The sequence below is a fragment of the Phocoena sinus genome, chromosome 15, assembly GCF_008692025.1.
Source record: "Phocoena sinus isolate mPhoSin1 chromosome 15, mPhoSin1.pri, whole genome shotgun sequence".
In the NCBI taxonomy this organism is placed as follows: Eukaryota; Metazoa; Chordata; class Mammalia; order Artiodactyla; family Phocoenidae; genus Phocoena; species Phocoena sinus.
Window position 1 is genome coordinate 49,007,207 of NC_045777.1, and position 288,358 is coordinate 49,295,564.

The 288,358-nt window shown below is 43.7% G+C and overlaps 1 protein-coding gene across 1 annotated transcript; it reads right to left on the reverse strand.

The window, feature by feature from the left end:
• Positions 1-421: 421 nt before the first annotated feature.
• PCSK2 (proprotein convertase subtilisin/kexin type 2) lies at positions 422-211,559 on the reverse strand. The gene is given in 14 exon segments (XM_032605784.1): positions 422-908; positions 7,157-7,384; positions 15,567-15,667; positions 17,610-17,713; positions 17,716-17,779; positions 17,781-17,840; positions 28,747-28,922; positions 39,116-39,204; positions 49,103-49,179; positions 86,915-86,952; positions 93,636-93,744; positions 95,349-95,462; positions 191,184-191,288; positions 211,383-211,559. Coding segments are annotated over 14 exon segments (1,929 nt in total).
• Positions 211,560-288,358: the final 76,799 nt, after the last annotated feature.

The following is a 288,358-nucleotide window of genomic DNA, read 5'->3' on the forward strand; positions in this document are numbered from 1 at the left end:
TTTGTGCTTTAAATGACTCAGAGCTCACCTCTGTCATAACCTTGGATTCTCCTTTTAAGTAACAGGTCCTCAGCTGAGACATGAATGAACGTCCTTGGCGTCACCGCGCCTGGCTTTTTAAACGCATTCTCTTCTATGAAAGAAACCGAAGGGACAGCGGTCCCAGGTTTGTTGGCAAGATATCACCTATCTGAAGGACAGAAATAAAGAACTTCGAGTCACAAATAGGACAGAGGTGTTGGTGGGAACACTGTATTTGGGGCACAGAATAAAAAAGGTTGCTTCCATGGTAATGAAAATAACCACTGACAGCGAGCAAAGCTTCGGAGCAAGAAGTTGGAGTCGCTTGTGTGGGGGGAGGTTAATCGCTAGATGCCCGGCTGGGGCGGCGGGCCGGCAGCGGGGAGCGGGCGCCGAGGGGCTAGTTCTCGCCCAGGATACTCTTCAGGCTTCTCTCCACCGCTTCGTCCAGCTCTTCCTCCAGCTCCTCCTTCTTGGACATGGCCAGCTTGGACTGGTAATCCCTCACCACCTGGTCGATGTACGGGGCGCTCTGCGTGCCGTGGAGCATCAGTGTCCACTCCTTCAGCACCCCCTTTTGGGGCGCGCTCCCCACGAAGCCCAGCTCCAGGGTCCATGTCCCCCGGGCATCTTCCCCCCAGGTGTGGGTGGTCATGAAAGGCCACTTGTCGAAGCCCACCTTGGTGTCGTCGTCCCGTGGCCGCCGGCTCAGCAGGATGGACTTGGTGCCCATGGGGGACGTCATGTTGATGTTCAGGTCCCCTCGCCTGGTCGCGTTGACCGTGACGACAGCTTGCACGTGCTCCAGGTAGCGCACGAAGTTCTCCTTCCCCTCGCAGGCGGCGGTGGTGAGCTTCAGCACCAGCTTGCCGGTCGGCGGTATTTTCCTGAGGGCAGAGGGGAGGAGACCGTGAGGGCTGGGTACACTCTCCCAGGGGCAGCTCCGGGGAGCGGGGAGAGCAGGGGCTCTGGAGTGAATTCGTATTTTTTTTTTTTTTAGGTAGCTGAAAATTTTATTAGAAAATTAAAATGTAGAACTCTACAGTAGGGACTTCCTTGGTGGTGCAGTGGTTAAGAATCCACCTGCCAGTGCAGGGGACACGGGTTCGAGCCCTGGTCCGGGAAGATCCCACATGCCACGGGGCAACTAAGCCGATGCGCCACAACTACTGAGCCTGTGCTCTAGAGCCCACGAGCCACAACTACTGAGCCTGTGTGCCACAACTATGGAAGCCCTCGCGCCTAGAGCCTGTGCTCCACAACAAGAGAAGCCACCACAATGAGAAGCCCACGCACCCCAAGGAAGAGCAGCCCCCGCTCGCCGCAACTAGAGAAAGCCTGCACGCAGCAACGAAGACTCAATGCAGCCAAAAATAAATAACTTTATATATATATATAAAAGAACTCTACAGTAGGTTCGCATTAGTTACCTGTCTTATACATAGTATCAATAGTGTATATGTGTCAAACCCAATCTGCCAATTCCTCCCACCCCCTTCCTTCCCTATGGGTGTCCATACATTTGTTCTCTCTGTCTGCGTCTCTATTTCTGCTTTGCAAATAAGATCACAGGAGAAACAGATAAAGATGTGGCACATATATACAATGGAATATTACTCAGCCATAAAAAGGAACGAAATCCAGGGTTAATTCTTACACTTGCTGTGTGAGCCTGAGCAAGTTACCCACATTCTCAGAACCGACTGTGAGTGGACGGGGCAGGCAGCAGATGCTGTGGACACCGTTCCCGCTTCTCCTAAGTCACTGCTGGGTTTGCCTGCAGCCGAGGCTACTGTGGACCCTGCCTGCATCCACCACGGGTATCAGCATCTCCCAGCTTCTCTCCTGGAGCCTTTCCCTGCCTCCTGGGAGCGTCCTCAGCCTGCGTGCAGGCCGGCCCTGAAGTGTCAGAGATTGAACCCCACAGGGAAAGCCCCCTACCGCGATTGCCGGAAGGTGGTGAGTACATACACCTGGCTTCCTCACTCCTGGTGGGGACAACTCAGTGTTGCCCAGGGGGGCAAGGTGTTGGTCAATGGAGCATCAATGCATCTTTATTGGATTGCTTCCTCTTCCCTGCCTACAGCTGCACCTCCTCACTTGTTTCCCGAGATCATCTCTCAAAACATCGTCAGTACCCAAGTCCCATCAGGGTCTACTTTTGGGACAACCCAGACTGAGACAGGAGCTCATATACTTTTCTTTTCAAGTACTCACTACCTTGATAAGGAGAAATTATTGCTAGTGTGATTGTTAACACTATCATAAAAAAACTGAAATTGGGTTAATTAATCCTAGTAAAGCACAGTCCTGTGACAGATCAGGGGAATTTGGGAGTCTCTTCGGTCATGGAGTTGGAGCCCCATGGACGGTCAGTCTAAGATTTCTCAGCTGTCTTTCCATATAACCGATCTCCTTTCTGGAAGTGGCCTCCTTTGGAGATGAGATGCTCAAATGTTCTTGCGCTAGAAACATAATACAGGAAACTACATTTGAGGAGTGCATGGTACAATGGAAGGACTCCAGACTTCGGGAATAAACCTATTTGAGTTAGAATTCTGCTTCTATGCTTACTGGTCAAGAGAGCTTGGGAAAATTTTTCAAATACTTGAAGTCTCATTGTCATTGTGGGTGGGTTTAAATAAGACCATGTAGGAAAACACTGAGCACAGTGCCTGGACCATGATACTAGCTCCCTTTCTCCAGCCCTTTGTCTATGTTAATGTCCTTCCTGGACATGGCTTTTACTTTGGAGCATAAAATGGTGTGTATTTTTTTTTTTTTGGCTGTGTTGGGTGTCCATTGCTGCGTGTGGGCTTTTCCCTAGCTGTGGTGAGCGGGGGCTACTGCTCGTTGAGGTGTGTGGGCTTCTCATTGTGGTGGCTTCTCTTGTTGCGGAACACAGGCTCTAGGCGCATGGGCTTTGGTAGTTGTGGCTCACGGGCTATAGAGTGCAGGCTCAGTAGCTGTGGCGCACGGACTTCGTTGCTCCGCGGCACGTGGGATCTTCCTGGGCCAGGGCTTGAACCCATGTCCCCTGCATTGGCAGTGGATTCTTAAACACTGCGCCACCAGGGAAGCCCATGGTGTGTATTTTTAAACACACATCTTGTAGAATACATCTACAAAAGGATGCTGGTCATACACCCAGCTCAGAGCCAAGCCTTGGTTCTACGTTGCCCTTGGAACCAAGGCAAAGAACCGGGGAGGGCTTGCTGGAGCTCCCCTGCAGCTCATTGATAAAGGCAATACTCTTCCAAGGAACTTAAAAATATACACATAAACAGTCTCATGGACCGTGTGTGCTCTGCGTGGACTCTGATGCTGAATCATGCATCCACTGGCCATGGAGATCCAGTGATGGTGCAGGGGCAGAGGGTCCCCAGCACCAGGTTCTGGGGAAATCCTCCAATCTGGTAGAAAGCAGGCATTAGGCCAGCTTTGGAGATGTGAGTATGGCAAGCCACTACCTGGACCTCTCAAAGAAGATGCTACTTACTCGGAACAGGATCAGAAACATAACAGGTGAGCTGATAAATGATTAATGATCACATGGGCTCCAGCCCCTGGGCAGAAAGCTACATGGGTAGACTAAAGGTCCAGTTGTGGGTAAGGAATTTGAACTTTCTGAGCTCACTTTCCTTACCTATACAATGGGGATATGACTTCCTACCTTGAAGAGTTGCTGTAAAGATAAATACAGACACACACTCATATACGTTGTACATTTACAAATGTCTAGACCAGTGCTGGCCAACAGCACTACCCATTCCTGCAAGGATGGAAATGTTCTATATCTGTGCTAATACTGTAGCCACTGGCCACATGTGGCTTTTGGGCACTCGAAATGTGACAAGTATGAGTGAGGAACTGAATTTTTAATTAATTAAATTTAATTTTAGTGATCAATTTAAATTTATTTAATTTCACTAAATAGCCACACGTGGCTAGTTGCTTCTGTTTTTGTAGAGCACAGGTCTAATTGTTGAGAAAATAATTGGAATTTTGCCATCCACCTGGGCAGGTTGGCGTGGGAACAAGCACACACACCTGTTAGGATTTACAAATTGTCCTAGAAGCCTTGGGCTTGGGGTGTGTGCCAGGGTCGGAGGCCCCTCCGGGAACCCCTCGGCCCCTGGGAGCCTGGCTTGTTTAGCGCCTGGGGGACTTGCCTGCTCGCCAAACTCCCATCCCCACCTGCTGGCTGAGGGCCTGGGGCCCTGGGGAGAGGACATTTAACTGCACTCTTCTTGGAATGTTGTCACTTTGAAATTGACTTGAATTGTGAATTCCAGAGGCAGCAAGCTTGATAGAGAAAAGAGAACACCACCCCCTCTCACCGGCGACCTGGCGTTCGTTAGTCATGAGAGGCAGGGAGCAGCTCTCGTGGATTTTTCTTACCCTCTTCTTGCTGCTTTGTATGTTCTGACTTTCCTCCAGTGCCATATATTGCTTTTAGAAGAAAAGGAGTACAACTCATTCTTATTTTAAAAGAACAGGGACAGGTGCTCAGGAAAAGTCAGTTTATCAGAAGGTTGCAGTAGGAGATGGCTGTTTGTGGAACCAAAGAGGCTCTTCAGAGACCCTGATCTAGCCACACAGCCACGTTCGGGAACACACTCGCTGCTGAAAATGAGGCACCCATCAGAAGGTGTGAGCTACTCTCTGAACTTTCAGAAACAAGTACAGAAGCCTGGTGCTCAAGTCCTATAAAGACAAACATGGCTTATATCTTTGTCTTACTGCATGTTGGTGCAAAATGAGGGCTCAGTGACTTTGTGCCTAGAAATAGGCATTGCTTCCCAGGGGGCCCTTGGAATGCTCTTTGGGTTCTCAATCCTCAGCTGTATGATAAAAACTGTTATGAAGCTGTAGTCGTTTTGCTAGAATAATAATAGTAACAATGGCAGCTGCCCTTTCCCGAGTATCTAAAACACCTGCCATGTGGTTGTCACTGAAGAACACTCAACAGGGGTCACTTGATGTTTGCTCTTCCCCACGTCACAGTGTCAGGTGGGCATTAACCCCCACAGAAGACACTGCGGCTCAGAAGTGACCAGTCCACAGCCACCCGGCCAGCATGCTGTGGCCGAGCACACCCTCCGCTCTACTATGCTGCTTCAGGCATTCGGATCAGGTTTTAACGTTGATCTCCAAATTCACTTAAAATCCGGAGTTCGCCACAGTCTTCAAGGAGCTGAGTGAACAGGGGAGGGTGGAAGTGGCCTGTATCTGACAGCGTGCTCTGGGGACACGCTGGCCGATGGGGCGGCCTCGGCTTCCTCTGCTCACGGCCCTCGGCTGGTCCAGCACAGATGCTCACAGCCAGTTCTATTTTTCCCTTTTATTTTAGTCAAGCATCCTTTACAGACTCTCCTGATGAAGTCTCCTTAGAAAATTGCTTTTCGAATTGACTGCTTCTCTGGGAAGATGAGTGCTGAGGAAACTCATAACCCTGACGGTTGCCACTCACCCGCTCAGAGGCCGTTTCTGTACAGCCCTGCATAGGAAGTGGCAGCTATCAAGCCTGCGGATCCCTCCGTCCCAGCCCCTGAGAAGTTGGATTCCTGGTGATAGGGCTGCCTCTACCAGAGGCACAAGCTGGCCTGGGCGTTGCCCTCAGGACCCCCTGCCCAGCCTCTGAGTTCTTCCATGAGCACATCTGCCCCAGACCTCACTCACCTGCATCTGAGAACAATTCAGGCGTGGGTGGACGAGGGGACACAGAGCGCTTCCAACAAGGCTGCCTGTCCCCTGCCCCTGAATCTCCCTGGCTGGACTGGTGGTCCCATCGCCACCGTGTAGACATCTTCCTTGTGCCCAGGTGATGCTGGCTAAATGTTCATTCATTCGTTCATCCCACAAATATCGATCCCATGACTACTAAGTTCCAGGCGCTGTTCTAGGCCCTGAGGACACACCAGCAAACGAGACAGATGAGGTCCCTGTCCTCCTGGAGCCCAGCTGAATTAGTGCTGAAATAGCTCTCGAGTTTCCTCTCATTAAAACAATGCTGCTGAGACCACCCACAAATCTCCGTCTTCTGGGCCTTACCCCAAACCTTAGAAATAAGAACCTCTGTGGGGTGGGGCGTTGACATACGTATTTTCACACACCAACCAAGAAATCCCTCTATACTTATTTTAAAAATTGCTGTCACAGTATATGTGTACATGTGTATTTTGTTTGGAATAAAATTGTCTCAACTAACAGAAGGTCATTTGTGGAAGGTAAATTCTCAATAGATTTGCATAAAAACCTGTAAGAAATATGTTTTCTATATAGACAAGAACATCTATAGATACCGTGAAATAAATTTAACCTAGTGAATCAACTGAAATATAATAAAAGATTTCTCCAGATTAAAAAAAAATAATGCTGCTGCTATTGGATAAGTTCCCAGTTAGTTGTGAGCCATTGGGACGGTCACATCTCAGGGCCTCAGATTCCTTAACTAGAATGAGGCGTCAGACAGCCTATTTCCAGTGTTGCCTCTGGCTCCAAATTCCAAGCTGTACCCGGATTATGACAGAATGTTCAGTGCACTCGGAATTGGGAGAGAAACGGTCATTCATCTCGGCATATACGTTCCGCATCTCCCTCTCCCCTCCGCCCCCCAGAAGCACAGAGCGCGAGGATCAACAGAGACCCATCCTTCTTGTCCAGGGCAATTGCGGAGAACAAGGTCTGACATCAAGGTGAACCTCGACTAAGCAGGCCCCAATGCCCGTTCCCCTAAATACTGCAACCGTGCCACCTTTCTGTTAATCTCGAATGTAGCCAGGATGCAACTAACTGTACATCCTGCTCTGGTCACACTGCCCATGGTCCCCACCTGCTGTGGCCCAGCGTCTGCAAAGGCACAGACGCCGTAAGTCTTCCCCTTGGCAATCCCTCTTTGTAAATCTCTCCCTTTTTGCAATAAGGGAAAGAAGTTCCAGGCCCCAGGGCTTTGTAGACTGGATACTTTGGAGTTGTGCAACACTGCAGCTCTGCCTGGAAGCTGGTTGTCCCTGAATCAAATCCAGTGCATCTCGGGATGGCGCAGAGAGGGAATCTGTTATGGTCACCAGTGCAGTGGCGCCATCTCTGGGTATTTTCCACAAACAGCAGTAGAACTGCTGCCCGCACTTACTCAGGGTCCTGCACGGAGCCTCCCACACAGTGGAACCTCTCAGGCACAGTTTTCCAGTCTTTGGCCATTTTCACCATGGCGCCTGCGTCAAGCACCCCGTAGCCAAAGAGGTGATTAAACTCCAAGCCGACCCCGTTCCTCCGCCACTGATGGACCTCGTCATGAAGCTGGTTCCGTTTGGAGGTGAGCACGGTCAGATGCTGCATGTCTCTCCAGGTCAGACCCAGGCTGGGTACCGGAGGCAGAGTGTTTGAGAGCAAGGGCGGGGGAAGAGAAGAGAGACAGAGGGAGAGAGACACAATGACTAAGGTAGGACATAGACCCCTGGTAAGATGTTGGAACATCTATGAACCCACAAGTCAAGGGAGGATTTCCATGCACTACTGAGAATATAAGTATAGATATATGTCAATTTAAAATATCTTGCCTTTCTTACTTAAATACATTTCAATTGCGATATCTAACACACACTGGAATGGCTAAAATGAAAAAGACTGACAATACCAAGTGTTGGCAAAGATGTGGAGCAACTGGGTACTTTGGTGATGGAAGTGTAAGTTATTGCAGACACTTTGGAAAATGGTTTGGCTCTATCTTCAAATGTTGCCCATGTGCTTAAGCTATGGCCCAGAAGTTCCATTTTTAGGTACGTATCCAACAAAAATGTGTGTATATATTCACCAGACATATACGTATTGGAATGTTCATAGGCCTAAACTATGAAGTCCTCAAATGCCCATCCACAGTAAAGTGAATAAACCAATTGAGATGTGTTTATAGGAGGTGGAACACTGCACTGCAATGAGAATGAACTCCAGCTACTCAGAATAACAGGGAGCTCACAATTGTGTGAATCTCACAATAAGAATTCTGACCCGAAGAAGCCAGACACAGAGGAGAACACAGAGTATGGTTCCATTTGTTTAAAGTATAAAAACAGGCACAATGAATCTGTGCTGTCAGAAGCCAGGTTAGTGGTTGGTCTTGGGGTGGCAGTGCCTGTAAGGGACACAGGGGGCTGCTGGGTGCTGACAGAGTTCTGTTTCTTGATCTGGGTGTTGGCTATGCAGGAGTGTTCCATCTGGGGACATGAAGCTGTCAGTTCTTCAAGGGCAGAGACAACAGCTTCAGCGTATTTGTCTCCCAGTGCCCAGGACAGCCCTCAGCATACTCTTTGTTCAGCAAATAGACAAGTTTGCTTGCGGACTTGTCTTTGGAAATTAATGTCTAGTAGTCTGTGCTATTGACATTAGTGTCAATGTCTGTGCTTTTCAAAGTGTAGGTCATGACCCGTTTGTGGGCTAGGAGGTCAACTGATTGCACAGGCTATGTATCTGGGCTGCACAGTAAAACTGTCTGGTGGGAACATTTAAAACTCCACTGCTCAGGCCACATCTCAGACTATTTAAATCAGAAGCTCTAGGAGTGGGACCCAGGCTTTGGAAATTGTTAACACTTCCCAGGTCATTCCAGTAGACAGTTGAGAACCAGAGATTTAATGGATGGGGCTATCACAAGTGGAATAGAACAGAAAAGAATAACAGTGTGCACGTAATATGGGAAACTCTGTGTGTGTGTGTGTGTGTGTGTGTTTGCACACACTCGTGTGTGGTATTGTAGTATGTGTTTGGGTTGCAATGCAAAATTGATTTCTCACTGAGAGTCACGGTCACAAAAGTTGGAAAACCCTGCACTACGGTTCTCCCTAGACTCAAATGATTCAAAGAACACCGTCACTCATTTGATAAAATCTCAACACAAGCAGCGTTCATTGGTTCAGAGCTTCAAAACAGAGTCAAAAGATGATAACGATTCATATGCTCTTGAAATGCAGACCTTTAAGTTCTTTTCCCATTTAGGTTTGTACATAATATTGAGGAGAAGGAAGTCCAGGAAGACCTTCAGCTTTTAAAGAGAAAGTTTCAAGGAAGGTCAGTGCTTATTTGAGAAATTTAAGAACATATCTTGGACATATGGTTCCCCTGGACATATGGACTAGGTGAACAGTGTGAAATTTCCTGAAGTTGATTATGGCCGAAAGCTCATTGTTTTGCTGGAAGAGGATTCTGAGTTCATTTAACTCAAAAGTGTCGATAAACGAGGATTTAGTGACCTCAAGGTGATCCAAGGGCTGGCTGGTAGGTGGAGCATCCCTCATCTTTGCTAGGGGTTCTGCTGCAAAAATGAGCCATGCTTCTAACCCCACTAGACGTTTCTCCACGGATTTATTCTCATCGGGTCCATAAGAGAGAAAGAATGTGCTAGAACAAGGATGTTCTACTTTTAAAATAAATCAGAGCGTGCTCCATACTCCAATGTCACTGAATTTGTGACACCATTTGAACAACCATTTGCTTATGTCTGAAAAGTAAAACAGAGTCCCTCTTATTTCCTCATTCTGAGCAACTTCTGAATTGACCGAAGATACTATTGTGTAAAATAATTATTTCATCAACGTGCTTTAGGCTTTAATCCTACCATAGCAGCTCAAGGATTGTATTAAATTAAATAATAAATATTTTATTATTTAATATTAATATTAAATAATAAAAATAAATTTACAGAACATCTACAATATAAAAGTCACTGTGTTCAGTGCTACAGGACAAGGAACATGACATTTTCTCAAATATTTTATATAATAGCTGGGAAAGTAAGACAGATATATGGAAAGGTATCACGTCCAGGCTCTGCACTAGTTCCGGGCAGGTCGTAGGAAGGTCCCTGCCCTCTCAGAGCCTACAGCCCGGGGGACAGACAGACAACTGAATATTTTAAAATGCCAGGGGAGCCAACAGTGGAACCCTGAGTTATCCCAGCCAGGGAGTCTCACAGACTGTGGTCCTGCATCAGAAGCTCATGGGGACTCGTGACAGATATGGATTCCTGGCCTCAACCTCAGGTCTCTGGAATCGGCCTCCTGGAGGCTGTGGGCCTGAGGATGTGCACTCAAGACAAAGCGCGGGTGATGCTTCTGCACACGGGATTTGAGAACACGGGTCTGAGATGGCGGTTCACAACCTTGTCTGCACATGTGAACCAACGTGAACACAATGACGAAGTCAGACAGGACCCAGAGATGCTGATCCCACGGGCCTGTCCAAGCATCTGCCGAAGGCTCCAGCAAACCTGCTTGGGGCGGGGGTGGGGGGTGGTTCTTAACTTCCTGGCGGCACTGGGGGTGCTTGTTACAACTGCAGCTTCTGGAGATTCTGAGTCTGTGGACCTGGCGTGGGCTTGGACATCTGTTCTTAGCAAGCACTCCAGGGATTCTGATCAGCAGCAGCAAATCTGAGAAACTCTGGTCTGGGGGGTCAGCAAGGGTCTCTCAGGAAGTGATATTTTTAGCGAAGGTCAAAGGGACGAGTGGGAGTGACTGAGTAAACACAGGGAAGGGGAGTTCCTAGGGAGAGAAGGTTCTGGAAGGAAGGATCTAGAGGCGGGAGAAGGCACATATCAGCACAGGAGGTTGGGAGCCCTGTATGAGTCAGGGAGGTAGAGCCAGGAACAGAGGCGGAGAGGATGACACAGTAGAATGTAGGGACTTTATCTTAGTGACAGACAGGAAGGGCAGAGAGACCCGTGATCCGATCTCCAGAAACATCACCAGGGAGGAGGAATCAAGACGTGGGACTGGAAAGAGGATGCTGCAGGAACCTGGCCCACGAACAAGTGACCATGAGGAACGAGCCGCGAGCTGTAACAAGGCCATGTACGAGGAACCCCCGGTGAACTGTCAGTGAAAATGGTGACACCTGTGCAGCTGCAGGGCACCTATTGGCTGGGTCCAATCGCTCATAGGACGCTGTGATGTTCCAGGGTAAACGTTCAGCTGTCAGCAGACTGGTCCTAGGCTACTTGGGATGGGCCATCTGCCTCTCGGTTCAGAGAGAACATCTCCGGAGGTCAAAGCCAAACCCAGGGCTTCTAGATAAGATGTGAGGACAGGCCAGGGCTCCAAGGAGAGAGGTCACTCAGAGCCTGGCCAAGGTGGCAGCCGTCTTGAGCAAGAGAGTGTGGGATCTTGGAAAAACCAGTGTGAAGCCCAGGGAGAGACTGACCCGCATGGCTGGAAGAGGAATCTTGCACCAGGGAGACCTCGGGATGGGCTGTTTCCTAAGCCTCTAAAGCTGGTCCTGGCAAGTGAGTTTTTGCCTGTGAATGATCCCTAGAACCATATCTCCTACTGAGCCCTGCACTTACGGTTGATGTACTAACTTCCCACTGGTGCAAAATAGTGCCCTTTTTTTTCTTTTTTTTTTTTGAGTTCCTTATTTGTGAGGATTACCCCTGAAAGACCATTGTTTTTCAGAGTTCTTCTATTTATGGTATCAAATTCTCTGGATTCCAATTCACATTCTCCTCCTGATAATCAAGACAGCAAAGGGAATTTAAGGAGAGAACAGCTACAAAACTACATTTCCCATCCTCCCTTGCAGTCTGGGGTGGCCATGTGACAGTTCTGGCCAATAAGAAATAAGTCCCTGAGTGATTTTTCGAAAAATTTTTAAACAGGGATCACTCAGCTGGTGGATTTCTTTTTTCCCTTTGCTTTTCCCCTCTTCCTGCCTGACATGTAAACATGATGGCTGGAGCTCCTGTGGCATCTAGATAACATGAAGGTGTAGAAGAACAGAAATCTAGAGACAGAGTCCGTGATTCTTGGTGGCCACCCTGCACTTGCCGGGGCTCCTCATCTCTGTATTATCTTCTGCATGACAGAAAAATAAACTCCTTCATAAGAAACTTATTAAATAAAATTAATATTCTATTTAAAATATATTGTTACTATGCTATTAAAAAAAAAGGAAAAGAAAAGAAAAATAAATTCCTGTCTCAGTTTAGCTGTTGTTTTTGGATTTCCTGTTTTCTGTCTAATACGGGCACCTAGTCAGAGGCAGAGTGCGATGTTCATATTCCGCAAACGGCACCTGAGTGCTAGGTTCATAGAGCCCTTGCCGTACTCCTGGATGCCACACACTCCAGGCCACAGACCAGCATGGGGCTGGCTGCTCTTGCAGTCCCTGAAAAAGGCGTTGAAAAGACAGATTCCTGGGCCATTCATCCCTAAGGATGTGATTCAGTGACTTTCGGCTGAGTCTTGGGAATCTATCATTTTCAAAACTCCCCAGTGCTCAACTTCACTAGTTATCAGGGAAATAAAAATTAAAACTACAGTGCAATTCCACAGAATGCCCACAAGAATGGCTAAAGTGTAGAAGACAGATAATAGCAAATGTTGGCAAGGATGTGGAACAGCTGTAACTCTCATACACTGCTGGAGGGAGTGTCAGCAAGTGCACCAACTCTGGAAAACTGCTAGACCTGCACCTGTGTATACCCCATGACCCAGCTTTTTGACTCCCTAATATACATCAAACAGAAATGCGTCCACATCTTCACCAAAAGACATGTACAAGAATGCTCACAGCAATGCTACTCACAATAGCCCCAGTGTGGAAACAACCCAAGTATCCACTTATACAATGGAGTAATATTCAACAACAAGGATGGACAACCTATAAGCGCACGCAGCAGCATGGAGGAATCTCTCAGACATAATCCTGAGCCGAAAAGCACATACTGAGACTTAGGTAATGGTCTGTTTCCTGACTTGGGTGCTGGTTACATGGATCTGTTAACTTTACAAGAAGTCTTTGAGCTGTACCTAATATTTGTGCACTTTTCTCTGCATCTAGTAGACTTTGATAGAGCTCACATGAAAAAATCCATCCCTTGGAAGGTCAGTTTTGGAAACACTGTTCTAGTCCAGTATATGGGCCGCTTTACTACGGATGGTTCTCCTGGGTCACAGGTTTGCCTCTTTTAACATCTACCCCTCAAACCCAGCTCAGCCCTCTTGAACCACCCAGAAAGCCTGGGGTCATGGAGAGAACCCCAAATATTTGAAGGCAGCAGTAACTCCCCACTAAAGAAATTCTTCGGATTTTCTCTAATATTGGTCTCACTGGGAAATGTGAGCAATGTTCCCAACAACTCAGAAAGGCATTTTCAAGCATTTGGCAGAAAAGCATTTTATGAGATTAAACAACAAGGTGATGACTGGTCAGAACAGAGGCGTGGTTTCCCTTTGTCCCCTGGAGCCATGGGGGTGGTCATTCTCCCTCTTCCGTAGTCCGGATGGGAATTCATTTAGACAGGATAATTTATTTACTGTATTCAAGTTGCTTTGGAAAAGCTTTCTTATTGGACCTCTGGGTGGGAAACAGCCCTCGACTGCTGCCACATATGTCACCAGGGACTCCCAGCTGCCTCATGTGAAGATAAAGAGAGTTGAGCTGTAGGAGATGAGCTGTGGGAAGTGTTCGTGGAGAGTCTTTCCCTCCTCCGCCCTCCGGGCTCTCTCCTGGGGCTATTTCATGCTGAGCAGTGGTTTCAGCTGCTGGCTGTTGGAGCCTTTTGGCCCACAGAGAAGCCTTGGAGTTTACTTTCCCAGGTGGGGCTCTTAGCCAACGGCCAAACAGTACAAGAATATGGCAGCCCAGCTCCCTTGCTTTGATGTGGAACAAACTCTGAGGCATAATTTACCCTCCAGAGCTCTCCCTGGGATCAGGCTGAGGCCAGAACTTCTGAAATCGCATCCTTGCTCAGCTTCTTCCCCAGCCCGAACCTGCTTCCTCTCCTCCCCAGTGGTTTCTGCCGGGATCCCTCTCTTAATAAATCACTTGCATCAAATCTAATCTCAGGGTGTGTTTCCAACTCAGGTGATTGGTGTTCTGAGGAATTTTTGAGGACTGGCTCCCAAGACGGGCTTGAACCCGCTACTGCCAGGTATCATTTTTTCCCTCTTTATGGCAATAGACAGCACTCAATTCATGACCATTGCTCCAAAACAAAGTGTGCCTAAGTGGTGATTGCATTCTTTTCTGTAAGGAAATCTGCAAGCGTGCTAAAGAATGGAGAATAATTGGTGCAGAGCCCATGCATCTGTTTAAAGTTCCAGCAGCCTGCTCCATTACTTTGATGTATGTAAGGGGTCACTTTGTAGGCATATAGGCCTGGGAAAGTGACTTTTTGCTTGCCAGAATCTAAGGAGACTTTGAGTCAAGTTCTGCCCTCTTAGATTTAAGAGGAGACCAGGAAGCCCTTCTTGTTCCCTGTCCTCTGCAAGGCTCTGTGGCAGGCAGCAGCCTCCCTCTGCTTGTCTGCTCCCAGCTGGAGTGAGCGAGGCCAGCTCAGACTCCAGGACCCAACAGGCCCTGAGAGGAACAGCTTCATCTTCAGGAAATGCACATAATACGTGAGTAAGTTTTGGTCTCTGTGCTTAATAGGAAGGCTTTGACCAGTGTCCATCTCTTCTTTCCTAAAATTTCCAACTGACTTTTGTTAAAAGAATCAAAGCTTGGCCTGGTCCAAAAGAGAAGTCACTCCCAATTTGGGGCCTTATCTGTAAAAGGAGGATAATGAAGTCTTTTCTGCTTAAAGGCAGAGGGGTTGGACTAGATAATCTTTTGATGTCCTTTCCTATTCTAGGAATCAGCTCTTACCTCCTTTGCAAGTCAAAAAATGCACTGCATATGTGGAGAGTCAAGCAGGGCTGCCTGAAGATTGTTGCTAGAAGCTCCGGTTGCCTAGCAATGGCTGACAGGGATGGGAACTCAACTTCCCTTCCCCAGGAGCCTGAATTCAACTTCTTATAAGTTGCTGGTTCTGTATTCTTGGATAATTCCCTGCCTAGCGGGCATTTGCACTTACACCACATGGGTGGTGCCTGAAGCCACAAGTTCATTGTTCAAACCCAAGGCCAGCCTCTGGTTTGCACTGAGAGAAGACAGAGGAGTGGGTGGGCAGGGACCTCTGCTGACGCTCAAATCCAAGGTGGGTCCAGCTGTACTGACCTGTGGCCTCTGCGGAGGTGGTGAGAACAGAGGGGATGGTCTCCCCTCTCTGGTAGCTGGATGGTTTCCCAGCAAAGCCCATTTCTAGGCCTACGTTGTGTGACTTCGCCCACCTTGTCTCAGTGTTAAAATGAGTTCAGCCTTATAAGTTAACAAATCTGGAGCGAGAGCATCCTGTTTAACACATGTCTGAAAACCTTGCTGGATACCCGGCTTGGCAATGGTTTTCCTTCATGTAGCTGTTTGGGAGTATTATTAGAGTAAAACAGCCAAGGGATCCATAGAAGATAAAAGGGTGTTTTCACCAAGAAAACATTGATGTGCCCCTATGTGTGGTTGGATGTTCAACTCTTGTGCTCTCTCAGGGATGTAGTTTTGTGGTGTGTGTGTGAGTGTGTGTGTGTATCATTTAGCAATGCCCACCAGAGTTCATTGGCCCTGACTATTTACTGACTCTCACACCCACTTTTGCCTCTGTGGACACCTAGGTGGGGAGACATGTCTCAGTCCACCCTGCAGAACCGGCCCTTGGTCCCGAGATGGAAACATACTTAGCCTCTAAAGCCAGTGCAAACACTCCAGCTGCCTCGGGAGCAGCTGCGGATGTCCCAGAATGCTTCAGGGTGCAGTTGCCGTACAAATCTGTGGTTGCCTGGAGGGGAAGATAGTGAGTAATGAGTGAGTCACACTGCTTTAAACCCAAAACGACATGGAGCAGAGGATTTTCTATTTCTTTTACTTAAACTCTGCCTTGTTCTGAAGAAGATTAAGATGAAGGTAAGGATAAGTTTAGCACCCATGCATCTATTCTGCCATGCATTTTATCTGAGTTTCCCAGTAGCCCATGCAAAAAGGGAAACACAATCAGTTATAGTTACAGTGTCCACAAGATAAAAGCAAGTCAATTGTTCAGAGAAGCGTATCTGCAGCTATTCTAGAGACCAGAGAGACATTTATCTTCTGGCTCCTAAAAGGAAACATCATAGGTGGAAAGTGACAAGCCAATATCACCACCATAGTCAAAGCAATGGTGAGTTTTGTTGCATTGGGATTGGCTTGGAAAGCTCAGGGCCAGTCCATCAGCAATTTCCTTTCCCTTCAGGAAAAAGGGTGGCATTCCCAAAGAGGAAAGACAAAACAGGCTCAGCCACAGTTTGCCTAGAGGGACAGGCCATTAAAGAGAAGTGTTACATTCTCTACATCTAAAATCCACGGAGAGAGTCTGGAACACCCTGAGCGACACCCTCTGATACATGAGTGATCACCCCACGGGAGGCTGATCAACTGAGTTTTAAAGGATTTTACAAGAGAGAGTCCCCATTTGCAGTGTTTGCGAGAGCCAGGGTTTTCATTAAGATCATTTATAAGCCACGAGAATACTCCTTCCTCCTGTTTGTCTGTAGGCTCCTCAAGTGGGCCTATTATTTGGGGGGACAAAGTACCAGGGGGGTTTAAAAGCATCTACTTGTGGAAAATGACAATATTCAAAGAGAACTCAAGGCCCCTCCCCAGCCATAGTAGAAAGAGAGTCATAGACAGGTGTTGAGGACAAAGTGACCTTATTGGGAGGCCCTTGGGGCAGGGGGGGGAGCTTCTTCACTTGTCCCTTTCAGCTTGTAGGATGAGAGAGGCGAAACCTCCTTCTGCTTGGGAGGAGCTGACATGATCTCCATCCTCCCCAAGACCAGGGGGAGCCCCAGGCTCATGGAGGGAGTCAGGCTAAGGTCTGTGTCTCCTGTAGGTAAAGGGCTTCTCCTGGGTCATGTGAGAGCCTGGCCAGCTGGTCAGGTGGAGCCCAGGCAGGCACTTGGGACTGCAGGAGTAGCTGGTATTGGTGACTGTGTTCCTCCCAACCCCAGAGGAGGCAGTGGCCGGGCAGGATGTATCTCAGCAGGACTCCTGAACCAACCACTAAATTCCAGGCTTGGAAGCCTGAGGAAAGGCCCCTGTGTGAGTGAAATACCCAGAGAGAGGAAGAGATCCAGAATGCTCATTATGCTTTACAGACGTATATTTCTAGGGCCTTGGAAAATTCACTATTAAACCTCGGTGCCCAGGAAGGAAGAGTTGCTCAAAGTGCAGTAAATAAAGTTTGTGATTCTTAACCTTTTTGTTTTCTCAATCATGGACCCATTTTAAAAATACGATGGAACACATTACTCTTCCTTTGAGAAAACACACATGTGCCCAATTTGGGGGGTTTTATGGACCCAGAAAAAGTCCGTCCATCGGATGCTATTTTTAAATTACTGTAATAAATGGACGAGCTCTTGGCTCAGATGGGTGCAGGTGTGATGCCCCAGTTCTTAATATTAGTTATCCTTATAAGTGACGTGCTGGGGGGCAAACCAGGTTCATCATTATTTGTAAGCCAAAACAATGAACAAGAAAATCGATGGTACATGAGCGGGAAGGAGGTCATCACGTTCTTGTTTATCGTAGGTCTCTGCCTTGATAAGAAGGCATCATCAGCCTGGAAGAAGGTGGATCTCCCCCGGGGATAGGCCCTGACTCTTTGAGGGAAGGGGGGTGGGGAGCTCCTCCTCCCATGACGTCACTGTGTCTGCGCATGACGTCAGGAGTGTCCACCCCACCCGGCCTCGCACTCACCACTCCGGCCTCGGGTTGCGCTTGCGCCCGTTGCTGAAGGTGGAGGCCAGGGTGGAGGAGCAGCTCTCATCGTACAGGGCGGTCCTGCGTCGTTGATGGCCGAGTTGATGGAGATGGTCCACATGCTCGAGGCGTAGCCGTCGCAGTTGCAGTCCGTCGTAGCTGCCGCCGTCCCCTGAGGCCCACACGTAGATGCTGCCTTTGCCCCCTCGGCCCTGGGATGGGGGGGCGACAGGGAGAGATGCGCGGGCTACAGGGGGTCCCGCCGGGGCTGGGGTCGGGGTCCGGGTGGGGAACTGGGCTTCTTCAGCAGCTGAGCGCAAGGACTGGCTTCCTTTCTATCTGCCCTTGAAAACCACTATCCTTCTGGCCGAGCACCGTGAGAATTTTCTTTTCAGGAAGGATTCAATAGAAAAGTCATCCGAATTTACAATTTAAGCTGGGGATAACAAAGTGAGAAAAACTGGAAAAATCTCCTTAAAACTGACAAATGAACTGCTTTTAAACATAGTACATTCTCATGGTAAAAAGTCAAAGTATATGGAAAGGAAAATGAAAAAAAAATCCTCCCGCATGTAATTTTTATATATTCTTTCAGGCATTTTCAGCAAAAATGCAAATGTACTTGTATATTTATATCAATACTTAGCTAAATAAGATATAAAAGATATTTATAGCTTCTATTTTATATATTATATATATTTCATATAAGTTTACATATATATGTAGAATATTGTAAGTATAATATACACATTTTACTTACAGATTATATATATGTTGGGGTGTGTGTGTATATAATACACATTTTTTTTACTCAGTTGGATCATACTAGAATTCTTTTAAGCAAAATATTATATATTGTACCTGTGTAGGGAACACCAAATATATAAATATAAGAAGAAAGTCTAATATGATCAAGTAAAACATACGGCAAAAATAATTTTAAACATAATGATGTGCACAGTGATTACTACCATATGCTAATTAGTTATAACCAGCAAGCTTAGTTGTAGGACCTACAGTTTGCATTGCTTTTCTGTTAAACCACTTTCTTAGTGCTTCTGTTTTTCTTTTCCTGTTCTCTGCCTTCTAGGAGAATTCTCTCTGCCTCCACAACCTGGAGTGGCCATTCCTTCCGGCTTCCTATCTTCTGACCCCAGGGGCAGGAGGGCCAGGCTACCCTGCTTTGCCCCGCAGGCTGGGTGGGCGGTGATGAGGGCAGGGATGCCGTGTGGCAGGTGAGTAGTAGGTGTCCAGCCTGGCCAGGACTCTGGGTAACCCTCTAGGGCAAGGACAAAAGTAGAAATCATGGCAGAGAAAGTCTGTCCCTGCGCAGCCACCAGCGGTCCTCGGTCCTAACTCAGTGGTTTAAGGGCGGCGACACCAGAGGAGAGAGGATGATTGGGTCACCGCCAAAGTCTCTCTGCCTCCTGACAATGAGAAGTGACATTCTGATTGCTTCTAACAGGACTTGGAGTTAATTAGCCTGTGACTGACTGAGTCAATACATCAACAAAGGTTGATTCAGCCACTAGCTGAGAACTGTCTTCAGCACCTTGATATATCTGTCCTGGAAAACTCTATCCAAACGAGCAGCTGCTCTCAGAAACCAGGACACAGAGGGAAACAAACGTATCATCCTTACGGCTGGTGCAGGGGATCACCCTCTCAAGCTGACTCAGATTTGGGCTCAGTGTCGGGGAATGGCACCCTCGGAAAGCGAAACAGACATGAATCAGGGTAAATGGGTGAGGCTGCCACCTGAGGAAACTCCCTCTGAACCAGCCCACAGGTGGGCTGCTAGTGAGACAAGCAACCTCCGCTAAAAGGAAACCAGTGCTAAAAGCGTTCTCAGTTTGGTGTAGGGAGAAGGATCGTGACTCTAACTTCTCCGGCTTTCTCTGTATTCATGCTCCCTTTACTGTATGATTTGCAGCCCTGCCCATCAAGAGGAGAGGTCCGTTTCCCACTGCTTGAATCGGGGCTGGCCTCCTCTCTTGCTTCGGCAAACAGCATGTGGTGGGAAGTGGTGCTGTGCCGGTTCCAAGCGTTGGTTTCAAGGAGCCCTACCCGCTTTCGCTCTCCCTCAGAGCACCATGGGAACCAACCTGAGTTAGCCGGCTGGTTGATGACCGACAGTCCAGTCAGGTTCACTGTCACAGCCAACAGCTGCCAGACAGGGGAGGCTACCTCAGACCAGAAAGTCTGTAGCTCACCCCGCAGCTGACCACAGATGCATGAGTGAGGCCACCTGAGATTAGCCAAGGATGGCCCAGGTCGGCAGACCTGTAGACCCATGATCAGACTGAGTTTTGGGGAAGTTGTTATGCGGCTTTGCTCACTGATACACAGAGAATAACTATCAGCATGTTTCTGAAGAGTGAGCGGCAAACATTAGTTTTGTTTTGGATGTAAGACTTGCCCACAAGAATACTTTGATTGCTAGGAATATTAGACTTCATTTTCCTAAGATGTGTGTGTGTGTGTGTGTGTGTGTGTGTGTGTTTACGTGAGGCAGTAATAATTATATTCTTGCTTCTAATGATTGGGTATCAGCACCAAATAGTCCCTGGCTTCTGGGGAAGATGGGCCACTGAGGAGCAGACCCTAGTTCTGAGGGCAGGTGAGTGGGGAGGGGCATCTATAAGAGGCTGAGAGCCGGCTGTGGGATGGGCCTGCTATCAGCATGCCACACTTTCCTGTTGAAATGACACCCCAAGATCCACTTCTGCCCCCCAGCTTCACCTGAACAGCAGCTGGGCTGAAACCAAGATAGAACAACTGCGACCCCCATTCAAGCAATCATCCACTGGAGGGTGTGAGAGATGATAAATAATCGCAGCAAGCACTTCTGCAGCACTTACTGTGTGCCAGGGACCGCTCTGAGCACTTTACATAGTAACTCACTGCATCCTCACAGCAACCCAGCAGCACAATTCATACCAGCCACACGAAGGATAAAATACTTAGGTAGAAATTCAACAAACTAAAAAAAAACCAAATAGGACTTTGAAATTCTGTAGAGGGACACAGGTGGAAAGACACATCAACACTGTCATGTTCTTGGATAGAAAGGCAGCATCACAGAGATGTCGGTTTTCCCCAAGTTAACTTACAAATTTAACTTGATCCCGACAGATACACTGCATTGATCAAGATACTGCCATGCTGGGCAGTTCAACAGAGGGAATTTTATCCAGGGAGCAAGTGGTAAAGAAGAGCAAAACCCCAAACGGGGTGTGGAAGGGTCACCCACAGATGAGGGGGTAGATGGCCCAGAGCCTGCACTGCGCAGGGCTTCCTGCTGGGGGTTTCCCGCCCTTACTCTGTAACGCATGCTCAGTGGAGACTGGTGGGCACACTTGCCCTCCATGTTATTCTGGTTGACGATGGAATTGCCTTCTCTGCCTCTCCTGCCACTCCTGCTTTTTTTTTTTGGTCAAGTGTGTTTATATGTGGTGCAATTCCACTTTGGATTCTGTCTTTGTATTAGTCTTCTGGAGTATAGTGGGATTAATGTCTCTCAAAAGTTTTCAAAAAAAGAGAATTTTTCGCCAAGGCACTATTGGCGGTACTTAACCACTGATGTTGTCAACCAGAGGTGATTTTGTGCCCCAGGGGGCATTTGGCGCCGTTGGAGACATTTTTGGTGGTCACAACCAGCATCTATTGGGTAGATGTGTGTGGTGTATGTATTATTAGCATCCAGTGGGTGGATGCCAGGGATGCTACTAAACTTTCATAATGCATAGGGCAGCCCTCTGCCTCCTGTCCCCACCAGCTACCAACTAAGAATTATCTGGCCCAAGTGTCAACAGTGCTGAGGCTGTCTTTGCTCTAACCTATTGGCAAAGGGCAGGGAGTTGGAACTTGCCGATTTTAAAAGCATAGCCTAAAGCAGCCTTTCACAGACTCACATTTCTTAAAAGTTCTTGCCGATTTTGTATTTTGCTTATAATATAAAATAATGGCACAAATTGCTTACCATCGGCTATAGTAAAGTTCCAGCTTGAGGCTGGTGTGGTGGCTCTGTGTACCCTCAGCACATCACCTGTCCCAGGAGGTGAAGATCCCACTTTGAGAGACTTGGGGCTAAAGTGAGTCGGTCCCTTCATCCTCCCCAGTGCCTAGTGACCCGGACTAATGACCCCCCTCCCCAGGCCCTGGCCCAGTGGTGGTATCTGCCTGCAGACACTGGTGAGGACAGCCTGATAAAGTTTGTATTTCCTAAACACTCAATGACACTCATTTTTATTTTCCAGTCACTTTGACATCTTAATACAACACTGACATACTTTAAAAAAGTCGTTGTATTTTTATAATGAAAACCATATTCATTGTGGAAGAACTGGAATCTAGAGCATGAAGAAGAAAATAAAAATCCCATGTGATCGCCCATGAACAGAAAATCACTGGTGATATGTTGTGTATTCCTGCCAGTTATATATATAAATGCAAAGTATAAGAACAGGTTTAAGAATGAAATTGGGATCATAAAGTATATCCACCTTTGTGGCCCTGCTTACAATGTATTTCTCACTTACCATTACATTATTAACATTTCCTCACATAATTAAATATTACTCTATGTTATAAGTTTTTATTAGTCTTCTTAAATAGCTATTCCATAATTTATTTACTCTTTTTCTTAGACGTACGTGGAAGGCTGTTTCTAGGTTTTAAAGTGCTGAAATGAACATTATTTTATATATGTCTTTGTATTTCTGTTTATTTCTTCAAGCAGAGTTTTTAAAATAGGGAATTTTGGGTGAAAAGGAATGAATGAAGATTCTTTATCCATAGTGCCATATTATAGCTCTTTATACGGCTTATTAATAATTTATATCTTCACCAGCAGTGCACAAGTACTCCACATCCAGCCTATCTGGGTCAAGATTTAGAAGCATTAAAAAAATAGTTTTTCCAGCTTGGTGGACAAAATTGGTACCTCATTGTTTTGAGTTATATATTTTTTTCCACTATCAGTTGAGCTTATCTTTTTATACCTTTACTGCTCATTAGTATTCTTGCTTTATGAATAAGCACTAAGCCCCCAAAGATAATGTCCTGTACCTATTTTTTCTTTCATGATATCCTTTTTATTGATTTGTTAGAGCTCTTTCTATATTAAAGACCTTAACCAAGTTTTTGTCATCTATATTGCATATATATATTTACCCACTTTTTTCTTTTGTATTTTTGCATTTTGACTTGCAGAAAAATTTCCACTTTATTACTTATGTCTATTATTTTTTACAAATATATATTTAAATACCATATTAAACTATGTATTGATTTACAAGCACTGCTTTTCTGTACTCACAGTTCATGGAACAATTTTATTCAACCTATTCACAAACACATTTGACATTTGTGTGTTTGTCCTCACAAGATCACTGGTCACCCAGCAGTTTTTCTGGGCTCATTGTAGTAGCTGTTGGTGCTGATTGTCAAATATTCCTAGCTGCCCACTGTCTAGGCCCATGATAATGCCCCCTCGTGCTTGGGTGGGGTTTATAAGCTGTTTTAATCTGTGAGCTGTGAGTGGGAGTGACAGATACATGGTATCATTCCTTGGCTGAACCATTTACCGGTCAGTCAGCTGTGCAGAGCTCTTTCTTTCCCTCTGCACAGTGAGTAGCAATGTTCCAGGTGTCGGCTCTGATCCCCAGGAGACTGTGGTGAGCAGAGCCTTCTACGGACCATGATGGCTGAGCAGCTGATTGAGAAATAAACCTTTGTGCTTTCAAGCCCCTGAGCTTTGGGGGCTGTTAGTTACTGCAGCACAATGTAGCCTCTCCTGACTGATAAAGTTCGTCACGTTTGGTTCCATTTAGTTTATATAGATCTAACATTAAAAAAAAGATACAGCATTAAAAAAAGCTCTCTCTTTTTAATATAGTCCCTGAAATATATATATTCAGGGAATATAATATAGTCCCTGAAAATTTTATCCCAAGCCATAAGTAGCCATTTGTATAATATTAGAACAGTTGCTGTTTTCACTTTTCTCTAAATGTATATTCTGACTCTTGACAACTTAACCACCTACTGAATTGCTTTTTGCTTTTTTAGTGTGAATAAAAACCTTTGAATTTGAAAAGCGTCACGAAAAGTAGAGTGAATAGTATAAGGAATCTCCCTGTATCCATTGATCGGCTTTAACAATGACCAGCGTTGTAGAAATTTTAAAGGTTTTGTGAGTAATATTTATTACTCTTTTTTTGGGGGTAAATATTTCCTCTTTTATGTGTAGAAAGTCCCTCTCTGGCACAGTATCAGTGACTGCATTATATTTCTGTGTAGCTGTTTTATGTTTTCATTCTTTATTCGCTTCTTTTCTGTACTTGGAATGTTGGGGGTAGCAGTGAAGTCACACAGAGCCTTAAACAAGGGTGACAGATGAGTGGACCCCTCCTGGGAGCGGGGGCTCACTCTCAGAGAACTGTTGGTCACGCCTACAGGGAGAAGCAGTGGGTCCCAATTTATGCCCCCTCAAAAACAGATGCTGAGAGCAGGACTTGGGGGGCGATCTCAGGAGACACAAGTGAGCATGAGATGGGGATAGGGGTGGGGGGAGGGAGAAGGGCCAACCAAGTGTGAGCCGATGAGGAGCCTCGTCCCAGCCTCTGGAGACCCCTGAGAACCTGCCCCCAGGACAGCACGCCGTCGGCCGCCCCACAGTCCGGGCTGCGCAGCCTGGGACTGGGAGCGCCTCCCGTGGGGTCGGCAGGTCCTCAGGCAGAGGCACAGGGAGAGGCGGCTGGTGACGCGCAGGAAGCCGCCCCCGGGCCAGGGGACTGCAGCGTCTGCCTCGCACCCCCGTGGGTTCCACGGAATTCAGCAGGAGTGGGTGGGGTGTCAGATCCCCAAGAAAGCCGAACGGAGGGTGGCACTACGTAGCCTCTGCTTAAATCCTTCACTTGAGCCCGTGTTTCACCACACCTGCAGTTGCCCCGACTTGTCCTGCCATGTATCCACCTTGGAGGTAAGGCTCCTGTACCATCCTGTCTCTTTCTAGCAGGATCCAAACACGCCGTGATGAACCTTTCTGATGTCACAGGCGTTGTTGAAGGCTTAAGTCCACATCAGTCCCTTAACCTGGTGGTTGGGTTTCTCCCTGGGCGCAGATGGGTCGCCACCATCAAGAAGGCTTAAAGGGTGAGTGGCCACTGCCTCGGTTGGCCCGGGATTGGGTAGTTCCTGGAAGTGGGGCTCTCAGCGCAAAACTGGGAAAGTCCCGAGCAACCAGGACGGTTGGCCACCCCACCTGGGGCTGGCCAACTCTTAGGAAGGGTCACCAGAAACCCGCCAGTTTTTCCTCCCGTTTCTCCTTCTCAGAGATGAAAGGAGGGACTGTAACTGAGAAAGGCATCTCAGAGGCCGAAACCGCAGGTTCCAAGCAGCGGCATCCCTGTGCAGTTGGGAACCTTCGTTTGGTTTCAGAGCATCAATCAGGGCTCCTGGAGGAGTCCTGGGAGCTTCTTGGCAGGAGGCATCGTTGCCGCCAGAGGCCCCGGCACTTGTGCCACCGTGTCAGGCCCACTGCTCTGATTAAATTTCAGCAGGGCACCAGGCTCCTCCTCGCCCGTCCTGATTAATCACTGTCTCCTTGGGCAGCCTCCCCCACCCCGCCCCACTTCCTGGATGGTGGCCTTTGAGCCAGTCTTGCAAGTGACCCCTAGTACAATATATTCAAGCTCAAGATCTGGGATCTGTTGTTTGAGCCCTTTGCAACCTCCCATCCCCCGCCCAGGAAATAAACTATCAATGCCCTCTCTCATCCGTGCCTCAGAGGATTTTCTGTTCCCTTGTCTTTAACTATTCCTAAGATGTTCCCTCTGGTAGCAACCCTGAGGTGTGATTAATAAGAGGTTGGGGTGTAGTCATCAGAGCCAGCCAAAAACGTGGCAGAGCTGCCCTGGGTGCATTTCCTTAAGATGTGGAAAGAAGCTCATGAGTCAGTCATCACTCTCAAGACCCTCTAGTGGTCTCTGAATTCCTCTTGTGGTTGTCAGAGTGATGTAAGATGCCGTATCCCATACCAGCTGGGCTCTGCTCTCCATCAGTCTCTCTGTAAGGGCTACATCCTTTTCTGACCAGCAAACACGTCGCCGTATTGGTCCTTTATTACCCGAGAGAGATGACTCCAAGTTCAGATTAGGTTTTGCCCAAATTGGTAGTGGGTAGTGGGTGTCGCCCATATTCCTTCGAGCTTGTGGCTTCTTGTGCGCTGGGGGTTTCCAGATGTCAGCACAGGCGTCTCTTCGTGTAAGGGATTTCTCCCCAGAGGCTGAAGGCTGCCCTGCACACCTCCATCCCGGCTGAAAGTGCTGGGACATTTACACCCCTTGGGAACAACCTGAACCACTGACTTTTCCGCCAGCTCCCGTGCCGCCGGCTGGGATAACTTCAGTGTGTGTGCTGCATGGTTTCCCAGTTTCCCCGTGGGATTAAGCTCCAGTTGACGGTAGTAGCTGACTTGATAACAAATCCTTTAATAGCCCCTTTCTTCCCTGTTATACCTCCCCACTCACTCCCTTTACCTCCCAAATCAACTACCTGAACTCAACCCTCACCTCAGGGTCTGCTTCTGCGGGATCCTGAACTAAGTCAATTCCAAGATATATCATAATTCAGGGGTCTCTGTCTGTCATCTACTCCCATATGTAATGTGAATCATGTCTTAACTGTAAATTCAACACGTAGACTATAAAGAGGAAAAAATTGAAATAAACAAATGGGGAAAAGGTTTCCTTCTTCTCTTACTTCATGCCAGCTGCTTGCTGTCTCCATTAAGTATTTATTGAGAAAATTTAGGAGATGCAAACTCAAATTCCTAAGGAGCCAGCTAGGTGATGTTTATGTGAGAAGCAGATGTCATCCGATAGGGAGTGGTGGGGTCTGTGGCAGATGGTACATCACTGGAAAGTTCTCTATCCTCTGTTTCCTCTTCCTCTCCCCTTTTATCATTACAGCGTTGGTCAAACAAAACCTATCTGCAAGATGCTAAAATTCAAAGACAAGCATAAGAATTTCTTTAGTGTAACAGGTAATTATCTGACTCCTTTGTTCAGGTGGAGATCACCTTTCAGGGGTACATTTTCCTTTAGACCTGACCAGTCAGCTGAAATAACTGAGAGGAAGTCTTTTTTGCTCGTGTATAATACCCCATTGCTCACACAATTCTATAACACTGTCCAAAAAATTTCACCTTGAAATAAGGAAAGAATCCTTCCTACAGCTTGGGGGAAAGTCAAATGAGAAACTGTATTTTTCACCATACTCCACTTTGTAAAATATTTACATGCTGTCAGCTGAAGATAAGTCATAACAAATTATTCTCCTAAGTTCTGGTGTACTTGGCATGCTTTGCAGAACAATCATACTTGAAAGAGCCTTTTTAGTTGCAGCAGGGGACGCTACAGATGGAAAGAGAGAAGTACCCTGCCTTGAAATGTGATGGAGCCGTTCAGAAGCTCGTGGAGAGTGACAGAACTCGCCCGGGGATGTACTGCACTGAGCCCATCTGCACTGTCAACTCTGACAGAGGCCAGATGTCACCTACTCTCTGACTCTCTTTTGGCCTCAGGTGTCAAAAAATGCTTCTCAGTGAAAATCCGTGTCTGATGGGGAAGGGGGGCATCTGCCAGGTGTTCACCTGGGTAATGTGCTGTCACTGTCACCTGGTTCCGGGCCTGGATGTGCAATCGTCTCTCTCCAGCCACACCGTGAACAATGCAATAAGGAAATAGCTGTCTGTATGTCAGAAGTCTCACCCTATAAACTCCCAAGGGTCTGGGCACTGAAATGGGGCAGCAGCACTACCTCCTGCCCCTCCCCCGCCATCTTATTGGTGACCCGCCCCGCCACCCGTAAACGGCACTGTGCCATTCCAACGTCAGGGATCTTTGTCGCTGTCTCAGACGGGCTGAGGGCAGGGACAGCGCATCGCATCAACCTGATGGAAAGTCCAATCCTGGGAAAAGACTAAGACAAAGCGACTGAGTGCCCCGAGGAGACGGTGCCGTGGCACCAATGGCCAGTAATTCAGCCCCTCGCAGGGGCCTGCAAACACACACCAGCCTGGTGATTCAAGTCCCCAGACTTCCAGCTGAGGCCCAGCAATTGTGGAGCAGGGACAAGCTATCCCCACCGTTCCCAACTGAATTCTTGGACCACAGTGTCCACAAGCCCTAGTGAAACACTATGCATTATGCCTCAAAGTTTTGGGGCGGCTGGTTAAGAGTCCCTAACGACCCAGGCAAACACCAGCCGTTTGTGGGGGCCTCCCAGGGCCAGCACTTGCATGTCTATCTCACACCTCACAGCGACCCCAGGAGAAATGCACCGTTATCACCATTTTACAGGCAGGAAAACGGAGGCGCAGTGAGGTCAGGTCACTGCGGATAGACACTCAGCCCCTGAACAGCGGACCTGGGACCTGAACCCAGGGAGACTCTGGCCTGGCTGTGGTTTGCAGGGGGACTCTGCCCTGGGATCGCAGAGGCCACCTCCTGCCGCTCCCCACGGGCCGCTCACCCGCACAGTGACCCGCGGCTCCCGGCTGCCTCCCTTTGAGGTGCTGCTTTGGTCCCTGCTCCTTGGCTCTGTCCATTCCCGGACTGACCCCAGGGATGGGCAGCCACGAAAACGCGCGCTGACTCCCCCACAGGAACATCTGGACGCAGCTCCCCTGCTGCGCTCTGAAGACACCCAGTTTGCGCGGAGACCCCGCTCCCAGGGCTGCTCCCAGCCACGTCTGCACGGTGGGGTGCTAGTGCAGCTCCCTGTGGGACTCTCCTTCCCCCCTCCCTTCGCAGGGGCCAGGATAGCGTCGCCCTCCGGAGGGCCCCCGCCCCCTTGCCTTTGTCCTTCACAGGAGCCCCCTCCAATAAGTCTGGACCTCTAACCCAATTTGGGGTCCATTTCTCGAAGGACCTGAGCTAAGGCACAGGGTAACAGCCCCACCTCCACCGCAGCCCTGCCCCTCGCTGCGCTCAATCGGCACCAGCGATCCGCCTCTCCCCCACTCTTCACCCCTCCCCCTCCCCCACCCACACCCCGTACCCCTCCTCCCCGAGTGTGGCTCAGGGCCTCCTGGCGCAGGAACGACCTTACCTTGTTCACACCGTCCGCCATCGCCTGGAGTGTGAGCTCCCGGGGCCCGTCCACCGTCTTCCCGTTGTCGGTGGGGCCCCAACTGGCGCTGTAAATGTCTATCAGCTGAGGCATGTGGCTGATGGAGGAGGCCTCGATAATGTCCGTCATGAAGGGCTGGTCCAGCATCCGGATCCCTGTGGACAGTGAGGGCCGGGGAGCTCTGGGTGCCGGTCCCCGGTTCACAGGAGGCAAGGTGGGGTAGGGGGCTGGGGTCCTGGGTGTGGCTGGAGGTCTGCCTTCCTGGTGCCCTGGGCTCAGCCGGGCGATCCTGAATCCAGCCTCACGCTGTGTGTGTGATCAGAGGATCAGGCAGGTGCACTGACCGATCCACTCCATCCTTTTGGACCCCACCCACTCCTTTCCTTATGCAACTATTTGAAGACAATTTTATACCCCTGGCAAAAGTTGCTAGAATTCCTAATGTGGGAAGCTTGGCTTCCAGGGACTGGGGGGTTGATGGGGGACACGTTTCAGAGGAGAAATAAATCTACTGGGCAGGACAGTGTGGGGAGGAGATTGCTCTTAGATATTTAAGGAACAATTCTAGAGGGCAGGGGGCAGGGGCAGAGGGAGGGGCAGGACAGTGCAAGGGGGAGGGGCAGGGAAGGAACTCTCAGTTGCATTGTAGCTGAGGAGGGGCTCTGGCGGGGGGGACAGAAATGTTGAAGGGGTCATTCTAAAATATATTTGCAGTGGGGTGCAGGATACACCCCCTCCTCCTTCTCCCCTAGGCCACCTTTGTAAAGTGTGTGCTTCTATGATGCCTTGTAGGAGTGACTTCTCGCTGGGAACTTTTCTCTGATTGTGTGACTGTGTGTACAGGGACTCAGGAGGAGCCCAGGCCTGTGGCACCCACGGTTCACATCACCCTTGGGCTGTCTAGAAAAAGCCTGTCCAGGGTTCACTCAGCAGCAGCCAACGGGAAGGGCATTTGTTCCTTCGTCATTACCCTCTAAACATTGCTGTTTGGGGCCAAGATTGTTCTCTGCTTGATATGCTATTTCGTAGCAAGGGACTAGAGTGCTGCTGAAGCTGACCTAAGTCTTTCCGTCCACGGGAGTTTTGAAACGAAGGGCTGGTCTGTACATAGTCGGAGCTTGGCTTCTGACCCTTCTTACTTGTCCCTGGTGGTCAAAGGGCATTATTACACAAGCATCACCTAATGTGGTGTGCGCACCAACTTAAGGAAGGAAGATTCATATACATTCGTTACCTATGTACCTGTCACCACTTTCAAAAACCTACAGACAGGGACTTCCCTGGTGGCGCAGTGGTTAAGAATCCGCCTGCCAATGCAGGGGACACGGGTTCGAGCCCTGGTCCGGGAAGATCCCACATGCCACGGAGCAACTAAGCCCACGCACCACAACTACTGGAGCCTGCGCGCCCAGAGCCTGTGCTCCGCAACAAGAGAAGCCACTGCAATGAGAAGCCCACACACTACAACGAAGAGTAGCCCCCGCTCACCACAAGAGAAAGCCTGTGCCCAGCAATGAAGACCCAACGCAGCCAAAAATAAATTTTAAAAAAAGTCCCAAAATCTACAGACAGTTCATGCGGATGAGAACTAACTGCTGATTGTCGAATAAAGTTATAGGACTGCCTTCACATCTTGATTTTCCTTTTCTAGTTGCAGGTAATAGGCTTATATATCTTAAAGCAGTTCCCAATTATAGGGTCACTTGCAGAGCATTTCCTAAATACTGTGCCTGGGCCGCTTCTCCCCGGTCCCTGGAGTTTCTGATTATTTGCACAGGTCCTAAGCAGGTATTGGTCTAAGGTGGTTTTGAAGTGCAACCTGACATGAGAATGACTGTTTAGGTAATTGGGACATTGGGGGTATAAAGTTAATGCTTTTACATGCATGTTTTGTTAATCCTGAGATAAACATTTTTCCAGAAAAAGATATAAAGCAGGAAGATTCAGGCTCTTACAGGGCCCATGAAATTGACAGAAAATTGTCTTTTCTCTTAAGGTTCTCTTTCCTCCTCCCACGTCTCACGGCCCCTCCCTTGCGCTTGCACTGCAATGTTCCCCAGAGCTCACCCTCCTCCTGTCTAACCTATGAGCTCAGTAGGCCTTTCCCCTGAAGTCTTTCTGGGTCCAGCTCTGCAGGTCCTCTGTTAGCACTGCACTGTCAGCCTTCTCTTACAATTGTTTATTTGTGTGTTTCATTTACCACCAGACAGCAAGGTCTTTGCGTACAGGGCATGTGTCTATTCTGTGTACTTCTATGTCCCTGGGCATCAGCATGGCGCTTGGAATTTATCTTAAGCTTGATAAATATTTGGTGAATAAATGCATGATATTATTACCTAATTTAGTTGAGTTTCTCCCTAGCAGGGATAACAGGTCCAGACTTTCCATCCTCTACTCATAAATCAGGTCACCGTTTTTGCCAACAAGTCTAATTATTAGTTAATATCCTTTCTCCTGGAGAAAGCTCCTACAGCATAAGCATAGTCTTTGGTTTCAACTTTCCAGAAGCTAAGTTTTATGGTTCATTTCATTAGGGATAGGAAATCTAAAACTCCACATTTCACTTTTGGCCCACCTATATTTTGCTCATTTAAAAAGTCTGTTTAACAAAGGTGGCTGACAGCTTACACAGTAAACTGAAGAGCACAGCTTCTTCTCACACGTCGTGTCCACTTTGTGGACTGGAAATGTCGCAGAGAGGCTGGTATTCACTCGTCTGCAAGGAGGAAACTCAGATGGTCTTGAACTCATCCAGTGCCCGGATGACCAGCACTGAATAGCCTGCCTCCATTGAAAAGAGGGAGGAGTTCAACTCTGGCCAAAGCGCACCCGGACCGTCCCACGTGCCAAACAGTGGCGACTTTGCATTTTGTCACCAGCTGGTGCCCTTTGCCCTCTCTCTTTGCAGGTCCTGTCTCTCTGCCTCTCTCCCTCTTCATCCCGCCCTGGCTCCCTTTGTGCCGCCCAGAACATCAGAGCTGTTGTGTATTAATCTCCGGACTGTTCAGCATCTAGGGAGGCAGGGACGGCCACGGGCTGGGAGCAGGGCTGTCATTCACATTCAGGGCCCAGGCCCCCGGCATTCTTTGAATCTCATTAAGCTCGGAGGGAATGAGGCGTGCATGGATTGAATGAGATACAGTATTAATTTTTGCAGGCAACTGCCCCATTAGCGGCCAAGACTCAGGCTCAGGGTGACCCAAGGGTTTTTAGGGAGGAACTCTGTCCCTGGATGGTCTAGGGGGGTGGGGAGGGGGAGAGAGTGAGAAAGATGGGGAAGGCAAGAGAGTGAGAGTGAGAGGCAGAAGGAGAGCGGGAAGCCCAGGGAGCCAGGACTCGGCATCCTCACGTTTGCACAATGCTCTGCGGGCTGCGGCGAGGTGATGGCAGGAGAGCCTGCACGTCAAGCATTTCTGTCCCCTGCCCTCCCGCCAGCCTGAGCACCGCATTCATGACCAGCAGTGAATCTGTGAGTCCCTCCTGCCTTTTAGAACCTGAGCCTCACGCCTGCTGCATGGCTTGCTTGCAGCCCTGGGCTCTAGGGGCTGCACAGCCCAGGGATTTGAGCTAAATCCCCTGCCTCTCCTCCTGCTACAAAAGGTGAGCTTGTACGGACACCAGGAAGTGCTACATCCGTCTGCACACCTCAGTGTCGATAATCGCCACTTTTGTGTTCACTAGTGTTCACCTGTAGGCTAAGGAGCCGAGGCATGCTGGTCTAGGTCTTAAGGATCTGGAAACATGTTAGTCATTGTGCCAACAAGTGATTTTTACTGATTTATTTAAAAACTCAGATAAAATATGTACAAACTCACTGGACTATTAGGAGTTTTATTGGCCAAGTATGTGGAAGCAATTCATCGCTGGTAGAGAAATTTCAGGGTACTTTGATAATGGTCTACAGTGTGGTTTTCAAACTCTTTTTAGAATCTTTGCTCAAAGGAGCACTCGTTAGCAGATGCATAAGTCTATCTGCTCTGCCTTCAGAGAAAGGCAGGTAAGGCCAATGCCACCTGGCCTGGCCCCAGCCTGGGGCTGCTCTGAGGGGCTCTGCAGACGCCCAGGTGTGATGCTGTAGAACCTGCCCTCAAGTCACTTGCTGTGCCCCGGCAACCAGCAATCATGATCTGATACTGTCGTGTTTGTTTGCTCCTTGTCTAGGTCTCCCTTTAGACTCGAAGCTGTGTGAGGGCAGGTGTCTTGTCTGCTGGCTCACTGCTGCATCCCCACCCCCCAGGAGGACCGGCACATGGTGGGCACCCAGCTGCAACTCCTGAGTCCTGGAAGGGGCTAAAGGCAAGAGACAGCATCTCCCAAAAGGCGTGTTGCATTTCGAGCCCTTTTCATACTCTCAGAGGTATAAATCTGACAAACCTGCAAGAAACATCATTTGAAGGGTTCATTATTTATATTGGCTGTCCATTTATTTGGTTTTGTGAATTTTGAATAATACACTTTCCGTTTCGATTTTTTGTCTCAGTCCCTTTTGGCTAAAGATGCCAAACATTGATTTAAAAATTAAAACTAAGAAAAGAATTAGGTTGTCTTAAAGAGTTACTTTAATAAAGGCATGTTTAAAATAAAAAATGGAAATTAACCTTTCTCTTCAAAACATATAAATAAGTGGATAAGGAAATGTAAGTAATTAAACTTTAAAAAAAAGTTTTGAAGTTATTAAAGCTTTGAGACAGCACCAAGACTTTGGGACAGCCCGGATGTACCGGTCTGCGTGTTACAGAGCATTTACTCTTTGGGAGCCAGACTAATTGGAATTTTCCTCTCTCCTTGCCATGTGTTAGCTAGAAGAAGTGGTAACAGCTGTGCTCATGGAAACAGGCAACAGAAGTCAAAGAGAAAGCTCATCTTAAGGAAGAAGTTTCTAGAGTTACCCACGTCCAAAGGCAGAACAGACTTTGTTGTGAGGGAGTGAGTTTCCCATCACTGGAGGCGTGCCATTCCAGGCTGGGTCCAGGCTACATCAGGAGAGCAGGAAAAGAGAAGCTGTTCTGGACTTCCCTGGTGGCACAGTGGTTAAAAATCTGCCTGCCAGGGCAGCGGACACAGTTTCAAGCCCTGGTCCGGGAAGATCCCATGTGCCGCAGAGCAACTAAACCCGTGCACCACGACTACTGAGCCTGTGTGCCACAGCTACTGAAGCCTGCGTGCCCAGAGCCTGTGCTCCGCAACAAGAGGAGCCACTGCAGTGAGAAGCCTGCACACTACAACAGAGTAGCCCCCGCTCACCGCAACTAGAGAGAGCCCACGCACAGCAACGAAGACCCAATGCAACCAAAAATTAATTAATAAAAAAAAAAAAGAGAGAGAGAAGCTCTTCAAGTGTTTTAGTGCAGGGACCCAGGCTGCGCTGGATACTAAATTGTTGTACAATTTACTAGCTGTGTGGCCCCATGTTCAGTTTCGTTCTCTGTAAAAGAGGGATAATAATATATAATAAATATGTTCTCTTTATGAAATATATAATCATGTATGATAAAGCTGTAAAGAGGGTTAAGTGAGTTAAGGATTTTGCATCGTGCCAGACACATTGGAAGAGACAACATGTTATTATTATTATTGCTACTGTTATTGTTGTTTTCATCATGCAAGTGTCAGTGGGTGTTCGGACTCAGGGATCTTTAGACCCTCTTTGGGGCCCAAGATTTTGCGATTCTGACGGGTAAATGGAAAAGATGAGCCGCTGGGAATTCACATGCTCTATTTCCAGCATCCAGATGACACACAGTGGATGGATGGCCGTGATGCTCGTTGGCCTGGAGTGGCCTAGGGTGTTGATGCAAAGGGGTCCCCTGCCTGTCTTCACTGCTGGTGGACATTCCCAGTGTGCCCTTGCTGGGGAGGGGAAGTGGGTGATGAGAAGGCCCAGGTCTCCTTGGAACTAATTTGATTGGGATAAAGTAGCAAAGGTGAGACGGTGCTGGTAGAAGGGGAGATACCTGGTAGAAATTCCGTCAGCTTTGGGTTCTTAGATCTTTCTGCCCTTAATCCCTTAACTCCATTCATCCACCGATTCTTTTATTCAGTGATTAATCTCTACTGATTATCGTGGGTTTATCCACAGATGCTTCCTTCTCTTTATTCCTTCCTTGCTTTCTGTCACTCAGCAAATAAGAGTTTGAGCATCCTTTGTGTGCCAGACCCTGCTGTGGGTGCGAAGGTGAGAGAAAACAGACGTGGCTCCTGTCTTTGTGGACACTGTTGTCTGCCTGCGGAGAGTGATACTGATCAAAGAACCAGGCACAAGAATTTGTGATAACTGACAGTATTAGTGCTGGGAAGAGAAGATTCAGCATCTTTATCTGTGGATGGGGACTGGCCTGGGCAATGATGTAGGAGGATGCCATGGGGACCCGCTTGCTGCAGGATGAAGAGGTGGTAGCCAGGTGGGCCGTAGGGCGCAGGTGTTCTGGGCAGAGGGAGAGCACATACAAAGGCCCAGTAGAGGAAGGAGCGTGGCTACACTTCCTGACTCACAGTTGCTAGGAAGTTTCCTCTAAATTATATTTACACAGAGACTAACCACATGTGTATGGGAACTTAATATACAATGAAGGTGGCACCACAAATCAAAGGGACGGGATGGATTATTACATAGATGGTATTGGGGATGTTTGCTCACTATTTGGAGAAAAATAAAACTTGACCCCAGCTGGCATGACATACAGAGGTGGAATCCAGTTGGACTAATGGCCTCATGTGAAAGTTTGGGAGAAGATCCTTGTGCTGATTAAAACTGATCAGGGGCTAATATGTGGGACATACCAAGAGCATGTGCAAATTAACAGGATAAAGACAGGAACCTCCATGGAAAAATGAGAAAGTGTATGAGTAGACGAGAAACCCAAAAGGCTCACGGGCCGATGAAGAGATGCTCAATGATTTTTTCCTTGTTTCCCTTCAGAGGACTCATTTTATCATCTTGTCTCCACTTTCCTTTCTTTTTCTGGACTGAGATTCTGCAGCACCTTAACTTTAGCCTGTTTTTGAAGACAAGAGACCCGGGATCTAGGGGGCAGTTGGGACATCGCCTCCCTGTGACTGAACACCTTGAGACGAGCAGTGATACGGGTCGGCCACCAGATGGCGCTCCAGACCTCCCCAGCTCAGAAAGCTCGGGAAAGGAAAGATTCTCCGGAGAGTACGGCCCATTTATTAGTAGAATAAGGAAAATCAGCCAACTTTTGAAATTGCCAGCCAGAATGAACAAAATGTTCCCCCCAGATCTGTAAGGTAGAATTCTGTTTCTGTTGCGATTCCTGAGTACCTCTCCAGGGCTTTCTCAAGAAGAATTCCTTTCGCTCCCCTGGGGGAGCCCTGAGTCACTGGATGTCCTGCCGGGCACAGGGTGGGGACTGGACCTTCCTGCCCCTGAGCGCTTAGGACCCGTAAGAGTGGCTACAGAGGAACCAAGCTGGGGTTAAAGGAGCGCAAGAAGGCGGCCCCTTTGCTCAGAGCCTCTGTGGGGCTGGGCCTGCCTCCCCCCGGCTCTGGGCTGGGCTCCTGGATCCTCAGAGCCTTGCCTTGAGACCTGTGAGCTATCGGGGTTCACGGACACGGGTCGGGTCGTGTCTTTGAGGTACCGGGCTGCATCCGCTCGCCTTTGGCATCAGGGGCGAGTCAGAGGCTGTCACACTGCCTGGATCTGCCCACCCGAACGAGGGGCTTGCCTGGGGCGTGTCCTCTGCCTTGCGGGTGGAGCTGCAGGCGGGACAGCCCAGGTGCTCGAGGCTGAGGTCCCGCCCCCCACCCGACCCCACCCACCGATGAGGGATGGGAGTTGGTGGATAAACTCCCAGCCTCCTCCTCTCGGGGGGCAAGAGCCCCCCAGAGCCCCAGTTAGGGAGCCCCAGCTCATCAACACACCCTCTGTTGGTCTCTCTTCCCACCATCTTTCCCTCTCTTTCCCTCACTGGCTTCCCAGGGTCACCTCCCAAAGAAACTCCTTGCACCCAGATCCTTGCTTCAGGTTTGCTTTTAGGGAATTCAAAGAGAGCAGGAGAATCAGGTACATTTGATAAGCAGCTTAGATGTTTTCAGAGTGCAAATTACAAGAGAGAAAAAGAAGAAGCAGATGGAGAAAAAGACCCCAGCAGACCTCCAATTGCCATGAGCTAATCCCAACTCTTCATTGTTGCAGGCACTTGTTCTGAGGATCCCTTGTTCAAAAATCCAGTTACTTTGGGCATGCAGAAACTTCAAAACTCTTTTTAAGACCGTCATTGTGAATGAGAAATCCACGTTTGACATTTTCAGTTGCCTCCACTCTGCCCTGCGAACAGGGAACCCCCCCTACTCAGATAGCACCCGGAGTGTGAGCCTGGCTTGTAATATATTAACCCGGTGATATTCTTTCCCCTGAGCTCATAACGCCTTCTGACATTCTGATGCCAGCATTTTGGAGGCACACAGAATACAGAGAGATGAAAGCCAAGGGGCAAAGCCGCCCCAGTTACATTTCAGAACCCTCTGGATGTATTCGTTTGAGGAATTCAGCACCCAGCTCAGGCAAACCTCTTAGCAGACAGTGTTGAAAGAGGTTAACGGTGGGTTTGTATAGGTTGCTCCTGCTTTATTTAGGTTCCTGGAAATGCAAGTGTCAGCACAAAGTATGTTTATGGTTCTATTAAATCACCAGGAAAAAAATATCAAGATAGTTGTAAAAAAAAGAAAAGCAAGGTTGGATGACTGAGGTTTATGACTGAATAAATTAAGAACCAAATTTGATGCAAAACTTGGAATAAGCCAGGAGCCACTCCATTCTCCAGCATCTTGTTGAAAGCTTATGAACCCCTTTCTCTCATTTTCTCTCTCCCTTTCTGTCTCTCTCTATTTTTTTTTGGCAGGGGGAAGTGTTGGTTTCTAAATTTCTGGTGACCAGCCACCCTTCTTTTTAAAGGCCCATAAAGAGGAATTTGTTAAATATGTTTCCCGTGGAACTTAATAAAAAGGTTCTAGGTAGAATATTTTCCCTTAAAGATGAGAGGCGCTGTACAAACAAACAAACATACAAAAAACCCCACCAAAAACATTTGGAAGAGTTCTGAGTATGTTCACAATAATCTGTACACACCTCCTTATATTCTACCGTCCTTATTTGATTCCTATTAAAATGCTATGGTTACTTGGACAAAACTGTAATTCGAAAAGATAGGGAACCCTCTTAACTGTTGGTGGGAATGTAAATTGGTGCAGCCATCATGGAAACAGTATGGAAGTTCTTCAGAAAACTAAAAATAGAGTTGCCATATGAACCAGAAATCCCACTCCTGGGCACATATCCAGACAAAACTATAATTTGAAAAGACATATGCACCCCTACGTTCATAGCGGCACTATTCACAATAGCCAAGACATGGAAGCAGCCTAAATGTCCATCGACAGATGAATGGATAAAGAAGATGTGGTACATATATACAATGGAATACTACTCAGCCATGAAAAGAATGAAATAATGCCATTTGCAGTAACATGGATGGACCTGGAAAGTATTATACTAAGTGAAGTAAGTCAGAAAAAGACAAATACCATATGATATCACTTATATGTGGGATCTAAAATATGACACAAATGAACTTATCTAAGAAATGGAAACAGACTCACAGACATAGAGAACAGACTTGTGGTTGCCAAGGGGGAGGGCAGGTGAGGGAGTGTTGGATTGGGAGTTTGGGATTAGCAGATGCAAACTAATATATATAGAATAGATAAACAACAAGGTCCTACTGTACAGCACAGGGAACTATATTCAATATCCTGTGATAAATCATAATGGAAAAGAATATGAAAAGGAATATCTACACACACACACACATATATATGTATAACTGAATTACTTTGCTGTACACCAGAAACTAACACAACATTGTAAATCAACTCTACTCCAATAAAGAAAAAAAAAAGATGTTATGGATACTGACACACAAAGAGTACAGACAGTACAATTCCATTTATATAAAGTTTAAAAACTGGGACTAACTGACATTTGCTGTTAGAAATCAGGGTCGTGACTGTTCTTATGTGTATGGGCAGTAACTGGGAGGGGACACAAGGAGGGCTTTGGGGTGCTGGTCGTATTTTGTTTCTTGATGGTTACATGGATGTGGTCATTTTATGAAACTTCATTGACCTATGTACTCATGATCTGTGCACCTTAAAAATTTTTTAAGTTTATTGATCTTGCCATATAGGTTAAGTTAAAAAAATGTTTTTCACTCTTGCTAAGTGTACCAGTCCCCGCTCTCCTGCTCCACTGGGAATCTTTGCCGCACAGTGGCCAGACCCAAGACCCGAGTGTGATGCCTCCTGGGATTGTTTGGCAGGGACAGCCTACCTGCGACCTTGGAACCGTAGGCCACTCCGACCCCACAGATGTTGTTGTTGGCGACTGCAGAAACTTCCCCGGCACATCGGGTCCCATGGCTGCAGAGAACAGTAAAGACAAGTCAGATACAGTGTCAAACGACTTGGAGAAGATCCCTTAAATTCTATCTATGGTTCTTTTCAATGGTTCAGTTAGCCCGGAGCCAACCCAGGCCCCTGGATTTTCCATCTGTGTCTCTCCTTTCGACCCCTTCCAATTCTCAGCTGCCCTTCCTGACCTTGGCTTGTTTCTACCATGAAGAGTCTTCTTCTCAGAACATTTTCAACCTTGAGAGGTGATCTTTACTTTAAAATTTGAGTTGTCTTACTGGGGAAAACAGTTACAGGCTTTCTGTGAAAAGGAGACACAATCTAAGACAGGTTGGTGCTGGTTGAAACAGCTGATTTTTTTTTTTTTTTTTTTAAGCGCTAGAATTGTGGGCTGGTGTTTATTTTCAAGGCTGGTTCTGTCCACAGGCAGGTAATGAATGCTGCCTGCCAGTTGTGGGATGAAAGTTATTTACCTTTTTGGATTATAGCCTCCTTTAGGACATACTGAATGCTACAAATCCCCCACCTTGCTCTGGAATCAAGTAACACACACTGGTAACTGTTTGCATTCAATTTCGAGGGGTCCACAGAATTTGAGGCCGGCCAGATTAAGAATCCCAAGCGTCTATTAGATAATCTTTCTGAAGTTTGCCGGCCTTACAATTCTGAGCAAGGCCTTCTCAGGGCTTATGTTCTAGAATGTTCTCTGCAATAGACACTGGAATTTCATTAACTTTTTCCCTTTTGCTCCCTTTTCTGTTACACCAAAGGAATCCAAACAGCCCTCCCCTTGAACTGGGCCGGCCTGGTGGCTGGCTTGGACCCATGGGAGGCAGCGGGAAGATGCCCTCTAGCCTCTGGGCCAGGGTCCGTACAGAGGAGCTTGGGCTACAGCTGAGGCCACGCGGGGAGTGCAGCCGGGCAGCCCCCATTGTTCCAACATACCTCAGGTGAGGTCCCTGGAGGCCTCCCTCCCCCAGACCCAGACGGGTTACCCCGTCAGCAGCACATGGAGAGAGACAGGTGCCCACCTAAGTTGCAGGATTGTGAGCTAGTAGATGTTCTCTTTTAAGCCACTAGGTTTCGGGGCCGTTTGTTAAACGGCAACGGGGAACTGAACCCTGCATAAGCTCGAAGTCAATCAGAATGCCGTGTTTTAACCCCAAACAGCATTCAAGAGGAGGAGTGGTCCAATGTACACATCACTGGAAATGGCCAGCCCCAACCTGGAAGTCCATCCTAATGGCCCATGAAGCAGCTAAATACGCAGTCGGCTGCAAAAGTGTCAGCTTGGCCTGCGGAGGGACGGTGGTGAGGGCTGGCTTCCCCCTCACTATTCACACGGCGGGTGCAGGAAGGGATGTGGGGAAGGGGACTTATTGGCTGCGTAGCCCAAGAAGTCCTGATTTCCGCAGTGTAGACGCTTTGCCACATTCCCTTAGGGCAAGCAAAGCTCACACCCGCCCTTAAAAAATCACATCGGAGGACTGAAAATATACACACATATTTTCTCTCTATATATGAGCAAAAGTGAATCCTGCCTCCATGAAGGCTACACATCTCACAGACTCAAAATTCCCTTTGGAACAAGAATGAAATCTGTATGTGGTGTCTGAGGAGACCTCGTCGTGACTGCAGAGGTCAGCCCTGTGGTGGAAGCTCTGTGAAGACCCCACGTGCTGACTGAGTAAACCCCTGTCTTCTTGCCTGTAAGTTTTTGGTAGATCTCATGTGAGATTTTTGAGAAGGGACTTAGTTATGGTTTAACTTGATGGGAGAAACTACCATGGACGTGGCTTTCATGGCCCTCATCTTATTCTCAGTGCTGAAGAAAATGGTAAATAAAATTCTGAAAAACAGCATGGAAGTATACACACATGTATCTATATAAAGTGAAACATATACATACACATTTTATATTGATTCGTATGTAGACTTTAAATGTATATATTCAAGTATATAGTTGTACTTTTATCTACTTATGTATTTGTAATTATATACTTCTATATTCATATGTATATATACTTACACATTATATATAATCCACATATTAGATATTTAAATATATAAAATACACGCCATATTAAGAGAACATGTATATTCTTTATATACACACACATATATATTTACAAATGGAACTTGCACGGACACTGATTAAATTTGGCTGGCTCCCTTGCTGTTTGGTTCATGCTGAACAAATAAATATTTGTTTGATTTTTTATTTTTTTTTTGTGGTACGCGGGCCTCTCACTGCTGTGGCCTCTCCCGTTGCAGAGCACAGGCTCCGGACGCGCAGGCTCAGCGGCCATGGCTCACAGGCCCAGCTGCTCCGCGGCATGTGGGATCTTCCCGGACCTGGGCACGAACCCGTGTCCCCTGCACCGGCAGGCGGACTCTCACCCACTGCGCCACCAGGGAAGCCCCAAATAAATATGTGAAGAAAAGTTTAAAAAGCAGTGCCACCTCTAATTCGAGTGAGCACTAATTTCCTTATTATTTAATAATCAGCCCTTCCAGGCTCTCCTTTCCGAGGCCTTGCCTGGAACAGTCGATGCTTTGACCGACATCTGTGAAGCACACATTATGCTGGTGGAGGGGGGCCCTGCTCTGAGGAGCGAGGAGGGCCAACAGCACCTGCTGTGGACGCGGCAGTCGTTCCTCACCAGGGACCACAGTCAGTGCTTTTCTTGTCGCACCCCCTTTACCCCTCGCAGGAGTAGGTACTGCTCCATTTCACAGATGTCAAAGCTGAGTATCGGAGGATCTGGGCCAGGTCTGAGACCCAGGGTCAGCTACTGGACCACCCATCACCCTCCCACCCTGTGACAGACCTTCTCTGCCCTAAAACTGCTCACGAAAGGCTGGAGGACAAAATCGTGCGAACTTCCTTGAGCAGATTAAAGACACTGAATGCTTCCATATCCTTAATTTTGGCCTTTAAGTGGGGAGATGACTGTCGTGGTCCCTCCAGAGGAACATATGGGAAAAAGCATTTCATTGCTAAATTAGGCGACACTAATTATAAGCGGGTAGTGGCTCCCTGTAATTGTTGGTGACACCAGGCCTCTTCACACCCCTGGGCCTCTGTCGGCTCCGTCGCCACGGCCTTGAGTGCCTTCCTTCAGTCCTGTTTTCCTGATCATCTCAGAGAACGAGCTTGCTCTTCTGAATATCAGGAGAATCCTTTTCCAAGTCCATATTCATCTGGCCCCTTTGCTCTCTCAAGAACATTCAGTAGCTCCCCTTTGTCTCTAGAGTAAACCACGAGTCTGTCAGAAGTGGAAATAGCTGTGGGTGTGGGGAGGAGGGACAAAGCTCGGTGGCTTGATTGGCCTCCTTTTTTTTTTTTGAAATTCAGTAAATGTTTATTGATTGGCTGATTGAATAAAACAGTCCAGGTGAGAAGTCTGATTAGCTCACAAAAGAGTGGGATTTGGCAAAAAAGATGTTATCTAACAAAATCTGAGTAAGTTATAATCTTTTCAAACGTCTTCGACGTATTCAGAACAAAAGTAATTTATAAGATAGATTACTGAACAGTGCTCCACAGGAAGGGCAAGAAGACTGGGTTTTGGTGAAGATCCAACACTGGTGTGGACCCATCGTCTGGCCCCTGGAAGACCTGAACCGCTGACGAGGGTTAGTGAGTACTCTCTGGTTCTATAGAACCAAGCCCGTAATTTTGTGCTTTAACTAATTAATGGCCTCCTTCTGACAAAGGTCACCGGCAGGCAAGTGACAGGAGTCAGGGGTATCATGTTGCCAGAACGGCCTCGATCTACTGTTCCCCTGGGCCTGTGCCGTTGGCAGTGATTTTCTTGCTGCTTCATGAAGAGGGGAAGCACAGTTCCCCTACCTTGAGTCTGGCTGGCCTCGTGACTTGCTTTGGACAAAAGAATGTGGTGGAAGGGATGGGCCTGGCCCTCAAGAGGACCACAGCTGCTCTTTCTCCTGAAACTGCCCTGGTGCCATGTGGACAAGCCCAGGCTGGCCCATTGGATGGTGAGAGACTGTAACCCCTCATGCCTGTCACCCAAGCTGACAGCCAGCTGTCCCCCAGACATGCGAGAGAGGCCATCCTAAGCCAGCTAGCCCCCAGCCTCCCTGCCAACCAACCCTGGATGCAGGGACGAGCCAGATCAACAGAACCGTCCAGCTGACCTACAGACTTGTGAGTGATATCAGTGTTTATTGCTTTAAGCTACTACTTTTGGGATGATTTGTTATGTGGCATTACTTGGCAATAGATAACTGATACACTGGACAAGCAAGGCTGGAGAGACAATCCCAGGTTAACCTGTGCATGGTGGGGTTTAAGCCTGGACCCTGATGATGACTGCACTGGGGCTTCCCTACAGCCGTGGTGGCTGCTGAGATGTCCAAGAAAACCCTAAGGACCTGCTCCAACTCTGGGAGGGGGCACATCTCCAGAGAGATAGTGCCCCTTCTTCCACATTGCTGACCTTTCACTAGAGTGACTGGCCACCCTTCTTGCCCTTTCCAGCCAAAGCATGCATTTCTATGTGACTCCATTCAGGGAGAGATGGACGGGGCAGCATGCATACAGCACCTCTCATTTACTGACACCCACCGTGGGTGGGCACCATGCCAAGAGTGCTGCAGGCTTTGTTTTATTTAATTCTCACAACTATCATTATCCCCATTTTAAAGAAGAAGGAGTTGAGCATCAAGATACTAAGTCACTTCTCAGTTCAGAGGCAAAACCAGAATTCAGATACAGGTTTGCTGCTTCCGATCCCCTGTTCTTAAGCATGACCTTTATAAACAAGATGAAAAGACAACCCTCAGAATGGGAGAAAATATTTGCAAAGGAATTTACAGACAAAAGATTAATCTCTAAAATATATAAACAGCTCATGCAGCTCAATATTTAAAAAACAGACAACCCAATCAAAAAATGGGCAGAAGGCCTAAATAGACATTTCTCCAAAGAAGACATACAGATGGGCAAGAAGCACATGAAAAGCTGCTCAACATCACTAGTTATTAGAGAAATGCAGATCAAAACTACAATGAAGTATCACCTCATACCGGTTAGAATGGGCATCATCAGAAGATCTACAAACAATAAATGCTGGAGAGGGTGTGGAGAAAAGGGAGCCCTCCTGCACTGTTGGCGGGAATGTAAATTGGTACAGCCACTATGGAGAACAGTATGGAGGTTCCTTAAAAAAATCTAAAAACAGAACTACCATATGTCCCAGCAATCCCACTACTGGGCATATACCCAGAGAAAACCATAATTCAAAAAGACACATGCACCTCAATGGTCATTGCACTGTTTACAATAGCCAGGTCATGGAAGCAACCTAAATGCCCATCAACAGACAAATGGATAAAGAAGATGTGGTACATATACACAATGGAATATTACTCAGCCATAAAAAGAACGAAATTGGGTCATTTGCAGAGACGTGGATGGACCTAGAGACTGTCATACAGAGTGAAGTAAGTCAGAAAAGGAAAAACAAATATAGTATATTAATGCATATATGTGAAATCTAGAAAAATGGTACAGATGAACTGGTTTGCAAAGCAGAAATAGAGACACAGATGTAGAGAACAAACATATGGACACCAAGGGGGGAAAGTGGCAGAGGGGTGGGTGGTGGTGGTGGTGGGATGAATTGAGAAATTGGGATTGACATATATACACTAATGTGTATAAAATAGATAACAAATAAAAAAATAAAATCTTAAAAAAATATATCATGTATTCCTGATGCTCAGAAATGGGCAGATAAAAAGTGTGATGGTTAAATTTATGTGTCAATTTGGCTGGGACATGGTGTGCTCAGATATTTGATTAAGCATTATTTTGGGTGTTCCTGTGAAGGTGTTTTTTGGATGAGGTTCACATTTAAATTGGTGGACTCTGAGTAAAGCAGATTGTCCTCCGTAGTGTGGGTGGGCCTCATCCAACCCGTTGAAGGTCTGAATAGAACAAAAAGACCAGCCTTCTCTGGGTAAGAGAAAATCCTCCAGCACTGCCTTTGGACTCCAGCTCGTCTGTCCTGGGTCTCCAGCCTGCCAGCCCACCCTGCAGATTTTGGACTTGCCAGACCCCATAAACAAATCTCTTGCTTTTTATATACATATCTGATTTGTTCTTTTTCTCTGCAGAATCCTGACTAATTCAAAAAGTAACTTAGTGGTTTAACCAACTTTCACTGGTTCTTTGGCTCACTCACTGGTTAGGGTCATTGGCTTAGGTTTTCTTCTACAACATGGTCTGTCTTTGCCACACGATTTTTGGTGGTGACAGAACATACTAACTGGTAACCGAGCTCATTTTCTTTTATTCCTGGGATCCGGTTAGGCTCCATTTCCCAGCCTCCCCCACACGTGCATGTGGCCGAGTGACTGAATTTCAGCTGATGTTATGTGGGTGACAGGATGTATGCTGCTTCCAGGCCCGGCTCATAAAAATCCCCAGAGCCATCGTCCATGTTCTGTCCCTCTAGTCCCTCATGCAAACCTCCAAGGTGGAGCTTTAGTTCCATTTTACAGATAGGGGAAACTGATTCAGGGATCACTTATTCCGTACCAGGCGATCAATATACCACTACCTTTGTCCATTATAATCTACTGTATTTTTGTCTCTTAAGCAAGGAATAACTACCACCCAAGGACCGTAAAATCCCCCCATATGGCAAACATTAGTTTCCAAAGTAGAAATGATTATACCAAAATACAGATATTTCTTTTGCCATCTGTATGATTCTCTCCACAACCCCAAATCTGTGTTACGTCTATTTCTTTTAGCTGAAGGGGAAATTTTAAATAATGAAAACTTGTGTTATCCAGGCAGCGGACTAGAAATTTTTTTAAAAACTCACAACTTTGTGGTATTTCTCCAGTGGCTCAGAAGAGCTCACAAAATTAAACTCTCTTGGATTTCACTGTACTCTGGATTGGCTAGAGAGAGGGGGTTGATTGCAAAGAGCAACCTTTGAGCTGATATCGGCTTAGGAGGTAGTCTCAACGCTCACATGAAAGAAAAACTTAGATTAGGTCTTTGAAGGCAGTTTGGATTTTGTTATTCAGGAGGCAATTTCAGAATTAGTCTGTAAAGACAGAAGGGAAAGATGTTTGTCTATTTCTAAGCCCTTACGTGTCCCCAGGGTAAAGTATTGGTTTCCATCACTGTGCTAATAACCAACCAGAGAGAGCAATTTTCCCCCCATATTCTTTTTAGGCCTGTTTATTGGGTTCTTCAGAATGAAAAATGACTTTTAATTTAAAAAAGTTAATCACTGAAAATCTTTCTTATTTGAAGGTTTAACTAATGCTATCAGTCAAACGTGCCCACACAGAGACAGACGATCCTTGGCATCCATTTATCCATATTTCCCTTCATTTTGGTTGCTTGAATAATAAATGTCTTCTCTCTTCCTGAATTTATAGTAAACTTTTTGTGACCAGGAATCGCATCTAATCCAGAATCTCTTACTCTTTAGGGCGTAATAGATAGAGTGTGCTGCACCCTGAGATGCTCCGTAAATATGCCCGATGGTGGGGATGACATTTCAATGGTGTATATGCCTGTCAGAGAAATGCTACGCAAGAGAGATTCTTATGGACAGCAGCACAGCAATGGAATACAGATCTGCAGTGCATCACCAAACATTGACCTAAAACCCAGCAAGGCTGCAAGATTATTGACAAAGTGTGAGCTGCAGACCTTGGGAGAAGCAGGCAGCTCTGAAATGGACAGATGTCAAGGGCACTCAACAACTTGGCATGGCTGAGAAAGTATGCCACCCATCCATCAACCAGCCAATCAATATTTATTGAATGCCAGAAAAAAAATGTGATACTAGATCCTGATACCTCATAGCAAATCAGTTACAGCTGTGTTGCATATTATTGATGCTTATTAAATATGTATTATTTTCTACCTTTTTGCAGTTTGGGTTATTGTTGCTGCTGTGGCCGTTATTATTTTGCTCGGTCGTCTGTATTTCTCTGATTGCAAGCTAGGAGGAAATTACACTCCTTTTCCAAATTTCTCCACTGTGTTTCAAATACATAACCGGAGCACAGATACCGCATACAATTATCAAATGGTTCACGGTAGAATAAATACACTTGCTCTGCTGAAAAAGGAATAATCCTACAAAACCAAATGAAGCACAGGGCGAGGAATTCTAGTATACAGGTGCCCTAAAAGCTGTTCTGCATATGTATGAAGTTTTCCTTCATAAGGAGTCCTTGGCTTGGAGTTTTAAGTATGTTCTTAAAGAAACGTACACTTGAAGGAAAGCAAGTTAACCTATAAGCACAGAGAGGAGATATGATGGTTTAAAGTGTGAGGAAAGCCCAGGGGAGACACGTGGCTATTAAACTCAGTTTCCCAGCCAAGGGGAACGTTCTCCTTGCTTGTTCTTGAGAGCACCCCTGGTAGAGCGTTTTATTTTCTACTTTCCACAGCAGTGAGAAGCCAATGATGGAGAGTGTGGCCTTTTCTGGGCAGGAATTGCCTCTGCATTCTAACTGGCCTGTGTGGCAGGTAGTGTGGCTGCAGCAGCAGCAAGCCCACTGCTGGTCCGCATCGGGCAGCCCTTTCATTGGAGTTTCGGTGCCGAAACTAGCTTATCCAAGAGCCCCGAGTCTGCTGAGCAAAGATGGGGGTGTTGGGACTGGTGCCCAAGCCCAGAAGAGAACACCTGAAGAAACTGGCAGGCTGGAGGCTCAGACTGCCTGGGCAGTAAACCCTGCTCCAGCCAAGGGCAAGTGCTCAAGTCTCTCAGAGCTTCTGGGCAGCGGCATTCCTGGAGTGCAATGGGAGAATGGTCCTTGTCTAGGCCCCACGCCCAGTTTCCGACCCAGTCACAAGATCTCTCCTCTTTTCTCCTAGCAACCTGTCCAAACCTTTCATCCTCACCTCCTCCATGAGGCCTTCTCAGATTGCTGCCTTCTGCACCAGTCTCTAACTCCAGGACCAGTTATCCAGGACACCTCCTGAACACATCTGTACCTCAGTAAGAACTGAGTCAATTTTGATTGAACAAGCCACATGCCTTAATTTCTTGATATTTCTTACATGTGATCAACAACTCAGGCAAGAATTTTACTTGGAGAAGAAAGAGACTGCATTTACATGTTTTGTAGCAAAACAGGCCAAAGAAAAACCACACTTTTGGATGAACCATTCATCGGGTAGTGTTGCCTAATAGGATGCCAAGAAGTATTTCAAACCCAGAGTTAACAATACTGTACTGCATATTTGAAAGTTGCTAAGAGAGTTGATCTCAGAAGTCCTCATCACAAGGAAAAAAGTTTCTTTATGTGACTATGTGTGGTGTCAGATATTAACTAGACTTACAGTGGTGATCTTTTTGCAGTATAAACAGATATGGAATCGTTATGTGGTACAGCTGAAACTAATTATACCTCAGTTAAAAAAATACCTCAAACCTCTGCCAATTATGCTTACTGTTTTGTCAAAAGGGACTACACGAGCTGTTATAAGGCTACAGCAAAACCACTTTTCAAAAACATATAGACACAGACCCCTGGGGCGAAAGAGCTCTCTGCAGTAGTTTCAACAGATCAAGTAAAACCCATGTGTTTACGATCACCTTGTGGTGGGTTGAGAAAGGGTTTCTTATTATTCCTATTTTCTTTTTCTCTTTAATAAGATGGCAAATAATTCCTAGTTCAACAGAACAAAATAGTCAAGAGATAATTCTAGAGGAGTGTTGCCATATTAAAAAAATCAAGAATTTAGAGAATGTAGCCACAAAGAAGGAAAAACAATCACCGTATAATTTAGCAAGGCATTGAGAGCATTTTGCTAGTGATACTTAAGCCTTAAAAACACAACAGAGCGAAATAAAACCCCACCCCTGATGTCCCGGACACCTCAGGAGGCCCCATTTACCTGTTAAACCAGTCATCTGTGTATCGAGGGTAAGGATAGGGGTCGTTGCTGCTGAAGTCGTAGCTTGCTTCAGCGTTCTGCAAAACACAAGGTGTGTCATTAGGTCATAAAGCCAGAGGCACGGGCGCGAGAGGATCCGAGAGATGCAGCCGTCTTATGTGGATGGTCCCTCCATGGAGGGCTATGTTAACATTCTCTCTGGACCAGCCCTTGAAGAGGTGACAGAGCAGACGTGCGTCCGTGAAGGATTCTATCCTCCTGTTATCCTCTTTTCCAGGCTCCCTCATCCCATCCTATTCCAGGCCCTCAAAGGGTTAGCAAATTTGCGTCCTGTGCTACCCAGGACTGTCTCCATTTTAAGCTGAGTGACACTTGTGGGTCAGTGGGGCTCCCCCGGAAGCCAGGACTCTCGTTAAGCTTCCTTGCATCGATGGCCAGAAGGATCTAGTTCTCGTGTCACAAGTGAGGCAGCCTCTAGAGTTTTCTTACTTTATGCAGAGCTCACTCCAGCTCCCTGCTTCAGGCTGACAGAGGCTTGTCTCCTTTACGTTTACGGGTGTTAAACCCAAGCCCCGAACATTGGCCATGATATCAACCTCATTTATTCACTCAACAAATATCATTGAGTCTAATATATGCCAGGGACTTTCCCAAGTATGGGACTACAATGGTGACATCCCTGCCCACATGTAAATTACAGCCTGGCTGTCGGGACAGACATCAATCCCACAAAAAATAGATAATTGCAAACAGGAGTCCTCAGCGCTACAAGATACAATGAGAAGTTTAAATTCTATTCAGTCCAATACCTCCAATTTTCCCATTGAGAGTCTTTCCCCACAGAAATCAATTACCTATTCACTTAAATTGAGTTCATGCTTTAATTTGTCTGTTTAGGTCTTCAGTTGGTCAGCCTTTTATTTTGGTCCATGATGGGAGATGGTCCCCCACCATCTGATGGCTAATCCCTTCCTTCCTCTCTGCCTGTCAGTTGCCCAGGTATGCTGAGCTCCGTGAAGCTCCTCTCTCCTCATCCCAACCTCCCTCCTTGGTTTTTGAGGTGTGCAACCAAGACCCCGGGTGGTTTCCTGGTCCGCAGTATACACTGGGCTGGGAAACACTGCGTTAGATACATATTCCAGCTGGGAAATTTCTCCATTCCGTGGGCCCTGAGACATTTTAGAGAACTGTGCTCTTTTATGAGTCAAAACACTTTAGTTTGTAAACTTAATGTATTAGTGGCATAATGGTTTTAAGAGCAAATTGACAAGTTCCATGAGTTTCTGTTTCCATTTGTTGGATAGCAAAGGGCCATCAGTAGTTGGAATGACCAGAGTTGTAACACTAATTTATTTAAAAAAATGTGCTTGGGGCAGAAGTCACCTTGAAATTTGTTTTAAAAATTTTTAACTTAAAAGTTTTTAGCGTTATTGAGGTATAATTCTTATACAAGAAATTCCACACGTTTAAAGTCTACATCTTGATATGTGTACATTCATGATGCCATCACCACAACCGAGGTACTAAACATACCCATCACCTTCAAAATTTCCTTGTGTTCTTTTGTGTCTGTGTGTTCTTCTCCTTCTTTTTTTTTTTGGTACGAACATTTAACATGAGATCTATCCTCTGAACATATTTTACAGTGTATAATACCGTATTGTTGACTGCTACATGGCAGAGGTCTAGAACTTATTCATTTGCATAACAGAAACTTCATACCCATTGAAAAACAATTCCTCATTTTTCCCTCCCCCACCTTTCTATTCAAAATTTGGACCAGTCACTTATCTTGGGCATTGAACATGGCTATCCTGTGTTCTAGAATCTAGGTCTTCCTTTAAATCCTAGTCTTTAGAGAAGATGTGTTCCTGTCTCCACTGTCCATAATTATTGGCAAATACCCAGTCTTTGGGAGACCCTCTCAGATTTGGCATATTTTTTTTCTTGATGTTTCTTGAGCTATTTGGATCTCAATTCTTTTGAGGGATACTATTTTGAAAGTAACTTATTCATCTTCCCTAAGTATGTTCAATTAGCCCAATCTTCCCTGAATTTTTGAGACAAGAGCATGCTTAGGTAGAGCTGGTAGGGTTGGAATATTAAGAGGAACACAAGTTAATAGTTTTTCTTTGGGGTTTCAAAGCTGAGGTTGAAAGTTAAGTGATAGATCTGGAAGACTATTTGCTAGGCCTGGTTTGTTTCTCTGTAGAAGAAATTAAAATGGCCCAGTCTAAGGTGAATTGAATAGAAAATTTATTGAGTAGCACTTGTAGGGCCCTCAGAGGGAGCCCTGAGCGCTACCTCTCTCTTCTGAGCTGTGTTGCTGGAGTGGGAATGGGGTGTGTTGGGATGTCCAACCTCAGAGAGGTCTGGGACTCATCCCAGGACAGGGGCGTGGAGCTGAGGACCAGAAGTCGCTCCGTGAGGTGTCTTAGCTGAGGGACTCGGGGACGCCCCATTGCGTGTTCCTGTGATGCTCACTGCAGAACGGGAAGCAGCAGAATATTGTGTGGGAGGCTGGGATTAGTGAGAACACGACAGAGAGAACCAGCTGCCCTAGGAAGTCCAAGGGTCACAACAGTGAGGGTTCAGGCAGGATCTGCGTGAAGTGATGACCGAGGCCATTGGGGTGGGGATGCAGCGGTAGTTTTCATGGTGGACAGATGATGAGACGTGAGCTCCGGGAACCCGCCGCCTCTTCTTGATGCTGTGCTAGTCCTTTGAAGCTTGAGGGTGGAGACAGGAGGGTGGGAGCAAAACCCGTGTTGGCCAAGGACAAATTTCTACCATCAGTGCCAGCAGGTTGTTGGATAGAAATTAAATTCCACTAAAGGGCTTCCCTGGTGGCGCAGTGGTTGAGAGTCCGCCTGCTGATGCAGGGGACGCGGGTTCGTACCCCGGTCTAGAAGGATCCCGCATGCTGCAGAGAAGCTGGGCCCGTGAGCCATGACCGCTGAGCCTGCGCGTCCGGAGCCTGTGCTCCACAACGGGAGAGGCCACAACGGTGAGAGGCCCCCCCAAAAAAATTCCACTAGAGAAAAACAAAATCAGAAATGTCTGCACCTTTGTGTTTGCTGCCTAGGCAACTGACCTATTTCACCAGCTTTCCGCCCTGGCTCACCTTTCTTGTTCACAATTGTCACCTGCGGTCTGGGCCGAGGTCTTTAGCTCTGATTTCTGGTTCTGGAGAAAATGGCTTGCCGCGACATGGGTGGGGGCAGGGGGAGGAACTGGAGAGTTCAGACAGCAGGATTTGTTCCTGAGAATCCACGGGACTCTGAGACCAATTTTACAGCAAGAGGAAAGACCATGTATTGTCTGCAGTCAAATTCACCACAATGTTGAGTTGGACGAGGACTTAGGAACTCTAATTTTTTGTCTTTACAATGAATTTGATGACTAATGCTAATTCCTTGTGTAACAGTCTAGGCTGAGGCTGAGTATCAAGGAAGGCAAACAGGTGTTCTTTGGCTGTATGTTTTCCGGCAAAAAATCAAACGGTTTATAGCAAGAAAGAAGAATGAGCGATTTGTTGCAAGGGTTCTGTTTAGACTTTTAGAGCCCAAACTCGACGAGTCATTTCTTGATCTGAATTACAATGTCTTCGTCCATAAAACCGTTTGTGCCCAGGAATAAATTAAACTGGTCTTGGATTATACGGGAATTTTCTAAAATATCCATTAACATAGACAATCGGGAGGAAGTAGAGTCTCTGTAGATTTAATGCTCTGCTATCCTAGGCTAAGCCAGAGGTTTGTTTTGGTTTGAATTCTGTAACTTCGTCCTAAAATGCATTAGTCTATTTTCTTTTAGAAAATACTAGCTGTTTAGTGAACACAATTTAATCATTGATGATTCAGCATCAGGACGATTCAGAGTCACCATTAAGAACCTGAATTATCATTGCACCATTGTGGAGAAAGTAGGATGACTGGGCTGAATCCAAACTGACCTCAGGGCATCCCTGGAAGTTATTTCCAGAAGAAACTTCTGATAATGGCTCATTTTCTCTTTAAGAGTTGAGTGCAGGGGGAAAAAATCCCTCTAGCAATTAGTATTTCTAAGGCTTAGCGTCTGAACACTTGAATGCATACTCAGAAAGAAAGGCTAGATTAACTCTCAACAAAGAAGTTTAATAATTACGGATTTGGATGTTGTTTGCGCTGCCGCACTCTCCCATCAGATGGCCTGCCCACACACTAGGCTAAGTAAGGACAAGGGACTTACTTATTTTCATGAAATCTTCTGACTCCGTTATATCTGAGGTGCTGCCATCAAAGGCACAGGCTGACATGGCACCTGTCTGATGCTATGGCCGGTCTCACCTTGGAAACTGGTGGTGGACCCAGTGGCAATCATGTTTGTTGCTTTAACATTTTCAGAGGAGCTTCTGAGCCCCTTGAGACTGAACTCAGCTCTAGCACTGCCACCCTTAACCCTCAGATCTGGAATTTACTGCCTCTGGGACAAGTGGACTCTCCTTGCTGGGTAGCACAAGACAGACGTATCTGCAGGTGTCAGCTTGAAGTAGGGGAAGGAAGAGAGGCATTAAATCAGACAAATCTGGTTTTGAACCCAGGCTATTTGGTCTTGGCAAAATTCTTATTTTCTGGAAACTGAGGTTTTCCTCATCTTTAAAATGCAGATGATAGCAGTGATTGAGAGTCCGCCTGCCGATGCAGGGGACGCGGGTTCGTGCCCCGGTCCGGGAGGGTCCCACATGCCATGGAGCGTCTGGGCCCGTGAGCCATGGCCGCTGAGCCTGCGCGTCCGGAGCCTGTGCTCCACGACAGGAGAGGCCACAGCAGTGAGAGGCCCGCGTACCACAAAAAAGAAAAAAAAAAAAAAAGTGCAGATGATAAAACAGTAACTGCTTGGTTGCTGTGAGGATAAAAGGAAGTAAGGGATGTGGGCCAGCAAGCACACCGTGGATGATGTCTCACCTCTTTCTTCTGCTTTTGTGTCCTCTACTTTCTTTGATCACCTACGGCAAGAGTCACAAAATATGACCCAAAGGCCAAATCTGGCCCACCACTTGTTTTTGTAAATAAGGTTTTATTGGGACGTAGTCGTGTCCATATGTTTATGGGTTGCGTAGTGCTGCTTTCACAATATAACAGCAGACTTAAGTAGTTGTGGCAGAAGCCTACCAATCTTAGAATATTTGCTCTATTTTATAGAAAGTGTTCCTCAACGCTTGACTGACGTCCTAGGCCTTTGGGCGCCCAGGCTGCCTGCTGATAGCCTGCGGCTTGCGCTACAGCATCTCACCCAGTCCTGCCTTCCTAGGAGGCTCCTAGGAACTAACCTCACTACGTTGCTAAGAGTTTGAAGTTTACCTGTCCTGGGCCTCACACCAATCAAAAGTAGGTTATCAGGTGTTCCTGTGCCCAGAAATGGGGGCTCAGCCCACTTGTGGAGGTCATGAGGGCATCCCGCTGGGATGGCGGGGAAGCCCCACCATTGTCCCCACCGCCCCTCTGCCCATCGCGGGTTGAAGGCTAGTCCTAGGGGCACCGACCCTCTAGTTCATCTGTCTTTCCATCTACAATTATCCTGTCCGTGCCCATGGTCAGAACATCACCCTTGGCAGGTGTTTGCAGTAAACGGCATGTGCCCAGGTGATATGGGCACGTGTGGTGTCTGCTACACAAGGGCTCACCCATCTTTCATTTTTAAAACTGACGTTGCTTCGACATTCTGACAATACCAGTCTCTCATAATAGGCCAATGTATTTAATATAAAGGTCCGTTGGTGTGATTGAATTTTTTAGAGCACTAAGGAGCAAACTCTGTGGTCTGACTATAAAATTAGGCAAGTGGCATTTTTTTTTAACATCTTTATTGGAGTATAATTGCTTTACAATGGTGTGTTCATTTCTGCTGTATAACAAAGTGAATCAGCTCTATGTATACATATATCCCCATATCTCCTCCCTCTTGCGTCTCCCTCCCACCCTCCCTATCCCACGCCTCTAGGAGGCAAGCGGCATCTTTAATCAGGGCTGTCTTGCACAGCTGTGCAGGTCATGCCTTCACAAGCAGCCACGCCCAAAGGGGGCAATGAGGGGCTGCATTGGACTCACAAGCCTGCGCCCTGGGGAGGGGCTTGAAACACTAATCGGTCCGCCTACCTGGAGGAGCCACCCTTTTCTCATTTGTCTGCCCAGAAGGGGGCACATTTTCTAACCTGTTTGCCCAGAAGAAGGTGCTATTTTGCAATTCACCCACTGGAAAGGGGTGCTTTTTTCAATTTCACAAGAAGGCACTTAAGTACTAGCGTGTCTATGAGCCACGGCAAGAAATGCGTCTCCTAGTCACAGTCGTGTACAAGCCCAGACCGCAGAGAAATTCAACCAGGGAGACAATGTGGCCCCTGTGAGATGCCAGGTAATACCAGACTCACATAATATCCCAGGCAATAGGAATTTGTGACTATGGGTACAGCATGGCATGGGATGCGTTGCCAATGTAATCCCACAGCTATAGGCACTCAGAACAAGAAAGTACATTGCATATGTCCCTTTGTTCCAACTTGCTACTTTTCCGAAAGGCGTTTAATCAAATAACCCAGCTAGGAGCTGTGTAACGTTATTAGCTGAAATTTCACTGTGCTCACGGACTAATGAAGCGGGAATGAGCTTCCCCAGATAGGCTCTCAGACTGCAGCCATATTGCCCCAGAACAAAGCTCCTCTGGATGGAAATTGAGCAGCAAAAGGGCCCAGTCCACTAGAGCCGAAAGAATTTTGCTTTGCATCTACTTGCACTTAATACGGTCACGGTGGAAATTTCCCGACTGTGCCTATTTTGATTTTCCTCAAATAATTCTCCCACATGCACTGGCTTAATGACAATGTTCAGCTCATTTTTTACTAAAACCAGCATTAAAGGGATTTATGTCTATCTTAAGTCTGGCTGTAAAACTTAATGAAATTTAACATTTCTCCAGCACACACACACACACAAAAAGATGCATAGTCAGAAAATTGTTTGAAATCTTTCTTCTATACTCCTAAGATTTCCAGAGTCATGTGTTTTTCCAAGGATGGAGTGTTCTCTGTGGATTTGACACCCCTTACCATCACCTCTTTCTTGCTCCTAGACATTCCAGCAACTTCTCTAGTCACTGGATTACTCTCCGGGTGAGAGAAGCGTGATAGCCAGGCCGGGCAGGTACCACCAAGCCTAAGCCACGTCCTGGACCTCTGTGCTCTTTAGTTTCCAAAGCTGAGCGGCTCCATCCTTTGGCCCTAATGTCACTCTTATCAGCCGATCTGAGGGAGGCTCTGAGAACTAAACATAACAGGAGGTAATAATAATAATAATATAAATCCCTAATGGTTGCCGCAGTGCCCTAAGTTAATAGAGTGCCTTTAAGTTTTTCAAAGCAGGTTACGTTCTCTTATTTTATTTAATATTCTCCAAAACCCTGTGCGGGTAGGAGAGCAGATACATTGAAGGCAGAAGTGGGGCACTTACTACCTCTAAGACACGGCCAAGCAAGCCCCTCTGGATGGCTTTAGAGCTATCTCTGCCTGCTCGCGTCTTCTTAGCCCGTCTTACTGCTTCGGAAGGCCAACGAAGCCTGTCTTAGGCTAGATTGAGGCCAGTTCCCACTCATGAATTTTAATAGCTGCCCTAAAAGCATGAATTCCTGGGGCCGAACCGATGCATGGAGGAGAAGCTGCCACTCGTTGTGATTAACCTCCAAGCGCTGACTCTGAGACGGGGTCCAACACTTGTTTGGGAAAAATTTACATCTTTTTTTTTCACCAGCTGACAACTCAAATTTAACGTTTCCTTCAATTATGGATGTGGACTACAGGCCACAATATTACTAGCAGTACCTGAGAGCTTGTCACCAATGTGTACTTTCATACCGCGTTAAAACTATTACAGATTTGCTGAGATATCTTTTCTACTCACTCCTACCTGGCACTAGATTTTGTTATTTAATGCATTTATAAAGAGGGATACATACTACTGTTTCACAAAAGTGTATTTTTAATCTTTTGATAACACTGTTTCAATATAATTGCTTTTCCTTGGTTATCCTATGCATTTTGTTTGATGAATTTAAAATATTATCCTGAGTATGAGAAGAAAGACATACTTGTGTGCATAGGTAGGTGGTGTGCAAATTGGTGTAATCTCTTCAGAGAGAAATTTGGCAATATCTATCAGAATAAAAGATGCACAGACTCTTCGACCAAGCGACCGCACCTGAAAGAATCTCTCCTAAGGGGAAACTTGTACGTATGTGAGAGATTTGTGTTTAAATGTGTTCACGGCAGCATGATTGTAAAAGTGAAAGACCAGAAATGGCTCGTGTCCCACATGGGGGATGACGTAAATCAATGATGGTACAAAACTGCAGTCCCAGCAAAGAACAAGGTACATGGCCTGCAATGTGCTCCTTCCCAAGAAATATTAAGTAAAAAAGACAACGTGTAGAACAGAGTGCATGGTGAGCCCCCATTAGCATAGAAGAGAAGGATACACTTGATGGTAAATGCATAGTATTTCTGGAAAGATACACAAGAACCTTTTTATACTGCTTTGTGTCTAGGGAGAGGCCCAGGGCCTGGGGTGGAAGGAAGACAGATTTCATTGCATTGCCTTTTGTTTGTGTATTTTTCTGGCATAATAATAACAACAGATAACACATATTGAGTGCTTATTTTGTGCAAGGGGCTCTTTTAGATGCTTCGTCTGCGTTTGCTCCTCCCTGTGACGTCCTTATGTGGTAGTACTCTTATTATCACTCTCATTCTAGGAGCAAGGAGCCTGAGTGGGGCACAGAGAGCTTGACTATTTCCCCTGAGGTCACACAGATACAAAGGGGGCACAGCAGGGACTTAGACCAGGCAGTCTGCTCCCGGAGGCCTCTCCCCTAACTCCTCAGTCTTGCCTCTGCATTAGAATCACAATGTCACATTCTGCGTATGTTGTTTAAAAGAAAAGCAACCGGCAAATAAAAAAGAATAATTCAGTGGGTTTATTCCCTGAAATGTCAATGGGTCATTCTGTCCAAATCTAAGCATATGAACTGAGATAGGAATTTACCTCCCAACCCTGGGACACACTTCACTAAAGAGCTGGGAAGCTCATCTCTTACTTTGTCTGATCCATTCATTTGATAACAGCATGGTTTTATTTAGTGACTTTTCTATCCAAGGCTTAAACCAATAAATATGCCTCCAAAGAGAAAGCTAATTCCCCTGCTCTTGACAGCAAGGTTCTGATTTTCTCTGCTGATGATGCTGTTCCTCTTAGAAGTAGGAAAACAAACATCACCTGTTTACGCACAAATCACATGGATGACTGGATTCCCCAGAAACTGAGATCTAGGAAATACTTCCTTTTTTGCTCCAGAGCCCCATCTGCACTAGTTGGTGACCCTTGGGTTTCTGGGTACAACTTGAACTTCATTGGCTGGGAATGGTGTTCCCTGAGGTGCTTGCACGTGGTGCCTTCAATACCTGGCACTGCAGAACTTGACTGTGACTCCTTGCAAAGCACCCCTCCGATCCTTCTTATTATGCCAACGACAAGCCTCCATTAAGTGCACCCGTGTCTTTAATTCCTCCCTGTTCCTTGCTAATCCATCTTCTTATCTGACAGGGGCAAGTGTTGGCAGGCAGCAACATCCAGCTTGAGTTGCTTTCACTGTATTTATTTTGACAGGTACGTCTATATATGTTGAGGGATATTGGCTGTTTTTCTATTTGAAACAGTGATTTATAGTTTCCCTTTAAAATACATCCATCTGTGTGAAAAAAGTGAGTCAATTTAAGGAAACATGCTAGGTAAGTAATAGCACCGATAGCAAAAATTGTGAAAGTGTATTATGACTGGTGGATGACTGGGAAACACTGGAATAAAGAGATGGTGATGTTTATGGCTTTGACTCTTCTAGTCACCAGCAGATCCACCCTAAACAGGGGCTCGAGAACTGAGTGTCTATTGGGGGGGTTTGTAAGAGTAACGGAAAAAACTTTCTGTCTTCAGATTTCAGCCCTGGCAGTTGTCATTTCAACATTGTGAATTCAATCCTTGACAGTGTGTAGACTGTTGGCCTTCGAAGGTGTTCAATCATTCATGCATTCGGCCGACCATTTATTTTTTTCATGGAACACATATTTACTGAGTACCAACTATTTACCAGGCATTGTGCAATAGCAAGTTCCCGTTGGAGCAGAAGATGCCCTTGGCTGGGGTATCTTGCCTTTAGCCCTCACAAGCTAATATATATCAGCCAGGGACTGACACCTGAGGTTCTGATGAATTTATTGGCTAACAGTGGTTCTCAACTCAGGCTGCTCAATAGAATAAACTGGGGAGCTTTTAGAAATATGAATACTTGGGCTTCCCTGGTGGCGCAGTGGTTGAGAGCCCGCCTGCCGATGCAGGGGACACGGGTTCGTGCCCCGGTCCGGGAGGATCCCACATGCCGCGGAGCGGCTGGGCCCGTGAACCATGGCCGCTGAGCCTGCGCGTCCAGAGCCTGTGCTCCGCAACGGGAGAGGCCACAACAGTGAGAGGCCCGCGTACCTAAAAAAAAAAAAAAAAAAAAAAATTTGAATACTTGAGTGACCCCTAGATTTTGATTTAATTCATCTGGGGTGGGGCTTGGGCATCAGTAGTTTAAAAAAGGACACACAAACTCTTCAGGGGTTCTGATGAGACAAGGTCGAGAACCACTGAGCTGACATCTCTGTTCACTCCTCAAGTTCTGGCCCCCCTGCTGCTTACGGTGTGGTCTGTGGACCAGAAGTACTGACATCACCGGAGAACTGGTTAGAATTGCAGGAATTCAGGCTGCACCCGAGACTGGCAGAATCTGAATCTGCGTTTTAGGATCTCCAGGGAATTCATGTGTGCACACTGATTCTTTTATTCATAAAATCAGTGCATGTTTGCCTTTGGCCCGTTCACTTCCCCTTAATCTCCTACTTTCCTTCCTCCCTCTTCTTCCTAAATTCTATAAGAGAAAGAAATTGAATTTGATAAGCCATTCACACTTTAGCATGGGTAAGTTCAGTACACTGCCCTTCGCAATATTATTCGTTTTAACAGAAGAGCATGGACATTGGAAAAACTATAGTTCTCAACCTCTAATAGCAGAGATTGAAGGGTGGCATTTTGGGAGCATCAGGAACTTCTTGGCATCTCTTAGGCTGAAGTTCTTTCTATGGAGGAGTTCAGTTCTAAGAACAGAGCTGTTGCAATAAATTCCTTTGGTTGGGAAGGGAAGGCCTGATGAACCAAAGAAAACAAAAGAAAGCAGGATAAAGTGTGGCCATTATGTACAATATTACTGGATTCCCTGTGCTCCTGGCAGGTGAGGGCTCTTGGGGCAGTGGGGAGTTGATTCTGCAAGAAAGGAGAGTAAAATTCAGAGTGAAGGGTCTCCTGCTGTTAGATCAATTTTGATGAATATTAAAGTTTGAATTATTTTTGCCTCCTACCGCTTAAAATAAAGTTTCTGTCAAAACTTTAAAAATACATGCAATTATAATCAAACTAAATGCCAAGCCATTTTAACAGCAATAGGAGTTAAAACATTAAACAATGTGTTTATATTATGATACATACCTACTTCTATGCCTTGCCTCTATTCCTGAAAAGAAATGATATGTTTCCTGGATCCTAACAAATGGTACAGACAAGCTAAAGTGAACAGTATAGCAAGACCTAATTTGGATTTGGTAAAAATGAGGGTGCACCCAGGTAATGCAGGGATGCTGAGATTCTGTGCTCGGTGCTCCGTCTTTCCTTGGCCTCACAGTCCGAATCTGCGTATGGATTCAACTTGGAGCCAATCCAAGCTCCTGACCTTCACGCAAGCGAGTACCCTAGAACTGGCCAGTCCTCTCAGCTCTGGGCCAGCCCTGCTGGATTCCTCCACAGCCTTTACTGCTGAGGTCTCTCTGTGCCCCCCACAGTGACAAAGGTGACCTTGAGCAAGTTGTCTAAAGGCAGCTCTGGGCAGTGATAGGAACCTTCATCAGTTTAGTGCCCACCACTCCAGCAGAGGAGAAGAAAGATGGGGGTTTAAGAAAGGCAGTTGAATTTAGCCTTAATGATGTAATAAGATGGTAAGGAGAGCGATTGCGCTCCAGGGCCCCGGACAGAAGCGGGGCAGCCAACAAATGGGCTCAGGTAGCTGCTCTTACGGGCCTCCCCGGGTGGGAGATTGAAGGGGTCGGGAGCGGCTGGCTAAAGGCAGTTCGAGCCTGATTTGCGCAGTTCCACAAAGACTGAGTGTGCTGTCAAGGCCCTGCGATAGCAGCCCTGTAAATCAGCACGAGGAGAGAGAGACCCAGTTCTGGGGTCTGAATTTGCACTGTCAAGGGGGCCAGGTACAAGTCAATTTGTGTTTCTGTCTCCTGTGACTGGGGGCCCTACGATGCTGCAGAGATGCTCAAAGCTGCTCCTCTGTTTCCTCTTTGAAGGCTCTGCTTGCCTTGGAATGGCTGCCGAGGTCAAGGCCACTACCTTTGAGTACCCTCCCCGTGCGACCGATTATACAACTTCAGCATCACCTGCTTCTCTTTTTTCCAGCCCTAAAAATAGCAAAGATGAGTTCGCTGATAGCTGAGTCACCTCTTCGAAGGAGTTGTTCTGTCCAAATATTATTTATTGGAGACTTTGTCTTAAACACATTTACACAATGTTTTCCTTCTGTCAAAGGCATAGCTCTGTGAGTAATAACTGTATCACGCAGGAGTCTGTTGCTGTTACACATACACCTGTCAGTTTTATGTATAAACTAAGTGTGTGTATAATTCAACACAAACTGAATTCAGTTGAGCCTCACAACAGTTCTTCTTTCCTTTTCAAAATTAAAAAAAAATTACTGAAGTATAGTTGATTTACAGTGTTGTGTTAATTTCTGCTGTACAGCAAAGTGACTTAGTTATACATATACACGTATTCTTTTCCATTATGGTTTATCACAGGATATTGAATATAGTTCCCTGTGCTCTGTAGTAGGGCTTTGTTTTTGTCTCACGACAGTTTTGAGATTGAGAATTGTAACCTCCATTTTACAGATATGAAAACCGAGGCTCAGGGAGGTTATGTAATTTGCTCAAGGTTTTCAGCTAGAAGTGGTTGAGTTAGTATTAAAAATTAGGACTTCTGATTCAGACTCATTCTCTCCTTTCTGTAGTGCATGGCATCTACAGCTCTTTCCTATGATAAAAAATAAAGAAAAAAATTATGAGACTGAGCACTTTGGTTGTCCCAATGCCCTTGGAACTGAGTGGTGGGAGCATTAAGACCTAAGATATAGTAAATGGCAGAGAGATGGGGAGTGGGGACCCCAAGGCTTTGGATTGTTACGCAGTTTCAAATCAGTAATAAATCAAACTCAAAAGCTTGTCAGCACCCTTCTCTCTTGTCCCTTTTTGCTTCAAAGAGCTAATCTCTGCTTTGGTGATTCTTTTTAGGATAACCTTGCTAAGAGGAGAAGATGGAAAGAGAGTGCTGTGACCTTGGGAGATAAGCAAAGAGGATGACGAGGCACGTAAATATCTCAGTGTTTATGGCTGGAAAAAAGCGAAGTGGATCAGTTCCCTTTCACGAAGAAGTTGTTTGAATCTTACCTTTGAACGAGACCAATTTTATGTTCCCAGCCTATGTGAAATGTGACACAAAAAAAGGACGGATCCCCCACTGTTCTGGAGAAAGATTAAATGCACTTCTGGTTCCTTTCACAGCTATTCATCATTTTAATTGGTTTTGAAGCCAAAAAACTTTGACAGCATTTGTGATGGGAAGCCAACTTCATAATTCATAACCTATGGAAAAGTGATTACAGCCTTCATTCCGAGGCTGTGCACATACCTTATTAAGTTGCTACAAGGATCAAACAGCAGAATCCACATTGATCACACAATCTGTGCACAGGGGCTGCAGCAGTTGAATTTTGGACACTAGTCCCTTGGGAAGGAAAATACCCTGCTGTAGACCTTTTGGGGACAACGTGCCCTTGACTCATGGTGTTCCTCGCCACCATCGCTGTTCCCGGCATTCCTAAGAACCATGACAATGCTCATCTGGCCCCCTGACCCCCTCCCCACCACTCCAACAATTCCCCTTCAATTTCACCCCAGCATCTTCCTTCATCTTCTCATAACCCAGAACAGTGACTCTGCTGAAATCACAAAATTCCCCATTTCATTCTCCGCCCTCCACTGCCTGTTCCCCAACTTCTCTCCTTCTTTAATCACCGAGATGTTTCATCGGGGCCTGCAAATCCCTCGCCCACTCCACTTTCTTATTGCCACTTCTCCATCCCATTTCGCACGCTTTCTCTCAACACCGGGCTGCATCCCCCAGAGTTTTTGGGGTCAAGTTCGTAGTTCTTAGCTTCACTCCCAAGGCAGTTCATGATCAGCCTTTTACCAGTTTCTCTCTAGCTCAGGGGTCACCAACCTTCTCCTGGAAGGCCCAGACAGTAAGTGTTTTAGGCCTTGTGGTCTCTGTCCCAAGGACCCACCTCTGCCGTTGAAGTGGGAGAGCCGCCCTCGGTGACATGTAAACAGATGGGCATGGCTGTGTCCCTATAAGCCTTATTTACAAACAACAACAGCAAAAAGGTGGTGGGTGGGTGGGCTGTGGTTTGCAGAATGTTCTTCTTGTGAGTTAAATGCGTCTCCCAAAAACCTAACGCCCACACCCCACGTGAAGGTGACTTTATTTGGAAATGAGGTCTTTGCAGATGTAAACAAGTTAAATGAGGTCCTGCTAGATTCGGTGGATCCTAAGTCCCACGACTGGTGTCCTGATAAGAAAGTCATATGAAGAGACTGAGACACAAAGACACACAGCGAGGAGGGGGACAGGTGTAGATGGACACAGAGATTGGACTGATTGGTCTCTAAGCCGAGGACACCAAGGGCTGCCCACAGCCACCAGAAACTAGGAGAGGCAGGGAGCAGGCTCTCCTTCAGAGTCTCCAAAGGACCAGCCCTGCTGATACCTTGATTTTGTTCTCTGGCCTCCAGAACTGTGAGAGAACCCGCTTCTGTTGTCTTAAGTCTCCCAGTTTGTGGTGTGTGTTACAGCAGCCCTAGGAGCTAACATGCGGCTCTACTGTTATCTTCCCCCCTCCCCGGCATGCAGCTCCATCCAGCCGTGTCTGAACTCCATGCTGTGGCGTCTGTCTGGAACTCTCTCCTCCCTCAATTGGGCTCACTTGAGTCAGCTCAGATGTCACCTCTCTTCGGGTGACACTCTGCTGTGGGTAGATGTCCCTTCACAGCCCTCACCTCACTTTTCCATCCCCTCCAGTTCACAGTAAGCGGTTCAAGGGTGTGGAGTGTGTCTTTTGATGCCACAGTGCACAGAGCAGACTTTCATTACACGTTGAATGAGTGAATGAACTAGTGACAAGAATTGTCTAAATTATTTTGTTGACTCCAGTGTCATTTGATGTTATGGGACTAATCAGGTGGAGTGTGCTCATTTTCTGTACCTTAACAAAATTATTAAAATAAGATCGTTTGTTTTTGGAATTGGGCAAAACAGCACAAGTATGTTTCCAAGGGTTTCCAAACCTTTAAATATTCACCTTTTCACTACTTGTATTTTTGAATATTAAATGTTGATATTCCCAGGCCTCCTTTTACATGCACCAGCCTCATACCACTTTATTTATACCATGTTTAGCAAAGGCGGTGCTGTCAGCAGCATTATTTGCATATTTTAATTGCATTTTGCCCTTATTGTTTCAGAAGAACAAGTGGAAAATGGAAAAATAAAATAAGCTGATATTAGAGATAAAAATAGAGGTCTCATAAACTTAATTCAATTGAAGCAAGATAGAAATCATTAGCTTTGCTACAAACAGCAAACCTTTAGCCTCAACCTAACAGTCACTGGATTTAACTCAGCGGTGTTCAACTGTGATAGAAAAGAGGAAACGTTTAAAATTATTATCGTTTTGAAGACAAATCATCAAAATTTATGTTTGAGTTGAGACATAATAGGGAATATATAATTATGGTGATTTAGACTTTTTTTAGCTTTCTGGGAATATAATCACATAAATTCACATTTAATGTTCAAATTTGGGGACTGCATATATTTTAAAAATTCAATTGGAAAAATGATCAGACTTCTGCTGAAATTTATTTCATTCAGTTAAAAATCCCAATATCTATTTATGTGTAAATCTTAATGAGACTTTTAAGATACAAAAGTTGATGGGAAAAAGAAAGGAAAGGAAGTGTCTTGGTTTAGCTTGACTTAGGGCCTAAAACAAAAATGGGCAAGTGATTTTCTGAACTCACTGGACTGAAGGCATCAGAGTGCACACCCTGAGTTCCCAATCCCAGCTAGAATGGACGTTTACTCCCAGACCCATGCTGTGTGAAAACAATATTCCTGGAGAAGGGCATTCTCACCCTAGAGGCAACAGAAATGTTTCCAGGCTCCTTGCACTCTCGGGACATTTATATTTTCTGGAGATTAACTAGCAGTTGGGTTAGCAAACGACACAGCAATCCCAAGATAAAGGAAATCTAATTTTCACACAAAAACCTGTATGTGAACATCTATGGTGACTTGATTTATAATTGCCCAAACTGGGAGTCATCCAAATGTCCTGCAAGTGGAGGATGGATAAACGAATTGTGGTACGTCCACACAATGGAATGCTACACAGCAATAAAAAGGAATGAATGCTCATATACACAACTGCATGGATGGATCACAGATGCATGAAAACAACCTGACTCAAAAGACTTTTACTTTCTTGTTTTGTTTTGTTTTTTACTGTAGGATCCCCTGTATATGAGATTCTCTAGAGAAGGCAAAACTACAGGGACAGAAAACAGATCTGTGGTTGCCAGGGACTGAGGGTGGGGCTGCAGTGGGTTGACCACAAAGGGGCAGCATACGGGGATTTTGCAGGGGTGGGGGTGATGGAGGTGTTCCGTCTATCAGTTGTGGTGGTGGTTACATGATTTTATGCATTTGTCAAAACTCATAAGATGGTGCACCAAAAAGAATACACTTTACTTTCTGTAAATAAAAAGTGAATTGAAAAAATAGCAATTGGCTCCCACACTAGAGTGATTTTAAGCGGTATTAAGTGAAGTGCTCTTATCCTGGTGGAGTATGTAATATGATTTCTAGTTAGAGCTTGGGAATATACAGCCATTTCTCTCAAATCTTTTTTTCCCCCATTCTAAAGAACTATTTCCAACACAATTGACTACTAGGTGGGTCATGAATTCTCTCTGACCTGGTGGGCAAGATGCTGAAGCACTGCCTCTGTTTTTTTTTTTCCTGTTTGTGCATTTCATCTCAGGGACAGGCTCTGTTTCCTTCAGGGTCATATTCTTTCAGGTTCAGAAAGAGTTTAACTCCACTTAAGGAAGAAAAATACCTTGGGAATACAGCCAAGATGTGTTTGTTGGCAACTGTCCTATTTCCTGAAGGGCAAGCTGTATGAGGCAGGGTTTTTTTGGGGAAGCCAAGGCAGGATGGAATTCTGTGTTTCTGAGAACCCAGTACACGTTTTGGAGGATGAGAACTGCATCCTTTTCTCAGTCTAGCCATTTCTCGCCATCCCGTCCCCACCAGCAGCTCATTACTCAGCACTTAGGTTGAGACTTGGCTGGCAAAGAGGGTCCCTGTGATACATCTTCATCTCTGGTTAATTACTGTAATTGACGTAACAGTGTTTCTGTAACTCTGTTAACCAGCAAATGTTCAAGTCATACCTCTCAACTCTCATTAATTTCATAGCCTGAGTTTTTTTTTTTTTTTTAATGATGTGTTTTATTTCCTCATTATGGAAATTTCAGATCAGCAGTGAAAATAGGGATGTGTTGGCCCCTGCATTACTTTTGTTTTTCAAGGGCGTTGGAGAGTGTTTCAGCATTGCAGTATTCTCTTCACTTTATTGTCCCTCTCTTTGAGATCCAAACAAAAAGTGATACTCTTGGGAGGACTGTAAATTAATTCAAACTTTTTAGAGAATAATTTGATAAACTTTATCAAAATTAAAATTGCACATACTCCTTGACCCAGAAATATTACTTCTAGGAATTTATTCTACAAGGATATTCACACAAGAACTCAGAGATCTATGTTCAAGGCAACATAGTCATTCCATAGTTTATCATAGCAAAATATTGGGGGAGAATCAAAAAGACAATTTTGAGGGGCTCGATTGAACAAATTACGGTGTATCTATTCTATGGGAGAGAAGATGTTGGGACATAACAGCAGACTGCACAATATGATCTGCTGTATGATTCCAGTTTGGGGGAAGAAAATCTGGAAGGATCCGCACAAAACAGCTACATCACGAAAACTGAGAAGTGAGCAGGTTTTGTAGAGGAGGATAGGAGAGGGGAGAGAAGAGAAATTGAGTTTTAATTTTATTTACACTGCTATACAGTCTGAATCTTTTTTTATGATGAGCAAGCCTCCTATATTAAAAATGAAAATATGGAATAAAGCAAGAATAATGCAGTTCTTTTAAAAATTTTTTCAAAATTTTTATACAATTTTAAAAGCTACTTTTCATTTACAGTTACTACAAACTATTGGCTATATTCCCCGTGTTGTACAATACACCCTTTAGCCTATCTTATACCCAGTAGTTTGTATCTCCCACTCCTGCACCCCTATATTACCCCTCCCTGTCTCCCGGAAACCGGTAGTTTGTTCTCTAGATCTGTGAGTCTGCTTCTTTTTTTATTCACTAGTTTGTTGCATTTTTAAGATTCCCCATATAAATATCATACAGTATTTGTCTTTCTCTGTCTGACTTATTTCACTTAGCAAAATGCCCTCCAAATCCATCCATGTTGCTGCAAATGGCAACATTTTGTTCTTTTTTACAGCTGAGTAGTATTCTATACAGAGTGATGCGGTTCTAAGACTTCAGAATCATTAAACTACACCCCTTCCAGAGATTGGAGGGAGGAGGGCAGGCACCTGTCTTCTCCCAGGGCCAGTGAGAAAGCACCTCTCCCAGGAGATGGGCTACTTCCCCTCTGCTTCTTTCCACATTCACAGGGCATTTTCAGTAGTAACTCATTTCTACATCAGCTCTTTTGCTAATAGGTAATTTTAAAAATTGTATTTTAAAAAAATTGAAGTATATTTTACCTATAGCAAAATATGTGATGTTAAATGTTCATCTCTATGAGTTTTGGCAACATACACCCCCATGTAGCCATCACGGCAATCAAGATATAGAACATTTTTACCTCCTCGGAAAGTTCTCTCACGCCCTCCATCCACCTTGGTCAACCCCTCTTCTGATTTTTATCACTGTAAGTTAATTGTGCCTGTTTTAGAACTTGATGTAAATAGAACCAGAGAGTACTGTACTTTTTGTGTTTGCCTTTTTAACTAACATAACATTTTTGAGATTTGCTTACTTTGTCGTTTGCATCGGTAGCTTTATTCCTTTGGTTGTGAAACAGTATCCATTATATGAAGATGTTACAATTTTATTTGTCCTTCCACATGTTAGTGGGCATTTGAATTATTTCCAGTTTTTACAAAGAGGAATAAAGCTGCTATGAACATTCTTGTATATGTCTTTTAATGAACATATGTTTTCATTTTCCCTTGGTGAGTACTTAGTGTGGGATTGCTGGTTGTACAGTAAGTGTGTGTTTAACTTTGTGAGACTGCCACACCTTTTCCCAAAGGGATTGTTCCATTTGACATTCCCACTAGCAATGTATGAAGTTGAAAGTAGGTTTTGCCCCTGAAAACACCCACCTTTAGGTACATCTGCAAATATTGTTTAATAGAGTAAAGGCTAAAGGAATCTTTCAGCAGCTGTAAACACAGTACTGAGCTCACACCTATTTCTTTCCCTGCCCCTCCCCAGATAACTGAGTCCTGGTCCCTGGCCCAGGAGGTGAGTCCAGAAGACTAGTCTCTCTCTGTCTCTTAGCTGGTGGTCCCTGTAGCTGGAGCAGATATTCACTGTTGTTCACCTGAGAAACCATCCTCTTTTCCTTCTCCATCCTTTCCCTGCACCACCTGCTGTGCGTTGCATACTCACACAGCTGTGGGAACCCATGACCCTGGCTACGCGTTCTGAGATCTTTGCTACAAGCACATCGCAGCCCAGCATTTCTTGGGGCGCACACAGGGGATTTGGGGTGGACTGTATCTATTTTTAAAGATTGTCCTATTTGCATAGAAAGTGAGGTTTTCCACTACGGTGGTAAACATATAATTACCCATAAAAGCAATCTGATAAATGAGTGAGTCAATTAAGTAAAGACGGTTAAATAAATAATAGTATAGTGGATCATATTTAGAAAACCCCAGCTCTGGTCCAATTCCTCACTAGCTGCTAAAGACACTGAGCAATGTGGTTCATCATCATCATCAAAAGAGATTTGCTAAGAACCCATTGTCACTCAGGATATAACGAGCCCCAAAGTAGATATAGGTCTCTGCTTGTGACGGAACATCAGTGATGCTGCCACTAAATATATTCCTGTCAAAATCTTCGTAATATCTAACTGTCCATGGTGTGTGAAAAACCTAAGCGGCCAATTAATTTCCAGATCAACGCTGCGTGCTTGCTGATTAAGGATCATAAATGCTATTCAGAGCTCTCTGTGGGCTGGTCCGGGTTCCTGCTGACAGTGGAGCAAAGCGTTAAGATTGCTACTGAATCCTCTTCCGTGTTTCCAGGACGAGGCTCCTTATGGACCCTGAGCTTACACGATGCCTAGTGAGGCCTGCATTATTTAACAATATTTTTGCCTACTATTTAGAAATATTTAGTTTGCAGATACCACCTTATTTTAAATGTTCCTGAGCTGTTTGTTTTTTGAGAGGAAGAGGGAAGTAATATTTAGTTAGCGTCTCCTAAATTCAGTGTTACATGTTCTTTTGCTTTCTCTTAAAAAAAAAAGAAAAAGACAGCTCTTTTAAAAATAATTTCTCCTAGAAAAGTCCCCCTATGAGGTCTCCCTGCTTCCATTCTTGCCCACCCCCGTTCCATCTCCAAAGCAGACAGATCTTTGAAAATTACCAAACCCAGGCATATCATTTCATGTCACACCCCCACTCCACAAGATCACCCAAAAGAAAAATTTTCCCTTTGCTTCTAGGATGAAGTAGAAAATCTTTATGGCCCACAAAGTCCACACAATCAGGTCTCTTTCTGCATCTCCAGTGTCGCTCAGGCTGTTTTCTCCCTGGATTGATATTGATATGCTCCTGCATCCACCCCATCCCGCCCCCAACACACACAGCAGCTCTCTTCAGATGCTTGAAAGGGCTGAGCATATTTCTGCCTCAAGGCCTTTGCACAGCTGTTCCCTCTGCTGCCAGATACCTGGCTAACTCTTCCTCATACTTCAGGCATCAGCATAAGTGTCTCTTCTCCAGGGAAATCTTCCCTCACCCAGCAAACGAGATCAAGTTCTTCACATAAAACACATTTACAGGAACCAGCACTCTTGCATCACAGCAAAGCCCCACAGCTGTAAATAAGCAATTGTTTCTGTAATTATTTATTTGGAGTCTATCTGGAGACCCTTCCAGGCAAAAAGGTTTTTGAGGGTAGGGACCACATCCACTCTGTTCATCAATGCATGCAGCCCGGCCCCCAGTGAGTCTGGCCTCCCGGCGTTCATGACCTTGCACGGAGGCTCCCACAGTGAGCAAGACTGACACATGCAACCAAAAGGATGCTGCACGACAGCAAGATGGTGAGAGACAGACCTCTCAGATCACGGCTGTCCAGTCATGAGGATTCTCAAGCAGTCAACAAAGACCCACACAGTGGGCAGGGAGGAGCTGAGGCCTCCTGCCAACAGCCACCCCCACGTGATCGGTCTCGGAAGCAGAAGGTCCAGCCTCAGTCAGGCCTTCAAATGATGCAGCCCTGGTGACACCTCGAGAGACCCTGAACCAGAACCATCCAACCAAGTTGTTCCAGAATCCCTGACCCACAGATACTGTATGTCCGAGTTTTGGGAGTAATTTTTCTGCAGCAAATATAATATAGGTAACTAACATACCAAATATTATATACCAAATATTACATTAGGTAACTAATATACCATAGATCTTGTTATAAAGTATAGCACTCAATAAATAGTTGTTGAATGACTAAATGAAAAGATATTACTATCTTTCTTCTACATTTGAGGAATGTACAACCCAGAGAGGTTGGTTAACTTGGCTCAAATCTCAGTAACTAAGTCAGTAGAGCGGGACTGGACCCTGAGCCACCTGTTTGCATGGACCTCCTCAGTGCCATTTCTGTTGTACTGTTTCATCTCCCTTGAAGAGAGAAATCATCACATCTAGCTAGCCAAAAGAGTTTCTATTCAGAACCTCTTACTGATCACACTGGACAGGGTTACACACTGGCTAGTGAGTGCAAAGGTCTTCAAAATGGGCATGCCCACCCCAGGGGATGTGTAAGATGATCCACTGGGGTGTGGGGAGAAAATATTACAACTTCTTTGTTTTAGCTTGATTTTTAAAATTATGTATTTATTTTCAGTTGTGGTAAAAAAGGCACAGCATAAAATCAATCATCTTAACCCTTATAAAACGTGCAGTTCAGCAGTGATAAGTATATTTACATTGCTGGGCTATGTTTTTTTTACATCTGCTAGTCTCAGAACTTTTCATCTTCCAAAACTGAAATGCTCTACCTATTAAACAATAATTCCTCATTCCCCAGTTCCCTCAGCTGCTGGCAACCACCATTCTCCTTTCCATCTTTATGAACTTGGCTATTCTAGGTACCTCAAGCAAGGGAAATCATACAGTATTTTTCTTTTTCGTGACTGCCTTATTTCACTTAGCATAATGTCCTCAAGTTTCATCCACAGTGTTGCATGCACTAGGCTGAATGATATTCTATCATATGCATGGGCCACATCTTGTCTATTCATTCTTTTCTTGATGGACACTCGTGTTGCTTCTACCTTTTGGCTCTTGTGACTAATGCTGCCATGAACATGAGAGTGCATTATAACTTAAAAAATTTTTATTTTATCTTTAAAATTGTCTCTCTTGAGTATGTTTTATAATGTACACAGTCCATCGCTAGAGTAGTACATACACTGTGTGAATAAATAACTATGAATATACTTGGTGAGCCTGCTCAAACATTTTTATGGATGGGATGTGTGATTAGAAAGTTTGGAGACTTGTAATTAGCAGATGTTGTTGGGTATCCTATTCACGACCCGTTGCTTTTAGCCTTTCGATTCTGACTCAACTTTCCTCTGTCAGATTTCCATCTCTATCTCAGGAGCCCCGTCTGCCCGTGAGCGTGGCAGCCCAGAAGAAGAGGAAATTGATAGCCGCCCTCAGTCAACTACTGATGGGAGTTGGTGTATTAGTACCCCAACTCTTTCCCCCTCATGGTCTAACCCACAGCCCAGGGTTTCCCAGCAGACCTGAGCTCCACGGCACTAACTTACTTAAAACATGCCCTGTCTGGACTCCTTCCCTTGCCCTTGCTTCCTGGGACCACCTCTCAAATAAACTATCCGAGCCTCAGGGTTCGTTTCTGGAGGAATACGTACTAAGACAGTAAACAAATGCAAAACTCTCTGAAATCACTCAGCCCCAGTGGTTAACGTAGAGAGCGTTATGCGTGGAAAAGTAGCATAACTTTGACTTTATGTCTGTCATTCTCAAAAGCGATTTAAGTAAATTCAAACTACTTGACAATTTCATTTCCTTAGAAAACTATTTCAGCTTTTGTTTCTTAATCAGCGATATTACTGGAAGGGAGGAGAGTTTCTCATAAGATTTTAGAGTTCCAGCAGACAAGAGTCCAACTTTCTCAGCCTACAAATGAGGATGCTCTGCCCCCAACATGTGGAGCATCTTGTCAGATACCCCACAGCTAGAAAGTGGTACAGCTCTGATCGGACCCGCATTGCAACTCTCTGGACGCATGTTTCTAAGATAAGCCATTTTCCTATGTCTTGATGCACAGCAGATTACATCAGGGGATTTCAGCAGACTTTTCCTTAAAGAGTCGAATAGTGAAAATCTCAGGTTTTGCAGGTCTGATGGTCTCTGTTACAACTACCCCACTTGGCCATTGTACTGTGAAAGCAGCCCTAGACAATTAGCCAACAAATGGACGTGGCTGGGTTCCGATAAAAGTTTATTTACCCAAAGAGGTGGCCGGCTTATGGATCATAATTTGCCAACTCCTAGATTAGATGATAGAGGAGACACAGGTCCTTTTTGTTTTGATATTTAAGGGAAAGATTTTAATTCTTCAAGCTCTCCTTTAATTCTTCAGCTCTTTAGTATACGTGGTATAATTTATTCTTAAATATCATGTAAGTGTGTTTCCTTAGACCCAAAGAATAGCTAAGATGTATCATTGCCATGCATCTCCCTCCCCTTATTCCTGCTGTGTTAATCCTGCAAATTAGCCCTGCCACGCACTACTTACAGCCCACACAGCACACACACAGACAAGTTTGCCCCTCCCCAGAATTTCAAAGAAAGAGTGCATTTTTTCACAGTGTCAACATTAATTACTCATAATTTAGTGTTCAAAATTATTTTCTATATTAATTTCAACACAATAGAATGGGCCTAATTTGGAATGATAAGATTCATTTGCATTTAAATTGATATTTTAAGCATTCCCTGTGAGGAACAAAGAGCATCTGTGATTATAATTATAAGCTTTGTTTCCAGGGCAGGTTTGTTTTCCTTTGGAAGGATTTGTATATATGGTGCATTGAGTTTAATATTAATCATGAGAACACATGACACCACATGTTTCTTAGGAGAGTCCTGTGAGTAGAGGTCTTATATGTCGGGAATTCCCTTCTCCTGGTAGAATAGTGTATAAGCAAAGCTTACCAGCTAAGAACATGTCCATGTACAGCTTTTTTATTTTTCAATTTTCTAAATCTTTTAGATACTTAACAGAGTATAAAGAACCTAGGTTAATTTTTTTTAGCTTGAAAACGCATGCTTGGAGAAGTCGAATGGTTATTGTCAATTGCCTAAAACAAATGAATGAGCTAAACATCAAGACAACCATGGCTGTTGCTTTTTCTAGTTCCTCTCTCGAGGAACACAAGTCAGCCTGGGTAGAGGGGGGGGGTTCCTGTTCCTTGGGTTGTGGCTATGAAGAAATATAGCAGTTCTTCCCAGAAGCCGGCAAGTACGAACTAGTGCTCATTTCCTGTGCAGACCATACTCCTGGTGCACTGACCAGAAGCTTCCTTTCATAGTGTTTATGGAGGTGCACATAAATAATTTCTTCTATGAGCAGAACAAAAAGAGCATAGCAAAGCCAGGGAGAGGGGTTTTGTGAGGACAAAGCATGACCAGAAGAAATTAGGGGGTACAGGCTAAAGAAAGGGAAATGGAAAGCATTTCTTCATCAGCCTGTCGTCCAATGCATATTGGTCAAGGCCATTGTGCTTTGTTGAGGGTGAAGAGGTGAATGAGGTAGAGAAGACCCCTGTCAGCTCCTGGAGCTGATATTCCAATGGGAGGCACAAAACCCAAAAACCAAATACTTAACTACAAACTGTTTTAAGAGCTAGGAAGGGACTAAAGCACAGGTTGAAACAGACTCAGCATATGAACCTTCTAAGTCTTGAATTAGGACAAATCCTGCAATCGTAGAGCTTGATAAATACTGAGGGAGCAGGAGGTAGGTTGAAAGGGTGGCCGGAGCCAGGACCCGTGGACCTTCGCAGGGAGGGAGGGGTATGACTCTGGGTGCAGAAGGAGCCCCTGGATGGGTTTAATTGGGGGTGTGACCTGGCCTCTTGTCCTTTTTTCCCTCTGTAATAACTCTCTGGTTATTTTTTATTTTTCGGCTGCTATGTGGGATCATAGTTACCTGACCAGGGATTGAACCCACACCCCCTGCATTGGAAGCACAGCGTCTTAACCACTGGACCACCAGGGAAGTCCCCCTCTCTGGTTATTTTGGGGAGATGGCATTGCAGTGGGCAAAAGTGGCAGCAGGAAGCTGGGGCTTTCATGGGGTCCAGGGGGGAGGTGATGACAGCTTGGTCCTGGATGCCAGTGGCAGAAACAGAGAAGCAGATTTGTTGCAGAGAGGGGCTAGGACTAGCAGATCTGGTGGCTGAGAGGAGAGAGGTAAAGAGAGGAGTCCAGGACCACTCTTGTGTTCCAGGCTTTGTCACTGGGTCCACGGCGGTGCCACTGGCTGAGCTGTGGGAGCCTGGAGGGGGGCTAAGTTGAACAAAGTTGCTTGACAGATCGTGAACTTCACATTTCACCCCTCGCTGGCTGTGTGAGCTAGGGCAGATCACTAACCTCTCTGATCTTCAGTTTCCTCTCTGTGGGAGGTGGATGAGAAAGCGCCTACTTCGTTGGTTTAACATGCAGATTAAATGCAATAATACATGCAAAGCACAAAACCAGGCACATAGCACCTTCTAAAAAATTGCCAGGTAGAGAACCTCCACGTTTCCAAAGAAGCTGCTCAAGACCAAAGGGATCAAAGTATCAGGACCAAGGCAGGGAGAAAAGAGGGATCTTACACTCATTACAAACAGTCAACTCTCCATGTGGGGGGGGGGGGGATGGATTTGTGAGCTAAGACCAAACAAGAAACAGTGAAAACTCCCACACCAAACCATCATGTAGGATAGAATAATTGCAATTGCTAACAAGTGACTAGTTTTTGAAGAGTTAATGAGCTTAGGCTATGGTCTTATTCACAGAGAACATATTTCTTATTTGTAAGGTGCCTGGTAAGAATCCCAGCAAGGTACTGACTGTATCAAATGACTCAGTGCCTGCCTGGTCACCACACTGGCACCCACACAGGGACTGGCTCCTTCCTGCTGAGGCTTCTGGAACATTCTCTACAAGTCCAAGAGAGGACATGTGTGTGCGCCTTTGTGGGGGATGGTGGAGAAAAGGCCCAGGACCAGTACCAGATGGGCATCCATGCCTTTAGCATGCTGAGGAGTTCCATGTATATTTTTTGATAGATCAACGAAGACCCACTGTTCATATCAGTAATAGGGCCAGTCATCATATTCCTTTGATTCTGAAGTAGGAAGATCATCCCTGTTTTACAGATGGGGAAACTGAGGACCATGAAGATCAAATGCGGCATTTTCGCTCACAGTGACTCAATGGGACTCCTCGAGCTGCTGCTCCCTGAATAGCTGAGATTTACACTAAACCTCTTATTTAAAAAATTGGCAACGTTTGAGCTCTAAAACATAAGCCTCCTATTTCCATAGCTTAATGAAAACATCTCCCACACACTGTAATACATCTTATTCTTCTGCATAGCAGAGCACTCAGTGTGGAGGGGCTGTGTGTGCGTGACATCCAAAGTACAGGCCTCCCCACCCTCCTGGAGACAATGGTGAGCAGCGTTGCTCAGACCCAAGCCCCTGCTTCCTGCACTTGGCTTCAGGTTTTAATTATCTGTTGGTAATTAAGGGTTCTTTCTTTGTGAAAAATAATTTCCCGTAGGTTGGGAGCCAGCAGGGTTACCGTGGTTGAGAAGCTAATCTTATTTCTACGTCAGAGATTCTCTCTGCCTTGGCCACGCAGGATGGAAAATTCTGCTTTGCCCGAAGCTCCAGACTGCTCAGATGTAAGGAGGTCAGGATTCCCAGTGCAGACTCTGAGATGAAGACTTGTGCGCAAGTGATTTATTAAAGATGTGCTCCCAGGGGAAATCAGTGAAGGAGCCAGGGAGGCAGCCCAGAGCAGGGAGGAAGCCAAGCCAGGGTGTGATTTCGGGTGAGTCCGGCAGGGGGCCCTGGAGGGCTGGTTACAGCCCAGAGGTTTCCCAGCCTGAGACAAGGCTTTCATGCTCCCACAGCCAGCCAAGGGTTAACGGGTGCCAAGACAGGGTGGACATTCCCAGTCTCATCAGGTCTCCACGCGTGTGGGGCAGAGCAGTTTCAAGGAGCCCTAGGGCAACCCTCCAAAAGAGCAACAGGTGCTGGGAGCTGGAGGCAAAACCAGACCAATGCCAGGGTGGGCACGGAAATCAGGTTCAAGGGGTTGGAGAGGCAGACGTTGCTCCCAAGGGCTCTCTTTGGTGGCTGAATGAGGGGTAGTAGTGGCAGAGGGTGGGTTGAGAGGACTTGGCAGGGGAAGGTTGTGCTGAGAGGGGTCGAGGGGCTTGAAGCTCCTGCAGGGGGACCCACAGGTGCTTCCCCGCCAGGGCCAGGTTTGGCCTGATGTGTGCCTTCGCCCTGTGGTGTGAACTGTGAGTGGGTGCAGCCATGCTTTAGGATCAGGAGATGCTGGAGACCCAAGTCCAGGACAGGCTCTGCTCTAACCTGCTGTGTGGCCTCCGGCCATTCACAATTGTCCTGGGCCTCAGTTTCCACCTGTGTATTGAGTGAGGGACTGGACACAAGCACCTCTCAAATCCTAATAGTTTCAATAGCATCTATCCCCCCATCAATCCATCCACTGTCCATCCATCCATCCATCCATCCATCAATCTATCCTCCATCCATCCATCCCCGCTTCTATCCATCCATTTATCCCCCATCCATCCATCCATCCTCCCATCCATCCATCTATCCATGCATCCATGCATTCATCCCTCCATCCATCCATCCCCCCTTCCATCCATCCATCTATCCATCCGTCCCCCCTTCCATCCATCCACAATTCAGTCATTCACTTATAGAAGAATTTCTATTAATGATCTCCTTGGGGAATGAAGGCTTTGGTTGAGTTTCTCATGAACAAAGGCATTGGAAGATATTATCTTAGTCTTTAAGACACTCACATTTAGTTGAAGAGACTCTGTCACTGACCTTTAGGGAATTTGGGGATAAGAAAATAATTTTAATGGGTTACTTTTAGTCTAGGCTTCTCGGTAGAAACAAAGCTCCAGATGAAAAACCAATTATAATCCAATGACCCTTTGTTCAGTATCATATAGATCAAGCTTCTAGATGAGTTCCTATGCTGTATCAACCCAAGAAAACATTCTTTAAATGCATTTAAGTATCTTCCCACCTCTAAAATTTAGGGCCAACTTGCTTGTTCTTGTTGCTGTTTTCCCATAGCGGGCGGTGTTTTTCCTTCCAGGACAGGACTGGGCATGTCATGATGTAATGACATCACGTCATACTTACTTGTGTGCCTCCCCCACTGAACTCTGAGCTTCCCAAGGGCAGGGAACAGATTTTTCACACTTTATAGTCCAGGCCCCTACCACGATATCTTGAACACAGTAGAAACTCAATACAGTTCTCTTAACTTTTGACTAGGTTCAATGGAAGAAAACTAGTCAACTGAGCGATGTGGAAAAATCTACTAACAAGATTTTTTTTCCCCTTTGCTTTTGTCTGCAGTTGTAAGTCTAGGTCCAAATAAGTAGCTTCTTTTCAGTTAATCAAGATTCTATTTTCTCCTGTTTCTATGTCAAAGTACGTTCCTGTAAAAATAGATTCCTCTAGTACATGGGTTGAGTCAGATCACAGTCATTTGACTGATGGTCTGTCCAAATGATTGAAAGAAATTTCTTACCCCCAATATTCAGTCTAGCCTCCTGGTGACCAAGTGCTCACTGTGATCTGGCCAGCATTAATGAGTACATCAAAAAATGCCGGCTCCTTTCAACAAGACACAAAGGTTGTTTAAACCTCGGTTTCATATGCAATATTAATGTACTTATTTAAATATTAATCCGCCTAAAAGCCTGAAGTGATGCATGCAATCAATACTTCATAGCATCTGAGTCACTCAGGGCTGAGGCCTGGCCCATGCCCAGCAGCCACCCTTTCATCATGGCGGCCGTCTGCCACGTGGAGCTCAAAGGCCCCTCTTCAAAGCCAGTCATCAGCCAGGAACCCATCAAAAGAATGGAAAAGTGTGGGTCCTTGTGGGCTTTTTTCTTTTCCAAGAACTTCTGTTGGTGAAATAACAGCCCTGGAGCATAAATGATGTTCCAGATTTTGAACTGAACCAAAGAGCATAATTCATCTTTTCCCATCTGGGAACTTAATTGTATTTCCCCCAACCTGAGGAGTTCTAGACATTACAGAAAAGAAAGAGCTCTTGGTTATCTGTAGGTGGTTTTATCCACAATGAGAATCACATTCCCTTCAGGCCTTCAGCCATGGGGGCCTCAGTTAGTTCCGGGGTCTTCTATCCCCTCACTGGCAACACGCATTATGGGGAATGGGGTGGTGGCATCCACCTGGAGACGGTTGACAGCTGGGAGTCAGAGGAAGCTCTGAATGCCAGCACTTCCCATCACCACTGATAGAGGCCCATCATGTGATTTAGCCCCTGATTTCATTTGCAAAGTATGAATGATTAATTAATATGAAATGCAATTTAACAAATATTTATTAAATGCCTGCTCAGGACTGTGCTAAAGGTTAAGAAGGACACAAAATTTAAAAGTTACTCACTGTTGAAGATGGGCGAGTGCAGCACACAGGAACTGATGGAAGAGCAGCTTTCTAAGTCTTGGCAACAAAACAAGCTGACAATAGAGATCTATCTTTACATTTTTAAGAAAGGGGCAGAGGGGGTGTCAGCTGAGGTCCATCACTTTTTTTGCCCCCCTTCAGCCTGATAGATTTTCTGCGGTAAGTGGAACTCTTAGTGAAAAAGAGGGGAGCCCTGCACTAGGAGTCCCCATAAACATGTACTATAATTCTTTGTATATAGAAAAAAAATTACCGTAAATTTTAACTTTACTCTTAAAGAAAAAAAAAAAGTTACTCACTTCCCTACACAGAGCTTGTGTGAGTCACACATTTTCGGGGAATAGCATTGTGGAATGAATAAATGAATGACTGAATGAACGAGTGAGGAAAGTGCCGAAATGAATGATGAAGTTAATCATCAGAATCTGGGAATGTTGTCAAAGAAATACCTGTGACGACTTCTATTCCTAGAGGTTTTGTTTCAGTAGGTCTGAGGTGCGGCCAGAGAAATCTATATTCTCCTTAGGCTGGGATGGGCCCCAATTACCATGAGAGGACCCGGAAGAGGGTCCGGCGTGGGTGACTGTAACAGTTGCCGTATCAAAACCATCACGATGTGTCAGCTCCATGTAACAGCAAGCATGTGTATCACTCATGAGTCTGCAGTTCGGCCGGGAGCGAGGTGACCTAGGCTAGGCGCAGGTGGGCAGCTCTGCGGATCTGGGCAGTGCCTGCTTGCTGCTGGGGGTTGCCTGGGGTTCAGCTGATTTTGCGGGGGGCTCGGCGAGGCTGCTCAGCTTCTTCCTGCCGTTCTGTAGGTGGATGCGGGTGGCAGCGCTCTAGGCTTTGGCAGCTGGGGGAGCACTTCTCCACAAGCCTGTCATCGTCCCCCCGGGTCCCTGCAGGCCAGCCAATGCTTGCTCTTCTAATGGTGATGGCAGAAGCCTAGGGAGGCACGCAGGACCCCACAAGGCCGCTTACGGCCTCTGACCTGGCCCACTGGCACTTCTGTATTATTCTATTGCTTTAGAAAAGTCACAAGGCCCAGCCCAAAGTCAAGGGCTGGGAAATACACTTCACCCTTTAGAGGGAGGTTCTGTGGAGCCCCATAGCAGAAGCTGAGAGAAGGTTGGGGAGTGGAGTCCAGGCAATCTTCCACATTTGCTGCGTCCAAGAATTTGTGGAAAAACTTCAGGAAGAGCACATGAACCCACACAGATTCTCAGCACAGGATTTTGGAGCTGCTCAGAGGGTGACCCACAGTTTCCAAGCTAAAAGGTGGAGGCCCGAGTGTGAGAAGGGCCAGGACTCTCTGCGTCAGGGCAGGAGCCTGGGCTCCGCCCCGTGACCACTTAGGCGTCAGGAGAGGTCGTTTCTCTGGCCTGGAGGAAAACTCATTTGGAAAAATTACTGTTGTACAATTCCTCACCCACCTAGGGGATGAATATCCGTGAATATCCTTTTAGTTCAAAGGTCTGTGACAGAGAAAAACAGATCAGAAATTCTCTCTCTGGGCCTCGTCCTTCCTGCTATCCTGGCTGCGGGTAATTGCTTCTCTCTCCCTGTTCCTTCTGTTTGCTTCGCTGCTCTTTTTCAGATCAATCTTTTATTTTTCAAATAGATCTTTTGCGGCGAGCCTCTTCTGACCAGCAGAAAGACAAGTCACCACACGCTAGATTCTTCTCGTATCACACTTTATTGGAGTACAGCTTGGTTATAGACAGATGGAAGGAAGACCCCGAGCTTTGTTCACACTGGCTTTTTATAATGCACTAGAACCTGTGGCAACCTGTGGTTGGCTGGTTAACTCAACCTGTGGTTGGCTGGTTAACTCAATCTGTGGTTGGCTGGTTACCTCAACAAGATATGTGCTGTTCACAATTTATTGGTTGCAATTCTGAGCCTTTATTAGCATATTGGCTCGTCGTGGCGCATGTGTGGCACATAGCCTTTGGGCTACTCCCTGATAAGCGTTATCTGCGACCAGCAGAACAACGGCTTCCACGTTATCTGCGGCATGACAGAACAACGGCTTCCCACAATCTTTGAGATTGACTTTGGTAACCTCCACCTTTGCCCTCTGCTTTTCCTAGTCTCACAATCTTACGCTTAGTCTGGAGGTGCCCTTTTTTCTCTTTTGATAGCGCTGGGCGTGCCCCGAGCAATTGCACCGCTTTCTGGAGGCGTGTCCCTGCTTCTCCATCGGGACAGGCTGGCTTCGTGTCATCTCAACTCTTTTGAGAAGGAAATGGATTTTTATTGAGCATCTATTATCCGCCAGGTATCTCCGCGATACCCCACAACACACCCGATACTCTTTTGGCCCACTTCACAAACGAGGAGATTAAAGTTCAAAGAGGTTTAACAGGTGAGTCTAAGGTTGCACATCTTAGACTCAGGCTTCCGGGAGTCACACTCAGGTTTCACTGAGTTTCAGGTTTCACCGCTTTCCAAGGGTCAGCACAGCCACCCTGCCTGACCCTACTCTGCGTGTACGGCGGGCAGGCCAGGAGAGCCGGCTCGTGCTTGCTGGGGTCTCCTCCTAAGTAAGCTACTTGCCTCTGAGAAAACCCTCACCCCAGTGGGAAGGCTCTCTCTGGATTTTACGGAACCACTAGCCATCTCTTCACCTCCTTAGCTCCAGCAGCAAAAGCATCTCAAAGTATCCTGCTTTTGGAGCAGAGCAGGAGATACTCAGCTTCAGTCGCCCCCATGCTCTGAAAGCGGCCGCCTCACCCACACTTGCATGTTCTTGAATACGTGTCTCCCTCTATTCTGCAGGCCTGAAAGGACCCCAGGCTTGGACCTGTACCGTGAACATGGGCCCGTGATCATTGCTGCACGGGGGCCACACAGCACAAAGACGGCCACCTCCCGGCCTGCCCACCCCTCACCTGCAAGCCACGCCCCACACTTGTGTCCCGACTGACCTCAGGCTCCTCTGGAGAACACCTGTGTCTGGTTTCTCTTCCTCTGGGGCTCGGCCATGGCAGGCCCAACGCACAGCCACCTGACTGAGCTGGAGCAAATACCCAGAGAGGACGGGGTAAAGGAATCCCAGTTTCAAGTTGGTCTAAAATAGGGTCTCGGCCAAGACTCATTTCATGTTATTACCATTGAGATGAAGGGAGGTGAATGTGTTTATTTGGAATAGTGAATATTTACCAGCGAGACTGGGTTCCTCGATTAAATTCAATCATAGAACAATAGGGTAACAAAAAAAGTGGCCATTATTATCCTTTGCTCCTAACTCAACAGATACAGGCTAGGTTTGTTGAATTAAATGAACACTAATGACTTACATTTATACATTGATTTACAGCTTTCAGAGGATTAAAATTCTCAGTTTAAATAGAAAGAACACTGGACGACCAGCCTACCTTGAGTCTTTTCTTTTAATATACAGAATAAACAAGCTTTGAAAATAATTCTGTTTTGGGAAACATTTCACCTGGCTTGATTATGAAGAAGTTTTTGTCACATTTGTCTAAGAACCTCTGATACGGTTTTTACTTCTCACTGAGCACATTTCTGTTTATTTTAATCTTTTAATATATTTCCAAGGCATCCTCCCTCTGGCAGATGTTGCCTGGACCCAGCCTTATGCCTCTTTCTGTCATCTCTGCGTCCTTGGTGGGCTCCAGCTGCCTGTACCCACTTCTGTTTGCCGAGGGCGTTTCCCAAGACAGTGGGGAAGTAGGAGCAGCTGGGATGTTAACATCCCCTGTGACCAACCCTCAACCAATGACTGATAGGAGTTGCTATATAAATACCCCAGCTTCCCGGGTATCCCATCCAGTGGGATAACTCTGGTGTACATCTTCTGCGTCATCTCACAGATGCCCCAGTGGGATTCCAGCCACTCACCATAGTGACTTGTTTGAAATGCACCCCTTACTGGCTGCCTTCCCTTCCCCATCTCGCTCTCCCTTCCTCTGACCTTCCTCCCAAATAAACTAGTTGCCCTGAAACCCTTGTCTCGGGTCTGCTGCTGCGGGAACCCAAACACAGACCTCCCCAAAGTGCATTCCACTGGAAGGGCACGGGGCTAGCTCTCACATCCAAGCCAGTAAGTCACCTAACAAGGTGTGAAGCTGCCTGTTAATCCTTTGCTCAAACAATTTTCGAGTTTATCACCATCCACTGATTTCATTGCCCTCCTGGACAGGTCTACTCCACTTGCCATGCTCACTCCGTTAATTATAGTGTAAAAATTTTAATTAAAAATAAAGAAGATAAATCTGGTTAGTAGCTTCAAAGTTGTCACTCTCAGCTCTTCACAGAATGAGGGAGAGCTGTGACTAGTGAAAACTAGCTGGTTCAGGTTCCCTGCTGAGGAATTAGGGATGAGCTATTTCGCTGTTCAGTTTTCTCACCTATACAAAAGACATAGGACATTTTCAAAGTCATGTGTAATTAGATACAATTGGTTTGTAAGCTTCCAAGGGTTTTGATAATTGCTGAAGACTCAGACCTTCCTTTGGATGGAAGTTGTCAAATTGTGCAGTTTTGTCCAGAGCTCACATTTTCTGGTCAATTCTTAGATGTCATCTAGTTTAAGTCATCTCCTCAACATCCCCGCCAAAAGGTCATCAACTCTCCTCATAAACATTTTCCGATAAGGAGAACCCATTACTTCCTGGGAGAGCTAATTCTTTTTATTTATTCCTTAATCATTAGATAGTTCTTCCTTTAACTGAACTAAAATCCTCCTCCTGCAATTGTCACCCGTTGGTGGGAATTTTCATGGGAGAAATTACTGAACAAGTTGAATGTCTCATCTATCATGTTGTGGTTTGGAGACCTCTACCACCCTTGTCACTGTCTGTCACACTCCCTCTAAGAGTGAGACTCCCATTAGAAGCGACCTAGTTGTCCAAGAATTGGGGATTGGAAAGTTTAAGTAAATTATCACATGAGGCAATGCTATATAGCCCTTATAATCATGTTTTGAAGATTATTTAATAATATAAAAATGTTCATGACATAACACATGGAAGGGGGGTACTATATATACAACAAGAGCCCAATTTTATTAAAAATATATACATAGAACTGAAGTCGAAAATATGTTAAAGTATTAAGAATGGTGATATAGCTAGTTTTGAATCTGTTTTATGTTTTTATACATTTTCTATAGAGGACAATTATTTTTTTACTTTGGTCAGCAGTGACTTATTTTATTCTGTTTTTATTGGAGTATAGTTGCTTTACAATGTTGTGTTAGTTTCTGCTGTACAGCAAAGTGAATCAGCCACACATATACACATATCCCCTCCCTCTTGGGTATTTTTTAATTAGAAAAGAAGTTTCTTGGAAAGAAACAAAGGGGAAAAAAAGGAAAGCAGAAAACCACACTCAAAGAACCCATAGGGTTTTCAGGTATGTTCTGCTATTGCAGAATTGGGTGGAGCTGGCACCTCTCAATGGGTATCTTTCCCTTTCCAATTTCAGATTAGAGTTTCTGGCAGATGAATCCCACTGTCGACTGGCATCGTACCTGCAGTTCATCAGAGCCCCAGAGGATTTTTCTCCCACTTGAATTACTATCTCTTTAATCCGGTGACTGGTGTCGGGGGCAGCTGTCACGGAAACCCCTGGGCTGGCCAGGGACGCCCAGGTCAGTGTCCATGTAAGTGGCCTTCGAAGGAGGGAGGCCGTGCGCTGCCCACCTGACTGGCAGCTTCCAGCCTGACTGGCAGCTACCCCACCTTGAAGTCTTAGAAGCTGTAAGAGGAGCAACGCTGGTTTGCATAAGTGAGCAGACCCTTATTTGGCTTCCCCAAGAGGCGCTGGTCTGGGGGGTGGTGGGAACCCTGTGCAGCCGCAGCTCAGCTGGGAAGGAGACTGGAAATGCCTCGCGTGCAGGGCAGCCCTGAGGTCGAACCTGCCCCCTCCAGGCTGTCGCTCCTGCCGTTTCTGCATGAGGAAGGGCCCCTGGGTATCAGAACCTTGGAGAAAATGAGGCACGTGCATCTCTCAACCTCCCCATTGGAGAACTCTCCAAGGTCCTGCAGTTACTGGGGAGGCTGGGAAAGGCAGGGCTTTGGAGGGGACAGACAAGGCCCTGTGTGGGGCAGTGCCTCTAAGGAAGCAAAGGAACCTCCAGGCAGGCAGCCCCGTGTGCCAGCAGTGGGGCAGGGGGTCAGAGAGGAGGAGAGAATGCTGTCCCTAGACTCTGCAGATGGTCGTTGAGGCAGAATCTGCAACTCCTAGATGGTTCTTCACTGCCTTATCTACCAGAGTGGATTCTCATCTCGGGAAGTAGAGCTTTGGATTGTCTTCTGTCATTTCTCTCTGGAGGCACATTGGTTGGACTATGCCCAGTGTACACTCTCCCAGGTTTGTAAGACCCGTGCAGGAAATAGAAACCCAGCACCTTGGTGCTTTGCTTCCCAATTCCCAGTCCACTACACACATGGAAAATCTCCCTTCTCTTTTTGCAATGTGGACACTCACACCTTCCAGGAAGAATGACCCAGAATTTTGATCCCCAAACACTTCTGCTTGTTAACCATCTTTCCTCTATTTAAATTCATGTTCTCCTAAATATGAGTCTTTTCAGCAAATAAATAACATTTTATAAAATACTTAGCCCTGGAAGTTACAGGAGAAACATAACTTAATAATAGTTTGGGTAATTTTAAGTGACTACCCCAATGCTTGAATAGTATACTCCCTGGGGTTAAAATAAAGCCATCGCTTATGTTTAAAAGGTTCGGAGATTTTATCGGGAAATCAGCAGGTGACTTGCTGGGTCAAAAGTCAGAGCATGGGGTTCCAGCCCAACAGCATTTACTGTGATTCCCTGTTAATGTTTGTTATGTGTCAAGGGATACTAAATGCTCTCCTCAGAGTCGTGGGGAAAGTCAGTGTGGAGTACGCATCAGCACCGAAATAAGAAGAAGGTGGCATGCTTGACTTCACACAGCTACGGGTGCAATGTGAGTTCCTGCTCTTTTTGGCTTTTGCCATCGGTTTTGTCCAGCAAGAACCCAAAGGGCTCATTCCCACCCACCATTCAACAGCCTCAGCTGGAGGTGATTTTAAACCTTGCCAAGGCTCTCTCTTCCCTCTCCCTGTACCTTTGTTCTCAGCACTTTGTTCTTTTAGATCTCAAGTTTCCTTCTTTTCTTCTGGTGAAGTCACTCACCCCTGCCTGCCGCCAGGCCCCATGCCTCGTCTGTCTTTGGCCTGAGTTGTGGCTCTTATAAGACGGGCAGTCTGGGGTGCATGCACGTGCAGGCGTGCCCGTGTGCCAGCATGCACGGCCTATGTGCGTGCAGGCATGTGTGTGCGTCTGTGCGAGTTCCCACTATGAGGGGCACCAGAACACTTAGGACACACGCGTTTCCCCACACAGGGCAGCTTGCACTTACATAGTTTGAGGCCAGGTCCGGGTGGAGATAGTCGATCCCTGCGAAAAGACAAGAGCACAGGAACAATAGGTTAATACCTGCCACGTATCCTCAGGAAAGCTGCTCGAGAAGGCGCGCTCCTTAGGTGCTGGCGCCAGGAGATGTGTGTGTGTGGGGGTGAGCGCTGGGCGCCGGCTTCGAGTTTCCATCCCCGGGGGAGGGTGCTGCCCCACCCACGTGGAGAGCCAGCGGCCACCACATGTGTCAGAGGAGGGAAGCCAGTTAGAGCTTGAGGCCCCAGGATAACACTTCTGACATAAATGCCAGCTTAGTGACCCTAAGACGGATCGCTCAACAGAGAACTGATCTAAGAGAGATTTGTGGAAATCCTGACATTTCTAAAGCATCAACTGGCATTTCTTCTGAAATGAAACCGGTTCTGGGGAGGAAAAGTGATTATTACTTAACAGAGCCCGGACAGCAATGGATTAGGAGAGCGTTGCCTGGCACGGAAACCAGAGGAACACGGCTCGGCGAGAAAAGCCATTAGGCAAAGGGCAAGTGATTTCCCACGAGGTGTCCTGGGTGGGAGCTGGTTCTTGTCTCTGCAGAAGGCTTTCCAGGGAGCCTCCCAGCAGGAGTCCTGCACTTTCTCCTGGATGTGGCCCGTCTTGCTGCCCCAGAGTTGTTGCAATGGTAGAATTTTGGTCCATGAGCACTGCTGGGTTCCATTAACACGTGGATCTCAGAAAGCACTGTGAAACTTCAAAGGGCAAATTGCAAAGCTCTCATCCAGGTCTGCAGAGCCATATAATCATTGCAGCAGTGACATCAGAGAATCTAGCCCTCTCAGAAATCGGCTGGCTTCCTGTACTACCTAACATCATGGTTATGAGTGTAGATTTTGGAGTCAAAGACTCGAGTTTTAATCGCAACCACGCTGCCAACTGGCTGTGCGACTTCAGGCAGGGTGCTTGGCCTCTCTGTGCTTGCTTTCTTCTCAACCTGGTAGGGGTGAGAACAGGGTGGTCCTATTATTCCAGTGGCATTAGTAACCCAATCTATTGGGTTTGCAATATTTGAAAGCCAGAAGAGCGTCATTAAGTCCCTATCATTAGTGGTCACCTTCAGTACATGCACACCAAGGCCAGGCCACAGTATAGCTTTGTCCTGTGAAAAAGAACTTGTATCCAAATGTATATTTCTTTTTTTTTTTTGCGGTACGCGGGCCTCTCACTGTTGTGGCCTCTCCCGTTGCGGAGCGCAGGCTCAGCGGCCATGGCTCACGGGCCCAGCCGCTCCCCGGCATGCGGGATCCTCCCGGACCAGGGCACGAACCCGTGTCCCCTGCATCGGCAGGTGGGCTCCCAACCACCGCGCCACCAGGGAAGCCCCAAATGTATATTTCTAAAAGGAAGTTTTCCTTTGTTTTTCCTGGTTACACAAGTAATTTCTGGACTGGGAGTCACTGTGCTGCTGATGTTTTCATGTTTTGACATCAGAAGCAATTGCTGTCCTCACGCTGCTTGTGAGACTATAGCCAGGCCCTCCCCCCACCATCCTCCTCTCCCCTCCTGATCCAGAGATGGTCAGTGTAGGCTGTGGGGTGGAGTTGGGGATAAGCACAGGCTACGAGACCAACAGATCAGTTCTGTCCAGGCTCAGACACTGTAATATTTGTGTGGCTTGGCCATATAGCTTCTCTGAGCCTCAGCTTCCTCATCTTGAAATGGGAATATTGTCTACCTCGCAAAGCAGTTTTCGAGGTTGAGCCAGTTCATTGAAAGTGTTTTAGCTTGCAGTAAACACTTAATAAATTACATTTCTTGCATCCTCATTAGTACCTCAATCTACCACATTTTAGGGTTCTGTGGATGGTGCAGATGAGCAGAAATATTTGAAAAATCTACTTGGTTTTAGAGTGCTGTGTTGAAATTAAATTTTTCCTATACGTTTGTGGAAATTGGTTACATTTTTTGAACTCATTATCAGGCAAAACATTTTATAACATACGGATGAGTTTAAAAGATACAGAGAATACTTTTTTTTCTTTAACAGGGAGTCAGTTTTTAAAAACATGGCCTTAAATTCTGATAGTGCAAGTTATTTAGGGAAAGGAATTTTCTAAGAGGCAGTAGTCTCTTCTCTGTGATGGGAAAATATTCAAGCAAAGAGGTAATTTGAAACCAGAAGAAATCAGAATGAAAATAAGATAAATTTAGCCTAATTAAAATAAAGGATCTTTAATTAGGTTAAGGGGAAGACTGAATGTGAAGTTAGAACAGATACAGACTTTGGCCTGAGGAAGAAAATATTACTGATAGATTAAGGATGATAGACATGACTCAGAAAAAATAATAATGAGCTAAGCATGAAAATAATAACCTGGCAATTAAATAGTATTTCAATATTTTTGTATATTTGATTATCTTTGAAGGTGGAAGTCACTGAATACATCTTCTTAATCAGTTTGTTTATGTTTCGGTTCTTGTATTATTAATGTATTCACTCTTATTTTCATTCGCTGGTTTATTTTCAGCAATGAAAGCCAGGTGTTACGTAGGTCCTGGAAAAACACAATTTAGATACAGAACCTGAGCTGTACGACCATCTAAGCCTCACAGTCTACAGGGGGCACTGACTCATCACCAGCCAATCATAATGCGCACAAATGACAAATACTTGGTTATATTTTTGTTCATAAACCATTAGTATCTGTCATTAGTTTGAAAGTCTAATCTACAACAGTCCATATTCTCAGGAATCGCTGGCACCTCTGGAGACCTCAGGGAATTAGTGAGCTCCACGTACATATTCTTAGTTACAATGCTAATAGTTCAGCTGAGATGTATAACATCTCTGGACTCTAGTCTTCCGATGAGCCCCCACCCAGAACAACACCTGACCTCAGCTGCATGAGAGATCCCAAGTGAGAACTGTCCAGACTTTCTGAATTCCTGTGCCACAAATCTTATGAGCAAAAAAAATAGTTACTTTAAGCGGCTAAATATTGGAGTCACTTGTTACACAGCAATAATAACGGGGACAGACACCCTGCTGGACCTTCTGGGCCCAAGGTAGGAGAGACAACACCGCTTTTCAAACATATGACAGAGTTCTAAATCTCCTGGAAGGCTGTGGGTGACTGTCTGGCCCTGAAACTTGTACCTCTGCTTATAAGGATGAGGCCCCATCACAAAGTCTCACCAGGGAGGCAGAGCCACAGGGTGGGTTTCAAGCACTGAAGATGGTGGTGAAGATTAGTTTGGGCAATTTCTTCTCTCCCTAAACCTTAATTTCTTCATCTGCAAAAGGTGGATAATAATAACACAAACCTTAGAGAATAATTATGACTGTTTCCAAATGTTAAGTGGAGCCTAGCACATAGTACTCACGAAACGCTAGTTTTTGTTTTTATTTCAGCTTGAAATCTCTCTCTGACCCTGCCTCACTGGCCTTCAATCTTACTTCCTTCACTCCATCAGCTAAAGGCCTTGACTCACGCCTTCACTGACCATCTTTGACCTCGATAGCCAGCGCCCGTCCTGGGGCTGGGTGACTCCTGTCTGTCGCCGAGTCTCATTACGGCCACATCCTACTTTCCAGGTTAAGTTCCCAACACCAAACAATTCCATCACAACAAAAGGGATGAATCGTCATCATTAAGCAGGGTCCTTGCTGACATCAACAAGCCCAGAATGTCAGAGCAGACCCTTCAGAAATTCTTTCTGCCCTTTTGGCAACAGGTAGCCATGGAAGTTCTTTCCCAGAGGTATGTAGGGTATGGCAGTCACATTGAGTTGCACCTAATGAAGCACCTACATGAAAGCAGTGAGCAACTATCAAGTCATTGGATCTAGCAGAGGGGATGATGGCTGAGTTTTTGAGCTGGGCAACCAGAGACGGGTGAATGAGTATTAAAACTGTGCTTGTCCACAAATCGAACCTTCCACACACAGATCACCAACTATTTCCCACACAAGGCAGGCTTATAAAATATGACATTAATTTTGCTCTTAGGTCTCAGGGTCAGCATCCGTGTGTGTCTTTGACCTTGTTTTGGGGTGATGTCTTGTTGAGAGACTATCTGGGGAACGGTTCCACACCATCCACGTGTGTAGGCAGCTGAGAGAGAAGATGCAGCCCTGATGCTCCCAGCTCATCATCTCTGCTTCGCGTCTGTGGGTGTTTAGGCAGAAGTGCCCCACCACATGGTGCGAGGCTATGCGTCTGGACTTGCCCTTGCTGTGGCCGCTTTTGCCCCAGATGCGCTCATCTTGCTGTTCAATGCTGGGTTTGGAGAATGGCTTAGTCGTCTTCTTTTCTTCAGTTATCCTACTGAACAGGCACGTGCCGGTTTCAAAATCCTTTGTCTCTCTCCACACCAGGAGGCAGGATCTATGATATTTCTCCTCCCCTGGAATCTGGCTCTCAGACTGTTCATCCAGTGGCAAGGGGCAAAGCAATGCGTGCCCCTCCCAGGTTCAGCCTTCGAGAGGACTGGCAGCTCCTGCTTCTTGTCTTTGGATGCCTGTTCTTGGGAGCCCTGGGCTGTCCGTAAGAAATCCAGCCACCTTGCTGGGGAGGCCACGAGGAGCTGGAGGGAGGCCGAGCCATTTTAGCACCCAGTTGAGACTCCAGTTGACATTGGCCCCAGCTTCCTTCTTAGCCCAACTGTATGAGAGACCCCAAAGCCAAACAGTCCCTCTGAGCCTGGTCAACCCACAGAATTGCGAGAGTTAGCAACAGGGTGTTTGTTTTAAGCCACTCAGTTTTGGGGTGGCTTGTTCTGCAGCAGTGGACGACCAAAACAATGGGGAAGTTAGGAGTACAATTGAGGGGCAGGGGGTGCACTTTTTTTTGAATCTCAAAGGCCACTAACTCAGCAGGAGAAATAACATCAAATAGGAAATTCTGCTGAGACTTTGTAACGGGCTCGGCTTCTCAGGCCAGGAAATGTGGACCAGAGGCAGGTGACGCCCTCTCCTTAGCTCTCTTCAGAAGGGATGAAGAAAGGTCAGTCAAGGGGTCTGGAGTTAAAGAATCCTGAAACGGGCATCTCGGGGGCTGTTGGGGGTTCTGTGAGAGCACCGTGCCTCTCTGTGGCCACTTTTAAGGGTGCTTCTCTGGTCCCGCCACATCTGTGTGATGAAATGGTGATTACAAAGTATCCCAGGCAGGTTTCCCCCAAACCTACGTGCATCTTTCTCCTGGGTGAGCTGGGCTCATCCACGGTGTTTTCTAAGCCAAAGCATTAGGAAGGAGAAACAGGTAAGCTCTCCACATTGGCACACGCGCGCAAACACACACACACACACAAACACACTCGTGAGAGCGCCTTTCTTCTTGTGAGAGCCCTGGCCACTGGAGAAAGCTTTTACATCCATTTCAAAACATCTCACACCTCAGAAAACACTGCGCATTTTTTTATGTTAATATTTAATGAGCCCACACAAAGACAGTTCTGATTTTAAGTGCGCTGACTCTCCTTGTTTTCCCATCAATCCTGCTTCAAAGGCTTGCTTTAGAGAACGTAGTGTTCTTTGAGGATCTTGAGAAGAGAAAGGCTCCATTGTTTCATCTCTGTATAGACTTTATATGTAATTAGACCAGTAGTGCACAGTGGAGCTTTTACGGAGGACCCAGACAGCTAACGACAGGCAAGAATACACCCGCGACGGGACGACGGCAGGGCAGAGATGCTCCAGAATCTTGGCAGAGCCAAGGGCATGTGTAGCTAGAAACACGGCGATTCATCAAACCCATTGGTTTTCATATCACAAACTGTAAAAAAGAAAGCTCTGCTAAATCTTTGCTTGGGCAGGCATGTGGGATAGAATAACATATTGCAGGGGGCATGTATTTTAAAATGTCATCAGTTTGCTTTACAACGACTCATTCTGAAAGCAGCAATAAAGTCAAAATTCCCCAAACCCCAATCCCGTTACTAAAAAGCTGTTGCGGGGATCTAGAGCCACACTGCCTAATGGAAATTTCTGGGATGATAGAAATGAAGTTCAATTGGATTGTCACTAGCCCCATGTGGTTATTGAGACCTTGAAGTGAAACGAATGTGATCAAGGAATTGAATTTTTAACTGTATTTAGCTTTAACTAATTTAAACTTAAACGTAAATCGCCACATACTGCTAGTGGCTACCACGCTGGACAGTGTAGATCTAGAGAAATAGATGGTAAATATAAACAGAAGCCGCTTTTTTTGTTTGTTTGTTTTTTTGCGATACGCGGGCCTCTCACTGTTGTGGCCTCTCCCGTTGCGGAGCACAGGCTCCGGACGCACAGGCTCAGTGGCCATGGCTCACGGGCCCAGCCACTCCGTGCCATGTGGGATCTTCCCGCACCGGGGCACGAACCCGTGTCCCCTGCATCGGCAGGCGGACTCTCAACCACTGCACCACCAGGGAAGCCCAGAAGCCGTTTTAAAGTAAGATATAAGCAGTGGCCCAATAAGAAATTACAGTTCAATGCTGGTCAACTTTCATTAGTTCATTTAAATATTTTTAAACTTATTAATTCGATAAATATTTGTGAAGGGCATCCTCGAGCTTGAGGACCACTGACATGGAGAAATGTGAGGATGTCGACACAGTATAGACGACCATGCCCAGCATCTGGCCATTCTGCCTCTAATTTGCATCTCCAAAACAATGAATCTTTTGTGTTCCAAAGGTGTGCAAAGACACACTTGCTTCCAGGTGGTGTACAGCCTTTGAAATACTCACCATCGTCCATAATTCCAATGGTAACGCCTTTCCCTGTGTATCCCAGCTCCCAGGCTTCTGCCACATTCAAGTCGAGGCCAGGAGTACCATCAGCTTGCCCGGTATTGATCTGGTTCAGGAATTCCAAAGCAGAGAATCTTATTAGTTTGGTGTAGGTGGTAAAGCACCTGTGTAAATGTTTACTTGCCACACTCCTCAGACACCCGGTATTCCAGGGCCAGATAAATGGCAACATCTTCCATGAAACAGTGCTTTGGGGTGTTTTCCCATCCACCTCTTCTAGTCTTCTCCCTCCATTTTTTTGATATACACAAAACCAATGTTTTCTGTTTTATGGAAATATGCAAACACAGTTTCACTCTTCCTATCTCTTACGACTAGATCATTATCTTTAAACTCCTTAGAGCCAACATTGCAAGAGACCCTCCGCAATCTAGAATTAAATGCTTGCTCTTGTAGCTCTTTATTTATCCCTCACTTGCAGAATTTAGTGCATGTTGTCTCAGATTATTCTTATTTGAATGTGATTTCCTCACTAAATAACAATATTCTTTACAAGAGGGAGCACGTTCTGTTTATCTTTGTAATTTCAGTACCACCACACCAAGTCTTGCTTAAAAATATTTGGTGAACTGAATTAAAGAGAGTTGGCTCAACGTTGGTGCATGTTCTAACGCAAAAAAGAAAAATGCCTTCCCCCTAAAAAATCAAAAAAGAAAGAAAGGAAGAAAAAGGAACATTCCATACAAATATGCTCACTACCCTCTTTTTATGCTTTTTTGTCCTGTGTAGATTTTCTCAAAGATAAATCATAAAAAAGTAGCGAAGTCAGAGCTTGTACTGGTAGAAGCCCATAGTAATGAGCTGGCTGTTACCGTGTTGCTGAAACATTGTGTGAATGTCATTAGTTCTCTTTATAAAAATGACTGCTCTTCCCCTTCTAGGCACATGTGAAGATGACACCTCTCCAACCCCTTGGAAGCTAGAACCACGTGACTGGTTTGGGGCATTGAAATGTGAGCTCATGAACCGTTTGTCACATCCAGGCAGGAGCTTTAAGAGCCAGAGTGTGATTTGCCCCTTCCCCTCGTTGAGATGCCCATGAAAGCAGGGGTTGGGATGCAGCTGAGATGGAGCTTGGGTCCCTGGGGATTACAAAGCATTGGCTGTGAAGCATGAGTGAGAAACAAGCTTTGATTCTGTTAATCCACTGTGATTTGGGGATTGTTTGTTATTGCAAGAAACGTAGCCTGATCCTAATACACATAAGCTCATTCAGTTATGCAGATTGGATTTGTAGAATTCCATGCCCCAAAGCGTAAAGCATAGTCAAGCTCTGAAGCCCCAAGAGGGAAGTTGTGATGCATTCCTACAATGGACGGTTTATAAATTATAAACATTTATAAATTAGCCACTCCTTTTCCTTCAATATGCCCTGCTGTTTGGGTTGGTTTGGAGACACTGAGCCCCTTTTAAACATAACCAACTCACCTAAATAGGTCAAGAAGGACTGCTGGTGTGTGAGAAAATATTCACTTCACCGGGCAGGTGGGGTTTCCATCGCTAGCACCGAGTCGGGTGCTATCAATACCTATCAGCTAGTACCGAGTGGGGTGTTAGCTGACATCCCACAGAATCACGAGGAAATAGAAACCCATCTTCTATCTGAAGTTCCAAGCTGAGAAACATTAGGAATGATACCGAGATGCTTACCAGATACCACTGCTTCGTAAAAAGAGGGTCGTTCATGTTGATGTAGATCTCGTTGATGTCTCTATACCCTCGCTTTTTTCGGTTGAACCCTTCCTGTTGCAAGGCCCTCTTTACCTGGAATGACAATACTGGCATGTTACCTGAACACCCCTCTTCTGGACTTCATTTCTACAAATTCAAATTCTATTTGTATAGAATGTGTTGGGTTTTTTTTTCCTCAGCAGAAACCAAGTTCATTTCATGCACATTCTTACTTTATGATTATTTTCCAAGATCATTTACTTCTGCTTGTGCTCAACAAAGAGGCCTTGGGGATGGCTCAAAGTGAGTGTCCTTAAAATAAGAAGGAGATGGAGAAAAGTATTCTCAAGGGAGATAAGGCGGTAGGGGCATTCGTGAACTAAAACAGTGAAGCACTTCTATTAAGGAAAGGAATGTGGATTCATAAAGGGAAACAGTGGAACTGGCACAGACTATTTTTCTGGAGGGCTTCCCAGCATCCATTTTGGGAATCGGCCAAAAACAAAACAAGAAAAACCTGCCTGACAAGCCAGCAGGTCCACAGCAAAGTTCTAGAAGGTAAGTGAGGGACCTTTGAAGATAAATTGATGCTGTCCTTGCAATGAGGACACTTCATTTTGGGACAGTCAGACAGAACCCCAAGCCCTTGGATGGGCATGAAACTTAGGAGCTGAATTAGGAGGCTCCTGGCAACAGCTGGGCTTTGTCCCAAACGGGAACCTTTCTTTCACTCGGGCAATAACTAGTTCATTATCCAATAGCTGTGGCTGAGCATCTACACACTCAAGGACTATGCAAATGGATAACAGGGTGTGTGCTGGGTGCTTTTAATTTTTTAAAGTTATATTTTGCTTCTGAACATTCATTTCTCCTTCTTCCAGGACTCCCCAGTGCATCTGGGAGATTACCTCAAGCCCACTGGGTTCTGTGTTGGTGGGAGTGAAATTCAAGGCACCAGCCTCCTGTAAAGAATCTGAAGCCTCTCTCTGCCTCAGAGGTGCCTCAATGGGTATCTCTCTTCTAGGGTATGAATCTTGGGAAAGTGATGTGAAGGCAGAAGGGACCCTTGGAGGCTATTTATCTCAGAGGCTCACTCACCAGGCTCTCCCCATAAAAGATCCTGGCCATCGTTCCCACAGCCCAGCCTGGAGCTCCCCCAAGACCAATCCATCAGCCTCCTACAGACTGTGAGCTCCACATCCCTTTCCAAAAGATTCACTTTCGTTCACAGGACCCAGAATCAATTTCTGTTGCTTGCACCCACAAACTCTGACATGGGATGAGGGAAAATAGAAGACTCCAAGTCGGGAACAAAGGGACCACAGATGTGGCCAATAACCCTCCCCTTCCTTGCTGCCCTGGAAGGCGGGGGAGGCTGTGGGAGAGTAGTTCCTCTCTACTTCCCTGCTCCACATGCAGATGTGGGAAGGCCCGGGGCTCATTTGCAGAAAAACTCTAAGTTTACGAGAAATTCTACTTCTAGAGAAGTAGTGGGTATGGCATTTGCTCTGTGAGTTCCTTGAGGGGGATTCCAACAGGAGACATTCATTGTGGCAGAGTTAACCCCTGCCCCCTGAAAGAAATAGCAAAATAATTGGAAAAAATGGGATGGATGGTTATTTTTATAACGTCACAAATCTGGGCACAACTAATGCCCATCAAATGGAGATAAATTATGATTCAAATATACCTATCCATATATGTATGTGAGTGTGTATACCCATGTATCTTCTGAGAAGCAGATGCCAAGAGGAGATTAAATGTGTAAGGATTTTGTTAGGAGAGAAAACACAAGAAAGTGATGCAAGTTTGACCCCGTAAATAAGAGAGTGAACAGGCAGAGTCAAAGTGTCCTCCACTGCCCATCCACTGCCCCATCGTCTGAGGCAGGCTTGGCAAGCCTGCTGGGGGTCAGAGGCAGCTGCTGGAGGAACCCTGAGCCTCTCAGGGTAGAACTGTGTCAGCACGCTTGCATCTTCCATCCTTGGCTGGAGCAGCCGTGGAAAGTGTGGCCTGTGGTCAACACAGTGCTGGCTTTCAGAGGATGGCAGCTAGGGTCCCTGAGGTCACAGGTCTACAGGGTGTAGTCTCACAGCTGCCACCATATATACGCGCATGTACATATGTTATATATATATATATGCTTATCTATGCATTTCTGTGTGTGTGCATTCATTAATGTACAACATTTAAAATGTTGAAGTAAATGTAGCTCTTGTTGGAGCCCGGGGGGGGCCACCCCAAATTGTGCCTCGATGGCATATTGATTATTTATTAAAGTTACTTAAGAAACGGCCAATGCAAGAGGTTCACTCTGACCCTCCTTCCTGCCTCCCTAGAAGCAGGAAGTAGATCTCTCATATGAAAGGTGCACTCCCTGCAACTGGAGGTAGGAGAACACCCTATCACCAGAGACGGGGAATTCAAAGCCAAGGAGCCTGTATAGACAAACCTTCTTACTTCTTTCATTCACTACCTCAAGCCCCAGTTCTATTTAGATTCTTCACTAACTGGGCACCCAAAACCTGAATTTCTTCGTCCTGTCAGTTTTTCCCAAATTTATTGTTTCTTTGTCTAAAAAGTATAAAAGCTTCTATGAGACCTTCGTATGCATGAATTAAATTGTGTTTCTTGTTCTCCCGTTCATCCGTCTCATGTCTGTGTATTATTAGTCCAGCCATAAGAACTCAAGAGTGGCAGGGAGGAGATTCCCCATCCCCTACATTCTCAACCTGTAAAGAACCACAGCATGCCCCCCTCAAAACTTCCTGTTACTGTGGAAGCAAGTATTCAAGCACCTTGGGAAAGAAGGAGCCGGAGCTGGCCGTCCATCCTGAATTCGCAACTTCCCATTTCAGTCCCACAACCAAGTCTTTACCTGCTCTGCTCACGGATGGGAGCCTTGCCTGACTTCCCCAGAAGGGTCCCCATTATACTGGACTCATGTTGGAAAACTCCTCCACAAGTTGTTCCCAGCAGCGTAAGGACAGGAAGACTTATCTCAGATTCCATCTTTTCCAATAACAGTGGAGGAATGGCTATTACAATACCACTCCAAACCCAATTAGACCAAGTGCATTCTAACGAAAGGCTGTTTAAATTCATTTCCATAAAATTAATTTTTAATTCCATAAATTAGGTTTAATGGAAACCAGTGATGCTTTGGGATGTTGTGCTCCCTGGACAGCACCCTCCTTGCAACTCAGAAGCACCAAAGCGTGACTCGAGGGTCTGCCATTTTGCACCTCATGTTATTAAAAATCAGGAATCCTAAGACACTGCAGAGGGCTTTCTGAATCCTGACCTCAATGAAGATCACAGTTACGATTCCAAGAGAGATGAACACCTTTAAGACACATATTTTTACTTGTTACACCCAAAAAACTGGAGAAGAGTGTTCTCCCCCCACAATAATGCTATGTACTGCCATCAGTTGTTTTCATTTTTTTGGGTTCTTGTCCAACCTTAACTTGCATTTTAACCTAATTTTTACATAATAGTAATCATACTATAGATAAAATTGTGTATCCTTTCTTCATTAAGTATCTAATCATAGAAATTTTAATATGTTGCTACATAGCTCTCATCTTTTATTTTATTTTTTTTGGCCGTGCAGCATGTGGGATCTTAGTTCCCTGAACAGGGGTAGAACCCACACCTCTTGCAGTGGAAGTGAGGAGACTTAACCACTGGACTGCCAGGGAAGTCCCTCTCATCTTTTAATTTTTAGTGACTACCTAAATATTCCATAGAGGAATGTACCATAACTCACGCAACGAGTTTCCTCTTACTGGTCATCTGGGTTTTTTTCTATTATAAGTGAGATTGCCATGAGCTGAGGGATGAGGTTATGAACTAGTTTTAAAGACCTCTGGGGAGGATTTCAGTGTTACAGTTCTATGTGTGATAAAGCTCTTAATGTCAAAGAAGTATTTCCAAGCATTTATAATCCTCCCTCACATTATAACCAAAAGGCCACTTTCATTCTCTTTTCTCTCGCCTCTGAATTGTGACCTTTCACAGACAATTCCTTTCACTACCACTTAGATATAGTACCAATGACATGCATACAACTTAACCATAGCTTCTTGCCTTCTCAAAAAAAACAAAAAAAAGTAAAAACCATACAGCTAGCTTCAGTAGAATTCTCCCCCAAGTTGGCCCATTGACCTAAAATTTTTTTTTTTTTTTTTTTGCGATACGCCGGCCTCTCACTGTTGTGACCTCTCCCATTGAGGAGCACAGGCTCTGGACGCGCAAGTTCAGCGGCCATGGCTCACGGGCCCAGCTGCTCCGCAGCATGTGGGATCTTCCCGGACCAGGGCACGAACCCGTGTCCCCTGCATCGGCAGGTGGACTCTCAACCACTGCGCCACCAGGGAAGCCCTGACCTAAACATTTACACAAATAAAAAATATAAGAAAGCAGGTGTGTGTGTTACTGGGCATTATTTTATTAAAAATGAACAGAGGGATATTCTACAATTCCGGTTCAAATTTTAAACCTGAATTTGACACATGTGCAAACACAGATTTTACCCGAACAACACCCACTGCCTTTGCTCTCCTGGTGTCTCTCCTTAATTAATTAAGAATTTTTCAGTCAACAAACGTTTTTGTGCATCTACAGTGTGCTAGATACAGATGATACTAGGGTGAGGAAGACACCACCCCTGCATATTGGCATACTATTTTATAACTTACGTTAACAAGGTACTTTCCCTACATTTAGCCTTCTCAACAGAACTGTGGGTGGGTATGGTTACAGTTGAGGAAACGAAGGTTCAGAGACGATTGTCCAAAAACTGAAAACACAACAGTCACCCAGGTTGATCAGTTGTAAATGCCATAAACTTTCCACTAAAGCACGCAGTCTCTCCCTAAGGCACGGAACACAGTCAACCTTCCTGTATCTGGGACAGCATAACTTCATAAAACTCTCTAAGGATCAGGGCTGGGATCACTTCCCTACTGGGCTGATAATTAAACAGCTGCTAATTAGCACCGACTGTGCAGGGCCAGGGAGGGGCCAGGAGAAGGCGGGGCAATCCAGGGTGCTGCCTCCAAAGGGCGTGCAGAACGTCTTGGCTTGAAGTGAGCATGAGAAGAAAAACCACAAAACACAGAACTGATATGTTGCTGAGAATACTGGTTTATGAAATCTGTGATGCTGTCGCTTGTATCACACTATTCTTTTCTGTATTACTCAGAATTATTTTGTTTACCACTATTATGCGTTGACTTAGTCCCCCTAAAAGATATATTGAAGTCCTAGCTGCACGTAAATTCAATGAAGATAGAACATGCCCTCACACCATGCACAAAAATAAACTCAAAATGGCTTAAAGACCTAAATATAAGACAAGACACAATAAAACTCCTAGAAGAGAACATAGGCAAAACATTCTCTAACACAAGTCATACCAATTTTTTCTTAGGTCATTCTCCCAAGGCAATAAAAATGAAAACAAAAATAAACAAATGGGAGCTAATCAAACTTACAAGCTTTTGCACAGCAAAGGAAACCGTAAAAAACAAAATGAGACAAAACGAAAAGACAACCTATGGACTGGGAGAAAACATTTGCAAATGATACGAACAACAAGGGCTAATCTCCAAAATACATAAACAGCTCCTACAACTCAACAACAAAAAAAACCAATTAAAAAATGGGCACGGACTTCCCTGGTGGCGCAGTGGTTGAGAGTCCGCCTGCCGATGCAGGGGACACGGGTTCGTGCCCAGGTCCGGGAAGATCCCACATGTCGCGGAGCGGCTGGGCCCGTGAGCCATGACCGCTGAGCCTGCGCGTCCAGAGCCTGTGCTCCTCAACAGGAGAGGTGACAACAGTGAGAGGCTCACGTACCGCAAAAAAAAAAAAAAAAAAAAAAATGGGCAGAAAACCTAAAGAAGACATACAGATGGGCAGTAGGCATATGAAAAGATGCTCTACATCACTAATTATTAGAGAAATGCAAATCAGAACTACAATGTGGTATCAATTCACAGCAGTCAGAATGGCCATCATTAAAAAGTCTACAAATAACAAATGCTGGAGAGGGTGTGGAGAAAAGGGAACCCTCCTATACTGTTGGTGGGAATGTAAGTTGGTGCAGCCACTATGGAACACAGTATGCAGGTTACTCAGAAAACTAAAAATAGAATCACCATATGATCCAGCAATTCCTCTCCTGGGCATATACCCGGACAAAACTGTATTTCAAAGACATACAAGTACCCCTATGTTCATAGTAGCACTATTCACAATAGCCAAGACATGGAAACAACCTAGATGTCCATCAACAGATGAATGGATAAACATGTGGTATACAATGGAATACTACTCAGCCATAAAAAAGAACAAAATAATGCCATTTGCAGCAACATGGATGCAACTAGAGATTATCATACTAAGTGAGGTGAGTCAGACAGAGAAAGACAAATACCATATGATATCACTTATATGTGGAATCTAAAATATGACACAAATGAACCTATCTACTGAACGGAAACAGACTCATAGACATAGAGATCAGACTTGTGGTTGACAAGGGGGAGAGGGGGTGGGAGAGGGAGGGCCTGGGAATTTGGGATTAGTAGATGCAAGCTATTACATTTAGAATTGATAAACAGGGACTTCCCCGGTGGTGCAGTGATTAAGAATCCACCCGCCAATGCACGGGACACAGGCTCAAGCCCTGGTCCGGGAGGATCCCACATGCCACGGAGCAACTAAGCTCATGTGCCACAACTGCTGAAGCCTGTGCGCCTAGAGCCCATGCACCGCAACGAACAGTAGCACCCGCTCGCCACAACTAGAGAAAGCCCGCGCGCAGCAATGAAGACCCAAAGCAGCCAAAAAACAAATCAATTTAAAAAAAGAAAAAAATTTTTTTAATTGCAAAAAAAAAAAGAATGAATAAACAACAAGGTCCTACTGTGTAGCACAGGGAACTATATCCAATCTCCTGGGATAAAGCATAATGGAAAGGAATATTTAAAAAAGAATGTCTATATTGTTAAAACTGATGTCAATTTGCTGTACAGCAGAGATTGGCACAGCACTGTAAATCAACCATACTTCAATTTAAAAAATATGGAAAACAAAATACGTTGAAGTCCTAACCCCCAGTACCTCTGAAGGTGACCTGATTTGGGAACAGGGTCGGTACAGATGTGATTAGTTAAGGTGCGGGCAGCCTGGGGCCCAGTGGGTCCTAATGCAGTGCGGCTGGTGCCCTCATAAGAAGAGGATGGATAGACACAGGAGGAAAATGCCACAGAAAGACACACTCACCTCCCCACCCATACACACCGCCACCCCCCATAGCCACACAGACACAGAGTGAAGCCCACCTCTGGAGGAAGGAGGCACAGGGCAGACTTTGCTACTAGAAGCCCAGGAGCACCAGGACTACCAGAAGCCAGGAGAGGCAAGGGAAGGGCCCCAGCCAGAGACCTCCAGAGCACAGCCCTGCCAGCTCATTGATCTGAAGTCAGAACTGCTGGCCAGAACTGTGAGAGAGTAAATTTCTGTTGTATTAAAGCCACCCAGTTTTGTGGTACTTGGTTATGGAAACTGTTACAACAGCTAAGAATTAAACTACGTCCCAATGCCTCCTTCTTATTTGTAAGCTTCATTTGGTACGTAAAGTGCTCTTGTAGTTTCATTTGGACAAAGATTGCTTTTTACCATATGTCACTTCTGCAAACAAACAAAAGCAAAATGTTAGTAAAATAAATTGGTTTAAGAAGTTCCTCAACTCCTTCACAGACGGTGTCTAACTCAGAGTTGTCCGTGTCTGTGTTTTCCTCCGTGCCATCCAGCACGTTGGTGGTCAGCCTTTCTTGAGAAAATGCCTCACTCTTGTCTCCAGGATTTTCCTCCAAACTGCCCCACACCTATTCCGCACGTTTTGTTGCACCAGGGGAGGCAATGAACATTTTGTCACTCTTGGCACTTGCAGAGAGCAGCTGTAAGATGCACTTAGGAATAGATGGTGTATGATAGTTTTTGCTTTTCTAGACTTTCTGATGGCAAACTTTTCTTTTTTAATTTAATTTATTTATCTATTTTTGCCTGCTTTGGGTCTTTGCTGCTGTGCACAGGCTTTCTCTAGTCGCAGCGAGCGGGGGCTACTCTTCGTTGCAGTGCCGGGCTTCTCATTGCGGTGGCTTCTCTTGTTGTGGAGCACGGGCTCTAGGCACACGGGCTCAGGAGTTGCAGCACACAGGCTCAGTAGTTGTGGCTTGTGGGCTCTAGAGCACGGGGCTCTAGAGCATAAGCTCAGTAGTTGCGGTACATGGGCTTAGTTGCTCCGCGGCATGTGGGATCTTCCCAGACCAGGGATCGAGCCCATGTCCCCTGTGTTGGCAAGTGGATTCTCAACCACTGCGCCACCAGGGAAGTCCCTGATGGTAAACTTTTGAGGGTTAATCACAAGCGGAACTTCTCTCAGTTGTGCCTCACCCCAGGACTGGAGACCCTGAGAAGTGGACTGGGAGACAGTCGTCTATGGGAGCGATGAGGTTTTGCGGGCAGAGCCCTGGATCGGGGTTAGGAGCTCTGGGGTAGGCTTTGAGGTATAGCCATGGACATGGGTTTGAAACCGGCACCTGTCCCTAACCCTGTGTCTTTGAGCATCATAGCGATCTTTCTGAGACTCGGTTTTCCTTACCCCTAAATGGGAATCATAATTACCTCTGAGGGTTGTTTTTGAGAAATGATTCATGACAACTGCTGTGACACACCCAGCACGGTGCCCACGGCACATGCCGGTCAGGTCCCACAAATGCCGTTTCCCTGTGGTCGGTCCTCTAGTCGGCTGTCCTGGACCCGGGTGCACATCAAATCACCTGAGAGCTTTAACAATCCCCACCCTCAGGCCACACCTGGACCCAAGCAGACCCTCTGGGCTGGGCCGAGCATCGAGGGTTCTTCAGGCTCTCCACATGGCCCCGCCCTGCACCAAGGTTGACTCTGTCTTAGAGGCCGGTTTTCTTTCCTCCGTAAAAGACCTGCCTCCACCTCTGGGACTGTGATGAGGCTCTGGCCGGATGCAGGCTGTGGAATCCTCACTTGGTAAAGAGCTCTGCAGACGTGGGACTCGTGCCATCACCTTGCTGAAGGTTTCACCCCAAGGTGGGGCGGGGGGATGCCCACTGCCCTCAGCCGGCACCCCTTCCACTGCCGGGCCTGGCTCTTCCTCCCTTTCTTTCTGTGGAAGGATGGGGTCAGATTGGATCATTTATTCTCTAACTGGGCTGAACAGCTGAGTCACCGGGGTGAGCCGCTTCTTAAATTAAAAATTATTTTAAAACAGAGAAGTAGGAAAGAAGAAAAGAAAAAACATGATTTCCCCCTACCTTCCCATAATTCCTGTTGACACTAAAAAGAAAAAATAAGGTAGCACACGTGCATGGTTAGAAATAAAAGAGGTTACAGAAAGTTACATGATGGAAAGCGAACCTTTTATCCTTCCCTCCTCTTCTCGGCCAAATAGCTCCCCTCAAAGGTAACTGCTGCTAATAATTTCTTGGGCGCGCTTCCAGGAAATGTTTATACACACGCTCTAATACACATATATACAGAAAGAGGGAAATTTTGTTAGAATCAGTGTACTTAGCATGATCCTTTTACAGTGTAGTGAGTTGAATGTTCCCTCAAAATATATATCCCTCAAAAATTTGTTTTGAATTTTATCTGTCTATATCTATCTTTCATCTATCTATCTATTGATCTATCTATTAACTATCTATCTCTCTCTCTCTATCTCTATCTATCTATCATCTATCTATCTTTTGGGCCACATGGCTTGTGGGATCTTAGCTCCCCGACCATGAATCAAACCCGGGCCCTCGGCAGTGAAAGCACGGAGTCCTAACCACTGGACCGCCAGGGAATACCCCTCCCTCCAAATTTTATGTCCACGTCCTAAATCCTGGAATCTGAGAATGTGACTTTATTTGGAAAAAGTGTCCTTGTAGATGTAATTATAGATCTTGTGATGAGATCATTCTGCATTATCTGGGTGGGCCCTAAATCCAATGACACGTGATCCAGAACAAGTATCCTTACAAGAGACACAGGAGAGAAACACAGAGGAGAAGCCTCGTGGAGGTGGAAGCAGAGAGGAGAGGGATGCAGCCCAAGCACAGGAACGTGACAACCACACAGGCTGGAAGAGGGGGAAGGATTCTCCCCTCCAGAGCCCCTGGAGGGAGCACTGCCCCCGAGGACACCCTGATTTTGGACTTTTGGCCTCCAGGACTGTGAGAGACTAAATAGAAGTTGTTTTAAATCGCAAAGTTTGTGGAATTTGTTACGGTAGCCATAGGAAAACTCATACAACATAGCAAATTTAAAAGAGAGATTTATATATACACATACATATATACAATATCAATATATAATAATCATATGTTTACTATCTAAATATAGATATTATATAGTATATAACTAGCAGACTTACATATATAATACGTATATGTTATAATCTATATATTTCTACATATCTGTAGTTATATCTATTGTAATATAGATATAATATCTGGTGGTATCTTTTAAATTTACTATGAAAGGATCATGCTTAACTATGTATAACTATTCTTTTCTTTTTTAATGAACATAGTAAAGCTTTTATTTTTTTTCCGCATCTTTATTGGAGTATAATTGCTTTACAATGTTGTGTTAGTTTCTGCTGTACAACAAAGTGAATCAGCTATATATATATACATATATCTCCATATCCCCTCCTACTTAAGCCTCCCTCCTACCCTCCGTATCCCACCCCTCTAGGTGGTCCACAAAGCACCGAGCTGATCTCCCTGTGCTATGCGGCTGCTTCCCACTAGCTATCTATTTTACATTTGGTAGTGTATATATGTCAATGCTACTCTCGTCACTTCGTCCCAGCTTACCCTTCCCCCGCTGTGTCCTCAAGTCCATTCTCTACATCTGCCATCTCTATTCCTGCCCTGCCACTAGGTTCATCAGTACCTTTTTCTTTTTTTTTTAGATTCCATATATACGCATTAGCATACAGTATTTGTTTTTCTCTTTCTGACTTACTTCAGTCTGTGTGACAGACTCTAGGTCCATCCACCTCACTACAAATAACTCAATTTCGTTTCATTTATGGCTGAGTAATATTCCATTGTATATGTGCCACATCTTCTTTATCCATTCATCTGTCCAATGGACACTTAGGCTGCTTCCATGTCCTGGCTATTGTAAATAGTGCTGCAATGAACACTGGGGTCCATATGTCCTTTGAATTATGGTTTTCTCAGGGTATATGCCCAGTAGTGAGATTGCTGGTCATATGATAGATCTATTTTTAGTTTTTTAAGGAACCTCCATATCGTTCTCCATAGTGGCTGTAACAATTTACATCCCACCAACAGTGCAGGAGGGTTCCCTTTTCTCCAACACCCCTCCAGCATTATAATATACTCTTCTTAACAAAAACTCTTTCATTCCCTTTAACAGATGCATATTATTTCATCATGTGGTTAAAGAAAATTTCTTTATTTCGTCACCTGTCGAAGGATGCTCTGGTTGGCGCATCTTTTGTCGTTGTTATTTGCCGTATCCACTGAGTGCTGCAGTGAATGTCTACACACACACAGAGGGTGATGTTTCTAAAATATGTCCTCAGGATAAATTACAGCAGTGGGATCGCTGGGCTGATGAGGACAACTTTAAATTTTCATCAGGCTGTTACTGCCAAATGCCCTCCAGAAAGTCTATAACAAATTGCATGCTCACTGACAGCGCATCAGAGTGGGGGGAACTTTAAAAAAATTATGGATCTCAGGCACTGTAATGGGGCTATCCTGATCCAGGGGCCTGGGGTGCTGCCCGGGAACCTGTCCTTTGAAGACCTCCCAGGGGATTGGGCTATAGACCAGGGCTGAGAACTTCAGGAGGCTCCAGACTCCGAGGTCCCCTCTGGTTCTCTGATGCATGCAGTGATGCTTCTGTCTGGGGAAGCAGAGGGTTCCGAGCCTGGCCTCACAGAGCAATCGTCTGGGGAGTTTTAAAAGGAGTCCCTGTGGGTGGGGTCACGGCCTCTGGGTTTCTCGAGCTTCCCAGGTGATTCTGAAGAGGCCCCGGGCTTGAGAAACAGTGTGCTGGACTCCTCTGCTCCCCTTTCTTCTCTCTTGACCCCATCCTGACACAACAGGGACAGAGAACTGAAATCAGATTAAACTACAGCTGAGAGAGGGACAAGGTGCATCTACACTAAGCAACTTCAAGAGTGCGCTCTCTGGAGGAGAACAACCCAAATCCATAAGAAAAATATTCGATTTACTCACTAAAAATTCATCTCTCCTTATTCATCTCGGGCTAGTTGCTGGGAGTGGGGGGGAGGGCAATGATGGGGGGTGGGCAGTGGGAGGAGTATCAAGAATATAGCAAAGTTTCCAAAGAACATTGTTCTTTAAAAAATAATTAAAACCCTCTTAATCTGTGAGGTAAATTACCTAGCGTTATTATGAGCAAGGACTTCCTTTCCTGATAGTTCAGACAAAACAAAAATAGCTGTTCCAGAAACAATCCTGCCCAATACATCAGCTAGAACATCTGTGGGTGGACTTGAAGACGAGTCCACATGGGATGCAGGATTGAGGCTGGAGCAGACAGACCTCTGGCCCCTGGCCTGACCATCCTGTCTGTTTGTTACTCTCCTGGGAAGGAGGGGAAAGGACCCGTCCTTTCTGGCGTGTCAGCCAACCTGGAGAGAATCTGTCCTTCCTCTTGTGAGACGCCAGAGGTGTGTTGGGGGGCTGTCCTTTTAAGATTTGAGCTGCTGGGGAGAACTGAAATGGATTGGGTTGGGCTTCATCTCACGGAAAGGACAGTACAGCTTGACTTCTATTTAGTATAAAATGTGGAAGAGGAGGCTGCGTGACAATGTGGATGAGTTGGTCTTTGGGACAGGAAGGCATGGAGGCCCTGATGTACCTACTGTCTACTGCTGTGACATCTCGAGCAAGCTACAGAAACTCTTAAAGGCTCCGTTTTTTCACCTGTAAAATGGGGATGAGAGCTAATACCGACTCACAATGATGGAGGGCTGACTGTGTGCCAGTGGTGTTTAGTCCTTTCATACCTCATCTCAGATAGTTTTCACAACAACCTTGGGGCGGGGGCGGGGGGCTAGGAGGGAAGGCATGAAGAAGTTAAATGGTTGGAAAAGTCACACAGTTAGCCAAGGGTGGAGCCATGAGTCAGATCTGTTACAGGCTGAATTATGTCCCCCTAAAAAAAATTCATACGTTAACGCTGGAACCCCCAGTATGTCAGAATGTGATCGTTTTTGGAGAAAGTGTCTTTAAAGAGATAATTCAGTTAAAATGAGGTCATTAAGGTGAGCCTTAATCCAGTATGGCTGCTGTCCACAGAGTGAAGACAGCCACCTTCAAGGCATGGAGAAAGGCCTGGAATAGGTCACTCTCTCGTGGCTCTCAGAAGAAACCAACCCCTGCCGATACCTTGATCTTGGACTTCCAGGCTCCAGAACTGTGAGACATAAGTTTCTGTTGTTTAGCTGCCTGGTCTGTGGTGCTGGGTTACGGCAGCCCTAGAAAACTCACACGTTGCCCCAGCAGACCTGTTGCACAGTCTGGATATACCCCTACTGGTCCCAGGTGGTTGCTTTGCTCCTGCCTCATATTTGGGTTGTGGTGAGGGTGAGGCCTCAAATGAGACAATGCAGACACACATCTGGCCCCCTGGTACATACTCAGTAAACGCCAGCAATTGCTACCGGAATTATTGCCAGTGTTGTCATATTTCGGGCCCTGTGGAAAGATAGCAGGGTGGCGCCTTCCTTTGTTCCATCCTACCTCAAGCCAGGGTTGTCTTTTCCCAAAGCAGCCCAGGAGAGTCTTTGAGTTCATTCTTTTTTTTTTTTTTAATTATATTTTATTTTTGGCTGCGTTGGGTCTTCGTTGCTGTGTGCAGGCTTTCTCTAGTTGCGGCGAGCGGGGGCTACTCTTCGTTGTGGTGCGCAGGCTTCTCATGGCGGTACCTACTCTTGTTGCGGAGCACGGGCTCTAGGTGCGCGGGCTCAGTAGTTGTGCACGGGCTTAGTGTTCCGCGGCATGTGGGATCTTCTGGACCAGGGCTCGAAACCTGTGTTCCCTGCATTGGCGGGTGGATTCTTAACCACTGCACCACCAGGGAAGTCCCTGATTCATTCTTCTTGCTCTTAGCCAGTGGAAGACAAATCAAATTCAACATGGCAAGAGAGAGCAGCTGGAGTCCATTCCCACAGTGTGTCCTGACAGCAGAAGACCCCGTGCAGGAAAGCACATCGCCACTTCTTGCCTCACCTTTCCAAGGCAGCACGTTAGCTCAGTTGTTTGAACTGAGGAGCTGACACAGCTCATCGAATGAGAAACCCAGAAAAGCCCTCATTGCTGGGGTGATGTGGGAGATTACGGAGGAAGGAGGCCATGGCTAAACTCGGATAGTCCAGTTCCTCGCTTTCTACGAACCGTTCGTTGGCCTTGGCTGTCAGGATCTAGAGACAGAGGTTTGGGGAGGGAAGACTTGACCCAGGGAGGTCCATCACCAGCAAGGAAGGAGAGAGCAGGCAGGGAACAGAGTGCCTGGCTGCTTAACGTCCTCCTTGAACAGGCAGGTGTGACTTTTTGAAAGTCCAATTATAGGCAAATCACAGGGCTTAACTTTTCAAAGAACAGGGAGTTAAGCCGCAATTATGGTTGAATGCACCGTATTGATTGCCCTCATTTAGAGAGGTTTGCCCGTCTTGAGAGAATGAAGACGATCAATTGAGGGGAGAGGATATGGCTTCGTGCCTCTGGCCACAGTTCCAGCCACTGCGTCTCAGTGACAAGATATTAACAAATTGCTATCTAACAACTAAAGCTGTGTATACAAGCTATGCTACGAGATAAGGCAGTGTAATTAGGGAGGGATCGAAAGAGGCTTCTAGTAGAGTGAAGGGCAGAGGCCACTGACAGGAATGCCTGTAGAAGGTAAAATTCCAGCTGGAATGTGTGTGTATCATCGTGATCTCAATCTTCCTCTAGCTCCAGTTTCCACAGTGGTGGGGAATGTCACGAGTTGGATTTAGGGGATTATATTACGGAAAAGGAAATTCAAAGACAGTAGGTGCTGTGCCAGATGTTGGGACAGGGTTGGTTAGACTGGGGTACACTTGAGAGGATGCCAGGAACCCCTAAATGCTGTCTGTGGCCACAATGACATGACCTTTTCAATGAGGTTCTCCTGAGAAGTGAGTGTGGAAAAGAAGCAAAGCAAGTCTAAGTCGCTTTAACATATTGATAGCTTTAGGTATTGACCCAGAGCCTGCTGGCCAGGTGCATGGCTCTGATTCCCGTTGCAGGTGGGCAGAAGGACCTCAGTCTAACAGAGCAGTCTCCTGGGAGGTCAAATGGTGGGGGGGGGGGGAGGACAGGGAGAAAAGAGGAGTGAGGCAAAGGCTCTGCCCTGTCCACTCCAGGTGTGGCCCCCTCCGACTGTCCCTCACACACGACCAGCACACTCAGTGCTCCAACTTCCTAGAAAGGCACCGGGAGAAAGAGGTGAAGAGAGGCCAGCAGGGCCCACAGAGAAAGTGCTCACGGCACCCAGGTGGGAGTGAGTGGCTACATCCCCTGCAAAGCCTCCAGTGTGATGCTGGTACATGGTCCAGTTCTGCTAGTGGACCAGACAGAGGATACTGAGTAGGATGTACCAGGATATCCCTGTTCTTTGCTGGACTGAGGGTTCAAGAGCGTGCTTCTGGAAGGAACGGGTGAGTCTGACTGCGTACGCAATGCAAGTTTCACTAACCACGTGTCTACTGCTGGTAAGCCTCTTTAGGCAGAGCTACAATGTCAAGGGCACCTGCTTAGACCTGTAGGTTAGTTACCTTCACTTTGCTTCCATGATCGCAGGGTACTAATGGTACCCCAGCCCAAGCTGCTGCCCCACAAATGTTTGTGGGGAAAAGGGGATGGGGGGAGTGTGGGTGATACAAAGTCATGGCTCTACCTAAGTGCTAAAGACCATGCAGTGTGGTTCAGTGAGCAGACACTAGACCTCAGAGCCAGAAAGAACAGGGTTCAGTCCTGGCATGGTGGTTTTCTTCTTATTTGTGTGTGTTCTGAGGTAGGTCCCTCTAGGTCTCCGAGTCATGATTTCTTCATCTAGGGGAGAGATGTTTTTGTAAATAAAGTTTGTTAAATGCAGCGGTGCCCATGTGTTTACATCCTGCCTCTGGCTGCTTTCACTGCAATGGCAGAGTTGAGACCGCAAAGCCCACCCGCCTAAAGTAAGTGCTCTCTGGACTTTTACAGAAAGCCTGTCGACCCCCGATGTATAGCATAGAGATGACGGAATTCTTGACCAGACAGGCTAATGGTTAGGATCATGTAAAATAATCTTTCCTTGGTGGACACTACGAGGCATGCAATAAATGTTACTCTCTATAACTAGGATGAATAATATGCTTTCGGAATCTGTCTCATCTATGAGGGTGGAAGCAGCGGCAGAATTCTGAGTAGTGGTGCAAATGGTGTGATTTGAGGGGCACAAAGAAACCTTCTGGGGGTGATTCAAATCACCTACCCTGAGCACAGGCACACTGACTCAGTTCCAGCCACGAAGAGTTGAGCTTTAATTTTAAGCCTTCATCATCCAGGTTGATTATGGATTGAAAAGATCTGGAAAACAAGCCCTCTGGGAAAGGCAACACATCCAGGTGTTACCACTTACCAGCACTTGTGCATGAGCTCATTAATTAGACGGCTTTTCTCAATGATGCTGGTTGAGATTGGTGCAAGGAAAGAATGAGAGTTTACGGAGACGTTCGTGGAAATTCTTAGGCAGTTTCTTGCAAGCCAGGGAGAAGTGCTTACTGAAAGCAAAAACAAAGGATCCAGGGCTTAGAACTGGGTGCACCTGGAAGAGGGAGGATTAAGATAAAGGAGGAGGGCTTCCCTGGTGGCACAGTGGTTAAGAATCCGTCTGCCAACGCAGGGGACACGGGTTCGAGCCCTAGGTCTAGGAAGATCCCACATACTGCAGGGCAACTAAGCCTGTGAGCCACAACTACTGAGCCTGCACTCTAGAGCCCAAAAGCCACAACTACTGAGCCCGTGCCACAACTACAGAAGCCTGCACGCCTAGAGCCCGTGTTCCACAACGAGAGAAACCACAGCAATGAGAAGCCCGCACCACAATGAAGAGTAGCCCCTGCTCGCCGCAACTAGAGAAAGTCTGTGCACAGCAACAAAGACCCAACACAGGCAAAAATAAATAAATAAAATAATAAGTTTATTTTAAAAAAAAGATAAAGGAGGAGAGTGAAAACCCTCTCGGACTTGTTTGCTTCTCTGGACATCCTTTGTGCCTGACGTGTCTTCAGCGCAGGATACACTTACTGCTTATTCGCTATGACAAAGCTTGTATTGCTTCTTCATAACTTTTTCAGTGGGGAACAAACCAAAAAGCTGTCTGCTAGAGAGTATAAATGGATTCTTGAAAATTCACAATCTCCTTTTCTGAAACTCACACATGCTGAAGGTTTGATTTTTGGATTAGGACCACAGACAAAAGAGCTCAGGAAGAGAGAAGATTCCCTTCCTCTTCTTCCTAAAGGACATCTTTTTTTTTTTTTTTTCGCGGTACGCGGGCCTCTCACTGTTGTGGCCTCTCCCATTGCGGAGCGCAGGCTCAGCGGCCATGGCTCACAGGCCCAGCCACTCCGCGGCATGTGGGATCCCCCCGGACCGGGGCACGAACCCGTGTCCCCTGCATCGGCAGGCGGACCCTCAACCACTGCGCCACCAGGGAAGCCCAGGACATCTATTTTTAATCTTCCTCAAAGGTTAGCCTCTTTGTCAACAGCAATGCCTAGTCAATTCTTTCCTCCTATCAGTATTCCATCAATTGCCAATGGAAAAATTCTGGGCTGACAGAGTGGAAAAGTAGATGTGTGTTGAAATTACAACTGGCGTATGTCTGAAATATTTGGGGGCTGGTTACTGTGTGTCCCCCGCACCAGGCGGCTGGAGAGTAATTCGTACGTCAAGACAAGCGGCCCACGAATGACAAAACAGCAACAAGGCATAAAGGTCAGAGTGATGGATTCTTAAAACACTTCTCCTTAGGCACAGAGCACCTAGTGCGGAGCATTAACGAGTCCCCGAATGGTGATGCAGGACAAATGAAGAAAGTAATGAATTGACTTTGCAGTCGTGCTCCTGGAAGGTAGAGAAACAACCATGAGCTTAGATCTGCCCTCTGAGAAATGCCAGGAGAGAATAGCTTGTCATTCTGCAGTGTCTTGGTTTCCTATGGCTGCTGTAACACATCACCAAAACTCAGTGGCTTAAAGCAACATGAATTTATTCTCTTACAGTTCTGGAGGCTAGAAGTCTAAAATCAAGCTGTCAGCAGAGCTACGTTCCTTCTAGAGGGTCCATTTCCTTGCCTTTTTTGCTTCTACAGGCTGCCTGCATTCTTTGGTTCATGGTTCCCTTCCTCCACTTTCTAAGGAAGCAATAGCGGGTCAAATTCTTACATGGTATCACTCTGACCTCCTCTTCTGCCTCCATCTGATAAGATCTTTGTGATGACCGGGCCTCTGGATAACCCAGGATAATCTCCCTATCTTAAAGGCAGCTGTTAGAAGCTTTATTTATCCCTTGCCATGTACCATAACATATTCATGGACTCTAAGGATTAGGTCGTGGACATCTTTGGGGGCCATTATTTTCCCTACCACCTGCAGGAAGGGAGCTAATATTCATGCTGGGGAAGTGAGGCTGAGTGTTGACTAATTCTACTGAAGATACAGGGCTGAAGGCAGTTTGATGGAGATACAGAGCACCCAGAATTCTTCAGAAAAAGAAACAAAGCCGCTACACCGTTGGATGAACCACAGTGGGCAAAGTGCTGATGACGGTGTCTTATCTAGTGGTGAAAAGACAATAGTGGGGTAACTGGAACTGTTTCTGTCAACAGCTGATGCATGATACTAGTTCAGAAGAATGGCCAGTCTGTGGATGAGTATCTTCACCCCAAGAGATCTTAACAGGTTGAATTGATTGGCTTATACCAAATAATCAAAATTTGACAGCACAAGCAGGTGTACGATGCTGTTCTTAGGTTAAAAATAATCAGCTGTACGATCACAGGAGAGAGAAGAGTGTCTTGGTGGGACGGTAGGGTTCTAGCGACGACCAGCTTAACATGAAAGAATAATAATAGTTAATGGGAAAAACCTGAAAAAGCAAAGTCAGACTCCGGGTGCTTTAGGAGAAGTAGGGTCCCAGATGGAGGACAGGGCAGATGTTTTTGAGACATCTGGTCCCGTTCTGGAGTCCACTTTCAGGAGGGCACTGGCAAATTTTGTGCCCAGAGGAAGGAACTAGAGTGATGACACAGCTGAGAAACATCACATCTAGGAAACTGGAGATGAATATACAAAGCCAGCTCATGGGGTGGACTGCAAGTGGGGTTACTCAGACGGGGGGCTACTGAGAGTTCCAGATGGTGACCCCACCGGGCGCAATCTTCCAAGGCCTGTTTCGGAAACTTTTACCAGTTGAACTATACTATTTGTATCTATTTACCCGCCTCTGACCTCCCACCTTACTTACAGGAGTGTATTCCTCTGCTCCATTGATACTGGGTTTGGCTGTGTAAATTGCTCAGAACTTATGCTGGAAGAAGTCTACTTGTCCACTCCTGTACTTCTTGCCTTTCAGTCATGGCCATGAGAAGATATGCCCAGGGTGGCCCATTTTACTTCGGGAGCTGTAAATCACAAAAGCCCAGTGCCATCTGTGTGGGTAAAATCTTCTAGGAAGAGCCCTGGTGGCAGTGTATACAGTGGATTGCAATTTGTAACCATGTCGTTTGTTCAGAGTGTCAGAGAACTATGCAGGGAGGGTCAGAGGAGATTCCATCTCAATCCTGCAAGTCCTTTAGACATTGGAAATTTGGCAAACTTTGTGCTCCCAACACTTTATCACTTTAACTAATAGCTCCAAGGGCAACATTGAGTCAGCAAATGCTGGGTTTGGATAGAGCTTATTTCATTCAGAAATAGCTATAAAAAAGAAAAAACAAAAACAAAAAAAAGTAACCCACATAGGAGAACTGGAAAGAAAAATACTAGGAAAAGGGAGGAAGGTAATGCCGAAGACTTAGGGAAAAGGATTGCACGAGAAAGTGACTCAGCATCAGCGCTAGAAGGAAATTCTTTGATACGTTGATTAGGATATAAATCGAGATTTTCATGAACTAGGTAGTCCACATCCATAAGACTGAGAGGAAAAAACACAGCAAGACCAAAAAGTGAATTGTTGAAACATAGAACAACTAAGAGGACGCCAAACACAAAAGCAAAATGAAAATTTGTTTTGAAAGCAGCAAAGAGCAGAATTGACAATGCAGAAACAGATCGGTAATGATAAAGGTAAAATTTAATGGTTTTACCAGAAAGAGGTAAAAAATGTTGAAGAGAAAATTATCTATGTGTAGGACATAGAACAGAGATTCAACATAGAAGTTATAGTTAACTGGCGGGATGGGAATATTCCTGAATGCTTTCTCAGTAACAAATATTACTGACCTCTAGTGGGAATAATTTAAGGTCAAATACCCAGTTCCTGGTGCCGTGGAGGTCTCCATCTCTAAGGTGCCTGTGTGTTTTCACTTCAGAAGCTTCAACTCCTTACTGAAAAGCCTCAAGCAGAGGAGATAAGGGTGGGCTTTCTTGTCTTATTTGTGTTTATTGGTGCCAGCCTTTTGGGTGGGTATCTTGCTTAGGAATTTATAGCCAGAGAGCCATAGTTTCTGAGATCTAAGGGGAGGAGTGTGTTCCGTAGCAGGCAGTGTCCTGTAGGGTGGATTACACGGATGTTATAAAGGACAAAGGTTGAGCCTCAGGTTCTAAGAGGTCCAAAGTGTTAACTGGAGACCCTTCCACTGCTGGTATTCACTGTGATCACAAGTAAGTTGAGCCTGTAGTCAACACATAGTTAGAAGCTGCTTGACTCTTTCCTGCTGCTGGTCCTCAGACCTGGAGCAGTAACAGGAGGTGGGCAGCAGAGTGAGGTGGCTTGAGCTGAAGGTCCCCAGTTCACCAGGGAGCCAGCTCCTCAGCTTGGGAGTGTTGCTAACAATATTCTTGTGGGGAGACAGCGTTCGGAGCCATTGGAAGAGACAGAGACACAAAGCAAAACACTTGAGTATATAAATGGAAAGGCAAGAGTCATAATGTGAGATCTATACTTAGCCATATTCCAGGGAATATTTGAATTGCAGCAATAGAGACAAAATCTCAGAAGCATCCAAGAAGAAAAAAAATACATATTAACCACAAAGGAATAAAAAAGTCAAACCAAGCTGGGCCTTCTCTGCAACACCAAATGCCAGAATCCAAGGAGGGAATGTAGACAGCTCAAGAGGTCAGTGTTTGTGTTTCAGCCACTGCTGCTGCATAACAAATTGCCCCAAGGTGTGGTGGCTTAAAGCAACCGTTTCCTTACATTCACAGATTCTGTGGTTTAGGAATTTGGAGATGGCACAGAAGGATGGCTTGTGTCTGTGACATTATTTTGGGGTCTTGGCTGGAATGACTCAAATACTGGGTGTGACTCAAGGGCTGGGGCTGCCTGAGGTGTAAAGATGTTCATTCCAAAGACCAAATACTTTGGTCTCCAAAGTGTTGTTCTTTGGAGATTCTCCTTTATTGTTTCTTGAGGCAAGTTCTCTAGGAATTGATATTGGAAGCAGAGCCATTTAGAATCCCGAAGGGCCCTTCTCCACCCCTAGTCACTGATTTCCTTTACAATGGTGTGAGTTGCAGGTGATTTCTAATCTGCCTTCCTTTGGCTGCCTGGGGGGAACCCCTGGCTTTTTTTTTCCTGAGCAGAGATAACCACACCTTAATTTCCCTGGGAGTCAATGGCAATATAGTGTCTATGGGTGTTTTCTTGAACTTCCTCTATATTAAAGAAATTCTGGTTTATCTGTCACCACGGAGATAGACTAAGACAGACCTTCCTTATCATTTCCAAGGTTATTAGCAATTCTGCACTGACACCTGGGATGCATAGCCCATCCTCAGAAATGCACAGCGCTGCCTGTCATTCCAGATGGGGCTGGAGCTTCGTTTCCATGGGTTGGTTGGGGATATTTTCCACGATGCCACTTAGTGAGTTGTATCATCAATTGGCAGATAATGAAGTGTGAACAATGGTGTGTACCTTCCAATCTGAAACCAAAGTTGGGGAGCACCTGAATGTAACCAGCTTCATGGTCAGAAAGCCATAGAGGGCTTTGTTGCTCCTTACTTGACCTATTTCTACGTGGTCTGCCATTTGCCTGATGTTTGCTCAGCACCTGGTAAGCAAAGAGCTTTCAGAAAAGGTAGAAAAGAAAATCAATATCTCTGCCCATTTAGATAGCCTCTCACTATTCAGCTACATTCACACAGTGCTGGGGAGGAACACAGGAGATCTATGCATTGTAGGGACCTGGAGAATGCATTCAGTCAATTCATCTAAGCGATCGATGGACTAGTTGCTAGCCTGGATTCAAGAGACTAGGATTTTATAAAACTGTGGCTTGAAGAAACTATACCATCTACCCGTGTTTCTCTCCTATAACTGCCTCTCTGACTGAGATGAGAAGCAGCACCCTATTATCCTGCTATGAGCCAATAATTATAAAAATCTCAATAATAACGCTAGATGCAAGATACAATTACTAGATGTCTAGGCATTTCAGCAATCTTATAACGTGGTGTTATTACTGTGGCAACTTTAAAACATGTCTGTAAATTCTTCAGTGGTCCTCTCATCAACAGGGAAGACCCATGTCCCTCCCTGTGCTCTGAGTGGGCTTGTGACCGATTCGACCGGTAGAACGTGGTAGAAGAGATGTTGTGTGACTTCCAGTACCAGGTCAGAAAGGCCACCTGGCCCTTTTGACCCAGGGAAGCCAGTTGCACGTAAGGAGGTCCAACCACCCTGAGGCTGCCATGCTGGAAGGTCGTGCGCGAGTCCTCAGGTCCTGTACCCACGGGAGTGGCCCATCAGGCTGCAACCATGTGAGACCCCAAGCCGGAGCTGCTGAGCCCTTTCCAAATTCTTGACCCACAGACCAATTCTTGGCCCACAAAACAATAAAACTGTGATTGTTTCACATCTCTAGTTTGAGGGTGACTTATTACACAGCAATGTTAACTGGAACAATTATCCACCATTTTACGAGTGAAGAAATTGAGCCTCACAAAGCTTCAGGAACTTGCCCCAAATCACACAATTTCAAAGTTGCCTTTTTTATTTTTTTTTTTGCCAGATTTGTTCTAGTTTGAAACCAATGCCCTTGACTCCATACCATAATGCCTTTCTAATTAGCCAGGTAATTGCAGGGGAAACAAAACACCACTGAGAATGTGTGAATGAAAAATGAAACCTCGGGCTTCCCTGGTGGCGCAGTGGTTGAGAGTCCGCCTGCCGATGCAGGGGACACGGGTTCGTGCCTCGGTCCGGGAAGATCCCACATGCCGCGGAGCAGCTGGGCCCGTGAGCCATGGCCACTGAGCCTGCGCGTCCGGGGCCTGTGCTCCACAGCGGGAGGGGCCACAACAGTGAGAGGCCCGCGTACCAAAAAAAAAAAAAAAAAAAAGAAATCTCACTATTTTATATGCTTCCCTGAAGATCCAGTTGGTGGTGAAGATCTACATCCCAGGCCCACGAGTGTGTGAATGAAAAGTCCTGGTCACAGGATCCTAGGTCTTCTCTCAGGGCAGAAGTCTTGGACACCTTCTCCCAGGTGTTGTGCTCCACCCCACACTGGCGCTTTCCTGTTGACTCCACCAGCTGGACATTTACCATCAGCTTCTCTGCCAAAAAGTCAGCCATTCCCCCTTTCTGGAGGCAAAGAACCAACCATCACTGACCACCGTGGCCCCAGACACATCCCCCCAGGAGTCATTTCATTTGATCTTAGTCACCACACTGAGAGAGAAGTACTGCCACCCGCCTCTTGTGGATGCAGAAATCAGGGCTTAGAGAAATTAAGGGATTTGCTCAAGTTAATTGGTAAATGTTAACCCACAGTTTTCTGACTCATTGTACTGTGCTCCTTCTCAATGTCCTCAAAATACTAAACATTAAAAACTGAATTCAGTTCAGTGCTCCTGTGGCACCTGGCCCTTCCCCATTCTGACGAGTCTGATGAGAAACATTTCCATTTCAGGGGTGTCTGGTACCTTAAGGCAAAGCTATCTCCTACCTGAAAACTTTCTCTGGAAAAGCAAAGAGCGCCCTCACCACTCTCTTCCAAACCCCTAACCGTGAGAGTGTGCTGGCCGGCAGAGAGATTTCAGGCACAGGTGACTTGAATTGGTAAGTAATCCTGACAGGCTGTGTTCCCTCAGGCAAGTGATTTAACCTCTCGGGTTTCCTTTTCATCAGGTGTAAAGTGAGAGAGTGACCCAGATAAACTCGAACATGCTGTGAACTTCCAGTGGATTCACAGCTATCTGGACTAGAAGGCATAAATATATGAAGTGACTTATAATGAAGACACATATGGTAATAACAACGTGAGGTTCTGTGAAATCAGCTGCCTGCACACTGTCATGGTGATTCTCTTTGCTTTTCCTTTTTGAACTTTTATTTTGAACTAATACAAAAAATTGGAAAAACAGAATAGAATTCGCACTTATTCTTCACTTAGACTTTCCAGATACTAATACTTGCCACATTTGCTTTATCCTTCTTTCTCTCTCACCACACACACACACACACACACACACACACACACAATTTTTTTTTCTGAACCATCTGAGGGTAAGTTGTAAATAGTATGCCCCCTTACATTTAAATATGTCAGTATGTGTTTCCTAAAAACAATTACATTTCAATTGTGAAAATCAGGAAATTAACACTAAAAAACACTACTATGATCTAATCTCCACACCTTATTCAAGTCTCACCAGTTATCCCACTAATGTTCTTTATGGCAAAAGAAAAAAATGATTCAGATCCAATCCAGGATGATTTATATAATTTTCAAATGGGAAAATGTTGCCAACTTTCCATCTCTAGAGAAACCAAAGCCAAAGATAATACGAGGTGGGGTCCTCCTTGCAGGGCACTGGCTAAGAAGACTATAGGCAAAGCCATCCTCTGTGTATACAGTAAGATAAAGGCAGAGCTCACAGAACCAAGAGTCTGGAAGCCACAGTAGAAAACCGTTAACCTTTTAGCGGGTCAGCAGTGGTGAACGCTGCACACAGCTGTGTTTGTCTGTGTTCTCAGAATCCCTTAGAGCAGTGGTTCTTATATTTAGAAGCAGCATCAGAAGCCTCTGAAAGCTTGTTAAAACACAAATTGCTGGTTCCCACCCCCAGAGTTTCTGATTCTGTAGGTCTGGCGCGGGGCCTGAGAATCTGTATTTCTATCAAGTTCCCAGGTAATGCTGGTGTTGCTGATCCAGGGGACCACAATTTGAGACCTATTGTTCTAAAGAAACCTGCGTCAGGTGATGCCCCCGCCCAGGAATTTCATATGCTGGCTTAATCAATGACCACCTCCTTATCAAATCCAGTGACCAATCTCAGTGCCATTCAATCCTGTGACAGAGGCAGACATGGGGCAATTTCTCTACTTGCTGGCGACCTCCCATTTGTACCCAGACACTGGAGTGACTCCAGTTCCCATTCAGGCGTACCGAGAAAATACTATTTATGTGTGAGGTCCACTGACTGTGAACCCTACAGGCAAGACGTTATTTGTGTTAATCAGACAGACACACGATGTAGGTTGCTCTGTAAATTCCCTGAAATGACGATAGAGATGGCTGTAAGTGAAGTAAGTCAGAAAGAGAAAAACAAATATCGTATATTAACGCATATATGTGGAACCTAGAAAACTGGCACAGATGAACCGGTTTGCAGGGCAGAAATAGAGACACAGATGTAGAGAACAAATGTATGGACACCAAGGGGGGGAAAGTGGCGGGGGGGGGTGGTGGGACGAATTGGGAGATTGGGATTGACATATGTATAAAATAGATAATAAGAACCTGCTGTATAAAAAAATAAATAAAATTTTTTTATAAATGAAAAGATTAAGCAAAGCTGGAAATTGAGATAGTACCCCCCCCCATTTTTCTGTTGTGCCATGTGAATTCAATGTTAAGGAAGCGAAGCATGTTCTAGACAGAGTGAGTCCTAGTCATCTTTCAATCACTACATCTCAACTCTAGCACTTTGTAGGTGTGCAACTTTGGGAAACTTTCTTAACCATTTTAGTTTCCTCATCTCTATAAAAGGAATACTAATACAATTCGCCTATGGTAGACTAAATTACGGTACAGCAGACAATCATCCTCTCCCCCTCAAGCTCCGTGGGAGGGGCAGACTTCCCATCCCATTGATTTTAGGCTTGCTCATGTGACTTGCTTCGGCCAATAGGATGTGGGCATAAGTATGGGGGCTACAGGAAACCAATATATAAGTATAAGGAATCGTGTATTTCTGTTTTTCCTTTGGGAATTTTTGACTTCTGTCAGATAAGCCAGTGGTCATTAAGTGATAAGATAATCGGAACAAACTTGAACCCAGCCCTTGGCTTAAAGCCACGCCTAGCTGAGCCTACCCTAGATCAACTGAACCACAGCCAAACCACATATACATTAACGAGAACTGAGCGTCTGTCATAGATCCCTGAAAATTTGTTTGTTATGCAGAAATAGCTGACTGATACACATTATAAAACTACTGTGAAGATTAAATAAAATAACAAATGCAAAGGGCTCAGAACAGTGTAGAGCACATCATGAATGCTCTGTAGGTGTGGGCTGTAATTATCATTACACCTAGTGCCTAGACCATGGGGAAGGTTTTGATAGTAGGAGAAATGGAATCCTCCCTTCACCACTAGCATCCAAGCCTTCCTTATATGTTCTGGAATCCAAGACCCGGGTCTTAGTTCACATATTTGATCTTGACCCAATCACTTTACTTCTCCAAGCCTCAGTGATAGTTAATTAAGTAGAGTTAGACACTTCTGCCAACCTCATAGGTTTTTCTTCTTTTCAAATCACGTCAGATGATGGACATACTCATCATTAGGTTTTTACCATGAGATTTTTACCTTCTCTTCAAGAATAAAAATATCCTGAGCAGATCACAGTAGAAAGATCATTCAGTGTCCCAGGATCTGTCTGCCTGGTGCTCAGACAAGGACTAGGCCCACAGGCGTGTTCACAAATACCAGAGATTATGCCGGGAAAGGACTGAAGCTTACAGTGTTTTCGAAACGGTCATAAAATTAAGTTTGAGATTCTTTAATTATGCATTCAGTTTTCATGAATGATTCTTTACTGGTCAGGCAGATCTCAGCTGAGAACAGAAGAAGCAGTGAGTCTGTCGACAGAAGACCTGGATTTAAGGGATGGTTTGTGGGAGAGCCTCTCCTTGACGGTGACCTGGGGGAAGTCATTTAACTTCTGGGTAAAATAAAGGCAATGTTCATAAAGGTATAACCTGTATAGGGATGTTTGAGAATCCAGTCATGCCAATGCTGCTGCAGATGTGGTGAAACAAAATTTTTTTAAATCCATTTTTGGAGGAAGTGTAAATAGCCCACGTGGGGTGTGTGTTCAGTCCATCTGACTTTAAAGTGAGCATGCTGTTTGAGCCAGGAATCCCACTCCAAGAGCTGTACATGATCTCTGGGTGTCTCCCCGTTACCCATTCCTGAGCCCATTCTCCTTTTCTGGCTTCTCTCACTGCAGAGACTAAAGCAGCCAGACACCTGTTTACCCAGTTTTCCTGTGACTAGGGAAGGCTATGTGATCCGTTCTGGCCAATGAGCTATAAAGGGGGAATCTGGGAAAGGCTTTTCCCTCCATGAATAGAGGGAGAGCCTGTTCTCGCTTTCCCAGCCATCCTGCTTCCTGTCTTTGGAGGCTGGTGGATGAAGATGTGCTCTCTGGACTGGCAGCAGCCGTCTTGCAACCACAGGTAAGGTTGAGAGAATTGCAGAGACACCAACCCAGACCCTGGATTGTTAGTCGCTGGCCCAGCCTTGGAAATGGCCGACTTGGAAATCTAGATTTCTGTTACATGGGCTAATTAGGGCTTTTATTATTTGAGCTATTATTAGTTCTGTTACTGGCAGCAAAAGAACTCTTAACTGATATACCATCCTACACCTCTCTCTCTTTCTACTTCACACACACCCGCACACATACACTGTACTCTCGATACATATAGAAAGAAACTTCTAGAGCTGCACGGTCCAATAGAGAGTCACTGCCCCATGCGGCTACCGAGCATTTGGTCAGTGTGAATTGAGATGTGCTGTAAGCAGAAAATGCACACTGGGTTTTGAAGACCTAGTACCAGCAAAGAATGTAAAATACCTCACTGTAATTTTATATCGATTGCATGTTGAATGATAATATTTGGGGTATACTGGATTACATAAAATATATTATTAATTTCACTTTTACTTTAAAAAATGTGGTTATTTAATATCATGCACCCATTTATGGCTCATGTTATATTCTACTGGACAGCACTGTTCTAGAAGGATAGATACCAAACTAATGACAATGGTGACCTCTGGAGTGCAAAAGTGAAAGAGGGGCTCGATATGGAGGGAGATGTTTTTCTATATATATTTCTTGAATTTTCTACAACGAGCATTTCTTCGTAGGTTAATTCTGTGAGTTTTAGGAATATAGGGAATATAGGAAAATAAATGACTGACTTGCAATCCTGCCTTTTCAATTGTGAAGTTATGTATATGTGAGTTGTAAGGACACAGCTTTTAAACCTGATAATCACCTATGTTGGAACATTATTTGCACTTGAATATAGGTACCAGGCATTTTAACTCTCTACAACTTTTAGACAACACATATACAGAGAAGTACTCAGGTAGTGTTTATGGTAATGAAAAAAAGTGTATCTGTTTTTTACCAGAAGACTTTATATATAAAGTAAGCTTGCTTTTGAAGAATTGGGGACATTTTCATGAAATCAACATCAAAAAACTGAAAAGGTGACATAAAGAAGTTAAGGTGCTTTGGGGTTAGCTCGTATATAACTAGCAATATTGACGATAACTCTGTTTTCACTGGTAGAACTCATCCTGGTTCTTGCCTTTTTGTGATGCCTTGGGAGGTTTATTTTTCTCCAAAAACCTCTGAGTCATTGAATTTCAGATTTAACATTGATTTATTCCTTTTGAGAGTTTGCCAAATACAAAGATAAATTGCTCGGCCTAAGTGATTAAGGTAGAATAATGGTTTGTTTCTAGTCAACACTGTGTTTAGTCCTTTAATTATTATTATTTTTAATTAAAAAGTCAGTACACAATTCTCAACCTGCTCGTGGAGCTGGAGAAGAAAATAACAGCTAGGATCCTGGAAACCAATGGCGGACAATTCACTGGCCCAGCTGTGGGGAGGGAGGAGACCCTGCAGGACGGCCTAGCTGCTGCTTGCTGGGTTCCGGCAAAGGTTTGATAATTGACGTTAGGTGTATACAGTGGAGGCTTCGAGTGTTTTCATGATTTCCCACAATTCAAGCAGAAATCCAAGTGGTTTGCTTGTTTCATCGTTTTACTCACAGCTCAGCCACAGGCTGGCTGTGTGATATTCCCCTTTAGACCTCATCCTCCAGGCCAGTGAAACAGATAATCTCAAAAATCATTTCCAGCTTTGAACTTGTCTTATCCTGCCCTCCTCTTCCTTTCCCTTCTGCAACACCCTCTCTCTCCAGATGTTCAGTGTAATCAGAGAAACACGCGCATCGTCTGACATTTATAAATTTATTTATTTATTTATGGCTCTGTTGGGTCTTGGTTGCTGTGCACGGGCTTTCTCTAGTTGCGGCAAGCGGGGGCTACTCTTTGTTGCGGTGCGTGGGTTTCTCATTGCGGTGGGTTCTCTTGTTGAGGAGCATGGGCTCTAGGCGCACGGGCTTCAGTAGTTGTGGCATGTAGGCTCAGTAGTTGTGGTTCATGGGCTCTAGAGCGCAGGCTTAATAGTTGTGGCACACGGGCTTAGTTGCTCCACGGCATGTGGGATCTTCCCAGACCAGGGCTTGAACCTGTGGCCTCTGCATTCACAGCTAGGTTCTTAACCACTGTGCCACCAGGGAAGTCCCATTGTCTGACATTTAAAGCCACAGTTAATTATCTGCATTACAGATGTCCCTACTACTAAAATATATATCTTATGTATATTAAATTGTATGTACTATATATTAAGTTATATATACTATATATTAAATTATAGACTAACATCAAAATTATATATAAGTATATAAAATATTATACATTTAATTTTATACACTTTATGTATTTCATTATATTTTAATAAAGATGATTTATCAAATATTTAATAAAATAAATTTATATATAAATATAAACAAAATAGAAATTTTTAATTTAAAAATATATTTCATATATTTTATATTATGTATAAAATCATATATTATATATAATCACATCTAATTATATACTATATGTAAATATATGTATGTATATACATAAATACACATACACGGGAAAGAAACTTCATTGTGGAAAACATACACATAAACTCGCAGACTGCAAAAATTTCTCTGGGAGAAGTCAGAGAAAAAAACCATGTAATTATATTTCCAAATATGTAATAAAACCTAAGTTTAAAAATGCTTCATAACTGTTGTTTGGAAATTGAATTTTAGAGAATGGATGGTACGCTTAAATTCTCTTTAACCTGCTTTGTTTTTCCATTTCCCTGACATCTCTAAACTAGAACTCCTTGAAGGATGAAGAGTTCTTTGCTAGCATTCATTCCACTATCTACTAGAATTTCATTACAGTTGCTCTAGGTGTATAGTCAGACTCAGGACCCAACAAACACAGCCTATTAACAAACCTCTTCTCAACATGGGCATGGCGTGCATGTATAAAAGCATGATTTACTTGGATTTATTGAGGCGGCAGTAAATAAATTTGGGAACCCTGAATTGCATTAGAAAAACATGACTGAGCATTTAAAGCTTTTTCTCAGTAAAATAAATGGTGTGTTTTCTGACAATCTCTTTCCCATGCATTAATATGGAAAAAGTAATTTTATCAAGAAATGGTAACAGAAACCAGCAAATACCTTAATTTATGTTATTATCCCAGCCAATATAAAATTCAGGGAAACAGAAAAGGCTCTGGTAGAGATCAGCGGTAGCAGCTGCTCCACGACTCCATGGAGCGTGGTCTACTTGAGGGATGCCAGTTGCCATAGCAGCAGCAATGCCAGTGAGTGGCCTGCAGCCTCAGACAGCCGGCTCTGCCCCAGGGAAGGGGCACAGAGTACGGGCCCTTCCTTGGGGTTGGCAGGGTGGAGGTAGGGCATATGACCTAGCTCTCCGTTAATCTTTGGCGGATACAGGATGCATTCAAGTTGGTCCCTGCCTCCAAGGAACTCACAGTTAGGCTGAGATGCCCTAACACAGGTATGTTATGTGATATAAGGGCTTCATGTGTCCAGAGGAAGGGCAATTGATGAAGGCTAGGACAGTCAAGGAAGCTTTCTCAGAAGGAGGTAGGATTTAAATTAGATCCTGAAGAATAAATGAAACTGAAGTGGCCACCCTCATGCCATCGTAGCTGTGGATTTTTAAGTTAGCCTGTTTGCATTGTGTAACTCCAAAATCTTAGAAGATCGGTGTTGGGTCTAGAACTTATCCAGTCTTACTTTACGTAGAGCTGAGGAAAGAGAACAAGGAGAGGAACGAGTAGAGGGGTTAGGTGCTGAGAGGAACGAGACTGCAGTGGCACAAGGCTGGAACGGACCCAAGGGCAGGCACGTAGGCCCGGGGTTAGGGTTAGGGTTAGGGTTAGGGCTGGGGACCAGGCAGGCAGCTGTTTCCCCCTGGCTGACAGTAGCCCTCCACACATACTTTCAGCCCCTCTCAGGTGAGTGTAATCACTGGTCCTAGAGTCTCAGAAAAGGGGGTCCTCCCCCTCCACAACCTCCACCACTCCCCCCTCCCCCAGCCCCTGGGTCAGGCAGCAAATCTGACGTTTGTAAGACAGTAATAAGGTTAAGTATTTGATGAGTCTGGACAACAGATTATTCTTGCTATCATAAACCATATTCCATACCCGACTGCTTTTTTGTTTCAGTAGAATAGTTTACATTTGCAGAGAAGTTGAAAGTACAGAGAGCGTGCATATTTCCCACACTCAGTTTCCTATTATTAACATCTTACATTAGTTTGGTACCTTTCTCACAACTAAACATTGTTGTTAACTAAAGCCCATACATTATTCGAATTTTCTTAGATTTTACCTAATCTCCTTTTTCTGTCCCATTATCTCATCTGGAGTTCCACATTATATTTTTTTTCTTCCTTTTTCCTGATTCTTTCTTGGATGTGACAATTTATAGACTTTTCTTACTTTTGGTACTTTGACAGTTTTGAAGGGTACTGCTCTTCACAGGAATTTAAACCTACATACCAACTGAGGAGATGATTGTCAACTGACCATTTGTTTTCCTAAATGCATCTGATCGTTTACTTGACCTCTGCCCTTGAGGTCGATTGAATTGGTGGCCTTGATTTTTCACCCCTAAATGCAGGTATTTCCTGTATTTCCCCACTACTTGACTTTGGGTTTGATCACCTAAGTTGTGCTGGCCATAGGCAAGTGGGCAAAAGTGGCAGGGGGCCAGGACTGAGCCGAGGATTTTAGAGGACCCTGTGATTTTACTGACCCCCTCTGCTTTTGTCATGGCCACGAGGAGAATGCGGCCGAGCTAGTCCACTGCTGGAGGGAGCAGAGTCGCCCTCAGCTGTGCCGGGCTTAGACCAGCTCACCCTACCCAATGCATGAATGAATGAATAATATTCAAAGCTTGTTATGTTTAGCCTCTGAGCTCTGGAGAGATTTGTTATGCAGCAACAGTTAACTGATACATGCCCTGAGGCTGAATATACTTAAGATATAAAAAGCTTTTTAAAAAGTTAGTTTAAAAAAATCTTTTTCTGGGCTTCCCTGGTGGCGCAGTGGTAGAGAGTCTGCCTGCCGATGCAGGGGACACCGGTTCGTGCCCCACTCCGGGAAGATCGCACATGCCGCGGAGTGGCTGGGCCCGTGAGCCATGGCCACTGAGCCTGTGCGTCCGGAGCCTGTGCTCCGCAACGGGAGAGGCCACAACAGTGAGAGGCCCGTGTACCCCCCCAAAAAAAAATCTTTTTCTGAGAACATATAATCAAGAGGACCACAGGCGTCATTGGGTTATTTTAGTGTCTGTCACGAGAGGACAGGCTTCTCACTGAAAATCTGAGTTGTCTCACCTCTGAGCCCAAAGGACAATGTCTTCAGCTATTGACAAGCTTGATTTGGGTAAAATCTAGATTGAACTGTTGAAGAATGTGTTCATTCATTCCTTCAACAGCTATTTATTTGGTGCCTAATATGTGCTGGGACTTCTGCTTGGTGCTGATCACACAGGGATGAGCAAAGGGGGACAGACATGGCCCCCGTCCCCAGGGAGGTGACTTCAGGGGAGAGAGGAGTAAGAATGCAGTGATGAGGGGGTGTGGTTCTCCAAAGAAAGGTATTGTGCATGTGTTTGTGGGGGATCTGACCTGTCTACAGTCTCAGGAAAAGCTTCCCTGAGGAAGGTGACCTGAATTCTGAATCAATGGGAGTTGACTGGGCAGAAGAGGGAAGCAGAGCACAGCACTTTCTACAGCAGGAGGAAGGGTGGGCTGGACTTCAGGGCAGGGAGGGCCCGGGGACAGGAGGGGCAGTGCACGCTGCCTGTTTCGGGTGTCCCCACTGCCCGCTGTGCATGCCAGAGTGGGCAAGTTTCCTCTCCTCACATCCTGGCACCATGCTTTCTTTTTTTTTAAATTGGGGTATAGTTGTTTTACAATGTTGTGTTAGTTTCTACTGTACAGCGACGTACAGTGTACAGTGAAGTAGATTTCCCTGTGCTATACAGCAGGTTTTCATTAGTTATCTATTTTATACAGTTTAGTGTATATATTTCAATCCCAATCTCCCAATTCATCCCACCCCCCGCTTCCCCCATACATTTGTTCTCTACGTCTGTGTCTCTATTCCTGCCCTGCAAATAGGTTCATCTGTACTATTTTTCTAGATTCCACATATATGCGTTAATATACATTTGTTTTTCTCTTTCTGACTTACTTCATTCTGTATGACAGTCTCTAGGTCCATTCACATCTCTACAAATGACCCAGTTTTGTTCCTTTTTATGGCTGAGTAATATTCCATTGTATATATGTACCACATCTTCTTTGTCCATTCGTCTGTCAGTGGGCATTTAGGTTGCTTCCATGACCAGGCTACTGTAAATAGTGCTACAGTGAACATTGGGGTGCATGTGTCTTTTTTTTTGTTTTCTTGCAGTACGCGGGCCTCTCACTGTTGTGGCCTCTCCCGTTGCGGAGCCCAGGCTCCGGACGCACAGGCTCAGCAGCCATGGCTCACGGGCCCAGCTGTTCCGCGGTATGTGGGATCTTCCTGGACCGGGGCACGAACCCGTGTCCCCCTGCATCGGCAGGCGGACTCTCAACCACTGTGCCACCAGGGAAGCCCCTGCATGTGTCTTTTTGAATTATGGTTTTCTCTGGGTATATGCCCAGGAGTGGGATTGCTGGGTACAGATGGCCAAGAGGCACATGAAAAGCTGCTCAACATCACAAATTATTAGAGAAATGCAAATCAAAACTACAATGAGGTATCACCTCACACCAGTCAGAATGGGCATCATCAGAAAATCTACAAACAACAAATGCTGGAGAGGGTGTGGAGAAAAGGGAACCCTCTTGCACTGTGGGTGGGAATGTAAACTGATACAGCCACTATGGAGAACAGTATGGAGGGGCCTTAAAAAACTAAACATGGAATTGGTGCCATGCTTTTTAAACACGCCAGGCCTGCGGCTCTTTCTCAGGCTACAACTCAAGGGTGAGCCAAGAAGGCACATGACGGTTGGGGTCTTTCCCGTGGGGGCTGCTGGTGGCTGAGCACTCAGTGGTGGGGGGTGTCTAGCCATGGAATCTGGCAGCAGAAGAGTGATCAGGACAAGGTGAAAACAGGGTGTCCAGGGGTTTCCTGCACAAATGGTTCTTCCAGCAGGACTGTGACTGCTAACCTCTGAATTAGCCTGGTTCCCTGCCTTCTAGCTGATTCTGTAAGAGAGGCCTTTCTAATAAAGTACTTTTCTGCTTTAGTTACCCAGATTCTATTTCTGTTGCTAAAACTAAGAACCCTGACAAGGAGCAGATCATGCTGGGTCTTCTAGGTCAGACTGAGGAACATGCCTCTAGCCTAAGAGAACTTGAGGTCCACAGAGCTGCTAGAACCAGGAGTTAGAGCTTCGTGTCTCCAGTTGAGTCCCTAAGACAAGGAGTTGAGTGCAAACAGCTTATTAGAGAAATGATCCCAGTGAGCACCACTAGGGGACAGATGGCAGCCATAAAGAGTATGTTAACAAGCCAGTTACCTCTGTGGACAACTGGGGGTCAGTCCTACTGGGACCTGTGGGAACAGAGTTATGCTACTTGAGGGAGGTGGGAACTGGGGTATTTACCCACCAACTCCCATGGGTCATTGGTTAAGAACTGCTCCAGGGAGGAGGGTGTTCACTGCCCAGAACCTCCTGTCTGCCCTGGGCAAGGGCCAAATGGGCTACAGTGGCCAGGGAACCGGCTCAGGTGAAGAGTTGCAGGTGTTGGCAGTTGGAAGTCTCAGAATCTCTACCCTCAAAAAAGGTCAGTGCTGGAGGGGTGTTGGGGGCTGGGTTGGGGGAGAGCAGGAGGCACACGAATGTTCTCAGCATCTGGTGCTTATATCTTGTAAACTGTAAATGTTAACCCAGCCTGGAGACTGTAGGAAAAAAACCTCCATGGGTGTCCAGTGCTGTCCCCTGCCCTATGAAAAACTAACCATTCGATAAAAGGTATAACAAAGCCCATCACAGGATAGAACCCGTGTCCCCTGCGTTGGCAGGTGAATTCTAATCCACTGCACCACCAGGAAGTTCCTTTTTTTTTTTTTTAATTCATTTTTATTTTTGGCCGCGTTGGGTCTTCGTTGCTGCATGTGGGCTTTTTCTAGTTGTGGCGAGTCGGGCTACTCTTCGTTGCGGTGTGCAGCCTTCTCATTGCAGTGGCTTCTCTTGTTGCAGAGCACGGGCTCTAGGCACACGGGCTTCAGTAGTTGTGGACTTCCCTTTGTGTGTGTGTGTCCCAATGTTCCCTTTTTATGAGGATGAAGGCTCACCCATGTGACCTCATTTGACCTCCTGACAACCTCTTTAGAGGCCCTATCTCCAAATATGGTCTCGTCCTGAGGTACTAGGCATTAGGAGACCCACATAACACCAACTAAATAGCCTACTTATCAAGATTACCTCAGTGCGCTCACCAACCTGAAGTAAATAGTAATAAAATCATACATCTTGCCCAATTCCAACAAGTTCTCTGCCTTGCAGGATTCACCTCCAAATCACCTAGCTCAGTTCTCAAGCCATTCTCTGTCAAGAGAGCATTCTTTCTTACTGCAGCAAGTCCAGTCAGCGTAGCTTTGCTTGAGCAACACCTTCCTCTGGGGATCTTTCGGGAGTTTGACGGGATCAAATTAAATGATAAAGGAAGACCCCATGATAATACCTGGCACTTAGAGGTACTCAATAGATGTCAGATGTTTTTTCTCCTGGTCCGATCTCATCACAAGAGAAAGGATTTTCAAAGCTCGGGAAAAAAAAATTTTATTTTCTTCTTTTGGTCATGCCCAATGGACAAAATAATCTCACTTCAGAAACTTTCTGTCTCTCTGTTTGGTTTGAATAAATCTGTGCCTAATACAAGTCAACGGTTTCCAAGTTATTTTCAACTCTCATAATCTTCAGAAAGTCGGAATCAATTAGAGCTTAGAGGTTTTTTCACGTGTAATACGATTCCCTTGAACATGGCAGTTGCTGGGAACTTTGCAGACTCCAGCAGTTGAGTGTGAATTATGGAACCAACTACTGTTATGTAAATTACAGGAAAATAGAGAATAATTTCTCCCTGTAAGATCGGAGCATAGCACTCTTTACGTTGAAAGCAATACCTACTGCTACCTGATTTTATTAGTTACTTCTATATATGTCTGCCTTTCTGCAAAGCAGAAAGTGACTGGAACAAAGGGTTATGTTTTACTAACTCTATACCTCCCTTATAATCTAAGATGGATTTTTCGCACACAGTGAGGCTTCGATACAAATTGATGGAATAGAGTAGAGTTTAGTGTTCTGTAATGAGGAGAGCCTTGGAGAGTGAAGGAGGAGGGCATTTGTGTGCCTCTCTCATGGGTGAGCTGCTCAATATACTTCTTTTCATTCAGTCCTTACCCACGATCCTGTGCAGACAGAATTGCTCTTCTCTTCTAATAGATGAGGAAACTGAAGCTTGGAAAGGGTAACCTGGCCAAGGTCACAAATGAGATAAATGACAGGGACAGAGTGAGGTCCAGATCTACTATTGCTTCCTAATGGAAAGTAGTAAAAATAATCTTTGTGACTTCCCTGGTGGCGCAGCGGTTAAGAATCCGGCTGCCAGCGCAGGGGACACGTGTTTGAGCCCTGGTCCGGGAAGATCCCACATGCCCCAGAGCAACTAAGCCCATGCGCCACAACTAGAGTCCACGTGCTTAGAGCCCGTGCTCTGCAACAAGAGAAACCACCACAATGAGAAGCCCGCGCACCGCAACGAAGAGTAGCCCCCGCTCGCCACAACTAGAGAAAGCCCACACGCAGCAACGAAGACCCAACGCAGCCAAAAATAAATTAAAAAAAAAAATCTTTGCTTTCCTGTTGAGATTTAGGTAGATAACTTTGAAAGTCAACCAAGCATGTATTATTTAAGGCAGCCAAGGCATTCTTAGTTTGTCATAAAAACAATGACAACAACAACAAAATAAACCAACCAAACTGTCAATTCAAGAGGAAAAAAAAAATAACTGAAAGGGTGGTTGTCCTAAGGGTTTGCTCATTTTAATAATGTTTTGCTTTTCCTGTGCTTCCCTTGGTTTTACTCCCAGGTTTTATACATTTATTTCTGCCTTTCTGGTTAGTTCTCCAAGGATGGCTAAGGCGGAAGGACTCTGGGCTCACCCACACGCCTTCTGCTCTGTCCTCTACAAGCCGAGAGCTGCCTCTGTCAACAAACTCCAGTGACTCTACCTGAAGGCCTTTCTCGAATGCTAGGCCCCTGCCTCAAGAGGCCACATGTGCTGGAGAATTACTTCTACTGGGAGCCCCCTTGACCGGTGCCTGCTAGGGATTTGGTATAGACACCCTCACCACCTCCCTGAGGGTGGGGTAACCCCAGGGCATGTTCAGCACAGTCTCCCAGAGGTCCTCACGGGCCTGAGCCCCTGTGCCATGGGGGGAATTTGCTTCACAACACACACTTTATGGGAGTCAGTCCCTCCCCTGTCTCACTTCCCCACCCCCTCCTGGTGCTTCCTGAGGCTCTCCCCCCGGTACAAAACCCTTTTAAACAAACTGGCCTGGACAGGGAGTGGGGCCGTGAGAATTGAGGCTTCCTCTGCCTCTTCTGTGGGTCATAAATACAGTGATGAAAGGAGGATGCCGATTCCGGGAGGAGGGGACGTGGGGAGAGAGGAAGGAGTCTCACTGAGGTACGTAGCGACGGGAGGAATCTTGGTTTCGGGATATGTCTTATGCATGCTATGTTATTTTGGAATAACCTGAGTGAGAATTAAGTGTCTCCTGGGCATTCACCTCTCTCACTAGGAAGGGCATTGCAGTCAGATTTCTGACGTGTTAATATGGGAGGTGGTGATGGCAGTGAGGGGAGATGAATAAAGGTTGGAAACAAAGATGAGAGATGAGGAACTAGGCAGACAAGACCAGCTTCTAGACCTTTGCCGCCATGGTCCTTACACCAGCAGTTATCGGTCTCACCTGGGAGCTTGTTAGAGATGCAGTCTCAGGCTCCGCCTCCTGAATCAGAATTTGCATTTTAACAAGATCCCAGGTGATCCATATGCATACAATTTGAGAAGCACTACCTTATAAATCTAAAAAAATAAGAGGAAAATATACCTTGAGCTTTCAATTGGTTTTCCCTCATTACATCTACCTATTCACCTGCCTACCTGAGCTCGGTCTTTTCTTTCCTAAAATATTTTCCACACTATCTAGTCCTGATAGGGTTTTTTTTTCCCCCACTACCTACCTTAAACGTTAGATCAAACTACTATATCAGTGATTCTAGATGCTTTCCAAAGTCTTTATAACTAATGGATTATCAAGTTAGTCATGTGATCTTGGGCAAGAAGGTGACCTGTGTGAATTTAAGTTGCCTCATCTTAAATCATGACTGCCTGATTCTAAGTCCCCTAATTTCAGTCTGATAGAGACAGATAAAAATATTTCCAGGAATACTTTCCTGGTAGATGGTCGAAGTAACGCTCCCAATTTATTCATCTCTCCCTCTCTCTCTGTAAGCACACCTTCGAGTATCTCCTGCCCACCCTGACCCTGGGCCTGGCTATGTAACTTGCTCTGGCCAATGGGATAGAGCAAAAGTGCCTCAAGCAGAGGCTTGAAAAGTGCTTGTGCCCTGGGGCTTGCCCTCTCTTGCTGCTCTCGGGAACAGTGTGACTGCCAACATGTGAACAAACTCAGCTGGCCTCTTGGAGGTGCAGGGCCCAGTCACCCCTCCCACCCCAGCCAACAACCAGTGCTAAACACCAGACATGTGAGTGAGGCCATCTGAGACCAATCAGCTCCCAACCACGCCACCATCTGATGGCACCCACTTGAGTAACCCCAGACAAGGCAAGCAGCTCTGCCCAGCTGAACCCGTCCTAAGTTGCTGACCCGGAGAATCAGGAGTTAATACAAGCTGGTTGTAAGCTACGGCACCCTGATGGCTGCAAAAGCCAATCTGATATGACTTCTTTGTCTTTAATTCTCCATTACAACCTCTTAAACAGGGCTTGGTAGTTATTTACAACGGGGATAAAAAAATCATTTTTATCATCAGAAATTAGTGCGCTGTCCCCTTACGACTGACCCTTTAACCACCCACTCTAATGATTGATTCTTGGTTGACCGTACTCCGTCTGATGAAAGAAGAAAATATATTTTTCTCACAAAGTTAGCAGCATGCTCCTTGATCAGCCACTGGTGCAGAAATACTGAGATGGGGATTTTCTCTCTTTTTTCCCTCCCTTCTTTTGATTGCAGCTGAATTGGATGGTCCTGCACCGGCCGTTCTGATTGTGTGTGTGCTGTTCCCATGGGCTTCTCGTCTAAAGGAGCAGATGTATTTCTCTCTGTCTCTCTGAAGAAATGACAATAGAAGTAAACTGTGGCCCTGTAGCTTATTCAAAGCTCTGAAAGCAGAGGCGGGCTTCAGAGAAACCCGGCGGAACTCTGACATTCGTATAGGCGTCCCCGCGGACGTGGTTGTTGGGTGGAATGCCCTGTGGAGATGAAAGACCACCAGCCCCAAGTGGTTTGGGGCCATATCGGTTAGAAAATGACAAACATACTCATTGTTTCCTGACTTAGATGAAAACAAAACAAAACAACTCCCACGCTGCAATCATAGCCACTTGACATTATCCAGCTCACATACAATGCAGAATGCATTATGCCTTTGAAATGGGCTGGTAATGTTGTTTTCTGTCTATATGGGACCAGGGCAGATGAAAAACATGAAGACAAGCACGGCAACTTCAATGCATTTTGGATATTAAATACCTTTTCGCCAGGGTCCAGGCACATCTCTCATCTCTCACAGAGGGCGGGCATGAAGCCACGTCCCCACAGAAACTCTGAATGGCAAATAACAGATCGAGTGCCATTCTGAGGACCGCTTTTATTTTTACACATTGTGGTTGGAATGGAACTGGACGTGTTCTGTCGTCTGCTTTCTTTGGCATTCGGAACTGTGTTCCTGCCGGGAGCTCAGAATTTTTCCTCTTCTGATTTATACCCTTCATCTTTGTCGTAGGCTGTCTTCCAGCTATTTAGTTATTATTCATCTTTCCAGCCATACCCTAATTGTCCTTCCTGCATCTAGATCTTTTTTTAAAAATTCACTTTCTTTGTTATTTCCCAATATTTCCCATGTTGTTTCTATGTTCTTTTGTTCTTTTTTAAAAAAACTCTTTCCACGTCTCTTTTATTTAGGGGTAATATTTTTATTAGTAGTTCTATTTTGAGTTACTTCTTATTTCTCTTCTTTCAAAAGTTGGTTGTCAATTGAATGCACAAATGAATAAAGAACAGTGAATAGAAATATCTCAAGAGGATTTTGGAGGGAAAGGAGGATTATTTTGAGGTGGAGAGGAACAGATGGCAGCTGCTAGTGAAAGAAAAACACCTCTAATAAATGAATATTTAGTTACCCATTTTCCAAACCCAAGTTTGCCAACAGGGGCGCTAACGGACACAGCCAGAATCAGCCGGCCAGCACACCAGGAAACTGCGAGAAACTATGCCCACTCCGGCGAGAAAAATCAGAGAGAGAGACAGGTCAAAAGAATGGAAGGGGCTTCTGGAGAACCCGAGTAAATACTGGACCCCTGATGTACAGAACCAACAAGGATGTTCCAGGGAGGAAAGTTTAACCGGAGCTAAAATTATTAATGCGTAAATATTAACATTTCTCCCTTTTCATGCTCACCACCTTCATCTGGGGATCAGTCCAGTCGGCTCCCAAGCTCTCCATTATTACGGAGACTTTGGAGACGGAGAGAAAAATTAATGCACGTGGAGACGCTAAATGATTCCCTTAAGAGCTGGCTGGGGAAAGAGTTTGCTGAGAGAGAAAAAAAGCCTTTTGGGCATGACATTCAGGGTGCTGGGAGATGTGAGGGCAAGTAGAGAGGATGTGACACCCTCGACAAAGTGGAGAAAAGCAGAGCGTATAGAAAAGGTTCTGTAGGAAATGCTCCCGTTAGCATTCTTTGCGAGAGGTCAGGCAAGGCTAGAATGAATGTGAATTGGACTGGGAATGCCGTGCTGCTGAGACTGGACTAGGTGGAGTTACCTGTGTAACAGAAACTCTCCTGGTTCAACTCTTAGGACCCAGCTGTCACATCACAACACCACACATCACACATCAGAACATCAGAAAATGCAGAGAGAGTGGAGAGGGGCCACTCTTCCTTTAATGATCAACACAAGTTGAAGCTATTTTATGATCCTAACTCTCTTGTAAGGATGCAGGTTTTCTAGCACCTGAATTCTGGGAAGGGACGCTATGTGCCAGCACTCTGATTCCCCTGGAATCAGACCCTGACACGGGATTCGAGAGCAAGGAGCTTATCTGGAGGTGGTCAGAAAGCTCAGGTAGGCGAGCAGGGAAGGGAAGGAAACCAGTGGCGGGTATGTTTTCAAGCCTGATATCTGAAGAAAATTGTACAAAGCCTAGCTGAAATGGTATTTCACCTATACACGCATTTGTAAAGCGACTGAAACACACAGAGGCTGGCATATATATATATATATGTATGTATATATACATATATATGTATATATACATACATATATATATACAAACATACATGTTTATGTGTGTGTAGACACATACACACACACATACCTGATAATTTCAAAACCCTTGAATGACTTGGATACATCACTCTGCACTCCTGGTGTGTTTTGCTTCCATCAGCCTAGCTTTGAGCCGGTAACAGTGCGTCTGGAAATGTGTCAGTGCGGCAGAGAGAGGGCTGTGGGGGTGGGGCTAATATTTACTGAGCAGGGACAGCTTGCCCACACACGGCGCCGGGTGTTTGGGGTGCTTCAGTAACCCTGTGAGGTCAGGGCTACTGCCATTCCCACCTGATCGCTGAGGAAGCAGCCATAAGAGGATGAGGTCTAGAGGTGACACCCAGGCAACCTGACTCCAGAGGCTGAGTCCTTGGCCACCGAGCTGCACCTGCTCCTGGGGTGGGCGGCGGGGAGAGGCTAAGAGGCGGAGGGGCCATGCTGGCAGCAGGGACGCTGGAGTTGTTAACAGAGATGAGCGTGAAGCCCTGTGGTTAATCTTTAACTCTGGGAGATGGACGTGGCCGTTGTGTCCAGGGAACCCCCAGCTACCTTGCCCTGCCCTCCCCGCAGGCTTGGAGTCACTCTGGTGTGGTGCCTGGCCGTGGGGTGAACCCACAGGAGAGTGGAGAGTGGGACGGTCAGAGGAGTGGGAGCCCCAACAGAGGCCTTGAAGTCAATTTATATTCACCAGGTCCGGCTTCCATATACGTGTCTCTGGACAGTTATGTGAGGAAGGATGGGCACGTTCATGGCTAGAAGCCCTGCCCTGATTCTCTAGCCTGTTTGGGGCCCACGGTGCCATGTCTAGGGCCTGGAGGGGACAAGGTTGGAGACACAGGGGAAGGGGAAGGAAAAAGGCAGCTGGCGTTGCCTGGGGTTGCAGGACCTCTGCTTTGGCCTCAGGGACGTGTGGGGACTGCACCCTGCAGCATTGCCACTGAGCAGCAGCCGGTCTGGGGGCAGGAACTTGCTTCTCCAAGAGGGATCTGCCCGGCGGGGAGAAGGGTCAACTGTCAGCCAAGCTCACAGTTCACTTCAATAAATAACTTTGCCAAGACCAACATTTATTGTGCTTTTCTAGGTTCTGAAAAAGCTAATTTCCACTTCTCTTCTTCTTCCTCCACTTCTCCACTCAACTCCTTTCCCCAGCCCCTCCCGCCCTCCCCAGCCATCACATCCACAGATGCACACCACCAGCGCCATCAGGCTGCATCTGAGAGTCAGGCAGTTACGTCAAGTTCACGTCAGGAACTACCCCTTGGCGTACCCTCAGGTATCAGGTTGGCGTTCCAAACTGGGGGACACACAGGGAGTACCATGTGGACTTTTCAGGGAAGCCCCACTAGAGTGGTCCCATTGCTTATTTCAGAAAAGATTTGAGAAGCTTCTTGTTGTGAAGTCCTTCCTTCTGTCTACTCTAAATCTCTATTGCTGCAATTTTTAACAATCAGCACATCCCCAGACAACAAATTTGCGACCACAAAGAACATTAGACACAACAAACATGAAAAGAATCACATTTAGATTAGTAAATATTTAAGAAACATCTGATAGCGTTAGTGACAAAGGCAACATATGAAAAGTTAATTCTTGAGACCAATGACTAGCAGAGACTGGAGAATTGGAAAGGATTTTTAAAAAATCTATAGAGCAAATCAATATCCTCTACTAGAGATATTGTTTTAAAAATCATTAAAAAGCAAAAACCTGCATCTTTGAGTTTATCTGGTTTAACGTGCAGTAAGAGAAAACAAGCCCACCCGTGCAGACCAGCCAGAAACCATCCTGCACCTTCCTTTGGGTCACTGTCCCTTCCCCAACATGGTCACACCCAAGGCGGTGACAGAAAGTTGCTCAGAGCATAACTAGGGCAACACTCTTTTAGTCTACAACTGCCAAACCAACACGGTTTCTACACGGATGGTAAACGCTGCCGGAACTGAAGAATGGATATTTCACTGACTGTAGATTTGGAAACCTCTGCCTACTTGTGCTCTGGGTTTGCATCTCAAAGTCCTGGCAATGTTCTCAATCCTGGTTTTCCCTTGATATTGCAAAGTTGGTGCTGGATGAAACACAAAATTAAAAAGCTACATAGGAAGGACATTAAAGAGGATTTGAAACCCTGAAATTGCTTGGTGGAAGGTATATTTATCTGGTGAGGGGCTGTTTTAAGACAGAGTTTAAGTAGCTGCATGTGTTCGGTGTTTGGTCATCTGCACGTTTGTTTGGTGACATATGTTAATGCTCAGAGTTATCCAGCCTTTTTGGGGTGGGGTGGACGTTCAGGTCTGTTTCCCACTGGAGAGAAGCACTCAGTCTTTGGTAAAAACACAAGTGAGTCATTCATCCCTGCTACCTTGGCTGAAAAATGGAGTTTTCAGAGTTTACTTTGTGCATGCGAGCTATTCATTTACAATCAAGTACACATGATTTGTGTCTCATTTATCTAGTAGGAAATGTTAATGGCTTTGGGTCTGGGTTTCTCAACGGAACAAACATGCACCCTTTTATTCTCCAGTCTGTCAGCATCAACATTAATGTTGAACCACCATTAGCCAAAGTCGACTTGCAGAAAGAAACCTTATAAATTATGGTCCATTGTTGGTTGAATCAACCAGCAGTGACCCAGAAAGCGGCTATGAAGGCTTCTCCCCTCTCCAGGATGGAAACAGGCTGGGGACGAGGTTGGTGAGGGGGAGGGACAGCGATTCCTTTTGCTTTCCCCTCAAAGACACCCCCCTAAGGTCTAATGCCAACTGTCCTCCACCCCTGGCCTTAGTGCTGCCGGTGGCCTCCTTGGAAACAATAGTATGAGACCTTTTGGGGTCCCCTCTGGTGATGGGGGGAGCAGCAGGGATGGGAAGGGCAGGGTGGGCACAGCCCTGAAGAGGCGGTTTTATGAGATCTGAGGCATGGCTCATGAGAGCCCTTGAGCTGTGCTGTCAATGACGGGCCATGTCACATGAGGCTCTGGGCACTTGAGGGGTGGTGGCCCGAACCGGGGTACGCTGTGTGCGTAAAGTACATGCTTAGTAAGACGTGGGAGAAAATGAGAATGTAAAGAGCTCATGAACATATCTGAGAAGGTTGAGTACCTGTTGAAATGATAGCATTTTGGATATATCGGATTAATAAAATCTATTATTAAAATTACATCTTAATTGTTTTGTCTCCCTTTTAAAATGTGCCTGCTAGAAGTTTAAGATGGTCTTTGTGGCCCACTTTACATTTCTAGGGGACAGTGTTTGTCATGATGGTGAATTCAGAGGGGGAAAACACTTTGACTAGAGCAAGTGACCCAAAGTCTCCTTTAAGGAGATAAAGTTAGTACTTGTGGGAAGAGTCTGAAGGAGGGGGAGAAACCCTGAGTTTGGGACAAATAAATCTAATGGTGTTAGAGTTCCAGACACGCAGTTGTACCGGCTCCCTTCCCTAGTTTGGAGGCAATTCTTCAGAGCAGGTTGGTGGCCAGTGCTAAGACATTACAGTCAGTCCCCTACATACGAACCTTCGAGTTGTGAACTTTCAAAGATGCGAACGTGCATTCCATCAACGTCAGGCGCGAGTGACATCGCAGCTTGCCCTCCATCTCCTATTGCTGATGATCCTTCACCTCTACCACCTCCCACCTCCTCTCCCTCCTCCAGTCAGTGAGTCTTCTTGCCTGTTCACTCGATGCCAGCCCCTGTGTGCCAGCTGTTGTACTGGACTACTGTACTTTTCAAGGTACTGGACTGCAAGATTACAAATGTTCTCTTTATTCTTTGTGTTTGTTTGTTTTTTATGTATTATTTGTGTGAAAAGTATTCTAAACCTATTAGAGTAGAGTACTATATAGCCAATTGTGTCAGTTGGTACCTAGGCTAACTTTATTGGACTTACGAACGTGCTCTCGGAACAGAACTCATTCGTATGCAGGGGACTCACTGTATTGGAAACACTCCACACTAGCCCACTGCTGGATAAGACTGCACCTCCTCCCTCACAGTCTTGAAGAGAAACTGCGCAGAGGAAGAGGGTGGAAAAGCTCCCAGTCAGGGATCAGGTCAGAGTTTGTTGTCCTGGTGACGCTCCAGTTTTCTGTTCACTTTTGGGTTAAACACTTGAACACTCTGTGTCTCACTTTCTCATTCACTAAAAGTGTCAATATTTGTCCTGCCAACCTCATAAGATTGATATCTGGATCAAAGGAGTTCCTGGGTTTGGAAGCATTTTGGAAAGTATTAAAGGTTCTTAAAGAGTGATGGTCCAGGAAGAGAGAGGATTTACTTCTTGAGAAATTACAGGAAATCAGAAGTCCCCTGTTTCCCTGCCCCTGTCACTCTGATTTCAGAATTTACTCCTGGCCGGAGGTCTGGGCTGGATTGGAGAACTGACATCTGAGTTTTGAAGTTCGTAAAATCTAATCTCTAAAATGGAAAAAGGAGAGACTGCCTTTCAGTGTCAACTGCTTTGTTGACATGACATGTTTGCAGCCGAAATAGATAATTCTCAATAAAAAGAGGTTGCAGCGAAAAGCAGTCACGTTATACCAAATGAAATATCTTTTATTTACTTATCTGGGTCCCTCTGTTTAGTTAGTCATGAGTGCTATCTCCACAGATCTTTGGAGCAAGCTGGTTTTAATGGCATTTGGAGTATATGCCAATTACAGAAGCAGGGAGAGAGAAAGAGAATTATTCTCTAGAGTTATTACTAAACCTATAAAATCAGGTTTGGAGCCATTGTTTTATGTCTTGTAAAACTCACAGCCTATTTCACTCCAGTCCAGATTCCTTGCAGGGTCATCCAGGGGAGTCATGCTTCCTGTAAAGACACTTTACCAGAGCCAGAAGACGTGGGTTCTTGTTCCAGGCCTGATCTATCCGTTTTAAACCACATAACGAAGGCACATCCATCATGGTCAACATGCACTTTAACGGCACAAGTTGCATCCGAAAAGCCAAGAACTTCTTCTCATTCTCCCAGAATGAAATGATAAATCACCCACTTTTAGATTCAGTCTTCTACTTTCTGGGTCACCTTGGAAGTCCAGCAGTCTACAACATCAGTTCAATGGTACTGATACCACCCGGCCCTTCATTGCTCCTGTTGCAATAACAATCAGGCTGTTTACTTTTAAGCTCTTTAAGAAATATATACACATGAGAGGAATTCCCTGGTGGTACAGTGGTTAAGAATCCGCCTGCCAATGCCGGAGACACAGGTTCAAGCCCTGGTCTGGGAAGATCCCACATGCCGTGGAGCAACTAAGCCCATGCACCACAGCTTCTGAACCTGCGCTCTAGAGCCCGCAAGCCACAACTACTGAAGCCCGTGTGCCTAGAGTCCGTGATCTGCAACAAGAGAAGCCACCGCAATGAGAAGCCCGCGCACTGCAACGAAGAGTAGACCCCGCTGGCCGCAACTAGAGAAAGCTCGCGCACAGCAACGAAGACCCAACACAGCCCAAAAACAGAAAAAAGAAATATATACACATGAGATATTCTTACAATATTTTTCAGGAAATAAATTATTCCAAATAAGTGAATTTTCCAGGAACCGAAGCTGATCTACTTATCACTAACGGGATTTAAAAAGTAGGTATTTTTCAGTGGAAATCTTTCCAAAATCTATTAGAATGCAGAAGAGAAGTTAACGCTTTTCCTTAAAGGTAGAGTATTTTCATTAAGATGCTCAGTTAATACACAGTGATGAAATCAGAGTTTCTCAGAGGATATTTGCCCTGCACTTAATGGCCTCAAACTACTCTGATTGTTGAATCTTTCTGGTGGCTCTTAAAATTTTTATTTATTTATTTTTTTAAATTGAAGTATAGTTGATTTACAGTGTTTCAGGTGTACAGCAAAGTGATTCATTGAATCTTTTTCAGATTCTTTTCCACTATGGGTTATTACGAGATATTGAATGTAGTTCCTGTGCTATACAGTAGGTCCTTGTTGTTATTTTATACACAGTATTCTGTATCTATTAATCCCAAATTCCAAATTTATCCCTCCCCACCTTTCCCCTTTGGTAACCATAAGTTTGTTTTCTATGTCTGTGAGGCTATTTCTGTTTTGCATATAAGTTTGTATCACATTTTTAGATTCCACACGTAAGTGATATTATATGATATTTGTCTTTCTCTGACTTACTTCACTTAGTATGATAATCTCTAGGTCCGTCCAGATTGCTGCATATGGCATTATTTCATTGTTTTTTATGGCTGAGTAATATTTCATCATATATATGTACCACATCTTTATCCATTCATCTGTTGATGGACATTTAGGTTGCTTCCATGTCTTGGCTATTGTAAGCAGTGTTGCTATGAACATTGGGCTGCAGATGGCTTTTTATTTTTATCTCCTCTATTCTCAAGGAAAACTTCATTCATTTGTTCCACAAGTATCTTCTGATGACCCACTTGGTGCAGGGTGTTATGTGACCACCTGGGTACCTGAAGATGAATGAGGCCTAGTCCCTGACCTCAAGGAAGTTACGCTGCAGTGAGGAAACAGACCACTTTTGAGAATTACGTTTCAATAGAAGAAAATATAGTTTGAACAATCTGACATGCATTGATTGGCAACATTTATTTTTGGCATTTCAGAGGTCAAGGTAAGATGAACAAGGCAAGTTCTCAACCAGTGTTAGTGATTATCATATTATTATTTTATTAGCTCTTTTAAACGAGTGGGTATATTAGATGATAAAATTTCCACATAAAGGAAATATAATCATGCTTGTTTATTATCATCAATGTTTTCCACCTTATGATAGCAACCAAACTTCCGGACATAGTGCCTGGGGGAAGAGGTCAAACTTTAGACGTCTGCTTGTGCATTTCTCAGCAGCAAATGCTGCAGTGTCTTTAATCAAGCAGTCAGCATGGTGGATGGAATGACTCTTGGATGGAAATTAGGAGACCTGCTTTTTTTTTTTTTTTTTTTAGCGGTACTCGGGCCTCTCACTGTTGTGGCCTCTCCCGTTGCGGAGCACAGGCTCCGGACGCGCAGGCTCAGCGGCCATGGCTCACGGGCCCAGCCGCTCCGCGGCACGTGGGATCCTCCCGGACCGGGGCACGAACCCGCGTCCCCTGCATCGGAAGCGGACTCTCACCCACTGCGCCACCAGGGAAGCCCAGGAGACCTGCTTTTAAACGTCAGCTCATCTGTTAACTCTCTTGAACTCAGTGAGGAGAAGAAGATCACATTCGGATCAACCAAGCCTCTTCCAGCTTGACAATTCTAGAATGATCATCATTAAGGCTTTTATTTCCTCCTTGCTACCATAGTGCTAACCGTCATTTTATGATCATATGAAAAGATACCTTCCCTTCTCTTCTGGTCATGAGTTAAGCAGCAGAGGTTGCTAAGCCCTTCGTGGTCTGTTTCTGGCCAGTCTCTGCAATTTTATGGGAGACTGTGCGAAACTGGCCATGACACTTCACTTCTCTCTGTATGCTTCACTCAGTTTCTTTGCAATGTGATTTTTTCCCTCTTTTCATCAAGAAGTAAAGTCTATTTCCCCTCTCCTTGAATGTGGGCTGGTCTTTTCACTTGCTTTGATATTTATTCTGCAGCGGAATTTGGCAGAAGTGATGCTGTGCCCATTCTGAGGCCTCAAGAGCCACGGCAGCCTCTGTTCTCCCTGGGACCCTATGCAGTCACCAAGCGGGGTTAGCCTACGGGAAGAGGAGACACCACAGGAGCAGAGTTGAGTAGCTCAAATGTCCCAACCAAGGCCCCATACATGTTAGGGATCCTGGCTAAGATCAGCAAAGTTGCCTACATAACACACAGGTATCCACAGATGTATGAGGGTGTCACCTAGCTGAGCTCAGCCTGAATTATTGATGTGCAGAATAGTTAGCTGAATAAATCATTGTCATATTGAGTCAATAAGTTTAGGGATGGTTTGTTATGCAGCAATAGTTGCCTGATATATATATATACAAAACTCCCTACATTCCAGCCACCCTGGTCTCCTTTCTATTCCTCAAACACATTAAATTTGTTTTTGCCTCAAAACCTTTACACTTGTGCCCAAACGCTCTTCCCTCAGATCTTTGCATGTCTGGCTCTCTTTTTGTAATTGAGGTATCAGCTTAAATGTAACCTCTTTGGAAAAGCTTTCCCTGACTCTACTTCCTAACTGTACCACCTAATTATCTTCAGTCATATTACCCTGCTTTAGTACTCTACATAGTATTTACTATTTCTTGATATTTTCTTTTTAATTTATTGCTATTTTGGTTATTAGCTATCTTACCTAATTAGGATGTAAACTCCATGAAATCAGGGAGTCTGTTGTATTTCCAGGGCCTAGAATCCTGCTGGTACATGGTAGGGCACTCAATAACACATTGGTGAAGGAATAGAAGGCATTCTATAGCTTGCTACAGTTTGGCATAAGCAATATATAAAATATGGGTAGTCATTACCCACGGGTACTAGCAGAGTTCCTGTAGCTCTTGTTCTGGCCTGGCCATCTCTCTGTCTGCTCCAGACACTGCCACTCCACCCTTTGGCCACACTGGGCTGTGTGTCACATTCCCTAATGGCTCAGTACTTCTGACCAAGCCTTCACTTCAAAATGGGCTTTGATACACTCCCATCCATCCCTCAAGGCTCTTGGCTCCACTTTCAGTTCCTTCCTCTATTCATCCCTCGTCACCAAGGAGAATTAATTATTCCTTTACATTTTTAGAGCTCATCACAAATGTTTCTGTGCTATTTTTCTCCATTAGCCTGAAAATTCACTGAAGTTAGAGATTATTATTTATTCAACTTTGCATTCCCCGTGCTTGGCAAGAAGGCTGTCCAAAAATATGTATTTGCCAAATTAAACAAGACACAGTCTGTGAAATAACTCTGCATGGTAGAGGGGATTATAGTCTTACAATTTAACATGGTTGTTTCTAGGGCTGACCTAGCTGGGTAAAAATATTGAAAAAATTAACATCTCACTTCAGTCTTAGTGTAATGAATGAGTGAGGCAATTTGGAATCTTTTTCCTCCCAAATTAGCTATCTAAATGAGTGATACATAACATTTGGATTTCAGAGTTTCTTCTAAGTATCAATATAGTTTTCAGAGACACTTTCCTCTAAGACCTATGGCAGAGTTATAATTATTCCGACAGCAATTTCTTCAGGTATGGTATCAAGACTGAGTTTGTATGCCACTCACTACATATTGCTCTGAACTCTTTACATGCGACATAAAGATCCTGGAGTCACTGAAAGTTCTGTTAATGAACCCAATGGTCTAAGTAGGCCTTGTATAGGGGGAGTGCTAATGAGAAACAGTGGTGGGGTAGGAGGACATATAATACACATTTAAACTTAGAGAAAAGCAGTTTCACCTTCAAAATCCAATGTCTGTGACTTACAGACACAGTAAGTCATCACCTGTCTGGGGCCGTCTGTCTGAGAATTCAGATGCGTCTCCTTAGGAAACTTCCACCTTTTATAATCAGGCAGTGTGCAGGCTCACTCACCAAAGGGCTCATTTTAATTAACTTATTTATTTTGGCATACTTCACTCATTTAGTGTTGATGCCAAGATGAAAACAAATCATCTGCTTAACATGAATAATTTAACTGCAAACCAAGAAAGAACCATGGAACTAGAAGTTCACGTAAACTTTGCACAAATGGCATTGGCTATACTCTTTAGCTAAAGGGAGATAAGATTGTATTGTCCATCTGATGTCCATATAATTATGTTTTAGAAAGCCCTATAAAAATAGTTCATCTTAATAAATCAAGTGGTTAGTACTAAAACACTATTCATGCAAATTCTGCCCTCATTTTGGAAGTGACACTTTTGCAGAAAAATGTCTGGCTATGAAAATACTGTGGCACTTACAATGGGAATGTCTAACAGTAATGAAATGTATCATGTTCGACTTAATGACGGTAGTAATATTCTTTTCAATGTTTGTGTATATGGCACCCTGCTAAACTTGCAAAAGTTTGATGAATTACCCATTCAGTGAATTAATAAAGCTTTTTTTGTTCATTTATTTGTTTTAAGAAAGATTTAGTAAGTGCTTACTATTATAGATGCCATGTCAAGTGCTAAAAATGCAAAGAATAAATAAGGTAAATAAAACCGTTTTCTGTGCTTATTTTATGTTTTAAGTTTCCGTGTCCTGAATGCACATTTAATAGGCTGTATGTTTCATCTTTTTCTAATTAGGTTCTTATAATGATCCTTTGAGGGATCTTGTACTATATTCATTGCGAAAAGAGCAAAGCTAGAGGTATCACAGTCCCTGACTTCAGACTATACTACAAAGACACAGTAATCAAGACAGTATGATAGTGGCACAAAAACAGACTCACAGATCAATGGAACAGAATAGAGAGCCCAGAAATAAACCTGTGCACTTATGGTCAATTAATCTACAACAAAGAAGGGAAGAATATACAATGGAGAAAAGACAGTCTCTTCAACAAGTAGTACTGAGAAAACTGAACAGCTACATGTAAAAGAATGAAATTAGAACATTTTCTCACACCACATACAAAAATAAACTCAAAATGGATTAAAAACCTAAATCTAAGACTGGAAACCATAAAACTCTTAGAAGAAAACATAGGAAGAACACTCTTTGACATAAACTGTAGCAATATCTTTTTGGATCTGTCTCCTAAAGCAAAGGAAACAAAAGCAAAAATGAAACCTAATTAAACTTAAAAGCTTTTGCATAGCAAAGGAAACCATCAACAAAACAAAGAGACAATCTATTGAATGGAGAAAATATTTGCAAATGATGTGGCCAATAAGGGGTTAATATTCAAAATATGTAAACAGCTCATACAACTCAATATCAAAAAGACAAAAAAAATGATTAAAAATTGGGCAGAGACATTTTTCCAAAGAAGATACACAGATGGCCAACAGGCACATGAGAAGATGCTCAACATTACTAATTATCAGAGAAAAGCAAATCAAAACCACTGAGATATCACCTCACCTTAGTCAGAATGGCCATCATCAAAAGTCTACAGATAAATGTTGGTGAGAATGTGGAGAAAAGGGAACCCTAGTACACTGTTGGTGGGAATGTAAATTGGTGCCACCACTGTGGAAAACAGTACGGAAGTTCTTCAAAAAACTAAAAATAGAGCTACCATATGACCCAGCAATTCTGCTACTGGGTGTATATCCAGAAAAAATGAAAACACTAATTTGAAAAGTTACATACACCTCAGTGTTCAGAACAGAATTATTTACAATAGCCAAGATATGGAAGCAACCTAAGTGTCCATCAACAGATGAATGAATAAAGAAGATGTGGGGGCTTCCCTGGTGGCGCAGTGGTTGAGAATCTGCCTGCCAGTGCAGGGGACACAGGTTCGAGCCCTGGTCTGGGAAGATCCCACATGCTGCGGAGCAACTGGGCCCCGTGAGCCACAATTACTGAGCCTGCACGTCTGGAGCCTGTGCTCCACGACAAGAGAGGCCACGATAGTGAGAGGCCCACACACGGCGATGAAGAGTGGCCCCCGCTTGCCACAACTAGAGAAAGCCCTGACACAGAAACGAAGACCCAACACAGCCATAAATAAATTAATTAATTAATTTAAAAAAAAGAAGATGTGGTCTACATATACAATGGAATATTACTCAGCCATAAAAATGAATGAAGATTTGTCATTTGCAGCAGCATGGGTGGACCTGGAGGGTATTATGATTGGTGAAATAAGACAGAGAAAGATAAATACTGTATGACTTCAATTATAGGTGGAATCTAAAAACATTTTTTTTTAAAGAATGAATATAACAAAAAAGAAAAAGTCTCACAGATATAGAGAACAAATCAGTGGTTACCAGTGGGGAGAGGGAAGGGGAGTCAGGCAAATAAGGGTAAGAGATTAAGAGGTACAAACTACTATGTATAAAATAAATAAGCCACATGGATATATTATACAGCACAGGGAATATAGCCAATATTTTAAAATAACTTTAATAATATTGTAAAATAATATTGTAAAGCAACTATACTTCAATTTTAAAAAAAGATGAGAAAACAGAGACTAGTTTAATCCACATGGTTGGAAAGTGGCAGAGTTGGGATTTAAAGCAAGAAGTAAAGGCCTGGAGAGGAAGAATAAACACAAGAAGCAAGAGTGAACAATAGGAACAAACAATCTGGGAAAATGTTGGTAAGTTTAATCGTGTTCAGGGATAAATGATAAAAAAAATTGATGGAAACTGACATGGGTTGGAGGGGGGTTGAGAAGTGGGTATTGGTTCATGAAATTCTAGGATTAAAGAAAATTTAGTGTCAGATAGATGTGTTGACATGAGCAGGGAGCCCCTGTTGGAACCCAACAAGAAAGTTCTTGGTTTCCTCAAGGCTTGGGGTTGCCTGAAGTTCTGGGTTAAGCAGAGACGGCCTATGGAGAGAAGTCAGACAAATGTGTGATTTTTTTTTTTTTTTTTTTGCCTGTCTACCTTCTAAACCTGGCAATCTCTAGGTTCACACATATTGACTTGATGTGAAGGTCAAGGTTATAGTACCAAGAAGCGAGTGAAAGAGGAGAAATCTATCTGTATATTTATTTTTGATCTTTTGGATCCTGGTTGTTGGAAAATGTAGGGGATCCTTCAGTTTGAGGATCCCAAACAACTTCACCGTCAGCAATATTTTTTTGCCAGCACCAAACAACCATCGTCTTTCGTTACCCCTTAATCGAAATTAAAATCATCAAGACACTCCTTTGGGAACATATTGCAACTTGCTAATAAGCAAGGAGGACAACACAGAATCAACTATACATTGTTCATAACCTTGGTGTTTTATAAGGTCATAAACAGAATTGGGCTATAAAATGAAATGAAAGGGCCACTTCTGCCTTGCAATATTTGGTTTTATGACAGTGTTTATGCTGAATCTGTCCAAATAAAAGGTGACCTCAAATCTAAGGCGAGGCCCCATTTTCCCTTGAAGAATATCCAAAAAATGTCTTAAGGGCAATGTGAATATAAAAGCTTTTTGGAATATAGATGAATCAGTTGAATGTCTCCTTATGGTAATTAGGTTATTTGTTTACTTGAATTTAAAATGACATCTATGGAATATTAATGTAAAACCATTGCTTTCTCACTTGCATAGTCTGTGACACTATTTTTTCCAAACTCTTTGCAGGTGCCTCGGACATCATATCCTGACCCTGACCCTCCTCCTCCAACTGCTTTTTGAGTCATCACAGTTGTCAGGCAGGGCTTCTAACATTTCCACTTCTACCGTGAGTATCTGAGATACAGCACTTTTGAATCCACATAAGATGCCAGTGCTGGAATTTTTATCCTAAGTCCCCATTCCTATTCATATAACATCAAACTGCTTTCCTCTTTTCATTTATCCTGTAGGTCACCATCTCCACTCTTAGTGTCTGCTTTTTGCATTGATTTTTCAAAGGCTTGTTTACAAGTAAGCGTGGTAAAATCCCAGCTCACGTTAGGACAAATGCAATATTTTATTAATTATTTTAAATAATATCACTGAAAATCCTTCTAGTCATTATTAATCAAAAAAGTATGAAGATAAGAAATGAGAAGAATAAGAATATTCTCACTTTTTAAGCCATTGAAACATAAGTAAAATCTCAACTTTCCCCTGACCACCTCTGAACTTCTTAAATCCAGAGAGTGGGCTGGACACAGACATCAAAATCTCATCCTGCCAAACTGCTGTGGAGATCACCAAAAGGGATGTAAAAAGAGAAACCGACACATAGGCTGTAAACTAGGGAATGTTCCAGGATGGGCCTGGATGGACCGGGCAGGGGCCCTCGGGGAGGACCCAGCCAGCCAGGTCCTGGGAGTTGCACTTTAATCCCCTCAACGCCGCTCACTTGGGAGCAGCCGCCCACAGCAGTGCAGACTCGCGACGGGCGCAGATGGCCCTGCCGGGAGGACAGGGCTGCGGATGTGTAATGAGGGCAGCTGCCCCCAGGGGCGGGGGAGACCCTGCTGGGGCTAATTCACGGCTGCTCCGCCAAGGGTACGGGGGGCCTTGGGCTCGGGCACCTTGCCCTGGGTCTCTGAACAGGTGGGATCCAACCAGGGTGAATCTCAGCTTTTCACTCCTTCCTTCCCTGGCCCCAACGTACGTGGACAGCAGTCTCTCCGGGAGCCAGCGAGGTAGATACACCTGCTTCCCCAGACTCTAAGAAACCGGAGTCATTCATTGCAAAGACTTAGTGCTGATGCTTTCCACCAAAATAGATCCATGGCCAGCGATGGGAGGAAAGAGTGAGGTATTTTTTTAATTCCCCACCAGGTTTGTGAAAGGAGAGCTGACTGTCCCCAAAAGGAAATGCTTTGATATCAGGAAAGATTGCATGAAGAGCAGAACAGAATTATTAAATTCAACACTGCCATGCCAGAGGAAGGGCAGATAAAGTAGAAAATCGGATTAGTGAGGGAGAAGGTAAATTTGAAAAATTCTTCCCAAACTCGGAGGAAACGATGAGGACATAAAAATGGTGGGAGAAAAGAGAGATGGAAGATGGATCAAGGATATATCCAGTATTGCAAAGGTGCCAGTCCTTCACACATTAATTTCAAAATTTAATGCAATTTTAGTCAAAAGTTCCGAGGGTTTTTTTTTTGGAATTGGATAAAATTACAAGAGTTCTTTTGGAAGAATAAATGGGCTGGGAAATCTAAAAAAGATGGTTGTTAACAGTAACTGTAGTGAAGGAAGACTGGCCAGTATGAAAACGTATTTTACAGCCAAAATAATTAAAACAGAGAAGTTAGTGCAAGAAAAGTTAAGTTCAATGAAACAAAACATAAACTCCAGAAACTGGCCCTTGTATTTAGCACATGATAAACGTGGCATTTCAAATTAGAGGGGCAAAGATGGATTTTTTACTAAACCATATTGTGAGAATTGCTTAACTGTTTGAGAGTATTTCATGATAAACACCCAGATAAATCCTGTTGGGTTAAAATTATTGCATTTGAAAACATAATTTGAGACAACTAGAAAACTATCTGATCTCAGGATGAAGAAGGCCGTTCTGGCAAAAAAGTAAAGGAGGAGATCATATAGTAAATTTTATTTTTAAATATTTTAATACTTCATTTATAGTGTTTTTTTGCTATATGTCATTTCAAAGTTTTTTAAATTTTTTATTTTTATACAAGTTTTAGAGGTCACTTTCCATTTACAGCCATTAGAAAATACTTTAAACATATACACACTACCATATATAAAATATGTAACCAACAAGGACCTACTGTATAGTACAGGGACCTCTACTCAATATTCGGTAATAACCTATAATGGAAAAGAATATGAGAAAGAATATGAAAAAGAATATATATATGTATATACATATATATATATATATATATACACACATATGTATAACCAAATCACTTTGCTGTACACCAGAAACTAACACAACACTGTAAATCAACTATACTCCAATAAAAAAATTTTAAAAGGACAATATTGGGTATGTTCCCTGTGTTGTACAATACATCCTTTAACCTATCTTGCACCCAGTAGTTTGTGCCTCGCACTCCACCCCTACAATGCCCCTCCTCACCTCCCCGCTGGTAACCACTAGCTTGTTCTCTAGATCTGTGTTTGCTTCTTTTATGTTATGTTCACTAGTTTGTTGTATTTTTTAGTTCCACATATGAGTGATATCATACAGTATTTATCTTTGTCTGGCTTATTTCACTTAGCATAATGCCCTCTAAGTCTATCTATGTTGCTGCAAATGGCAAAATTTCATTCTTTTTTTATGGCTGGGTAGTATTCCATTGTGTATGTATATATATACAATGGAATATATGTGTGTGTGTATATATATATATATATATAGGGTTCCCAAACAAACTTTTTGGCTAACCCAATATATACCATGTTTTCTTTATCCATTCATATGTTGATGGACACTTAGCTTGTAAATTTTTAAAGTAAATTAGAAAAAATAAAAATTTAAACTTTCTGTACATAAAAAGTCTGAAATATGATTAAGATAGCAATGATATCTTAAATATCATAGATTAAATATTTGTAGTCCATATTGTAGACATCGGGCTACTACTCATAGAGAATATAATTGCATAAGAGACAACAGAGATAGAAACACGGGCAAGCGAAGGACAGGCAATGAACGGAGAGCAGTGTAAAATGTGCCAATGTATGGTGAAAACATCTACCAGGAAAAGACCCCTTCCCAGAGGAGGGGCGGCAGATGAAATAGTCTCATCTCCTTCGGGTGAATGTGTCTGTGGGAAATGCTCCAGCACTGGGAGTTTCGGAAAATAGAGTTCTTCTCTAAGGTCTGTCTGACAAAAAAATTACTTGAAAACATTTTCTAGCCAGTCAAAGGATAAATAGCAATGGAAAATCTTTAAGAATGAGGGTATAAAAATACTGGCACTAAAAATAATTTAAATATGATAAGTAATATTAACTTGACCATCACAACAACAAAACCTCTAGAGCTCAGTTTCTCAAGCTCAACACTGTTGGCATTTGGGGTTTGGATAACTCTCTGCTGTGGGCTCTGTCCTGGGCACAAAGAATGTTGAACAACATCCCTGGTCTCTACCCGCTGGATGCTAGGAGCAACTGGGACAATCTTAACTGTCTCCAGGCATTGCTGAGTGTCCCCTGGGGGCCCACATCACCCTTCTTCCCCCAGGTGAGAACCATTGCTGTAAAGCTAAATTATAAAATGTTGCAATGGGGTGGGGGGGGGGTGGGCTTTAGCTAAGTCTAAGCTCCAGCTGCATCAGTTGAAACTGGAAAGTAGCCAAGTGGCGAGGCAGTAAGAGCCTGCTGAAATGTAGTATCTGCCTCAGGAATGATTTAGTAAATATTGCTTGATCATTGACATTTTATAATTAGGGAAAAATGGGTTCATATATATTTTAATTTTTACAGGAACCCTAAAGAGAATAAAGATGGATTACAGCTTTCAAAGCCCAAGAGGAAAGAAAAGAACAATACAATTATAATCCATAAAATAGAAAACAGAAGAAAGGAACTAGTGTAAAAGTCATAAGAACAAATGTACTAGTTTCGATAATAAATAAAAATGCCTTTGAGTGCTTTACTGAAAGAAAAATACTTTTAGTTGAGACATGTTATTTTTAAAAATTACCGAAAAAAGTAATTGACTCAGGAAGGCAAAAGCATAAAGGGATTACAAGACAAATCTGGCTCATGTACTAATATGAGCAAGGGTAGTGATATTTATTGGACACAGTAGACTTGAGGGCAAAAAGCATTGAATAATATGACTTTTTATTGATAAGAAATTATGTTCACAATGAGGATACAACAATGGTGGCCCTGAACCAAATAATATTATGTCAAAGTACATAACCCACTCTTGCCATTTGCCATGTGCTATAGACTAAACGTTTGTCTCCCCCTGCAAATTCATATGCTGAAATCCTAACCCTCAGTGTGAGGTGATGGTATTTGGAGGTGAGGAAGTGGCCTTTGGGAGGTGCTTAGGTCATGAGGGTGGAGCCCTCAGGAATGGGATTAGTGCCCACAGGGTTCCTTGCCCCTCCTGCCACGTGAGGACACAGAAGACAGCCATCTATGTGAGGAGGCTGGCCCTCAACAGACTGAATCTGTGGCACCATGATCTTGGACTTTCCAGCCCCCAGAACTGTGAGGAATAAATGTCTATTGTTAAGCCATCCAGTCCATGGTGCTTTTGTTACAGCAGCCCCAGCGGACCAGGCACCATGAAAAGGGCAGGCTCCAGGGAGCCGCTAGTCCTGGAAAGAGAGACACAGGGACAGACTTGAACCCAACTTGCAGGCTGAAGCGCGTAGCTGAAGCGCCCTCAGGCTCGCCGCCAGCTAGTGCTGCTCAGAGATGGCGGCACTGAGCCTGGCTCCCCCTGTGACAAGTCCATTCCCAGCTGGCCAGACGATGCTCCCATGCTGAATAGCCTCTCTGTCCCTTCTGCCTGAGGAAGTCAACCTCAGCACCCGGCCACTCACCAGTGTCATCCTTTTGACGTCCACCCTCTTCTAAAGTCTCAGCGGAGCCACCAGACTAGTCTCCCAAATCCCATCTCTTCTTACTTCCTTCTCCAAACTAAATCAAAGCTCACTGCCATCACTTCCAAAACCCCAGGTCTCTACCTGACACTCAGTCCCCTGTCGCCTTCTGCTCCCTCTTCTCTTGCCAGGCTGGCCTCTTCCTATTTCTCTAATATAAACAGATCCTTTTTGACTTTGAACTTGGCAGTCCCATAGCGTATAGCACCCAGCATGTACTTTGCAAATTTGCACGTTCACTAAATTCTCTGTTCAAATGCCAACTCTTAATTAATGTAGCTTATGCAATTGTAATTAAATTCTAATGTCATAAAAATATTGATCCTCTAAAATACTCTTAAAAATAAATATAAAAATACAGAGGGGCCACTTTGAATATTATCTAAGCTTAGGTAGCTCTTTAGGTATGTTGCTCCGTGATCTGCAACAAAATATATTTTACTTTCATGTAGCATCGTTGGGCCAACGGATGGAACTTTTTAAAACACATGTTAACATATTGTTAGGAGCTGTCACCAGTGAGCCTGCTGCCTACCTTTTAAAGTAGAAATGAATTCACCAAAACTATTAGGGTTGAGGTGACTTTGCCATAAAGAAATCCATCCCACACCTTCTCCTTCTGATTAGAAAAATTATGATAATTAATTTTAAAATATGCAACACAAAATCTGCCAGAAATACAACAAGACCCATTTTCAAAGCAGTGATTTGAGCTCAGAGGTTCTTTTTCCTCCTTACAAAAATGTTATTGAAATAACCAAAGGAATGTAAATGTAAGATAAAATCTGCAACAGAGCTGAAAACCCAGAAGGACAGACTTGACAGTCCAGGTTGGAAGAATTTCTGGAAGACAGGAAACAGATGGCATCAGGTGAGTCCAGGTGAAGGGTGATGGGGGCGCATATGGTTTGTCTGCTTCAAAGGTAGGGATGTCAGCAAAGTGTCATACATCGCAGGACACTTGAATTTATTCTCTATCTTAAAAAATTGATCACTCTTTTTACACTCTTAGATTTTTTTTAAAAAACCTGTGATTTAGGTTTCACAATTTATGTAGGTGATTAGCTATCTCTTGTTCTGGGATGTTGGCAGTCTGCTGTGCGAGGTGTAGCACATTCTGCTGATGTCCTGCTCGTATGCTGTTGGCACTTACCCTCCCTGCTCTATGTCTCTGGCCCGGAAGGAGTTGCCTGCTGTGCTCAGACAACCTTGCTGCGTTGCGCTGACAGTAGCATCTCTGCCCGGCAGACATCAGGGGCTGGAGCCGTGAGTCAGACAGACACCAGGTCCTGGGGCTCTGGAGTGGCTCTGAGCGCTGCACCCTGGAAGCTGCACAGCTTTGCCCCAGGGCTCATCATCACTGGAGCAAGCGCTTCGCAGATTCCCTGCTATCATTTTACCTCGCTTAGGGTCACACTGGTTATTGATATGAATACATTTTAATTTTTATTTATGAAAACGAGACAAATAGAAAAACCATAGACATATATCTATAGAAGCAGCAGCTTGAAAAAAGAGACCCTCCTGAGCATAAAGAGCAAACACCAGGCTTGCACGGTGGGTGGTGGGGCTTTTAAGGCTCCAGAGCCAGATGGCCAGGGTTGGCATCCAGGCTCTGCCCTGCCCTCCTTGTATGTGAAATGTTGGTAATGATAACCTCAAGGGTTGTTTGGGATTCAACGAATTAACATATGTAAAGCATTTCGAACAATATCTAGAACACATTTAGCTCTCCATAAATGTTACCTGAATATAAGTGTGGACCTCACTGAAACAAAGGAAAAAGCAGAGGGGATTATCCCAATTTTGAATTCATAACCTCAGTGAAGTTTGAGGGCTACTTCTATCAAAATGACAAGAACAATTTGCTATGCGAAAAGAATGGACAGGAAAAAGAGAACCTTTTAAGAAATTTGAAACGATTGCTGTCCCAAATTTAATTTAGGAATAAATTATACGTTGCTAAAAGCCAAGTTTATGAATAAGAAGATGAATTCAAGGAGTTATCCCAGAGAACACAGCAAAGAGAGAGAAAGAAAGCAAGCAAGGGTCAGAGGCATGGACCCAGAATATCTCATATCTCTATTACATCACTTTGAGAAGGAGAAAACAGAGGCAATGGAGGAGAGTAAGCAAAAATAGTTTTGATCTACTGAAGTTTTGTTTCAGATTGGTAACCCTCACTGTATGACAGACAAGATTATTGGAAATAAATCATATCATGGGAAATTTCTAAAGTTCCAGGATAAGGGTAAACTTATATAAACTTTTAGACAAGGCAAAAAAATTTGCAAAGGAGAGAGAATCAAACTGGACTTAGATATTCTTAGATTCTAGACTTTTTTTATTTGAAATATTAAATGCTAGGAGAAAACATAATAAGGTTTACAGAATTAGGCGGAAAAGAGATTGTGTCCCCTGCATTCAGTTTGAAGTTGTAACTTCCATGTGTGAGGGTAGAAGAAATAAACTTGGTTTTCCAGCAAAAGACTGGAAAGGGAAAAAAGGAGATATTGGAAAAGTATGTACAGACAAGTTAGTATGAGAGGAATAAGGTACACATAAATCAGTGGTCATCATGAATATGAATGATTTAGACTCCTAATAAAAGACAAAGGTTGTCCAAAAAAATAAACCAAAGCAAATGCCAGTTATATACCACCACCAAGAGACACATCTATAAGAGAAAATTTGAAAATAGATGGTGAAAGATTTGCCAAACAAATGCAAAATGACCACCACCTCAAAAAGAGAGCTGGCAATGTTAATATCAGGAGAAACACAAACTATGTGAAAAGTACTGAAAGGAACGAAAGGGAATATTTCATACTGTTAAAAGGAACCCCTACCAGAAGCTACAACAATCACAAACTTTTACACATTCATTACAGCTTTGGGATATGCAAATCAACAGCTCCTAGCAATAAAAGGAAAAATCACCTGGACATCAGCTACAGTGGAGACTTTATACACACTTCTTTCAAAAACTGGCAAACTAGGAAGAGCAAAAAATCATAAGGATACAGAGGACTTATGTAGCACCATGAACACATCGAATTTTATTATACTATTTTATTTTATTATGTAGAAAACCGCAATTGTCAAGGAGTTACTGCACATTTTCTTCAAATACAAAATAATTGTAGGCTACTGAGAAGGGAAAATAACGGAAGATCACATTTCAAAGCCTGTGAGATGAATCCAAATCTTGATTCAAAGGAAAACATTTTAATAAAGTATATATATAAATAGAAAATATACAGCTTTTACTGCAAATAAAATAACATAGCATTGTATCAAAAAACAAAAACAATAATTTCAAAGGAAATATGGAAAAGGCATTAAGAAAAATCCACCCCCTCTAAGAGTTGTATTGAAAAATAAATCCAAATTTTGGTTTTCTGAAAAGGCTAACATAATAGACAAACCTTTTGAAAGTATAATAAAAAAGAAAGAGAAAGTTGCAATACACTACATTAGAAATAAAACCATATAATTATAGATACCGAAGAGATTTTTAAATGGTAAGAAAATACTGTACACAAGTTTACAGCAACAAATTTGATAACTGAGATGAATAAGTACTCTTCAAGGAATATATAAATTACCAAAATGGGCTCAGGAAGTGGTAGAAAACCTGAATAGACAATATGCATTTAAAAAGAAGTTGGGGCTTCCCTGGTGGCACAGTGGTTGGGAGTCCGCCTGCCGATGCAGGGGACACGGGTTCGTGCCCCGGTCTGGGAGGATCCCACATGCCGCGGAGCGGCTGGGCCCGTGAGCCATGGCCGCTGAGCCTGCACGTCCGGAGCCTGAGCTCCGCAATGGGAGAGGCCACAACAGTGAGAAGCCCGTGTACCACAAAAAAAAAAACAACAAACAAACAAACAAAAAAAGAAGTTGAAAAGTTGTCAAAGATACACTTCTAAAGAAGGACCAGAATAGCCCTGTTTTAAAACAAGTTCATCTTTAAAACATTGACCTTCAAGGAGCATATTGTTCTTTTGTTATCAACTGTGAAGAAGCATTAGAAACAGAAAGTTTCCAGTTCATTTTATGGACTTAACAGTTCCTAAGAAACAGGCTGCCAAAAAGGGAAACCACAGACAAATATCTTTTAAGAATATAGATTTAAAAATTCTAAATAAAATATTGATAAATTAAATCCAGAGCATAATAAAGATAATATCTCATGACAAAGTAAAATTTAATCAAGTAATTTGGGGGTGCTTTTATATTGGGAAATCTGTCAATATAATATACTTTATTGAATTAATTGTTTAAAGGAAAAACAGACAATATGATCATGTAGATATATATTGCAAGTATATTTGATAAGGTTACCATTTCTGATACTTTTTATAAATCAGAAAAATTTTAAATGTTTTAAAACGTGATAAAGGGTATTTGTTAGGAACCAAAAGACATAAAAACAAAGCGGAGGCATTCTCATTGAAATCATGAACAGCACAGGGACACCCACCCTGACAGTTTTTGGTCATTTCTCTGGAGGTTGTAACCAAAATGTCAAGAAACATGTATGAGATATAAATATTATAAAAGATATGACAAATGATCATTGTTTAGACTTCATCTGAGTTTCTTCCTAGAAAACTCAAGAGAATCATTTTACGGGCTATCATAATTAGGAAGATTCAGCAAGCTGGAGGAAGCCAACATTTAAGAATTTCCCAGCTCTCCTAGCACTAGCAATAGCACTAGCAATAGTCTTTCAGAAAAAATAATTTTTAAAGTATTCATAATAACGATGCAAATGATAAAAGCCCTGGGAACAAATCTATAGGAAATACGTAAAAACTAAATAAAGAAAACCATGGAATTTTACTGAAGGACCCACGTGAAGAAGTAAATAAATGGGGAGACATACCATGATCTTGAAGGGGAAGCCCCAATATTTTAAGGGTATCGATTTCACCTTTTCCCATAATCTGTAAGTTTAATGTCCCGCTTCTTCTAGCCTGAAGGGGAAGAAACTCATCTGGTGGAGGGAGATGGGGGGGAGGGCAAAGATCCCCCGCTTTGCTCGGCGCCTTTCCTGTGCCACACGCTACAACTCCTCCCCACTCTGCAGACGAGGAACTCAGGCCAGAGGGGTGAGCGTTTCCTGTGAGTCACACAGCAGGTGAAAAGCAAAACTGGGATTCCAACACAGGTTATTTAGCTGGAGAGCCATTGTTTTGGAAGCAGCCCACCCTGCCTCTTTGAGATTTCTTTGCGAGAGGTGGGGTCTACACAGGGTTGGCTTCATGTGGGTGTCACTCGTGTGATCACAGGGACCCTGCCCTTGGTTAAATCGGTTCTGCTGTCACCACCCTTGAGATTCTTAATAATTTTTGAATAAGGGGCCCTGAAACTTGTGTGGCTAGTCCTGGGTCTACGCACAGAAGGCTGTAGGACCAGATGTCTCTAACTGCAGAGGGCTTTGGGCCAGTCACTTCTACTAAGAGTCCATATCTGCACCATAGGAGGCTGGATGAAAGGGCCGGGCCACGCGAGCATCACGTTCACAGGGCCTGAGTCACGTGGCCTTGGTGAGGACCTCTCAGGGGAAGAAGGACCCTGATGGAGATAGAAGCTGGGGTTCAGCCTGGGAAGACCTGGCACCTGGTTGAGCTTTAGAGCGACTGACAGCCGCTGGAGACCAAAGAAAGGGGACACAGGAGCCCTCCTGGATGCTGAGGGTTGGTGGAGGCCCTCACCAAGAACCCAAACTGCTGGCTTGATCTTAGACTTCCGGCCTCCAGAACCACAAGAAAGAAGTGTCTGCTGGTTAACCCACCCAGTCTACGGTATTTTGTTATAGCAGCCTGAACTAATCAAGACAAAAGTTAGACTCTTTAAAAATATATATTGATTTATAGATACAGATAAATTAATGGGTTCCTTTTTTAATAATAAAAGTGTTTTTTAATTGTTACTATCTCAGTTCTTTTTTAGAATTGATAAACATTATTTTTAGAGCAGGTTTAGGTTCACAGCAAATGGAGTGGAAAGTACAGAGGGTTCCCATACACCGCCCTCGCTACCCACACGCACGGAACCCCCCACTACTGACATCCTGCACCGCCCTGGAACATTCGTTATAATTAGCGTGTTAGTTTTTAAGAGAGGGTCATGTTGACCCTCCAGTATACATTTATTACCTCTTGTAGGGTTTTTGTATGCAGAGCTAATTTGGTTCATCTTAGATGTACAAATCTGGATTTCAAAAAGATCAACTCCACCACGCATTTTGCCTTTCAACCTAAATATTGACTAATCCAACCAGCTTACAATATCAAGCAAAGGTGAGAGGTAATAGCACTGCATAAATTTACCTTCAAAATGGTAAGGAATTTTATCACTATTGATTCAGCATTGCCTGGACTCTGCTGCGGTTCCCCTTTTGAGGGAAATGAAACGTCTCCTTCTAGGCACCAGGTGTTTTGTAGCAACATCTGCATCCTTATTTCCTTCTATGATCCAGTAGCACAGCCCAAGAACCCAGCTTTTCATTTCCCACAGCCTTTTAGGATAGCTTCGTGCAGTCTTTTAGAATTGCTAACTCTAATTTGATTTAGAGTGAAGCCGGACACATTAGCTTGCTAGGGCTGCTGTAACAAGGTACCACGGATTGGGTGGCTTAATAACAGAAATGTATCTCCCTGCAGTTCTGGAGGCCAAAAGTCTGAGGTCAAGGTGTCGGCAGGGGTGGTTTCTTCTGAGATCTCTCTCCTTGGCTTGTAGACGGCTGTCTTCTCCCTGTGTCTTCTACATAGTCTTATGTCTGTGTGTGTCTGTGTCCTGATCTCCTCCATCTGTAAGGACACTAGTCATATGGGATTAGGGCCCATCCCGATGACCTCATTTTAGCTTATTAGATCTTTAAAGACCCTATCTCTAAATGGAGTTATATTCTGATTTAATATGGGGTTAGGACAGCTACACGAGAGTTTTGGCAGGACACGATTTAGCCTGTAACACCGACATCCTGTTGTTGGAGAGACCCACCACTGCTGCCTATCTTGGGCTCTCTCGGGCTCTCTCATTTCTCTCTGCACCCTTGGACTCCTACCTGCCCTTGCCTTGTTGCCACCCTCCCCTGGGCCAGACCATTTTGCAAAGTCCTTGTTATTCCCCTTTTTGAAGGGCTTTCCTGGATTTCCGCTGCCTTTGGGAGCATTCTCATATGTCTGAGGGTAACAGGGCACCTGCCGAGATGGAGGTTAGCTGGAGGCCCCATTAAAGGATCTCCTTGTAATGGTGCTGATGTCATCTTCCACAAGAAGGGCTCACCTAAGAGCAGAGCTGTCTGTCCCAGGAAGGGCCTCGTGGAGGGCTCCTGCTTGGTCAGATGGAATGGGTCAGGAGGAGGGAAGGGCGGGTGCAGCCACAATCCAGAATGCAGAGCCAGCTTGGGGGCGGGGCAAGGTCATTTTACTTAAGGAACGCAGGGCATTATAGGAGACAAGGAAAAACCATCCAAATCCCAGATTCCAGGTCAGGTGGCTCTCTCAGGGTGGGCTGGGGTGGGCTGGGGTGGCAGCTGTACGGCAAGGGCAACAAGGCCCCCAGAGTAAAGCCACATTGAGGATAAATGCAGGAAAGCCTTCAGGCCAGATCCTACACGGTCCAGGGGCTCTGGGAGGCTCACCCAGCCTCCCCAGGCTTCCCCAGGCCTCCCTAAGCCTCCCCAGGCCTCCCCCCAGGGTGCTCTGGGAGAACATTGCATGGCCAGGAGTGGGAATTTTACCTACAAGGAGCTGTGGGTTTGGTGCCCTGCTGCCCTGGAACAGTGGCACCTACAGCTGCTAGTGGCACTGCTGCCACTGAAGCTCCAGGTTCTTGGAGAACCGAGGACCTCTTTCCAGTAAGGATGGGGATTCCCAAGCCACCAGTTAAAGAATATACACCCACATTTGCCGCTATGCCTGAGGGGCAAATCACACTGGACACAGAGAATAACCCTCCTTCTCCTTGGCCTGTTTACCTCTACGGGGTCATTTGTGTCACAGGAACTCACTCCCCATTTTAACACATAAGCGCGCACACGTGCACACACACACACACAAACACACACACTCCCTCTACATTAAAAACATTCTGGGGACTTCCCTGGTAGCTCAGTGGTTAAGAATCCACCTGCCAATGCAGGGGACACAGGTTCGAGCCCTGGTCCAGGAAGATCCCACATGCCGCAGAGCAACTAAGCCCACGAGTCACAACTACTGGAGCCTGTGCTCCGCAACAAGAGAAGCCACCACAACGAGAAGCCCACGCACCGCAACAAAGACCCAACGTAGCCCCCAAAACTTAATTAATTAATTAAAAAATAAATAAATAAAAACATTCTGGACATGAAGACCCTTGAAATGTCCCCTTTGCCCCCCTCTTTGCTGTGGTTTACTCTCCAGTTCATCACCTCCTCTCTGCAGCCCTCCCCAACACCCCTGCACATCAGTTGCTATCTGATTTGGTGGCCTTGCCCATTGGACTGTGTGATGGTTTTAATTTTATGTGTCAACTTGACTACATTATGGTGTGCGGCTATTTGGTCAAGCACCAGTCTAGATGTTGCTGGGAGGGTATTTTTTAGATGTAATTAACATGTAAATCAATAGACTCTGAGTAAAGCAGATCACTCTCCATAATGTGGGTGGGCCTCGTCCAATCAGTTGAAGGCTTTAAGAGCAAAGACCAAGGTCCCCTGAGGAAGAGGGGATTCTGCCTTCAGGATGCCTTCAGAATCAAGACTGCACCACCAACTCTTTTTGGAATTTCCAGCCTGCCACCCTGCCACCCTGCCACCCTGCCCTGAAGATTTAGGACTTTTGAGTCCTCCCCATCACATGAGCCAATCCCTGAAGATAAATCTCTGTCTCTTTACATATGCATCCTGTTGGTTCTGTTTCTCTGGAGCACCCTGACAGATACAGACTGTGAACATGACCCCCTCCAGCAGGGCAGGGACAAAGGCTGAGGGTGTTGGAAAGTGAGGCCAGGACCCGTCTGCAATCCACGAAGCAAAGCAGGTGGGCTTAGAGACATTGCAAACTCATTGAATTCTTGACAAAACCAGGATTATATGTAAACATCTACCAAAATATGGCGGAAGGGTAATATTCAATGCATCGCAGCAATTGCTACATTTTTCTCCCTTCATATGCATCTTAGTAGATTTTTTTTTTTTAAGCTTAAACTCCTGGAACAGTATTTAGTACATTTCTTATAAAGCATCTGACACATTCTAGGTGTTAAAGAAAAGGTTAATTTCCTTTCAAAAACGTTCTGTGCAGAGCTTGTTCTTCCAGTGCATGGAGGCTGCACCTAACTTCCCCATTTATCTTCAACACTCTTCCTCCTGCCTTTGAAACTCTTTCATTTAACATTAGCATTTGATTAACCTTTTATTCAAGAGGCATCTGGGTTTTGTTATACACTATTATGCTGATTCTGGCTTGGTTTTATTTCAGATAATTTTCGAGTAGCCTCATGGGCCAGGTAGTAACGTCTTCTTTTACTGCCAATTTTTGGCAGGGGGCTCCAGGAGGAGTAGTTTCCTCATTACGTGGAGAAAACAAGAACAACGGAGAGGAGATTTTATTTGGAGGACAGTCTTGGCCATCTTTACCTTATATGTATGCATTTTCTGCAGGCTTTGAAAATTATATTTTCTATCAATTAAAATTCATATAAAATACAATTTAACTGAAAATACCAACGATAAATCTGCAGTTACTGTCATATGGGAATATTTGCAGCAGTTCCCGTGGGTTCTGGTAGTCAGATTGTTTTCCAAGCGTCCTCTGAGGCCACAGTGCTGAGCCACAGGTGGGCCTGTGATGTGCTTGGGCCTGGACGATGTAGACTATGGCCTGACTTCTAGATCTGGAGGAAGGAGAATTCCGCTCCTGATTCTTTAACTGTAACGATGGGTCATGGTTGCCAGGGACAGAGGAGACCCAGGATGTATGCAAAGCTTCGGTCTGAAGGTTACTCATTTCATGGGGTCACTCTATCCACCCTTGTCCAAAGGAGGAGCTCAGAACACAGTCTCCTCAAGAATTCAGGGCAACTGAGAGATCTACAGCTTGTGTGAGCCTGCTCTCTCGCACAAGGAAATGACAGGGAAAATGCAGCAGGTGTAATTCCTGGAAGGAAGAGCCAAGTGGCCACGGTGGCAAGTAGGAAATGCCTCAGGGAAAACTGAGAAATGCTTCATGGATAGGATGAAAGGCACTGCCAATAACAGCATGCTGAACCTTACAGTTAGCCAAACACCAGGGGGCGTCCCAGGAGATTCGGTCAGTCCTGTTAGCTAAGAAGTAGTCAGAGGCCAAGACTGATACCAATGAAGACGTGGAGTTATTCTCACTCTTCGACTTGTTAGCTCCATAAACCTCAGTCTCTCTGTCTAGTGGGAACAATGTCCCCAAAGTGGGGACAATGATACCTTCCGGATCATCTCACACAGTGCTCGGGGAGGATGGAGAGCTTTATAAACTCCCAACCCCACTGAGATGCTGAAGAGGGTGGGGGTGGAGGTAATACTATGGGATGTCCAAGAGAGGCAGGGCTACATGGGTGCTATATAGATGCCTGCCAAAGATCTAAATATCACCCGAGAATACCAGTGGAGCCATACACATTGGAGATGGCGATGTGGGTTCCAGCCGTGCAACCAGCAGTGGTAAACTGGGTCATCTCAGGAAAGTCAGAAAACTTCTGCGAGGCTCATTTTGTTCATCTGTGCCATAAAGAGAGGCTTGAGTAGCAGTGAAATAGATAAGTGATTTCCCTGCCTGTTGATCCTGGTCTGGGTGTGGCTGCAAATTCAGTTTGGAGGGTGGATTTAGCAACTTGAAATCTAATTGTCCTCTGCCTCTTTCCTTAACGTGACAGGACAGCTATTAGTTCTTCATCACAGGAAACTGGCAAAATTGCTTACCCTTGAAATCATACAGCGATCATACTCTGGCTTGATAGAGAAATGGAAATCTGGCCTGATCTAGCATCTAGATACCTAATGTGAGGAAATCAGCCTCAGCATCCCTCCTTTTGGTCCAGCAGTGATTGTGCTCAATGGATTGGCCAGTTTCTCCTGGAGCTTCCAAGGCCATTTCTGTGTATAACCATCACGATGGGAGCGGGGTAGCAAAATGAAATCCAAATAAGATCTCAGCTTATCGTGCAAATACCAGACATCACTCCACACCTCCTTGAAACCTACTTAAGGATTCACTCAGCCTAAGCTCCCCTATCTGTGAATACCTTCTCTCATTATAGGTCTTTCTTCAGAGTTGAGTCTTCAATTATTCTCTAGTCTCTTTATCTATGTATCTATATCTATCTATCTATGTATCTATGTATCTATCTATCCACCCATCCATCCATTTATCTATTGTAGCACCTTCTCCTTTCCTGTTTGACTGTAACATCTTGAGGGAAAGGGTCATCTTCCCGTCCAGGTGCTCAGTGGGGAAGGACCCACAGAAGATGCTATCGGCAAGTGGTTGATCAGTTAACTAGGATGATGGGGTCTAAGCCGCCACACTTAGGTCTGACTCCCTCAAGGGGTTCCCAGTTCTAAACATCCTTCACACAAGACCATGAGCAGTGAAGAAAAATTTTCCCTAAGAACAGGGAGAAATAAGTAACCTGAGATCTGAATTATCTTCAAATCATGGTAGCTTATCTACAAGACTCACAGACTCATTTTCTCCAGCCTGTGTGATGAATAGCAAAAAGACAAAAGGTCTTACTTCATTAAAAAGGAAAGTCTGGCATAACACTTTTTTCACAGCATGTATGCCCTTTCGAAGGAAATATTTCCATTAATGAGTCTCCTTTCCTCGTCCATTTGTTATTAGACACTTCTTAGGAAGAAAACAACTTTCCTTTAATTAATGTGACTGTTCTTTAGGCCTCCTTTGGAGATTTTCTTTTTATCCTGAGCTACATAAAAAAGAGGAGGACGTATTATACTGGCATGAGCTTATCTGCATTTGATACAACAATGGGGCGCTTCCCTCTTTCTTTCCCTGAGTAAGCGTGCCATGGCTTACAGATTATATTTGGGTCAAAAGCAAGCACAGCCAAGGAAAGACATGGATGTTCCATATTTAAAGTCACACAGGAATCAGTACAAATAGCACACTGAGAGCCACCACCCCCCTTCAATTCCTTAAATATTACAGGATGATGGGTGATACAGAGATAGACAGATATTTTTAAAACCCTTAACTGCATTGGAAAATAAGAAAGGGTTCCCTTGGTAGCATATGCCATAAGGAATTTCTGAAAGATGAATGCAGAGTGATAGAAAATTATAGGGCAGGAGCTATGGGTTGTGCACATGGCACTGGGAAGCTCAAAGTTTGAGAATGGATATAAGGATAGGTCGGTATCCAAGGGAAACAGTCAAGTGGTTTACTGGGCATCAGAGTAACAATAGCCAAGTAGGATCCCAGAGAATTCCCCGCAATTCCCAGAGGAAGCCTCCATCCACAGCAGGAACAGTGTGTCTGGGAGTCAGGTGAGAGAGGCAGGGCAGAGGTTCAGAGACATTCTCATTCCTATAGGAAAAGGTACTTAAATATCTTGCTTGGCTAACAGATACAGCATGCATTGGGATTCACAGCAACCAACAAGGAGCAACCAATATAAAGATGACTCTCCAAGATAAGAAGCCATTCCACTCATGTTAAGTGGGCAGATTAATTAGAATAAAAAGAAACATTGCACAGGGCCACTTATATGCCCAGACCAACCACCCTGGCTGGTAGAAAGACCTCTCTGGGTGGGAGGTCTTTGAGACATTCTCAGCATCACCATGGGAACCCAGGTATAGCAAAGGCTGGAACTAGATGTATAAAGCATGGAAGTCTGGGATCCTGACCTTACTAAGGTTTTTCCCCCAGGGGACAGGAGCACCTGACTTCAAAGTTCATTGGCTTTTCTTCTGACCTCCAGTCTTCATCAGGGTCAGGGGAAGTGTCCAGATAAGAAGGGAGTTCCAGGGGGGCTGAAACTAGGTGAGGGGCCATTGCAGGTATGGGAGACATCTGATTCCACTGCACGGTTAGAAGGATAAAGAGGTTGCCTCCAAAGTCTGCGTAGCAGATGGGTAGTCAACACGAGTGGTAAATCAACTAAGAAGGAGCATCACATGGCCAGTTTGACCCAGATAGAGAGGCTTGATGGTGAACTTCACCAGGGCCGCTTCACATTCAACTAAAGTGGTTTCAAAAAGGACATAAAGGAAGTCTTCTGGGAAAAGAGGGAGAAGCAAAGATGGCAGAGCATCAGGTTCGGCTCCGTGCTGTACTGACATCACTTGCTAGGCCTGCTGAGCATGTAAAAGTGCAGTGTGTAGAGGTGGAAGAATCCAGTGAGGCTACTGAAAAGCAGATCAGAACAATTGATTTTTGCAGGAGACGTAGGGTCCCCAAACTGTTGACTTGGGAGTTTATGATTTGCTACGCTTTACTTGCAGATATACCTATTTGGACAGCTGGAAAGTCTCATGGGACATGCAGAATGGCAACTAATTATTTAGGTTACTTCTGACCTTAAACACCTGGCACTTGGTATACCTCATTACCACTTCTTGAAGGGAGGAGTAAATGGAGAATCTTCTATTTGTCTTAGATAGATCTGATAGGTGCTGGACTATTTTCCTTACCAAAGAATTCTAGAACAAAGCCACCTACTTATTATATATGTCCCGCAACACTTAGGCGTAGGTCCTCTGTGACATTCATAACTCATTACTCTGTTCCACTGCACGCAATGCCAGGGTGTACTGGATGCGGCATCCAGTCTGATGGTCAGCATTAATAGGTGACCACTGATGCTGGGGACATCAGAGATCAAGTGTCTCAACAGCTGGGAGGTGAGTCCATCGCACAGTGGGTTAAAATTAAATGCAGACAAGGCGTAATTAGTTAGGCCACCAGTGAACTTCCTTTGGGTGACTCTGAGAATGAGGGGAAGGCTCTGCCACACTTTCTGAAACACAAAGGGCCCAGGTCCAAATTCTGTGGGATGAAGCCTAACCCTCAGTCCAGGGTCAAAACACAACTTTGACCCATCAATTCCATTTCTGGTGGCTACCCGAAAGAAACAATTGCACACGTGCTCAGTTGCTCAATCGCACGTGTGCTCACTACATGTAACATGTAGTAGCAAGTTTGAAACAAATTAAAAAAAGAAGGAAACCCTGTCATACACTACAATGTGGGTGAATCTTGAGGACATTATTCTAAGTGAAATAAGCCAGTTACAGAAGGACAAATGCTGCATGACTCCACTCATATGAGGTATCTAAGGTAGCCAAACTCATAGAAGCAGAACGTAGAACAGTTGTTGTCAGGGGCTTGGGGAGGGGGAAAGGGAGAGTTCCTGTTCAGTGAGTATAGAGGTTAAGTCACACAAGATGAGAAAGTTATAGAGATCTGCTTTCAGTTAACAACACTGTACTGCACGCTTAAACATTTGAAAATAGGGTAGACTTCATGTTATGGGTTATTTACTGCAGACAGAAAAATGTCATTGGTTTAACGGAGCTGGGAAGCTGGAACCTAAGTGTACGCCGAGGGAGAAGCTAACAAGATGCAGCTGACTCAGACCGTGCCATCCCAGAAACGCTCAAAAATCAGAGGCACCAGCCACATCAAAGGCAAGGAGAGGTGTTAAAAATCTGTATGGAGAACAATTAGGGTTACTATTTTGGAAAATGAACCAGAAAGTTTCCGTATTGGAAATAACAAACACATAAAGAGCTGGGAATAGGTGTTATATTAAAAGTGGGGATTAACCGAAATGGTCTCACCACTGCACCATATTCCCTTCTCATGATTAGATCCCAGAGTGCAAGCAGCCAGACTTTGCTCTCCAGGATGGATGTGGGTGTATTCCTCTTTGGAAAACTGACATGATCAAGAGATAGGACCTACAGTTATTTGGGGGTACTCCCCCAAAAAGGCTGTGTCTCCATTCAGGTACACAGAGGTTCAAATCAATTTTTAAAAATGAATGGACAGCTAAGGATAACCAGGCATTTGAGAAGATACGCTAAAATAAAAGTTTAAGCAAATAAATACTAACTAAAACCATAAAATAGTGAACTCAGAGGAAAAAGAAAATGCAGGGAGTAGAACAAAAGTTTAAAAGAACTAGGAGTTCTATGTGGCAGAAACCTACATGGAAGGGTACCTTACAAGCATTTTCTGAAACTTTAAAAATTAAAAACCCAATATATAGGAATATTTTAAAGAAAGTCATTCTCAGTTGGGTTAATCCATTCTATATAGTGAAAATACTAGACTTGTGACACGTGTATAGCAAGAAGGATATAACAGTGTATTCTTTTAAATCTTTTTATGTTAACCTATGCATTAAGTGCCACAGAGTTTACTAATAAATGCTTTGGTTGAAAACAAAAAAAAAATAAAAATAAAAGATCGAGGAGGAAAACTCTGCAGAGAATAGAAGTCACAGCAATGAAACAAGAGCATGATGCTATACAAAAGGAACAAGAAAGAGCTCTTGCTGTTGAAAAAAATCTGTATCTATAAACACACACAACATATATATGGATATATGAACACACATAAATCTTCTCAAAAAGTAGAACAAAAAGACAAAGAATATGGAAATAAAACAAAGAAAAATAATAAAACTATAAGATTTATCCTATAATTTGCCCAACAACAAACTGATAGGTCTCCAGAAAAGAGAGAGCAGAGAAAGAAGTTATCCAAATAATAATAATATCAAAATAATAAAAATACTAATAGTACAAAATACCAATAATAATCATCTCACAGCATCCCACTCCATCCCACGTCCATCCCTTAGTCATTTGGTTATCAGATTGACTGTCAAGGTGTCTCGGTGCTTGTGTTCAAGTAACTTTTGTTTTATTGAGTAATGGCCCCAAATCAGAAGGGTAGTGATGCTGTGTTGGCAATTCGAATATGCCAAAGAGAAGCCATAAAGCGCTTCCTTTAAGTAAAAAGGTGAAAGTTTTGTACTTAATAAGGAAGGAAAAAAAATCATATGCTGATGTTGCTAAGATCTACAGTAAGGGTGAATCTTCTATCTGTGAAACTGTGAGGAAGAAAAAAGAAATTTGTGCTATTTTTGCCGTGGCACCTCCAACTGTAAAGGTTATGGCCATGGTGAGTGATAAGTGCTTCGTTAAGATAGAAAAGGCATTAAGTTTGTCCAATAAGATCTTTTGAGTGAGGTAGAAAAGAGACCATGTTCACATAACTTTTATTAAAGTCTATTGTTATAATTGTTCCATTTTATTTTTAGCTATTGTTAGTCTCTTACTGTGCCTGGTTAATAAATTAAACTTTATCATAGGTATGTATGTGTAGGAAAAAACATAGTATATATAGGATTCAGTACCATCTGTGGTTTCAGGCATCCACTAAGGGTCTTGGGACATATTCCCCAGGTATAACGGGGGACTACTGTATTCAAAAGCCGGAAGAAATATAAATGTGTGTGTGTGTGTGTGTGTGTGTGTGTGTGTGTTGCATTTGAAGAAGTAAAATTCTCATCCTCCATAGAAGAAAGCCAATAGACTATATCTGAGATGAAATAGCACATTTCAGCATACACATATTATTTTAAAATGTGGATTTAACACAAGGAACAGCTAAAGTATTGACGGATAATGCCTCTGAGGGACTGGGACTTGGTAGAGGTGGGGCAGAAGATTGCCATCGTTAATGTTAAGCCTTGTATTTAATTTTTAAAACTGTATTATTTTGGCAAAATTACAGTGAAAATACAATCACCTACTCAACTAAATGTGATGTGCTCATGACATATGTGTAAAATTGTTAAAGGACTGCAGTGAATAAACGTGCTAAAACAGGTAATTTTCAGAAATCAGTATCAGTCACTTTGTAATTATACACTGCAGAGTAAAATACTACTAGTCACGGCTATCATCTTCCGATCACTTATTAGCATCATCTCATGATATGTTCACACCAACCCTTGAGATAGGTGCCATTAATACTAACCACACTTCACAGATGAGATTATGAGAAGCTAAATAACTTATGTAAATTTATGCAGTTGGAGAATGAGGCGGTGGAAATGAGATTAAAACCTGAATCTACCAAAGCTCCTAAACTTGACCACAAGTCTACACTCCAGACAGACTAGGAGGTAACAGGATTTCAGAGAGTGGCAAGAGCTCTGGATTCACCCTCTTTTTCCAGACCAAGCAACCCAGCAGACGGCAAGTTTCCTTGTACTTCAAAGAAAACTTAAATCCAATGTAATTTGCTCTTCGGTAAGGCACAGGTTTGCATTTTAAAAAATAATTTTGAGGTTCTTTTAAACTCACTTCCTACATGTTTTTCATCAGGCTATTTTTAGGTTTTTCAGCATGAATCTTAAAATGCTGCCCTGAATCTCTGTGAACAATAACAACACTTCACATTGTTCAGAAAACGTCCGTCTCTCATCTTCTTTGATCGCTACAGTAACGCCACGAAATGAGCAGGGTCGATGTCATTCATCATGTCACAGATGGGACGTTGAGGACCATAATGCCAAGTGGTTTTGTGTAACCCACACTGATGATAAATGACAGACCTGTGATTAGAACTCACAACTCCTGATTCTGCCTTCACCACTCTTCCCACCACCATGCAGCTCTTCACGTGGCTCCTCACGTGGCACCCACTGATGTCTCTGCCCTGAAAGGGTCATTTTGCTTTTGTCTCACGCCAAAGTCCGTGCTTTGGAGCAACCCACCTCTTTTAGATCTTTTTCAAATTCATTAATTTCTTAAACGTGAATAAACCTAAACAAGGGGGCTTCCCTGGTGGCGCAGTGGTTGAGAGTCTGCCTGCCGATGCAGGGGACACGGGTTCGTGCCCCGGTCCGGGAAGATCCCACGTGCCCTGGAGTGGCTGGGCCCGTGAGACATGGCTGCTGAGCCTGCGCGTCCGGAGCCTGTGCTCCACAACGGGAGAGGCCACAACAGTGAGAGGCCCGTGTACCACACACACACACACACACACAAACCTAAACAAGGAATGGACTCTTATAAGGAAAACCATTTTTCCTTGGCTTCCCCATCTTGGCAGGTTATTTAAAATATACACAAAATAAAATTTGGTAGCAACTCCTAATGCTTATACCTCCTGTATACCTATGAAACTAACACGAGTTTACAAGTAAAACATAAAGAGCATAATATCCAAAGAAATATCATTGACGAAAAGACCCTGCGGATATGCTACAGACCACTGAGGTGTAGTGTCTCAGGGATCAGCCTGTCTGTCCATTGTAACAGGCTCCATGCCTGACTCAGTCCTCCACGATTCATCCCCAGCTGAATGGTGGGAAAATTATCTATTGCTGTACAATCAACTACTCCAAAAGTGAGTGCCTTGTATCAACTCTTTTATCTGGCTCAAGATTTTGTGGGTCCGAAGTTCAGAGGAGACACAGCTGGGTGGTTTGTCTCCAGGTAGTAGCAGATGGAGTGGCTGCCGAGGCTGAAGGGACCACTTCCAGGATGATTCTTCATTCCCACGTCTGTATCTGCGTGCACTTTAGCATCCCTCTCTCCTCATGGCATACCAGCCTTTCCATCTGGCTTGGCCTTCTAATAGCAGGGTGTTCTCAGGGTAGTCACACTTCCTCCATGGTGGTTGGGTTCCAAGAGGCCAGAGTGGAAGCTACCAGGTCAGGTAAGGGCTATATCAAGAACTGGCATAGCATGGCTCCTACCACATTCTACTGCACAAAAAGTCACAAGCCTGCTCAGATTCACGGGGTGGAGAAATAGACTCCAGCTATTGATAGAGAAGGGCCAGGTCACATTGCCAGAAGAGCACACGCGATGAGAGATGTTGTTCAGGACATCTTAGCAAAATGCAAGGTCCCCAGTTTGGCACAAATGCCCCACCTGTTCTCACTAGCCAGAGACTGCATGGTAGTAATTGCTGCTGATATAATTATAAACGGGAGTGCCAAGCTTATAGGAAAGTCTCAGTCCCCAGGAGTCACCCCTAAAGTTAGAACATGCTTTTATTCATATTTTTATTATGGTTCTGAATAAAAAATGCACCGTACAGGGTACTCCTACTGTTCCCCACGTCTAGTTTTTCTCTCCTTCCTGAGCACATTGGCGCACTCCACTTCTCGGCTTCTTCACGCTGACTCAGGCGTGGTCTCTTTCTGGCCCACGGGTGATGAGGAGAAGTGACATGTGTCCTTTTCAAGATGAAGCATTTAAGAGCGGGTTCATGCTTCCTCTTCTCCTTTCTCTTCCAGTGCCCTGGGAGCCATGTTAGGGCGGTGGCATCTCAAGATGCCCGTATCTTCAACAGCATCAGTTACTGAAAGATTATGTTAATCAGGGCCCCCATGGACGCGTGCTGGCCGTGCAGCACGAGTGCACGGTAAACATTTGTACGTCAAACCATCGGGACGTGATGGCAACATAATCTAGCTTGTGTTAACTAATATTTTTATTATTCACAGCATTCTGGTAGAAAATGCAAGGACTCCAACATAATACAGTTTGAGGAACACTGATTTAATTCACACTAAAATTTTTCATGGAGTAGAGGCGGGCAAGGAGAATAGTGGAGAATTAAGTGGGAGAAAATGCAAAAGAAGTAGATGACACCATCCCCTTTCCTGCTCTGGCAAAAGTTACAATGTATTTTGTGAAACAACTATGTACAGTCAGGGATGAAGTCACCCTTATCGTTTTGAAATCTTAGGCATTTATTTGTAGACGTTTGCGCTTTCAACGTGATTCCGTGATAGAGATGAAAAATTAAGGCAATTTATTTGAGACATTTGGACTTTCATTGTTAGTTAATGATACAGATGGTAAAAGAGAGGCAATTAGTGAAGGTTAAGTGACTTGCCGATGTCACATAAATAAGTGGTAGAGGAGTTTTTTGGAGTGCTCTGATAGAAGTCAAATGATAGGTTATATTTTAGCCATGGAGAAGAGGATCCTTAGCTGAATTAGTCTATTTCCGAGATGTCTTCACTTACTCATTAAAAAGGAGTTACTGTATTAACTTTTAGAAAAACCTGATTTGGTCCACACAGGAGTGCCACCTGGTACTCTCATGATTAGCGTTGATGATTACTCATTGATTTTGGTTTTTTGATTAAAAATTTTCGTGATTAAACAACCATTTGCAGATGTGTGGACAAATTGTCAAGTGAATTCAAATTACCTCTAAAGATGAGATTGAAAACTGATTGGCCTGGTGATTTTGGTCATGTGAATAGCTGAATTAGATTGCTCCATGGGAAACGAACTGATTGCTCAGAGAGCAGTGTACACAAACAAATCAACTAGATTCAGAGTGATGCAGTTAAGCTATATAAACCCAGTCTTCAAATAGCTTCCCTGGTGAGACACTGTTTTTCATTTAACCTGAAGGCTGTTTTGGGGGCTTCGGGTACTTTATAATTTCCTTTCAATATGAGGTCAGTGTGAGATACTCCTTAGGGTCTATAGTAATAGATTTATATCATCCTGGACAAAGGGTTTTGAGCTTTGCCATTTTTTTCTGTTCTATTCAACCTTTTTATTAAGAACTGGTTGAGAATATTGATGTTGATCAGAATGAGAGATGACAGGAAGGAGACTGAATCAGGATCCAATAAAACCTTGACAGGTCATAATGAACTCTAAGATGAAAATTCAAAAATTAAACCTAAGTCCTTGCTTCAGGACCAATATCCCAATCTTCCAAGGATGGATTGATTTGCAGCATATTTGAGCAGAAACTAGAAGTTCTGGCTAGTTGTAGGGTCAGTATTCGTCAATATAAGATCCGTGACCTCTAAAGAAGGATAAAGTGAGCCTATGGTATGTCCATAGAAGAACAGCTTTCAAAATATGGGAAATAAGATTCCAGTGCTACTCTGACATCATCAGAATGTAGCTGGATTGTCTGTTTAGTTCTCAGACAATGTTCAGAGAGGTGTGATGAGGAAGGCCAGGAAATAAGACCAAATTCAATGAAAACATCTGAAAGAACCAGGAATATTTACTCTGAAGAAGGTCCAGGGCCATGGTAACTATCTTCAAATGTTTGGAGCTTTCTCGAATGCAGGAGGAAATGATTTGGCCCCAGAGAGCAGAGCCTGGATTGTGTCCCAATGCTTTGGGGTTGCCTTAAGGAAGAACTTTTATGCGGACCACCTTTGCAAACTGTGAGGTTGGGGGCTTGTCATAGAGGTGACTTGCCCGATGCCAAGTCATCTTGTTTTGGGAGGATGAAGAGGACAGATCACAAAATGGAGCCCCATGGACAAATCTGTTCTGCTGACAGATTTTCTTCAGTTTTTTCACGTGTTAAGAATTTTTTATTTAGTCACTAATACTTTTAAGAAGCACAAAGATTTTGCACAATGGTTGGCATTTTCTGATTTTCTTGAAAAACTGGGATATCTGGCAACCATGGACCTCCATTTTTGTGAGGTGACAATCATCTGAGGAAGAGGTTCTGCTTCCTCCTTTTGACAGGGTTGTAACTCCGGTTTTCCACAGTCCCCACTACTCCCTATTGTATTCCCACCTAGAGGCAGAAGACAATGTGATCATTTGTCCTCTTGCTTGAGTTACTGCTTTGCTTACACCCAACCCACCTCAACTGGTAACTTAATTGCCCAGTCTCTCTAGGCGTTCTGTTTGTGATCCTGATCTGACACACTGATTGCCTGGGTTGGAGAATAGAACTTAATTAGAAATCACTAGTTTTCAAACTTAACTTATTTAGTTGAAATACCTCTGCTCCATCACACCCAGCTTGCCCAACGAAATCTTACACCAAATCCCAATCCATAAAACAGGATAGAGAACCTATTATCTTTGAGGTGGATGAAAAACCTCCACCTCATCATCTAGCATTTCCCTTGAGGCAAGAAGTGGAATTTTAGGGCTCTGGTGAACTAGTTTGAACAACACACAATGTGAAATTTTCTTGTAAAAGATGAGGATACTAACATAAACGCTAGTTCTTCCAAACACTTTAGAGTATTGGTTTAAAGAAAATCCCCATTTCTCAGATGAAAGTAAAGATATGCAAAGGAAGGATCACAAACTAGTGGGAAATCTGGGTTTCAGTTCTGGCTTTCACATCAGCCAGTTGGAGGAACTTCAGAGTTGCCCCTGGAATCTCAGATATCAACACCTGAAGGGACATTTCAGAGGCTAACTACTCTACACTCTTCACTGTATTGACAGGGAAACCGAAGACTGGGGGATAAAACGGTTTGTCAAGGAAATGTGGCTAGTCGGTATCAGAGCTAGTGTTACAACCCCAAAACAACCTCAGACTGCATGTCCTCCTTCACGCTCCTTTTCTCCCTGTAGGCAATTATTTGAGTCTGTTTCCACACAATAGATTTGAACCACTTTGGTTTTCTTCTGCTCTCTGGGAGGGCTTTCTCCTGTCATTTCTCTGAGGTGTCCTTACAAACTGACATCCATTAAGCAATTCTTTACACGGGGTGGGCTGCTCTTCCTTTTCAAGGGGAATGGAAAATAGAAAATTGTTTTGTCTTACCTGTTTTCTCTCAGGCAGTTGGTTCTTTACTGCTAAATGGGACATACTTGCCAGAGAGAAGATGGAAAACACAGTACTTTTGGTACAGATAATGGGAAACCAATTAGATAAACTCCAGCGATTGGATTGTTATTCAGACCTGAATCTCTTTGTCTCGCTGCTTTTTACTCTTTTCCAGACCTGGCTTCAGTCATTTCCTCTCCTCAACCCAAAAGGGTTTGAAACCACCTGAAATGGTAAGAATTCAATTCCTCTCATTTTCTAAATTCCCTTGACTTAGATTTAAGAGCACAAAGCTTGTTTATGGATGAAGATGTGATCACAAACATGTCAATGGACATCATAAAAGGAAAATGGCTAAACCAATTTAAAAATAGCCGAAGAGGGTTTTAGAGTGTTTTTTTTTTAAACTTTCTGAGGCTTATCCAACTCCAAACATAACTTTGTCTCATGAAACATGATCTTAGCCAGATAGACATACTTATTTTAACCATTTGTTCATGTCACCATTAAGGAACACCGATAGCCTCCTTCAGCAAAGCGTTGAATACAATTCACTTTGGAGCAGTGGTTTAACGAGTGAGGAATTACTTTCTAGATAGATATTGAATCTTAACAGGGAATTATTTTAAAGAACTCTATCTTTCTGAAATCCATGAAAATGTGATCGAGGTTGAGTCAACACAGCTTGGATTTTTGTATTTTTTAATTGCTGATTAAGGTTTCTTACCTTCGGGTCTACAGTCAAACTTGATCTGTCTCACAGCTTTTATAGTTCCTTAAAATTAAAAAGAAATGCCCAACTCAGATTTTCCTCTTGCCACGTCACACAGAGGCTGCTTCCCGGTAACTTCACCCAGCAGCTCACAGAACTGGGTCTTGGCTCTGAGATATTGCCTAGTTGGGCTTGAGGTTTTAGAAGCTTGATTCTTATCCATTCTGAGTCGAATGTGACACCATCCAGCCCAGATACAGCAGTGTCTGGTTGAGATAAAATTCATGCCACCATTTTTATTTCATAATCTCATGTTTGCACCATTGAAGTTCAATACTCTTTCAGAAAAAATAGACTAGAGATGGAAAAACTGAAGTATATTCCATTGATATCTCTAAGTGGTTCATAAGAAATAACTATAGGGACGGCCAAGATACTCTGGTAAGATGTGAACAAGGTAGGGCACATCGACTAGATTAGTCTTTGCTTGAACTCTGGTCCTCTTCCTCTATTATTTGTCCCTTCTCTCTCTCCTCCGCTGGTCCCCAGTCGTCTCCCAGGCTTCTACATTCTAGAATGCCCTAGGGTTCCGTCCCACGCAGCTTGTCTTCTCTAGTTACACTCATTTCTTAGATAATCTCAACTAGTCTCATGGCACTGAGTGCTATCAACGTGTGGGCGACTCCCACTTTATGTCTCCAGCTCCAAACACTATCTTAAATTTTTAAATCCCTTCGCTTATTTTACTTCTCGACTCGGATGCTCAATACAACCCTCAAATGTTAACATGCTTAAAACTACTCTCTTGATTCCCAGTCAACCTGCTTCTCCCCCAATCTGTCCATCTACATAAATGCTACCTCCATGTGCTAATAACTCAGGCCAATAGCTCTAGAGTTACCTTTGCCTTCTCTGTTCCTCTTCCATTCCTTATCTAATCTGTCAGCAAAAGAATCAGCAAATTTGAAGTCTCTACTTTCACAGAATATTCCTAAATATTGCTCCTCATCACCTCGACCAGCTTCTACCCTGGTCTAAGCCAGCATCCTTTCTCCACCATCCTTCCAGAAAAGTTGCCATCACCTTGCACTGATCTCCCTGATTTCCAGAGTGCACCCCCCATGCCCACTCCATCATCTATAATTCACCCCAAAGTAGAGAAATCCCATCTCATTCAGTCAATCCAAAGTCCTTACCCTGACCTGTAATGTCTTCTCTGGTCTTGCTTCCTTGCTGACCTCATTTCTTTCCCTGTTCTCCCGGGCTCCCATCTTCCCAGCCTTCCTGGTGTTCTCACTGTTCACAGAACACATCAAGTGCCCCTTGGACACGAGACCTTTACCTTTGCTGGTTCCTCTGCTGGGGATGCCCTTTCTCCACAACCATATGGAAACCTTCCTTACCTCCTTCAGGTGTGTATGTAAATGTCACCTTACCAGAGTAGCCAACCCTGGATGCTTTTTATAAAATAACACCCCTCCCCTGCCACTCCCTCTTCCTCACAATTTTCTCTATTTATCCTCATAACACCTTCACCAGCAGTCATGTAATTGCTTTATTCATCTGGATTTTGTCTCTGTCCTTCATCCCCACTAGTATATAAGCTTCACGGGAGGAATTCTTGGTCTGTTTTGTTCCCTGCTGTGTCCCAGCACTTAGAACAGTGCTCAGCGTGTAGTTGAGCTTAGTAAATACTTGCTGAATAAATAAACGGTTTGCTAGCAAGCAACTAGATAATGGAGTTATATTGTGAGTTTAATGAGCGTACACAATGCTTATTTTTAGGTGATATAACAGAGGCATTTTACATATTTAAAGGCATTTCCTTTGCATCTTGCGGAAGGCTGGGGAACGAACGAGGTAAGGCAGGTCAGGAGAAATCTGCCTTAAAAACATTGAAGATTTTGGTAGAAAATCCTAAAAGTTTGCCAGCTCACCATTCGAGGGTCATCATCTCGTGAGTTATGAAGACGATACAGAAGCACTTTCTTCTTTCCCTGTTGCTTTCCTCTGCATTAGAGCTTCTTAGAATTCTCCCAAAGACAGTTAAGACTCCCCGGAGATCCCTGGGCTTGCGGAAGGGCGTCTTCCAGAGTGTCCTTCCTTCTCTTTTGGTACGCGTGGCAGCGTGAGCAGGAGTGATCATTTAAAATATGCTCACAACAACTAGAAAAGCCCTGGCTTACTCCTTAGCAGATTTGCCTGTGCCTTTCTGAATCCATAGTAAACACTTCTCCCCTGCTCCCCACAAAGAGTTAATTATATCACTGGCAGCAGTTCTTTGAGGCAGGAAGCCAGGCACATCTGCAGCGCCCAGAGGAGATACAGAAAGTCCTCCCTGCTGAATAATAAAACCAGCAGATTAGGGCAGATCAGCTTTTCCCACAGGTTAGAGCACCACTGAAGGCATCTCTCCTCTGCTTCCTCTCACAATACACCTTCCTTTCTCCAGATGCCGTCGAGTCACTCTCAAAATGTGTAACCCATGAAGGTGTACACTTGCTGAGCCAACCTCTTGATGAGGTGTCTAGAAAATGAATTTGGTCACCAGCTGGGATGCTAAGTCAGAAGCTGCTCCCCGTGGGTTCTCAGCTTCACCCTTTGGGCTCGAAGCGTGGTCAGGGTTGTATGCCTGCAAATTCATGCTTCCCTCTGAGCTAAATGCAATCCCAGGAGCAGGGCAGTGCGGGGGGAGCTGGGCTGCCTGGAGAAAGCTGCTGACCCTAGAGGCATGCCAACTTTTCCAGAAAGACCAAGGCTCAGGGCAGAATTTTAGTCCCCATGGTCTCCAGACCCTGGCATTACTCTCGTGATTATGCGATATATCACATGGTAAAAGGGACTTCATAGTTGTAATTAAGGTGACTGATCTGCTAAGACCAAGAGAGGGAGATTATGCTGGGTTATCTAGGTGGGTCCAACAGAGTCACAGGAGCCTTAAGCAGAAGAGGAAGGAGAGAGATGTGAAGCACAGGAATGATCTGATGTGTGTTGTTGGCTTGAGGATGGAGGGAACCACAAGAGATGAAAACACTGCACACCACATTCTTAGAGACGTCTTTTATACATGCAACTCCCCACCTCAGAGTCAGTTTCCAGGAAATCCAAGCTAAGATACCATCTTTGTTTACTTTTTTGTAGAGAAATCACACCGCAGGGATAGAGTTCTGAAGTGGGTAAAGTGCAAACTATGCACGGTCAAAAGGAACTTTGAAAATTTCTTAGGAAAGTTAGAAATCAATGTACTGTGCCTCAATACATCACAGACGTGTGGAATTTCCTTCCACAGGAACCTGGTCCTGTCCTACTGTTCACACAGCAGACGAACACGTTGGCTTGTGCTTAGGAAATATTTTGCATCAAAAGTATCATCTTTAAACGCTGGAGTCTCTCACCCAGAAAGGTGAACTGCTTCCGCTTTGAGTCAGGAGGGAGAGAGGCCGACTGCATTCTCAGATGACTCTACTTATTCACGCCACTTCAGGGCATATCCCAGTTGAGCAGATTCATGAGCAGAAGTGCCCACCTTCCTATTATTTCCCCTCCTTTTTCACTTTGCTATTTATAGCTGAGTTCATTGAATTCACAAAAATCACATAAGCCAATGATGTAACTTCGTATTTTCCCATTACACTATTTCTGATTTAGAGAATCCAGTTATTATTTAGTGAGAACAAGGTCTTAAAGAATCACAAGTCCACAAGCAGTATCAATCCTCATTTAGCTTTTATTTATTTATTTTTGGCTGCATTGGGTCTTCGTTGCGGTGTGCAGGCTTCTCATTGTGGTGGCTTCTCTTGTTGCGAAGCACGGGCTCTAGGTGAGCGGGCTCAGTAGTTGTGGTGCACGGGCTTAGTCGTTCCGTGGCATGTGGGATCTTCCCGGACCAGGGCTCAAACCCGTGTCCCCTGCATTGGCAGGTGGATTCTCAACCACTGCGCCACCAGAGAAGTCCCTCATTTCGCTTTTTATTTAGATCAGATCTGGTGTTGCGAGGAGTCGTGAGTTTTATTATTTCTTCCCCATCAGTTATGGTCGTGTGACCCCAGAGAAGTCATTTACCCTCTCTGGGTCTATTTTGTCTGAGTTATATTTTAAAGCTTCAAGGCAAAGCGTTGAATCAATGTTTCTTTTGGAATCTTCCTGCTCTATTATTCTCTTTGTGCAGAGGAGGAGGGAAATTAATTTATAAAATCTAAGTCAGTGACAGAGCAGCACCATGCAGTGTGAGGACCCCTTACAAACCACAGGATGGTCAGTAAGTCACAAGCCTCCCTAAACTCGCATTTCCTCACCCGTAAACTGGGGATCTGATACAACTTAATTCGCAGGAGATATCTGAGGTTTAATGAGATGATGCCTGCTAAATCCTTAGCACAGGGTGGATGGTAGGATTTGCAGCAAGAGTTCACCTGCCACTGCCGACAGCTTCTTACATCAAGCATCTCCATCTGCCACTCTGCTTGGTCCTGAGGCTTGTTCAGCCTGTGCACAGGGCAGTTCGGAAGTGCCAGGGATTTAACATCCCAGGTCAGCTCAGAAATGAGAGACAGAGCTAGTAGATTACTCATCGGGCACCCACCTTCCTTGTGGGACAGTTCTGAAGGGCCCCCAGTGGGACTGAGTCTCAGCTGCCTAAAATGCAGACCTGCTAAAAATCTCACACTCTATTTGCTTTCCTCATTCCCTCCATCATTTTACTCGTTCTCTTGTGCATCTGAGAATCAACCTCCCAAATGAGTGACCCTCTTCTAAGTTCTTGTCTCAGGGTTTGCTTTTTGCAGGAGCCCAAACTAAGACAACAGCATTCAACAGACGCGAACTTACAATTTTATCAAATTAAACTGAGAGGAAGCCCCAGAGAGATCCCCTCTGGCCTCTTCTTACTCAGTGGTCTGGGTCCTGCAGAAATGTCACGAGCGTAATCTTGCTTTCTCCTCACTTATGTGCAGAGGGTCACTAGCTGGCTGGCTGGGCATTGAGAGGGATGAGCCCAAATGACCTCCTAAGGGATTGCGCTGTACAGGTATTCACTCGCATTTGTAGTTCAGTTTTTGTAAAGCAGCTTTCCTCTTGAACCCTGAGACACACATTCTAAAAGCGTGTGTTTGTTGCTTCTGGATTTTTGAGGAGAGGAAATAAGGTGGAGAGAAGCAGGGAGGGAAAACCAGAGGAAAAAGGGAAGAAATGATGCTAAACTTTGCTACGCACTCCTTATGCAGTGATTTGCCTCTTCAAGGTAGGCAATGTGGTTCCCTTTTTTATGATAGAAAATTGAGTTGTTAACAGAACAGGAAAGGTCCAGGTCACTGAAGGGGTCACATGACAACTGTTGGGAGGTGGGTTTGGGGCTGAGTCGCACCCTATAATTTTTCTTTTTAATGTTTCCTGTGCCTCTGTCTCTCCTTCTCTATCTTATTCTGCGCTCTCTGGCATCAACATCACTTTATTTCTGTTCCGTATGTCCCCAGTTTATTTCCCTGTTTGCAAAAGACATGCCAGATGCACCCGTGAACCCTTGTTATCCCACGGAGGAGTCTCTCTTGGGAATTCCGGGTAATCTGTGCCTCTAAGGCCCCAAGAGTTAAGGGAATTTCATTCCACTGTCAAACCCCACCATTGGGCAACTCTATACTTGCACGGCTTTATTCGTGGACCATTGAGCTCTTATGATCGTGCATCATGGACAGCCTTTTCCCCGTGAGAATCCCAATTCCAAATAGGTTGTTCCCTTGTCTGACCAAGAGACCTAAATCCAGGTTGGAAAAGATGGTCACCATTGTTGGGGACCCGAACTGCTGTTCTGGGCTTTCAAACTCACGTGTGACTCAGGCACACGTCAACCTCTTTGTTACCTCCATTTCAAGATGGAATAGCATCTGTTGGTCCAACTCATGCTACAAGGAAAGGAGAAGATAAAGAAAAGGCAGCCACGAATGCCCTCTGGAATAAAAGCTCTACAGAAATTCAAATTACTATTGTCTTTGCTATACGATTTATAATAAACTCACCATGTCTGTGTTTCTAAATAAGTAAAATATAATTAAATCTATCGGCTTTCTTTTTTTCCCTAAAGAAGACATTCAGAAGACAAATTAGGGGATTTCTATACATTTCTTAGAGCAGTATCTCAAAACCTCAAACCTCACCATTTTAGAGTTAAGTATGAGACTAAAACACAACCTATTAGGGCTTCCCTGGTGGCGCAGTGGTTGAGAGTCTCCCTGCCGATGAAGGGGACACTGGTTTGTTCCCCGGTCCAGGAAGAGAAACAAAACTTTTTAATAAGGTATAAAAATCAAAACCAACCAAATAAACCAACCTATCTTTTCTGGAGGGGGGACTTATAAATTTTTTTTTATTAAAGGCACTAAAATGATCTAATATCTATTTTTACCAGTCCCGCAGGCTGAGACTCTCATGCGTCACTGTGAAGTAAGGAGAGGACACACCCACTGGAGGAAGGTTTGGTCAAAACCAAAACAAAAAGTGAGGGAAGGCATTTTTCTCCACGACATTTTCTATTTGAAAGTAGATTTTCCAGAACATAATTGTGTTTTTTCTTCTCTGCTCCAAATTTTAATCGAAGTACAGTCAGCCCTCCGTATCCGCAGATGTGGAACCCGCGGATACGGAGGGCCAACTTCGCAATGCCATTTACATAAGGGACTTGAGCATCTGCGATTTTGGTATTCGCGGGGGTCCAGGAACCAATTCTCTGTGGAAACTGAGGGACGACTGTGATCAAACAGTTATCTAATATTAATCCAAGGAAGGACACAATACATCAAGTGGATTGTCCTTATCATTACAAATTACTGTGACTGATGTTAGGTATTTGAAAACGATTGGAAGCTAAGAGCTTAGCGATTATGACAAAATTTCATGTAACTTGTGGAGGAAGAAGGTAAATGAATTTCTTTGCTTGTTTGAACCGCTGAAGGACCCAAAGCAATTATAAGCCATTCCCAGCTTCTGTCAACCACCTGAGTTTCAGCTATGATAATGAATCCATTAAAAAATAATATCAATTATTGTATTATTAAGTCCCAGGGACAAAGGAACCCTGATTCACTCATTATTCAGATTTTTACAAACAGATCACACCAGTCATGTCCAGTTAGTTTTAAAGAATAGGCAAAATTCTTTTTTGTTCAGATTGTATCGTTCTGTGAGACTTTTGAAGACTATCCAGTGAAGCTAACTTTTGTGGGTTTTTGGAGTGCCCTGAAAACTCACAAATACCCTCAGAATAGACCTTTAAGGGACATAAGTGAATCACTATGTGATCATGTGCTGATATCTATGGTCATAAGACATGTGAATACACTTGGATGAGGAAGAAGCTAGGAAGATACAGCTCCTGTGTACAGAACAGAGGAAACATGAAACATTCTTTGAGACCGGGGAACTGAGAAAAGGTTTCAGTGGACCGATAGGAGTTTCTGACTCGAAACGGGTGTAAAAATGATCCCAAGGGATATGGGAACATATGTATATGTATAACTGATTCACTTTGTTGTAAAGAAGAAACTAACACACCATTGTAAAGCAATTATACTCCAATAAAGATGTTTTTAAAAAATGATCCCAAGGGATAATTGGATGGTCTAGTAGCGTTGCTGAGAAAAGGAAATAAACGTTCGTAATTCTTGAATCAAATATAACTTCTCGCAACAAATGACGTTCAGGTTATTTTTTGTTAAATTATCTGGCTTCCATATAACTGGTGGGTGTTATTGAACGATGTGAGTCTTTATGTCTCTGAACGTATTTCATTTCAATGCTCTCTATGTCAGATGAGCAGATATGATTCAACAGGACTGTGAAACAAATGTCTTAAATAAATCTATTCCCCAGCAGCTTTTCAAGAACTTGTAGAACGTATGCGGTTTGATGTGTAGACTGTGGACCACAGCTAGGTTTGACTTTAAGATCTGTTGATGCTGCTCTTAGCTAAAGTTTCACAAATGTCACAGAGGTTTTGAACATGGATTATTTTTCTTGACCTTGATGCTGAGAAGGAATTTTTGGTTTTATTATTTCATTTCAGCTTTGGATTTATTTATTACATCTTCAAGTTATTTTAGCTATCCACACACTTTCCAAACATGTTGTTCTTGCTACGGTGGTTGCACTGTGACTTTGAATATGATCAGGAACACAGAGTGACTTTGGAAATTAAAAACTGGTTCCTCATAGGATTTTCAGTGACAAGACTTGAAAATGATGAAATGAATTGGATTCTTTTACCCACAGTTAAGAATGTATTTAAAGGAAGCGTTAGAAAGAAGGTGATACTTCTGTTTCCCTAGTGGATGCATTTTTTAGAATAGTGGTGAAAACATAAGATGAGATGAACAATATTATTTCATAGATTAAAACTCTGAAAAAAATCATTAACCATCCATCTATTCATTTGACAGTCACTTTTTGAGCATCTACTGTGTGCTCAGAACTGCACTATACGAAGAGACCCAGAAATCAAAAAGACACAGTTTTTGCTTTTTAGCATCTAAATGATGTTACACGGCATTATGCTAGGCTTTTTAGCAGAAAGAAATGGAAAGACAAGAGGATACCTTTAAAACAGTCTGCACCAGAATCTTTTTCTTAGCTATTGCCCTAAATATTGATGAACAAATATAAAGATATTGAAAGCAGCCCTGTATTGGCCTGGACAAAAAGTCCATGTGATCCCTTTCTAGTCGTTTTCTTCTTTTCCTTAAACATAAAAGTTAGTCGTGAAATGAGGGACAAACATCCTTGAAATTTCTGTTCTGAAGCCAAAACAAAACCAAAAGTAAGCTTGGTCCTCTATCTTTTTCTTCTCTATTTGTTGGGTTGATAGGAGATCTTGGTAATTTCTTTGGCTAAAAAGCTACCTAGGTAGATTGAGCCCCGAGAGTCTATAGAAGCTGAAACCCTCCCGGGACTTATGTACATGGCTCCTTGGGCTCTGTATTGTCGTTCACAAGCCAGGGGACAGCTAGTGAGAGAGGCCAGGAAGTAATGCAGAGACAGGGGGAGAAGGAAGCTGGGGCTGCGAGCATGATTAAAGCTGATAAGTCTAGGAGACAACATGTTTCAGAGGAGGATAAAACAACTTGCTCTTAAGATCTTGATTCATGAAAAGTAACTAGCAACGTCTGTGCAAGAGACAAAAGGATCCTTTTCAACTACCTGATCCTTCCCCTTTCCTCTCTATACGTGTATTTACTTCTCTTTTTGAAACCTGTTTGAATGTGCTTGGGTAACCCCACGTTGAGGTATCCTAACTCGACATGTTTGCCCTTAGTTTAAGGTCTAGAAACCCACAGGGCTTCCAGAATCTTCATAACACTGCTGTTGTACGGCTCATCTCATCATCGATGCTTTTTGTTTAAGAGTAGCCACTCGATTCCTGTCACCCGATGCCAAAATTAGGTGACCACAAGAACACCCTGCAAGAAAGACTGAGGCCTTAATCTAATGTGTTTTTTGGAACAAGGCAGTCATTACTAGCAGGGCTTTTTGTTTCTTGGGGTTTTTTTTCATTTTGCAAAGAATTATGAGGTTTTGTGCTTTATTTCTTTTCCTAAAATGATTTTATTATTGACAGCAGCCCTGACATTTAACCTTGATGAGAAGGCAGATAAAAGATACGGGAGGGCTTCCCTGGTGGCGCAGTGGTTGAGAGTCTGCCTGCTAATGCAGGGGACGTGGGTTCGTGCCCCGGTCCGGGAGGATCCCACATGCCGCGGAGCGGCTGGCCCCGTGGGCCATGGCTGCTGAGCCTGTGCGTCTGGAGAGACCACAGCAGTAAGAGGCCCGCGTACCGCAAAAAAAAAAAAAAAAAAAAAAAGATACGGGAGATTTACGACCTTAGTTTTGCTGCTCTCTTCTCTTGGTCTTTGTGGGCAGGTACATGGATACCCCCACCAGGTAAAGGCAGATGGCTACTGGGACCTTATAATGGGCAATGGGGAACGATTACTCCTTTTGGTTAAAATAGATACTATTTTGAGGAGGAAGACAAATGATTAGAATCACCAATACATGATTTCCTTCCTTATTATCCATCCCATCTTTCCTTCTCTTTCATAAACATTACTCTACACTTCAAGAATCAGCATTTCAAAGATCATTTCAAGTAATTGCAAAAATAAGAAAATCTTACTAATGGGCCTGAGGAGTCTCTCTGAAGCAAACAATGGCTTCTTAGTTTCACTGTTCCTTGGTTCTCTTTCCCTATCCAAGCCTTTTAAGCACCACTTTCCTTCTGCCCCAATTTCTTTTATGTGCTTCTCTGAATGATCTCGGGGCAATGTGTTTAATTGTGGAAGAAAAGAAACCAAAGGAACTTTTAAGAATTATATAAATAAAAGTAAAAAATTGGCCATAAAGGGTAAGATCATGGGGCAAGTAGGGAGCATAGGGAAAACCAGTGTCACTTGCCCCAGAGTGGTCATTGTCTGCTGGTACCCACTCTGGGTCCACAGGTGAGACAGGCAGCATCCCTGTCCAGGGCTTCTCAAGGGCATCCCCAGACACTGAACTGATACAGCCAGGCCAAGGCTGTGATGACAGAAAGGAGAGCTCCTCCCTTAGGTAATGGTGCCAGCTTCTACAACAGACCCTTTACTAATGCTGGGCATGGGCTGACAGCACCGGCAGCTTGGATCTTACTGCAAAAGCAAAGATAAAGTAGCTTCTCAGAGCAGTATTTTCACTCTAGGGAATGTGGGATCCCCTGGGTTGAGGAGTTAAAGGAAAATTGCCTGTGGCCTGTCAGTTGGTGATCTGCGGGGGAGTCTGTTTCATCTGCGTTCCTAATTAAAGGCCACATTAAACCCAGTCAAACGTTCACATGAAAAGCCCCACATGAATGATTCCAGATTCCATCAGCTCCAAAGGAGTCTCATGTTAAACCTCTAACTCAAACGTCTGACCCTCTTCACATCCACTGTCACCCAAGTCCTGGGGAAGAGGGTATGAAGCCTTCAGTGTACAGAGAGCAAACTGCCTGGATTATTCATTTCCCTCTTGGTGAATTGCATATGAGAAATCAGAATCTCCCAGTTGAATGAGTGTGGGGAGGGCAGAGGAGGTGGGGACAGTCAGGATTCAACGACGCCCAAAGTTCCTATTCTGAGAAAACAGGAAGTGGGAACACTGGAAAAGGAGCTACTTTATGGCCAAGATGATAAGTTTGGTTACAAGAAAGTTGAATCTATGTTTCTGAGGGGAAAGGGGGTAGGAAATGAGAGCTGGTGAAGGTAAAGATTGGAGGTAAAACTGGGAGTCATGAGCATCCAGAAAACATGGGGCACGGGGTGACTTAGATCAGAAAGAGCAGTGTGGGAAGAGGGGCCGAGCAGGTCTTGTGGCTTCAGTCATGCTTGGACACGGAGAAGCCCACTGCCTACTGTGAGCTGATCGCTCACTGGCCATATGGGGCATGGCAGTCTCCTCAGAGCATGTGGATTCACCAGTAGAAACCGTCCATAAAATGACTTATTAAACTGCTTGGTGTCTTCCCATCCATCTCAGGCCAAAGCCTGTCCCCGGGCAACCAGCAGTCCTCACGCGGTAATGCAGGAGAAAAAGCCAGGAAAGAGGTGGTACTCCTGTTTACTCCCCCACCTCTGGCCGATCAAGGGTTTAATTATTACGCGTAAGACAGAGGAGCAGAGTCCCCAGGACCACTCTGCAAGGGATCCATTTGGCCTACACGTCAAGTGCCTTAACTTCAAAATTCATGCCTGCTCCCTTGTACACCCCCACAATGGGCTCATTTTCGGCAACAGAGGTTAGAAGGCAGGTTTCCAGGAAAACTCACCCTGGGGTCTCTCTCTAGCTGATGATGATGGGGCAGGCTGCGTCTCCTCTTGGCCTTTGCCAGGCCGTTGTGATAAAAATGATACAGGCCTTCAGCGAAGGGGAGCTGTGGAGAATCAAACAGACACAGGCATGGTTAGCTTCTGGCGGCGCCCTAGAACAGGGACCCCAGAGCTGGGGCTCCCTGGGATGGGAATGTATGTGAGAAAACCCCTGCTAACCCCCTATCAGACTTGGCACGCACTCTGGTTCCCTGTCACTGTTCTCCTCCCCATTTCCCTACCTTTTCTTATGCAATGCCATTCACCTCCCCTCCCCCCAAACCTTCTATTCTTTCCTCCATTACTTTAGTTTTTATCCATCTTTTAATCTTCTCTTCTCCTCCATGGAGCCTTCCCTTTATATTCATCCCCACACCAAGTTCTCCCTTCTCTTCTCTTAGGTATCACGAGAAGAGAAAACTACAGACCGTTACCCATTAAATGGGCCCCATGTGGACCACAGCAGGCCATCCACGCTGTACCCTGTATGAATCTTTGATCCCAAGTCCATGAACATAATAAAATGGTTGTTGTTTATACTAAGAAGTTTTGGGTTGGTTTGTTACTCAGCAATGGATAACAGGAACAAATAGCTAGCTGAAAACAATGTTTTATTCCTTCATTTTTTTAGGACTGTGCAGACTCGAAACTCTACAATAATATTGGCTCTGTCTGTCAGCTGGTGACACCAGCCAGGAGCAGCCCAGATAAGGGCCCTCGAAGGACATTCCTGGCAAAGGAGGAGGGGGGCTGAGGCCAGAGTAGCAGATACTAGATGAACTTCAAGGGCACAGCAAGTTTGGCCAGGGGTCTGGTGTGCAAGTGAAAATCTTTTAGAACACTGTAGCATTTGTGATTTTGTTCCTGTTCATTAAAAATCACATTCTTCAGGGAGAATTAAACATAAATATTTCATGTGCATTTTTCCAGGCTCAGTGATTCTTGAATGTTTTCTCTACTTAACCCTGCTGCTGTACTCAGGGTAATGATAAGACTTGATCAAAAAGGTGCAGGGGTGGAGGGAGAAGGAAAGAATATGTAAGTGTGCTTATCTTTTGCTCTCCAAAGACTTGTGCTTATGGCCACTGTCAGGTGATGTGAACTTGGAGTTTTACTGCCTATTCTGGAGGGCATGAAGCATCTGAGAATTTTTAACACAAGAAAGGAAATTTGGGGCTATAGAGCACCAGTGAGCTTTGGAGGGACATTGTTCTGGCTCTGTTTTACTGATTTTTTTTAAAAAATTAAATTTGAATAGAGGCAAATGGAAAACTCTTTCTTACAGTGGAATTCCAATTAACAAAAGTAGAAGTAATGAACAGAAATTGAATATCACCATTTGGAAACACCATAAATAATTGTGGCTGGCAAGTGTCACCAAAGGATGCTAAAATTAGTGGGGGAAATATAATGATAAACAAAGAGAAATAATACTTTACAGTGGAGAAACCTGGCAGAGACGTCCTCAACCAAGCGATGTAAGTTAACCTCACTATAGATGAAACATACCAAAACCATGTGACTCATGATACAATGCGCTGAGAAGGAGACATCACTTACATACTTTCCTTGCCAGAAATACATAACCTGTACGCAGTCAGGAGGAAACATCAGGCAAACCCATAACTGGCTAGTACCCTTCAAAACCTTCAAGATCATAAAAGACAAATAAGGACTGCAGAAATTTTTGAAACCAGAGGAGACGAGGGAGACAGGACAGTTAAATGTAACACATATCTTGGATTGGATCCTGGATCAGAAAAAAAGGACATTAGTGGAACACTTGGAAAACTGTGAACGAAATCTGTAGATTAATTAATAGTGCTATATCCATGTTTTTCCTGGCTTTGATAAATTGTACTATGGTTTTGTCAGAGGTTAACTTTGGGAAAGCTGGATAAAGGGTATATGGGAACTTTGTTGCCATTTTAAAAAGAGTAATTTTTTTATTGTGGTAAAATATACAGAATATAAAATTTTCTTTTCATTTTAAAGTTTTAAGTATACATCTCCATTATTGAGCAGCCATCACTGCTATCGATATCCAGAACTCTTGATCCTACACGTTCAACTCTACATTCATTAAATGATAACTTCCTATTCTCCCCTCCCCTCAGCCCCTGGCCACCGCCATTCTACCTTCTGTCTCTAAGAATATTACTACTCTGGGACCTCATAAAAGTGGAATCATAAAATATTCGTCCTTTTGTGACTGGATTATTTCACTCAGCTGAATATCTTCAAGGTTCATCCATGTGAAGTGCTGTCAGAACTCCCTTCCTCTTTAAGGTTGAATAATATTCCACTGTATGTATGTACCACATTTCGTTTATCTGTTCACCAGACGATGGACACTTGGGTTGCTTCCACCTCTTAGCTGTTGTGAATTATGTTGCTATGAACATGGGTGAACCTGTGTGCAATTTTTGCCAACTTCTTAAGTCTAAAATTATTCCCAAATTGAAAGTTTTTAAAATGTAAAAATACTTTTAAAATTAAATTTGAATGCCCTTAAGAGGGCCATATATTTAAAAATCTCAAGCCAGAGGTCCCACCACTTCCCTTTGTCACATACTGAAGTCACTTCACATGGTTATGTTAACTGAAGGCAGTTGAATGTCACCCCTGGCTTGGTCTAAGTGCCTCATTTCATAGAGAAAGACATTGTGGCTCAGGGAGGGGCAGGACTTGCCCAGTCAAGAGGGAGCTCTCAATGGAAATCCCTGGTCTCCTTGACTGTAACTCCAGACGCTTCCCACCCACCGCTTCTGTTGCTGTCTCGCTCCATGTCCCGTCCCCCTTGATAACCCTGGCTATGAATCCAACAGATTGCAGGCTGGAATTCCTGACAAGGAGGAGTGCGACTCAGGGACAGCCAGGCTGGTGAGTGACCCTCTGGGGTGTACTTGGAACCCACGACCCGGGATTCTTTGATTAGAAGCACTGTCTTGGCTATGGAAGAAATGGAGTTAATTGGTCTCATAGAGCTGAAATTGGAAACTCGGGCAATAAACAGGTAAACTGACTGACCACAGACTTAGATTAACCTGCAGGCATTGGTTATTTTTCTGAGCCCTTTCTGCCTCTTGTCTTTGGAGTGTAGACCCCAAATCCACTGCCCTCTGAGCCTCTGAGAAGCAACTGTCTGGGGAGATCATGTGCAAGCACAAACTCATCATGGGTAGGAAAAGACAGATGCCGTGCGCCCTACAGTAGTGCAAGATGCCTGCTGCCCACACAGACCTCAGTGAAGAAATGCTTGTGCCTTCCTCCATTTCTTAAGTAGAATGCTGATCTTCCAAATAGAAAAGACATATTAAAAGCAATCTTAGGTCCCCAAACCCTCACCTGTGTCCCAGTAAGAAACCTCTCATACATTTCAACACTTAGTATATCCTCCAATGTTTCCTTCATTTAAACACACACACATACACACACACACACTCACACACACACACACACACACACACACACACACACACACACACCCTTCTTTTCTTTTACACCATCACCTTTGTGTCTTAAGGCAAAATACACATGGTTCCAGAAGGAAGGAGAAAAACAGAAGTGAGAGAAGAATTCACAGCAAATTGTCAGCTTGAAGGTTCAGGCTGGGTGACAGTATAATAACGTTGCTAACTCAGACTTGCAGTTTTTAGAAATTCTCATTATGCCGCGAAATTTTATGGATCCCAGCAACGCTTCTCATTGCCTCTTTTCTGTCCCGCCTGCCTCCTTCTCCCACTGATAACCATGGCTCCAAGCTAAAGCTCCTCTCTGAACCCACACACTCGCTTTCCTCATCAGCCAGGAACCCCAGGGAACTGGCCGCCGATTGTGAACAGATAATAAGGTGTGTTAAATCCTCTTGGAGCCCACTGCCTACCTTCCTTTAGACCAGAGCTCTTTCCCCTCAGGCAACCCCTGGACACTGGTCTGTGAACATTGTCTCCACCCCAAATTTTGTGCTTCTATGCATTTGCTTGTTTCAGGAATGACCACTGCTTCTCACAGATTCTCAGATGGGTCCAGAGCCCCCAAGCAGTTAGGACTCTGGCTCAGACCCATCACTATTCCTTTAGCGGCTTTGTCCATTGCGTTGATTTTCATGATGCCCAGTCATGTTTATTTGGGAGTCTAGTTTGGTAGAACAATGGACTTCATTCCACATAGGAAGAAATTTATAATTTTATTTTCAAGGGGAGCTGCTGTCAAGAGGTTCAAGGAATAAAAACTGGGAAACAAAACAATACATCAAGGATAGAAAACTGGTTCAGCTGATAACTGCTTGTCAATTTCATTTAGGGGTCCTGCATTTTACAAGGAGGGCTAGGCTCTGCATTTTACTGACATTTCCTGAGACCATTCTTAATTTCCCCGGATTGTATGCAATCTCTTACGGGTGGGGGACTGCACTTTGCAATAAGGATGAGGGAGAAAGGGAACTGGGTGGAGGGGGATGGGGGTCCCAGGCTCTGCCCTACTGGTTCTTATAGGTCAATGAGGAAACACACGGGAAAACTACATTGTGCAATTGACAGAAACATATAATATTATAGAAAGAAAGAAGGATAGAAATAAGGAGATAGCAGCTGTGCATTAGACAAGAGAAGGTAAGGAAAGGGGAGAAGGAGAGAGGAAGGGGGACCCTGAGAAGTTCTGGGGGAGAAGCAGTGTCAGCTGGTGTGGTTGAGATAGCATTAAAAGGTTCCCACTCAGCCCCATCCTAACTTTAATCTGTGTGTGTGTGTGTGTGTGTGTGTGTGTGTGTGTGTATTGAATACTAGCACGAAAATCCAGTTATCTCTGGGGGGGATGGGGGTGGGTAACACCCTAAGCCATGGTCAGCTAAATGCCTCACTGAGATTTGCTGACAGGATGGAGGTTCCTAGGGCCAGAAAGGAAGAGAGGAGAATTGAGAGAGGAAGGAGAGGGGCACCGAAGGCATAGTCCTGCCTATGTTACAACCATGCTTCAGCCTGAACAAGCTCTTGTTTACAGGTTCTCAATGCTCACCTGTACTGAGTTACATCTTAACCCCAACCAAAGTTCCTCCTCCTTCAAGTTTGGACTTAGGATCACACATCTCAGCTATTTGAATACTCTCACCTCTTTCTGTCTTGCTTTAAAAAAGAGATGGGTAAAAAATGGGTCGGAGAGGGGCTTCCCTGGTGGCGCAGTGGTTGAGAGTCCACCTGCCGATGCAGGGGATGCGGGTTTGTGCCCCGGTCCGGGAAGATCCCACATGCCGCAGAGCAGCTGGGCCCGTGAGCCGTGGCAGCTGAGCCTGTGTGTCCGGAGCCTGTGCTCCACAACGGGAGAGGCTACAGCATTGAGAGGCCCTCGTACCGCAAAAAAAAAAAAAAAAAAAAAGGGTCTGGAGAATAACAGGGAAAGAACACCTCCTCTCCTGCACAAGACTCTTCCTTTCTCTTATGCCTCCACAGGACCAACATTAATTGCCTCTGTTGTCAGGCTCTTAGGTGATTCACAAAGAAGCTCAGAGAACATGATTAGTGACTGAGAGTTGGAGAGATAAGCAAACCCATGAAGGTAGTCTGTGGCTCTGGTGGCTGAGGAGCCGCAGGGGTCCTCATTAAGGTTCTCTAGCCTTGGAGAAAGCCTCTCAGGCACTTGAGTTTCATTCCTGTATCACCACGATAATGTGTGCTACAAACCACCAAAAATCTTAGTAGCTCCAAACAGAAACCGATTATTTAGCTCACGATCTCCTGGGTCAACAATTTAAGCTCACTGAGTAGTTGTTCAAGTATTGACTTCATTAAAATTAAAAACTTCTGTGAAAGACAATATCAAGAGAATTTAGAAAACAAGTGACAGACTGAGAGAAAATACTTGCAAAATATTGACTTCATTAAAATTAAAAACTTCTGTGAAAGACAATATCAAGAGAATTTAGAAAACAAGTGAAAGACTGGGAGAAAATATTTGCAAAGGATACATAAAGGATTGCTATCCAACATATACAAAGAACTTTTAAAATTCAACAATCAGAAAACAAAGAACCCAATTTAAAAAGGGGTCAAGGACCATAACAGATGCCTCACCAATGAAGACATACAAGTGGCAAATAAGCATATGAAGAGATACTCCACATCGTATGTCATGAGGAATTACAAATTAAAACCACAATGACACATCATTACACATCTATTAGAATGGCCCAAATCTGGAACGCTGACAACACGAAATACTGGTGAGAAGGTGGAGCAACAGGAACTCTCATACATTGCTGGTGAGGATGCAGAATGGCACAGCCGCTCTGGAAGACAGCTTGGCGGTTTCTAACAAAGCTAAACACACTATTACCATATAATTCAGCAATTGCACTTCTTGGTATTTATCCAAATGAACTGAAAACTCATGTTCAGACAAAAACCTGCACACAGACGTTTATAGCAGCTTTGTTCATAACTGTTAATATTTGGAAGCATCCAAGATGTCCTTCAGTAGATGAATGGGTAAATAAACTGTGGTACATCTAGATAATGGAATATTATTCAGTGCTAAAAAGAAACGAGCTATCAAACCACAAAAAGACATATTACTAAAGCAAAGGAAGCCAGTTGGAAAAGTCTGAATGAGTCCAACTATCTGAAATTCTTGAAAAGGCAAAACTGTGCAGAGAAAAATAAGATCAGTGTTTGCCAGGGGGTGCAGGTGGGGGAAGAGAAGAACAGGCAGAGCACAGAGAATTTGGGGGAAGTCAAGATATTCTATATGATATTATCATGATAGATATATGTCACTAAACTCATATCAAAACCTACAGAATTTACACTAACAGTGAACCCTAAGGTAAACTATGAATTTTGGGCAATTATAGTGTGTAGGTTCATCTTTGGTGAAAATGTACCATTCTAGTGAGTGATGTTGATAAAAGTAGACAGTATGCGTGTGTAGGAGCAGGGGTATATGAGAAATCTCTGTATCTTCCTTAATTGTTGTCCACTTAAAGTGGCTTTTAAGAAATAGTCTTAAAAATAATATAGCCCATTTCAGTGGATTCCAATTGCTATAATTACCCCAATGGAGAGCAACGTGTTGGAAATGGAATATAGAGTATGTGACTTTTATTGTTTTAATTTTTATTTATTATTTTTATTTACTTTGACCATTCTTTTCCTTTTATTTTTTGAAGGGGCCTAAATGGGCAGTGAATAAAATGGAGAGGAGGAGCTGGGCATTTTGAATATATCCAATGATTCTAAAACTATGAAAGGATATAATAATTGGAACTGTTCGATTAGAAGTCATTCCATTCTTAGCAGAGAGGCATATGGAGGCACAAAAAATATGCTATCTCATAAAAATCAATCAACAAGAAACAGGCCAAGACAATTTCATATTGAAGGCAAATAAGCCGCATTATTTAGATGAGTAAAGTAAATATGATTTCACTAGAGGAGTGGAAGGCTTGACAGCCCCTTTGAACAGATGCCGCTCATACAGCAAAGGAGCTTAATTGTTTACTGGCACCTCCAGCTCCTCTGTCAACGGAAGGAGGCCTGTGGTGTGAGGACTCATTTCTTTGAGTAACCAGATGTGACAGAGAATCTTACTCAGCCTGAACTTATCAGGGCATATTGTAAGGTTAGCCTGCTCTGAGGAGGTCCTTTGGGTATAGAACCAGAAGCCAGTTGCTAAACAGAGTTTTCCACACCCCAGCACATAAAATAGGTAACTTGTAAGAGACTGGATGGAGCCATCAGATCAGGGGAAGTCTTATAAACGGGTCTAGAGAAATATAATATGTTTTTTGTTGCACATAAATCTAAATACGTTACCTTTCTGTCTGTAAAACCCATCCCTTTCAATGTGCTCTATCTCTGCAGGGCTCAATAAAAACTTGTTGATAAAATATGACTGTATGGATGGATGTTCCTTTGGCTTAGCTATTTGTAAGGGGGGAATTAGCTATCTGAGGGGAAGTGAGAGGGGAGAGTGGAAAATCCTTGACCCAGCACTCAGGACACCTGGCTCTAGGCCCACCTTGCCCATTTCTACGCTCCTCCTAGGTATTGTTCTCCATGGACAACACTCAACTCTCTTCTGTGATTCTAAGAGCTGCTCTTCCCTATGACCAGGAGCACAAAAATGCGGAATGGCTTGTGTTGTCCAGGGTTGTTTGTTTTTGTGGAATGGAGCTACTAGTCCACAGTGGGGTTCAAACAATGATATACTCCCAAGAACCTACACAACTTATTTATATCAAGTCTAAAATGACAGTCAGACAATGAGATAGGTGAAGAATAGCTGACCCTCAGCCTCATTCACAAAAAGTTCCTTTCTAACCTAAGGCAAAATTTCCATGTATTATCTCAGAAATGAAAATGTAAGAACATGCATTCTTCCTTTGGAATATCAGGGAGTAAGCTACTTATCAGGTGTGCTGGGATGACATTACTGTCCTGGCTTTTCTTTTTGGCTTCTAAGTTAGGGGACTTGATTTAGATTCATGTATCTGTGTGTCTGGGAGGAAGTAGTATGCATTTAGTGATTTTGTTCTTAGCTGGAATAAATTTCATGCACAGAATTGACCACCTCTACCAGCCATCCACTGTGGCTTCAAAGACAATAATTAAGCTATTATTATCCCTGATGTCATCAGCCAGTGGCAATAGGGTCAAAGGCATGATTCCCTAGTAGTAACATCTGTTAAAAGGGATGGTGATACCTGCTTCCAGGATATGAATGATTCCCTAGGACAAAGGAACAAGGCTGGGAGATCCAGGCCCCTCTACTTCACTACTAGCTCAACTTGTTTTTCTAGGGTTACCTGTATATGGCCACTCTGCTACACTTTCCAAGTATCCTTCAATGTCTCCTTCTACTTATCCACAAGATCCACGCTCCTAACATGGTGTGGGTGACCCCTCATGAACCACCCTCAGTCCACTTTTTTGGTTTCATCTCCCAAAAATGTTGCCTAGTCAGGCAACACTAATTGTAATCCTTCTAAAATTCCGGTGCACTTTGTTTCATGTGCCATACCATCCTCGATAAACCCCCTTTTATTTTAATTTGTTGAAATTATGAGCCTCAATGCAAACTCACCTCCACTTGGCACTGCCTGCCTTGTGAAGGCTTCCCTTCTGCTTCACATGTCCTATATCACAGATCTCTCACAAAGCATATTGCCAGTACTCTGGTTGCTCATATAGAGCACTCCTACTTGTCTGTGATTTCTGTATCTTATCTAACCTGTGCCTCCGTGTAGCAGATGATGTTTTGATGGCCTTCCTGCATTCCTTTTACCTGGAGGTCCCCTGTACACAGCGCCTGTACATGCCACAGTCTTCATGCATCCCTCTGCCCGAGGGTGTTACTCTGACTGTGGAAGCAGGCTTGGCCTGCTTGGGGCAAGCAGAAGTGCAAGGGATTTGATGCCCCTCAGGTGTAACCCTCAACCGAGGAAGAATGGGAGGTGGTGGCTACATTTCCTAGCTTCCTCGCCCTTGGATAGGATAACTCAGAAATGTTGTAACTCCCAGACTCTTCGGGAGGAGGAAGTTGCAGAAGTGGTCCTCGTTTGTTTGTCTCTCTGTATCAACTGCTTAGGAGAGTTGCCTCCTGCACTGACTCTGAGCTTGGCCATATGGCTTGCATTGGCCGATGGGACTTAATAAATGTGACACAACCAAAGACTTGAAAAGGGTTTGCACACTGGAGCTGGATCGCTCCTTAATATCTGAAAACTTTCTTACTTGTCCCCAAGTCCGTGTCTTGGTGCCTGATATCATACTTGCTTACTGAATGCGTTAAGTACGTGTTTATTGAATGAACGGAATGTTCTTCTGCTTCTGCGCTTCCCCCGCTATGGCGGTGCTCCTGTTACTTTGTTTGTCCATTGGTTTCAAACTTCCATAATTTTTCTTTGGTCCTTTCCTCCTTCCTAAGTTAATGGCCGCAATGGCTTGTTTTGGGCTTCAACTTCTGGGTCCAAATTTGCTTCATGCCAAGCCTCATTGGAGACACACTCTCCAAGGTTCCCTCTGGCTTGATTCTGCACCCCACCCCATGTTGCTGCCCCTGGACTTTAAGAGATCCACAGTGGCTTGTTTCCCATCCTTCTCCCCCCATCTTAGGCTCTGCAAGCTCTCTCTTGGTGTCCCATTCCTGGTTGGCGCTCCCTAGAAACACAGTCAACAGGAACTGACTAGAATTGATTCTTTCATGCCAACTACCTTCTTATGTTTGAACTTCCATCATTTTTGAAGACAGCTGGTAGCCTTCTGATGAAACATATTTTCCCCTCTTCACAGAAGTGAAGAACAAGCTAAGGGCAAGGAAAGATAGGATTTGTGGATCTCCTTGTTCTCCTCTGTCATTGGCTTCTGAATTTCTCATTAAGTCACAAAATTTTAGGCTATTAATGACAGTTAATTAATCGAAGTCATTTAACACAGATACAAATTAGGATATTCTTATAACATTTCCTCACAGGCGTGGTTTTCCTGATTGCAGTATCTCATAACACATCCGTCTGTCATTTAGTGAGCATCTGATGATAATGCTAAGCCTTTAGAATGTTTTCTAACCATTGATTTTGATATTTATTAAGTGCTTGCTAACAGTACAGCACTGTGCTCGTCACTAAGGGGACAAAGCAATATAAAATCCTTATTCTATCTTTTATCAAGTGTTAATCCAATAGATTTTTGGTGCACCATGCAGCTTGCAGGATCTTAGTTCCCCGACCAGGGATTGATTGAACCCGGGCCCACTGCAGTGAAAGCCCGGAGTCCTAACCACTGGACTGCCAGGGAATTCCCCAGGAGGTTGTTGTTGGTGTGGAATCCCTGAACTTATAACTTTCCCAGTTTTATTTGGGAAACTGGAATCTGTAAAAATTTTAGGGGTAAATTTGAGAAAAGCAGACTAGGAGGACCTGAAATGAACTGGTAACCAACAGGTTGGTTTATATGGCTAATCGCTCATAGAAATCCCTCTCAATCTGGTTCTCTCTCTCTTCCAGCATGAAAGGCTGGTGCAGTGGTTCTAATGATGCAACGTCTGAACCACCGTCAGGGAGCAACAGGGTTCCAATGCTCATTGCAAAGAGTTGGGAACAGAAACATCATGTTTGATCTCCATTTCCTCATGTATAAAATTAAGGGTTAAACTAATGCCTTTCCAAGGTCTCTTCCTGCTCTGACAGGCTGTAACTCCATAATTTCAGTTACAATTTGTTAAAATATAAATTAGTCTGGATAAATCAGTCAGAATAATCAGTCAAGTATGTCACAGTATTTTGGTGGGGTACCAATCTCCAAGTGGTCTGACAAGTGTTTAGAAACCATTATCATAAAAATCATTAAAACCACATAAATTTGTCACCATAATAATACTTTTCTTCTTGTCCTCCCTTTACCACTATATTTTTTGAAGGAACTGTCTACACTTGATACCTCTACTTCATCATACTTACTGCAGCCTTCACAATTTGGCTTCCTTCCTGTCACAGACACTATCACTTTCCTGATCACATCCCTTTGGGCCTTAGCATTTAGTGTATGAAGAAAGCCTCTGGATCTATTTGTCTGAGAGTTTTCTCTGGCGGCCAAATTCTGCTCTGTTTGAGCATTTGCCAAGTCAAAATGCTGGAGAGTCAACGCCACCCAGGAAGAACTATCAATCATGAAAAATATCTGATTGCAATTGGCATATAAATACAGCAGTTCCCTCACCCCTCAGGCAGAATGACTCTCAGACGTGTTCTAAACCATCTCCCAGAGTTTCCTGGTAGGATTGAGCCCCGGTTACCCACAGTGACAACTTGTGCTGTAATACACCCTTAATTCCTGCCTTCCCTTCCCGGTCTCAATTCCCCACTCCCCTACCGGTATTTACTAGAATCATGCCTTGGATAAACAACTTGCATTTAATCCTTGTCCCAGGGACTACTCCTGGGGACCCAAACCGACATATTGTACTTCTCCTCTTCCCATGTGCTAAGGTACCTCCTCCAATCACACCAATGACTTCATCTCCAAAACCAGTGGCCACCGTTGCCCCATTCTTTCTTTCTTAATCCTCATCTCCATTCCTTTCACAGCCCTGCACTTTCTCAAGTAATCTTCCATATCCCTAACTGTCCAAGTTCCGTCTCCTCTTTCTCCCTCCATGCCCAAACTTCTCCAAGATTTTGTGCTAGAACCTCTTCTCTTCGTTTTCTCTCCACACTCTCCCTTGGCAATGCTATTTAGTTATGGCATGACTGAGGTGCACGAGGATGGATGCTTGTGCATTTGACTTTCAGCTCCTTGACCACCTCCACCTCTTTTTGGCTTTGGTAACTCACCTCCATGGACTCATCACTGTCTGGAAATGCTCAATTTTAGGAGTCTTGAGTTTCAACACCCTACTCACTAACCATAGCTTTCTCCCTTTCAACTCTCTCACTACTAATCCCAATTAACCTTCTCTTCTATTTTATGGATATTCCATTTTTAAAAACTCCATTTCCTTCTCTCCCTACTTCCACCACCTCCACTTGAGTGCTATTGAAGAAAATGACTCAGTTGCTGCTGCTATAAATCCATGCTCTCCCACTTGGCCCTTCAGTACTGGCCAGAAGTCATTACCGGTCCTTTGTCAGCATCCTCTCCCATCCCCATTTGCAGAGCACAAAATTTTATCTCTTTTGAAGCCCCCATCCCAGCACCACTTCCCTCACTCCAAGAATTGACCTTGCCTCCTATACCTTTGAAATAACTGTGACTCCCAAGTGTATATTCTCCTGATATCCTCCTCTGTGACCTAAAAACTGAACTTCATCTGCTCATTCTTCTCTCTTTTATCTCAAAGAGAGGAGAGTTCCTTTTTCATGTACAGGCTAATCCCTTCACTTTTCAATAAAACCCAGCTCATCAAGAGATGAATGAAAATGAAGAATTTGGGACTGAAGAAGTTCTGGTAAAAGGACTTGTGATGAAATTAGAATTTAAGAAAAACTAGGAGAATTGGGTGTTTAGGGGAGTCAATGCCACATTTAAAGTTGTAAATGAAGGGCCACTCTAGGATCCTACAGTTTTCTTCATGTTCTTGTCAAATTTCTACAAGAAACTATCAGCATGTTGTAACATTCTTAAGTCTATTTTACTCTATATCAGAAAATTAACAGTTTGTATCAATGTTTCACTTTCAACCTAAGAGTTTATTATTTTCAATTATTCTCATCAGAGGATATCAACATATCACAACATTATCCAGAAAGCCATGATCAAATGAGCTTTAGGGACAAAAACAATTTGTCAAGAGAGTTTACTGCAGAAGTTTATTGCTTTTTCTATATACCTCATGTAGAAGCCATCTATTAATATGCAATCATTACATTTAGGATAGAAGAGAGTTAACTCAGATGTAATTTCTTGATTCCCTAACCAGTAGAGGATTTTAGCCACTGAATCGTCTTTAGCTATAACAAATACATCTTAGTAGACAAAGTCAAGCTGTAATTCCTGTTTTTCAACTGCCCTGTGATTCTTTGAATCTCAACTAATATATTCCAGAAATTTAGTACAATGTTTCTTTTCAAAATGATGAATCTGAGCTCAAATGTAAAATAAAGCCACTGCTATAGTGGGGGGAAAGCATTTGAACTTCAGGTTTCACGTTTTATTTTTAAGCCTGACTTCTCTGAGCAGTTATAGCTGAATATATAACTATTGCAAATTTAACTATCAGCATTACTCTCTGATGTGCTATAACATTATGATAAGACCTTTTGAAATAGAAATTGATTTCTAGATAGTCATTCATTTGAGAAAAAGAGGTGTAATTTCCCCCCTTCTTTTGTATTTATCAAGTTTTAACTGCAAGCTTTATTTTCTCTGCTCAAACAACTCATGTATTCTACTATTGATAATTTCTAAGTTGGGAATTTTAGGGAAACACAGGAGTCTGTCCGTCAGTGATTTGCTGGTTGTTAACTACTTCTGTTTCCTAGCTAAATTTCTGCCTATTAATAAATGGATATTACAGGGGTAGTTTCTTAAGACTAGTTCTTCAAGTACTTTCTCTCTGAGCTGACGGCTTAAATCATCATCTTGTGACCCAAGTGTCTTTATCAGTCAAGAAGCACAGAATGAGTATCTACTATGAGTAGGGCGTATTGGTTGCCAGTGCGAGCAACAGAGAGTTGAATGGATTTTATATTCTTGCTGGAGAAGACAAGTCACAAAGACCTGGAAAGTTGGTTGATGTTATGAGATGAAAATCTAAGAACTCTCATAAGCCTTTAGAAGATTATTGTTTTTGTGATTTGCCTTGGTTTGGTTGCAAAGTTTGGAGAGTCATTTCAACAGCTTGAGAAAAGGAACATTTATGGAGAATGTATTGGTTTAGGTAATACTGGTTGTTCTAAAGATAAACTCCCAAATCTCAGTGCCTTAATGGAATAGTTTAATTTCTGTTTCATGTAAGGAATGAGAAATTCTAAGTCAGGAATCGGGGACCTGGGCTCCTTTCATGTTGTGACTCTGCCACCTTTAGCATTTGCTTCCAGAGTTACTGTTCTCAATCACATCAAGCCTCAAAATAGAAAAGAGTGTGGAAAATCAACCTACATGGAGTTTTTATGCATCAGGCATAGAAGAAAAGCACATCACTTCTGCTTACAATACATTGGCTGGAATTGTCATATGACCACACTTACCTGCAAAGCAGGCTGGGAAATGTGGTCTTTCTGTGGCTCATGTAGAAGAGGAAATTAGTTTGGTGACTAGCTTTAAGCCTCTGTCACAGAGTTCTTTGGCTGGGAATTTGGGCTGGAAGTTATTAGAAACTCAGATGCAATGTTTGCATCTCCCACAACCTGGATGGGCTTTCTCATGCCAACTAGGCTCCATTCTCCATTCTATAGCAACTAGTGGGTCACATTTCCTAAAGAAGCCAGTATGATTGGTTGAGATAATTACCATGGTCTGTAACAAATCGTAGACCACTGAATTATTTGGGCCAGGCCATTTCATGGACCATGGTTGACTCATGGATGGGTTGCCATTGGGTTGAGTGTCTATTCCTCACTCAATCAGTTGTCACTCCTGAGAAAGTATAACCCACAACTGCTTTCTTGAGTTAAAAAAAAAAAATGTGGCTAGGTGATCACCTTATCCTTATTACTACTACCAATAATAGGGTTTTATTCTATGCACTCAGCACTGTGTCCAGAACCTTACATGCACTATATTATTGATTTTTCACAACCCCCATATTTTATTAACCATTTCAAATAAAATAAGCCTCTGAGGGATTTCATAACTTAACCAAGTTTCTGGTGCTGTCTAATCCGAATCCTGTCATCTTTCCCTTTTAACATCACTGTTCCTGGTTTCCTTCAGCCACAGAGAGGCTTTGGGCATGGCAAGTGCTGTGACAGATATGACTGGTGACTGGTCCAAGGGAAAGGAACAGATTATATGCAATAGAAGTTCCAAAGAGATACAAAACAACCAGAGAAGGCATGAGGGATGAACTTGGACTTGACCTAAGGCATAATGTATTAAGTTGGGATCCAAAAGGAATTCATGGCAGTCATGTTGGAGAAATGGGCTCTTTCCCTTTAGCTATCATGATAGTAGATCTTGTAGTTCCAGAAAAACTGTCCCTTAAGGGTGTTTAAGATAGGAATCCTTTTGGAAATACTTAGGATCAAATCTTTTTCCTGTTATTTCTGCCTTCATCCCCCAAACTACGTTAAGAGGACGGGGGAATATGGTTAGAGAATTCTTTTGACTGACAATTGATTGTGTGTGGAAGTGAAATTAAAATTATATAATATGGATTCAATATTGTTGGGACATTAAAACACCATTAAAAGGGTGAGAATAAATATTCAAAAGACATATATCTGACAAAAGATTCCTATCCATAATAGGTAAAGAGCTCCTACAAACCTAAAGCTAAAAGCTACCCAAGTGAACAAGAGGGGGGCTTCTGGAATGCTGATAACATTTTATCTCTTGATTTAGGTGCTGGTTACACATGTGTGCCCAGTTCATGAAAATTTATCAAGTTATGCTCTTTCCTAAATTATATTATACTTCAATAAAATTAAAATGACCAGAAGTTTATTCTTTCATTACATAACAGCACAATTATTAGATTAAAAAAATTTTTTAACAATTATACATATAAAAGCTGTCACATGACTTTACTTGTGTATTCATCCTAGCCTCAGTTCTACATGGATAAAAAATAAAACATATTATAGTAAAAGAAAAAACTTAATTGTCAGTTGTTTGGATTTCTACCTTAATTCTCACATGATTTTTGGCCAACCCTCAACGCATTAATAAATAATTTTCATTTTCTTTTTCAAAGGAATTCAAATTAGTAGTGTATTGAGAATTTTAAGGCAATCTTTAGAATAACGTCTTTGTCATTATTGCAAACTCACTCATTCTTCTAGACATATGCACCTTCTCTGGTGAACTTACATCTTTGGGGCACATCATGATAAAATAGAAAATTTTAGTCTCAACCCACCTTTCTGAGGGTAAAGTTATAGGTATTTTTATTCCTTTTGAGAGAGGAAATATAATTGTTTGCTCATGGTCTTGTAAGAGTTAGGCAAAATAATCAACAAATATTCATTGAGTACCTTATATATAGGACACTGTGCTAAATATAGAGGTTATAAAAAGACATAATATATTATCTCTTGGGAGATTTACAACTTATCTGATGAAGTGTATACTCGTACACATTAGTTAACGACATACGTTAATACCAAATAAGTGTTAAATATATTGTAGAAAAAAGAAATAAAGGAAAGGAAAAATATCTGAACTCTAAAATGGTGCCCAAAAGGCAGAGTTCTTGGCAGTCAGGGAAGGCTTCCTGGAGGCAGCAGGATAGAAAAACAAAATTATTTTGGCTTTAAATCTGAGTTTTTTTCACTTTCCAGATATAAGCAGTTACTTTTAACCTCTTAGAGCTTTAAGATTTTCATCTGAGAATTAGAGCTGATGCCAATAATTTCTACCTCACAGAGTCATGAGGTTAGATGAGATAACTTTGTAAAATAGTAGGTCCCTCCCTTCTTTCATATGAATAAATAATTACTGAGAATCTTTGCTGTCTGACACAGAGCATCTGGAAGGATGGGGCGGTAGGGAGTTGGGAGGTATCCTAGGTGTTAGAAAGAGGAAGGAGAAGGAGGTATTGGGGGTTTTAAATGAAAAATGAATAAGAAATATTGACAAAAGTACAGTACAGCATGACAAAAAGAAGATGGGACAGTGTTTGGGAGACCTGGAGGAATAAATAAAACTAAGGAAGTTTTCTTACAGCCTGGCAATAATATGCTGGCTCTGGTGAGGAAACCAGAAATATAGAAGATCCCATCCCTGAATGTTTAACTTTTAAGTGGGTAGACAATGCTTACACCCGTATTTACTTACATATATGAACTGACTAGAGGACAAGTAATGAAGTGTCCTAGCTTATGTCATGTAGTCTTTGCTTCTTTATCCCACAGGAATTTGGAGAAGGGAAAGCTCATGGCATCAGGGAAAATTTGGAGCTCAGTCTTGGGGGGATGTGTGGACATGGATCCAAAGGAGGAAAAGAGGGTTTATTCTAGACAAGTGTAGCTTCGTGCGACAATTCAGCAGAAGTATCTTGCCATAGACTGATTTTTACTTAAATAGGTATCAGAGCAAAAATCATTTGGATAAGAGGACTTCTGAGAGGTTATGGACAGGTAACTAGGAGATGGCAAGGTAAAAAGCCCATTTCTCCTGGATGGGAACTGCCAGTTTGAGACTGTAATGCAAAACCAGTGGGCTCCTCTCCAAGAAAGGATGGGAAAGAGGCTTAGGTATCTGATTTCACCCCAAAGTATGAGTTCCCTGAGATTTTAAGGTAAGTGTATTGAGAGGATTCAGATTCATTTATGATGACACTGTCTCTACACCTCCTTGCTCAAGTTCCATCACCAGAACTCTAAATCCTTTATTAGGCTGTTCACCTCTATATAAAAAAGAAGTAAGCTTCTTGGAGAATATATGCTAAGGCATTATCAGTCTCAGCTACACCTAGATTTGGTTACATCTCTAAGATCAAATGTTAAGGGCATACTTTCAATAGGGGAAGTAAAAGAGGATAGTGATGTCTGCCCACCCCATGGAAAGGGCCCTGGTATGGGGAGAGAGTAACAGGTATTTCTGCATCAACCGCAGCCCTTTCACAGTGCTTTTGTTTTGTTTTTGTTTTTTTAAGAGGCTTTTTAAAGAACCTGATGCCACATACCTTTCCAGCATACCGTAAAGGCCAACGTACCCTGCAGAGCACTTAGCTCGCTGTGGCATGTACTAAGGGTGTGAGAGCATAAGTTCATCTCTGAAAGATCTGGGCTTAAATTCTTGGCTGTTTTCATCTTGGGCCTTTATCTGAGCCAATTTCCTTATCAGAACCATAGGCTTAATAATAATCGTAGCTTCCTCAGAGTTGTTGAGAGTATTAAAGAAAAGTATTAAAGGAAAGTAAGGACTCCATCACATAAAGGTGCCCTATAACCGTCAGCTAATAATAATCACCACTATATTTATGGCGCCTGGGTCCTGGATCTTGCCAAGTTTGGGGCAGGGGTAAGGGTGGGAAGGAAGGAGGGTCTCCTTGTTTATTGTATTGGCGGCACTCTGTAAACAGCCCCCAGGCCCTGGGCTAGAGCGGCGGCGGGCTGCACCCTCAGCTGGCGTCTCCTCTCCCGTGCTCCACCCACACTTCCCGGGAGCAACAAGTCCCTCTGCGGGACCCGCCCGCGCGCCACAGGCAGACCCGGCGCCGCCTCCCAGACCTCTGTCAAACTCACTGTCAAACCCATTTGGGGTCGAAATCGCGGTGGCCAACGCCCTACGGAGGCGAGAGAAGCCGCAGCAGGTGAAGGAGGCTTGCGGCGGCTAGGAGGGAGGCTGGAGACGTGGGAAGTCCGGACCGAAGGGACTGAGTCCCAGTTCGCGCTGCCCTTGCGAGGCAAGAGCAGCACCGAAGCACGCACAGCTCAACTCTAGCTTCTCTCCTGGGATCAGGAGGGAGGAAACGGGACCCGGAATCCCACAGACCTCCACCCGGTCAGCGCTCTGGTCGACAGATCGCATCCCTCCGTCCTGCAGGTTCAGATCGCCCCGGTCTCTCCTTGCACCCTCACTCCACCGCACCCTTCGCCAGGTCCCCTAAGGACACTTGAGATCCCTGGCGAGATATTTCGCAGGAAGCAGGCAGGTCAGCCACGGCCCCCATCCAGTGATCTCCACTCCCTTCCCTCCCAGACTGGGTACCCTGGCGTCTCCAAAGGAGTCCCGAGGCATCCGAGGCTGGGAACATCAACCAGCTGCCCAAACGGTTGAACTCTGACAACTTCTTGGAATGGGGATCCCCGCTTTCTTGTGGGAAAGCCAAGCCGGCCGCCCACATACCAGGAGAGCCACCCCGAGTTCTCCGTAAGGAACTCCCCTCAAAATCTACCTCTCCAGCGTCTACAGCTGCGAGTTGAGAACTAGAGAGCTGAGTACGCTTCGGGGTGGGCGGGCGTGGGCGTGGGTGGGGGAAGTTCAGCCCCGATTTTGGAAAGAAAAACCAGTTCTGTCTCCAAGTCTCCTGGAGCCAGAGCTGCCTTCCCTGGAAGAGAGCCGGGACAGGAGTCAGGGAGGGAAGTCCTCCTGGCGCCGGGTTCGAAAAGCGCGGAGACGAATCGCAGTGTCCAAGCTTCCAGCCTTGTGCGTCGGAAACTACCCGTTCTCCGGGAGGCAGGGGCGGGGGATACATCCCTGACGAGTCTGCCAACGCCAAGACCTGCTGTTCAGCACTTCGTACCTCATCCCCAGGCAGCCTTGAGAAGTTGGTAGCTCGGACAGCAGCCCGGGCGCACCGCATTGTTTGAAAGGTGTTATCCTGTTTTCGCCACCAAGTCAAAGAGCAATAAATTGTTTTTATGACCTTACGAGTACAATTTGAAGGGCATTTTAATTACATAACCCGTGAAAGATCACCGGAGGCAACGTTGTGTTAAGGAGCCGATGGCAGAATATCTGCATCGCACAAGAAAGAGAGAAAACTTGCAAATCTGCAATGAGATTGCGCAGGGCTGCCCCCGTTTTGAAACAACATGCGAAATGCAAGAGAGGTCTTACCTTTCGGACTCCAAAACCGTGTTCTGCTGCAACTTGGCGAGCTTCTTCCTCTCCTCCTTTATGCAACTCCACAAGAAAATGATTCGTGAAGACCGGTCTCTCGGCAGATGCAAAAACCATGACACAGAAGAGGAGCCCGGCGGCCGCCTTCCACTGGAAGACACAGCCACCTTTCATCTTTCTTTGGGAGTGAAAAGTGGTGTTAGGAGGCGCGCAGGCTGGCGGAGCAGTGGTCCCGCAAGGAAGGTGCAAATAAAAAAAAGAAAAGAAAAAAATATATAGTTTCTGTTGTTGCTCGTTTTAAAAAAATCTTTGTAGAGAAAAACACTGATTAGGGGTTTGGAAAGGAGCAAATCAGTGTGTGTTCTCTAGCAACTGGCTGGCGGGGAAGCCGTGTAGTCAGGCAGCCCGGCTTGCTCGCAGAGGTGCTAATGTGGAGAGCTGTGTGTATCTCAGAGAAAGAGCGAGTGTATCTGTGCCTGATGTTAAATCTGCATTTTCAGCTCCTCCTCAGCTCCAATTCCACTGGGGCGGGAGGAAGGCTCCAGCCTGGGTGACGTGCGCCCGCCGGCAGCCAATGAGGGCTGCAGAAGCGGCGGGTCCCGCCCTGGGCCGCCCCGGGCCCGCCCCTGCCCGCCCCCGGCCGGGCAGGTCCGCCTCCGCCGGCGGGGGGCGCCGCGCGGCGAGCCCGCGCCCCCGCCCCTTTCAGCACCCTGGAGAGCGCCTCCACCTCCACCCAGGCCCGCGCGCTCCCAGGAAAATCCCCCCAGCTGTAATCTGGTCGGCGGCGCCGGAGTGATGTCATTGTTTGTGGAATCTGCAGGGCTCTGGAAAGGGAATTACGGTGTGTGCCGCTCTCTGAGGCCCCGAGGGGAGCTGGGGCACCGGCCTCTCCCGGTTCTTCTTCCCTGTTTATTTTCTGCTGCAAAACAACTCTCTCTCTTTCTCTCTCTCTCTCTCTCACTCTCTCTCTCTCTCTCTCTCTCTCTCTCTCTCTCTCTCACGCGCACACACACACACACACACACACAAGCACTCAAAGCATACTTGCTTCCCCTTCTCTCAATAACAAAGCAAACATCAACCCTCCTCCCGCCACTTTGGGCAAATCCCAGGGCAGGGCTGCTCCCCTTCCTGGCAGGGGAGGGGGGTGTTGGGGAAAGTAGCCTTCTTGGGGTGACTTATGGGGGCGAGAGTGCAGAAGCGAGCTATTTTTTAATTATTTTGTAGGCTCCAGGCGAGTCTGGAACTAAACAGCTGGGAAGCCTGGCAGGAGATCAGGCTCGCCCCCATCAGTAAGTGTGAAGAGATGAGACCCCTCCAGAAGTCTGGGTTGCTCCTCTGAGACTGCCTTCAAGAAAGCCGCGGCCGGGATCGCCATGCCTCGAGGTGCACTCCCAGACTTGAGGACGCTGCGCAAGGACAGCCAGGCTGCGCTTTGGGAAAGGCGCAGCCACAGATCCCAGGCACTGGGCCGAGGCTGGTTGAGCGTCCTCGACCGGGGCGAATTCAGGCCAAGTGGCAAAGGGTCAACTAAGTTATCCAGTTAAGAAACGTGCACTCACAGTCTAGGAGCTGCTTACTACTGACTTCTTCTTGCCCTAGTGAGAGGAAGCAGGGAGGCGATGTCTGCAACAAAATGAGAGCGATTGTCTTAAAGCAACTCAAACAGTGTTGAGTTACAGAGTATGTACACTGATCTTGACTTTGTAGGCTCGATCTTGACTGTGTAGCTCCAAAGTCCAAAATCCTACCTCACTTGGATAAGAGGTAAGAGATTTTTTTGCCTAGAGGCTTAAATGTATGCAATACATCCAGAGAGACAAGGAGAGGGAGGGAGGAGCAAGGGGGAGAGAGAGAGAGAGATTATAATATTGACACATTACATATGTGTGTGTTTCAGACTTCCTCCTTTTCACTTTAGCATGAAGTTAGAATCTACACAAGAAAAACACTAATGGTAGAAATGAATACACAATGCCATGGGACACACTGCCTTTGAAACAGAGCTCATTGTTGACAGAGTTGGCTCCCCGAAAGCCCTTTCAAGCATTGCCAAGTAAAAATGTAGGGATTGCTGAAGACTTTGATACAAGCACAAGAAATCTGTATGCAGTTATTATTATCATTTGTATTATTATTACTTGAATTTCTTTAAGAAAAGCTAAGTGAGATGCTGAGAAATTGCTAGGACACAGGCTAAAGATGAAAGGGGTCAGAGTAGAAACAAAGTTTCTGGAAAAGTATTCATAAAAGGGAACTGAGCTACTCTAGTTTCCTCAGTTCTTTACTGCTCAGAAGCTCATTTCTGCCAAGATTAAAAAAAAAAAAATCACCCTATCTTACTCTACTGCTTACCCCTTAGAGTCCATCTATTTGATTCTAACACAAGGTTTTCTTACTCAGAGACCTTCAACTCTTCCTTTCTCTTACTTCCTTATATTTTACCCATATTTTGAATCAAAGTACTAGGCTGGTATGAAGAAATACCAAGTGGTTCTTCCTGCCCTGTATTGTCAGTTGAGAAAAATGGCACCAAATGTGAAAATTACATTCAATGGATTCACAATCATGGAGAGCATTTCAAAAGCAGCAACAGAGATAAAAATCTAAGCCTTTAGAAAAATAGATCTGAAGAGCATCAAATAAGTCAATTTAGAAGATTATGGGTGTTGGGAAATAGTTCTGCTAATGTAGCTAACTCTTTCTGAAAATGAACACGAAATTACCATCTATTCAGAGATATTTATTAATTTTTTCCTGAAAGCACAGAGCAATACTTCATTTCCTAAATAAATCCCAAAGATGAAATGCTAGTAAATGTTGAATCTTATGTATCTGCATTTTAAATAATTAAAACCATGTAAAATTGGATACAAGCTAAATAAAGCCTGTATAGCTGATTAAAATAAGTCATTTTTAGTGGTTTACATAGAATGCAGCTCATCGTAATATTGTCAGAACAGCATAGCAAGTGAAAATAGAAATTTTTTGTGATGCAAATGCTAAATTTCTAATTCATAACAATGTAGTAAGCAAGTGGAGGAAATGTATTGATATTATTTGAAATACAAATATACATCCATGTGTTTTATACAACTATTTCTAGCTCATTTTTTGGATTAACAATAGTAACTTTGGTGTCAGAAGGTGAACCGGAGAGTGAGTGGCAGCAGAATATTTCACGGACTGAAATGGAATCCAGTTGACAGGAACTCTATTGTACCCTCTGCTGTCACTGGCTACGCCACTGGGGTCAAACCATTGCATCTCTCAAAGCCTCTATCTCCTTATCTATAAAAGGATACAGTTGAATTAGATAACTTCCAGGTCTGAAAGCCTACCATTTCAAAGAGATGTCAAAGTACAGACTGTGATGTAGAAAGCGTCACAAATAGCTTGAGGAATGTTGAGGATAATCCTATTTTCTTAGGTAACATTATGGTGACCAATAGCTCTATTTATTTTTATATAACCTCTCTCAAGGAGTCTTGTGTTTACTAATTTTGTGAATTTGAAGAAAGAGTAACTGATACAAACTGGCTGACACTCAGATTCAGACATGAAAACCATCAGTACTGAGGTTCTTACTAGTTAAGATACTGTTGTATATGTAGAGAAAACATGGGTATTTGGTTCTGGTTCATATGTGGCACATACCCCTACAGTTTCTTTGAAGACATTGTCCTGAAAAGACCAGAATATTCCCATTTTATGGCCTCATAACTGTAAATCAGTAGGCTTATGTGTAATTAAAAGAGGCAAAATCACCCAAGGTATGATTGGGATCCTCCCATTCAGATGTATTTCTGGGGAGAATTTTGAGCCCAGGGAGCTTCAGGTGAAGGGAAACCCATCACTGCGGAGGAGAGAGAAAGGTAGAAGCAATCCGAGGAGAGGTTGCTGGACCTTTGAATATTCTTTGGACCATTAGGAAAAAGATCTTATGTTTCTATTCATTTCTCTTCAGTTGGATGGGTGTGTAATCAAATTGGGTGAGATGAAGGGGAATAAGGTATGAACAACAGGATGTACAGTTTAAAATACAGCCTTGTTAAAAATCAGGTTGGGCTTTTCCATTTCTGTTGAGTTCATTCTGAGCATTTTAAGTGCAGTAATAATAATGTCTTTGGGTGTCACAACTCTCTACAATCATAGTGTATTACCAACCTTTTCAGGTAGATTCCTCCTAATGACACTGCCCTGCTTCTCCTCTCCACCCTAGTCCATATTTGGGCTTTCTGAAGTACTATGATTTATCACCTTATAGGTTTCTACCAAATTTTGAACTCAATACTGATCAAGTTTTTTAAAAGTTTTCTCCAGATAATTCTTATTTTCCAAGATGTCACTTCACTTCCCTGTAGTATTTATTGACATTCTCATATTTGCTGTAACTTAAAATTTTAGGTGCTCAAAATTTTTTATTTCCTGGGCATACACTCACTCCTTTTAAATCACTGGGACTCACTTGGTCCTACCTCCCATTCCTATAGCTTTTACCAACTTATACCATTTCCTTAAATGACCTATCTCTGTTGACTCTATCTCAGCTGACTTTTGTTATCTAAGCTGTCAAATTAATATAGTTCGGAGGACTCATGGGGCTTTACTGAGAGTTTTATTATCAACAAGGCATTAAATCTAGAATGCCTTGGGTTGTATTCATTTTATAACTTCATCAACAAGCCATCAAATTTATTCGGACTAATCAACTCTTCATAAACAGAAGCTACTCATTGCTTCCTTATTTTTCAGGACAGTAAAAATTTATTTTTTGTGCTAATTTAGGTTCTACTATTTTGCTAGGATTTGAAGAAGCTAAACAATGAGGACCAAGGGCCCTTTTAATCTTCTTTTGAAAATTAGGAACACATTACTATTCACTACCTTTAGATTCCTCTTTAGGTCTACAGGACTACAAAATAATGTTTTCTTACTTGGAAAATTAATTAGTTATTTCTCAGGGCTTATTGGAAGATTGCTTATTGTCTGTAGAAAGTGATTACCTATTCATGAATTCTCTACCTTGTGTTATTTCCTTTTCTGTTTCATGGTCTTTTAAAAAATACAGCAAATCTCCCTCAATTCATTTTTTTCAATGATTATGGAAATTATCTTTAACAGGGAGATTTTTTTGAGCTCTTCAAACTACCTTTAACATAGAAATAATTCAGAGAGAACAAAGTACATGGCTTGTTAGCAAATATAAACTGGAATTTGAAAAAATAAAAATTTTATACGTAAAATAATAGTTCAAACATTAAAAATGTATATACTAATTTTTTAAGGTTAATTCTGCCATTGCAAAAAACATCTGATTCGAGGAAAGTCCTTACTTAGACCTAAATTCTTTCTTTAATTATACAACCTTTAGTATTGGTTTGGATGGCCTCATCTAAGTGGAGAAATTGATGTATGATGTTATTTAACGTGCTGGAAGAACAGCTATAAAGTTATGGCTGTTCTCTTGGGTATCCCACTTTCTATTTCTTCTAAAAATATTCTAAAATTTCATGGTTTTGGAAACATGGCCTAGTCTATTTTTAGGAAACTTCATCATATAATATCCATTTTATCCTCTTATGATACTAAAGAGAGTAAACCAAAAAGTACACCTTAGAAACATATTTCTAGAACTAGCTACTCAAAACCGTACTTAGTGGCTTTATTTATTTATTTATGGCTTCATTGGGTCTTCGTTGCTGCGCACAGGCTTTCTCTAGTTGCGGCGAGTGGGGGCTACTCTTCATTGCGGTGCGCGGGCTTCTCATTGCGGTGGCTTCTCTTGTGGAACACAGGCTCTAAGGTGTGCGGTCTCAGTAGTTGTGGCTCATGGGCTCTAGAGGGCAGGCTCAGTAGTTGTGGTGCACGGGCTTAGCTGCTCTGCAGCATGTGGGGTCTTCTTGGACCAGGGCTCAAACCCGTGTCCTCTGCATTGGCAGGCGGATTCTTAACCACTGTGCCACCAGGGAAGTCCCTACTTAGTGGCTTTTATAGAACTATTTTCTCTTTTAAAATTCTACAATCAGGAGATTATAATTCATATAGGACCTAATCACAGTACTCGTAATGTCTAATAACACCCTCTATGATGTATCAACTTATGCTAGTGGCATCTGGGTCACAAACATTTTTTGTATGGATCACAATGTTAAAAAAAATAGTCACCATCCTTTAAAAATGGATCATTTCCCATAAAAAATCCAAGATGTGGCTTCCTTTGGAATAATTAAAGATTTGGCATTATGGTCACAATTAGCTAGAGTTAGTAGTTACCATCACCCACCCCCAAATGTAGTAGGGCCTGAGTTGCCCAGCTTGCTGGAATTCTCACCCAGCTTTCTGATTCATGTGTTTTACATTCCTGACCTGGATCATAAAGTCATCTGAGTTTGTGACTTCTGGTTTAAACAGTCTATGAGGTCTCAATTACTTTTGCTAGAAAGATTTTTATAATGCCTTTAATGGGACACATTCAAATAACATGGAAATAAGAATGTATCCTTTAAAACAACTATCATCATAGATGTAAGAAAATCTAACAAATTATACTCAGATTTCCAGACTACAGACTTTCACGGAAATGGAAGCAGTCTTGGCCAAAGGCACTCTTCATCCACATTAGATAACACAGAGTAGACATATTGGGATTTCCTCCCTTCTCTTGTAGTGAAAACCTTTGCAAATGTCTAATATGGTTAGTTTTTCTTATATTCTACATTCTGCTATAGAGTGGTTCTTAGAGGAATGCCAGAGGAAGACAGAATCGGGGTTGCCAATGTGAGAAGAGTGAGATATTGAAGTAGAGTATGAATTATTAGTCTATAAATACTGAAGGGAGGGTAGTAGAGAGGCTTTGTGGGAGGATCACGAAGGTGGAAGTAAAGATTCCTTTGTTTAACGCTCGTTCTTTGTCATTTTAGCCCTGTGACCTGAGGTGAGTGGCTTCATCTTCTAAGCTTCAGTGTAAATTGGGTGTAGTATTTGCTTATACTGACTGTGCCTAAGACTCTGTTTAAGGTTAATTTTCAATAATAATATTCTAGACCAAGCACTTATTTCTCTTGTGCCTGTCATATCTCTTAAGATCTACTGGCTGCATGAGCTATGCTATGGTACATGAAGCACAGCAATGTGGTTATACAAAGTATAGCAGTCCAGTATTGCCACTATAATGCTGTGTAACAAATCACCCTAAACTTAATGGCTTAGAGCAAGTGTTTTATTCCTATGTTACAGTTGCCTGTGGTTTGGCTGATCTAGGCTGGACTTGGCTGAGTGGCTTTACTTCAAGCTGCAGGTTGGCTCAGCTTGGCTCTAACCCATGAATTTGGTTTAGATCTTCTCCATGTGTATTTTTTTCTGAAGCCCAGGTTGAAATGGCACTGGTTACCTGAGGCATGCTCATCTTATGACTTATCAATGGAGCTCAAAACCCAAGCCAAGCCATGGAACAACACTTACAGCCGCCATTGCATCATGACCACTATTATTCTATTGGTCAAAACAAGTCACATGGCCAAGCCTAACTCTGTCCATAGTGGGAGAGTGAAGGGAAAGAATAGTTGTTGAACAGTAATCCAGACTTTAACACTAAGCAACATCCAGCATCTATAGACATTTTAATTGAAAAGCATATTTTCACAAGCCAACTTAAATGATTGAAAACCAATTTGAACAACTGACTCCAGAATCATTTTAAAGGGTTAATTTTAAAATGATATCTATAATGTATCTGCAGTATGTTGTTTTAAAGTGTTGGGAAAGAGCATTTCAATAATTCAATTTGTGTGTGGAAGAATGAATCACTCTCCTCTTAGAGACCTCAAGAATTAGAGTCCTTTTGGACATTTTCTTCAGAATAGCCAAGTAAGCATTGCTGGGGTCTGAATCTGACTCAAATGGCAATGTTCACTTTGAGGATGATGGAAGTAAGGCTGATCTTGGCTCAAAATGGATCAACTCAGACTAAGCCGTAGTGCAATATATGAAGCCCAGAGTTGAGAAAAGGTAATGGAATCTAGTTATGTGACCTGAGACTTTTGAACTCATTCCAGATTGTATTAATCAGAATAATTCCTATTTTTCTCCCTCTTCCCCCTCCTCCCCTCCCCCACCCTCCCCCTTTAAAAAAAGCCCTTCCTTTTTTTAAAATTTATTTATTTTATTTATTTTTGGTTACATTGGGTCTTCATTGCTCTGTGCAGGCTTTCTCTAGTTGTAGCGAGCTGGGACTACTCTTCATTGCAGTGCACAGTCTTCTCATTGCGATAGCTTCTCTTGTTGTGGAGCACAGGCTCTAGGCACGTGGGCTTCAGTAGTTGCAGCACACAGGCTCAGTAGTTGTGGCACATGCGCTTAGTTGCTCTGTGGCATGTGGGATCTTCCAAGACCGGGGCTTGAACCCGTGTCCCCTGCATTGGCAGGAAGATTCTTATCCACTGTGCCACCGTTTCTTATTCTTCTTATTCTCCTTCTCCTTCTCCTTCCCCTTCCCCTTCCCCTTCTCCTTCTCCTTCTCCTTCTCTTTCTTCTCCTTCTCCTTCTCCTTCTTCTCCTTCTTCTTCTTCTTCTTGTTTTTCTTCTTCTTCTTCTTCTTCTTCTTCTTCTTCTTCTTCTTCTTCTTCTTCTTCTTCTTCTTCTTCTTCTTCTTCTTCGTAGAACTACAACAGTAGCTGGCTTAAACAACGAAGGAAACTTCTTGTTTTGCATACTTAAACAGTCCACAGGTAGAAACAGATTCAGGTATGACTTAATCCAGAACTTTCTCCACCTTCATTTTTAGGATCTGTTATCCTCTTTGTTGGCTTAACCTCAGAGGAAAGGGAGATTTTTCCCCAGTAATTTTTATAAAATCTTGGCATAGAAGTTCATTAACTTGACTTATGGAATGAGACCAATTCTTCCCCAATTACAGGGTCCAGAGGATTGGAATCAGTTACTGGCCAGGCCTGTGTATTGTGCATTCTCCTGGAGCTGACACTTGACATGAACTGCAGGAACTAAGTATAAAGACATTTTTATTAGACAAAGGAATATAAGAGGCTTTTCCCCAGAGAAAGGGGCAAGGATATTAGGTGGGTAAAAACAATATGTGTCTATTAAAATTCCTGTTCAGCAAAGATGGACAATGCATTAGGGTGAGGGACAATTTATGAAGCAGAACTATACTGAAAAGTGTTGACTACAATAAAGCTAAGATGTAAATCATCTGGTGCTATACTAACACATTCTCTAAATGCTGGGCAGAAAGAGAGATTTGATGCATCTGTTATTTTTCTGTGGATATTAAGAAAGATCATTCCATTTTCATGGGCCCAACTGGCAATGATAGTTCCTAGTCCTATGTCACAAACTCATATCTGGTGGCTTGTTGGTGATGGGCTGACTCAGCTGTTCTGGGTACAGCTGTAGCAAAGTCAAATCATGGGTTCAGTCTTTAAGAGGGAAAGTCAGAGAGTCATTTTACTATGTAGAAGTATGTAATTCCAGGATTCAAATGGTGATAAGAATAAATCTTTGCAAAGATATACATCTATACTAGAATGAGTCTTCATATTTCTTTCACTGGCAGGGAGAGGAGGGCTCTTGTTCTCAGTTCCACATGAGATGCCTTGCCCACAGTACTTTATGTATAATTACAATGTTTCTTCAAGGTGCCCTTATTATTTCTCCTCTCATCTTTCCCAGGAGACATGCACCAGGAGGCGTTGGCAAGTTCACTTGGCAAGAACAGACGAATAAATAAGAAGCGTGAGCTTGCGTCTTTTAGCTAAGGTGATTTGTCAAAAACCACAGCACTGTGGCTATGTTCAGATTTTAAGGGTTATGTTCAGCCTTAATCAAGGGGAATTTTAAAAGCTAAATCATTGATGAAGTCAATTGTTCTCATGTAGCTGAATGTATTGGCCTGAAGGCATTTCAAACATATGTTAGAGTATTAGACAATGGTGAGTTATCTACTCATGTTTCTCTAATTTATTGAGTGAGTAGTATTGAGTGAGGAATCCCATGAAGAATAATGGGCTTTGATACTCAAGAGAGAAGAAAATGGCACTTCCCTGGTGGTATAGTGGTTAACAATCTGCCTGACAATGCAGGAGACACGGTTCAATCTCTGGGCCGGGAAGATCCCACATGCCATGGAGCAACTAAGCCTGTGCACCACAACTACTAAGCCTGCACTCTAGAGCCTGTGAGCCACAACTACTGAGCCTGGGTGCAGCAACTACTGAAGTCCACGCGCCTAGAGCCCACGCTCCACAACAAGAGAAGCCTCAGCAATGAGAAGCCGGCACACCACAACGAAGACCCAATGCAGCCAAAAAAAAAAAAGAGAGAGAGAAAGAGAGAACAAAATATCTGAACAAGAGGCCCCTGAGGTCAGCTACTTGTTATAAGGCCATCAGGTGGTGAATATGGATACATTGGGTTCTGTAATACAATCTGAGTTTATAATATCTTTGTAATTTTCAACATTGTTATGTTTTATTATGTAGATGTCAACTATGCATATTATATCTGTCTGTTAATTTCTCTTTTCTTCTTCAGATCTCTGCTCCACCTTTCTCCAATGTGTGCTGTGCCCTGGGAGATTGACTTTTATGGGCCACATCAATGAGATTCATTGCTTTATAGCATCCCATTGGATTCAGCCAATGGGAAGAACCATTTGAAAAAATCGGAGAGTAAGGCAGGAGAATCAACTCAAGGTTTTTATTTTCTAGGCTCCCTCCCTTTTGGGTCACTATATATTGACTTCATCCCTTTTCTAAATGCCACAGCTTTGTTGGGGAGCCCTCTCCATACAAACTCCCTCTCCAAATTCCACTGACCACTCCTTTCCCTTGTCTCTTCAGGCTGAAGGGATAATGGCTCTTGTAGGTTGCTAGTCCTAGAGACTTGACTATGCTTCGTTGGACTTGCTTGATCCTCCCATACGTTTGTAAACAGGTCCTTAATATACGCTCCTTAATTATTCCACCTGCATATTCCATCTCTTTGCTAACATCTTGACTGACATATTACCTATGTAAAATATGACACACGCTACATATTTTCAGGACATAGAATACATTTACATTAAAGTTATTTATGCTGCACTTAGGACAAATATAACCAAAACAAATCTCAGCCTTCTGGGAGGTCAGCTGAATAAAAACAGTAGCCAAGGCAAAAACAAACAAGAACAAAAATGTAACATATACTCAGGCCAGTGGAATAATATTAAGGAAAGCTGTGTTCAGAGGCATAGATAAAATGGGAAAATCAGTATTTGGGGGGAAAGTTCCCAGGACCAAATACCAGAATTCAAACCTGTGAACAACCAGGAAATCTTAATATCAAGGGCTAAGAAATGAGAGAGACAGAAAAAGAGATGGCGGGGGGAGAGAGAAGAGACATGTCAGTAAAGATGTGTGTGTGTGCGTGTGTGTGTGTGTGTGTGTGTGTGTGTGTGTGAAGGGCATAAAGTGCTGGGATGGAGGTTGCAAGACCCCGCACTGAGAATCAACTAAAGAATCTGCCTAGTGGCTCTGTCCATGGTGCTGGCCGAGTCCCTGCTACTGCATGGACTGCTCCTCTCCCTCTGAGGACCAGGTGAGCTGAAAGAATTCTTAATGCTTGACTGATGTGCCTTCAGACTTCCTGGGAAATTACTTTGTACTAAAGGCATCTAACAGTACCAGGCTAAAAGAAGGGGGGTAATATCATCTGCCTCCCAGTTATTACGCGTTTGTACGTGATTGATACTAACATTACTGCTGCTGGGAATTGATCGAAGCATACTACCATGCTAAAACAATTTACCATGAGATAGGCGTGAATGTGAGAGCTCTGAAGAGCAGTTTCAAAATAAGAGGCCAGGGTGAAAATAAGATCATGGGATGGAAATACCCAAATGTCTGTACACAAATACAGGACTGAATTTCTGCTATTTCTTCCGTTATATTTTTCTGGGCTGAAAAAATGATTACTCTATGTAATGACATGCCCAAAAATGATTTTAAAAAGTTAAAGGTTAGGATAAAAGTAAATTAGCTTACACAACAAAGGATACTTTTGTGTTTTTGGAAGAAATCGAAATTTAAATCTAACGTTTTACCTTTTACATAACTGTTACATGTAACAACACTAACCAAGGGAAAGAAATAGGTCTTTTCTTTAAAGTCTGATCGTTATTAAAGAAACAAAGAATGTAGATTCTCAGGAAAATATCGAATGTATAGTCAATGAGAAAAGTTTATGCATCTGGCAGTTTTGAGCAGTTTTGCAGCTCTGATATTAAAGATCTTAAGTTTAAAATGTAGCATTTAATATTAATGGGAGCACTGTAGTGACTTCGTAGATTAGAATGAACTGGTGTGAAGAGGGGAAAATAAACCTGGAACAAATTGCAACAAGGAGGAGAAAATTAATCTGATGAAGTCAACAAACAGAAGCAGGAAGTGTCTTCCAAGTTTTGTGATCATGTTCTCAGAAAGCACAGAATACCCTCACAATCACAGTTCCAACCATCATCACTTGGAAATGCAAGCACTTGAAAGCCACCTTGTGTTCAACCTTATGCCTTTCATCCTCTGATTTTGGAAAAGTCTCTGGTGTGGTGACAGGAACATTAAAGTATCTCAGGACCCAGGTTCCCAGCCTTATCAGAAAGATGCTGGACAAGCTGTGCAACCTTTTGCAACTTTATTTTGTCCCCAAGATACATGAGCTATCTTGTTCACAAGGTTATCTTGGGTTTTAAGAAAGCACACATGAATGTAAAAGAGATAAACATGGATAAAAAGTAACCCAGAGATCACCACTGCCTCTTCCAGCCTCTGGGACCTGAATAGAATTGTCCCAAACCCCAACTGGATGTCCTGGAGGAATCCTAATCGTCCTCAAGGTGTCTGAAAGTTCCTGAAGACTACTTTCTCATACTTGCCTTCACTGCTGGGCTCCTGGTACCCATTGACAGCTTTTCACAGCACTGTATTAACTCAGATGTGGAACTCAAGACTGCCTTGAATTTTCTCTCTCAAACCATGCAGGTACTCAAGAGTATGTTTGCTTGTGGACTTAGCAGGAGGCACTCTCTGTAGAAAGCAGGTGAGTTACGGAAAGTAAAAATACTTTTCCTGTTACACTGATTTTAATGGCCACTAATAAACTGATCATAAAACAGAACCATGGAAACTTTCTTAAGATGACACAAAAATGAATAACAAGAATTCATAGACTCTACTCAAATAAAGCTACATAAATACTGACTGGTGCAATCCAGTGAAATGTTACAGGGAGAAAACACTGAGAACTAGAGATAGACTTATTCCGTCTCTGTCATGATATGTTCATGTCAGTAGAGGATAAATCAAACAATCCTGTGGTATGCCCGTCCCTTGACACTTAGCAGACACTTTAAAGAAAAAATATGTTCAGAGCACATGGCGCAGCCTTTGGACTTAATTTGCAAGTTGTTTTTAGAAATTTGGGTTATTAGAAGTTTCTCTGGGGACTTCTCCTGGTGGTCCAGTGGTTAAGACTCCATGCTTCCAATGCAGGGGGCGCAGGTTTGATCCCTGGTCGGGGAAGTAAGATCCCACATGGTGAGCGGTCAAAAAAAAAAACAGAAGTTTCTCTGCTCATGAACAAAATAAAGTACAGTGCACTTAATAAATTCCTTTTTGAAACTGGTGGTCTGTCCTAAGGGGTTCCTGGGGTCTTTGTGGAGGGTCTATTTTGTTGATTTTGGTCATAATTTTTTGGATGACAGTGTTATGGAGGATGCAAAACAAAGACTACCACCCTTCTTTCTTACCATGCTTCAGTCCAGGTCATAGGTACCTTGACCCCATTAGCAGAATGAGAGGCTGTGCTTTTTAAATCAGAACAAAATTCCACCTTCTCACCAGAGTCTGACGTATGGACAATAAAACAAAGACCTTAATTATGCAATCACATTAAGAACAATATATTAAAAGAATGTCTTGGGGCTTCCCTGGTGGCGCAGTGGTTGAGAGTCCGCCTGCCGATGCAGGGGACACGGGTTCGTGCCCCGGTCTGGGAGGATCCCACATGCCGCGGAGCGGCTGGGCCCGTGAGCCATGGCCGCTGAGCCTGCGCGTCCGGAGCCTGTGCTCCGCAACGGGAGAGGCCACAACAGTGAGAGGCCCGCGTAACGCATAAAAAAAAAAAAAAAAAAAAAAAAGAATGTCTTTTTTTTTTTTTTTAGCTGCGTTGTGTCTTTGTTGCTGCGCGCGGGCTTTCTCTAGTTGCAGCGAGTGGGGGCTACTTTTCATTGCAGTGCGTGGGCTTCTCATTGTGGTGGCTTCTCTTGTGTGAAACATGGGCTCTAGGGCACACAGGCTTCAGTAGTTGTGGCACCTGGGCTCAGCAGTTGTGGCGCACGGGCTTAGTTGCTCCGCGGCATGTGAGATCTTCCCAGACCAGGGATCAGACACATGTACCCTGCATTGGCAGGCAGATTTTTAACCACTGCCCCACCAGGGAAATCCTAAAAGAATGTCTTGAAATGGATGTGTGAGTGGGCACATAATGTCCTGGCCCAACTCACGGACTGGGTTTGTGAGACTTTGAAGTAGGAGGACTTCAAGTGTTTAGCTTCCCAGGCACATACTGAGATGAATTCCCAGAACCAGAATGTCAGTGGCAGCGTGCTTGGCAGCTCTAAGCGAAGCATGTAGAGTTTCTCATCTTGCTATTACACAGCCCTGGCAGGGTGAACATCCCAATCCAGTTGCAGGATGTGCTTGGCCTTCAAATTCCCCTGAAAACTCCAACACATCCACTCGTGGCAGTGCTACCAGAGGCCAGCTTGGCGATTTCCCCCTGATCTTCCTTCTCTCCTTTTTGGACCCTTTCTTCCCCAGCACCTCTCACAATTGTGTAATGTCAAATTCCTGTAAGAAATTCCTTATTCCACAGCACTCAGAGTGGTTATACTTTCTGAATTCTGCCCTTGTATTACATGGGATTACTGTCAGGCATCATTCTTAGACCATATCAGCTTAATCCCCTCAAGAAATCATTTGAACTGAAATGGGTTTTGATGTTAACCTCTCAACTTGTTAGGCAAGTTCCTTATTAAAAGATCCACGTAAAAACCTGGTCGGCATTTTAAAAATGAAATTGGTATCAGGAGACTTATCATGTCACTCAACATTATCTTCATAAGATTTCACATAAGAAAAATATCACTATTTCTGGCCAGTTTAGACTTTATTTCTTTTGAAGCATTGGTATACTTCTTCCTTTTTGGAGCATTCAATTTTTGCCCTGGCTTCTAGGAGGCTCAGAGACATATATGATGCCTAATTAAAGGAACCATCTTCGTTTCCAATGTATTTGGTTATTCCTCTCTTCCATGCACTTAATTAGTTCTATTTAACTAATCTTAGAGTATACTTGTCCTTTATTTTAACTTGTGTCAAGTAGGAAATGGTTGAGACAGACCAAAGGATTGACAAAATCTGTTTATTCAGTGCCCACCTAGTGTCAGCTGGGCTTGCATTCTCTCTATCTTATTTTTTTCTTCCATTTCACATACGAGGAAACTGAGTTTCCACTAGATTAGGGGATGCTAAATGGACAATGACAGAACTGGGACTTTCATTCTCTCTCCATTGTGTCAGGCTGTCCTACGGCCTGAAAGAGTCAGATATAAACACAAGAGACACATTGAAATAAGAAATACGTATCTCTGTCCCTCTTAACCTGACTTGAGAATGGAGACCTCACTGTGGGTCCCTTCTTTGTCTGGCAGAGAAGTTTGTGAATATAAGTGAAACAGAAAGCAAACGTGTTTTGAAATGGAAGCTGGTGATGAGGATAATGAAATTGATTAAGATGATGGCGGTAACGAAGAGGATGATGTATCACTTTAGTTGCAAAGAAAAATTGTGATTATTTTCAGTCACTTTACTCCCTCATTAAGTATATATTTTCAAGAGATACAGCATATGGGAACTTAGGTCATGATTCAGAGGTTTTTATTACTGGATGGAATATATTTCCTGACTTCAATAATCATGTAAAATAGCTAAAAGGATTAACTGAGTGCTCACTGTATGTCAGGCACTGTTCTAGGCACTTTCTACACGTTAACTCATTTCATATTTGAAATAGATATTTTCCTTATCCCCATGTTACATATGCTAAAACCAAGGCAAAGGGGTTAAGTTACTCCCGTGGTTAAGATCACTGAGCTACCAAGTGGTGGAGCTAGAATTCAAACCCAGGGAGTCTGGCCCCCAAGTCTATGCTCTTAAGCATGATTTTGTGCCTCATTCTCTTTCCAATGACCAGGAAAAAGAGCAGATTTGGATTCATATCTGGATTCCATAAACTCCTAGCTATGTAACCTTGAGCTTAATCTCTTTAATTCTCAGTTTCTCTGAGGTTCTTTTCAGTGCCAAGAGATAGGATTCTTTTGAATCAACCATTTAGTTACTCACTGAGCACCTATGAGCAAAGAACTAAACTAGGTGCCATGGGCTGAAAAATTAAACCACCAGTCAAGAGTTTTGCTCACGAATACAAGTATAAAGATGCTGAAAATACTTGCTTAATTGGAATAAATTTTCTGCAGCTGGTCCTCAAACATTCCAGCTTCCCATAAGAAGACAAGTAATGCTCTTATTGAAGAAACTCTTCTCTTTTGCTCTTCACTTTCTCCCTGCAATCCACTGCACCCTTGTCTTAGAAAATTCTCTTTATTGTATTCCTTTGGCAATGTTAACTCCTTTGAACATCTACCATCTACACTCACGGTCACAAATCACGAATGCACCCCAGGCCCCTCACTATGAATGGCCCTCACTGTGAGACCTGGACACTAGGACTTTTCAGAGGACTGCGAGTAAGTAGCAGAGCAGGAAGGATGTCATTTCACATCCCTAAGTTAACACTTTTGGGAAAATAGCATTCTGGCCGTGACACGACAGCAAGTGCTAGTGTGGAAGACTGGTTCCTGGAAGATATGAGAGGCTGTGAGTTGGCTCTGGGCAAGGGGAAGGCAGCAGTTCCAAGAGACAGGTTGTAGCTGTTCTTTTTTACCTCTCTTCCTTGAGTTTGGTGGCAATAAGGCATATGGCATGGATCACCCAGCCCGATCAGTCTCAGGTTGTTAAATAATCTCCAGGATGTATGAAGGCAACACTCACATGCCCAATAAAGAGAAGCCACAGGACAAAGAAGGCACTTATTTCTGGCGACGGAAATTCTGCCCCAATCTGTGTAATCACCAAGGCTTTTTAGACAAAGGGAGGACAGATGATAGAGAAAGGCTTAAATGAATCTGCCATCTGAGGCCTCTGGGTTCCTGCTCAGTCGGCAAGAATTGAGAAGCAGACAGGAGACCTGGTTGCTTCCAGGCTGAGCACTTTTGAGGCGTGGCTTAAATCGACATCAGGTACTTTTTCTTTATTTTTTTTAATAACACTGAAATTATTTATCAGGAAACATATAAAACAAGTAGAAAATACGGCCCATACAAAATTTTTTTAAGCATGCTAACTGCATTTATTTATTTATTTATTTATTTATATTTTATATTGGAGTATAGTTGATTAACAATGTTGTGTTAGTTTCAGGTGTACAGCAAAGTGATTCAGTTATACATATACATGTATCTATTCTTTTTCACATTCTTTTCCCATAAAGGTCATTACAGAGTATTGAGCAGAGTTCCCTGTGCTATACAGTAGGTCCTTGTTGGTTATCTATTTTAAATATAGCAGTGTGTACATGTCAATCCCAGACTCCCAATCTGTCCCTCCCCCGACACATCCCCCCTGGTAACAGTAAGTCCGTTCTCTAAGTCTGTTTCTGTTTTGTAAATAAGTACATTTGCATCATTTTTTTAGATTCCACATATAAGTGGTATCATATGATATTTGTCTTTCCCTGTCTGGCTTACTTCACTTAGTATGATAATCTCCAGGTCCATCCATGTTGCTGCAAATGGCATTATTTCATTCTTTTTTATGGCTGAGTAATATTCCATTGTATATATGTACCACATATTTTTTATCCATTCATCCTTCAATGGACATTTATGTTGTTTCCACATCTTGACTACTGTAAAGAGTGCTGCAGTGAAAATTGGGTGCATGCATCCTTTTGAACCATGGTTTTCTCTGGATATATGCCCAGGAGTGGGATTGCTGGGTCACATGGTAGCTCTATTTTTAGTTTCTCAAGGAACCTCCCTACAGGTGCTTTTTCTTTAAGCAAGGGATATTTTCAATACCATACTTTCCAACGTCTATTTTTCCACCTGTGAAACACCATCCCTACTGTGGGGGAGCGTTCTTAGAATGGAGTCTGAAAATCTAGGGAAGGCCACTGGAACTCTTTTCCTCCAAGGCTTCTTCTTGTCCACCCACCTCCACCCCACCTTGCAGTTTACTGTGTGTTGTCAGGGGGGTGGTCTGTGCTGGAAGGGCACTCCCATTTGATGCTGCTGGAGGTCAAGAGGGAAGGAACTCACTACACCCCACAGAGGGGCCCATGTGCAAGAGCTGGGATTGATTGCCAGGTCGGAAAGCAAGTAGCACTCTTATGTGAGTAGACGGTTGGAATTTGAGCAGTGGGGAGAAGTAGAGGAGGGAGTGCTGGTTGCCTGGTGTGTGTGTGTGTGTGTGGTCCTGTGGGGAGCATAACTAAGGCTTTTTTCACTTTGTATTTGCTCAACAAATGATTCTAGAACGGATTGGAGCTCCCAAACTTTTTCTCATTGGAATATAGGGGGGACTAATAGGAAAGATAAGAGGTGTGTGGCTTACTTTTCATTACACACCCTTACTTCCCATAAGCCATTGCTTCGTCCTGAATTAGTTTCTCTCTTTTCTGAGAAGGTGTCAGCAAAGTGTTTGTGTGTGTGCGTGTGTGTGTGCACGTTGCGTGTGCGCTGTGCTCCCTGAGACCTCAAGTGTCTGAGAATACTGATATCTTGCCTTTGCAATTAAATTGTAGTTCTGCTGAATGTAACTTTTACTTGTAGATTCTAAGTTTGAAGCTGTTACTCCACCTTCTTACTAGATTTTTAGGTCAGATTCTTTGATGCAAAAACTTGTGCTCATATTTACTGAATTATTTTTGAAATAGCCCTAGAAAAACCAGTTGGTTGTATAACTGAGGGAAGACACCAATAATAAGGCTTAGCAAACTACTCCAGCAGCCTAAGATAGTTTTCACATTTTGATATTCTTCCCATTTCTAGTCTCTTAAAAAATGACTAGTCTCTTAAAAAAATACCGATGCAGGGGACACGGGTTCGTGCCCCGGTCCGGGAAGATCCCACATGCCACGGAGTGGCTGGGCCCGTGAGCCATGGTCGCTGAGCCTGCGCGTCCGGAGCCTGTGCTCCGCAACGGGAGAGGCCACAACGGTGGGAGGCCCGCGTACCACACACACACACACAAAATTACACTTTTAAAATTACATAAGAAATATTAGTTACAGGACTTCCCTGGTGGCACAGTGGTAGGGAGTCCACCTGCTAATGCAGGGGACACGGGTTTGATCCCTGGTCCGGGAAGATCCCACATGTCGTGGAACAACTAAGCCCATGCACCACAACTACTGAGTCTGTGCTCTAGAGCCTGCAAGCCACAACTACTGAAGCCTGTGTGCTCTAGGGCCTGCATGCTGCAACTACTGAGCCCACATGCTGCAACTACTGAAGCCCGTGTGCCTAGGGCCCATCTCCACAATAAGAGAAGTCACCGCAACTAGAAGCCCAAGCGCTACAACGAAGGGTATCCCCTGCTCGCCGCAACTCGAGAAAGACCGTGTGCGGCAACAGACCCAATGCAGCCAAAAATAAATAAAATTAAAATATTAAAAAATTTAAAAAAACCAAATATTAGTTACATTCTTCATGACATTCTATGCAACTAGAAAGTAGTGAGTGATACAAATTTCACTGTGCAGTTAGAGACATTTAGGCATTAGACAGGATATAATGACCCAGAAAGGCAGAACTAAGCCATTTTACCTGATTCCTTAGAGGTGGGATATTATGATGTAAAGTATGATTCTATCATTTCTTGGATTTGAGGACCAAATATGTTACTTATTTCAAAAAAAGAGATAAATAATATGGCGTTTACAATTGCATTATTTTCCCATATCCCCAAATCAAGAATATGTTTCTTCAACAACACAAGCTATATCAATTAACCAATTCCACGGTAATCTGCAAATGCATAGTTACATAATTGGTCTAACAGATATTTGGGCAGCCAAACACGAACATGGGCATGAACCCATGTCCCCTGCATCGGCAGGCAGTCCGCAGTCCTCTCAACCACTGCGCCACCAGGGAAGCCCAAAAGTGTAATTGTTTACACACACACACACAGCATACCACACCACAACTTTTCCAGAGCTGACACAATCATTTCATTTGTAAAAGTATCTTAAATATTTGGATGGAAATCTAGCTCTTAATAAAATAAGGCAATACATTTGTGGTTGTTTTAGGACAGACTCTTAGAAGCAGACCAACAAAGGATTCACGTGTAAGTGGTTTATAAAGGATGTGCTCCCGAACACTCTGATGAAGGACTGGGGGAAGCAAGACAAGGGAGGGGGATGTAGATGGAACAGTTGTGTGATTTCAGGTAAAATCTCCACCTGGTCCTGCAGGGAAACTCTGGAGTATAAATTACGTCTCAGAGTTTGTCTTAACTGTAGGCAAAGGAGCTGTTTCCTTTGGATGTGCTCTAGAATTTGCCAGTCTGTACCCAGTCCACCTTGCTCATTCCTGCACTTGCTACTCTTGCAAGGTTTAAGCTGATAAGAGAAGAGACAGGTAATTCTGAGACCCTTGCACTTTAGTTACTGCTGTTAATGAACCTAAAATGATGAATAACTTGAGGAACTAAAAGGGATTGGAGAAATCTTTGTTGTCAGTTCTTGGAAGTTTCCCTAGTCTTCCATTATTGAAAAGCTGGGTCCTTTATGACCTGCTTTGTCTATGGGATGTGTTTTTTTCTGCCACTCCTTTGGGCTACATATTTCTTAAGCATTGCATTGCTAATTAGCATCCTCTTTGAGAGATGGAGGGGAACCATGCAAGAAGCAAAAAGAATATTTTTTGTGGAGGTAAATCTGAAACTGACCAGTTAAATTAAGTCTTTGCCTAATCTGTAACATGTTTTCTCCTGCCACTCTTCCGTTTTATCAGCACATTTGAAGAGTTTATCCTCATATAAAACTATTTTTATGAACACACGCATAAACACACATCAGAGTTTTGTGTGCCCTTTCTCAATGTGGGTATAGTTCTTATATTTTTCTCTGTGATGCAACAAGAAGAGATGGGGATTAAACATCTAGAGATCTGCTGGTTTGCCTTTAAATCTGTGATGACCATCATTTTGTCACTAAAACTCCTAAGGTTTCAGTTTCTTATTTAGTCAAATAAATAGTGTGGGAAGTTGGAAATGATGCTTAGTTAAGTTCCTCCTGGATTTAAAAGCCATATGATTTCCCAGCTCTTCCAGGATCACCTGACAATTTAATATTTAAGCTATGCATTGCCCTATATCTTGACTGTGAGATGCCCAGATCGCAGGCAGCCAACCCCTAGAGGAGGTATCATCTAGTTATAGCTTAAGTGGCTTTGACAATAACTTCAAAGATGGGAGAAAAAGGGCTAGAAATTCTTTTCTGTAATTTTACCATTTTTAGGTACCTTCCTGTGGTATAGCTTCTTCCACCAAGATTCTACTTTATTGAGGTGTTATCACATGAATAATGATTGAAATATAACTTAAATATATGCATCATTCTTTAAAATATCAACTTTATCCTAAGGCTCTTCCTAGTACAGGCCAGGTCCTACACATTTTACTACCAGACATCAAGACATTTGCCATGCCAAATTCAGTTCCTCAATCTCATCCAATCAGAATACAACTGGAAAAAAAAGAATAACTCAACGGAAAAATAATGAATCTGAAAGTAATTTTTTTTTAAGACGGGAAATAAAATCAATTTGGTGTTGCTTTAATTTTTGATGATTTACAGTGAAAGTTCTAATGCTCAGCAGGTACCATTTGACATTTTCATCTCCAGTGCTGTGAAGAGATTAGCACTTACTGGTATTGATTTAAACTAGGATTTATACCAGGGCTGTCATTTTTATGGAAAGCACAATAAAAAAAGATTAGAAAGAAATTGCCAAGCTGCCTGGGTCTAATCAATTGTAGAATGCTTTCATTGGGAATTTGCAACTTTACCAAGCAGAAAATTAACATGCAGGATAAGCAACAGGAAATGAAATTCACCTCACGACTTAAGAATTGTGGCCAGGCCAGAACCACAGCACACCACACAACAAGACACAGGCTATGGTTCAGCGTCACTCTGCTCATTTTCCATGGAGTTTGTGAAAAATCTGTAAAAGACAGCATTTTAAAGCCGACTGAAGTGGAGCAGACCCCAGAATTTCTTAGAGCTGAAGTCAATACGAATCAACAAGGGTATATGACTTTTATTTGGTTTTGACTGAGAAGGAAGAGTTAGTCTAGGACTAGCTGGAGGTCAGGAAGGGTGGCACCAGTGGACTCAGTGTTCACTACTGAAACTGAACTCAAAACCCAGGAACGGCAGAGAGAAGGTGAATATGGGGGAGGCACTGATTGCTAAATTCTGAATCCTAGCCCTCCAGCAGCTGGCAGTGCCGTACGTGAACACTGAGACAAAAGCATCAAAAGGATACTATTGAGATTCCTGGACATTCCAACCAAGAGATACTCAAACAATCTCAGGCAATCTGCTTTACTGGAAAAATCACGCAGAGAGAAAATTCTATTTACTATACAATGAATCACAAATTAAACACACACCTGATGGCAGTAATTATGCAGAGGGCTCAAGATAAAAAATTAAAACATGGAAACTTCCCTGGTGGTCCAGTGGTAAAGAATCTGCCTTCCAATGCAGGGGATGTGGGTTGGATCCCTGGTCGGAGAACTAGATCCCACATGCTGCCTGGCAGCTAAGCCCGCGTGCCAAAACTGCTGAGCCCAAGCACCCTGGAGCCCACGCGCCACAACTAGAGAGAGAAAACCTGCACGCGGCAACTAAAGAGAAGCCCACACGCTGCAACAAAAAGATCCCACATGCCTCAACTAAGACCTGAGGCGTCCGAACAAACAAACAAAACCATAGGAACATTGCACATAAGTGGCTCACAATGTACAGGACAGAATGATGAATATGATTATAGTTTTATGTCTCAGAAGAGGAGGTAGTTACGTCTCTCTGGGAGGGGAGAAGGAAGGGGATCAAGGACAGCTTCTATGGAGAGTTCACAAAGCAGAGTTTTGGATAATAAATGGAAAGACAAGGGAGAGAAGAGGATTTCAGGGTGAGGGAGCAGCGGGTGGAGGGGTACAGAATCATGACCTCTGACAGGGTCATGTAGGACAGGAGTTGGGAAAGGGGTCCAGAGTTTGACTTTATTCTAGGGGCAGCGGAGAAAACTTTGGCTGGTTTTAGGTGTGTGTATGCGCAGTGCATGCAGGGGCCAGGTAGGGAGAGTGACCTGCTCAGAACTGTGTTTTAGGAAGACTGTCTGCTGCCATGCTAATCACCACGTGGACCCATGCAATGATCTTGTGCGCTGTCCTTCTGCTTCCCCCTTGCCTCTTCAGTGCGATTTTCTAAAAATGTCGCCCCTTTGCTTAAACCTGTCAATCATTCCACCTCTGATATGGTTCAGCCTGTGACAGCTGCTCCAACCACATCTCCTGGCACTCAGAAGAGATTCTCTGCCTTCTTACTGGCTCACAAACACGTCTGTCTCAGAGCCTTTGCATGTATCGTTTTCTCTTCCTGGAATGCTTCCCCACCCTACCCCCAAATCTCCATGCTCACTCCCTCAGTTGTCCCAGCTGCTCAGATGTCACCTCTTCAGAGAGGTCTTCTTCAGCCACTCATTCTGTGTACTCAGTATGATTTTTCAGTGGATGCCTGGATGGAACGATGGATGGATGGATGGGAGATAGATGGATGGATGGAGGGATGGAGGCAAAGTGTCCCTCTGAAAGTTTGTAAGAGTCTGAGAAGAAGTAATATGAGCATGTGGGGATTCAGGATAATGAATGGTGCTTGGTGATTACATAGCTATGGCAGAGACGGGTATGAGGAGACTGAAGGATTAGAAGGTGCAGAGGGTCCCTCCCAGGTTCTGGACTGGAGGACTGGATGGATACAGGAAGAAGGGAACGTTTTTGAAGGGAAACAGGAATGATCAGAGAATAAATTTAAAAAGAGTATTATCTAATTGTTATAGGGCACATATGTGCCAGTCACTGTACCTTATGTATATCATCTCACTTAATTCTCTAAGGTAGATAGATACTCTTATCATCGTCATTTTCTTTTGAAGAATCTGAGGCTCAGAGAGGTTAAGCAACTTGCCCAAGATCTCACAGTGGGAGGTAGAGCCCAGACCTTAGGGCAGGTCTATCTGATATAGTTCACATAAACTTAAGTTACTTTGGTTACTGCTATTAGTTTTGATTGTGAGAATCAACTGCAACAATCTATGTGAAAATCTAGAAGGTATATAAACTGGATATAGCTTTGTATCCTGAAGGGTGTTACAAATAGATTGTGCCTACTATTATCTTGGAATTTTTTAAAGTGAGAAGTTCATATATTGTTTAACTTGAATCTTTTATGCAATAGACTTAATCCGTTCCCCTCTACTTGAAACCCGTAGAAATATTAATGCTAACTCCTCTGCACAGTGCTAGCCAGGCTGCTGCGTGAGGGGAGTGCTCTGAGCACTGCACAACTACAGAGAGTGGCATGACGTGAACCATCCCCCTGGATCTGTGTAACGTGGCAGCTCCGAAGTTCTTCTGACGCATGAACTAAAACTGGCATTCACTATACTAATATACCTTAGTGAAATAAGGTAAGTGGAATATTTTCAGAGAGATAGAGGAAATGAATCAAAGAATGAAGACCTTGCCAACGGTGGAAAAAAGGCTCAACTCCTTTAGAGAGGATGTGGCAAAAATATCTCTGAAAGGCACGGAGACCAGGGCAAGTCTTTAACACGTTCTAAGTCTGGATAGCTGGACCCAGGTAGGGAAACAAAGAAAGAAAAGCCAAGGCTATTTTCATAAATATTTTATTCACAGCAAGAACACTGACCTTTTCTCCAAGCTAAGTCCTTTATAAACATATAAATGGGCAGTCATTTCCTATGAAATTACCTATCAAATCAAAGAGTAGTTGAAAATATTGCCTAGGATTTTTTTTTTTCATTTAGGCAAAGAACATCAGTCTTGCCAGTGGGCTAAATTATACAATTTCTTCCCTCCCTCTCTCCTTCTTTCCTTTCCTTTTAATTTGCATACAATTCACCTTTTAAGTCTTTTTTATTATAAAATAGAATACATGTACAGAAAAATGCATAAAACATAAACTCACATTTTAGCCAATTTAGCAAACACTCAAATAACAGTCGCACAAGAGCTCTGCCACTGCTTCTGAGATGCAGTCCTTCCCAATTACATTCTCCTCTCTCCCACCTAGCAGTAGCCATTCTTTCGACATTTATGGTGATCACTCCCTTGCTTCCCTTTATAGTTATACTACCTAAAAATGTGTCCTGAAACTATAGTTTTTGGCTTTTTGAACTTTATGTCAATGGAATCATATTGGAGTTTTTCTTTTGATCTTGCTTTTTTTAGGTTGAATGATGTACGTTGAACATCCAACCTTGTTGATGTATGTAGGTTGGGCTCATTTATTTTCATTTCTTTGTAGCAAGCGTCAGCAAACTTTCTCTGTAAAGGACAAGAAAGTAAATATTCTAGTCTTTGTGGGCCACAAAGTCTGTCATGTATTAGCTATGGAAAAAGCAGGTCACAGGCTGGATTTGGCTGAACCCTGCTCTGTAGCATTCCACCAGATAATTTAATACTCATCCTAATGATGAAGGCCATTTTGATTGCTCTCATTTTTGGGGGGCACATTACAAATAATATTATTATTATCATTATTAGTGTCTTATGCAGTCAACCATCACTTAGATTTACCTATGTGTTTATCTCTTTCTTTGATTTTCATATATTCTAGCTATTCCTATTTATTGTTTCTGCTGATTCTCATTTATTATGTCGTGTCTTTTTGTGTGCCTATTTATCTTTGACTATGTGCTGGGCATTGTGTTTGAAATATTATTTGTAGAAATACTTCACAGTATAGGATGACTTTTCTTTCCTCCTCCAAGGATTTTCTGTTGACTTTTTTAGGCACCTAGGGGCATCAGCAGCCTGGGATGATCTTAACCCAATTTTAAGATTTGTAGTTTTCTGGACTACCCAAAATAGTTGAAGCAAGGCTACCATCTGTGTAAAGGCTGGTTTATCTTAATTTCACTCTTAGTCTTGGAATCTTAGACCAAAATTGGGGGTGGTTTACTGTGGCAGGCTCAGAACTCTGACATGTGTAGCCAGGTGAGATTTTTCAAAAGTGCAATTCAGATTGTCAGCCCTGTTTTTAGGACTGGCAATGGTCCTTGGGATGGAGGTGGCCCGGAATGCTGGGCTTACCTTTCTGGATTCCCTTCCTCTCCTGGATCTTGATCCAGAAATTCCTTACTTTTGTTAGCTTTTGGTGCTTTTATGTATTTTTTTCTGCTTGTCTAGTTTAGATATTACCTAGTCATTCATTACCAGGAATAGAAATTTTCCTAACTTACATTTTTCATTAAAAAAAAGGACAAATTTTAAATTAGTTTTCACATGAGAAAAAAGTATTGTAAAAAAAAAAAATAGGAAGTAATTCTGGTAAGATTAAGTCCATAAAACAAAATGCAGTATTCCATAATCTTTAATCATTTTCTCTTCCCACAGTCAGTTCTAGAATATTTTCAACCTATAAATTATTTTATTATTAATTTTTCTATCAAATCTGTTAGAACTTTTTAAAATTAATTTTTTACCTAAATACCAAAGAAATTATGCTAAATCCCACATTCTGATATTCTATTTGTGGATTTTTTCCCCTTGAACTGTTTATGAATTCAAGGAAAGAATCTGATCCCGTAGGTGATTCATCTCACACTAACGAATACAAACACCACTTCACCTTGTTCTGATTTACTTCCCCAAAGAATTAAACTACAAAGTGAACTCAAGACTTCAGGTGAATAAAAACCACCGTGAATCCTAAGCAGGTACTGTCACTACTTTTAAAAGTTTCAGGGTATGTAATGAAAAGTTCAAAAGAGTTAAGATTTGGAGAGAAAACCGATATGACAAATCAACTAAAGCTTGATTCCCAACAGAACCATAAAACAAGATGTGGATGATAGATTTCCAGGGCACTTGTCCTTTATGCAGCCAGATGAAAAGCACAGGGCATGTCGGATCATTAACATTGAATATTATGTTCAGATAGACAAATTATTAATTTGCACCAGGTAAAAAAAATACTACAAACAAAATAATGAACAAAATCACATGCTGAAAGCTACAAAAATTTCATGGAGACTGGGGTGAAAACGACACAACAAGCGTGAGTTTTGTTCTCCTTCCTTGTCGTGTGCTCTAAATTCATCTTTCCCTCTATTTCACCCTGGGGATCAATGATCTTCGGTATACAATGGAAAAAGCTAGAGAACGAAGGTTTCCACCTCGCCCTGGGCCTTTAATGCATCCAGACTGAATGAATGTTGGGGCTTAAAGTACCAGTTTGCTGGTAATAGAGTCCTTATAGCTTTCATTGTGCATTATGCGGCTGAATCAAGGACTTCGGTCGTGAAACAGAAATAAAACTGTGCAGTACTCTTCCTGGTCAGCCAACTAAGCAGCAACTGTGTCTGATAGATAGAGTTTAGGTTGAAAGTCAGAAGATGCTCCCATTTTGGAAGGCTTCTCAGATGCCTTTGGACAAATTGCCTCGCTATTCAGTATTCCTGACAAATGCTTATTCAGCGCTTATTAACACTCTGTGCCCAGGACCGTACTGGTTGCTGAAGATCGTGACCGAAGGCCTGGCATTTGGAAGATCACTGCTTAGTTGTGAAGCATAATGTAGACTTTGGAGCCTGCTGTCCTGCATTCAGTTCTGAGCCTTAGTTTGTTCATCTATAAAGTAGGGATAATGAGTACTACCTTATAGACTGCTTTCAGAATTACAGACCCAAGTAAGCATGGGATAAACACAACTGTTGCTGTTGCTGTAGTAGCAGTAGTTGCTATTATTATCAGCAGTAGTATTAGTATTCAGACATTTGCACCAGATATGTAATTATCAAAATAGGCCATAAATAATAAATGACCAATAAGAAGTATAAAAGAAAGACGTTACTTGAGAACCAAACCATCTATACCCACACAGCGTAAAGCCTACATCGTATGACTTTAGTATTCTACTGTCTTTATTAACATGCTGTCACTATTTCAGGTAACTCTCGCCCAGGAAGTTGCAAATAGCTTGATTGATAATTCCAGAAACTTCCTGAAAGACCCATCAACTCTTCAAAGAAAAAATCGAAAGACATTTTTATACCCCGAGGCTTTGAACCTCACAAATTTAACCTTCACCACGAATTCCCCACCCTGCTGTATCTACCAATCCTAAAGGATGATGTCATGATCCTTACCCATTCCTAACCAAGCCCACAGCCCCTCCTATTGAAAGATTCACTTTAAACTAGATTTCAAAATCTCATAAGTACCCCTACTATGCCTTGCCCCCTCTGAAATGCTACAAAGGCCTGCTAAGTAATATTCTCACTCACTGCAGAAGAATAAACTCAGCTCTGTCTTACCAAATAAGTTACAGCTAACACTGGACCTTATTTCCAGGAATAGCTCAATAATGACTGGATGAACATCTGAAGTGACTGAACACATAAACGCTATCTTCACAGGGCACCTTCCCCAGATGAACTTAAAGTGTGACTCGAGTCATTTTAAACATTAATAAAATTAATACTATAAAAGCTAATATTTATTGAGTATCTATTATGAGCTAGGCATTGTTCAAAGTTCCTATTAAAGGGTAATTTTTTAACAGGTAAAATCGTGACACTTATACAGATAAAAATGAGCACCAAGCTTCCCTGGTGGCGCAGTGGTTGGCAATCTGCCTGCCGATGCAGTGGACACGGGTTCGTGCCCCGGTCCGGGAAGATCCCACATGCTGTGAAGCGGCTGGGCCCGTGAGCCATGGCCGCTGAGGCTGCGCGTCCGGAGCCTGTGCTCCACAACGGGAGAGGCCACAACAGTGAGAGGCCCGCGTACCGCAAAAAAAAAAAAGAACATCTGTCAAAGATTTATTTAACTCATAGCTCATCCGTCTTGGTTATCTTCACCTTCCGTTGTCTTTGAGTTTTTTCACAACTCTGTAACTTGTAGAAAACTGATAATAATACAAATGATTCTTGTCCATGAAATGCAAATTCAGTCCAGTGGAATGCAATTGATTAATGTCTTGTGGCTATTGACTGGTTTTGCATCTAGCTGTCAATTAATTTTAGCATCTTTTGTCTATACCTATGTGTGGTGTTTTGGATTCTCCTTTGAACTGGTTGTAACATCTCCCCAAGCTCTTTTCCAAGGTGGTTGGACCATGGTTGGACCATTTTACATTCCCACCATTAGTGTATGAGAGTCCCAGTTCCTCCACATACTTACCAAAACTAGGAGTGGTCTAAAATATTGAGTGGAGAAATAGCCATACACGTGTGTAAGTGTATGAGAGCATGTGTGTCTGTATAACGATCACCAGAAATGTGAGTCTTCAGATTCCAAGTGGCAGAGCTTCCTGTCTTACTCCTTACCACTTTTATTTCAGATGCCCAAAGACAGCCCTTACATCTTTATCAAACTGTGTATAGCCTATCTAAGGAAGAGTTAGTAGCTCAATGTAAATGGTTGTCAGGGATGAGAAATGTTACCATAGAAAGTTGATATTGCTAGGTATGAGATGTGATTGGATGCGTTTAAGTGGCACCATCTATGATCTGTGTCTGGTCTCTCCCATCACCTCTCCCAGCAGACCCCAGGCAGAACTTCCTCTTACACAGTTCCCTGAGAGTTGTGCAGTTCCCTGAGCCCCATGGATAAGCCATTCTGCTTTAAAGGTGAAGAAGGAGGAAATGCTTATCTTTCTATCCTTAGCTAATTTTGATTTTAATAGAGACTTCTGCTGCGGTGGCTGCCCCCGAGATGGTGATCCATCTAGACTAACTGGAAGGAGGGTGGATCCCTTTCTTCCCATGAGCTCTGAAGATATCTTTAAGACTGGGCAGGTCCTGTGACACTTTGAGAGCTCTCTGGGTGGAGTCTGTAGTCTCTGAAACAATGCCAAAGACTGATGTTATCCCGGAGGTGATTGACAGGAGCCTCTTTCCACATTTACTATGACAAACAAGCTAGCCTCTCCTGCCTATCTGCATTTGCCTGTGACAGGCATCTAGCTAGCTGACTTTATTTATTTTTACTTTTTAGAACAAGAAGTCCTGCCATATCAAGTCATATTATGCATGCCTGTGCATTCAAAGAGGCTTAACCGAATGAATAAACAAACATGAAAAAACATTAGAGGAGCTGCATAAGGCATAGAACACGGCAAGGTTTGTAAACAATCACGGGAAAGGGATATGTCAGAGAAAATTCTTTATATCTCCCCTCCCATATTTGGATCTATGGGAAGCAGGGGGCATTGTGTCCCGCTGCTGTTTTTAACACAATTCAAGTCTTTGATGCTGAGAACTCAGTTGACCCTATGTACCACCTTATTTTTCACTCCCAGAATGGCTTTAGAGATTTCATGTTTCCTGTGGCGGGAAGCTTAGAGGATTCCCGAGACATCCTGTGGCTGTGCCTGGCTATGTCCCCAGCCCAGACTGTAATTTTGTATCTGTGTAACCATGTTGGCAAAAACAGTGATGGTTTTTATTCATTTATCTCCCACGTGCCCCACAATTGTGCTGACCCGACTTCTCACCTGTCCCTTCAAAGGGACTCTTTCCTGAGGCCAAGGGGAAGGTGTCCTGTAGCTAGTTTCCCTCATGACCAGGCCCTTCCCTTGCACCCTTACTTCACCAGGAGGGTGGGCAGGAGCTGAAATGGCCGTCAGAGTGCAGCCTGGTGTTTGTGCAGGATTCCTGACGCTGCAGGGTCCCAAGTATCCCTCACATCTGGTCTGGGAGCCAAAGGAACAGGGGACCTGATGGTGGCTGACACATCAGCCGTGGGGGGACTCGAACACCATAACCAGAATTCACTTTTTACAGCCTACTTTATTTTATTTAAAACAATGTGTAGAAGGAAAGATCTCTGTAGCAAAGAGAAAGTCCTGAAATAGACCCAAATACATAAAAAAGATTTAAAAGATGGATCATTTATAGTAGTATTAGGACTCATTATTAGTAGTATTAGATGTGTGGAAAATCAATTAAATTTAATTTAATCTTTCATACCTAATACAAAATTGAATTCTAAACTAATCAAAGATTTCAATGTGAAAACTGAAACTGTTCATAATTAGAAGAAAGCACTTTAAAAAATAATCTTGGGGCTTCCCCGGTGGCGCAGTGGTTGAGAATCTGCCTGCCAATGCAGAGGACATGGGTTCGGGCCCTGGTCTTGGAAGATCCCACATGCCGCGGAGCAACTAGGCCCGTGAGCCACAACTACTGAGCCTGAGCGTCTGAAGCCTGTGCTCCGCAACAGGAGAGGCCACGATAGTGAGAGGCCCGCGCACCGCGATGAAGAGTGGCCCCCTGCTTGCCACAACTGGAGAAAGCCCTCGTGCAGAAACGGAGACCCAACACAGCCAAAAATAAAAATAATAAAAAAAATAATCTTAATGTGGGAAAGACTTTCAAAGCATGATCCAAAAGCCAGCAGCTATAAATTTTTTTTAAAATCCTGTATCGGGGCTTCCCTGGTGGCACAGCAGTTAAGAATCCGCCTGCCAACGCAGGGAACACGGGTTTGAGCCCTGGTCTGGGAAGCAACGGAACAACTAAGCCCGTGCGCCACAACTACTAAGCCTGCACTCTAGAGCCCGTGAGCCACAGCAATGAGAAGCCCGCGCACCGCAACAAAGAGTAAGCCCCGCTCTCCGCAACTAGACAAAGCCTGCGCACAGCAATGAAGACCCAATGCAGCCAAAAGTAAATAAATTAAGTAAATTAATTTTAAAAAAATCTTGCACGGTAAAAATCCTGTATGCAAAGCAAAGTCAAAAGACAAATGACAAATAAAAATTAATTGCTACTCATATTCAGATTAATTACTTGAACATATAAAGATGCATACAAACTGATCATGCAAAATATGAAAAACAGCAGAAAAATGGCAATGGATGCAAATGGATATTTCAGAAAAAAGAAATACAAATGACTCTTAAATAACAAGCCCATGAATAATAGAAATTCACATTAAAACTATAATTAGAATATAATTTTTAATTTTATAATCAAAGCATTTAATAACTTTGTGATAGCAAGAGTGTTAGCATATAGAAGCTTTAAACCTTGCTGGTGGGGCTTTTAAGTGGCCACCATGGGGGGCAATTGGCAATACCTATACTATAAAGATTATGAATGGACATTTGTAGGACAGCACCTTCTGAGTATTTATGGTAGAGACATACTCACATATATGTACAGAATTCTTGTATGTCCAAGTATGCTAGTTTTCTGTGGCTGCAATAACAAATTACCCCAGACTTGGTGGCTTAAAACAAGAGAAATTTATTTTCTCATATTTCTGGAGGCCAGACGTAGAAATTAACATCACTGGGATGAAACCAGGGTGTCGGCAGGACCACACTTCATCTGGGGACTCTAGGGGAGAATCCATTCCTTGCCTTTTCCAGCTTCTGGTGGCCGCTTGCCACATTACTCTAACCTTGAATTTCAGCATCTAGGCTGCCTAAGCAGCTCTGTCCACAAAACTGTCCCTTTCCCTCTGAATAAGACACAGTGATACAAAGCTAAGGTCAAGATAACCATTTGGGGGTCACCAGATATTGGAAGGGAAGGCAGTAAGACATTAATTTTATGACAACATTTTGAAACTTGGGCCAGGATTCTCCGGCTTAAAGGGACTTGGGTTGCAGGGGAGCTCGGTGAGATGTAAAATGCAGGAGGTCAAGGAACACAGGGCCAGGCATTGCTCCCTAGGATTTGCCTCAAGTTAGGGCATTTCTGTAGCTCACTTCTTTATCATCAGGACTATGGTCTATTTAGCAGGAATGGGTGTGCTGCTGAGAGAGACTCTTTGCACAGCAGGGCCCTTTCTATTTGGATACAGGAAAGCCACTTCCTGTAGTTGGGGGTGGTCCATAATCAGAGGAAACTGGGGCAGAAAGATTCAAGATGGAGACAAACCCCACGACCCCCAGAGACGTTTGGGCTCAGGGCTGCCTTTATGCCTGTCTTATGAGCTCTTGCTTCAGTCCCTTTGGGGCCCAGGTGAGCTCCTTGCCTTTGGACCTTCACACTTATCTTTTTTTCCAGCTAATTTGAGTTTCTCCTTGCAACACTAAGAGAACTGACTGGAACATGGGTTCATTTTTCAACATTCCTTTCCCAAATGAAATGTACGCATAACGCACAATGTGAAATCAATGCTCGTAACACTGAGAAGGGATCAATAACATTGTTACGTGAATGCAAAAGTGTGGTCGCAGCAATGTGAGTTGCCAAATGCTAACGGGGGCATGTGAGGCAGTGAGAAGACACCACTTTAGACTCAGGCACACCTGTGTCCTAATTGTGACATTACCATTTCTCTCACCATTTGAGCTTACTGAGATGATTTTTTCATCTGTATTTTGGGGAAATACCGCATGCTGTTTTGCGTGGAGGATTAGAGATGACATTTCTGTTATCTCTGAGCAACATGTCTGCACCTAGTAGGTGCTTGATAAATAGTGACAGATCATTGTGACAATGAAAGAGCAATGAACTAGTTGGTCAATTGTGACTGTAATGGCAAATGTCGGAGTGAAATGAAAACCACATTTATGTGAACAGACTAATCTGAAATCAACACGTAAAACTGCCAACGACCAGGTCTGTAAGAAGGGTTGGAGTCTATGTGGAGATGGAAGCAGACTCTGGTTACACGAGGAAACTGCCTAACAAAGAGTAAGGATGTCGAGGAATTAACTGACAAAATGTACTTTGCGTCACATGGAAAACCTAGGAATTACCTCACTTGGAGCAGTGCATCGTGAAAGCCGACGAAGCAAGCAGTGGAATTCCCACACGTTGGATAAAGGAGAGACACTAATGACAGTTATTACAGTAACTGTGGTAACTGTGACAGAATCATGCAAAACGGATGGGTTAGCCTCCAAATACACTTTGGGTATTAACAGATCTCCTGAAAATCAAAATCCCAGGCTTGTGTGCTATTTCATCTAAGGCTCTAAGCCCATGGGATCTTGAATCACAAAAGGTATTTGTTCCCCTTGAAAAAGCGGAAGTCCTTTGCTCTAGATTTTTAAAGTGCATAATATTCACTTGAGATGCAAATCCTGTTAAAATGCAGATCCACGCACAACAGGTCTGGGTGGGGCCTGAGATGCTGTGTGTCTAACATGCTCCCAAGTGATGTTGAGGCTGCTGGCCCACTGATCACAGCTTTGAGAAGTAAGGCTGTATGTGACAGAAAATCTCATGGGTGGGGCTTCCCTGGTGGCGCAGTGGTTGAGAGTCCGCCTGCTGATGCCGGGGACGCGGGTTCGTGCCCCGGTCCAGGAGGATCCCACATCCCAGCGGAGGGGCTGGGCCCGTGAGCCATGGCCGCTGAGCCTGCGCATCTGAAGCCTGTGCTCCGCAACGGGAGAAGCCACAACAGTGAGAGGCCCGCGTACCGCAAAATAAAAAAAGAATAAAAAATTCTTGGGTGAAAATAAGTTGTACCTGTTCCTCTAGTTTTTCCACCTCCAAAGGACAGTGTTTACATAAAAGGAGTTGAGAATGTAATAGATCTCAGAACAACATAGTCCTCAAACCCACTTGCGAAAGCCTGGGCATTGGAGGACAGCTTTGGCGTTGAAACCTGTGAGCATCAGTCTCACTCTTCCACTTGGTGTCCAAACTGAGAGGCCACTGTTTGCGCTCTGTCCTTCCACACCTGGGCACTTTCTCCGACCTTGCCCTGCTCCTTAATACCTGTGCCATAGGTAGGAAATGGGTAGGTATGATTTCTGGGTAAGACAGGAGGTAGCCTATGGAATCACGTCACACTAGGGTCTGTAATCCTTTCGACTGTGACAGTTCATTGTCACTTAGCAGAAATTGCTGGTTATGAATATTTCACAAATTTGCAATCAGCTCATCTACCAACATGATCACCGAAATGGAACAAGCCATTGAATAAAGCTGGTAGGATTATGTACATAATGCCTTTCTGATTATACATGCTTACACATCTGTTTTTGTTTTTCCCTCTCTTCTGGCACCGTTTTTACTAACTTTTATCAAACCACATGCCACACCTCTCTGCCTTCATACAGTCTCACACTGTGCTAAGTAGGTAGATCAAGGTGTTTTTCAGATTCTTGGTAGAAAGTTTAGTCTTAAGCTTCTGAAGTGACACCATCTGATGAAGGGTTACCCCGCAGCCAGAATGCCTGGAATCTTTCCCTAATTTCTCACGGATGTCATCTGCGGTCCAATTACCAAACTGTCCAAGATTTTTTCTGTTTCCAAAAAGGCATCACATATTATCTGCTTGATTCATCCTAAGTGGGCTGTAACGCAGATTAATTACCAACAAATCCAGCGGGGAGGGGAGAGATCACTGGATCTGAAGTCAGGAAATCTTGCAACTCACTGACTACCTTGTGATCCTGGATCCAGTCCCTTCATCTATCTCCCTGGGCTCCAGATTCTAAACGGAAGACAACCATTACTTTCTGGTATTTAATTATTAACATCGTAGGTTGTCTTCTTTATTCTGTTAGAAACAGCTGCCTGCTACTCCGTTGGAGAAGTAAAAGAAACGCCAAAGAAAAGTAAAGGGTTTACTCTGTGATGGGAAGTGGTAAGAGTGTCTTATCCAGTGGAGGCTTTTTCCTCTGTCGGTGAAAACAAGTCTGAGCGGCCTCATGAAAACATTTGTGTTTGATCCTGGAAACAAAAAGAAAGCATTGCACCACTCAAAACAGACACGATTGCTCTGCTTTGACAATGAAACAGTTCTGCCGGTAAATATTTTTATTTCTCCTACGTGCATTTCAAATTGTCATTGAGGCAGGGCAGGTCATATTACCTTTGAGCTCTTTGATGAATTGTGCTGTCTGCCTGGTTGATAGATCTTGTACTTTTTCTTAGCTATTTTAGAAAATAATCTTGATGATTTTTCACATGCAGCTTGAATTCCTAAAAAAAAAAAAACCACTGTTCCAGAAGTGCAAGAGATACTCAGGAATAGTACGAGTTACCAGAATCTGCTGATAATAAGAGTCACACCACTTTGTGTAGGAGCATATAGGGATTTTACGTTTCCAAGGTTCTTTCATGTGCATTAGGTCACACATTCTGCTGATGCTTGCAGACACCTCCTGCTTTTTAGGATGAGTTTTTCCCAGCCCTTCTGCTGATGGAGTCTGGGTCTTAGCATGCTGTATGAGAAGAAGGGCGCTTCCCAGAGAAGGACTGAACAGCAAAGATTTGGTGCCCTAATAGCATGGCCCATGAGCACCTGCATTCAATGATGCCGTCTGTATTCCACTAGGGTCCAAGATCCAGTACTTGTGCAGCTCTTTCTTATGGAAACTAACAAGCATACACAAAAGTAGAGGAGATGGTATAATGAGGTCCTGCGGGCCCATCACCCAGCTTCACGAATTTTGTGTTATTAAAGGAAAATGAAATTCATGTCTGCTTTCAGCTTTATGGTTCCGAGAGATCACACAGTGGAACAAAAGAGAAGACCCAGAAGCGGGTCCGTGCCCACATGGAAACTTGATAAACGGCAGAGTAGGCAATGCAGATGTACTGAGAAAGACAGTAATATTCAACCAGTAGTGATGGGATAAGTAACTGTATGGAAAATTTAATTTCAGTCCTTCCTCCCTAATGTATGTAAATATAAACTCCAGGTTGGATTAAAAACAAAAATCAAGTCGTTAATTTTTTTTAAAAGAAACTGTAAAAGAATATCTTTATGGACTTGGAGTAGGGAAAGATTTCTAGAGTTAAAAGTCACAAATCTTTAAAAAAAGTGGTAAGTTCAACTATACTAGGGCAAAACACTTATGTTCATTGTAGGCCAAAATGAAAAATTAAAAAGACAAGCCACCGTCTGGGGAAAAATATCAATGTATTTGATTGTAATATAATCAATATACATGATTAGGATTCAATTCCAGAATATATAAAGAACTCTTACAAAGATGAATACTCCAATAGAAAAATCAATTAATTACATGAGCAATTCTTAGAATAGGAAACATGAGTGGTCAATAAACATATGAAAATACAGTCAACCTCACTACTAATGAGGAAATTCAAATTAAAACCATAATGTACTGGATGGGTTACACAGGAGGATTTGCTGGTATTTTTAATGTTTTATATCTTAAGCTGGATTGTGGGTGCATGGTGTCCATTATATTATTCTACTTGCCTTGTTGTGTATCTGAAGCTTCATATATATGTATATACATATATATATGCATACATTTATATAATATATTTATGTATAAAGAACACATATAGGGACTTCCCTGGTGGTCCAGTGGTTAAGACTCTGCGCTCCCAAGGCAGGGGTCCCAGGTTCGATCCCCGTTCAGGGAGCTAGATCCCACATGCCGCAAATAAGAGTTAACATGCCACAACTAAAGATCCTGCATGCTGCAACAAAGATCCCGCACATGGCAACTAAGACCTGGTGCAGCCAAATAAATAAATATTTTAAAAAAGAACATATATATGTTCTTTATGTATATGTTGCATTTCATTAAGTAAATTAGCTCAAAACTTTTTGCAGTGTTTAATTATCTACCATGAGCACCTTAAGAATTGTATTGTATGAGAACAATGCAGTTGAATTTGCTTCTTCCCCAGAAACCAAAATTGATATAATTTGATAGGAAAGTTTAGCGGAAAAGTTCGAGGCCTAGGGTGCACTGTGCAGTAACTAGATGGGTGATCCTGAGGCCTGTCACTAAACCTCCCAGACTTCAGTTCCCTCACCTGGAAATGGAAGGAATTCTATAAAAGAACGGCACTGGCTTCTGCGAGCTCTGTTACCAAACAAGTTGGAAATCATTTATCACTGTGATGCTCCATTCTTCTGGGAGTGTGGACGTGCAGTGCGGAGGTGGGGAGGGAACAGGGACACTTCCTTGTGGGAGAGAGGAGCCGGGGGTGGGGACTGAAGCACCTCGGGCGCGTTCCCTTGTGCTGTCCCACTTCTGGCTCCGGGGGCGTGGGAGTCTTTTATGTGACAGGCACTTATTCAATCCTTTTGTGCAGCCAAAGATAACGAGAGACAGGAGAAGGGGCAGGGAGACCTTCGTTTCTATGCTTCCGAAGTCCCTTCTCTGGAAGCACGCTCCGGGGAGGCCATATATCGCTTTGGCCTGTGAGAAAACAAAGCCAGCTGGCTGCATCTGCTTCCTGCCCCAAGCTTCCCAGATGTACTGAAGTCAGGAGGGGCTCACACGCGGCATGGGTGCCTTCCTACGTGAGGCTGGTAAACAGCTTCAGCCTGGGTTTTTATTTTCTGCCAAAAGCAACTGTGCAGCGAGCAGGTGTGCTCTTGGGTTCCTTGTCCTCATCTTTAAAAAGAGGAGGTTGGATAAGATTATTTCTGAATCTTTTTCTTGTTCGTTCATTGCATAAGACATTTATTAACGTGGCCTTTCAAAAGCTCTTAGGACTTGGTTGAAGACATTGGGGTAGGAGTTTTCAACAATAGTTCAGTAAGACATTCATCAGCATAATAATTATTGAGGACCAACTATGTGGAACACTGTTTTCAATGCTGGGGAGACAGCAGGAAACAAAAGTAGACAAAGTCCCTTCACTTGTAAAGGTTAAATTTTAGTAGGAGTAAGGACTTCACTAGTGGCACAGTGGTTAAGAATCCGCCTGCCAATGCAGGGGACGTGAGTTCGATCCCTTGTCCGGGAAGATCCCATGTGCCGCGCAGCAACTAATCCTGTGTACCACAACTACTGAGCCCACGAGCCACGACTACCGGAGCCCACGCGCCTAGAGCCCATGCTCCCCAACAAAGAGAAGCCACCGCAATGAGAAGCCTGCGCACCGCAACGAAGAGTAGCCCCCTGCTTGCCGCAACTAGAGAAAGCCCGCACGCAGCAACGAAGACCCAACACAGCCAAAAATAAATAAATAAAACATAAATAAACTTACTTTTTAAAAAATTTTAGTGGGAGGAGATAGACAATACACAAAACCCCAAAACTACCTATATCAGGTAGTGCTAAGGGCTAGGAAGCGTCAGAAAACAGGGAGTGTGGACAGGCGGGCAGCAGGGGTTATTTTGTAGAGGAACTTCGGAGAATACCTCTCTATGAAGGTGCCATTTGGGTAGAAACTTAAATGAGGGGAAGGGTGAGCCACTCTTGGTGGGAAGAGTGTTCCAGGTAGAGCAGATGATTCCTGCAAAGGCCCTGGGGTGGAAGTGCATCTGGTGTGTACAAGGAATGGTGTGGCAGTGGGAGCAGAGTGGCTGGAAGTGAAATGGGAGAGCTGGTGGGAAGTGGTGAAAATTCTGAATTTCATCAGAATGGGATGCTAAGTCAAAAGAGAACTGAGGGGCTTCCCTTGTGGCGCAGTGGTTGAGAGTCCGCCTGCCAATGCAGGGGACGCAGGTTCGTGCCCCGGTCCGGGAGGATCCCATGTGCCGCGGAGCAGCTGGGCCCGTGAGCCATGGCCGCTGAGCCTGAGAGTCCGGAGCCTGTGCTCCGCAATGGGAGAGGCCACAACAGTGAGAGGCCCGCGTACCGCAAAAAAAAAAAAAAGAGAGAACTGAGAAGACAATTGACATTTGAGTAAACTTTTGGAGGAAAGATTCGTCTGGCTCTTGGGAGCAGAACAGCTTGTGGAGACAGGAGCAGACGGAGGGCTGCAGGGACCAGCTGGACACTACACAGTGGTATCACAGTGGCCCGTGAGAGGCGACGTGACTAGGCTTTGGGGGGAGATTTGGAAAAACCCCAGGAAGGACTCCGATTGGCTCAGCTACAGTCAGAGCGACAGGATTCTATGACCAGCAGCTCCTCCTTGAAACCCCAGACTGGGTCAGGAGACGTAGTCCCCCAGAGGAAGGTGAGGGTGTGAACAGAGGATGTACACTCAGCCATTGCAGAGACAAAAAAAAAAAAAAAACCAAAACCACGACGGGAACAAAGAGTAGAAGACATGTAAACTAAGAGTTATGCTCAAAATTATTTCCTCTCATAACCATTATAGTTTTTTCAAAGAACATACGGTTGTAACACATTGATTCTTCCTGTGGCATCATCGATACATTGATGTGCATTGGTTTCTTATGTCCCAGGTGCTGGGTGAGGGAGGAGAGCTCACTGATGTGAAGACAAAAGGGAATTAATAGTATCAAGCTGCTTTCCATTCTTCCTTGAGTCTTGGAATGGCGCCATTTCTTGACTTCAGAATGTCCATCTGATTCATGGTTTCCTTTATTTCTTTTCTCACAGCTACCACCCTCTGTTTGGAAAACACATCCTTTCTCCTTTCAGAAAATGCAGGTCCTACAGGACCCCGTCCTCGGTGAGGCCACTGACATAGCAAAAGAGGAGGTATTCCTGGGCCTGCCCTGCACGTGGGGTGCTTTGGGGCTGGGGGTGGCATGAGGAGTTTGGATTGGAAGGTGTGGAAACCAGGCAGAGGCCTTAGGCTGCGTGCAGCGGGGCAGGGGTACTGAGTGTGGTGAGGTGAAAGCAGCACTGAGCAAACAGCACCTGGGACAGCCTGGAAGACCTGGGACGGCAGGTGTGCAGAGACAGAGACCACCTGGGAAGTTACTGCACCAGCTTCGCCTGAGGAAAACCCTCGCTCCTCGGGTAATGGCCATGAGAAAAGAATAAAGGGGACAAAGCTTAGCTGCATTTCAGTAAACATATCTAAAAGTTCTGTTATAAAAATGGAAAAAACAGCCTCCTTGGAACAACAATGTAGAAGGAAAACTAGTGTAGCCTGGCCAGTCCTTCAGTGTTGCCATATCTTGTTTTCTAGCTTGAGGCCAGGCAGTGTTCTCAGCACTCTACAGGTATTAGCTCACTGACTACCCAAACAATTCCATTTTGCAGATGGGGACACTGAGGCACAGAGAACTTACACAATGGAGCTGGGATTTGAACCTAAGCCATCTGACTCCAGATGCCACCTTCTTAACCACCTTCTTTCCCACGGGGAACTCTGAGAGCTGAAACTGTGTGCCTTTGTAGTTTCTCGGGCTTCATTTTTGAGAAATGTCAATTCCATATAATTCCTTCACTCCCCAGTGGTTCGCTGGATTGGAAAGCACAGACATCCTTTATAAGCACATCACTTCAAATTCGGTGCCCCCTCTCTCACTCCGTCTATAGTGAAACACGGTAATTAACATGCATAAGAACATATATGGAATCTGCTGAGGCGTATATGTATTCGTATGAACACACACACACACAAGAAAAACCAGCATCAAGGGCAACTGGGGAAGTTCTTTGGGTTACCAGGAGAGGGCTGAGTTCTAGTTTCTAACCTCCTCTTCCATTGGCTTCCACCTCTTCAACACACCATTAAATAGTTGCCATTTGTCAGCCAGAGCCTCACGAGAAGCGAAACCACAATCCCGCAAGCTCATGGCTCTGGAGCAGACAGCAGTGGCTGTGTTTGATGTGTGGTCCAGGCTAGACCCTTACCTGTAAATGTGTTGAGGATTTAGGACTCTAAGAGCTGCAGAGCACAGCTTGTTTGGAAGAAATGCCAGCCCCCTCGTATTTAGATTCAAAACACCTGCATTTGGGGAAGCAGAAATAAACAGCAGGTGCTTTTTTGTTTCCTGAAAACAAGGTGCAAATCTTGCCTTCATAAGCCATTTTTCCAGGTTTTAGCCTCCATATTTGCTGAGACTGGAGGCAATGTTCCATCAACCAAATTTGCTTCAACTTCTGAATATCCCAGAAGTGTTTCTCATTCCTGTCATTCCTCTAGATCAACTCAGATCCACAATTTACATTATTGGGATTCAAAGAGATATGAATCTGGTCTTAGAGACAAAATTAAGAGAAAAAAATAAGTAAATAAGACTCACTCCAGTACCATAAATATCCCCAACAAGCAAGCCTTTAAGGCAGGCAGCTTGTTAGAGAGGAAAATTCTGTAAGTAAAAAAAAAAAAAAGAAAAAGAAAAAATTTAAGAGTTCTAAATATCACCTTCTTCTTCTTATGGTAGGTATGTGTACCTACTACCACACTTGGCACTGGAGATTGCAGTGGACATCAGGGTTCACATTATTGTCTGTCTGGTGACTTATTGGAAGAGGAGGCCCCTGGCTGGCAGCTGGAATTCAACTTCATTCTTATTTTTGATTTCACTTTTTAATTTAATTAATTTTATGAAAAATGTCTTTTGTCTTGAGCCACATGAAATTCCCCCTCCTTTTTTTTAGCAGGTAGGATTTTAATATATTTCATGATTTTAATGAAGAAAAAGGTATTATCTATAAATTTTAGGTTTGATTTTGGCAAAAAAATGATAAGTACAGAAGCAAGTGGGAATTCTTTCCCAGAAATGTAAATAAACAAAAAAAATTCCTTTTGCTCCGGGGCTTTGAGAACATGAGGTGTGATAAAGTGACATAAAGGGCTGTGAACATTAGCGTCTTCAAAAAGTTGTATGTTTTGTTTGTAAATTCTGAGACAAGCAGATTTTAGAAAATTGATTTAGAAGTTGCTGAAAGGATTTGTTTCCGTAATATTAATTGAACATTAAAAAACCATAAATAGGGGGTACACAGGACTGCTCTTTAGAACTGGGATCCCTCAGCGCTAGAGCTTTAGAAGGAGATGTGAATGATGGAGAAAGTGTCCACAGCATCCCTTTTTAGCCTGTTCACTCTGAGGTCCATGCTCCTGGATCTGTGAGAAGAAAAGAGTCAGTCACAAGGCAGGTACCTGGCAACACAGTAGTGATGTCACTGATTGGTCTGTTTTGTTATTTTATGTTCATTATATCTGTGAGCCACCTTTAGTTTTGCAGTTTTCTGAAACTTCGGAGGCTAGCAGCTCATTAAATTTTTGAAGGAGCTGAAATCCACACACAAAACTGATATATGTATTAGAAAACTAATATGTTTATAGAAACTAATATATATAGAGAGAAATATGTTTATATTTCTCTAAACCAATTTTCCCAAGTCCCTTTCATTTTTTCCATTTCCCATATTAATTAGAAGAGAAAACAGATAAATAGAATAACATTACATTCATAAACAAATGATACAAAAATGAACTTCATTTCTAATTAGTTTACCTACCTGTCTTCATTTTGCTTAAATAAAATGTAATTAGTATTTTGTAATTTGAAAGTTAAGCCTTGGCTATAACTGTGCCTTTTAATTCCTAAGTAGGTCATTAAAAAAAATAACCAGGCATTTTCCTTATTGTTCTATACTATACTGAGCTTGAATTATAGTTTGGTATTCACAATTTCTTTGCCCATTATTATTTGCATGTCTATTCAATGATGTGTGGTTAGCATTAGACAGTGTTTAGTGTTTAGATTTGTTTCATCTTTTATTTCACATGCACTTATCATTTTAATTTTACTACAGAAACTATAAGCTATACATGTGGATTTCTAATGTCCTTAAATTACGTGTGACAGCCTCAGATTTAATGGTTTAATTACCCTGAAAGCTTGATATTATAGTCATAAGAAATGATAGAAAACTCAGTCATCCTCTATTGGTTACCTATTGCTGAGTAACAAACCACCCTAATGTGTAGGGCACAAAACAGCCTTTTTGTTACACCGTGAGTTCTGCAGGCCAAAAATTTGGGCAGGGCATAGTGGAGATGGCTCGTATCTGTGCCAGGATGTTGGGGATCTTAGCTGAAGAGGATAGAAGGAGACGTGTGTCTGGATGGCTGGGGCTACAATGACCTGGAGGTGTCCTCACTCACCCATCTGATGGGGAAACTAGCTGTTGGCAGGAACCTACACAGGACCTGTTCATGCATTTCTCTGATGGAGAACCTCCACAGGACCTGTTCATGAGATTCTCTGAGTTTCCTCACAGCATGGCAGCTGGATTCCAATAGGAGTATCCCAAGAGAAAGTCTGAAATCTATATCACCTTTTACGACCTAACCTTGTAAGAAACATAGCAGCACTTCTGCTGTAGTCACAGAACCTACCCAGAGTCAAGGAGAGAGACATAGACCCCATCTCTCCACGAGAGGAGTGTCAAATCACCATGCAAGAGGAGCATATGGGGAGAAACCCATGTGGCCATTTTTGGAAAATGCAATCTACCACACACTCGTAGTTTATTCTGACTTTTTTTTTCACTAGTTCTTTGGCATTTCTCCCGTGAGCAGCCCACCATCTTATCCATGATAAATATCCAACAAATTCTTTTCAAATGTTTAATGTCCGACAGACTTCTGCTCTTGATCTGCTACAATGAATCACACATTTGTGCAAATCTTTACTGATTTGAAGCTTGATAATAAGCTCTAAATCAGTTATTCCAAGAGTGAGATCACATTCAACATTCCTAATTTTTGGTGTGGAATTTAGACATTTAAGTTGCTCTTTGCACTCCCAAAGATCCTCTCTTGAGAGGGTTAATCTTCCTCCAACTCTTCTCCACTCCAGGCCTCCCAACTCACCAGGGAACTGAATGTTCACACAGCTGAAACCTGTTACCAAACCAGCTTTCTGGAGAGCACGGCATCTGGTCTCAATCCATGTGCTATTTCTACAGCTCCAGGAGCTGAGTTTGAAGGATCTGGGTAAGAATAACACATGGTTCTCTTATCAAATGGTTTGTTCATGCTTTCAAAGTCTACAGAATTGATTGACTGTGTAGGGCAAGTCCTGGTGTCATGATATGGGCTATTCAAGGGGACCCTTAATCAGCAGACTCTATAAGTGAAGGGGAGAGGATGGAGGAGTTAGGGAACCATCCTGAGGACAGAAAACAAACAACGTAATTTAGCAGCAATTCACAGACAGTGTGCCTCAACATAAGTGTTCTTCGCCAGGTGCGCAGTTGTTGTTGTTGTTGTTTTAACACATTGTCTTCCGGAGAAGTGCTTCTGGGCCTTGAGTGCAGAGTGACAACACCTGGAAATCAAACTGGGATCCCTGTGAGTGAGACAAGTCCAGGTAATTGCAGGTGCACTGAAGGCTGAGAACCAATGCTAGACGGGGTACTCATTTCTCGTTCTTTAATCCTGGGCCCCTCAAAGTGTGGTTCAGGATAAGTAGCATCAACATCACACAGGAGCTTACTATAAATGTGGAACCTGGGGCCGCGCCACTGCAGACCTACTGAGTTATAATCCACGGATTATATCTGCAGGTGAAGTTCTAGAATCCCTGTTCTGGTGCATTAGTGCTAAAACTTGACTACATGTTAGAATTAGGTAGGGAAATTTTAAAAATCCAGAGGCTTATATCTCACTGGGTCTAGACCAGCTAAATCAGCATCTCTGGACATAGGATCCAGGAAGAATCCTACAAACAGATCAGTTAACAGTTGCCAGTTCTCAGGACCGCTTTGTGTTTCTTGCATAAACCGTGCCCTGATTCACCTATCAGTTCCAATTTTTGATCTCTTTAAAGAGGGACAAGAATAAAATTACAATGAAAACAGCAGGAACAACAAGAGAGACATAACCTGAGTGTGGAATCTTTCTGCTTTTGACATTTTCTCCCCAGTATTTCACACTGAGGCCACTTTTAATTTGAGAGCAATTTTTAAAGTCATTCATCTTTACTGAGATTTTCCAAAGTACTCAACTTAGTTTTATTTTTAAAAACCTCTTTTCAGTCACATTTCGTTATTTTATATGAGTTTTTAATAGCTTACATGATTTTAAAAATTGAGAAACGTGGATAAACAAGTTTGGGAACAAGCACAATTGACTCGGTAAGGACAGGACTCAACTTTTGGAATAAAAAAGGACAGGGTACTTAGAAAGTATTCCTTAATAGCTCATGTTGACCCATGAACAGCAGATATAAATACAATTCCCCAGGTGAATTAGACTCAGCATTTCTCACTCCATTTGTGAACTGCTTCCAAATACAGGAATTACCAGAAATGTTGCCATCTTTTATGTGAGGACAAAGTTGCCTGCTCACATTTTATGTACAAATGTATTGATGTTTTTGGACATTAGCTCCCAACAAACACAAGGGCTCCAAGTTTCCTCATACATTATTTTCAGGAAAATACGTCTTTCGAGTTATAAATATTAACCTTAGCTAGAAATGCATAGCATAGGTAAAGAGAGTTGGGAGGACACATCAGGTCTTGTTGGATGCAAAGACACCTCAGGAATCTGGTTTAAATGTGCACGTAGCTATTTTCGGATCTAATTTGTTCCCCAAGCAAAATCTAGGCAAAATCCTGAATTCCTCCCCAAGCCTCTTTGGAAATAAAACACTTGGCATGTGTCCTTTTGTCTGCAGTCCAAACCAACAACGATGCTTCTGCCAATTGCTATGGTTTAAGCTATTATGGTGAGCAAATGAAACAGTGACAGAAATAGAAACTCCAATTAAAAGATAATGCTATACCAGATCATTCTTGTTCCACACTTACTCCACATCCATAAGCTCTGTGATACCGAAGGAAGACGCAGTAAGAATGCACTGCACATGTTAAGCCGGGCTGCGGCTCTCTGCTCTCTCTCCAAATGCATTGCATTAGCAGGTAAATTTCCTCCTTGTGGGATCCAGGAAGAACTGATGTCAGTGAAGCATGTAGTTATATTACAGTGACTATGAAATATGTATTTAAATAAGCATGCAGAAATTGTAGGCACAATGATATATCAAATATTGATAAGCAATCTATTTTATTTTATTTTTTCCTAAGTAACAGGTTTTCATTTTATTTTTTTCTATTTATTTATTTATTTTAAAAATTTTTTATTCTTTCTATTGGAGTATAGTTGCTTTACAATGTTGTGTTAGTTTCTGCTGTACAGCAAAGTGAATCAGCCACACGTATACATATCCCGTTTTCTTTGGATTTCCTTCCCATTTAGGTCACCACAGAGCATTGAGTAGAGCTCCCTGTGCTGTACAATCTGTTCTCAGTAGTTCTCTATTTTATACATAGTAGTGTGTATATGTCAATCCCAATCTCCCAATCCATCTCGCCCCTGCTTCTCCCCTTGGTATCCATACATTTGTTCTCTACATCTGTGTCTCTATTTCTGCTTTGCAAATAAGTTCACCTATTCCATATGTATGTGTTAATATATGATATTTGTTTTTCTCTTTCTGACTTACTTCACTCTGTACGACAGTCTCTAGGTCCATTCACGTCTCTGTAAATGGCACAATTTCGTTCTATTTTATGGCTAATATTCCATTGTATATATGCACCAATCTTCTTTATCCATTCCTCTGTCGATGGACGTTTAGGTTGCTTCCATGTCCTGGCTATTGTAAATAGTGCAGCAATGAACACTAGGGTGATGTATATTTTTGAATTATGGCTTTCTCTGGGTATATGCCCAGGAGTGGGATTGCTGGGTCATATGGTAGTTCTATTTTTAGCTTTTTTTTTTTTTTTTTGCGGTACGCGGGCCTCTCACTGTTGTGGCCTCTCCCGCCGTGGAGCACAGGCTCCGGACACGCAGGCCCAGCGGCCATGGCTCACGGGCCCAGCCGGTCCGCGGCATGTGGGATCATCCCGGACTGGGGCATGAACCTGTGTTCCCTGCATCGGCAGGCGGACTCTCAACCACTGCGCCACCAGGGAAGCCCTATTTTTAGCTTTTTAAGGAACCTCCATACTGTTCTTCATAGCAGTTGTATCAATTTACATTCCCACCAACAGTATGAGAGGGTTCCCTTTTCTCTACACCCTCTCCAGCATTTATTGTTTGTAGATTTTTTGATGATGCCCATTCTAACTGGTGTGAGGTGATGCCTCATTTAGTTTTGATTTGCATTTCTCTAATAATTAGTGATGTTGAGCATCTTTTCATATATTTGTTGGCATCTGTATGTCTTTTGATAAACAATCTATTTTAACAAGAACCTTGAAAGATAATGTGTATTAAAGCCACCCAATTCTTACAGATATTTTCCTATGGTTTGGGAAAATGCTTACGAATTTTAATTTTATAGTTAAAGTTTTGCCTACAATCAGTTTACAATCACAGAATAAAAAGAATATCTATTAAATTGTGAGACTATAAATAAACCCATTTGCAAATGGTCTGGCTCATCAATATCTTTAAAAAAATTGTCAAGGATGTATTCACATGCAAAAACTGCCTAATTCAGAATCAAAGCCAAATTATAGTTAATATATAAATGCTCTTACTGAATTTCATAACAGTAAACTCAAGCACAATTATGTAGATTAAAAAACCTCACATTGAGAGTATACTTCATTTCAGTAAAAACATCTTTCTTGTTTTTATTCTCACTACAAATAGTAAAAGTATTCAATATTTAAAAAGCAGAGAATGTAGAAAAATGTAAAACAAAACTGAAAAGTAAAAAAAAAAAAAAACTGAAAAGTATTCGTAATCCTATCACTCAGAAGTGACTCCTTTTAATATATAGGTATATATCCCTTCACACATTTTTTTATGAGCAAACACACACACACACACACACACACTCATACATACACACACACTTATTAAAGGATATCACAACATAGAAACTGATTAACTTTTAAATTTAACAGTATAGCGTGAACAACATTTCTTAGTCAATAAACTTAGATGCAGATTACTATTTGTAATTACTGCATGGTTCTCCAAAAACTAAAATGCATCTATTTACTTCATAAACAACTTATTTTGGGACATCTAGATTATTTCTCAAAGTCATTTTAAAAATTAATTATTCTTAAATGTTTTATCTCAAAAATTGTATTGGAACTTAGAATACACTGTTTAAAACTTCAAAGAAGTCGTTAAAAAATTTAACTTTGTTTTTACGCTGAGCCATGATTTTCTTCACGTTTACATAGTTCTTATTTTTCTACATTACATGAACATAGAGAATCAGGCCAGCTCAGCATCAAAGGAAAAAATCACATAGTGCTAGACCTGTCTGATACCTGGTTTTTTTTTCCTTAGAGAAAGGGTATGCTAGCATTTTGTCCTCTGACATGTCTTACTGTAATAGGATTGTGAAACTGAAGTTCCTAAAAAGAACCAAGGCACAATAGAAATGGAATCCAAATTGAGGATTTAATTTACAAATAATAATTTAATTTCTAAAAATATTAATAATCATTTAATAAAGAAAATAGAAGATAATCAGTTTCAAGACTTCTGGGCATCTCATCTAGAGGCTCAAGAAGTGTGCAGATGTAAAGAGAGGATTTTGTGATGAGTACTTTTTAGAGAAAACTGCTCCTGAGAGGTGTAGAGAGGTTAGCGATTCCCGCAGCTGAACCCTAGTTGCTTGCGGGGAGGGCTCAGTGGGACCCCTCAGAGAACTTGAGATATATCCCCTGAGTTTTGGAGGCCCAGGAGCTGGAAGCCTGTCTCCTACCCTCCAGGAAATCTGGAGGTCAGGGGAAAGCTGGTGAGATTCTTTGGTGTTCATCTGTGAGTAGCTCTTGCATGTGGGAAGTAAGTATACTCCATTCACCCCTGGACATAGCATGTATGAGTGACCCCCATGGACCAGCTATTGACCCTGGAAGAAAGAGACCCTCCTGGAGCCGTTTCAGGTCCGGGGCAAGAGGACTGCCTTGAAGGGATGATGAGACCCTCAACGGTGAGCATGTGCACCGTGGGCTGGACATGGAGTATCTGGGCAGAGGTGAAGAATGGTCTGCGTTGTAAGATCTGCACCTGGAACGACCTGCAAAGGTAACTGCAGAGAGAGGTTGTCAGACATGGGTTCTCACAAGCCCAGCTCTGCCTGGGCCAGTACCTTCAGGAGGAGAGAGCAGGGTGGGGTAGGAGTGAAGAAGGACCAGCCCTGCCTCCACCCCTGAAACCTGACAGGCTGCAGTGGCTGAGCTGGGAAGTGGGAGATTTGACATGAAATCATCACGTTCAGATATTTCATTACTATCAAGGATGGGTCCTTCTAACTTCTATGTTGAAGCTTTGTGTGTTGCTTAAAGTGGCCATAAAACTGTCTATTGCCTAATTCATTAGACCTACCCCAATATTTACCAACAGGCAGGGAATTTAAAGGGAAATGGTAGAAAAAATTAAATTGTGTTTTGAGTATATTCTGTGAATGGTGAATGTTCAATGGGCTGGTCGCCTACTTTTTAGTGGTTTCCAACCGAAAACATCGTGGGTCTTCAGCAGCTCTGGTACCAACACTGTCAAGTGGTGGGGGAGCGGGTGTCAGCATTTAAAGTCTCTCGTGTATCATGAAAAAGTCTCTAAAAGGCAAAGGTAGAACTTTAGAAAAAGAGTACAGGGTATACCCCACTTGGATATTCTTAGTGAAGTATAGTTTATGTGACGAAGACGAAAATAATGTTTCTTGTCAAAGAACAATTCAGAGACATTTGTTAGTTTATTTTGCAGGCAGATTGTTTACTCACATGAGAAGGAGCTGCTTGGCTTGAGCCAGGGAATGAAGGCAAAAACAGGAGTCAAAGACAGAAGGGAGAAATGAGATTGGTGCATCTTGTACCAAATCTCGTTTGCACCATTTTTGCATAAACTGATTATCTGGAAGCTAGCAGAGGGAGGTCCATCTGGGCAGACTGTTTTGAGTAGGCCAACTAGGGGCATCAAAGATAGCAATTTCCATTGTTTAGGAATTCTCCAGAAAGCCCTGGAGGTTGGGCCTGGAGCAAACCGGATGGACCATCTTTCTCGAACGTCCGCCATCTTCCTTCCCTTGGCCCTTCTTCTTGGTTCAGCCGCACCTGCCCTGTGTGACCTGCTAGAATTCCTCATTATTCACAACCTCCCCCACCCCGCTGCATTTGTACTTTCTAAAACGGTCTCGGTGTGTTTGCATTAGCAAGAACGTTAGGGAGGAAAACCAGAGATGTTCCTAAAGGCTAAATTTTTCTACATTAGAAAGAACTGAGAGCTTTTCCTCTCTCTAAAAATGTGTATTTGTGCAGGGAGGAGGGGAGGAAGGGACAAAGGAGACAAGATCAGCTTGGAGTTCATTTTGGGAGAAAGCTTTGGGGAGCTTTATTTAAAAGGATGACTCTACAATTTGGGGGCAGTTGCTGTGAGGTGATCAGTAGGCTTGGGGAAAATGAATGAGGATTTAGGGGCATTTTTACTGTACATAATGTAGTATATTTCCCCTGTGGTGTTTTTCAAGAGTTCTGCAATAAAGATTTAAATTGCTTTTCAATTCTTTTGTAGCTCTTCTGAAAGCAATGCTGTGCCAAGAAAGGTAATGAAAAGGGCCAAGCTTGTTCCCCTTTTACATGTTAAAGGTTTGTTAAGGCTTCAATAAAGACACTCTTCTTTTTAAACCCAGCATTCACCAGACTTTTTTGAGCATACTATCCTAGTTTTAGAGAATGCGATTTCATACGTAATTATTTGGAACACACTTTGGGAAATGTGAGTCTCAGCTCACATTATCTCAAGGTAGGTCACGAATTTTTTTTTAAAATCACTCTCTCTTCCCAATTTTTTTTTTTTTTTTTTTTTTTTTTTTTTTGCGGTACGCGGGCCTCTCACTGTTGCGGCCTCTCCCGTTGCGGAGCACAGGCTCCGGAAGTGCAGGCCCAGCGGCCATGGCCCACGGGCCCAGCCGCTCCGCGGCATGCGGGATCCTCCCGGACCAGGGCACAAACCCGTGTCCCCTGCAGCGGCAGGCGGACTCTCAACCTCTGCGCCACCAGGGAAGCCCCCCAATTTTTTTTTTTAATGTATTTTTGGCTGTGTTGGGTCTTCGTTGCTGCCCGCGGGCTTTCTCTAGTTGTGGCGAGCGGGGGCTACTCTTCATTGCGGTGCCCCGGCTTCTCATTGCGGTGGCTTCTCTTGTTCAGTAGTTGTGTCTTGCGGGCTCTAGAGCAGGGGCTCAGTAGTTGTGGCGCTCGGGCTTAGTTGCTCCATGGCATGTGGGATCTTCCCAGACCAGGGCTCGAACCCGTGTCCCCTGCATTGGCAGGCAGATTCTTAAACACCGCTCTCTTCCTAATTTGATTTAACAGAGCCATATAGCGTTTAATGGGGAGGGATGACTGTACTTGGGTGCATAATGTCTCCCCAAATTCATGTCCTTCCTGGATCCTCAGACTGTGAACTTATTTGGAAATAGGATCATTGCAGTTGTAATTAGTTAAGATGAGGTCATACTGGAATAGGGTGAGCCCTTAACCTAATACTACTGGTGTCCTTACACGAGGAGGAAAGACACAGAGACACACACATGCCATGTGAAGAGGAGGCATCTAAAAGCCAAGGAACACCAAAGACAGCTGCAGCACCAGAGGCTACAAGAAGGGCACGGAACAGATTCTTCCCTTTAGTCCTCAGAAGGAGCAGGGCCCTTGATTTCAGATTCTAGCCTCCAGAACTGTGAAAGAAAAAAATTTCTGTTGTTTAAAGCCACTCAGTTTGTGGTAATTTGTTAAGGCAGCCCTAGAAAACTAATACAATGGACGGGTCTCAAAATTAAGAGTTACCTGATTTTGCAAACCTGCAAACTTGAAGACCACTTGGCAATAAAAAGTAATGGACTGGGCTTCCCTGGCAGTGGTTAAGAATCCGCCTGCCAATTCAGGAGACACTGGTTCAAGCCCTGGCCCGGGAAGATCCCACATGCCACAGAGCAACTAAGCCCGTGTGCCCTAAAGCCCCTGCTCCACAACAAGAGAAGCCACCGCAATGAGAAGCCCGCACACCGCAGCAAAGAGCAGCCCCCATTCGCCATAACTAGAGGAAGCCCGTACACGGCAATGAAGACCCAATGCAGCCACAAATAAATAAATAAGTTTATATAAAAAAAAGGTAATGGACTACTGACATATAAAAAACACAGATGAATTTCAGAATAGTTATGGTGAGTGAAAGAAGCCAGATTAAAAAAGAGTACATACTGTATGGTTCCATGGATATAAAATTCTAACGATGTAAACTAACCTATAGCAACAGAAAGCAGGTGGTTTCCTGGGACAGGGGTGCCAGTAGCAGTAGGAGGAGTGGTGGATATGGTCACTCTCTTGATTGTAGTAGTGGTTTTATCATGTATACATATCAAAACATCAAAATTGTACGCTCTATTATATGTACAATTTATTGTATGTTAATTATACCTTAATTAAGTTGTTTAAAATGAAACAATGTAGGAATTCATTACTTTAAAATAACCAAGAAAACATTGTGCCAGTTTACATGGAGAAATGGTGGTGGTGACACAACAAAGTACTTTCACTGTTGGGTATGTGCTCAGATTCATTCTCTCTGTCTCTCTCTGTCTCTTTGTCTCTGTCTCTGTCCCTGTCTGTCTCTCTCTCACTGTATTCTCGTCCTTAATTGAAAGTGGTAAAGCATACACATTATCAAATCAACTCTAATTATTTTCGCTGGACTAGTCTCCAGAAAATTAAGAAGAGGGAGCTGAGAAAGCCATTTCAGCCCTGAAATAACACACGAGCTCTACATCACGTGCCCAGGGGACATACCCACCACTGTGTTTAGAATGAACCTTGGGAGATGTGCCTTTCCCCTCCTGGTGTTGACACATTTATTTTCTCTCTCACTTTCCCTCCTGGCTTTAATTAAGCATCACAGCTGAAGAAGATTACCAAAGCAAATGACAAGAAGAGTTGTGCTGTCTTCTACCCATCCTTGAAGACGCAGGCCAGTCTGTCTTCCTCCATCAAGGCTATGCTCACTTCTTCTGCCTTGCTGATTCCCCACAGTGTTTACTCTCGTCCATGCCGTGTACAAGAGCTCTTCTCACATGCTGGGTTCTGCCATTTTATGTTAGTCTTCGCTCCTCAGTCAAAAGGAACCCTGTATCTTTCTACTTTGACGCCCTCTTGTCCGCTTCTAGATTCATCCCTATCCGGATACTAGGACCTATTCCATCTCCAAAGGGCTCAACAACAGCCCACAGCCCTCTTAAGCTTCCCTTCCCTTTCACTCTAGGCCCTGGAGGCGTCACTTGTCTGCCTGGAATTCTATTATGTCAACATACAGCTGATGGTTTCAGATGCCTGCTCCTGCAACTCTCTGTGACTGGAAACTTTCAGTAGGGCTACTCTGGCTCAGGACAGGCCAGAAGTGCCTGGGTATTAAGCATCCCCCAGGAGGACACTTGACAAATGAGTGATGGGAGAGGGTGTACGAATACCCCAGCCCCCTCACCCCTCAGGTGAGCTAGCTCAGAGGTGTGTTCTACAGTTTCCTCAGGCTCTCCTGTGGCGTGAAGTTCCAGTTGCTCATTATACAGCTAACTTAACAACACACTCTTTGTAGGCTGCCTTCCATTCCTGTGTTAGGCCCCCACTTCCTGGCCAGTGTTGAAGGAAACTTCCAGGTAAACTGCTTGCCTTCAAATTCTCATCTCAGTGTCTGCTTCTAGAACGCCCACCTGAGATTAAGACGTTGTCTTAGAGCCCATTGCACACTCGCTGACCTCCCTCCGCACCCTCTATTAAGGCAGCATTAGCTGCCTTCTCTTCAGAGCTCCCTGTCCTATGGTCAAGGCCCCACTCGGACCCCCACCTGTCGCCTTGTGCTTGCTCCCTGAAGTCTGATTTCCTATTTTCCTTCCCATCACACATAGCTTGGAAGAGTGGAGAGACTACAGTTGTTTCTCATGGACCAGCATCACCACAAGAGAAATAGATCTGGTGTGGTGTTGAAGGGGTGAGGAGACCTCAGCGGGAATGTGCTGGACAAACCTTGCTGAATGCACAGAAGCCGAGAGAGGAGTGCATTTGACCACGTGGATAGAGATGTACCTTCCTTTGCTCAAGAGAAATGTAGGCCCTGCAGAGATTCTCTGAGGAACCCATGAAAGGGTCCTTTCACCATTGGCCAGGCCAGTGAGTGAAAGACCCACAGCCCAGTGATGACTGTACTATCTTCTTGGCTTTCCTTACTCCAGGGCTTGGACCCTGCAGAGGGGGAGTGGAGAAGGGGAAGGAAGAATAGGACTACCCACGTGCCTTCTCCACCGCAGGGCTTCCAGCTCAAAGAACATTTCTGTAGCTGAAGTGCCAACTTGATCCCCAAACTGTGAGACCTAACCTGTGCTAGGTCCACCCCTTTATCCCACTGTGGTTAGCAAAACAAAGGTTTCCCCCAAAGGTTCCACACCTTAGTGCCTGGAACTTGTGAACACATCACCTTACACAGATGGCAGAAGAGGTGACGCAGATGTGATTAAGGTGATGCAGCTGGAGATGAGAGAGAAGCCTGAATTATCCAGATGGGTCCTGTTTAATCACATAAATCCTTAAAGGCAGAGCACTCTCCCCAGCTGGGGAGAGATACACTGGAAGAAGGAGGAGTGACGTGAAGCATAAGTGGAAATTGACCCCCCACTGCTGGCTGTGAAGATGCAGAAAGGAGGTCATGAGCCAGGGGACATGGGTGGCCTCTAGAAGCTGGGGACAGCCCTCAGCTGACAAGAAGCAAGGAGTCTTGGTCCTACAACCCAAAGGAAATGAATTCCATCGACAACCAAATGAGCAAGAAATGAATGCTCCCCCAGACCCCCCAGAAAGAAACACAGCCCTGCTCACACCTTGATTCTAGCCCAGTGAGCCGTGTTGAACTTCTGACTTAAAGAAGTTTAAGAAAATAAATTTGTGGTTCCATGAGCCACTGTTTACAGTTATTTGTTCTGGAAGCAATGAAAAATGAATACACTGACCATCTAAAGAGTTTTTCTCCCTGCTTGGGAGTCCTCTGAGAGGAGAAAGCAAACCTTTGCAAGTAGCTCCCTGCAGGTTGCTAATACAGGGAGACTAATACTTTACCAAATCACTTATTGCACTTCTGCTTATCAGGGAAAAGAGGGAGAGAACTTGGGTGCGTAATTTGAAACCAGTGGATCTGTTCTCAGTGTTTCCTCTAACTGGACAACACCAGGACATACACCTGGCTCTTCCTCTTTTCCCATTGTTCTCTTCTGCTTAATCTTATTGACCCCCTAGAAGCTGCATGTACATCTAGACTATTGTTCAGGAAGGGTCTCTGGAAAGTTCCAGTTGATAAAAACAGTATTTGTTCAGTTTTTACCCTGCTGTTAAATCCACTCTCTAATTGGATAGAAAATCCCATCTCTTTATTGGATCCTGTAATTAATCCCAGATAATACACTGAACTGTTTTTTTCCTTCCAGAATTTCAAACCAGTGATTTTCCAGGCATCAAAGCAGAGAGGAGAGGCCTAATTAATTTATAGGACTGGCAATTATACTCCAATAAAGATGTTAAAAAAAATCGATAGGACTGTGGTCACCTGTGCTGGGCTTGACACTGTGTCAGACTCAGTACACAGCCTCCGTAAGAACACTTCCTGCCTCACACTCGAGATTAAGGAGGTCTGAGGAAAACCAGCTGCCTACCAGTACATTTATTAGACCTTGCAATTTTTTAAAATTAATTTATTTTGGGCTGCATTGGGTCTTCATTGCTGCGCACGGGCTTTCTCTAGTTGCGGCGAGCAGGGGCTATTCTTCACTGCAGCGCGCGGGTTTCTCAATGCGGTGGCTTCTCTTGGTGCAGAGCACAGGCTCTAGGCGCATGGGCTTCAGTAGTTGTGGCTCGCGGGCTCAGTAGTTGTGACGCACAGGCTTAGTTGCTCCGTGTCATGTGAGATCTTCCCGTACCAGGGCTCGAACCCGTGTCCCCTGTATTGGCAGGCAGATTCTTAACTACTGGGCCATCAGGGAAGTCCCCTAGACCTTGCAATTTTATTTGCACATATTGTATTGGTTTTGGAATCAGAAGAAAAAAATCCATAGGGTTTTATTTAATTTATTTTTTAAAAAAACATTCTAAACAAACTCATCTGGAGATATGTAGGTGTTTTTATCTCAGGTATTGTCATGTTTTAGAATGGTTTTTGCTTCTCCCAAGAATGGCATTATTTTAAGAACAAGCTTTGGTGCCTGCTGTTACTCAAAGCTTCTCTAGCCTGTGCTTCCTCCCCCTTCCCCCTTTTCTTAATCACTCAGTTACCGAGAAGGGAGAGTTAAACATCCCCTACTACTATGGTAGATTTGCCAGTTTCTTCCAGCCTTCTGAAAAATGTGTTTGTTTTAGAGCTTTGTCACTAGTATCATACAAATTTACAATTCCTATAATATTTTTTGTGAATTGCAAGTTTTACCAATTTTCAGTGACCCATTTTACCTCTGAATAACGCTTTGCCCAGAAAGTCTATTTTGCTTAATATTAATGTACACCAACTCTCCTTTAGTTAGTATGTACGTAATATCTCATGTCATTTGTTTTAGGTGTGTTTATAAATACCATTTGCTTAACAATTTAAAAGATTATATGGTGGCATGTAAATATTCTTTTGGTGGTCTGTAAATTTATGTCTTTTAACAGACTGTAAATTTTTGTCCTTTAACCAAATTTACATTGATTGCAATTACAGGTATATTTGAATTCTCTTTTATTATCTTATATTTTATTTTTTATTTTACCTTTTCATGCTTCTTTTCCTGTTTCACTTTACTTTTTACCTGGTTTACTGTCTTTTGTATCATGTGTGTGTTTTTCTAATGCATTCATTCCTCTCATGGTTGGAAAATTATATATCCTATTTATATATTCTATTTGCTCTAGATATTTCCATCCTTATATTTTAAATTGTTTCTGAAGTATAATTCACATATAGAAAAATGTACATATCATAAGTACACAGCTTCCTGGATTTTCACAATATGAACACACTTATGTAACCAGCATCTAGATCAAGAAACAGAGCCCATGCCCAGAAGACCTCCTTATACACCCTAGAAAATCAAACACACTTACCTAACATAAGCTGAACAAGTTCTAAAATTCAGCATAATCTTTATGCTTCTTCCATAAAAAATAAGATTTTACTTTACAATATTTTACCTCCTATCACTATACCTCCTGATCTCTATACTATTGTTGTCAAGAATTTTAGTTCAACTTTATTTTTTAACACCATTAATTTACCATGGTGTTAAAAAATAAATTTAAATTACCATTAATTTACCACCATGTTTATCATTTTCTTTGCTTACCATTCTCTCTTGTATCTTAGATTTTCCAAGCATGACTTTTTTCTTTCTGAAGTTTATTTTCTGAAGTTTCTGTGGTTAGAGTCAATCGGTAGAAAAGTCTCCATTTTTTTTGTCTGTAAATGTCTTTATTTAATCTTTTTTTTTTAATTTATCTTGGCTGGCTGTACAATTTTATGCTGGTAGTTATTTTTTTCTTAGTGCTTTGAAATATCTTATTCCACAGTCCTGTGCTTTCTATTGTCATTGATACAACAGCTCTCTTTCTAATTGTCATATATTTTTCTTTTATTCTGCCTATTTAGATTTTTTTAAAATATGAGAATATATAGTCTTATTAGGATATAATTTACATATGGGTTTCTTTTTCTTTATTCTGACATCAAGATCAATGTGTTTTCTGAATCTGAGGATTAATGTAATTTTTTTTCTGGAAATTTCTTAGTCATTAGTTCTTCAGATATTGCCTCAGTTTTTTTTTTTCTGGAACCTTGATCACATGTGTTAAACCTCTTTACCCTCTCCTCCTTCGTACTGTCACTGTACTGCATTCTGTACCTACATCTCTGGGTACTTTTCTCAGAGAGATTTTCCATTCATGAACTCTCGTCTCAAGATGTGTATAATCTGCTGTTTTCCCCATCCATTGAATTTCTCATTTTAATTACAACAATTTTCTTACGAAGTTCCATTTGGTTCTTCTTTCAAATATGCTTAGTCAGTTTTGAGTGTCTTTTATTTATTCCTTCATCATATTTCTAACTCTCTTCTATCTATACATTTATTAAACCTATTTATTGTAGATTTTATCTCTCTTAATCCTAATGTCTGCTCTCATTACCAGTCTGATGATCTCATTTGTTGTTTTTCCTGACTGTCACTCATGGTACCTTGTTTCCTGTGCATCTGGTGTTATTTGATTGTGAGCTCTTTTCTTTGGAATTTCATCTCTGGGAATGTTTTTGGATTTTTGAGTCAAGATAATAGTCCTCCCAATATGATGTGCCCTTGTTTCTGTCAGCTCTTAGGGTACTACCAACTCAGGAACACTTCACTTTACTGTCAGAGCTTAGATTATTTCAGGAAACATGGGTTATATAAATTTTGCCCCCAGCTTGGTGATGGTGGCTTATGGTTACAGATTTTCAAGTTTCTTTTAAAAATTATTGTTATCATTAATGTTTCTCCCATTGCCACAGCCAGACATGAATGGATCACCACCCTCTCTTCCATTGGCAGAGTGTTTTTTCCTGGTCTACACCCCAGAACATTGTCTTCAAAAGGTCTCAACTTCTTGTATGGCATTTTTGATTAAGTCTCCCACCCAGTCTGGGCCCAAGTTTTGTCTCTCGTTCCCTATCACATGCTTGCACTAAAATGCAAGGTTTAGAGCACCTGAGATCAGAGATAACTACAGAGAAAATGTTGGCATCAGCATTGCTTACTTCTTTGGATTTGGCTTTTCATTATTTCTACTTTTTAAAGAATTCCCTCATTCCTTTGCCAGCTAACTTATCCATGAGTTTAATTTTTTTGCTTTATTTTTTTCAAGCCAGTATTGGGTGATCCATGTACTATTAACTAGAATTTCTCCTCATATTTTATTATACCAAATTACTGCTGCATTTGTAACTATGTATATGATCAAGGAGGTTACCTCTTTGGTCAACTGGAGTGCGATGTAGCTGAAGAACTCTGGGAGACTGTGTAGAACACGCCTAAAGTTATCGTAAGTGAAGGATTAGGAAACTGAGATCATTAGGGACCAGCTCCCCATTCATCATTGGTTGAAGACAATTCCAGAGACATGGGAACAGGCTTGCTCTGGCTTGCTCTGTTCATAAGCAAAAAGAGAGCCTTCAGGCCGAGAATCACTGGGATTTGCTCTCAGCGTGTGGAGGTGACTACTGAGAGGTTATGGAAGGGATCCTCATAGTACCTGCCACAAGACATTGGGTGACATAAAGATTAAAGCAAACCTGAAACTTTAAGCACTTAGGCTTTCAGTTTCTTGTCCTCAGCAATTCAGGGACATATGGAAGGATAATTTTTTTAATTGAACAGAACAGACTTCAAGATCACTGATGCTCCAAAGAGCTGGCTGAGCCATCTGACAGTATAATTGATCAACTTCCAGGGTAAGGTAGGAATGTGCGGAAGACATGGAATTCTGTGCTATGAGAAGAGTGATGTAAAGGGAAGAGACAAAGCCATGGACCTGGAGAAGGATGGCGACAGCCCGGGATCTTTTTGCAGATCAGAGCTGATAGTAAGTGGGTGCACACAGTGGGACTCTTTCTTATAATGGGAGACTTGTGGCTTTACCGTTTAAAGGTCAGAGCCTGCTTGAAAGACATCATGTGTGACTAGGGAAGGCACCAGGGACAAGCTCTGTTTACCCCCAGGCATAACCAGGTGGTAAGTCCAGGCTGCCCTGCCTCAGTTGCTCTGTCTTTATTTGTAAGAGAACTTTCCTGTCTGAATCACGGACGTCCAATAATCAGCAGCAGATGAGAAACTTGTCAGAGTTCCCCACCTCTATTTCCAAACTCATTGCTTGATTGAAGTCCTGTGAACTGATTTAGGACTCATGTCAAAGGGTTTGGTTATAAAACACAAGTGTTGGCCTGAGAATCAAAGTCTTGTCCTAATACAGAAGTTACCTTTTCTAGCCTTAAACACTGTTGAATATGCCCAATCTTCCTGATAAGAAAAACAGCCACCTGTAGGAAAAAAATAAAAAAGCAGACTGATATATAAACAACACAGTGACACAAGAAGCACAGCTCATTTGCTGCTAATTGGTGTAGATTTGCCAAAACTTGGACCTAAATTGCTACTTGTTCAAAGACATCAATTTCCATGGTACCCAAGATTCTGCAGTCAAACGCTCTACCCCTGAGCTATACCCCCATCCAAGGTACCCAAGATTCTGAATGACAAAGGAATTTCTTGAGTGTTCTTGAGATAATATATTTCTCATCTTACACAAACGGCAGAACACTCTATATATTATTTCACTTTCTGCTTTTCCCACTTAACATTAATTATTGGCATTTGACCCAAATCAGTACACAGAAGGCCTCCTCATTCTTCTTTGTATCCATGTTCTTTTCTATTCTATGGAGAAGCCACCAGTCCCTTATTTATAGGTATTTAAGATGTTCCCAGTCTTGCTTGATTAGAAACTGTGCTGTAATCATTAACTTCAAGCACATGACATTTTGTACTTGGGAAGATAAACATGAATGATATTTCCTAGACTTAGAAAGACATTGCTGAATTGAAAGATGTGTGTACTTGTGATTTTAATGGATTTTGCCAAATTTCTCTCTATAAAAGCTGTACTGACTTCCCTTCCCACCTGCAATGCATCAGTCACAGCACTGATTTCCAATGCTCAGCGTGCTCTCCATGGCAATGTGTTGTCAGCCTTGTTGATCTTTTCCACTTTAACAGGAGAAAGAGGGTAACTGCAATTTTAATATGCATTTCTCTTCCCATGTACAACACTGAGCATTTTTCCTGATATCTAAGAGCTGTGGGCTGTGGCTTCTATTCCTTAGGCTGTGATGAGGGTGGTTTTCCACTTTGTGGATTCCAGGAACTCACTAGAATTGTGTCTGGAGCAAATTGAAGCTGACTTAGGGAGAAGAAACTCGGGACAGACCTAATTTGAGAGTCAAGCTTATTTGTGTATGTAAAAGCCACAGGGAGATAAACTATGCTGATAAGATGGTGCTTAGATGCATATTTAATTACATGGAACATCTATTTATGATATAGTATTAAAGGAAACAAAACAGGTTAAAATAGAGTACAGTGTGATCTCTCTTCCTCTTTTTTTTTTTTGCGGTACGCGGGCCTCTCACTGTTGTGGCCTCTCCCGTTGCGGAGCACAGGCTCCGGACGCGCAGGCTCAGCGGCCATGGCTCACGGGCCCAGCCGCTCTGCGGCATGTGGGATCTTCCTGGACCAGGGCACTAACCCGTGTCCCCTGCTTCAACAGGCGGACTCTCAACCACTGCGCCACCAGGGAAGCCCTCTCTTCCTCTTTTAAAAATACATTACAGCTCTACCCACCACCAGTCCCTCCCATCAGGAAACTTGCACAAGCCTCTTAGATAGCCTCATCCACCAGAGGGCAGACAGCAGAAGCAAGAAGAACTACAATCCTGCAGCCTGTGGAACAAAAACCACATTCACAGAAAGACAGACAAGATGAAAAGGCAGAGGGCGATGTACCACATGAAGGAACAAGATAAAACCCCAGAAAAACAACTAAATGAAGTGGAAATAGGCAACCTTCCAGAAAAAGAATTCAGAATAATGATAGTGAAGATGATCCAGGACCTCGGAAAAAGAATGGAGGCAAAGATGGAGAAGATGCAAGAAATGTTTAACAAAGACCTAGAAGAATTAAAGAACAAACAAACAGAGATGAACAATACAATAACTGAAATGAAAACTACACTAGAAGGAATCAATAGCAGAATAACTGAGGCAGAAGAACAGATAAGTGACCTGGAAGACAGAATGGTGGAATTCACTGCTGTGGAACAGAATAAAGAAAAAAGAGTGAAAAGAAATGAAGACAGCCTAAGAGACCTCTGGGACAACACTAAATGCAACAACATTCACATTATAGGGATCCCAGAAGGAGAAGAGAGAGAGAAAGGACCAGAGAAAATATTTGAAGAGATTGTAGTTGAAAACTTCCCTAACATGGGAAAGGAAATAGCCACCCAAGTCCAGGAAGCACAGCAAGTCCCATACAGGATAAACCCAAGGAGAAACATGCTGAGACACATAGTAATCAAATTGGCAAAAATTAAAGACAAAGAAAAATTATTGAAAGCAGCAAGGGAAGAATGACAACATACAAGGGAACTGCCATAAGGTTAACAGCTGATTTCTCAGCAGAATCTCTACAAGCCAGAAGGGAGTGGCATGATATACTTAAAGTGATAAAAGGGAAGAACCTACAACCAAGACTACTCTACCCGGCAAGGATTTCATTCAGATTTGATGGAGAAATCAAAAGCTTTACAGACAAGCAAAAGCTAAGAGAATTCAGCACCACCAAACCAGCTCTACAACAAATGCTTAAGAAACTTCTCTAAGTGGGAAACACAAGAGAAGAAAAGGACATACAAAAACAAACACAAAACAATTAAGAAAATGGTCATATGAACATACGTATCAATAATTACCTTAAACGTGAATGGATTAAATGCTACAACCAAAAGACACAGGCTTGCTGAATGGATACAAAAACAAGACCCATATATATGCTGTCTACAAGAGACCAACTTCAGACCTAGGGACACATACAGACTGAAAGTGAGGGGATGGAAAGATATATTCCATGCAAATGGAAATCAAAAGAAAGCTGGAGTAGCAATACTCATATCAGATAAAATAGACTTTAAAATAAAGAATGTTACAAGAGACAAGGAATGACACTACATAATGATCAAGGGATCCATCCAAGAAGAATATATAACAATTATAAATATATATGCACCCAACATAGGAGCACCTCAATACATAAGGTAACTGCTAACAGCTATAAAAGAGGAAATCAACAGTAACACAATAATAGTGGGGGACTTTAACACTTCACTTACACCAATGGACAGATCATCCAAAATGAAAATAACTAAGGAAACAGAAACTTTAAATGACACGATAGACCAGATAGATTTAATTGATGTTTATAGGACATTCCATCCAAAAACAACAGATTACACTTTCTTTTCAAGTGAGCATGGAGCATTCTCCAGGATAGATCACATCTTGGGTCACAAATCAAGCCTCAGTAAATTTAAGAAAACTGAAATCATATCAAGCATCTTTTCTCACAACACTATGAGATTAGAAATGAATTACAGGGAAAAAAACGTAAAAAACACAAGCACATGGAGGCTAAACAATACGTTACTAAATAACCAAGAGATCACTGAAGAAATCAAAGAGGAAATCAAAAAATACCTAGAGACAAATGACAATGAAAACACGATGATCCAAAACCTGTGGGATGCAGCAAAAGTAGTTCTAAGAGGGAAGTTTATAGCTATACAAGCCTACCTCAAGAAACAAGAAAAATCTCAAATAAACAATCTAACCTTACACCTAAAGGAATTAGAGAAAGAACAAACAAAACCCAAAGTTAGCAGAAGGAAAGAAATCATAAAGATCAGAGCAGAAATAAATGAAATAGAAACAAAGAAACAATAGCAAAGATCAATAAAACTAAAAGCTGGTTCTTTGAGAAGATAAACAAAATTGATAAACCACTAGCCAGACTCATCAAGAAAAAGAGGGAGAGGACTCAAATCAATAAAATTAGAAATGAAAAAGGAGAAGTTACAATAGACACCACAGAAATACAAAGCATCCTAAGAGACTACTATAAGCAACTGTATGCCCAAAAAATGGACAACCTGGAAGAAATGGACAAATTCTTAGAAAGGTATAACCTTCCAAGACTGCACCAGGAAGAAATAGAAAATATGAACAGACCAATCACAAGTAATGAAATTGAAACTGTGATTAACAATCTTCCAACGAACAAAAGTGCAGGACCAGATGGCTTCACAGGTGAATTCTATCAAACATTTAGAGAAGAGCTAACACCCATCCTTCTCAAACTCTTCCAAAAAATTGTGGAGGAAGGAACACTCCCAAACTCAATCTATGAGGCCACCAGCACCCTGATACCAAAACCAGATAAAGATACTACAAAAAAAGAAAATTACAGACCAATATCACTGATGAATATAGATGCAAAAATCCTCAACAAAATACTAGCAAACAGAATCCAACAATACATTTAAAGGATCATACACCGTGATCAAGTGGGATTTATTCCAGGGATGCAAGGATTCTTCAATATATGCAAATCAATCAATGTGATACACCATATTAACAAATTGAAGAATAAAAACCATATGATCATCTCAATAGATACAGGAAAAGTTTTTGACAAAATTCAACACCCATTTATGATAAAAACTCTCCAGAAAGTGGGCATAGAGGGAACCTACCTCAACATAATAAAGACCATATATGACAAACCCACAGCAAACATTATTCGCAATGGTGAAAAACTGAAAGCATTTCCTTTAAGATCAGGAACAACACAAGGATGTCCACTCTCACCACTATTACTCAACATAGTTTTGGAAGTCCTAGCCATGGCAATCAGAGAAGAAAAAGAAATAAAAGCAATACAAATTGGAAAAGAAGAAGTAAAACTGTCACTGTTTGCAGATGACATGATACTATACATAGAGAATCCTAAAGATGCCACCAGAAAACTATTAGAGCTAATCAATGAATTTGGTAAAGTTGCAGGATACAAAATTAATGCACAAAAATCTCTTGCATTCCTATACACTGATGATGAAAAATCTGAAAGGAAACACTCCCATTTACCATTGCAACAAACAGAATAAAATACCTAGGAATAAACCCACCAAGGGAGACAAAAGACCTGTATGCAGGAAACTATAAGACACTGATGAAAGAAATTAAAGATGATACCAACAGATGGAGAGATATACCATGTTCTTGGATTGGAAGAGTTAATATTGTGAAAATGACTGTACTACCCAAAGCAATCTACAGATTCAATGCAATCCCTATCAAATTACCAATGGCACTTTTTACAGAACTAGAACAAAAAATCTTAAAATTTGTATAGAGACACAAAAGACCCCAAACAGCCAAAGCAGTCTTAAGGGAAAAAAACGGAGCTGAAGGAATCAGACTCCCTGATGTCAGACTATACTACAAAGCTACAGTAATCAAGACAATATGGTACTGGCACAAAAACAGAAATATAGATCAATGGAACAAGATAGGAAGCCCAGAGATAAACCCATGCACCTATGGTCAACTAATCTATGACAAAGGAGGCAAGGATATACAATGGAGAAAAGACAGTCCCTTCAATAAGTGGTGCTGGGAAAACTGGAGAGCTACATGTAAAAGAATGAAATTAGAACACTCCCTAATACCATACACAAAAATAAACTCAAAATGGATTAGAGACCTAAATGTAAGACCGGACACTATAAAACTCTTAGAGGAATACATAGGAAGGACACTGTTTGACATAAATCACAGCAATATCTTTTTTGATCCACATCCTAGAGTAATGGAAATTTAAAAAAAAATAAACAAATGGGACCTAATGAAACTTCAAAGCTTTTACACAGCAAAGGAAACCATACACAAGGCGAAAAGACATCCCTCAGAATGGGAGAAAATATTTGCAAACAAATCAACGGACAAAGGATTAATCTCCAAAATATATAAACAGCTCATGCAGCTCAATATTAAAAAAACAAACAACCCAATCCAAAAATGGGCAGAAGACCTAAATAGACATTTCTCCAAAGAAGACATACAGATGGCCAAGAAGCACATTAAAAGCTGCTCAACATCACTAATTATTAGAGAAATGCAAATCAAAACTACAATGAGGCATCACCTCACACCAGTTAGAATGGGCATCATCAGAAAATCTATAAACAACAAATGCTGGAGAGGGTGTGGAGAAAAGGGAACACTCTTGCACTGTTGGTGGGAATGTAAATTGATACAGCCACTATGGAGAACAGTATGGAGGTTCCTTAAAAAAATAAAAATAGAATTACCATATGATCCAGCAATCACACTACTGGGCATGTACCCAGAGAAAACCATAATTCAAAAAGACACATGTACCCCAATGTTCATTGCAGCACTATTTACAATAGCCAGGTCATGGAAGCAACCTAAATGCCCATCAACAGATGAATGGATAAAGAAGATGTGGTACCTATATATCATGGAATATTACTCAGCCACATAAAGGAACGAAATTGGGTCATTTGTTGAGACATGGATGGATCTAGAGACTGTCATACAGAGTGAAGTAAGTCAGAAAGAGAAAAACAAATATTGTATATTAACGCATATATGTGGAACCTAGAAAAATGGTACAGATGAACTGGTTTGCAGGGCAGAAATTGAGACACAGATGTAGAGAACAAACGTACGGATGCCAAGGGGGGAAAGTGGCAGGGGGGTGGGGGTGTGATGAATTGGGAGATTGGGATTGACATGTAATACTGAAGTGTATAAAACTGATGACTAATAAGAACCTGCTGTATAAAAAAATTAATTAAATTTAAATTTTAAAAAAGTATACGTGAAATCTCTATACTTTGCTTTTAATCGTGCTGTGAACCTAAAACTGCTCTAAAAAATAAAGTGTATTTTAAAAAAAAATACATTACATGTTTGTAGAAAGGTGATTATAAGGAAACATATGAAAAATTAACCATGATTATTTCTGAATGGAAGGACTATATGATATTTTAGTCTAATTTGTGTTTTGCTGTATTTTTGAATTGTCAATTACTAATTGCTGCCTTAAAGAATTAAAAATAATATTATAGGGCTTCCCTGGTGGCACAGTGGTTGAGAGTCCGCCTGCCGATGCAGGGGACATGGGCTCGTGCACCGGTCCGGGAAGATCCCACATGCCGCGGAGCGGCTGGGTCCGTGAGCCATGGCTGCTGAGCCTGCGCGTCCGGAGCCTGTGCTCCGCAACGGGAGAGGCCACAACAGTGAGAGGTCCGCGTACAGCAAAAAAAAGAAAAAACATAAAAAATAATAATATTATATTAAAATACATTCTGCCTCACTGTCGTACCAAATATACAAAATGATGAGAAGAGCATCAGACTAGAAGTCCAGAAACCCAATTTTTTATCCCAGTTCTGCCATTAATATGCTCTGAGACATTGAGCTTATGGTTTAAATTTTCTGGGCCTCAATTTCATTATTTGTAAAGTGGGGGAACTGAACAAATTTATATTTTTTAATCTTTATACTAAAATCCTCTCATATATTGAGATGAGTGGGACACTTTTAAACTAATGCTTATTGAGTCTTTCACAGATATATGTTTAAATAGTTGCATTCCATAAAATCAAGGTGATTCCACAAGCACCTGTTGTTCTTACGTGGATGTGTTGTCTGTGAGCTGCATTGGTGTGCGATGCAAAGCAAGTCTTCACACAGAGTAATTCTCCTCTCAAGACTTTCTGAAAGAGGTTACCTTGGTAACAAGAAATCAAACTCACCCACCTCATCTTAGGGGTCAAAACAAGGTTCTCAATGTAATCATTTCTACTCTTCAGGTACAAACTGAACCAACCTTCATAAGAATATTCAAATATTAGTAACAAGTACTTTTGTTCTCAAAGACACAGTGCTTTGAATTATTCTCTTATCATTTTGTATGAGCAGATTTACTCACAGCATCAGAGTGCAGGAAAGTCTTTGAGGACACAGACATCACTCTTACTTCTTTAGTACTTTGCCACCTAACGGGATAGTAAGGGCTACCATCTGTGGAATATTTAGTATATTCCAGGTACAGTACTGAATGCTATATTTGTGGAGCATCTCTCTAGTTCCTAAAACAACACAAGGTGTATCAGTGAGCTTTTGCTGTGTAACAAACACTCCAAACTTGTTGACCTAAAACAAAAAACCATTTATTTAGCTCATGATTCTGTAGGTTGGAAATTCAGGATAGGCTTAGCCAAAAGTATATTCTGGCCTCAGATGGGCTTACTCATGTGTCTGAAATCAACAGCTAAATTGTTGATTTAGCTAAGTTGACTGGTCTAGCATAGCCTCATTTGGAATGGCTCTTTTCTGTTCTATGTGGTCTCTCATCATTCAGCAGGCTAACTTGGGGTTTTTTGCATCACCATTGCAAAGTTCTAAAAGTGACAAGAGATTGTGCCCTAATGTGCAAGCATTTTTCAATCTTCTGCAGTATCCTTGCTAATGTTCCACTGGCCAAAGTAAGTCACATGGCCAAGCTCAGAGTCAGTGTGGGAGGGGACACCCAAGGCCATGGGTAAGGGAGCTGTTATTGCAACAATTTACCACACAGATGGTTTGATAATAGGTCCTTGATAAATGGTAGACCAACAAGAGCCATAGGATTAATTCAGTGCATGTGGTCAGAGGGGTAGAAAGCATGCAGTCACAGGAAGCAAGAAGAGGAGCAACAGTGAAGCACTTATCTGGGTAATCTTACCCAAGGGATGCTGCTCTCTTGAGATGACCATTTGTCCCAGTTTAAGTCTGTTGTCCTGGTGGAAACATTAAGAGCCCTCTCGTTCATTTTCAGAAGTTTCCTAGTTTGCATGAAAGACTATTCTTATCCCTCTACCTCCTTAGCACCTTGGACAGTTCTTATCCACCCCTGTAGCTGGAAGGATCTGACAGCACTGATGTTTCTCCTTTGGCTTCTACCCGATAACCTCACTGATCAAGAACAACTAGCATTAACTATTCGGGATGCATTTCTAGGAATCCCAGACCCAAGAGGCAGTAGAAATTAGATAACTCCCTGCCGTGATTTCATAGATGAGGAAGCTATAAGATTAGCAACCAAGCTTCTGAATCCAGGGGTCTTTTCCTGCCAGCACTTCCACCAAGGATATTCCAGCCCTGAATACTCCCTTGTATGTGATTCCTGCCTCCCCCTCTCACAGTAATCAAGGGCTGCTGCAGAACTATACAGAACCTCTCCTTTCTTTCCCTTTTATACCAGGAGCACACTGTGTTCACCATATAGCCTCCTACTCACTTCACGGAACTGACAAGGGAAAACAGTGTGCTGGGGCACCAGAGCACAACACAGGCAAGTGACTTGAACAGGGGTGAAGTCTGGGACAAGCTCGCACTGGGCACCTTCCTGCCCTCCCTTCAGGTTCTCTGCTCAAGTTTCTGAAGGCTCAAGGCCAGAGCTGGCAGCAACTATCTGGGGAGACCCAGCCAGTCTCCCACCTGCACAGGCAGCCCTGATGAATCAGTCAAGAGAATGTTATCGTGAAACACTGGCAGGCTGTGGCTGAATGGCTTTTCATCAACAGTCCGGGATCCCCTCTCAGGGCCTGGAGAAAACAAAGCCACAAGAATCAGGCTGTATTCAAAGCGCTGAGTAGGTGTCAAAGGCAGCATCAATCCAGACAACTGGAAACTCGCTTTAAATAAAAACACTATTTTATACTATTAGTAAGCCTACCTTGGCAACATGGGACCCCCCACTCCACTCCCTCAACAGAGATCATTTAATTTCCTCCATTAAAGGGAAGTGCAGAAAGATGACTGTTTCAGTGCCTGTAAACAACACAAATAAATCAATAAATGCAGCATTCTCCTGCTTAGCTCTGGGTTTGGAGGGGACCTGGAAGATCCTCTTACACTCTGATCATCTCTCAAGATTTCTGCCAACATTCCCCCAGAAGGTGGCTGCCAGCTCAGCCCCTGAGAACTGGCTGACTTGGCGTATGAGAGCTGGAGACGGTTAGCCAGGTCCCTGTCCAGCCCGCGCATTTTATACTCACAGAAACACAGAATCAGAAATTTTATGAGACCTACCCAAATTACATTATATGCTATTTCATCATTTTACTACCTCTTCCAGAGAATTGTTGAGATGAGATGACTATCAGATCAATTGAGTTAACAAGTAATTACTGAGTGCCCATAACATACTCACTGCCGGGAATGGCCCTGGAAGATGAGGAAAGGGCCCAGGAAACTGGCTTTCTGGGCTCCTGCCCCAGCACCACCTCTAGTCACAATGACGTGACCCCTAACATCCTTTCCTCCTGCCAGTTCTACCCAACAAATGTGTCTCTGGTCTGCCCTTCCTATGTCCTGGCACTTACCCTCCAACCTGGACCGCCAAACCTCAACAGCCTCTGTCCAGTCTTCTCGCCTCTATTACTGTTCCCTCAAGTCACCATCCACACTGCTGCCTGAATGAGCCTCCCTAGAAACCTCAGGGGATGTGTCCCTGCCCTGACCAAGCACTTCCATAGCTATTTAAATTCAAACTCCTGCCCAACTGTGAATTTCCCCTTGAGGTGGATTATGCCTACTTACCCGCCTTTCTCTTTTAGGGTTGAGCCATAATACATGAGTTCCCAGACATGCGACTCCTTCCTGGTCCCACTCTTTTTGTTGTTGGTGCTTTGTTTGGAAATCTCTCTCCATTCATCTACCTGGGGGACAGCTACCTAACTTCACAGAAGGGTGTCTCATCCCCTGTGAAAGGTCAAGAGGCCAAACCTGGGATGGGAAGCCAGTATGGGAAGAGGGGTGAGGGGTGCAGTGGAAGAAAACCTGCAGTGGTCTTGGTCTTCTTTGCCTCACAACAGAGTGGGACTTTGAGTGCTGCCAGGCCACCAGCAGGGCTTTGACTAGTGAAGTGCTCGTTTAGTCATTCGTGGGTCCTCTCTCATCTCCTTTCTTATAGTGTGTCAGCATTCATCACAGGCCATTCCAGGCACTGGGCTTCATAGAACTGATAACTCGTGTGTGAGTGTGTGTGTGTGTGTGTGTGTGTGTGTGTGTGTGTGTGTGTGTACGCTCTAAATTCCATAGCCTGACAACCTAGATTCATCAACTAGCATAAAATCCCTTGAAACGTCCTGGCTTCAAAGAACACCATGTAACTATTTTCCAAAGGGCTTTCTTTGACAGTGTTTATCATCAGGCTCTTTAAATGACTGTTTTCCAGTCTCCTGGGTACCTTCTTACACAGAGAAGAGCAAGAAGGTAATTAAAGTAGGTCCCTATACATGAGTAAAGAGAAGGAGTATTCCGCTCGGTGAGGTGGGTTTCTCGCTCCCAATTCTCTTCAGGGGACGCTCGATGGCACTGCAGGTTAAGTCATTTCAAGAACTGTGATGCTTCCATGTTATGAGCAGAGCTGAGCCGTTTCTGTAATTACCTTTTGGGTCATTGGGGGCCCAGGAAGGGAAAAACATACCTCTCCAGCAAGTGCAATTATAAAATGAATCAGCATGTGTGTAACTTAAATGCTAACTGGGTCTTAGTGTTAGCTCCAGAGCTGGCTTCTTCCCTGGTGCTCTCATTTCTTAGGAAAGCATACAGTGTAGTAAATGGGAGGCTGCCCCAAATTCTCATTCTGGAGGCTTGCGGGAAGAGAGGTTTCTCTCCCAGAGCACACTGTAGCACTTTTTTCATGCTCCTAGAAGGTTAGGTACTGACCCCAGAGCTCACACCTTCCTAACCCTGAGGCTTGCTTCTTAGTGATGACCCCAGATATTTGGTCAGACATTTTTCTGCGTGTTTCTGGATGAGATTAATATTTAAGTCATAGACTGAGTGAAGCAGATTGCCCGCCGTGATGTGGTGGGCCGCATTCCAATCAGTTGAAGGCCTAAATAGAACAAAAAAGTGGAGCCTCCCCTGAGTACGAGAGAATTTTTCCCGCCTTCAGCCTCAGACTGAGACATTGGCTCTTTCTGGGTCTCAAGCCTGCTGGTCTTTGGACGGGAACCACACTATCACCTCCCCTGGGTCTCCAGCTTGGTGACTCACCCTGCAGATCTTGGGGCCTGCCTGTCTTCATAATCACAGAAGCCAATTCCTTATAAAAAATAGTTCTCATCTCTCACCACCCCACCCCCCAAATCTCTCTGATTTTCAATCTGAGCAAACTGTAAGTTCAGAATTACCATTTACTGAGATGAGAAAGCCTGGGAGGAAGACTTTTGAGGCAGTAGGAGACCAGGAGGCCAGCTTTGAGCATTAAGTTTGAGGTGCCTATTATTCATCCAAGTGTAGAGATCAAGAGAGCAGTGTGATTTAGAGTGCTGGGTGAGGTCCAGGCTGGAGGTAAAGTGTTACAGCCTGCAGCATAAAAAATTTTATTAAAGCTAAAGCAACTAAGTGAAATCATCAAGGGAGTGAGGGTAGATGGAAAAGTTGTGCCCATGATACAATACAATAATTCGAAAAGAACATGAGGAAAGTACTCAGACAAAGCTGTAACCTTTCAGAAATGGGCTGGGGAGCCACAGGAATGAGTAGAGTCATCCCAAATCACCAACATATGAGACTGACCCTGAGCAGGTATGATTATTCCCATGTGACACAGAAGTGGAATCCAGGGACCATAGGAACTATGGCCATAAAGCATTAATAAAAGGATCCATGTGGCTGAATGGCAATATTAGGCTGATCTGCCAATTTTAGGCAAGTTTCCTTTTCTCTGATTATCTATTGCCATGTAAGAAGCCACCCCAAGACATAGTGGCTTTAAAAAAACACCCCAGCATCTATTTTTCTTATGAACCTGCAATCTGGCTATGGCTAGGTGAGCATGGCTCATCTCTGCCCTGCACATCATCAGCTGGGGAGGCTGAAAGCCCAGGGCTAGAATCATCTGAAGGTTCGTCTACTCACATGACTGGTGGTGACACTGGCTAGTGGCTGGGACCGTAGCTGGAGCTGTTGTCCAGAACTCCTGCAGATGGCCTTGCCCAGAGGCCTGTACTTCCTTACAACGTGGTGGCCAAAGGGTGAGTATCCCAAAAGAGAAAGGGCCAGGTGGAAGCCATATTGCTTTCTATGATGTAGCTTTGGAAGTTACACAGCATCGCTTCTACAACACTCTATCTATTAAAGCAGTAACAAAAAACCACACAGATTCAAGAGGAGGGAAAATGGACTCCCACTTCTTGATGGGGGTGTGGCGAAGCTCTGGAAGACCCTGTGGAGCCGGAGCTCTTGCTGTGGCCATTTATGGAAAATGAAATCTGCGGTACATCCTGCGGAATTTGCCACAGTTCGGGGTTGGCTCTCAAAACTGGAAAATCCATCACTTGGTGGCTTCTTATATCAAAATACTGATGAATAAGACTGGAATGCCCATTTATTATTTATAACGAGAAAAAAATGTCATTGCTATAGGACCACTCAGATTCTTTTTCCCTCTATACACCTGGTGAGGATGGAATCAGAACACAAGAGTGAGGGATTTGGGTGGATGACTTGAGAGGCAGCAGGTTAAAATGGGACTGGTCTTGTCAAAGGGACATGAATTATGATATCCATGGACTGAGGCTTCCGGGCTCTCTCCCAGTGCTTCTCTTTGTCACTCCTCCTGCTGTAGCTTCCGTGGCTAGCCAGCTGCTCCCTTGACTGGGATATTTTCTTTGGGTATGCCTGTCCACTCAGTCTTACCAGTCTAGGTTTGCTGAGGGGAGCCTTTCTACTCCTATAAATGCAACTTTCCACTTTTTTTTCTGATTGGTCATGTCTTGGTCTAAGAGCATATCCCTGAGAAAGCAACCTTAATTCTTTTATTTCCTACTTCTTGTGGGAGGGAGGAGTTCACCTACTTACAGTAGCCTAGGTGAGGGATGGTGGCTGGGCTAAGGTGATGTTGGTTGAATAGTGAGAGAAAGTTTGTGTTGGGATATAATTTGGAGGTCGAGCTGTCAGGATTTGCTGACTGAGTGTGGAGGAAGCAGTTCTGCAAGAGGAATAAAGGAATCCAGGATGGTATAGTAAACTCTGTCAGCGCTCCACGCAAACCCCTCCACCAGGTCAGTGCACCCATCCCCCAGCTGAGCTCTTAGCTGCCTCCTTCTCTGGAGAATTCACTTCAGGCAGTGGAAATATTGGGGTAGGAGGGAGAAGCTTGTAACCAATGACTCACTGACAGTGGAATAACAAAGCCCAGCTCCTTGCCTCACAGTGGCCAACGCTGTTGCTATTCGTGCTCCAAGCTCCCCGTGGCATCAGGCTAGACTCCAGCAGAACCCACACCTGCCAGGTGTCTTCTCCTGCCCTTACAGCTTCCCTTACACCTTTACAGGTTTTTTTCCTATGAGCTTTCTCACAGTATGTCACGTACACAAGAATCTCCAACTCGGGCTCTGCTTTTAAGGAACCTGACCTAAGACAGATAACTCTAAAGCTTTTGATTTGAGTAACTAAGTAACTTCTGGTGACATTTACTGAAATGGGGAACAGGGGTAAAAAGGTTTGAGAGGAAAAATGAAGAGTTCAGTTTGTATTTGTTAGGTTTAAGATGTCTTATATTGGACATCCATTGGAGATTCCAAGTAGGTGGATACCAAAATCTGTGGTTCAAAGGAGAGGTCTGGGCTGTAGACCTGAGGATCAAATAAAAGTATACAATTTAGACTGGAGGGTGAGGGAATGCTTCTCTAAAGAAGTGATATTAATTCATGACTTGAAGTATAAGCAGGAATTAGTGAGGCTATAAGTAAAAGGAAGAGCCTTCCAGGCAGAGGGTATGAAGTCTCTGAGTCATTTTTTATTGATGTCAGAGGCAGGAAAGTGCCCAAGTCACCGATTCCAGATGCATTGCTTACCCTTTGTCAGAATGGGTAAAATTTCTTTGAAGCTGATGAATTTAGGGGTATTTATTGCTAAGTGGCAGCCTCATCATTTTGTCTGTTGCTTTTTAGGCAGACTCTCTCTTCACCAGTAGGCAAAATTCATTAGAAAGCCTTACCCAGAAAAAGACATGCATGTCACAGAGCTTGCTATTTTGTGCTCAAAGGTAACTGTGGAAAGTGTGGAGGCCATTGTTCACAGGAAGAAAGGAGGATTAGGGGTCAGGGGCCAGCTGCAGGGACCTAGGGAGATACAATTTTTTATTGAAGTGTAGTTGATTTACCATATTATATTAGTTTCACGTATACAGCATAGTGATTCCATATTTTTATAGATTATACTCCATTAAAAGTTATTATAAGATGATGGCTATAACTCCCTGTGCTATACAATATAGCCTTGTTGTTTATCCATTTTATACACAGTGGTTGACATCTCTTGATCCCATACCCCTAATTTGCCCTTCCTTTATTCCAAAGCTACTTTTAAAAGAAATTCAACAGTGAGAGAATTAAAAGGAAATGAAAGTGAGCAAGAAAGACAAATACTGCCATCAGGTAAACACTTAGAAAGGAAGAGTGCTGATGCAGAAAACAAATATTGACTGAATTGGAGAGAGTATTGAGTTCGGAGAGCAAACATTCCTAGGATAAAAGCCGGACAGAACCAAACCTGGAAGAAGAAAGATTCCAAATGCAATAAACAGGGCCAGCCAGCCCTGAATTGGAGCTGAGGGACACGGACCCAGGCAGGAGTCCGGGAGTATCATGACAGAGAGGATTTCTGACTCTGACTCCACATGAGGGGCAGTTAGCATGGTCACAGGCTCACTGCAGAGCCCAGGAGCTGATCTCCTCTGTAGAGGAAAGGGGGCTGGTTACATAAACAGAAGGATTACCCCTGGCCCATCAACAAGGGAGAAGCTGGCTCTCCATGTAAAGGAGAGAAGCCCCCAGGGAGGACAAGTCTTTGCAGAGCCCAGGGCTGTGGCCTTTGCCCATAGGACTAATGAAGTCATATGTAATCAAGTGTTCTTGCTGCAAACAGGAATGTTAAGAACCTGGGTTATTTTTATGTTTGGTGCTATGGCAATTAACGGCCCAAAGGAAAAACAACAGAGACTCAAAGGACAGCTTAGCTGAGAACACACTGAAATAAAAAGTGGCTCAAGCTTCCCTCAAACCCCTCCCTTTGCCAATAAAATAAAACTGGAGAATCAGGCAAGTCCATACAGGAGTTGCTCAATGCTCTGATCCACTGGTGGGTTTGCTGTTATAAAAGAAAGGAAGATGGCAG